The sequence below is a fragment of the Petromyzon marinus genome, chromosome 3 (assembly GCF_048934315.1).
Source record: "Petromyzon marinus isolate PM22_M1 ecotype Great Lakes invasive population chromosome 3, UKy_Petmar_22M1.pri1.0, whole genome shotgun sequence".
NCBI lineage: Eukaryota > Metazoa > Chordata > Hyperoartia > Petromyzontiformes > Petromyzontidae > Petromyzon > Petromyzon marinus.
Window position 1 is genome coordinate 23118624 of NC_133669.1, and position 288358 is coordinate 23406981.

Consider the following 288358-nt stretch of genomic DNA (forward strand, 5'->3'; position numbering starts at 1 on the left):
GATTGACAGGGCCATGTACCGTCATATCTTGGGTGAGAACCTCCTTATTTCAGCCAGGGCATTGAAAATGGGTCGTGGATGGGTATTCCAGCATGACAATTACCCAAAACACACGGCCAAGACAACAAAGGAGTTGCTCAAGAAGAAGCACATTAAGGTCCTGGAGTGGCCTAGCCAGTCTCCAGACCTTAATCCCATAGAAAATCTGTGGAGGGAACTGAAGGTTCGCGTTGCCAAACGTCAGCCTCGAAACCTTAATGACTTGGAGAAGATCTGCAAAGAGGAGTGGGACAAAATCCCTCCTGAGATGTGTGCAAACCTGGTGGCCAACTACAAGAAACGTCTGACCTCTGTGATTGCCAACAAGGGTTTTCCACCAAGTACTAAGTCATGTTTTGCAGAGGGGTCAAATACTTATTTCCCTCATTAAAATGCAAATCAATTTATAACATTTTTGACATCCGTTTTTCTGGATTTTGTTGTTGTTATTCTGTCTCTCGCTGTTCAAATATACCTACCATTAAAATTATAGACTGCTCATTTCTTTGTCAGTGGGCAAACGTACAAAATCAGCAGGGGATCAAATACTTTTTTTCCCTCACTGTACACGGGTGTGTTGGCAGGGCGGAGGAACCGGGGCAAGGGTCATGGAGGGCCCCATCTGGAGGCCCCTGAAACCTGCTGGTGGGTTCGAGAAGGGAGGCGCCGCCAGAGCGGAGCCAGGCCGTGCTGGTAGCATCAAAGGGGCTGAGAGCGGGAGCTCGAGGCTGCCGGTTTTGGGAATTGGATCGTCTCGTCGCCATCGTCGCTGCCGTCTTCGCTCCAAATTGCGCTGCGGGACAGCCTGTTAGCTGTCTCCGTCAGCGCCGTCGATGTTAGATGGCTCCTGTTGTGTCATAGGCTAGCGACTACAGAGTGCGCGCAGGCGAGATCCGTGAGTGTTGTAAAAGAGAAGATGCCTCTACAAACCTCGTCTCAGAAGTCACTGCACTACACGTGTGTCAACCACTGCCGCCCCCACCACTCCAATAGGGATGGATAAATTGAGCGTGCAAAGGGAACAGGGAGGCGTGGACTCTTGCGAATGGCAATCTCCGTGAGCACGACGTCTGTGGGGCAATTCTCAGTGAGCAAAATGAGACAGCGGAGACAAACCAGCACCGTTTGAAAAGTGTGTGTGCATGTACTGTGCATTTAACTTGTTTCTTCGCAACGTGCGTGCGCGAAGCCACGCAAACGCATTTACGGGCCACGGAGGGTTTCAAGAAATGAGGAAAACGCTCACTGGGAGACCCAATTGTTAGCCTTGATTTATTGAGTAAAAATACGGTGGACGGGCAGCTACGTAAAGTAATATTTAAAAAAAAAACACAACAAAAAATACCCATTCCAAGTTTCCCGTGACCGACCGCTCGCTCGCTCGTCTTGTTTCTCCTCCGTTCAAGACTACTCGCCAAAGGAGGGGGGCGATGCAAGAACTTAATGAGCAGTGAATTCACGCAGCGTGGCCTGGTTTTTCGAAGTGCAAAAAAAAACAAACCTGCTACACGCTATATAGATAGAGATAACGCAGTCCAAACAACAAAAAAACCACAACTAACGCATTGCCTCGTGCTGGAACTCTTCACACCGAAGGCAACCCGCGGGGCCAGATTGCGTCCCTTCACACAGCAAACACGCACGGATACTCACGGGAGCCGGGGTTTTTTTTTCTCATCTTGTTACGGGGAAACGCAAACCGGGGACAGGGCAGGGGCTCTGGGGTTCAGTGTTCACGATATAGACTTATATATATAAACTTCCGGTAATATATTTATATAGGTCCAGCGATAACACGGGGGGGGGGGGCGGCGGGGGGGGGGGGATCGTATTATCCGTAAACCAATAATGTAATTTGCACAGAAAACAGGGTAATATTAAATACCGCGCGCATTACCCCCGAACAAAGCTCGGACTCTGCCACCCCCCCACCCCCAACCTCTCTCAATCTCCAAAGAAATGTGTTGATCATTTTTGATCAACTGTTTCCGTCCGTCGGTCCAATGTGAATACGTTTTGTAATATTACGCGATACAAGTACTGTACACACCTAGAGCGCACACAGAGTAACGTGGCAAAACGTGCACGGCAAGGCAATGCACAAGACCTCGCAAGCGGTTGGTTGCCGAAGGGTGCCCCCAAGCACCAGGCTAAAAAAAAACAAACACAGACATTGTCTTAGGGAAGCCAACAATATTTGCACAAACTATAGAAATGGTATGCTTTTTGTTTGTTTGTTCCGTTTATAAACATTAGGGGTATACAGCTGTAATTGTTATCCAAGCTGTGCATATCTCAGAAATGTATGCAAAGTATAAATTGCTAAAACAAATCAAGGACACACGGTTGATAAATTTTGTGTTCCAAAGAATATGTTTTTTTTTAGGTAAAATGCTATGGGTTTGTAAACCGTATTTAAATGCTGTGCATATACGCGTTATATATTGTGCATGTGTATATCGTCTAAACTGTATATATTTTGTTAATGTACACACATAATTATGTATGTAACACGGTGTATGCATGATACGTAATTGTGTTTGTATGCGTGTTGGGAAACTGTGTATGTTTTCGGGTGATTTGTTCGCCTTTCCCGTACTTTGCACTCCTATGATATTTTGTTTTGCATTGTTTGTTGTTGTAGCGTTCTTACCCGCCCCGACTGGACATCTGTGTGAAAAAAAGAGCTTTGTAGCTCATCAGATTCCTCCTGCAGTATAAATAAATATTGTGATTCTGCGTGTTCTGCTCATATGGCAGTCGGCATCAATTTCAATTGGGATAAACAAATCAAGATCCCAAATGCGCAACGCACGCCGCTGTATGCTCACTTCGGTTCTATTAACAATGCGTTGTATTATTTTTTCTAAAAACCCTCTACGCCCGTTGTAGAATAACCATAGTGAAATAGAAATACCACACCCAGTGAGGTGGCCGCCGATAGGCATTATGCAATGCCCACTCTTTCACGCGCGCACCAAACAATCGCGCACACGAGGAGGAGTGCGGTTGTACAAATGGTGGGACTATGATTCCATTAGCACAATGTGGTGTTAGTGTTTCCGCCCATCATTTTACAAGTGTACAAGTTACATTCACAAACGTATCACTGCCGCGTGTATATTGCAAATTAAATCGCTACAGAACGAGACGAGTGTATTAAGAGTTTTTCATTTTTTTGTCCATTTAAAGTTTCCAAACTCTTCAGACTGCTTTGCATTAATACGCAATCTGATATATTCAATTTCCTCCATCATCCTTGCTTCATATTCACACATCGTTGCTCTTATCATTTTTCTAGACACGGAATGTATCATTTTTAAAGAGTCTTACCAACTCACCACGATGCTACCAAACTGCAAAATGACCTCCAAATTTTGAAATGTTCACCAGTTCAGAACAGACCGCCCCGGCATTTCGCGATGCCACTTGTGACATGTGGTTTGCCAGCAGGGCACTGAGGATCATCATCATTACGGAATTATTTTGTTAGAAACAGCAGTGAATTTGCATGAAACTAATGACAAATAAAAACACGAGGTGAAGAAATGCGCACTACCACAACGTGTCCGTAAGTTATCGTCCGTTATTAAAGGGTTATAACTAGACAGCAGTTTTAGCCCGACGAGTGGCAGCCCGAGGAATGGAATCGTCTGAGAGGACGTCCACTGAAGGAGATAAATCCAGTTCATGTGCGGGCACTATGCGGATTAATAAATCGCAGGATCGTCAGGTGGGGGCAGCAGTTGCTGACGATGACGACTTTACCAGCCGATTCAACTCACGCACCTCCGATTAGCACGGGTTGGTTACGTACGGTGCAAAAGAAGTTCAACATATACATATATACCACTAAAAAACAAAAGTATGTTTTTTTAATTTTTACCAGGTAAGGCCCACTGAGCCACAAATCATAGCACAACGACGTGGTTTGTCATCATGTGGAAATTTAAAGCAGCCAAATATTCGAAACGCATGTTGATTCGGAGAAAAAAATCCACAGAAACACGGGGAACAAGTGAAAACTCCAAATATACAGCAGGCATCAGGGTCGGGATGGAACCTACAACCTTCTGTATACCAGGCAAGGTAGTTAACATCTCGCCACTGTGGCGCCCCATACAAACGAAATGCATCCCTCAAATGATCATCTACACGTGTGTCCACGTGTATTGGCGATGCACATCGAATCCAGATTTGAGAGAGTCCATCTCAAGTGGGATTGTTTAGAATGCTTCTGTTGTATATTTGGCAAACCACTTACTGTATTACCTTTCTCCCAACTCTGACATTTAATTCACACGCTTTCCAACTGCCGTCTAATTATAATTCTTTTCATAATCGTTGAAACGTTTACGGACACCCTGCATGTCAGACATACCGTTTATTTGTATTTTTTTATATTTGAAGAAAGTATTTGTGATTCACAAATGCAACAGGCGATGAGTCAATCACACACAGAGCAATGGTTTAGTTGACAGCAATTGCATGCCCTCAATACTGAAGTGTCTACGCACACGCACGCTGTATGCTGTGCGGACGAATGGCCTGGACTGTGCATTTTCCCGACCACCTTACACCAGCAGAACTCCAGATGGTTCCCCAGATTTCGATACACCACAGGGCATAAATTTACACGAGCAACGTTTGACTCTAATTTTAAGTTTTAATTGTTTGTCCTCATTAAACATCATTTTTAACTAACGTTTGCCCATTAAACGCGATGATTAGACATTTAACCGCTTAGTCAAATATACAACATCCAATTATCAGCACGTGCACAAAAAAATGTGTTGAACAATTAACCAATGGATTCATAATGACTCAAGGTCGATTTGCAATTCTATGGAGCAATGACATCAGTCCTTTAAAGGACATGTCTTTGGAGAGGATTCTTTTTACACGTTTTTTCAAGTTTCCCAGTACCTAGGTGATGCCCGTTTCAAAATTAATGTCCACCTCTCGCTAATATGCATGCTCTACCTGTGCAAAGTCATTTAGATGAAGAGGATGAGTGTGAATAATATACCCCCGTGTGTGAGCATCAAGAGTTACTAACGCAAGATCCGGAGGGGTTCCCAAGATGTTGTGCAGAGGGGGGATTTCACGTGCCACACATTGAACGCCAATGTGATTAATTTTATACAAGTAACAAACTTTACGGTGTGATGAGAACTTATCTACTTTTGGGGGTACATTTTTTAGGAAATGTAAAATATGCGGCAACACACATTTATTTTGTTTAACCACAGTCATGAATTTCAAAAAAAATATTTTCAGACTTATTGTATATTTCCCTCAGAGCCGCGACGGGTGAGGATGTATCCCAATGGTAATGCCACTCCAAACGGTGTTAAAATAACGCGGGCACGTATACTTGTGGCTCCTTCAGATTTAACGGGGGCAACTGAAAATTAATGACCACGCTCATCCTAAACAGCGGACGCTCGCAACACCGGCACCAACCCCTTCTTCCGGGGGGGCCTTGGCATGAATTTTCAGCGCCCTCTGTTGTGGCTTTATTTACGCAATTTTTTTTCTTTCCCGCAAGGTCAAATGAAGTACTCCTTCTTCTCCTCCGTGTTGTTCTGCACGCCGTCCGCTCCCACGATTGGAGTGTCCGCCTCTTGAGTCCCCTCGGCGCCTTTCGCCTCGTTGGTCAGGTACGTTCCTGCGAAACAGGGGGTGGTACAAAAGAAAAACAGGTTGTCTGTACAGCGCTAGCAGCAGAGCGACAGCTTTGAGCTCTTCTGCCTGGAAGAAGTGCCCGAAGCGAAAGACCTCGTCGTGGACGTGAAGACGGATCGTGGGTGAGGATAAACAGCAGAGCAAGGCGTACCTTAACAAGCAAACTCCATCCCATCATGCGTGCAACTGTATGATGAGCATTTGCATTACTGGATTGCGCCTGACCTAACAAAAAAACGTGGCGAGATGTTAACCACCTCGCCTGGTATGGAGGAGGTCGTGGGGATCGATGTCGACCCTGATGCCTGCTGCATATTTGGAGTTTGCGTGTCTCTTTCGGTGGTCGCGTGGATTATTTTCCGGGTCCTCCGGGTTTTCGCTCCACACTTAGAATCAACGTGCGTTTAAAGTATTTGGCTGCTTTAAATTTCCACGCAACAAGACAATTTAGTGAGCTATCATTTGTGGCCAGGTCGCTTCTGAAAAAGACCCATGCAGCTCAGTGGGGCTTACCTGGTAAAATAAACATTGTTTAGTTTATAGTTGAGTTAAAAACGTATAAGCGAGTGGGGGTCAGATGAGTACTTTAAGGGCGTGACAATTAAACGGTAATACATGTTACAGTACAACGCCGTGTCGCTTGCTCAGCACACTCGCCATTCCTGTCCGGATGTTGACCAACGCACCATCCTGGAAATATGGTCCATTAAAGTTCAACGGCCATAACAATTGTTGTTCACAGGGGGCCCCTAATTAGGGTTTTTGGTGCCATGTCAGCGACCTGTTAAAACTGTGTTCAGAAAGTCTGTGTGTATACAGATCTCAAAATCATTGAGGCCAAACGCATTGAGGCCGCCTCCACCTCATCGCTACCAACGCTTCACATCCTCCATCTCATCGCTATCAACATTGGTGACTGCATAGCGCGCTATTCAAAGATCCGCTCCTGCGGCCATCTGGAACGCTCTACCTTCCGAAATAAGGAAGCCAAATGAGCTGCGCACTTTTAAATCATCTAGATTGCAAACTCATTTCTCTAGAACTGATTTTTTTGTTTAGTTGTCCTTCACCCGGCACCCACGATTAACACGGTTGGCTACGTACGGTGTGAAAGAAGTTCAACATACATACTGTGCATACAGGTACATACATGTACGTTGAATTTCTTTCACACCGTACGTAGCCAACCGCGCTAATTGGAGGTACATACATACCCTCCACCAAAATCCCGAAGCTTCTGAACAGGAGACACACAGTGACCTCGAGGATCTGACCTGACAGTATCCCACCATCTGCTCTCCGGTCTTCCCCCGTTGGCTGCATACACATGGCGCATTGTACAACAGTCCTTAAAATCCACCGTTGTAATACGTAAATCGTCGGCGGACAACACCGCAAAGGGCCCGCATCGTGAGGAATATTTATCAGCTGCGCATTCCGCGCACGACGGAACGTGAATATGAAAATAATTTCATGAACAATCACACAAGGTGCATGAGCGTCGCCCTCCTTAAATTAAACGCTCATTGTCAGACCAAATTGAGTGCTCCGTGCATGTTTGCACGCATTATAATCTCACGAAAATCTCTCTTTGGGGGCTCGCGCGGGTGAAATGAGATGCATTTTTACTACCGAGCATTCACGTTTCTCCTGAATTGCCACCAGCGCTCTCGCGCGCGCGCGCGCACGCACGCACACACGCACACAATGGCTCTCGAATTGTTTGCGAGCACAATGGAACGTGCGGCATTAAAATGCAAATCGCTGAGTCGGCAAAAAAATAAACAAAACTGTAAAGCAGCCAATGATACTGAGCAGTGACGCAACTGAGAATGAAAAAGTACCTCGGTTAAAGGCTGTCTGGAGCGAATCTTTATCTCCACACCTTTTTTATTTCAACTCTTGGCAACACCGTTGCTCCTTTGACTTTTCACGGCGGAAGAGGGGGGGGGGGGAATGCCCTCTCCTCTCTCTCTCTCTCTTTTCTTTTTCCTGCAGCGTAAGAGAGCGTCTGTCTCTTTTTTTAACTTATGCTCTTTAAGGCTGACATACTGCGAAAGTCTTCCCCTTTCATGCCTGCCTGGTACAACTGCGGTCCCCCCCCCACCCACCCACCCACCGCCCGCCCCGCGAGTGTCTACGCCATTATTCCTTGCGCTTTATTCAGTCAAACCATTTTTTTTTTACCTCTTCCAATTACACAGCTGGCAGAGTACAAATGCGCATTCGCAAGGGCAATCCTCCCCACGGCCAATTAATGTTGACACACGCGACGCCGAAAGAAGCAATCGCTCGCGGGAAGAATCGCCGGGGGAAGTGCGGCTATTTGCCACGTGTTGTGCTGACACTTGCTCTTACGCCAGAAGGACTTGGAGAACATCTTTACGCGAACGCGTCTGGGTACCTTTCATTAGGCAGCGATAAGATATATTTGGCCCTCGGAATATATTGCTCGAGAAGGATACGACTGCATCTAAGCGGGGCCCAGAGAGTGACCAGAAATAGAAGTAATATAAAGGTTGCATGCATAATAATACCTGATGCAGGCAGTGATGAGAAGGAAACGGACGCTATTTGGACACATGCGTAGGATGGATAATAACAGGAAGATAAAACAATGTTTTGTTGCTCGAAAGAATGGAAGGAACCGGAAATAGATGAAGACCTAACAGAGAGTGGCTTGACGATGACATAGGGGAGAGATTGGGTGCCGGAAAGATGTGGCTACGACTCGAGAATTTTGGCACAATACAGAGAGGAAAGTGGAAACAAATTACGGAATGTGCAGTCGACACCTTCGGGCTATCTGCCCATCGATTGCGATGATGATCTTTCATGATGAAAATTAAGACAAAAACACTTTCAAAGTAATGAGAAAATATTAAACTGGTTTGCCAACAGAATGAGTTTGTCAACCAAATATATGCAGCATAAATGCAGTACTATAATAAAAAAACAGGGAATTCTGGCATCCACATTTGAAACAACTGTGCATAGTAAACATAAATATGACTGTGCACCAAACATATTTACAATAATTTAAGCAAACTTAGGTAAAATAATTCATCAGCGATAACGATGGCAGAAAAAAACTACATTGCACAAGCAAAGGGAGTCTTACCACACGATAACATTGTATACGCTTCATCCATAGTAAAACAAAAAAACTGCAAGTACAACCATTTATCACGAAGTGGTGTTTAAGAAGACTTAGTAAAAGAGCATAAAAGCAATGTTTCCTTCATTGCCCATTCGGTTCCATTCTAGATTTAAAGCTTTCGTGACTGCAAGGATCCATACTCGTTGGTTCTATTGGGTAAAGTCACGTAGGTAAAAAATAAAACAACAAAAATTACGACGTTTCGGCCACAACACAAGCGGCCTTCATCAGGTGAAGGGATCAGGCTGTCTCGAGGACAGCGCTGGAGTGAAACACAGCCACGCTCAGACCGCGGACCTTTAAGCTGTGTGCGAACAAACAAGGTGTCCTGACAAATAAATTAGCATAAAAATTAGCATTTGATTGGCCGATTTTAGAAAAGAGGTGGTGTACGTGCCGGTGGCTTTGCCGTTTGGCGCGGGGGGGGGGAGTTTACCTATTGATGGTGTAAAAAGAGAATTTATAAGAGCTGCGAAAGTTTGGAGTACCACTACTTGAAAAATATGCTGTACCATTGAAATTAGTTTAATGTTTAGTTCGATTTAGAACATCTTTCCAATGGTTGCTTAATTTGAAACCATCTTCTCAGTTAAAATTATGTCTGTGTTTGTAGATCTGAATTGCCTCGTGAACAAATCTCTGATAAAAACCCGTGGGTTTGCAAAGAACCTTGGTATCGGAGAAAATTACATCGTGATCACCCACAGCGTTGTAACAGTGATCAGCCACGGCAGAATAATTCGTTTTGCCGTGTTTTAAATCTGATTTGTGCTCGCGAATTCGGTCAGAGACATGTCGCTTTGTCTCCCCGATATAGCAATCACCGCAGGTACAACTCAATTTGTAAACCCCGGGGTACTGTAAGTCAGGAATGACATCTTTCACGGATGGGATCAGATCACGAATTTTGTGTACTGTATTGAACCGGACCTGGATCTTGTGTTTGTTTAGAATTTTGTAAATCTTTTTAGTAACGCCTGCTATATATGGTAGTGTGATGGTTTTGACCGGAGTATCAAGTGGTTGTTTCTGTATGGAGGGAGAAACAGCTTGGCGGTTGGTACGGTCAGAGTAACCATTCCTTTTGAGGGCCAGGTGTACATGTTTTAAATCACTGGTCAGGTGGTGTTGGTCCGAAATGCAATGAGCCCTATGGTATAAAGCTTTGATGAGAGAATTCTTTTGGGCTGGGTGGTGGTGGGAATCAGGTTTCAAGTAGGAATCTGTGTGGGTGGGTTTCCTGTAGACAGAATGCCCCAATGAGCCATCAGGTCAACTCTCAAACAGAACATCTAAGAATGGTAGCTTGCCATCTTTCTCCATTTCAATGGTGAATTTGATGACGGGATGTCTGGAATTGATGTGGTGTAGGAAAAGGTTCAGAGCTGGGAGGCCATGTGGCCGAATGACAAAAGTGTCATCCATATATCTCTTCCACAGGAAAGGTCTGAGGGTGGAAGTCTGGATGGCGTCTGATTCAAATTTCTCCATGAAAATATTGGCTATCACTGGTGACAAGGGGGATCCCATGGGGGTACCCTCATTTTGTTTGTAGAAGGAGCCATTCCAAGTAAAGTAGGTATTGTTGAGGCAGTGCCTAACCAGTGCAGGTGTGTCGGGGTCTAGTCCATGTTGGACCAAATTTTCAATTATTTCAATGGTATCAGGTACTGGGACCTTGGTGAACAAAGAGACCACATCGAAGCTGACAAGGATATCGTCAGGGGACAGTACAACGTCTTTGACCATAGAGACCAATTGGCCTGAGTTAAGTACTGCTGAGGCGGTTTTGCCAGTGAAAGGCAGCAAGGTATCTGACAGAAAATGGGCTAGTCTATAGGTAGGGGAGTTGATTGTGGATACGATGGGTCGTAGTGGGGTGCCTTCTTTATGAATCTTGGGAAGACCATAGAATCTAGGGAGTCTTGCAGCAGAAGGTTTTTGGGAGACACGTTTAGTTGGGTCGATTAGGGAGGTCGAACTTGTGATGATCTTGTTGGATTTTATCGCTAGGCTATTGGTAGGGTCATTTTTTTTATTTTTGAGTAACTTCCATCGTTGAGCAGATTCTGGATTGTGTTGTTGTTGTTGTATGAATCTTTACCTACGTGACTTTACCCAATAGAACCAAAGAGTATGGATCCTTGCAGTCACGAAAGCTTTAAATCTAGAATTGATAACCTCTACGGGGAGAGCTTTCACCTATCTGTTAGAGCTTTTAACAGACAACGGGACAAGAAGTCACAGCTCATCGAGACGCTGATCTTCCTCAAAAGATGCCGCGATCACAAGGTAATACCCATCGCTTTCACACTCACTTCTGCTGCTGTATCTTCTCCGAATTCTAAACAGATTCTGCTTAAGGCCAGCCTATCTTTAATCTCGGAGAGGATAAGGCTACTCCGATTTGAACTCGATACTTTAGACAGGACTCTCCTACAAGCTCATTTAATGTTAACACAAAAAAGTCACCTTCTGATTGGAATCACGTAGACAACATGACTGCTTCTTCTGCTGAGTCACTGTCAGTCAAATGTAAAGCTAACCTGATTTCTAAATTCAACCACCTATCAAAGAGGAACCCAGTTCCACATATAACAAAACTAGATGTTAACAAAATCGTCATTGATCAGAGTAGCACCCCGATTTCGGACAATCTGAAAACAGTACTGGCTAGGGGACTGAATTTTGCTGTCACCCCAAAACATATACCAGTAGATGATATCATCTCTCAGGTCGATGTAGCCCTCAAAGGCGTAGGACACATCCAAGCAGACTTTGCGAGAGCTGAAATAGCCACTATTCTTGAGAATGCTAAGAAACCCATTAGTAACATCAGCAAAAATGAACGCTCTGAACTCGCGTTTTTAAACAAAAAGAAGTGATATAGTCATCCTCTCAGCCGATAAAGTCAACGCTACTGTTATTATGGATAAAGATTCATACAACAACAAAATCCAGAATCTGCTCAACGATGGAAGTTACTCAAAAATAAAAAAAATAACCCTACCAATAGCCTAGCGATAAAAACCAACAAGATCATCACAAGTTCGACCTCCCTAATCGACCCAACTAAACGTCCCTCCCTAAAACCTTCTGCTGCAAGACCCCCTAGATTCTATGGTCTTCCCAAGATTCATAAAGAAGGCACCCCACTACGACCCATCGTATCCACGATCAACTCCCCTACCTATAGACTAGCCCGTTTTCTGTCAGATACCTTGCTGCCTTTCACTGGCAAGACCGCCTCAGCAGTACTTAACTCAGCCCAATTGGTCTCTATGGTCAAAGACGTTGTACTGTCCCCTGACGATATCCTTGTCAGCTTCGATGTGGTCTCTTTGTTCACCAAGGTCCTAGTACCTGATACCATTGAAATAATTGAAAATTTGGTCCAACATGGACTAGACCCCGACACACCTGCACTGGTTAGGCACTGCCTCAACAATACCTACTTTATTTGGAATGGCTCCTTCTACAAACAAAATGAGAGTATCCCCCATGGGATCCCCCTTGTCACCAGTGATAGCCAATATTTTCATGGAGAAATTTGAATCAGACGCCATCCAGACTTCCACCCTCAGACCTTCCCTGTGGAAGAGATATGTGGATGACACTTTTGTCAATTGGCCACATGGCCTCCCAGCTCTCAACCTTTTCCTACACCACATCAATTCCAGACATCCCGCCATCAAATTCACCATGGAAGTGGAGAAAGATGGCAAGCTACCATTCTTAGATGTTCTGTTTGAGAGGAAACCTGATGGCTCATTGGGGCATTCTGTCTACAGGAAACCCACCCACACAGATTCCTACTTGAAACCTGATTCCCACCACCACCCAGCCCAAAAGAATTCTCTCATCAAAACTTTATGCCATAGGGCTCATTGCATTTCGGACCAACACCACCTGACCAGTGAATTAAAACATGTACACCTGGCCCTCAAACGGAATGGTTACTCTGACCGTACCATCCGCCAAGCTGTTTCTCCCTCCATACAGAAACAACCACTTGATACTCCGGTCAAAACCATCACACTACCATATTTAGCAGGCGTTACTAAAAAGATTTCCAAAATTCTAAACAAACACAAGATCCAGGTCCGGTTCAATACAGTACACAAAATTCGTGATCTGATCCCATCCGTGAAGGATGTCATTCCTGACTTACAGTACCCCGGGGTTTACAAATTGAGTTGTACCTGCGGTGATTGCTATATCGGGGAGACAAAGCGACATGTCTCTGACCGAATTCGCGAGCACAAATCAGATTTGAAACACGGCAAAACGAATTCTTCTGCCGTGGCTGATCACTGTTACAACGCTGTGGGTGATCACGATATAATTTTCTCCGATACCAAGGTTCTTTGCAAACCCACGGGTTTTTATCAGAGATTTGTTCACGAGGCAATTCAGATCTACAAACACAGACACAATTTCAACCGAGAAGATGGTTTCAAATTAAGCAACCATTGGAAAGATGTTCTAAATCGAACTAAACATTCAACTAATTTCAATGGTACAGTATATTTTTCAAGTAGTGGTACCCCAAACTTTCGCAGCTCTTATGAATTCCCTTTTCACACCATCAATAGGTAAACTCCCCCCCCCCCCCCGCGCCAAACGTCAAGTCCACTGGCACGTAGACCACCTCTTTTCTAAAATCGGCCAATCAAATGCTAATTTCTATGCTAATTTCTTTGTCAGGACACCTTGTTTGCTCGTACACAGCTTAAAGGTCCGCGGTCTGAGCGTGGCTGTGTTTCACTCCAGCGCTGTCCTCGAGACAGCCTGATCCCTTCTCCTGATGAAGGCTGCTTGTTTTTGTGGCCGAAACGTCGTGATTTTTGTTGTTTTATTTTTTACCTACGTGACTTTACCCAATAGAACCAAAGAGTACATTCTGTTCCAGTTTCTCATGGCTCACCAGATCAACCAGCCAAGCTCTGCGGCCCAAACGTCACTCAATGCAGCTTGCAAGCCATGAAAATCCAATGTCGAAATGCTTATTAAGCATTGTGAAATTTCCACTTCAAATGATGTTTCATCCAAAGCCTAGATTGTGCAATTGATTGAATCTGGTGGCTCAAATTCAAGAGCATCTCAAAGACAGAACAATGAGCAGTGCTTTGAACCAAATAATGTTCCGATATGTATGCAAATTTGCGGACCCACCCATACTGGACATCTGTGATTTAGAACTTCGTAGCTCATCGGATTCCTCCAGTATAAATAAAGATTCTGATTCTGATGTAGGTATGTTGAACTTATTTCTGACCGTACGTGGCCAACCGTGATAATCGGAGGAGCGGTATCTTGAGGGGGGGGGGGGGGGGGGGTAGATACAAACAAAAACTAAACTTTGTTTCCATCAGGGTCAACCACACTCTTCATTTAGTTCTGTAGCGATGATGGATCCTGAGCCTTAAAAAGTCAAAACCCTACTGTGCGTCGGGAAACTGAAGTCACCGTGAGCCCACTGGCACTCAGCCAGCCTTCAATTACCTCCGTTGGCCATCCCCACGTGGGGAATTTAAAAAAAATGCACCAGATCACTCATCTTACTCTCAATGTAATCTAAAGCTGGGACTGATTTCCATTTATCAGTTGCTAAATATTTAATGCATGAGACTTGACATTTAGGTCCATAATTATTATCTTGGCTTTTTTTTTAGCTCTCGCATGTGGCTGCAGTGAAAGCCGTTTTGGCATTTTCTCTTCGCCAATTATGTCCCAATTGTGCTTTTGGCTCCCACACAGACAGCAAAGCATATTTCATTCTGGATCCACCCATGACAGCCCATCTACATGTGATTTTAGGGAAGAGCCCAGAAGGTTTATGACAGCTCTTCGCTTGATATTCTACGACGGCCTGTCTTAACATAGCCCCGAGCCTGCGCTCTTAAATCTTTATATGTATGAGAGGTTCTTTTGGCACATGTCGACTAAATAAGCCAGCGGTGACTGAATTAAGGTGGTTATGAAATGTATACATTGATATTGGTGCGCCTTGGCTAATATCACGCTGGCCACACGTGAACATCTTATTTGAATTGAGACAGACACTCGGAACAAGGGCTGGTAATATTAGCAGCAGCAGCTGCCTGAAAAGCAATACAATCGAGAGTGAAATTAAGCTGCTCTATTCAATTCCCCAAGAAGCTGTTCACACGTGGAGTGAAACGTCGGACAACTTCTTGACCAACCCGCGGTAACAACCCCCGCCAAGGACACATTGGATGGTGAACCAAACCCAAGGATCTCAACAGTTTCGATTAAAAAATAGCATTGCATCACAAGGCAAGAAACTATGAACTAAACTTTTTTTTTTATTTTACCAGGTAAGGCCCACTGAGCTATGTAGCTCTTTTTCAGAAGCGACCTGCCCACAAACGAAGTGACTTATCACACGGAAATTTATAGCAGCAGCCAAATACTGTAAAAAATGCACGTTGATTCTAAATGTGGAGGGAAAACAACGGATGACCCAGAGAAAAATTCACGCGACCACGGGGAGAGAGAGAGACACGCAAACTCCAAATATACAGCAGGCGTCAGGGTCGGGATCAAACTCCACGACCTCCTGTGTACCTGGCGAGGTAGTAAACATTTCTCCACCACGGCGCGAGCAGAGTTTAGCTTTCGGGGTTCACCAGCTGCCGGCCCTCCACCACCCTGACCTCTAGCAGCGTCGGGGGGGGGGGGGGGGTGGGGGGTGGGGGTCTCCTCACCTTTATGCCTGGCCAGGTAGCGTCCCAGGATGACGAGCAGGCAGAGAGTGGCGAACACCGCCACCGCCACGACGCCGCCCACCACCGCGTGATCCGCCCCGCGCGCCGCCAGTGGCACCATATCTGCACTCCCCCCCCCCACCCCCCACCGAATACAAAAGATTAACCCCCTCCCCCCCCCCCCCCTCTCTCATGTCGGTGATGTGCAGCGCGTCTTCTTCGAACGCTGGGGGGCCGGAAAAGCCCCTCTCTGTACCAGCGTGGACGGCACCACCCCACGTGTTCACCTTCTGAAGCGCTCGCTCGTCACTGCGGCGTGCGCGATGACCACCACCACCACCACCACGTGACTTTTCTTTCGTGTTGTGCGCGGTGCATTAAGGCGCCACAGCGCGTGGATTTACAGCGTTTGTTTTATTTGTTTTCTGGTGACTTTGTGTATTTCATATCGGAATCGCCTCCAATGCTGTTGCTGCTGGGGGCAATAAAAGTTGTTTAAAAGTAAAACAAAGTCTGTGTAGCCTTAGTAGACTGTTGTGGGGGGGGGGACGACGACAAGGTGCTGGTACACACGCAAAAGTACTCGCCACAAATGAACCGAAATTATTTGACCTTGCTGATCTCTTGTCAAGGAGCAGTAACCGTCAGGCGAAACTCCGGTCATCCTCGCAGCGGCGGCGGCGGCGGCTTCTGGCGAAACCGCTGAACAAGGACGGTCATCACTTTCAGATGCGCTTCCACGGCCATCTGGAACGCCCTTCCTTCCGATATTAGGAAGCCACTGTAAATATGCACTTTTAAATCATCTAGATTGAAAACTCATTTGTTGCGAACTGCTTTTTGTGTTTAGTTTGTTGTCGTTCCACCCCCACACCTCCGATTAGCACGGTTGTCTACGTACGGTGCAAACGAAGTGCAACATACATGCACACATTTCTCCTCCTCCTTCTCCTTCGTGCCTTGCACTACTCGACTTTGGAACTCCCTCCCATCGTCTCTCTTCACGAGCACGCGGAACTTCGTTCAGTTCATTGCAAGGAGCTCCTGAGTACTCAGTGTCCTGTCACCAGAAATCCGAAGCGCTGACCCCTTTGCGTCCAGGGGGCCTTTGTTCGTTCGGCAGTCCCGATCTCAAAATAATGCAGCTCCACGCGTGACAAAGATCCCCCCGTGTTAGCCTTCACAGACTGTTTGGGAAAGTGCTGTTCGCGTGCATCCGTGAAGGCCGGGACGGCACACGAGAGGGTGGCTTGGCCTGCACCACGCCCAGCCGCCTTTGTCTTCCCAGTGGTGATGTTTACACACCACACCAGATACTCATCGGGATGCATTTATGTGACCAACCATGCTAATCAGAGGTGCAGGGGAAAGACAACAAACTAAACAAAAAAAAGCATTTCAGGACGAGTTGACCTAGGGGAGGTCCAGGATTGGTACAGATTTTCGTTAGTGGTGTTGGCCATGAGCAGGAATCGAACTCAGGTCGATGGGTTGATAGCGCAGTGCGCTAACCACTACACACGCGCACGCAACTCTGTGCATGTATGCATCGTGCATGCACATAGAGATGGGGTATATGTATATACAAACATAAAACAGGAATCAACGGAATGTCTCGGCTATAAATTTTAATATTGGTGGAAAAAAATAACACCCCAAATGGGGCAGGTTTTTTTTGTTTCCCTCCGCCGAGTAAAGATGAAGAACCATCGATTCCTTGTTTTGTTGCTGAAGAAGGCACAATTTATATGACCGTGTATCTGCAAGCATCAAGCAGTGATACAATAACGTGACATAAATCCGCAGGAATAGTTGAACGTAAAACATTTTGTTGCACATCTCCAGAAGGGAGGGAAAACTCATCATGAACGGGGGTTTTAATCAAGTACAGCAATGCTTGTCAGCGAGCGTAAAAATAAATAAATCTGTTTCTGGAAAAGAGAGATGCCGACGTGCACCTTGCTGGCTCGGGTCACGCTGAAGGAGAGCGGTCGGAAGACAGCTGGCGACCGCACGAGAGGTGCAAAGAGCAAACGGTGCCCGGAGCAAATCGAGAGAAGAGCTGAAGCGGCCAACCAATGCGTTGCCGGGAGCTTTGTAAAAAAAAAAAATAAAGGGACGGTGCGGGTGTAAGAATTTTTTTAAATTGCAATCTGTACGTACGTATGTGCGTTGAACTACTCTCGGACTGTACGTAGCCAACCGTGCGATTCGGAGGTGCATGCGAATCGAATGAGAGCGTGACGATTACCCCTCATCGTTGGCCGCTTGCAACAAGCTGGCGCTGGTCCACACGACAAACATTAAACAAATTTATTACGACGAAATTATAGTGAGCGGGGCGGTGGTGGCTTTGGCGCGTGGCCTGTGATCCGGCACTGTGGAGGCAGCAAGGGGTTGGTGGATCATCGCACACAGATGTCGCGAAACTCCCTTCCCGTGAGCGACGGTGCACCATGCCCTGGCCCGCTGGGATGAGGCAATATGTGGACTCCACCTGCTCCATCTGTGCTGCACCCACAGGCACGCGTCACTTTCCCTGGGTGCTTCGTTTTCCTCCATACATGTAAGCGCTCATTAACTGGTCGATAGTGCCTTCATATATGGAGGACCGCAGAGCTTGGGTGGGTGGGGGGGGGTAATTTGGCACCGGCTCACTGCCTGGCTGCTGCCTTTCCTGCTTGTCCGCGGTTGCCTCGTGCCTCTGAGTAGTTCTCTCCGTTAGAGAGTGAGCGGATACTCTGCGGTGGCGCGTTGCGAGTTGAGATGATGATGACGTTGTTTTTACCATTTATCGGGCAGCTAAATTCAACTGCATCTCAACACGCTGTAACGACAGCACGGACACGCGCATCACAAGGGTCGCCGAGACAAGGAGGCACTGTGAATAGGGGGGATGGGTTGTGACCCCTGCCGTTTGTTCCTCTGTCTAGGATGAATCTACCACACCACTCTTTTCATTTGCGAATGTACGTTGAACATCGTTCGCACCTCACACAGCAAACCGTGCTCCAGCCAAGTTCAGCTCACACCTCTAACCTACAAACAATCGGAGGAATCCCCCTGCAGAAAATGGGTTCGACTGGGGCTGCGGATAAAATAAGTTGCATATTAAGGAAGTGCTCTCCTGCATATATATTTGTATGAAGTTTAAGGTGATAACAATGCACATGTAAGGGACAACCAATCATTCTGTATGTGGAAGAAACGAGGGAGGGTCTTGGGTCTGAACGTGGATTGACGAGTCCAAGTTTACTTTGAGTAACCAGATGAAGCTACTCAAGAGACCAAGGATGAACCTCGTCTGCAACAATGACCTGGGTCGCCCAAAATGGCTTTACTGGGGCCAGGAGCACGTGTGTGAGCAGCAGCAGCAGCACCAGAGCAACCGTGGGATCTTGTTGCAGTAAATACGAGGTGACGAGGTGACGAGGAACAACAGACCGTCACCCCCATTGCTTGCCCGTAGAGACGCAAAGACAGCAGTCCCTCGTGGCCTCACGGCGAGGGACTCTCGTGTGAATTAATGGGGGGTCCAACACTCCCAACCCCTCCCGCCTTGCTTTATAGCCGCCACCGGAAGATAAAGCTGCACGCCGTTTACTCGGCCTGCGGTTGTTTCTTACTCAAATATTTTTTGTTTCTTTCCTACGAGCGGTTTACCGAAGCCCACATTAGCACCAGCCGAGTTAAGATCCACCACCAGGGAGGAGGCCACGGTGGTGACGTTTGTAAGAGAATGAAAGACGCTATCTGGTGCCACAGCAGGCTCTTCCGGGCTCCTTCTCTGCCAGCAAAGCCACACGCAGAGTCACCGCAAGGGCCCCATTATTTAAAACGTCTCACCTAACAGCTGGCAGAGAGCTTATCCCAGCGGCAGTAGCCATCACGATTGCTCGCTAATGCCGTCAAAGGGCGGGGGGGGGGGGGGGACTTGGTGCAGCAACTTTAGAGCTCTTATTCAGAAGCGACCTGGCCTCAACGAAGTGGCTTATCACGTGCAAATTCATAACAGCAGGCAAATACTCTGATTGAATGTTGATTTTATATGTGGAGGGGAAGCACCGGAGAGAGACCCACACGACCGTGGGGAGAGAGAGATATGCACACTCCAAATACACAGCAGGCGTCAGGGCCCCGGGGATCGAACCCCGACGTCCAGGTTCCCGAGGCTCGGAATCAAATCTGAGAGTGAATGTTTATCGCCGCCGTGTTTTTCAACGTTGTTGGCAAGCATCGTCGAGTGCCGGGCATGCGACGATGCTTCAATGTGAATCTTTTAATGTCTCAATGGACTAGAGTGACGAGCAATAAATGAATGATGTGACGCATCTTTGTGATGTAACGCTTATTGATTGCATCCAGCGAAACCGCAAACAGCCGCGCAGGTTTACGACAGTGATGTTTACGCCGTTATCTCGCAAGAAAAAAAGTTGGAGCTTTGTGTTTTTGTTAATGAGTCGATCAAAGAAAATGGAACCTGAATCCATTAATTTGACATATTTGTGAGCAAGTAATTAAACTATTTTAAGACCACACATTTTCAGGCAATTATCCCTGCACGATGTGCCTGCTACGTGGATAAATATATATTTAAGTTGGTGATGCGGGATTCAATGCATTCGTACTGTTACTTGCCATGCAGACACTGGCAGTGGTTGTTCACGTAACTAGTTTTCACACAATCAAGACGGATTGTGAAAAAGTGTAAACTGGTGGGGTTCCTTTATATAAATAAGTCGCGTATTTATCTTTTGATTAAGCTCTTTGAAAGTGACAGACTGAATAAGCACCCCCCCACCCCACCCCACACTAAAAATGGATGGTGTTATACACTCTTCCACAAGTCTGACTGTCTGTTGTACACCTACAAATATCTTTTCAGTCACACTCTTTAATAGTGTGCTAAAATTTACTCAAAATCACTGCTGAAGGCAATTAAACGACAGTTCACGCGTGCTGTACTTAACATGACACTAACTTGTAAATGTGTAGTGACATCGCGGGATGTCACTGTGCTGTGCCGGCCCTATAGAGGCACGGCGTGCGATGTAACGACATCACGGACACCACTATGGTGTGGATGTAGTAGCAGCCCTAGAGAGGCACCGCGTGCGATGTAACGACATCACGGACACCACTATGGTGTGGATGTAGTACCGGCCCTAGAGAGTCACGGCATCACAGACACCACTATGGTGTGGGTGTAGTAGCAGCCCTAGAGAGGCATGGCATCACAGACACCACTATGGTGTGGGTGTAGTAGCAGCCCTAGAGAGGCATGGCGTGCGATGTAACAACATCACGGACACCACTATGGTGTGGGTGTAGTACCGGCCCTAGAGGGGCTCGGTCAGCGCTGATTGATAGCGCTGGATGGCATCACACTCGGCGTGCAATGCCAGCCCTAGAGGATCGGGAGTGAGAGTGCTGGCCGTAGGGAAGGAGTTACTGAAGGCCGTGGCCCTCTGGTTGACCCGAGAGGACACATGACCGGTTAAGTCTACAAAGGGGCCCCAAGTGGGGGCTAGGGGCTGGTCACGTGGTCCGGGTCGAGATCCTGCTAGAGGATTCTGGAAGGTGGTCGTGGCCAAAGGTGAAGCCGTCCACGCCGCAGAGAATATAAGCCGGGTCCCCCAGAGGGACCGGTGTTGTTGTTCATTCTGAAGAAACCTTCGTTGACGTTCTACGTTCTACCGAGTCTCCAACACGTGGACCTGGACCCAAGCTGTGGTCCGGTCCGTTGAAGCTAGTTACGTTGTAATTAGTGTAGTTAGCCTGGTGGTCACCACCATTAGTTGTTGTTCTGTTAAAGGGCAGTTACCTCGTGTGTTGGTGTTAAATAAATGTGTTGCCTCCAAAGAGCACGTCTGCGACTCAGTTGAATCCACTACAAATGTGTCAGCAGCGATCGCCATTTAATACATGGAGTATTTTTTTGCAAACATCACACGCTTTGTTTCGTGAAACATTGGGCACGATTTTTAACGCTAGAGTAAGTGTTATGTTCACACATCTTATGATCGGTTTGGGAGTAAGTTATCCTGTCAGGCAGAGACTTATTAATCAATTTTCCCAATAAAATCATAACTTAAAGACATTTCTCTATATGTTTTGCCCTCACCATCAAAAGATTGTTTTCTAAATGCACAACTCAATATTTTCCATTATCTGCGATGGTTTTTCAATTCTCTAAATTCATTCGCAACACCACATTCTATTAACACACAGGAACAATTTTTTTTTAATAAATAATGTTCGGCCACTTGCAGCATCTTTAAAAAAAGAGAATGTCTCCATCTCGCCGAGTGCGTGCGAGTGTTTGAGCACATGAATGTGCATCCGCGTGCGTTCATCTGTGTACGCGTGTATGCATACGTGCGTCCGTGCGAGTGTGTGTGCGCGTCTGTGTGTACGAGGCGTTCATTATGCATGCAAGTTGTGCACACATAGAGCCCGCTTAAGAACCAAACAGCTGTGCTATTCTTTTTTTTTACGATTCCGTTGAAAATGACAAGCTATATTCGTAATGTTCCTATTCGTGATCCAGTGCTCATTTTAATTCCTGTTTTGTTTTCGTGTTGTCGTTTGCACATTTCCTTTTTCACAAATGTATACACAAACGCGCGCACGCACACATGCGCACAAGCTATTTTAATCACCACAGTTCACATTTCCGCAATGTCAATGTCTTAAATGTCAGGCCTCATGCTGCATTATGCATTGAGCATAAATTCAAAATAATCACAAGCTGAACATTCAACAGTGTATGTCAAGTCAAATATTCAGATTTAAAAAATAAAACTTAAGTCTGCTCAGGGGTTCTACTTTTGTTGAGCTGAGCCTCAAATTGATCACAATCTTTCAGTATTTTTTGCTGGCCATTCTTTTCAAGTTCAGACTGTCAATGTGTGTTCGAGATCTTGCGAAGTAGGACATGTGTTTTTTTGTGTGTGTTAATTCACAACCAGGACAAAAAATTTTTTTGGAAATGGTCGTAAAATATTGCACCACCAAAAACCAGATGACGAACGCTCATCGCCATATAACACCGCTCTTGTCAGTGCGGCGCAATGATACTCAATGTCTATCTTACAATGGGTCAGAAATCTCACTTCGATTCGGAAACCAGAATTTCCCCTTATTCTAAAATAGGTCAGGTGGATGTTCGTAGTATTATAAGTTAATTCAAAGTGCTTTAGAAGAACGCGCGATCCACACACACACACGCGCGCGCGAGTGTACAGCCCACTTCAGTAAAGGTTAAAGCAATGAACATTAGGGTAAGTTCAAAATTAGCATAGTGTATAACCCACTGCCACTTCTCCGACATCCCAAGCTCTTGGGATAAAATATCCGAGGAAGGACAAACATTACTTTAAATGACTATATTTCAATAAAGGCAGTAATGCCATTTTAATATTTCGATAATCCATCTTCACAGTGAAATTACATTGCAATAACCGGAGAGAGTCAGGTACATTCACCCTCTATTTTGACAGAGGTATGAGGTTAATGAAATTGTAAAAAAAAAAATATAAATACCACATTTGATGGTTTTGTATTGTGAACCAAATGAGGCAGCAATACCCCAGACAGGTGGCTCAGTGGTACAGCGTGAGGCTCACAATCACGAGGTTGAGTACAAATCCTGGTTCGGGTATGACTTACCCCATCAACTTTCCGGGGTCGATAAAGTGAGTACAGTAGTCCCCCAGTTAACGTTTTTAATCCGTTCCACGAAAACTACTCTTAACCAGAATAATCGAATACGGGAATTACATGTGAAAAGCATTAATCCGTTCCAAGACGATTGGAAGTCGACCTAAATAATAAATCCTGCTTTGTTTTAAGGATAATTACTTTCCTACTCCTCTTTCCGTTTGCGAATTCACTTTAGGGGCCAGGGCAATCACTATTAAATCACTTACAATTTGTAAAATAAGTAAAAATCACCGAGTCTACAAGACAGCTGTTTCCACTGCCAAAACAGAAAACATAATGGAAACAAAGCCAGTCGAGATCTCAACGCTCATAAATAGACGTCGCCGATTGGCTGAGGGCATGTCTCAGCCCCACAACGAGCACTCGGATTGGCTGAAATTGGCGGACCGCGTGCACAACGTAAACACAACGTTCATCAAAAATTGACTTTAGTTGAAACCATGGGCTCCTATAGGAGGTGAAACGTTACTCGAAAAACCCGTTTAGTGATGTAACTGTTAACCGAGGGAATTCTCTACTGCTTTCTGGGAAAGTGAACAGTGGTTGACCTGTTGAGAGACTCGTCCCCACCTCACCATGGGAACGTGGCATTTTCATCGTGGTCTAAAAGGGCTGTGCACAAGTCAAGTTTATTTGTGTAGCCAGGTTGAGAACTAAAAAAAAGACTAGGATGGGTCTCATTTGCAATAAAAAATGGTGATCTCGGTCTGCGAAGTGACAAAAAGCAAAAAAAAACTAATTTAAATAAAGAGTACAGCAAACAGGAGATGAGCACTTCATTCTCTAAAACGAAACTATTTATTTTATTTCACCAGGTAAGGCCCACTGAGCTCTATCGCTCTTTTTCAAATGATAGCTCAACAAAGTGGCCTATCATGTGAAAAAGTCTCGTGACATTTCAGGAGGCTCCTCGCCAACTATTTGCATTCGTGGGGGCAATGCACGCTACTTAGATTCCAATTGAGTCACTTGCCGGTCATTTTGAAACGTAACAAAGGCGGATCCAGACGTCGGGCATGCAACGGCCTAACCCTTGTGAATGACATCAGGGCATCTCAATGTTCACCTGGAGGCGGATGGCGCGCACAGTATTTTTGTGTTTAATTCACGCGCAGTATTAATCGGGGCGAACCGTCAACCTCTGCGACAAACAAATGGGGAAGGCGGTACCGATATGGCCGTGTCCCCACCCTCAAGGGTCATCCACGTGACCTCGGGGAGAGAGACACACGTTCCAAATATACAGCAAGAGGCAGGGTCAGGATCGAACCCACGGTTCTCCTGTATACCAGGCGATGGAGTTAACATCTCGCCACCGTGGCACCCTCGTTGGAGGAGTGACTCTGACCTGAACGACTGCTCTGTCCGGTCAAACCCTAGCCCAGCGATCGTATCAGGGGAGCAATCGACACCGAGACACTGCGGACGACGCCACAATGTACGCGCGTTTCTACAGCGATAACCCCCCCCCCCCTCCGACGAGGAGATAGCGCGATGAAATCTGCTCGCGTGCAGGCGCTCGGTGGATTGTTACACCATCGGGTCGCGAGAAATGGCGGACACCTTTGTGGAGGCCTTCATCCAGCAGTGGATTGAGCAGCAACGCAGGATTACGACGATGAACATCTCCGTGCACGCACTGTGTGTCAAGTAGAATCGTGAAAAACGCCTCTTTTTCATTCAGCGGCACAAGTCACTGACACCGCAACCTTCGTAACCTTGCCAACGCGCTGTCAAGGAGCGATTGCATACTTGCGTCGCTATTAAAGTGATTCATGCGGAACGCTCAATCTTTTAGAACTCCTCTCCAAATAACTGTCAAAATAACGGCTCTTTACAATTGTAAGTACCCTAATAAATCCGACGGCACCTGTTTTGCATGCCCTTTCGGCAGAAGCAGATGGCGTTGAGACTGTCATACACAGCAGAAATTAGCGACACCGCATGCAGCGTTTCAATGCGGAAATCCCTTAATTGAATTTTCTTTCTTGCTCTGTGGGACCACCGAACAATTTCGACGTCTCCAATCCGCTTCAATGGCGATACATTCCTCAGGATTGTATCGCTGTACAGCGAGGGAAAAAAAGTATTTGATCCCCTGCTGATTTTGTACGTTTGCCCACTGGAAAAGAAATGATCAGTCTATAATTTTAATGGTGGGTTTATTTGAACAGAGACAGAATAACGCACAAAAACATCCAGAAAAACGCATGTCAACAATGTTATAAATTGATTTGCATTTTAATGAGGGAAATAAGTATTTGACCCCGCAAAACATTTGTTGGCAATCACAGAGGTCAAACGTTTCTTGTAGTTGGCCACCAGGTTTGCACACATCTCAGGAGAGATTTTGTCCCACTCCTCTTTGCAGATCTTCTCCAAGTCATTACGGTTTCGAGGCTGACGTTTGGCAACTCGAACCTTTAGCTCCCTCCACAGATTTTCTATGGGATTACGGTCTGGAGACTGGCTAGGCCACTCCAGGACCTTAATGTGCTTCTTCTTGAGCCACTCCTTTGTTGCCTTGGCCGTGTGTTTTGGGTCATTGTCATGCTGGAATACCCATTCACGACCCATTTTCAATGCCCTGGCTGAGGGAAGGAGGTTCTCACCCAAGATTCGACGGTACATGGCCCCGTCCATCGTCCCTTTGATGCGGTGAAGTTGTCCTGTCCCCTTAGCAGAAAAACACCCCCAAAGCATAATGTTTCCACCTCCATGTTTGACGGTGGGGATGGTGTTCTTGGGGTCATAGGCAGCATTCCTCCTCCTCCAAACACGGCGAGTTGAGTTGATGCCAAAGAGCTCCATTTTGGTCTCATCTGACCACAACACTTTCACCCAGTTGTCCTCTGAATCATTCAGATGTTCATTGGCAAACGTCAGACGGGCATGTATATGTGCTTTCTTAAGCAAGGGGACCTTGCGGGCGCTGCAGGATTTCAGTCCTTCACGGCATAATGTGTTACCAATTGTTTTCTTGGTGACTATGGTCCCAGCTGCCTTGAGATCATTGACAAGATCCCCCCGTGTTGTTCTTGGCTGATTCCTCACCGTTCTCATGATCATTGCAACTCCACGAGGTGAGATCTTGCATGGAGCCCCAGGCCGAGGGAGATTGACAGTTCTTTTGTGTGTCTTCCATTTGCGAATAATCGCACCAACTGTTGTCACCTTCTCACCAAGCTGCTTGGCAATGGTCTTGTAGCCCATTCCAGCCTTGTGTAGGTCTACAATCTTGTCCCTGACATCCTTGGAGAGCTCTTTGGTCTTGGCCATGGTGGAGAGTTTGGAATCTGATTGATTGGTTCCTTCTGTGGACAGGTGTCTTTTATACAGGTAACAAGCTGAGATTAGGAGTACTTCCTTTAAGAGTGTGCTCCTAATCTCAGCTCGTTACCTGCATAAAATACACCTGGGAGCCAGAAATATGTTTTATTGATAGGGGGTCAAATACTTATTTCCCTCATTAAAATGCAAATCAATTTATAATATTTTTGACATGCGTTTTTCTGGATTTTGTTGTTGTTGTTATTCTGTCTCTCACTGTTCAAATAAACCTACCATTAAAATTATAGACTGATCATTTCTTTGTCAGTGGGCAAACGTACAAAATCAGCAGGGGATCAAATACTTGTTTCCCTCACTGTACATACGTATGCATTCAATTATTTATTTCCCTTTCTTCCGGCCAAAACAAAGCTCCAGCGCTCGCACAGAAGGCGGCCCCCCGGGACGACGACTGTTGAAATCGGCTCGTGTTTCGGTGCTGGCTGGATTGACGCATCGCGCGACCATTTGGGTGGGGGGGGGGGGGTGGGAGGGGACGGCGGTGGCCTGTGGTGGCCTTCATCCAGCAGCACACTGACGATGTCTAATGACGACATCGAACTAAAAAAGGCCACACGATTAGGGTCTTCAATCGACTATCTGTGGACTTCATTTAGATCCGTCACAGAGTCAAATAATCGCTCATTCTAATGTGAAGGATCCAGGGATGGCATCCCCTCCCAATGTATTGATGATGAGTGACATACATCTTATGCCCTTTGACCTCGGTTAAAAAATATCTGTGACCAAGTCCCCTCAACAATCTCATGGGGGTTTAAGAAATGTCTGAACGCTAGTCGCATTCCTCTGGCATTTGAGCTGAATAAATAATGAACAAAAATCCAAATAACATGTTTGGTACAACTTGAGTCTCTGGGCAGCACCAAAAATGATTAAATGTCATGGGCATTAACTGCCATCATGAGAGAATGTGGCAGTGCGATATTAACCATCCAGACACACTGAGAAGTTCTCAATGGCAGCAGTGCTCTTTGCGGAGAACATCCAGGGGGAATGCTCGGTGTGTGTGGGTGTCAGCGACTCGTTTGATTTCACTTGACCACTGCTTTTACTTGAACACGTTTAAATATGTCCTTTCTTGGCATATACCAGCCAACAAGCAAGCAACCGCCAGGGGCCTCAGCTGAGCGGAAACATAACTGAACCGGGGAGGGAAGTTAAGCCAAAGCAATACGGCCAGTGAGTATTCTTCGTTTAACCAGCAGATGAAATAACCCATTGAACCGCACGAAACATTCCCTCTTCTACATGGGAAACTTGGTTTAACATCAATGATGACAATTCCCTTAATCTAGAAAAAAAAAACACATCGAATCTGAAGATTATTTTTTTAGGAGGGACCTGCATTGGGAAGTTTGGCCAATTCCATGAATGGGTGTTTGGAGGAAATCAGAGTATCCTTCAACATTTTTTCTTGCTGTGGTGTTTCCACCTGATGTGGATTGCTTGTGTTTCAATCGAAACGTCGTGATTTGTTTTATTTTATATTATTTTATTTCTACCTACGTGAGTTTAACGAAAGAACCAAAGAGTATGGAAACCAGAGTTTTCCAGTGAAAATCCACCACGTGCATTACGGTGTAAATACTCAAAGCTCGGCAGAGATGGATTCAATCCACTGCTGAAATGCAATCTCATAGCCAACTCACAGCCTAAGCCTGCAATCACCTGGTCTTCCGAGGCAGTCTTACATTTAGGATTTAGCCAGGCCTCAACTCTGTTAAGTGTCCGGCGAGATCGGGCACACTCGGAGAGATGTGATCGTGGAAGAACGTGGCCTGATCTAACCAACATCCTCTGCTCATGCGATGTAAACAAAAATAACCACCCCCCAAGCAAGTGAAAATAAAAAAGAGACATTGCTACGCAACGTTTGCAGAGTTGTGCTCATTAATCACGGTCCCTGGGTAATCATAGGGAGCTGCATCTTGCTGACAATGCTCCAAACCCAAGGAGCATAGAAAATGTGTAGTGTAATGCATTGCAACAATATATATTTAAAATTAACAGCGCATGCTGGCCAACACTGCAGTGATGGGGGGGGGGGGGTGACATGGATGTCTAAGAGCACAAAACTCACAACTCCCACCTCCTTTTCTCCACTCTCCCGCCCCATCACCCTTCCGCATGAGCATACTGTCTCTACCTGACAAGCGTCAGCTCTCGGTGACTACCTGCATTTATTCAGCGCAAGGAGGTAGATGATGTGGTGGACCCGGGGAAAGCCTGCTGTTCTGCGTTGCCCAACCCGATTAGTCTTGCCTGGGGAAAGAGGACGGTGGGAGGGAAGGTTTGGGGAAGGAGTGGGGTGGAGGTCGGTGGGCGGGGGGATAAGGGGCGGGGTGGGGGGGGGGGGCTTTCTCGGCTGTTTGATCCATACCTGCACGTGTCGGCTTTGCTGCAGGGAAGCTGGCGGTGGGATGGATTGTATTGGGGTGATCTGTGCTTCCGACAACAGCAAAACAAAAAAAACGTGCGTGCATGCATGCAAATGGTAAATGACAAAACAAAAATTCCGAAAAAAATTTCAAGATCATTTTTAAATCATAAATTATGAAAGCATTTGTTATCGTGGAAACGTTTATATATGTATGAATTGTAAAAAAAACACGTAGAGACACAACCACAACAAAAACACACAACAATAACCACACACTCATGCAAAGCAAAAACAAAACTTTTTCACGACTATATTGGTTCATCTGTTCTGGCAGGTGCTCGTGTTGTTTCTCACAAGTACAACCACCATCGCCCTTGCACCCCCCCCCCATCCCTCAAAAGGCCCCTGGGATTGGGAACACAAAGGCACCAGTGTGCATTGGCACGAGGTGCAGGCGGGAATGAGAATGTGGCGGCTGGGCAGTAGGGATTGGGGTTCGGGGATTTGATGGTAGGCATGGGGGTGTGGTGGTAGGCATCAAGGCGGGGGGGGGGGGGGTGTGGTCGTGGAGGTGTAGTGCCTGGGTGGTCATGATGGTTGGGTGTGATGGCTGGAAGGTAGACAAGGGGGTGTGATGGTTGGCTGTTAGGAGTGGGTGTGGCCTCATATTTGGAGTGCCGAAGTGGCGAGATGTTAACTACCTCGTCTGGTATACAGGAGGTAGTGGGTTCGATCCTGCCCCTGACGTCTGTATATTTGGAGTTTGCAAATTCTCCCCTTGGTCGCATGGATTTTTCTCCGGGTCCTCAAAATTTTCCCTCCATATTTAGAAACATGCATTTAGAGTATTTGGCTGCTCGTAAATTTCCACACGATAAGCCACTTCGTTGGGCTATCATTGTATGGCCAGGTCGCTTCTGGGCCTTATGTGGTAAAATCAAATAAATGTGAAATAAAAAATATATATTTATATTGTAAGGCTGTGAATTCACATATTTGGACGATCAATTTAATGAGTCCCACTTTGTGGGGCAAGTCAACAACAGTTTTAATTTCGGAAGACTTGTCCCTGCCATAGGAACGTGAAATTTCCACCACTGGCTCAGGGCCATAAACAAGTAGTGCCCTATGCTCCGTTGAGTGGGAAAGCACTTTAGATTTTGATTTACTGGTTATTCGCATGTGTGCTTAAAATTGCCTGTAATGTGAGTGATGCATTAGTTGGGTTAACTGCTCATGCGTAGGGATGACATAGGGCAGTCCATTCTCGCCTTTCATCTCCTCAGGATGGCTATGGAAGTGATGATTATTTGTGCACGTTTAAATGGAAGAGGGTTTTTTTTAAAGGAATTAAGAAAACCACAAAAATAATCACGAAAAATGATATCTTGGTATTTTTATGAATGTGTTTTCTCCCCAAAAAATAACTACACAAAAACTACTGTTAACCGAAAAAACTATTAATCAAATATAGGAATGACATGTTAAAAGCATTCATCCATTCCACGACGATCAGAAGTTGACCCGAGTCTCCAAGGGACCTTTTTTCCACTGCCAAAAACAGAAAACGTAAAGTAAACAAAGTCAGTCGAGGTCTAAACACTCATAGATGGACGTCGCTGATTGGCTAAGAGCATGGCTCAGGCCCACTTTCGAGCACTTGGATTGGCCGAAATTGGCACCTGCGTGCATAACATAAATGTACCGTTCAACATTTTAACATTAGTCGAAACTATGGGATCCTATGGGAGGCGAAACAATAACCCAAAAACCATTAACCGATGTCACTGTTAACCGAGGGACTACTGTACTCCATCGTTTTCACATCACGAGAGAAGCAGTCTCGCCGAATATAACAGAGCTTGAAAGTTATTCCTACAAATGTGCCCTCTGCTTGTCCCTTAAGATATGATTGCATACTAACTTGCGCATACACATTACTTTTCGAAAATATCCGCAAGCGAGAATGTAGTAATGAGACACGGCCGCAAACGTTCAAAATGGTTACATTCAACCAAAAAGAGGACCCGGAGACTGTCCACAGCAGGTGTGGAAAATGTCGTCAGTGAGGTGGTCTGACGCAATATAATTATAGGCAAAGTTCACTTTGTGTAACCAGCCGAGATCTCGAGAGACCAAGGATGAGTCTCAATTGCAAGAGTGAACCAGGGCATTATTTACCGACCCACACTGACCGGTGCGGTGAAGTATGGTGAAACAAGTAACCTCCATGAGTGACGCGACAATGTGGGGAGGGCGCTCATCCACACAGTCGTTGATTTACGAATAAATATTCTGTGTTTGTTATTCCAACTCTCGTTTACCCAGGAACGCCTCAATGAGTCTCGTGACTTTTTCAGGAGGGTCCTTGCCAACTTTTTGCATTCGTGGGGGCGATGAACGCTCCTTAGATTCCAATTGAGTCATTTGCAGGTCATTTTCAAGTGTAACAAACGCGGATCCAGATGTCCGGCATGCAACGGCCGAACCCTTGTGAATGACATCAGGGCATCTCAATGTTCACCTGGAAGCGGACGGCGCGCACAGCATTTTTGTGGTTAATTCACGCATAGTATTAATCAGGGCGAACCATCAACCTCTGCGACAAGCAAGTGGCGATGGCGGTACCGATTAGGCCGTGTCACCACCCTCAAGGGTCATCTGGCCCGATTCACCTTCATCACCATCGCCCCGCCTCCGTCTCACGATCATTCATCAAACCCATCAACGCAATCGCTCGGCCTTCCTTTGCCTTCATCATCAACCGTCGCCTGCTGCGCACGGCGCGCGCGAGCCCGCAGGCCCGGCATTGCGCTGGTTCTTACAACGTTTGGAGCATCAAAAAGCCTGTCGGAAAAGATTACGTGCAATGTGGAGAAGAAAAAAAGTCATGGCACAAACTACACGCCCCGTGTATCTGTGGGGAGCGGGCCACTCCCCACTTCCTCCCAGGGGCTCCCCCACGCAAGCCACGCCTCCAAATTCGTGATTGACGCCATTACAAAAAAAAAGAGGGTAGGACGTTTTTTCCGCAGTTATGCAATTGACACAAATTATGCGGAAGCATTCCGCCGCCAATGGTTACGGAGCCCGAGCCCAACCCCAAACCGGGTTTGGCTCTGCCGCGCTTGCGGCAAGAGGAGCGGCGGAACTTGGGGTGGATGTACATTTCAAAAGGCATAATTTGTCGGAATGGCGGTAAAAAATAGCTCCACAAATCAGGCCTTATTGCATGCACCTAAAAGAAATACATAAAGCACCACCCACATGAACTTATTCATCAGCGAGCACATAAAAACACATCGGATAAAATGAACGCGCAGAGATCTCTAAAATTGCGGTAAGCTTCTTGGGAGGCACGGCTGAAATAGGAAATGAAAGACATGCAACGGATCATAACCACGCCGACGATAATGCTAGATATGAAAAAAATACTTTGTTTTGAAGAGCAAAGAACCTGCTGAGACGGGCAGATCAAACATGAGCGCAATAGAACAAGGGGAAACGGCTCTGAATCTGAAGTGTGTGCGAGGGATGGAAACAAAACATTTTCATTCATACGAGAACGAGGCGACCGAATAACAGAGACAGCTCCGTCAGACGCCAATCTGGTTAGGGCAGAGGCGAGCGAGCTCGGACGAGAGACGTCGTGCGGAGGAATCTCGAAGAGCGAAGGATGCGACTCACAACGGAGGGGGGGAGGGGATTGGGGGGGGACACATTCTCTCGGGAGCGAGGCGACGGAGGGGAAATGGTAAAGGTGAAACGAGGACGTGAGTTAGAGCGAGATCGATTACATCTAGAACGCTGGAGATAAGCGCATCTGCCGTCGAGCGGCGAAAGGAAATTTTACGAATAAATGCGCATTAACATTCGTGCTTAAAGGGAAGGCAAACGCTGGAATGAAAGGAAAACTGAAGAAGAAAAACACGTGTCGCAATGGGCTGAATGTGCTCTCCGTGAGATGTCAATATTTGAAGTCAGGCCCAATATTCATGCATACTCGATGAGGGCTACTTAACGCATACAGCAATTACCGATCGAACGTTACATTTTCTCGGCTGTATTCATCACAAGTGAACTCACTGTTAGCCATGTCAACATCTAATGTCTAAATCCAATCTGGAAAAATTACAGGGTGCCATTTACCGCCGCACTGTCGGTTTCTTTTTGACGATGACGGCCGTGAGGATCATATCAGAAGGGAAAAAAAAACAACAACCCAGCACATCAATGCAATCGTGAAAAAAAGAGCAATTGCAGAAAATGTGACAGCGAAAATGCATGCATCACTTGGGATCCGTTAACAAGTTGGACAAATTAATTTAGAGAAAGAAAACCGCGAAGGGAGAAAGAGGGGACGTGAAAGAGTGAAGTTGGCACGCGTCAACTGCCAACAATCGCATTTTGTTTCCCGTACACCAATTAGGAGCCCTCCCGGGGGGGGGGGGGGACAGCTGTCAATCATTTTCGCCGACCTGATTTTGATCATGTCGGGTGAGGGAGGGAGGGAGGGAGGGAGGGGGGGGGAGGGTCGCGACACTTTGGTAAATGGCAACGGGCTCTCTCGGGAGGGTGCGTAACGTGAGCGGCGATGGGCTAATGCCGCCGCGTGTGTGGACGCGAACGCACGAGAGCGGAGGGCCGGGGAGGGGCCGGGGGGCGGGGGGAAGGGGGAATATAGGTCGCGCGCGCGCGTGCAGCAGCAGCAGCAGCAGAATTTGAAGGTCAAATCGAGTGACTCATATGTCACGGGCAGAAATCAGGGGAATCAACCGCGGCGCGAGTTCAAAACCTTCAGTGTCTGGTGGTGTCGTTGGCGGGAGTGGCGGCGGGTGGCCCACTATTTAAAAAAAAGTGATCTGCATTACGGGATAAACAAACACGTTGACGCACGGCGCGGTATATTGATGAGGAGAGACACACGCGTGCGCACGCGCTCGTCCGTGCGCGCGATCGCAGAGACGTGCGCCGCATGACAAGCGGTGCCTGCGCATAACGGAACTCCGAAATGTGTTTATCGATTGGCACACCGCTGAAAAGTCTGATGTGGGGGCAGAGGGGGGGGGCGCGGGGGGGGGCGGGCAACGGTGGGCGGTGGCTGGGCTTGTCTGTTACGCGGATCGTAGTAAGTTACGTTCGGAACGTGGGGCGGTCAGAGAGGAGCGGGCGGGGGGTGGGGGGGTGAGGACGTGGGGGGGGGAGAGGCGAGGGCCGGGCTGTGGCGTTGACGGCTCACCTTGCACGACGAGGGTGTACTCGTCGGTGGAGGAGCCCACGCGGTTGCTCGCCTCGCAGCGGTACGTGCCGTTGTCCGTCTTGTTGAGCGCCGCCAACAGCAGCTTGGTGCCCGATACGTTGGCGCGCTCGGGCATCTCGCCGTCGACGCGCACCCACTGCACCCGCTCGGGGCTGCGCGAGCCACAAGCCGGCGCCGGCGCACGCCGCGCACACACACACAGACACACACGCACACACAGACACACACACACACACAGACACACACACACACGCACACACACATACACACGCACACACACACATACACGCACACACACACATACACACGCACGCGCACGCACACGCGAGGACGCACAAAGACAGCCAAAGTATGGCCTCTAGCAGACTTTTGGGGCAAGTTCTGTGAGCGAGTAGCACCAATGAAGAGCGGCACGGTTTACGAGAGGGTGGTTAGCCAGCACCAGGCCCGACCGCCTTTGTTTCCCCAGCGGCGATGTTTTTTTATACACCGCACCAGGTACTCATTTGACACCGGGTCGGTTCAGATAATCGTCACTAGTGTTGGCCGTGAGCAGGAATAGTACTCGGGTCGCTGGGTTCGTAGGGCTGCGCCATAACCGCTGCACTATTGAACGAATGCGCGCGCGCGCGCGTGCACACACACGTGCACGAACGGCTTCGTATGAGCAGGACAACTCTGAATAATTGAGCGTCTCGTGAATGACAATTTACACTTTGTATTGGTGGGCCCCTCCAATTCACGTGGCAGCGGTGCTATGGCCCCCAGGGAGCAACGGGCCACGGGGTTGCCTGCAGGCGCTGCGAACGTATTTCCCCGTTGTACACACCGACGCAAAAAAATGTCTCACAAACCTGAATTGTATTCTTGTTATTGTACAGCAGTGGTCGCGATTTAGTAACGCGGGCTAGCGACCCAACCGCTTCGCAGTTGTAAGGGCAGTTTAACAAGAAAAATAATGTACGTGTTTGCATTGGATGTAATTTTCATACGCGACGTATTAAAAAACATAAATCATTAATTGCACCGTCTGCAATAATTTCTTTTTTTTTATTTTCCGCTAAAACGCGGCAGGCTGCAGTTCAAGGGAAAACTCTCTCGCGACAAAAAAGATGAATGCAGCTAATACCACAACAAACATATTCACTCCTGCGACATTGCCCCAACCACGGTTATTAACCCATTTATTAAGAATTTGGAGGAGAACAAAAGTTGATTTTAATATCAAAATATTATTTGCGTCGACCTTTCCAATCGGGGGGTGGGACTTTTCTCATAGAAGCATTCACAAACGCTTGCAAACGTTGTCCCAAAATATTAGAATAATGTATTATATTAATATGTTAACCATTTCCTAATCCGTCCTACAGGACATGATCGAGGCATGGACGGGTTGAAGGATCAATTTTGTTTAAAATCAATCAGTTCGCAGCTGACTTTGTTCCCCAGAGGTGACAGGCTGGAAAGAGGAGGAGGGTGATGGTTGGGGAGAAGCCATTAGGGTTGCTGAAAAGCAATCGACCACGATTTAGTACAGGGCTTAGGGCGGAACGTGGCAGAGCATAATTGGGACTCGATCGAAAAAAACAAACTTTAATGCTAAATACGCGGGCAGGGAAGAGGGGCGCACGGTCACACCTGGGCTTGCTTGTGGCGTTGCAGATCAACTCTAGTTTGTCTCCCTCGCGGACGCTTCTGCTGGAAGCGATGATGTTGATGATGGGTTTGTCTGTGACAAGAAAATTGCGGATTTTTTTTGTTTCTTTCCACGAGCTCTTTAGTAATTAAATAGACAGGCGAGAGCAAAGCGGCATCCACTCATGCACGGTCACAGTCCCCCAACCCACGCTCACACAACGGCAGCTGTGCAATTCGGCGGTGACATTCGCCGCGGCTGCTCGTGCCAGGCTAGGTGCACTCGGAGGCCGCGAGCAGTGGCGAAGGCTCGATGGTGGCAGATTATTGATTATCATTATTAATATTGGGAGATTATTGAACCACACCCCCCCCCCCCCCACATGGGTGAGTGGCAGGTGCACCGCCCACACGCTCCACCGAAACAAAGTCGCCGCGTTATTACCCAGCAATTCATGCAAGCTGAACTCCCACACTTCCCATTGTTATACACAACGACAAGCGGCGTTAGCGAATAGCACCTATGAAGGCCAGCAAGGCACACGAGGGGGTAGGGTGGCCAGCACCATGCCCGGCCGCCTTTGTCTCCCAAGTGGTGATGTTTGCACATCGCATCGGGCCTCATTTGAGGCTGCGTCGACCTAGGGGAGGCCCAGGACCCGTTTAGATAATTGCCACTGGTGTTGGACGTTAGCGGGAATCGAACTCGGACGGCTGGGTTGATAGGGCAGCGCACAATCCGCTGCACTACCGCTGCCCGCACACACACGGACACACACAGACACACGTGCACATTGAAAGATGAAAGATTCCCCATATAACTATTCAGACCGCTCCCGCCATAAAGACAAAGACCCCCCATATAGCCTTCACAGACTATCGGGGCAAGTGCTGTTTGCGAGAAACTATGAAGGCCGGCACGGCACGCGATGGGATGGGTGGCTAGCACCACGTGAACGCTCACACACACACACAACACACGACACAACACACAGGATACAAGCATGTACAGGGCTTGCAAAAAAAAAACAAGGACTGTGTGCGACCGTCGATGCGTCTTCACACTGCGCACGCATCGCGTGCCTCGCGAATTAAACACCGCCGCTGCAGGGCTTGCGAGCCCTCCACTTTCCCGTTTTCCATGGCTCGTGGCGAGGAACGCATTAAGCCCACAGCCACAACCAAAGGACGCGACGCCAGACAATAAATAATTAAACTTCAGTTGCGCATGCGAGACGTCAAGAAAAGTAAAATTTTTCTGAAACACTGCACGAAAAAATTGAATACCCCGCGGGCATAAAGGAATACATTTCTTAACAACGGTGGACAAAACTGAGCTGCGTTTAGCGGAAACGTCGTGTATATATATTCAAATGTCACGCGAAGCATGTCCACACAGCTTAACGGCTTTGGAACGGCAAAATATTCCTCGACGGATGCACCGTTGTTGTCAATAGAATGGCCGCCGTCACGGACGTGAGATGGGTTACAGCATGTTCACGTTCGCATCGTGCTCTCTGAGCGACACACCACGTGTTGTTGCCGTTTCAGATGTTTACTGTTGGCAATGCCTCACGCGCTTGTTTGAGTGCCTTCTTCAGTTTTACTCTCGCTGCCTTCGTAACGACGAATGAAAAAACACATGTAACACGCCAAAATTGTTTTTTTTACTTAAATACATTCGCTGCGTTTTCAAACTTCAAGGGCCCTGGGTCAGTCGTTGAAGCCTCAGAGGGAAGACAAGGGAAGGCAAGGGAAGGCAATCGAAGGGGGCTTGCATGTTGGCGACTAACTGGTGGGGAAGAGAGGGTCACTAATCTTACACGGCAGCAGTTGTATGCTATTTTTCCCACCGTCACAGTGGCGATATGTTAACTCTCTCGCCCGGTATGCAGGAGGTCGTGGGTTGGATCCCGACCCTGACGCCTGTATATTTGGAGTCTGCGTGTTTCTCTCCTCGTGGTTGAGTGGCTTTTTCTCCGTATCCTCCGGTTTTTAGAAACATGTGCTTAAGAGTATTTGGAGTTTGTTTGGCTACTATAAATATTCACAATGTTAAGCGACTTCGTTGAGCTATCATTTGTGATGGCCAGGTCGCTTCTGAAAATGAGCTGTATTGCTCAGCCGGCCTTAACTGATAAAGTTGAGTAGTTTTTGGACTTGGTGGGTGGGCTTGGCTGGGATTCCCACGGAAGCCTTACCCAGGCCACGCGAGTACCTGGCCAGGATGCACGGTTCACTCAATCCGGGCCACGTTCAGAGGCGGTCAACACCGTTAGTCAACGGCGCCCCTTGCTACAGGTAAATTTCGAGCACTCAGTTTTTGTTTAATAAAAAAAAAGCAACAACAACCGGCAGAAACATTTAGAAGTAGAAAATATTTTTTTCTGGGGATATCGTCACCTCGTCCAAGAAAATGGTAGATTTTATTTAAAAAAAATAAAAGTTGCCCAATTACACTTGAGAGTGTTGGGACAATAATTTGAGCCAAGCTCGGTCCTTCCCCGCACCGTGTGTAGCGCCAACCGCGCTAATTGGAAGCACGGCAGAAGAAGGGCGGAGCAATGGCTCAGCTCTGCAGCGTTCCAGTGGCTCGCGGCGGTGATGCGTGCGGCGCTCGTGAAGTGCGTGGGGCGCCCGCTGTGGCAGTGCAGGGGTGACGGTACAGGGGGGTTGCGGTTACGTACACAGAACTTCGAGGGAGCGGTGCGAGCGGAGGGGCGGGCCGCCCCGCAGGGCGGGGTGCTCCACCTGGCACGTGACGGGCGCCCCGTCGTCCTCGGGGGCGGCCAAAAACTCCACGTGGCTCACGAGCGAACTCGTGCGGCCGTTCTCCTCCACCTCCCACGTCGTTTCGCCCGCTGTTCCAAAGACAAAGACAAATATCCCCCCCCCCCCACCGTGTAGCTTCAAGAGGCTATTGGGGCAAGTGCTGTCAGCGAGTAGCGCCTATGAAGACCGGCACGGCACACGAGGGGGTAGCGTGGCCAGCACCACGCCCGACCGCCTTTGTTTCCCCGGTGGCGATGTTTTTATACGCCGCACCAAGTACTCATTTGACCTAGGGGAAGCCCAGGACCGGTTCAGATAATCGTCACTGGTATTGGCCGTGAGCAGGAATCGAACTCGGGTCGCTAGGTTCATAGCGCAGTGTTCTAACCGCTGCGATATCGTCCGCTGCTCACACACACACACATGACAGCAATACAATAACAATGCCAACAGTGCCAATAATTACAATAATGACACTTCCGATTAGCAGGGTTGGCTAAGTACGGTGCAAAAGAAGTTCACAATTAGTACGTACATAATAGAGGAGCAATCAACACGTCGTTACCCACATAGTTAAGCGGTGAGTGTGAAATCATGAAAGCCAACCCCCAATCCACACAACAAATAATTTCAAATGGAACATTCGTCACTGAGCCGGCATCTCTACGAACTGGACGTCGATCTAGCAGCAATGATGTACATGCCGTTTTCTGTGGGATTTGAGTGGAAAGGGGAATGTGCAACTTCTGAAATGCCGGCGGACAAGTCTTCTGGAATAAAACGCACCGGCCCTGACCCCGCAAAGGCGTGCATAGGAATGATCCCATACGGTAACAGCCACCCCCTGCCTCACCATGTATGTCTGGAGAAATGCACGCATGGATCACCAGTCATGCACGGGTGGACTAAGAGCACACGACCGCGAGGGGGGTGCACACAGATGTCCGCACTCGTACCCAGAGGCAGGGACAAAAATGATTCGGCAACGCTGCACAAATTGATCGCGAGTTCAAGTGCACACTATAGCGGGCATGTGTACATGTGGCAGTCATGTACACAAACACACACAATGAGATCCCCCACCACACCCGGAGAGCCACTCGGACTGTTCGTGTAAGTGATGTTCGCGAGCAACTGTAAATGCAGTCTTGTTCTTATTTTGAAGCCTTCTTCATTGCCCACTGCCTTGCTCGTCTCTCCGCTCGGCCCCCCCACTCCGTCCCGTCCCTCCCCGATAGCCCTTTAATGACCCTCACGTGTGCCCTCTGTTACGGCCACTCTTTCCTCGGCCTTGGCACTGCCCCTGCCATCTAAATCGCTGTAAATTTGTGCCGCTTTTAAACTCTATCGTCGAGCGCCTTGAGCCAAGGCGCGCTATGCCAATATAAGGCACAGTGTGTAAGTGAGTAGAGTAACCACAACACCAGGCTTGATCGCTTTTGTCTCCCAATTTCTCATATTCCCATTCAAGGTTGAGTCGACCAAAGGAAATGCCCAGGACAAGTCCTCACACCGTTTCCCACTGATGTTAGCCGTGGCCGGGAATTGAACGCGGGTCGTTAGGGCCGTGGTGCAGCGCGCGAACCACTACGTCATCTCTTGCCATGCACACGGATTCACCCATATCACATTAAGCCGTACTCATCAGGCACGCGTGACGCATCACATTCCAATACTTGAACATAAATGACATGTGCAACGCGTTGCCCACAGAGGCAAAGCTGGAATTACATTAGCGTCAAATTCCATTACAATGATGATGCATTAAACAAAAAACAACAACAAAAACCCCCCCCAATATTGGCTTGTACACACGTTTCCGAAATAAACATTCAGCCCTTTTAGCAACAACAACAACAACAAAAAAAACCACAACCGCACGCGTTTGTGTGCACACGAAACGTGCGTGCACGCACATACATAATGAATCCTGCCCGGCAATTCCCTTTCACATGCCTCTCTCGTCTGGGCTCCAAGGCCCGCCTCCCCTCTCTTATCTCTCTCAGTTCACTTCTCCCCTTGGCACCCACCCTCCAACTCCCGCGTCTGCCACTCGCACACATCAGACATTCGGCTCGGACAGCACAGCAGCCACGGACGGTGTCTCCCCATCCGATGCTCGTGCACGGCGCACTGAGCGCTTCCGCTGGGCCACAAGGGGGGTCGCGAGCCGCCGCCACAGAAAAGATGAAACTGTCCAACGGATTGCTTGACACGTTGGCTTTCACGGCCAATATTGCCCATAATAACCGTACTTAATTGGCTGTGGCTGTGTCGGGTGGTGGCGGGTTTAACGACACATTTATGGTTACGCGATCTAAACCCCTCCCGCCACCCCCCCCACCCCCCCCCCCTCCCAAAAATAACATTTTTACGTCCACGGATTGTTGCATGGTCAAACTGTGAGACATGGCACTGGGCTTCGGGAAGCCGTAATCCAGCAGTAGATGCATCGAGATGGACGACGATGACGTTCGCCGAAGATATGTCACGGTGGGCTGTAGGTAAAAAAAAAACATCTTTCATATGTGTTCCTAGGCCACACGTTTCCATGGAATCGTATGGCCCAGTTTTATATTTAACAGTATTAACACATTGTTAATTAGGATTGGTGGCGAAAAATAACAATCGTAACCTTGTTTGTCGCGGGGTGTGGGGAAGTTGAAGCAGGTTTAACCTTTATGCGGTATCCCTGAATTAATCTTATAATTAGCTCGACCGCAGCTTTCATTACTTTCCAGCGGCGTTATTAAGCTCGCGTAGAACGCACGGCGTTCAGGGACCGCACGCGATAAGACTTCACGTAGCCTCAAAACACGGGGGAAGCCTCCGTGCACTTTCGGGGCCGCGACGACACCGTGAGAGGGAAGCAGGATAGCAATCAGTCGCGAGCATAAAACACACCGACATTAATAAGTAAGGAGCTTGAGCCATGGGTAAAAACCAAGGAAGGGTCTCCCTCTCTCTCTTCTTGCAAAAGGTGTAAATTTCCCTTTACATGACGGGGCGGGCGGGGGGGGCTGCTTTGCTATGGCCCAAAATCTCAGCACGGCGCCACGCTGGAAGGGAGTCACACACGGCCATCACAACTTCTCCGCTGCACGACCCGTCAGGATGTGAATTCAGGTGCCATGGTTAGAGACGGCGGAGTGGAGGCGGTTCGGATATGTGTGTGTGTGTAAGCGCGCGACTGAACTCGCATCGCACGGGCGGGTATCGCTCAACTTTCATAGCAACAAGGTTGACACACACACAAAAAAACAACAGCTGCTGTTGTTGAGACTCATAGGTGAGGAATCCAAGCCCTCCCCCAAACCCACCCCCCCCCCCCCAATGGATTTCCTAGCAGCCGTTTGATGAAGGCTCCATCTTCTCTCTCGAGGTTGTCCTCCTGGGGACTCAGTGATGTTGCTCTGCCTGTCTGGGCTGTCTCTGGGGCTCATTGGTGGTAGTGTTGTTGTTGTTGTTGATCCCGTGCCCAAAGTTGCATTTATCCCAGGTTGCGTTGCAGTGTTTCTTTCCCCTTCATATTTCATTCTACCCCCCCCCCCCCCCCCCAATAAACTAAACCAATTTTATCTTATCAGGCAAGGCCCACTGAGCTATATGGCTATTTTTCAGAAGCGACCTGGCGATCACAAATGCTAGCTCAACGAAGTGGCCCATCATGTGGATATTTATAGCAGCCAAAAAAACCAACCTCTGAACGCGTGATGTTGATTCTAAACGTGGAGTGGAAACCCGAAGGACCCGGGAGAAAAATCCACGCAACCACGTGAAGAACATGCGAACCGCAAATATACAGCAGCCGTCAGGGTCGGGATCGAATCCACAACCTCATGCATACCAGGCGAAGGAGTTAACATCTCGCCACCACAGCGCAAAAATAGGGTTTTCCGCCCCCACACCCCGTTTCAGTAAAGTGTTTAGAGGTGCGTTTGTAATGAGGTACTTTACACACTTACATCGTTACTGTGGTTGTTGTCTGCAGTCATCGTTAATGCTGCTTTAGACGGCCTCGCAACTCAAATGTAGGATAACATTTGAAGTTTGGTTTGTTATCGTGTGGATCTTCATGTGAGGAATAATATTGCGTCGCACTTACGTTTCGAAATATCCCTTCCCAGTCAGTGTTTTTATTGGAAATTTGGGTGGACTTCTTGGTCGTTAGGAATGCAGTGGCTGTTGAACGGTACAATATTACACAGCTAAAATGTATCTTACTGGAAGCTGTTTTATTATATGTTAATAATATATATATACTACATTATTATTTATTGTTAATTAATTGTTAACATCAGGTTTATGACGGAATATGCTCAGGCCATTTGTTCAATGAAAAAAAAATATATTTATTTATACAAGAAAGCCACAAAGACTCCAACGATTCTGTTTCAGGAGGGTCCTGCTACATTGAGTTTTTATTTTAAGATGTTTTCAACCAATCTATGAGTGTTTATACAAGTGGGAGAGAACCGAGGCACCCAGATACATCCCCATGTAAACTATGTATTTGACCAGGTATGGCCCTCTGATCCATGTAGCTTCTTTGCAGAAGCAACCTGGCCATCACAAATGATAGCTCAATGAAGCGACCTATCACGTGGAAATGTATAGCAATCAAATAATCTAAATGTACGTTGATTCTAAATATGTAGAGAAAAACCTGAGTACTCAGAGTAAAATCCACACAATCACAGGGAGGGAGACATGCAAACTCCAAATATGCAGCAGGCGTCAGGCGGGATCGAACCCACAACCTCCTGTATACCAGATGAGGTAGTTAACATCTTGCAACCATGCACGAGGGGGCAATACTATATCCCCATACAGATGGAAACAGATGGCGATTACTTCACTTGCAGTACCGCCATCTCCTGGCGAGCCAGGGTATGGCACCTCCAACATTTGTGCAGTGATCGACCAACCCTCGCTGCTGCCTTCATAGTGCTGGGTCACAGGCCACGTGCGTAGCCACTACTGGCCCGCCGCTGTTACCCAGATGTATCTTGAAAAAGGAATGTTAGTCTCAGTGGCTCTCACCTGCTACAGTAAAGGGTGGTGTACGCTACATGTAGGTGATACCAATACATGGCTATACATTGTATGTGTTAACTCAAAGAGAAATTATCATTTGAAAATGTAACCCATCTGGGATTATTTGAAGTTTCGTGTTTTTTTTAATGCATGTAGGTGATGCCGCAACAGCAAGAAAATACAGGAATACGAAGGGGAAGCGCTTGAAAAATCACCTCCCAGTTATAGAGCAATGATGGTCGTGCAGTGTATCTGATCTGTGGTAGTACACCACCGCCAATGCAGTCTGTAGCTATGTTTTTTTTATTTCCTCAAATCAGTTGGTCAGTTTATTTCAGGTAAGGACTAAGTAGCGGCCCGGCCAAAACGACTGATTCAATGGTAGCCAGCACATTGGATGGCGAGGGGTTGCAGGAACTGCAAAGATCAAAAGTAGGATCTCCGGTTTAAAATAGCCAGTTAGCTGGCTTAACGGGATCATCCGTGTAACAATTCAAACAAACTAAAACTTTTAAAACATGGCTAATAAACAATGACAATTGTGTACGATGAAAACCTAGCTCGCCATCCATAATCAAATTATGCATGACACGAGTGATAGGAACTTAAACTTGCCATTTAACATGCCATTGAAATTCGGCATGAATTCTATGATAATTGCATTTCCTATTTTGCATCGAAAAAGTCCTTCGAAAAAGGGCATTCTCAAATTCCAGTCACAAATGGCTTTCCTCGTGGCATTCACAAGTGTGGCAGTAAATAGCCATAAAGCAATGACCTCAATGCAGATAAATATTGTGGTCTTGGGATATTGAGATTAAAATGTTTACATCTTTACATAAGGATTGCATTCAAACATATGTTATCATATAATATATATTTTTGAAAGGTGTTAAAAATATATATTTATTGGGGGAACTATTTTATGATCTTCTTAATGCACCACGATTGCCTGCCTGAGCTTGTTTGGAAAAATGATAAACAGATTGTATTTTTAGTTGCGACAAGAGAATGAGGCCTCTTAGTGGGTGACATTCGTCCTTAATCAGTGCAAACCCTCTGTTTTTCATGCACTGTGATCACTTAAGCAGGGCCCTCTGTGGACTAAGTGGCACGACAATTACTGCAAATAATGCAATTTTGACATGTATATGGCCATTAAAGAACCAAAGCCACTTATACACGCTCAATTGTTGAACGTATAAAGTCATTCTACCTTGCTCTTAAAATATTTAATGCCTGGAAAAATATCTAAAATGTGCACTGAACTCACCCCGCCCCCCCCTCCGCCCCCACCCACCCCACCCCCCCGCTTAAATCATGCTCGGTATAAAATGCCACCGTACCGACAATGCTTCTTTATGAAGCCATAAGCTGCCGTTTGAACATTTCTGGAAGAGCTAACCACATGGCGCACGTGACAGAGACGACACGCTCACACGGAACGTGAAGCATAACTGAGTCGGCAAAAAAAAAATACAAAAAAAAAATCTCGCCGACGAACTCCCACTGCGGAAGCGCCGGGCATTGTAAATCCGAGACAAAAAGGTCATTAGGCGCTGGGCTTTTTCAATGCGTCCATTAGGATTCGTCACTTCCCCGCACAGCCTGCGTGTCCAGGGGTGGGAGGGAGGCGGGGAGGGGGGCGGGGGGGGGGCATTAACCGAGAGTCTGATTTGCGTAGCAAGCAGTTGTTGCCGCTCGGCCTGCAGCACAATTGGCGAGATAAGTAGCTCGCAGGGCCGGCTGATCCCTCCCCACCCCCGGTTGTGCTGAGTGCCACACATATTTTTTTTATTAAACTGCCCTAGAATTAAAAAAAAACGGACCGAGCGTACATTAGAAGCGGGCGAGCGACCCCTCTGGGGGGGGGGGGGGAGGGGGGGGGGCAGCGAGCACCGGGTTGTAGCGGAACAACACTGCGACCGGGGGGAAGCGAGCGACGGTGACCCCCTCCGCGCAAGGGTTCGTGCGACCTCTTTTGCACGACGCAGACAACGCTAGGGGTTTTTTTTTTCTTCCGAGTGGATCGGACTGCGTACGCCCGTGCGCGCGCGCGCGCGCGCGTGTGTGTGCTGTACGCGCGCCCGTGTGCGCGCGCGTAAATGGAAGTGCGCGGCCGGGTTAAGGTTGACCGCCCTCAGCAAAATGTGCACGGAATACGGTCGGCTGGCTGCATCCTCTTACTTATGCATGTGATGGCTTTTACGATTGTCGAAATGGACAAAGGAGATGCGTGAGTTATGGTTCGCGCTTACAGTGGCAAAAAAAAAATCACACACACACACACACCAGACCAGACCCCCTCTGCCCGCAGCCCTCCCTCCCTCTTCACATCAGTGAGCATACCGTTAAATTTATTTCACAAACGAGAGGTGTGATATATGGAAGAATCATCATTGTCATCATCATTGTGTGCCAGGCTCGGCTCCAGCTCCTCGCGGACGAGGGTGCCAGTAGAGCTGTTTTGTGGGGGGCCACCATCATAGTGATTCACCACTAGCGAGGGTGAACTTGAGTGGGCGGGGGGGCAAAGGGACATTTGATGGTACAGGTCCCTGCCCGGCACCGCCCCCCCCCGCCCCCCCCGGGCACTCACGGTTCATTCACCGCTGGATGAAAGCCTCCCCCCAAGCCACCACAACATCTCACGGTCTTTCAATCTCTTGTACGTGTGTATATGTACACGATGGAACTTCTTTTGCACCGTACGTAGCCAACCGTGGTGGGAATCGGAGGTGTGGGGGAATGACGACAACGCTAAAACACAAAAAGCAGCGGGAGTATTTGCGACGACTCCGTCTGCTTCCACGAGAAAAGCCCTTTCGAGAGGGAGGATGAAGCCACCGTTGTGGATCGTCTACTTGACGCCTCAAGGCCGAGCTCCCACTGACAACGGCCTTGGGATCACCACCGAGCTCAAATCACTTGTGTAGTCGTCCAGATATTTCTCTGCCCCGACGCCTTGTGCGTTATTGGCATCATCATCATCAGCAGCAGCAGCGTCATTAGCGTCCAGCCATGGTCTATCCACGGCTGGACGTGGGCTTCCCCTAAAGTCACTGTCACCTCCCGTGATCCCACAATGTAACAATTCACGGTGCAATGAACACTCGAACACGGAACTGATATATCATCGCTCCATCTCCCCCGTTGGCATTCTCCCGAGATGCGTTCCATTGCAGAGGAAATGCATATACAGTAAATCCTTGGATTGCGAGCATAATTCGTTCCGGAAATGTGTTTGTAATCCAAAGCACTCGTATATCAAAGCAATCGTATATCAGTTGTGATCACGTGACGCTCGGCAGACAAAGCGTATACGTACTACTCGTATTGCAAGACCTCGCTCGTTCATCAAATTAATATTTAAAAAAAAATTGCTCGTCTTGCAAAACACTCGCAGACCAAGTTACTCGCAATCCAAGGTTTTACTGTATATAACACGTATGTACAATATATACAATATGCAACGATCACGTGACATTGTGATGTGTGGGAATTTGTGGGAAGCTTTTCGCAGATGGCATCTGCAGAATCATGTGCCTAATAACTCCCACTTTGCCTCGTCTAACTGTGGCTTTTCTCCACTTCCTCCCTCCTCCCTCCACCCCCTCTCCACTCCGTGTGCCTCGCTTCTTCTCTTCACCCTTGTCCAATCAAGGAGCATTAACCATCATACGAAATCTGGTCATCCTCGCAGCGGTGTTTGGCTCGCCATCGCGCGGCGCTTTCAGGTCTGCTCCACCAGCCGTCTGGAACTGCTCTCCCTTCCGATATTAGGAAGCCACTGGAGCTATGCACTTTTAAATCAGCTACATTGAAAACTCATTTATCTAGGACAGCTTGTCGTGTTGAGTTTGATGTCCTTCCCCCACACCTCGATCAGCCTGGTTTGCTGCGTAAGGCGCAAAAGAAGTTCAACATATACATACGCATTCATAATAAAGGTTTTTGGGTTAGATCGCGTTTATTTATAAATGTGTCGTAACCCTCCACCACCCGACACGGCCAATCAGCAAAAAAAAGTGTCACGTTGACAAAAGACAAACAATTCACTACTTCAGCCCACCGGTGTGTTGAAGAGTTAATCCACATTTACAGTTTGAGTACGACGTTTCGCTGGTAAATACTTCCAGCATCATCGGGCAATTCGCCCGATGATGCTGGCGAATTGCCCGATGATGCTGGAAGTATTTACCAGCGAAACGTCGTACTCAAACTGTAAATGTGGATTAACTCTTCAACACACCGGTGGGCTGAAGTAGTGAATTGTTTGTCTTTTGTCAACGTGACACTTTTTTTTGCTGATTGGCCGTGTCGGGTGGTGGAGGGTTACGACACATTTATAAATAAACGCGATCTAACCCAAAAACCTTTATTATGAATAATATTGGTCGCGAAAGCCTACGTGTTAAACTGAATATACATACGCAGTTTTCATTTCCTCGTTCCCACGATGTAACAGCTCGTTTACCTTCAGCCCTGAGCATAAACGGAAGCAATTCAACATAAGCTCAGACGTATCTTTGTTTATGCACAGATTGTATGGCTCGAGGAGACAGTGTGCAAAGGCAAATTATGAGACGGCAGCAGAAGCCGGATATAGGCAATTGGGGTGGTGAACATTTTTGTATTTCTTTTTTCCCACTCCCGGTAAACCACGTGAGAAAAAGCGGTCACCGTTTCACCGCGAGTACAGAAATGTCTCGGGCCCATAAACGTAACTTTAATTAAAAAAAAACCCTTTAAACCGAGATGTGAAGGCGAAGTGCACCGCGCAGTGACTCAAGCCGCCATGCCATTTGCACGTTTGTAGGCGCCAATCGGTGCGTCTATTAAGAACGTCCCGCTGAAGAAAAAAAAAGGCTTTCGCGAACAAACAGCCGTTTCTGTTTAACAACCCAAATAAGCGCACCTTGTATCACGCTTCTGATATACGCACACATGAACTTGACTCTCTAAGGGGTGTGTTAATATTCAACTTGAAAACATAATTACCACCACCGGTGTCAAAAAACATAATTACCACCACCATGCCACCACCCGATATCTGTAGACTTCCTATTCAACGTTCGTCTTAAAAGGGGTTATCTGATACTTCTCACAACAACAGCAGCAACAGAACAGAGCATGGCATTTGGCTTGGCGGCAGTTCCGTTCGCCGCGTCTGATGTAGGGATTTGAATCGTCTACTGAGTGGCAGCGCCGTCTCGATGGCGTGCAGCTCTCGCCCGACGCCGGGATCGGCCGCGGTGCCCCCACTGAACGATGCCCCACGCTGCCCTCTCGACACGATGCCTGACGCTGCCCTCATTGCACGATGCCCCACGCTGCCCTCACTGCACGATGCCCCACGCTGCCCCCACGACACGATGCCTCACGCTGCCCTCACGACACGATGCCCCACGCTGCCCCCACTGCACGATGCCTGACGCTGCCCTCTCGACACGATGCCCCACGCTGCCCCCACTGCACGATGCCTGACGCTGCCCTCTCGACACGATGCCCCACGCTGCCCCCACTGCACGATGCCTCACGCTGCCCCCACGACACGATGCCTGACGCTGCCCTCACGGCACGATGGCTCCCCTGTACGCGCGACGGAATCGCGCGTCAACAACAACAAAACTCCGCGTCTCGCGATTCTCAACGGGGCGCTGCAGAGAAATGCCTCCGTCTGATGCTGCTGCCAGCCCACGTGGCAAAAGTAACTTCATATGTCGCTACGGGCCTCGTACTTTCAATGGCCCCCCCACTTTCAAGGGCCCCGCGCTAAATGCTTTCAAGCTATCAATTCCGGTTCAGTGATTCTGCACTTGCTCCATTACTATAGTTTTAAAAAAAATACACGTAAGTATTAAAACACACACATTTTTAATTGCACGGTAGTGTAATTGTATTTTTTCATTTGCTATACAGCCAAATAATACGACAAATCGCTAACTTTAATCACCCAGTCGTTCGCAAAAGTTTCAGGCACTATAGTCCTATAGTAATAGCGCAAGTGCAGAATTACCGAACCGGAATTGATAGCTTGAAAGCGTTTGGCGCGTGGCCTTTGAAAAGTGCGCGGCCTGGAGCATTTGCAAACTTTACTCCTTGGTTCTATTCGGTAAAGTCACGTAGGTAAAAAATAAAACAACAACAAAAAATCACGACGTTTCGGCCACAACACAAGCGGCCTTCATCGGGTAAAGGGACCAGACTGTCTCGAAGACTGCGCTGACAGTCTGGTCCCTTCACCTGATGAAGGCCGCTTGTGTTGTGGCCGAAACGTCGTGATTTTTGTTGTTTTATTATTTTTTTACCTACGTGACTTTACCGAATAGACCCAAAGAGTATGGATCCTTGCAGTCACGAAAGCTTCAAATCTTAATTGGCAAACTTTCGCTACGAGGATCATCCGGCACTGGGCAGCCGCACATTTCATACTGAGCCGGGGGTGCATCGCCTGCCACGGCTTCACCCCCTTCACCTGGACTACTTTCGCTGCGCCCATTCACCCCTCGTAGCCCACAGCGGGGGTGTAGGGGGGTGGCTTGACCTGACGTGTGTCCCTAAACAACCGTCTGTTGAACAATCGCGTCAGGAAATATCTACCACTAAACACGGAGGGGCCACTGCGGTGTTGTAACGAGTCACATTGGGGTTCAATTTTAGTTTCCTTGAGTAGTCTCCCTTACCCCCCCCCCCCCCATACGCATTTGAGAGGTTACATCATATTAAAGCATCCAATTCTCATTGAACATTACCCCAGAAGAAATGATAAACGGGCAGCATTTACACGTTGCAAAAAACTGTTGAAAACGGTCAATTATGGTGGTTCTTGCGTTTCATCGCAATCACTGCTCCCCGCTTTTATGATAAAGTTATCTGAGATCAATGGCCATACCCCTCCCGGCACAGAGGTCTTGAATGGTGTAGCTAATTGATGACATGTTTCAATTAACAAGACACTAGACCTACAATTATATCAGTCGTGTCATCGCATGTGGGAAATACATCAGCGGGTGGCTGAGCTGCTATAACGCTCAGTCTAGCGTTGTTAAAACATATTTTTTAAAGATTTCATACCTCAAAACAATATCAAATGTGCTATCGCGCATACAGAGTAACAACAATATGTTATAAAGAGCACACAAACACCGCGATGCCGCGTGTGTGAGTGAGTACTACAAGGCCATCAGAAAACCAATCCCCTCAATAAACAAGCACATCTTCATGCCACCACTGCACAGGCTCGAACCCAGGAAACCTTTCTGGCAATATTCAAAGAACATCCACAACGACCACGACAACAAGACCACCGAAGCACGATGGAGGAAAGCCCTGGGCAAAGACCATCCTGCTGCAGAAATCCATCGTCAGCGACCTCACAATCCTCCAACTCGGATCTGGCTGACCGGGAAAGATCTGCTCCTCCTTGAATCGGATCCGGACACTCCGTGTAAGATGTTTTCTAACTTTCTCCATGAATGGAAAATAAACGAGGGTCCAGTTTGTGATTTGTGGTAGTGCAACACCTCAGACCGTGCGACGTATCATGAACGACTGCTCCAATCAGATCGTTTAACGGCGATCTGAAACAAATCCACGCGGCTACTCCTGAAGCAGTCGAACGGACATCAAATCTCGACATCAATTTGCAATCTGTTGCAATCCCCAAAAATGCCCTACGAAAGAAGATTATTTTAAAAAAATAGCGCACAGCTATTTGTCAATCTACTGCTGGATGAAGGCCTCCCCATACACTATCAGTCATGGATAGGGTTTGGACCATACTTCACCATTTTGGTCAGTGCAGGTTTAAGTGGGGAGGAGTGGTTGGGGGGGGGGGGGGGGTGGTACAGGACCAGTTCTGATACCACTCGCCACTGATGTTAGCTGTGGCTGGGAGTCGAACTCAGGTCATCGATTTAAAAGTCCATTGTGGAAATTACTGCACTGCCACTTGGCCACACGTAATATAACACAAACAACAACAACAACAATCTACTGAAAGCAACCACTGTAAATACGCACCAAATTTAAATCCAAAATATAATTACTCAAATAAAATGTGTAATTATAAATTAACATAAATCGATGTATATGCATTGATGAATGTATGCATGTATGTATGTATTGTGTTTGCATGTGTATGTAATACGATACATATGTTAATTGATCAAACAAGTCTTTCTGGCAAAAATACAGGTGTTCAGATGTAAAAAAAAAACCAAATAAGACACCTATTACAAGGCACTAAGTCTGCATTAATCCCACATACCTGTGGTAAGAAATGCAAAGAAGTACGCTCTTGATAATGTATCCACCGTCCTTGAAATTGATTCTGCTGCACCAGAGGCAGATTATTTTATTCTATCATTCAGTATCTCGATACTGGAAAAAGGGATCCCATAGAGAGTTTCATACGCTCATTATGTCCTCAAATCTCTGCGCGAAGGCAATTTCTAGTCACTCCAGCTGGCCCTAAATCATGGGTTCTCCTCATGCTATAGTATGGACACTTCACAGACATAGCTTCTTGGAAGGGGCAGATCACTTCACCCAAATGCTCATCAAATGTGGGGTTTTTTTTTCGCCCATTCACGCCTCGTCATACAATAGAACCCGATGCAGCACAAGCGTGCAATCAACGGTAATTTAACTTAGTGGTGGAACTGTAAAATGCCGCAATCACGCCACCCTCTATCGCCTGTCCTCACCCACGAGCTCTTAAAATCACGTATGAAGCAGGCACTGACCCTGCGTGTGTAGCACACACATCCCACGCAGTGCGCACAGTCATTTCTGATGGTATATATATATATTTTACCAGGTAAGGCCCGCTGAGCTATGTAACTCTTTTTCAGAAGCGACACGGCTATCACAAATGACAGCTCAACTTAGTGGCTTACTCTCAACGCACGTGTTTCTCGATGTGCAGGGAAACCCCGGAGAACCCGTAGGAAAAATCCACGTGACCACGGGGGAGAGAGGCATTCAAACTAACAAAAATACAGGTGTCAGGGCCGGGATCAAACCCGCGACCTCCTGCATACCGGGCGAGGTAATTAACATCTCGCCACCGTGGTTCCTTGGAGTTTATTGAAATCCCATTGAAAATCTCCACAACTGACATCAAATGCCTTTATTATTTCCATTATTTTTTCTTGTAATTTTTTTTCAGTCGTTCCTTTTTTTTGCGCACAGCTAGTTTGTCCTGAGAGAGACATTGTTTGTAGAACAGCATTATCATTTGACGGTTCAGACGTGCATGCAGCGCTGCCGTAAAACCTTCCATGACAGTAGAGCACTTCCTGTTCACAACTTCATAATCTTCTTAATCGTGGGGCATTTTCAATGATTCGTTCTGGCACTGCCGTCTGTGGTTTTGTGCACGTGTCAAGGTCTCATAATTTCAGTTCACCTTTGAGGAGCCCTTCATATTTGGTTGTCATTCCACCACGATTATTTTGTTACTTTCGTCCGTTTTATTTAACAAGCCTCGTTATATTTTTCAATCTAAAGCTTTCGTGACTGCACGGATTCATCTTCTTTGGTTCTTTCGGTAAAGTCACGTAGAATGAGCATAAAATAATAAAATAAAATAAGACAATAAAATTCTCACGACGTTTCGGCCACAACACAAGTAGCCTTCATCAGGTGAAAGAACATTAAATACATTGGAGCACTGTCGTCCCGACAGTTCTGTTCTTTCACCTGATGAAGGCTACTTGTGTTGTGGCCGAAACGTCATGAGAATTTTATTGTCTTATTTTATTTTATTATTTTATTCTCATTCTACGTGACTTTACCGAAAGAACCAAAGAAGAAGCCTCGTTATATATATTATTATTATCACATCTGCTCATTGTTTATCTGTCTGAGGTTGGCCAAGTGACTCACCCGGCCAGAGCACTGAGCCAGTTCAAACTTAACCGTGTTCTTAAGTGCAGTGAGTTACCAATGGATATAAGGGGGCGTCCATAAATGATGTCACGCACCTGGGGGGGGGGGGAGTCAGACATCTGTGACGATGTGTAACGAAGGGGGGGGGAGGGTTGATAAATGTGACGTCACATCAAAATGCACAACTTTAAATAAATATAGACAACACGTTCTACTTAATTAAATATACTTTTTAATAAATGTTTTCTCCAACAACATCAGAGTGCGGCGCCACATTAAATACGCACTACAATGACAATAGTTTAAAACGATTTAAAGCATGTTTATTTTGGGGGGGGGGGGGCAGAGCTTTGTGACGTCATATTTGAGGGGGGGGGTCTGACTTTTTGTGACGCCGTGTGACTAGGGAGGGGGAGGGGTCAAAAATCGTCCAAAATCGCGTGACGTCATTTATGGACGGACCCTAAGGGCTTTTAACACTGTTTGGCAATTTTCCGGTTCTGAGAATTGAACATTTTGGTTTGACAGCCAAGGGTAAAAGGGCGGGACTTAGGGATGTAATTTGCAAGTAAATGTAATCGCAGAGACGGTAGGGGTGAGTGTCGGCTAATCCGAGGAGAGGGGATGGGGGAGCTGTCGCAACGGGCGAGAGGGTGGGGGTGAAGTTTACAGAGGGAAAAAGGTGATAGAGAGAAAGAAAAAATATCAAACTTAGCAAACTTAGACATGTAATGCAACTCAGAGAGTTGGCCAACACAACAGTTAACGCCATACCTCTCGCCTGTTGCCATAGCTCTCCCCTCCTCGGATTAGCCGACACTCACCCCTACCCTCTCTACAATTACATTTACAGTAAAACCTTGGATTGCGAGTAACTTGGTCTGCGAGTGTTTTGCAAGACGAGGAAACATTTTAAATAAATATTAATCTGATAAACGAGCGAGGGTCTTGCAATACGAGTAGTACGTATACGCTTTGTCTGCCGAGCGTCACGTGATCACAACTGATATACGTTGTGCTTTGAAATATGAGTGCTTTGGATTACAAACACGTTTCCGGAACGAATTATGCTCGCAATCCAAGGTTTTACTGTACTTGCAAATTCCATCCCTAAGTCCCACCAACTTACCCTTGGGTGTACCCACCACAAACGCACACCACCCTAGGTTACAGTAGCTCTCTCGTTACATTTTCTCCTGCCTCAGCAGTCCGCCTGCTGTATTGTTTCACCTGAAGACGATGGCTTGTGTTGCTATCGAAACGTCGTGATTTATTAGTTATTTTTTCTACCTACATGACTTTACCGAAAAAAAACAAAGAATATGAATTCCTGCAGTCACGAAAGCTTCAAATCAAGATTGCAATTTGTTAGTTTGTTATTAAACGGTGTGGGAAAATAAAAAAAATTATCAGCATTAAAAATTGTAAGTCGTTTGTGATTAATAAATGTGTAGTGTGCTAATTCACAGACACTAGGAGGAGGTACTCTCTCCCTTTTATTCCAGCCTTCACAGCCTTAGGGGATAACCACGAACTGCGTCGGGACAGCCAACATGCTGCCAGACCCCCAGCTTGACGAAGGTGAGGATCACGACTGCGACGAGGACGGCAAGATGAGTTCCACTCCAGATCGCAGCAGCCCTGACTGTGAGTCGGAGCTCGCCTTTTATCCTGCCCAGCGTGGCCAGGCTCCGCCCTCGGCACCGCACCCCTCTGGATCCCTCAGAGGGCTCCGTGCCTTGCCCACACGTCCAACTGGTAGAACGGGCTGCTGTTACCCCTAATTCTATTGCCTACCATTCTCCCAGCGGCACGCGCTCCAGTGATTCATTCCACGTCACTGCAAATGTATCAACAATATTGCCACGACTACTTTGTGTTTTTTTTTTATCTTAAATCTGTTGTATACTTACATGCAAAGTCTTCATTAGTCTTGGCCCAAGCAGCCAAGGCTTTCAGTCAACCTTCGCTAAGTAGGTCGCTCATTCTTCCCTCCTGCCCTCACAGTCTGGAACTCCATTCCCCCAGCAATCCGTGCTGTCAACTCCCCGCCCTTGTTAAAGTCCAAGACCTCCCCTTTGTCCCTTTGTCCTCTGTCCATGACTAACCACTTCTTTACAAGGTAACTATTGCCCACCGTTTCAGCGTCTGGAGAAGCAGTCGCATCTGAAATCCATTTAATTCCGAATATCTTTTGTAGGACCCTGTGAATCGTACGATTTTACTTTTTTTTTTTAAAGCAACCGCACATTGGTGTGTAATTGTACGGGTGTGTCTCCGAGCGGCCTGGCTGAAAATTCACTTCGGCATGGCACACATTTGAGAGAGCCCTTTGCGGCATAATTACACCCGGACCAACCTTCGATCTCTTTGTTTCCACGAAACCATCGGATGTTCGCCACGGGCTTACTGCCTCGCGTCCGGCATGTCAGGCGGACCCGGTCGCCCTGCTCGATCGGCCCCTGGATGCTCGACATCACCGGCTGCTTCGGGGGCACTGGGAAAGAGTGGCAATAGACATCGTGCAAATATAAGAGTCTGACTTCTCGGTCGTCCAATGTTTAATCCGTGATGCAGATTTGATTTTTTTATTTATAAATCTCGATTGAAAACTCATTTCTTTAGAAGTGCTTTTTGTGTTTAGTCTGTTGTCCTTCGCCCCCACACCTACCATTAGCACGGTTGGCTACGTACGGTGCGAACGAAGTTCAACATACGCCCATGCATTCAATTTTAGAGAAGACAACATTTTGTAATAATAATTATATTCACGTGGAAAAGTACATGATGTATGTTGAAAGTCGAGTAGAATATTCATGCGAAGTCTTGGAGGACAGCCAAGATTGAGCATAATTTGGTCCCAATAGGTTTACACACTGATGATGTATTTTTAACGGCATAATTATCTCGTGGGCTTGAGATGCTGTAAACAAGGGAGAGAGAAAAAAAAACACCGCGGGCTCGAGATTTCTCATTGCCAACATGACTCTCAGGTCGTGTTTTTAATTGAAAGTACGAGCACTTAAAGGAAGAAAAATACTCCACAGCAATGAAAGGCTACTCCCGTAAAGCGTTAGTTTAATGGGCAAGGCTCCATCCTCCGAGGCACTTCTAAGCAATGAAGTCAACTCCTAACACATTATCGCCATGACCGCTTACATCAATGTTCACAGTCGTGGACAGAATAAAACAGCACCGCACAAAAAGGTTTGAAACAACAAACAAAATACAACTCTCTGCAATACACTTCCGCTTAATCATCACGTTGCTTTTTGTTGTTTTGCCTGGGGAGCAACACTATTGGATCGCTGTAATTCTGCAGCGCAGAGCAATCATTATACTCCATGCAGATGTAAACTGCAACAGAAAACACAACACAAGTTATAAGGTGGACGCTGATTTTAGTATGGACACGTCCGGGCGTGTTTTGTGGTGGGGGGAGTGGGGTGAAGGGGGGGAGGTATTGGGGGAGTGGGGTAATGTGTTGGGGAAGGTGGTGGGGGCATGGAGGCGGGGGGGGGCACGTGAGTGGGGGGTGTTTGTTGGCGGGGGTGGGATGGGGGGGGGGAGGATGGTGGGGGGTCACGTGAGTGAGCAGCTACCGAGGATCGTGACGTAGGTGGAGGCGAGGCGGATTGGCCGAGTGAAGAGCGCGCACGTGTAGTCGCCCTCGTCCGACAGCGTCACGTTGGAGACGGAGATGTGCAGCTCGCGGTGCGTGTGCCGCACCAGCTCGATGCGAACGTCCTTCAGGGCTGCACGGCCACACGCAGCAGCAGCAACAACAGCATTAGCGCCAGCAATGGCAGCAATAGCAGTAGTAGCATTAGCGACAACAGCAACAGCGGCATTATCGACAGCATCATGAGCAGCAATAGCAGCATTAGCAAATGCATCATTAGCGGCAACGGCAGCAGCATTAGCTTCAGCAATAGCAGCAACAGCAGTAGCAGCATCATTAGCAGCAGTTGCATTAGAAACATTAGCAATAGCAGCAACAGCATGAGCAACAGCAATAGCAGCAACAACAGCAGGAGCAACATCAGCGTTCACAGCAACAACAACAACAGACAGTAATAGCAGCAGCAACAAAAGAATGCCCCACATAGCTTGTTAGCGAGCACCTATGAAGGCCGGAATGGCACACGAGGGGGTGGGTGGCCAGCACCACGCCCGCCCGCCTTTGTCTCCCCCGTGTGCTGATTTTTTTTTGTACACACCGCAACAGGTACTGATTTAAGGCTGAGTCGACCTAGGGGAGGCCCATGATTGGTTATAGCTATCCGTCGCTGCTTTTGTTCTTGAGCGGGAATCGAACTCGGCGTTCGTAGTGCGGTGCGCTAAGCACTGCGCCACCGCTCCCCCACGGCAACGTACACACAGAGAACACGCGCAACCGAGGCCGCGTTCGTTTTTGCACAAAGTCACCACCCGGGCCATTGGGCGAACACTCGCGTGGGGGTTGCAATATTCATGGATTAATAAAATACTAAAAATAAAACATAATAAAATAAAATGTTATTATTTTTATTATTTCATTACTTCCCTTCTACGTGACTTTACCGAAAGAACCAAGAAGATGAATCCCTGCAGTCACGAAAGCTTTAAATCGAAATTCATGGATTACTTCGCACACATGTCTCAAGTTGGGTGGACCTACTGTGAGCCCTCAATAACCGATAAGCTGCCCGGAAAATAAGGGCGTCCTTTGTTCGCAGTACGAGTGCGAACGCTTATTAAGGCTCGATTGAATTAATCGGTTGTGTAACTGGGTGGGCCGCCTCGGATTAAAAACACTTTTAATTAACTCTTGGCACCAACGTTGGTGTGCGTGTTTGAAACAGTTGGACCAACGTTGGTCCAACGTTCCATGTCTACTGGGTACAGATTGAAAATCTGAACTGGTTCCATGCCCTCCACTCCCGATCCCCAGCCCGCACTGACCGGCATGGTGGAGAATGGTAAAAACAACTCCCATCACTGTATGAGCGTGGAGATGCCTTCAATGCAGAAGTAGATTGACACATCTGTTAATCCATGCATTCATATATAGTTGCAAGGTGGTGATGACCGACGGTCAAAGATCAAGAATAATAATGGAGTGGCAGCCAAATAAAGGCACACGCTCGATAGGTCATCCGTCGAGGAGATGGAGTGATGAAACCAGTTCGTGTGCAGGTGCTACTCGGATTTTTACATCGTAGGGTCATGAGAGGTGGTTGCGGCGGCTTAGGGAGGCCTTCATCCAGCAGTGGATTGACCAAGGCTGTTGACGATGATGATGATGATGCTGACATTCCAGGGAAATAGGTGGATGTCTACAAAAGTGAATTCAATAAGCAGTGATGGCCCCTGAGCCATTGTCATCGGGAGGAGCTCAGCCTTGAGACTTCAAGTGGACGATCAACAACAGTTGCTCCCTCCTCCCTCTGGACAGGTTTCCTTTCGCGTGAAGCAGACGGAGTCATCGCAATTCAGCCATTAACACCGCCCTGAAAATCCCACGGTCGGTATTTGCGTCCGATTCTGTTGGCCCTCGGAGAGAGAGAGAGAGAGACGCAACGTTTCCCACTGACTGGCCTCGAGGGAGATTACTGGCCTGGTTTGGGGTTTTGTATTTTTTTGTCAGAGCGAGGCTTTAACGAGTAGACGCTGTTAATCGTCGTGCAATGTTCGGTCTCGAGAACGCGCGTGCACAGACACACGCGCGTGCACAGACACACGCGCGTGCACAAACACACGCGCGTGCACAAACACACGCACGTGGCGCAGGGGGGGGTAACGCGCGTGGCGCACGGGCCGCGTGCAATCTGTGCGCGAGGCGATTCCTTCGGTTTCGTCGTCCCACGGACAGCACCTGTGCTTGGAAACTCTCAAAAAGTTTCATGTTCAACAACGCGAATCGGAATATTGAATCATTTGTGGAGGAACGCGATGAGCTCTAAAGCTCGTTTTTACAGATGTCCAGTAGGGTTAGGGTCAGAACGTCACAACAACAAATCATACGAATACACGATATGATTGAAAAGTATAGGAAAGGTTAACAAATCACTTCAAAATATACACACAGAAAAGCTATATATTTTTTATCTTACCAGGCAAAGCCCACTGAGCTATTAACGTATTAACCAGAAGCGGCCTGGCCACAAATGATCGCTCAATAAAGTGGCTTATCACGTGGAAATGTATAGCAGCAAAATATTCGAAATCATCCAAATGCATGTTTTGTAAATGTGGAGGGAAAAACCGGAGGACCCCGGGCAAAGAGACATGCAAACTCCAAATAAACAACAGGCGCCGGGGTCGGGACCCAACCCCCGACCTCCTGCTTACCAGGCGAGGGAGATAACATCACACCAATAATCTCACGCCACACGGTAATTCGCTTATCGCTCGAAGAGAGAGAGAACCACTCGGAGGTGCGAGGAGCCGCAGAGAAGCGGGAAAGTGATGAGCCGGTGCCTACAAATTGCCTCGTACAATCATAAATCTCGATTTTTGTTTGCTGCTCTTCGTCAAACCACTTCTGGATCTGGATAGGTCTACCCATGTTGTGTTGGTGATTGGGCCTATTTGACCATACTTCACCATGCCGCAAAGAATAGGTTGGTGATGGGGGGAGCTCTGGATGGGTACGTTGAACTTCCTTCGCACCGTACATAGCCAACCGTGATAATCGGAAGGATGCGAGGAATCGGAGGTGCCGATGTAGGTAGCATCATCACTGATGCACGCCGTGGCTGAGAAAACGAACTTAACATTTTCTTACCGCGGGCATAGTAAAACAAGCAAATTAGAGGCCACCCAATAGCGTTTGGGTCATTTTTCAAGGGAAAACCATGAAACATTATTAACCTTTTTCCGCCCACTGAGATTGAAATTACTATCCAAAGCAGGAGAGGACCATCTGGACGCTCCGCTTTTGAAGAGTCATTTTTCTCTGCGTCTAGCGTCTTCCTCATCACCGAGTGTCGACGCCCCACGACGTGAAGCATTCCGTCTTTCGCGACCTCCCTGTGCCGATCGCGTCCCGGGCCAGCCGCTCGCACTGTCCCACTAAACCCACTCGTTTCCTAACCCCAGCCTCCTATCTACGTTGAACTTCTTCCGCAGCGTGCGTAACCAAGCATTCTCCCTTGCAGAATCAGACTGTGATCAATTACGTTTTTTTATTTTACAATATTGTTATTCAAGAACCCAGAATACAAAGTGGATGTCGAAGAGGAGGGGAAAATAGCGGGAAACGTGGAACAAACCCGAAGCGATCCACCCTCAAAACTAGGCACCGACCCGGGGGCGTCTTGGCTCGCTGCCCTCCCGTGGTAGGGGTAACGGTAGGGGTAACGGTAGGGGTAATGGTAGGGGTAACGGTAGGGGTAGCGGTAGGTGTAGCGGTAGGGGTAACGGTAGGTGTAGCCGTAGGGGTAACGGTAGGGGTAACGGTAGGTGTAGCGATAGAGGTAACGGTAGGGGTAACGGTAGGGGTAACGGTAGGGGTAACGGTAGGAGTAACGGTAGGGGTAACGGTAGGGGTAGTGGTAGGGGTAACGGTAGGTGTAGCGGTAGGGGTAACGGTAGGTGTTGTGGTATGGATAACGGTAGGGGTAATGGTAGGGGTAACGGTAGGGGTAACGGTAGGTGTAGCGGTAGGGGTAACGGTAGGTGTAGCGGTAGGGGTAACGGTAGGTGTTGTGGTATGGATAACGGTAGGGGTAATGGCAGGGGTAACGGTAGGGGTAACGGTAGGGTTAACAGTAGGTGTAGCGGTAGGGGTAACGGTAGGGGTAACGGTAGGTGTAGTGGTAGGAGTAACGGTAGGGTTAACAATAGGTTTAGCGGTAGGGGTAACGGTAGGGGTAACGGTAGGTGTAGTGGTAGGGGTAACGGTAGGGTTAACAGTAGGTGTAGCGGTAGGGGTAACGGTAGGGGTAATGGTAGGTGTAGCGGTAGGGGTAACGGAAGGGGTAACGGTAGGTGTAGCGGTAGGGGTAACGGTAGGGGTAACGGTAGGGGTAACGGTAGGGGTAGTGGTAGGGGTAATGGTAGGTGTAGCGGCAGGTGTAGCGGTGGGGGTAACGGTAGGGGTAACGGTAGAGGTAGCGGTAGGGGTAACGGTATGGGTAACTGTAGGTGTAGCGGTAGGGGTAACGGTATGGGTAACGGTAGGTGTAGCGGTAGGGGTAACGGTAGGGGTAACGGTAAATGTAGCGGTAGGGGTAACGGTAGGGGTAACGGTATGGATAACGGTACGGGTAATGGTAGGGGCAACGGTAGGGGTAATGGTCGGGGTAGCGGTAGGGGTAACGGTAGCGGTAATGGTAGGGGTAACGGTAGGAGTAACGGTAGGGGTAACAGTAGGTGGTTCTGGGTAATGGTAGGAAAAACGGTAGGGGTAACGGTAAGGGTAACGATCAGGAGCAGGGTATTCATGGGGGGAGATGGAAGAGGGGGGGGGGGGCGGGGGCGATAATGTAACCAAACAGAACCAGAAATAAACCAACATCAAGTCATGGTGATTGTTAAAAACCAAACAGCCAATCGTGATCGGTGCTTTGGGGGAAGGCGAAAGAGCGCGTGACGTCTTTTACAGATTCTCGAATGTCGCCTTCTAAAAACTCCGGGCCCTGTGTTCCCCCATTACATTCTCGGCTGTGCATTACCGCTAATAATTCACAGCAGATACTGATGTAGCGCGGTCGTTGAAACGATGGTGCAAGTTTATTAAATCTCGCGCCTACGTCCACCCAGCAGCATACAAAGGGTACACCGTGGTTCGTCGATCAGCAGATCGCGTCTGGTGGGGTAATGCATGTTGAACTTCTTTCACACCGTATGTAATCAACCCTGCTAAGCGGAGGTGCACGGGGAACGACAATAAACTAAATACATAAAGCAGTTGCAAAAAAAAAAGAGTTTTCAATCTATATTTAGAAGTGCATAGCTCCGGTGGCTTCCTATTAATTATCAGAAGGAAGAACGTTCCAGAGAGCCACAAAAGCGCATCTCGAAGCGCGAGATGCAACGACCGCATTTGTTCGATGATTCATTTAAAGCCGCCGCCGCCGCTGCTGCTGCTGGTATGACGGGAGTTTTGCGCGATGGTTTATGCGCCTTGACGAGATCAGCTCGAGTAAAGTGTGGCTACTTTCACCTATTCCAAGCTGTCTGGCCAGCATGCGCGAGTAGGCCAAAATTCCCAGGAAAAGGGGAAGGTCTAGAGTTTCCCTCCAAGTGGAGGTCTTTCCAGCAAGCGGTCGCTGGGCTTTACCCTCCACCTACTACCAATATGGACGCTTACAATAGAGACCAATGCTCCAACGATCTCGAGAGTTGTTTCAGTTACCATGGCGCTGACAGGAGGAAAAAAAAATATGAAAACAGAAAGAAAAAAAATCGTGGTACATGGCGAAAAATCCTGTTAAGAGTTATGTGATGAAACTGTGATTGATAGACACTTATTAGGAACCGTGGTGGCTTGTAATATACGGCATCATTATATTCGACATTTCATATTTGAGGTAGTGATATGTCACGATTTTATTGTGAATGAGACGTGTCATTTAAATGAGCTCCTGCGCATACATACAAATAAACAAATAAATACAACACTGCAGATTACTTTGGCAAGCCCGTGGGCTGTAATGAGAGAATGATGACGATAATAATAATGTCAACTTGTAAATGTGCAGCACAACGGAGAAGAGAGAACACGACAAGGAACCACGGACGAACGGGAAAGGCAGCCAAGCGGAGAGATTGCTTCAAAAATTAACCCCCACCCCCAAGCCCAAGCTCTGCAGTCCTCTATACAGTAAGGTGTTATCGATCAATGAATGAGTGTTTGCACGTGAAAGGATATCGATGCACTCAGGTAAAAACCCACGTGAGCGAGGGGGAAACACTCTATTCCATATAGATGGAACAGGTGTGTGGGTGGGTGGGGGGGGGAGATCCACATTTGCTGTACCACCTTCTCCGAGCAAGCCAAGGACACAGATCCTCCTCGACGCCCATGGTAAGGGAGTTTCACACACCATCTGACATCTGCGTGCGAGCCGCCGTCCCATTTGTGGCTGTGCAGCATTTCAGGGGGCCCTTTTGGGCCTGCGCTCAGCATCCGTGATTTATCATTTAAAATAAAATACCCATACACGCAAAAATTCATCCCCCCCCCCCCCCCATACCCACACGCACGGCTTTTAGCGCGGAGCGGCGTCTGTAGCCGAATAAAACATGGGCGTCGGAATTGTCGAGTGGCTAAAAAAACATTGCATTTTAAAGAACAACCGCCACGTGAAAGAAAACAAAACGTGCGGCACAATCAGAGGGCATCGTTGCGGTGCCTGCGTCGATGCCGATGCGTCACGCATCACGGGGGGGGGGGGGGGGGGGGAGAGAACTGGAACGCGGAGGGGGAGGAATGTTTTCCAAAGCGCTCAACGTTCACACGGCGACGACGAACAGTCGTTGGGCCCCCCCCCCCCTCCTCTCTCTCTCTCGCAACTCCGAGAGCAGGGCCTGGACATCCCCCCCCCCCACCCCCCGACTCTCACTCAGCCCTAGAGGCGTTGCGCCGTGCGGGGGGAAAGGGAAGTCCACTTTAAAACATTATTTCACGGTTGGTTTAACTTTGGCATAAAAAAAATATATCTGATTTTGTTATTGGTGTTGTACGCCTTTCAAGGGATCCCTCTACTAACGGCGCGTTCGAGACTTGCTCTCAGGAATAGAGCAACGCTTAAGGGCCTCCACCCCCCACCAAGTCCGTGTTGTACAGAATTTCATCTCTCAGTACGACGCGGGAAATGCAATTTTGATCTACAAGTTTCCATCCTGATGGTGAATTGTATGCACTGCGTTAATAAAAACGTTATAAGGTCTTGTATTCTACGTTTGTAAACGATTTGGATATATATATGATTTTTTTTTTTTAAACCGTGCAATAACACAGCTTGGTTATAACCGACGCCGGTTGCCGCCTTGCATCTTCTCTCGCAGTTGCCCACATTAGAAGCCTTCTTCACTCTGTCTCGTGCAAATCCATTACCGTGGTCCAATTATCGTCTTGCAAAGGCAATCAATCAGCAGTCAGATGGCACACGGCCCCATGCTGGGCATCAGAGATGCACGTTGACTGGTTGTGGAAGAGAGCGGCGGAATGTCTTTAAGGGGTGACGATGAAAGGTTTATTTTTTTTTGTTCTTTGCGGAGGTGTGGATGGTACAGACTAGGGCTCAAAGATTTGGGGGAAATATCTCATTGCGATTTTTCTGACCGATATTGCGATTTGATTTACGATTAAATTTTTTTTTAAGTCAAGCTTCAGTTCAATATTCACTGTGTAATAGATTTAAAACACGTGATGTAGCATTACCACGCGATACCATCAAAATATGAACTGCTCTATATATTCTAATGCAAGGATGAGAACTTAAAAGATATTAATTGCTTCCAACATGTATTTATTAAAATGCTTTCATTGAAATAGAACAATCACACATAGAACAATTGTTAAGTTAAATAAATAAAGTTATAATAAAAAAATAAAACAATTCCAACAAGAAAGCAATAGGACTTTTCAAATCGCAAAAAAATCGCAGCCTTTGCACATTTGCTAATGGCATTGTTTCGCATTGCGATTTCGATTTCAAATCGATTAATCGTTCAGCCCTCGTGCAGACGCTCGTGCACTTAAAAAAAAAAAACACTCAACGTTTTGTTTTGTCAACGCCGCCCCGATGAAGCCATTAAAACCTCGCCTGGTCATTGGCGGTGGAGCCACAACGCTTTAATTCGACAAAGCGTCGGGGTGGAGATTCTCGATTCCCCTGCAGCGCAGTGAACTCCCTGCTGGAAGCAGCACGGCGAGTCCCGTTGCCGTCCTCCGACCATTATTAATTCCTATCGTGGGAGTGTTTTTTTTTTCACAAAATATTTTTTGAAACACGTCTTGACGTTCACAGACCTTTTCATTGGTTACAGTGAACCGCCCTCGCTCCCCGCTGCTGCCCATCCCATGTGGATATTGCCACTGGCAGGACCCTATCCACGAGACGTACACCTCTAATCCGCGCGATCACCCAGCGGGAATGTGGGGGCACGGGGCTCGCTTGTCTTTTTCATGAAACAATAAAAAAAACTAAAGCGGAAAGTAAGAGCACTTTCGCAGATATTTCATTGCGAAAGTGAACTTTGTTGATCAACGCTACTCTACCCGGAAGCTTCCAGGGAAAACCGAAGAACGGCATCAAAGGTCACAGAGCAAGCCAGTGCCAATGGAGTCGCCGAAGAAAAAATGAAGCTCGCAAATGTTAACATTCCTTCGTGAATATGCGGTATTGTTATTTGACAGCTTATTGGCAACGCTCACAATCGCCCCCACTGGCTTTCGGCTACTTGGGAGACGTAAGCCATCCCAACGACACTCGAATGCCTGTGCTCACCCTACGGCTCCGGCCGTAAATGACGAGAAACTTATCGGACAGAAGATGCAAGTGCAGGCTGGGAACAAACGAGCATCATAACAACAACAATAATAATATTATTATAATAAACACGCACAAGACGAGGTGTCAAATGCAAAAAAACGTGGAATTGCAACTGTACGATGGGTCTTCGCACAATGCCTTCCATGGCAATCACCACACTGCTCGTATAATGCACATGGTCTTGTTTTTAACATGCAGACCTCGAAAGAGTCAAAAGCGTGGCTGTTTTATTTACGACCACTCAGCGGCAGGACAATGAGACAACAGGATGCAGGCATCATCCTCGTTCAGGAATCGTCAGCAGAGTATAGCCATCATTACAAACAGCAGAATTAGCAACACAACGTCACTTGCGTATGAACAAAAAGAATAATGTCATACTGCGCCGTCACAAAACGTCTTAAAGTGCAGTGATTTAGCCTAGGGGACCCCTGAGCAGAAGCTTCTCGCTCTGTGGCACAAGGCGAACACAGCACCTGCCATCAAGTCAAGTGGGCATGAGTCTGCCAAGAGAACCGTAATACACGTTTCACCAGCTTGATGCGGAGTTTCTCCAATTTTCTGGCGTCCCTTCTGCCTGGTCTGGCCATCGTACCTTTCTTGTTCTCAAAGAAGAGGGTTTGCTGCGCCGGGTTGGACCACTGGATGGGCGAGCCGTCCGTGTGGTCCACGTGGCAGCTCAGCTGCAGCTCTTCTCCCTCGACGAGTGTGCCATTGCGGTTGGCCCACGCACGTACGTGGCCTGCCGGGGCGAGAGGGGGGGGGCATATACAGCGGTTCTCATCAGTGACTCGCTCTCTCTTGCTCTCTCTCTAAGGCTTTCTTTCCGAGCGGCGCGCCCTCCCTGCCTGCCAGGCGCTCGGCAACGAATGCGGCGAGCGGCACCGATGGGAATCTCTTGCGATTTGAAAAAAATATTACGTGTTGCACACATACAGGGTAACTCAGACGCGTCAACGCAAATGTATCTCAAGTCGGCTTTAAATAAATAATGTCGAGGAAATAGTGCGAATAAAAATGTATTTAAGTAAATTTCCCCTAGCTTTTTGCTCTTTTGAAAACAATAAAAATCCGCGATAGACCTTTGTCGACCCATTGCTGGATGTCGGCGTCCCACAACACATCTCGGACAAGAGGAGGGACGGGGTTGTTTGACCATACTTCACCACGCTGATTAGTGATGGAAGCCCTGGAGCGGGCTCAGATAACACTCACCACTGATCTTACCCAAGGGCAGACAACTCACGTCGCAGGCTTTCACAGTTCAAATGTTCGCTAACCACTGACATCACTTCACCCCTTACACATTGTCGAGTCGTGTTTCATTTAGAAACCTTATTAAAGACATTTAAGTATCAATGTCCTAAAGAGTGTATGCATTTTTAAAAATATATATTTCAATTATTGCCGAACATAAAACATTTTATCCACTGTGCGACATTATAGCGGGAGTGGAGAGGTGGCACCACAGTGATCTGGGCACTGGGTTCTGAACCCAGCCACCGGAGTTTGATTCCCACTCACAACTAACATCAGTAGTGAGTGATAGCTGAACCAGTTCTACATTCCCCCCCCCCACCTCACCAACTCTAAGTGACTATATTGGTGATGTAAAAGAAACTAAACCTTTTAATTTACAAGGCAAGGCCCACTGAACTATGTAGATCGTTTTCAGAAGCGGCCTGGCCATCGCAAATGATAACTCAACGAAGCAGCCTATCATCGCGTGGAAATGTATGCAAATACCCTAAACGCACGTTGATTCTAAATGTGGAGGGGAAAACCGGAGGACCTGGAGAAAAATCCACGAGACTACGGGGAGAGTGAACATGCAAACTCCAAATATACAGGCGTCAGGGTCAGGATCGGACCCAAGACCTGCTGCATACCAGGCGAGGGAGATAGCATCTCGCCACCGCGGTGCCCAAATGTAATCAAACAACCCTCGTGACCAACACAGCATCGAGAGGGCTTCATCCAACAGTGGATTTGGCAACAAAAGTGCTCGAAATAACGACACTTAATTTCGAAAAAGTACAGAGAAAAAAATGCAATTGCAAAATATGAAGCGGAAAGTTTGTGTCACAGCAAGAAGGATGTGTGACAATAGCCATCGCGAGACCAGGAGGTGATTCGCAGAGGATCTCCAATCACACTTTGTAATTTTCTCTGCAGCTTCCTCTCCCTGCATATCTCCTTCCGTGGCAGTGGGAACTCGACGCGTGCACGTTAAACGATCGCCCGATTTGATTGCATGCACAGCGGTAGGAGGAACGTGCGCATGATTACGAGTCAACTGCCATTTTTTATTTATTTCGTGTGTGTGATTTTGATGGCTGTAACAAGTCCGCTTCTGGACCGAAAGCAACTTTTGTTTTGCACATAACAACGCATCCACGTTCGAAATGTATAAAACGTATGTATACCACTGCGCTGCTGGTGCCATGTCATGAGATGGAGAAATCTCCACTTGGAACTCTCACAGAGTAGTGCACCCCCCACACCCCCCCCCCCCACCCCCTGCCAATCATGTTAGAGAATGGCCCGTGGAAGATAATAATGCGGAACTATTTCTGAGATCACTTTGCGTGCTGTCTTATCTACACTCATGGCTCTGCACATGCTGCTATAAGGTGCCACGGTGGCGAGATGTTAATTGCCTCACCTGGTATGCATGAGATCGTGGGTTTGATCCCGACCCTAACGCCTGTATATTTGAAGTTTTCATGTCTCTCTCACTGTGGTCGCGTGGATATTTCTCCGGGTCCCCTGGTTTTTCCCTCCACATTCAGAATCAACATGCATTTAGAGTATTTGGCTGCTGCTATAAATGTACACGTGATCAGCCACTTGGTTGAGCTATCATTTGTGGCCAGGTCGCTACTGAAAAAGAGCTATATAGCTCAGTGGGCCTTACCTGGTAAAATGAAAAGTTTTTTTGGTATAGTTTAAATAGTTTGATTGAAAACCTAAACGTGCATTACGCAGTGCTTGGCAAACAGGTGAGGACCATAATATGCTGTCCGTTTCAGAATGCAGAATTATCGTGGGTGGCTGCTCAAATTCCAACCAAGGATGTTAGTGGTGCTGGTTCAGTGCGTCAATCGTCGAGTTACCCAGGCACCTCTTGCTTTTTGAATCGCATTGAATTGCATTTTCAATTCGAAAAAACTTTTTTTTTCCCCAGCGCGCACATCTTTAATATGATCCTGCTCTACTCTTTCGCAGCTCGCTTTCGCAAAAGTAGATGTAAAAGAAAAAAAAAATCACAAGTCACGCGTTCTTTATGCAACTTTTTTAAATTCACATTTTTATACTGATATGTCGCTCACGTTGTTTTGCATCTGTCCATTCTCGCCGGTCTGTCTGATACTGATTGCAAGGCTGTGCCCGACCCATCTCAAAGCCGCATGCCAATAACAAAAAAAACATCGCGCCTCGACCGGAGTTTTCGGAGTTAATTTAAACGAGAAACACAACTCAGGATGAATCTAATCACGAGCGCAGACCACCGGTCAACTAACGTGGGCACGAACGGCCCTCGACTGACACATGATAGCCAGTTGACCCCGACTGATTATTTTAAAAAATATATATATTTTTACGCCCTTCATTCAATCAGGATGGAGCCCCATTGTGGATTCATCAATGCCCGGCAATGAGAGACCACGGACTTATGGGGACGGCGGGTCGCAGTGCCGTCACCTTTCGCTCGCACGCGGTGACGTTCACCTCCCGGCAGCGTTTCGGCCACGGCATCGCCACAAAAAGTGCTCCACCCGTGACACTGACGATGAAGCCGCCGCATTTTCTTGGAGTTCCCCTTGCACGGTAGTGGATATTTAGCTTCAGCTTTCCAGCTCTTGGTCAGCCCCGACTGCTGAATGAATGCTCCCCCCGGCGCTGTGTCGGCGGTCAAGGGGCGGGGAGAATTGTTTGGCTGGGTTGGTGAAGTGGGGTGGACAGGGAAGCAGGTGAGACGTCACTTTACACTGATGTCACTCTACACTGATGTCACTCTACAGTGATGTCACTCGGCACTGATGTCACTCGGCACTGATGTCACTCGGCACTGATGTCACTCTACACTGATGTCACTCGGCACTGATGCCACTCTACACTGATGTCACTAGGCACTGATGTCACTTGACACTGATGTCACTAGACACTGATGTCACTCTACACTGATGTCACTTGGCACTGATGTCACTAGACACTGATGCCACTCTACACTGACCTCACTTTACACTGATGTCACTCTACACTAATGTCACTCGGCACTGATGTCACTCTACACTGATGTCACTCTACACTGATGTCACTCTACACTGATGTCACTCGGCACTGATGCCACTCTACACTGATGTCACTAGGCACTGATGTCACTTGACACTGATGTCACTAGACACTGATGTCACTCTACACTGATGTCACTAGACACTGATGTCACTCTACACTGATGTCACTCTACACTGATGTCACTCGGCACTGATGCCACTCTACACTGATGTCACTAGGCACTGATGTCACTTGACACTGATGTCACTAGACACTGATGTCACTCTACACTGATGTCACTAGGCACTGATGTCACTTGACACTGATGTCACTAGGCACTGATGTCACTTGACACTGATGTCACTCTACACTGATGTCACTCGGCACTGATGTCACTCTACACTGATGTCACTCTACACTGATGTCACTCGGCACTGATGCCACTCTACACTGATGTCACTAGGCACTGATGTCACTTGACACTGATGTCACTAGACACTGATGTCACTCTACACTGATGTCACTTGGCACTGATGTCACTAGACACTGATGCCACTCTACACTGATGTCACTCTACACTGATGTCACTAGGCACTGATGTCACTTGACACTGATGTCACTAGGCACTGATGTCATTTGACACTGATGTCACTCTACACTGATGTCACTCTACACTGATGTCACTCGGCACTGATGTCACTCTACACTGATGTCACTAGGCACTGATGTCACTTGGCACTGATGTCACTAGACACTGATGTCACTCTACACTGATGTCACTTGGCACTGATGTCATTTGGCACTGATGTCACTCTACACTGATGTCACTTTACACTGATGTCACTCTACACTGATGTCACTAGGCACTGATGTCACTAGGCACTGATGTCACTCTACACTGATGTCACTAGGCACTGATGTCATTTGGCACTGATGTCACTCTACATTGATGTCACTTAACACTGATGTCACTAGGCACTGATGTCACTAGACACTGATGTCACTCTACACTGATGTCAATTGGCACTGATGTCACTAGGCACTGATGTCACTAGACACTGATGTCACTCTACACTGATGTCACTTGGCACTGATGTCACTCTACACTGATGTCACTAGGCAATGATGTCACTAGGCACTGATGTCACTTGGCACTAATGTCCCTAGGCACTGATGTCACTCTACACTGATGTCACTCTACACTGATGTCGCGAGGCACTGATGTCACTCTACACTGATGTCACTCTACACTGATGTCACTCTACACTGATGTCGCGAGGCACTGATGTCACTCTACACTGATGTCACTTGTCACTGATGTCACTAGGCACTGATGTCACTAGACACTGATGTCACTCTACACTGATGTCACTTGGCACTGATGTCACTAGGCACTAATGTCACTCTACACTGATGTCACTAGGCAATGATGTCACTCGACACTGATATCACTCTACACTGATGTCACTTGGCACTGATGTCACTAGGCACTGATGTCACTCTACACTGATGTCACCTGGCACTGATGTCACTTGGCACTGATGTCACTCTACACTGATGTCACTCTACACTGATGTCACTTGGCACTGATGTCACTAGGCACTGATGTCACTAGGCACTGATGTCACTAGGCACTGATGTCACTCTATACTGATGTCACTTGACACTGATGTCACTAGACACTGATGTCACTCTACACTGATGTCACTCTACACTGATGTCACTAGGCACTAATGTCACTTGGCACTGATGTCACTAGACACTGATGTCACTATGCACTGATGTCACTTGGCACTGATGTCACTAGGCAATGATGTCACTCTACACTGATGTCACTCTACACTGATGTCACTTGGCAATGATGTCACTCTACACTGATGTCACTCTACACTGATGTCACTTGGCACTGATGTCACTTGGCACTGATGTCACTCTATACTGATGTCACTCTACACTGATGTCACTCTACACTAATGTCACTTGACACTGATGTCACTAGGCACTGATGTCACTAGGCACTGATGTCACTAGGCACTGATGTCACTCTATACTGATGTCACTCTACACTTATGTCACTCTACACTGATGCCACTCTACACTGATGTCACTAGGCAATGATGTCACTTGGCACTGATGTCACTCGACACTGATGTCACTTGGCACTGATATCACGCTACACTGATGTCACTCTACACTGATGTCACTAGGCAATGATGTCACTCTACACTGATGTCACTAGGCACTGATGTCACTCTACACTGATATCACTCTACACTGATGTCACTCTACACTGATGTCACTTGGCACTGATGTCACTAGACACTGATGTCACTCTATACTGATGTCACTAGGCACTGATGTCACTAGGCACTGATGTCACTTGGCACTAATGTCACTTGGCACTGATATCACTCTACACTGATGTCACTTGGCACTGATGTCACTAGACACTGATATCACTCTACACTGATGTCACTTGGCACTGATGTCACTTGGCACTGATATCACTCTACACTGATGTCACTTGGCACTAATGTCACTAGGCACTGATGTCACTTGAAACTGATGTCACTCGGCATTGATATTACGAGGCACTGACGTCACTCAGGCCACCAAATTAACTGTAAAGTGCACTGATCACTTTGGCATCGTTCCATTTTATTTAATATAAATTATATATTTTTTTACAATGGTTCAGATGTCACTCGCCACCTATGTCGGCTTTGGCCAAGGAATTTAATTCAGGTGGCTGGGGTTCCAGAGCAGAATTCGCTAACCACGGTGAAACTGCCTCTACCCCTCGGCAAACAACACACTTTGGTAATTTCGTACAACACTTGACCCACGGCTGTGGGAATTGAACCAGCTGACCCTCGCGCAAACTGGCCCAGTGGCGAATGTGCTGACCGCTCAGGCTCTCAAACCCGCTTGCATTGAAAGACAAAAATGCTTTGACTTCCTTTTTCTTCTCCGTGCGGACGGAACGGCGAGCTCATAAAAAGTGAGTAGTTTTCTTCCAAGTAACAGCGCCTTCAATGACTTCCACTTGGGAATCCGATCTTTGTTCCCATGCTGTGCAGAACGTCACACGAGCACAGTGCGTGAGGTGCTTCACTGGGGAAATTAAGCTCGCGTTCTTATCTGATATAAGAAATTAAATTCTAAATCGTGTCTCAGAAGAGCGGGCCATTGAGGGCCTTATGTCAAGGCCACATTAAGAGCCCAGAGGACTGTAGCAATGGCGCGGAACAGAGCATGCAGAGTGTAGATATGCTTACACCAAAAGCTCTACTCAAACACCGTACTCTACGGCCTTTAATAGCTCGTACTGACACCAACTGATACCACAGGCTGCAAGTCGGACACCCGGAAGAGGAGGGTCAGCTTTAAGGATTTCTTTCAAACAAATATATTAGAAACAAAATGTGCCCAGTCTCATCAGATGTCAGAAGTAAAGCAGAAGTGATCCTGGTTAGCACAAGGATGACCTTGCCCCATGCACGGTGAGTTTGCCGCCGGCATTGGCCAGGTCTTTGGACGCTCAGGCGGGCCTTCCAGAGTAAATCGTCACTATTGTTGAGATTGCATTCGGCTGTTGTAGGGTAACAATCGCACCTCCGATCAGCACGGTTGGCTACGTGCACTGCGAAACATGTTCAACATAGTACAACAATGACATCAAGGCAGCCTTCAGAGCGGCATTTTTTCACGCGAGCTCTGCGGTGTTACGCTCAACGCAGCGCGAGACTGTGGATGAGGGCGCGGGAGCACACTCAAGAATTTTCTCCTGTCCCGACACAAACTCAAGTTTTGTTTTTTTTCATTCTCGGAGCACTTACCTAAAATAAACATGGGCACACGCACGCACGCACGCGCACGCACGCACACGCACGCACACGCACGCACACGCGCAACATCAGCGGCCTGTGAGCAAGTTCAGTGCGCGAGTGGGAATCAAAACGGCGACGATTAACGGTGCAGCGCTGCAAGGTGTTGAAGTGCGACAACACTCCACTTACCCTTGTTGTTGTTTTTCTGGCTTTCCACTGTCCCCCCCCCGGCCGCCGACAAGGGATCGCGGCAGATGACAGGAGAGGGAAGACGCACACACACAAAGGCAATTCATAATTAAACCGTGCGTACCACCAGATATTTAATACATTATTCATTGAAATGTAAAAAAAAAATGTACGTTCACATTCTTTTTTTGTTCGCGCAGTTCCAATTGACGGTGCTTCAAAGCGATTGAAAATGCCTTTTTTTTCCTGTCTTCGCTCCTCGATGCGGCTTTGACGTGGGATTAGAAAGAAGTTACCTGAAAGAAGGGTGCCGGAGAGAGTCCGTTTCATGTTCAGGGTCTTAGGCGAGGAATACCAAGACATTCCGCTCTGATTTTGATATCTCATCACTTTCTATAGCTACCCTCGATTTATACTTCTTTATTATTAGATAGGTTTTATATATATATGCGAGACAGACCTCTTTGAAATATACTTTCATAGTATTACGGCATGCTTTTAGATGTCAGGGACCACAGTGGCGAGATGTTAATAACCTTGCGTGGTATGCAGGAGGGCGTGGAATCAATCACGACCCTTACACCTAGATATTTCGAGTGTCCTTGTTCTCCCCGTGATTGCATGGATTTTTCTCCGGGTCGTCCCGTTTCCCTTCCTCATTAAGACTCATCATGCGTTTAGAGTATTTGGCTGCTATAAATTGCCACATAATGATACACCACCTCGTTCAGCTATCAATTGTGGGCAGTTCGCTTCCGAAAAAAAAAACATCTATATAACTCAGTGGGCCTTAACTGGGACAATAAAAAAAATGTTTAGTTCATATCATTGCATATGCTGCAAGTGCAGACGAATGCTACGGGTATCGTGGCCATAACTCAGAAACAAATGAGTGGGCGTGAAAAGAGAACTGTGTGACCGCACGCTGAGACAGAAAGTGCCATTGTACCGACAACCTCGTCCCCAAACGCCTGGAGGATTCTAGATAAGGCCGTGAACACAAGTTTTCTGCGAACACTCGGTCAAAATGCGATGGGCAGGTAACGTACGCGGACAGACGGGGACACGGATTTGGCAACGCGGCGAGACTGGAAGGGGACAGAGAGAGTTGCAGGGAGGTGCCCGGCCACTGCCAAGACGATGCCAGACGTGGAAAGAGCCTATGAAGCAACTTTGTTATTCTTATGCCTTGCAAGACATCTGCAAACGTTTTTAATTCTTCATAATTCATTGTAAAAAAAAACCTACACGCTCTCGCATTCACAAACAAAAATATTTCAGACGAGCCATGTTGGTGCTAAAACACCGCTCTCTCTTTACGTGTTGTTGGCTAGAATACTGGCCAAAACAATACTCGACAGTGGGGTTTTTTTTTTCCACGTGAAAAATCAGAAAATGCGGCTGGGTTTGTGCTGCAACAACGCCGCCCTTTCACGCGCACCCCTCGGAGAGAGAGAGAGAGTGCCTTTTCCCAAACGCAGGCGGGAATGCGTTACAAAATGATCACACTGGGCAGAGATGAAGTTAACTGAGAGGCCGGGGCTGACGTTTGAAGAGAGGGAGAGAGAGCCAGACCCCAGTGGAGAAGGATAAAAGTGCAGTAATTCAAGGCATCCCCCCCCTCCCTCTACTTACGAGAGAGGTGACGGGGGGTGGTGGGTAAGCCTTCGTACATACAACGAGCTCAAGCAGCCAACACCACACACTCTTATCGGTTGCTCGCTCAAGAGTTAACATATCATCCGGATGGATGGTCGTAAATCAGGGTTCATAGGTCAGGCTGCGAGTATCCACCCGCTCCTTCTCTTAACTTTTTTCCAAATTCAGCCGTGTCGCCGGGAATGGCTGGCAGTGGATCATAACTCACCAAGATCAAGATGAATACGTGTAACACTTAACGTGGTCTATTTCCATGCCGCCGCACGCCAAGAGAAAGGGAACGGCGAAAACCGTCACAACGGCCCAAAAAAAATTAAAATCCACCGACCAGAATGCATTATTAATTAGGAGCATCAATTTAACTTGTCGGGGAGGGGGGAGGGGGGTCAAGGAACAGCACAGTGGTGGCTTCCCAAATCTCTGGCCCGGATTTAGCTGTTCCGGCGGCTCTCGCGCAAGAGAGAGGGACGGAATTGCGAGCCGCGTGCGAGCGCTTGGACCACTCGAGGCCAATCGCTACCTCGCGTTGTCGAGGCCGGAATTAGGGCCCTTTGGTTGGACCGCGCCGCGCAAGCGGCGATATCCTGCGGCTCGGTTTGGGCGTCCTCTACGCGCCCTGTCTGCCGGCACGCGCGCGCGAAGGAGAACGCACGCGCACGCTCCGGCATGCATACGTGCGTGAAATCCTCAAGCGGGGCGGGAGGGGCGGCGGGGATAAAACGCTGCTGATGAAATTGCCATTTTAACACGCTGCAACACCCTCCGACAACCCTGACGCGCACACGAACCCCACGCGCACAATTGCGGACCAGAGCGACCTCCGCGCTGCTTTAATTTGCAGCGCACCTTCTCCACCCTCCTCGGCGTCCGCACATCGCTGCCGTCTGCCAACGCGTCTGAGACGGCGGAGGAGCGACCGTTGCATAATGGAACAAACGGGGAGCTCATCACGGCCCTTAATAAGCGACGGCGCGATGATGGATCGGCTCTGCCTCGACGAGGCATCCACCGCGGCGCGGGCACGCGTCCCGTTCGTTTACATTTCACCGGGGCGGCGCTTTAAGGGCAAAACGAGGCGGAATGTGGCCACGTGTATACCAAATTTGTTTTCGAAAGTAGAAATAACAAGGCCACTTTTGTAAATAGAAGGAAACATACGGAAACGTTGGGATAGTGGCCGGAGTCTAAAAAAAAAATAATGATATTCGCCAGTGCGGAGTATGCCGTTGTGCCGCATGTCCGACTTGATCAATCGCAGATATTGGGAGGAAAGACGGAGGCGAAATTCACCAACTGACCTCCTACGTGATATCAGCAGAGTGCCAAAATGTACAAAAAAATTTAGAATTGTAGTTGATTCGGGCACTCACCAGTTAGCAACAGAAATGGCCCCGGCATCTTTTGATATGTAGCACTGGAGCACCAATGGCAAGGAAGGGAACTCACGTTTGGATAAAGTTTGCGATGATGAAAACTCAACAAGTGGCACTTCATGGGTAACAAATGCCGCTGAAACGAGCGTCCTATGCGGGAAATTTTTTCTCGAATGTATCGGTTTAAGCAGCGCCACACGAAGCACAGCTACGCTCAACAATTTAAACATTCAAGGCATTTATAGTTTAATTCAAACAATGTCGTCCGCTGCCCGTGGAGTCGAGTTTAGAACCCATCCTCAGCGTGTGTGTCTATCGCAGGAGTGGTCGTGGGTACCTTCATCATCGCGAGGGAACTGCTCATAGCACAGCCTCGCCCACTGAACCTACGTACGACGCTCACCCCGTGAACCTCCATGTTTTCCTTCACAAGGCCGGATGGTCGAAACGTCAATACATTCCTTTCCTCATAATAAAGGGGGGGGGTGGGGAGGTTTGGGTTAGAGCGAGTAAATATATAAATGTGTCGTTAGCCAACGACCACCCGACACAGTCAATTAGTAAGGTTCGTCACGTGAACAAAACGTGGCAATTAGTTACGACTTCAGCGTACAGGTGTGTTGGAGAGCAAACCCACAACATTCACAATTTGAGTTCACGACGTTTCGCTGCTGATCACAACAACCAGATTCATCAGGCGATTATGCGATATAACACCCCCCCCCCCCCCCCAAAAAAAAAAACCTCTATTCTGACTAATATTGGTAGAGAAAGCCTCCCTTTCCCTCTTGGTGACAGCATATATGTCAACCTCTTCTAAGCCGTTTCGGCCATCGCGGATGAAGAACCAGAGCGACACTCTGGAGCGAGGTTCTCTCGAGTTCGCCGCAGCGGGCGGCCCTTCCATCAGCAATTGCACGGCAGCACCTACAAGGGTTACCTGTGTAACGGTTACCTGCGCAACGGTTACCTGTGTAACCATTACATGCCATTGTGCAGACGCAGCAACTGCACGCGAACGTCATGCGCGCCGCACTTAGCCAACCGTGCACAGACAAAAAAAAAACGACCATGCGTCTATAGAATACTAAGATGCTCTGATATAGAATACTATATACGCATATTTTTAAAAAAAAAGTCAACAAAGGTGTCAATTACACTGCCTTAAAGAGGGAGGAACAAATGCATCTACTAAGTTAAATGTTGTGGTAATGTCCCCTCTCCATAGCACGTGCAACCGCTGCCGACGCAGCCACCACCGAGTCATCTGCTCTCCCGCACATATATTTTGCGGACTGCTGCGGACCCGGACTTTGATGAAGACCACCACCGCGGCAGACGGTGACGGGTGATGCCGCGTGCGAAGCGCGAGGTGGGGGGGGGAGCGGCGGAAATGAGCGATTCGTGAAAGAAGAGGCGAGGAGTCTCGCGTGGTGGTGGGTTTGGGAGGGGATGGGAGGTGGAGGTGGGGGGGTATTGTGATTCATGGCGTTGTCTAAACAAGTGCCCCGCGCAGGGGACCGCTCCCCTGGGCCCTCTCGCCGCTTGACTGCGCCGCTCCTGCCCCTCGTGTTCTCTCGCCCGAATGTGAAACCGCTGTCAGGACAGCTCTCCGGCCCCACCCCCCACCCCCCATCCATCCATCCGCCTTCTTATTGACTCGGCGAATGCGCGGGCTGTGGTCTCACGGACGGATCCAGACTGCAAATGCAAACGAGTCCCTGGGTGGACCGGGCTCAAAGGATGAAGTGTGCGCCCGGCGGTGCTGGTGATGACGATACTCAGAGCGTTCAGCGAGCCGGTTGCTGCTTTGCTCCTCTCTCGGCCCTTGCCGTGGACTGCAACAGCCCCGGAACGTCAGGGGGAATGGAGCTTCATCTTCTCCCTCACACCCCCCCCCGCCATCCCCCCCCCCCCCCACCCTGGTCTCTACGGATTATACATTGTTATAGTCACGTAAAATAAATATTTTACTGTACAATATTTACATAGGGGGTGAGAGCTAGAACAGCGGAAGGCATAAAGAATATATATTTTTTTTATTTTTTATAGTTTTTATTTTTATTCACTTTATTTTGATTCACTTTATTTTTCTATCTACGTGACTTAACCGAAAGAACCAAAGAAGCGGAATGGATGGTAGACAAACGCAGGCTGCGTCGTTCATGATTCTGTTTAGGGGCTATCATTTAACAATCAGCCTCATTGTCTATTTTTCGTTCCACCCTTAAAACTCGCTTATTTTCCCTTGCTTACACAAAGTCCTCTTCCCTCCTAACTTCCCCATCACTGACGCTATCCCTTTCCCCAACTTCCCTACCCATTGATCACGCTCACTCATCATCACCAACCACTCGCTGTCACTTTCATCATCGTTTTACTTCACTCATCACCATATTCATCACGCACTACCATCCCCATCTCATCTCACTATTCTGCTGTACAAATTGTTAATTCTTTGTTCAGCGCCTGAGTCAAGGCGCTATGAAAATTTAATTAAGATAAGAACCTTATTTAACGTCGACTGTGACGTCCCCCACTCCCCGAGTGTTTGTTCGTCCCTCCACCGCAGTGGCAAGATGTTAACTACCTCGCCTGGTATACAGGAGGTTGTGGGTTCGATCCCGACCCTGACGCCTGTTGCATATTTGGAGTTTGTATGTTCTCCCCGTGGTCACACGGATTTATTTCTCCGGGTCGCTCGGTTTTTCCTCCACATTTTGAATCAACATCACGCGTTTAGAGTATTTGGCTGCTATACATCTCCACGTGATGATGATAAGCCACTTCGTTGAGCTGTCGTTTGTAACCAGGTCGCCGCTCTCTCTCGTAGTCGCCACCCCGCGTAGCCCTCTCGGGCATGTTGAGCGTTGCCCACAGAATGCAGGGGCACGGCCATGGAGCCACGGGACGCCCGCATCTCCCGTATTTAGAGTATAACCTGGTAAAATAAATACACAATTTTAATAGTAACCGCTTGAGGACCACTGCCGAGCACACGGACAGCAGCATCCCCAACCATCACCGCACCAAGGCACGGCGTCCGTCGTGGGTTTTCTTTCCATTAAACAATGCTCCGACTTTTTGTCAATGGATCACATTGTCGTGCGAGCTGAGACACGTCCCTCGCCGGGATGACGGCCGCTGGTGGAAGCTAGCCACGGATCGGCAGCCGAGGAGGGGACACGGCAAGAGAGGGGCAGCTACCGCAGAGACGGAGGAGGAGGAGGAGGAGCAATTGAAATCGGCGAAAGCTAGCTGGATCGTCACCGTTGCGAGTCTTGTAAATGGCGAAATCTTGGGAAAACCTTTTTCCGTCAGTGGAAGGTTCACGGCTGCCACCAATGATGGGAATGTGTCATCGGGATTTTCACTGAGAGTGGTACATTTCCTCTCCCTTCAACCCCCCTTTTTCCTGGCAGTTCCACGCATTGCTTCAAGGACTGACCCAGCGGTGGCATCGTTCAGGGGCCATTGTTCGACGGCTTTTGCAGGGTCCGTCTTGGCACAACTCGCAGACCGAGCTTCGCGAGTCGTCGAGCTCGGCGCTAAATCGCTCACTGTGCCAATCTGCCACGAAGAAAAAAATGCACTCAGAGCCTGGGAGCAGCTGAGTGAAAATGCAAAACCAATTTGTCCGCGATACGATTTTTTCACGGCTATTGATGGGCTCGGTCGAGGCCAGCAACTCCTCTCCACACTCGAGAAGCCCCCCGCCCCCCCACAGGGTTTAATCTCAAAGCGGCTGAGGAGATGCACGCGCTACGGGCGAGGCGGACGCCACGACACTGCCGACTTTACCCGGAACAATTTCACATTTTTTTTCTTTCCATTCTACTTCTTCTTGACCTCGCACATCGCACGTTCATCGCGTGAACCTCCTGACACCAGATAAATGGCCGTGACTGCAGTGGCCCAGTAGAGGAGTTCAACCCCATCGTGGAACTTCAAAGCCCCCTCCCTACCTCGAATGGTTTCAACGCTGGCTCATCTAATTAATACGGAGCGACGTATCTCACTAGAGCCGGCCCCACCGTTTGTTATCTCGTGCATATAAATGACTCCCATATGGGGATCCGAAATCACTGGAGAGCATCTGCTCTTTAAGAATTCATGCGCAATTGTTCAGAGTGTTCCTGTATCATTCCTTGTTTCTTTTGTTTAGATCTGTAGGAGGTTATACGAATGTGATGATTCATAAGAACCGTCTTCTGCAGAGACGAGAATTGTCCGAGCGAAGACGGAAGCCGCTCGAAGAAAGCAAAGAACGAAGCTGAATCTGAGATTAATTTATTTCACGGCCAGGACAGAAAATCAGATTATTTTATCTTCGGTTTTAAATTGCCCATTACACAATTATTTACATTCACAGTGGCGCAATAACAGCGGCCTCTGCTTTCCAGTAAGTGGCAACGTTATTATCATAGCGCGTGCACCAGCCTAGGTGCACTTTGAGTGGCAAAGGTCACAGGGCAGACCCAGGCGTTACGAGTTAATTGCCTGGGGTTGACTGGCATATGCCCCACCTACACTGGCCATGGTGTCAACTTTGTGGGTTTTGAGCTACACCACTATCTGCTCATTGTTGTGCCATTCATCCCAGGCTGCCCTCCAGCTGCCCAGTAGCATCCTTCACGTGTCTCCTCCATACGATTACGATCTTGACACCGCTGGTATCGGTCATCAGTAAGTCCACTCAGCTCCAGGTTCTCCTGTACCGCGTCAGTCCATCTCTTCTGTAGTCCCATATCACACCCACTTAGCCCTCTTATATCTAGGCCACGAGGAAGTTGCTTGGTCATGCGGTGGATGGGCATGTCGTGGCTGCACACATGGGCTACATGACCCAGCCAACCTGCCAGAGGAGCTCACTGATGGTACCGTGTCCAGATCTCTGGAGAATCTGTGAGCTCCCCACACAATTCGACGTAGAAAAATCCTGAATGGTGCATAGGTAGAAAGTATAAATCTGTCAAGCAAGTGATAGTGTTCCTTCAGTGATATATGTATGTATGTTGAACTTCTTTTGCACCGTACGTAGTTGACCGTGCTAATGTGAGGTGCGGTGGAAGGATAACAAACTAAACACAACAATCAGTTCTAAATATATATTAAATCTAGATTTAACAGTGCAGAGCTCCAGTGGCTTCTTAATATCACAAGGAAGAACGTTCCAGATGACCGCAGAAGTGCATCTGAAAGCGTGCGATGCAGGGACCGTTTTTGTTCGATGGCCAGTCAGAAGCCGCTGCTGCTGCGAGAATGACACACACGGTTAGATACCTAGGTGATGTGCTGGTTGGTTTGAAGGTATTGCATGGATTATATGATGCAAATTCCACAATACGACTATAATACAATTAACATAACTATGATTCATATCTTAGGATCTCGGAATCTAACCAGGATAGAGCCTGCTTGGCACTTAGGAACGGTGATCACCATGCACAGCAAAATATCATATAAGCTTCTGGAGCGCTACAAGGTGGTCACCAGAAGGCAGGACAGCAATGTCCATTATTGTGCTGTACTTCTCCGCCCCTGCATCCATCCTCCTTGCCTTCGCCAACCGACATTGAGAAAGCGTGGTGAAGAATGGTGAAGAATGGCCAAACAAACGCCGAGGCACGGACAAGCCCCCATCCAACAGTCTACGTCAAAGCATGAACGTGTATATAGTTCATCCCGGCCAAGGCAATGCTAACATCATTCCTGACAAGCTTACACATTCTTGGCGCCAGCCAATAAATCTAGGATTTAACTACGCGACTTCGCTTGAAACTTTAAACTTTCTCGCCGAACTGCATGACTTTAATGAGAAGCCAAACAAGTTTTCCAATATTGAAGCTGCCACCGTTTGGATGTTGATGTGGTTGGGCAACAGATGGCAGAAGGGTCTGGTTGGAATATACCTGAGCAGAACAAACAAAAAAAAAACCCACGCACTTTTCTTTGAAGCAATAATTTGTTTTAAACTTTTTTATTCTTTGGTTCTTTCGGAGAAAAATAAGAATAAAAAATAAAGTTAATAAAAACATTTTTTTTTATTTACTTTATTTAAAAAATGAAAAAAACCGACATTTATTATTCACTTTATTTTTATTCTTATTTTTCTATCTACGTGACTTTACCGAAACAACCAAAAAATATGAATTCCTGCAGTCACGAAAGTTTTAAGTCAAAATATAGAAAACTTTCATTTACAGGTTTTTTCTTTTTCAGACAGTGAAGCTAACAATCATATTGTTTTCTTTAAATAAGATGGGAAGGTGTTGTTTTTTATGTTGGATGGACACAAAAAAAATCATTCTCGATCAATATGAATCCTAGACTCTGCGGCAACATTTAAAGAGGGAGTCAATTTTAACTGGGGCGCAAATTTTTGCATCAGCTTCAAACATTTTTTTTGTTTGCGGACAGACCGTCAATGGTGTTTGACGTGCGCATGACAGCGTGCGGTGAAGATCGTTGCTTTGCAGTTGAGTTTATCTCAGGCAAGCGGCAAAACAGCTCAAAGTGGGCCATATTGATCCCCCCCTCCGCCCTCCCCACCCACATTGGTCACAAAAGGCCCAATTGCAGCAATTCCGTCCTCGGGAGCCTGAAACTCATAAAACAATCATTTCAGAAGTTTTAACATCAAAACCTCGACCCCGGGGGACCTCCCTTTGCGTTTGTTCCATTTAACCCTTTCTATTCGCTCAAATCTTCCTTCGAGCCTTTGAGATTGTTCCTTAAGAGGGAAATAAATTGTGCAAAAGGAAAAAAAATAGCATAAATGGAATCAATGTTTTACCAAAAAAATGTTGAATAGCCATTGCCAACCGTGGTAATAAAAACATGTTTAAATTCGGTCAATATGTTTTGCTGCCTTTCATGTGGTTGCTTTTTGCAATGTTGTAAAAAAAAACCTTCAAAATTCTAAAGGCTGAGCAAAGGTTCTATTCATCTTCCTTTACTGGCATTACGCACGACAAATGCAGCGACCACCACGAGGGCATTCAGACTTGCAGAGACATTTTTTATACCAATTCCAGGCTGTACCCAATGCAAAAAAAAAACATTACTTTTTTTATTAATATAATTTTCCAAGAACAAAATTAAGTGGAAGAACCGCTGAAAAATGTCTGCAATGCTTCACTTATCTTCTTGGTTCTTTCGGTAAAGTCACGTAGAAGGAAAACAATACAATAATAAAAATATAAAACAATAAAATTCTCACGACGTTTCGACTGCAACACAAGTAATCATCATCAGGTGTGAAAACCACAGCAAGAAAATTTGAAGAAAAAAAACCCGCCACTTTTTTCAAATTTTCTTGCTGTGGTTTTCACACCTGATGATGATTGCTTGTGTTGCAGTCGAAACATCGTGATAATTTGTATTGTTTTATATTTTTATTATTTTATTGTTTCCCTTCTACGTGACTTTACCGAAAGAACCAATAATATGAATCCCTGCAGTCACGAAAGCTTTAAATCAAAATGCTTCACTTGTTCAGATGTTCATTTACGGCATAATAATAATAAACATGCAAGCCCTTAAAAGAATGGGCCGCCTTTCTCCGCAGAACAACTGTAGCTCTTGCTACGAATCCATAGTCGTATGCTCGCACCTATTGCACCACAGGATTCCCAAATGCTCGCAATAAATGGAGACCCGGGGCCCGCGTGTTATGCAATTAACGTTAGACCCATGCAAGTGCAATCACTCTCGCGGCTTTCACTGACGTGAAGGATGACTGCCCTTCTGTATTCAAATTGTTCTGAATTGTAGATACAACAATTTCATGGGTTAGCCTTAGTTGGCCACGTGAAGAAATCTCCAGAGTGCATTTTGCCGCGGGCCTAATTCACACAAATCCTTAATCATAAGAGAATTGTCTATAATGGAGTGGTTCCTGTGTTGGAAAAATGCCGATAGATATTAGGCGGTTGATGTGGTTAGCATGCAATGGGTGTCGATTGCATCATTAGCCTACGCAGTCAGCACAAACGATGTGCATTAAGCATCCGACGAATACAAAAAAAAAAGCTTAAGAGACGACGCAGGTGTGGGGGCTGCAGTGTTTAATGAACTATCTCTTCGTGAGTGGCACGGTGCCAGTGAACCGCTCACGTGAACACAAGTCTCAGAAATAACTCCTCTGCAAACAAAGCTCAGACGAGGTGTGAGGAATTCAAAGGCTAGGATTAAGAAAACCAATAAACAATGGTGCGTGTTAGTTTAGTGATATGATATAGCTCCGACACACACCGGGGTTTGTTCTCATTTAGACTTGTTTGTATTTTGCTTTATTCATTTTATTTTGTATTTAGCCCTTGCCAAAGGGATTAAAGTGCCTACATTTAACAAATGTCTCCGGCAATTAGCGGCATTTCTTTAGGTTTAAGGCAATAATTTGATTAATTAAACACTCGCGTTCGCAAAAATATCTATTATCCTCTCGCAACAGAGCTTATTTAATTTAAATCACACAGTCACTTTAAGATGTTTTTCTTGTTCGTGTTTTTGTTTTTTGTTTGTTTGTTGTGGTTGCACCCGATTCAAGAGCCGAATAACTCACTGGGCTATACCAAAATAAACTGAACTGAACTGATCTAGAGTGGTTAAACTAGTTATATTAGCGTTAATAGCACAAAGTGAGTCTCTGAAGTAGTTTTACACAAAAGGCCTAAAGGTATGCTTTAAACAAGAGTGTCTCGCCAAATGCTAATGAAACTTCGGTAATTAACCTTCAGTGCACATTAAATACTTCAACCCTCACGGGCAATACGTGACACCCAAATTTCCTCTCTCTCGTAAGCAGCTCTAACGCCTATCCCAAATGTTTATTATGTTTAAACATTATCTGCGTTGCATTTATTGACGAATGTCCGCGATCCTGTGGGAATGTTACTTTCAACGCGAGAGGTCTTCACTTTTTTTTGCTTTGCGCCTAACTCTTCTCCGAAGTAGCCTTCAAAAGAGTTGCCTCGATTTTAGTTTGTCGTTCAAACTCAGAACAAAATTGCCCACCTCTAAAAAGAGCGTGAAATAATAATTGCAGTACATCACACGTGCCCCGCCATCATCATCATCATCTCCATCTCCGTGGCCTCCATTGATACTGAACGTGGGCCGTGGTCTGGAAGCAAAGGTGATGCCGGAATGTGAAAATCAGGGTAGCGACTTCCATTTGCGCCTTCACCTCCCGTCGTCTGAAAGTCTTTAAGTTTGCAGCGCCGCTCTCCGCACACGTACTCCCATCTCACCACGGTGGCGAGGATATGTTAAATACCTCCTGCCTGGTATGCAGGAGGTCGTGGGGTCTGAACCCGACCCCGAAGCCTGGTGTATATTTGGAGTTTGCATGTCTCTCTTACCGTGATTGTGCGCATTTTTCTCCAGGCCCTCAAGGTTTTTCCATCCACATTCAGAAAGTGCATTTAGAGAATTTGGCTGCTGTAGATTTCCAAATGATAATAAATTACATTGAGCTATTATTTGTGGCCTGGTCGCTTCTGAAAAAGAGCTATATAGCTCAGTGGGCCTTACCTGGCAAGAATAAAAAAAATAGTTTAGTTGATGATAATAGTATTTTCTCCTTTTTTCTGGCAACAAAACAGGTGTTAAGATGTTAAAACACCAAAATGAAACCTTTTACAAGGAATCATATCTGCATTAACCACAATGCTTGTGATCAGAATGCAAACAAAAAAACATACTCTGATAATATATGCATTGTCCCTGAAACTGATTGGTTCACACCAGAGACACCTTTATTTTGAGCCTCGTCTCAAACGGTGTTAGACCAGAGGACGCCAAAAGGCGTACAGCCCAAAGACAATGCACTCTCAGAGTAATGAGAGCTCGGGGTGAGCATCTACATCATGGTACGTCCTTTGCCAGTACCAAAATATGATAATGGGTTTTTCCCATTTTTTCTGGGTCTTTCGGTAAAGTCACGTAGATGGTTCAAAGAAAATAACTGGTGAAAAGAAAAAAGGAGAAAGACCTACTATCATATTATCATATTTAACTAAAAATAACTAGTTATTTTCTTGAAACCATCTACGTGACTTTACCGAAAGACCCAAAGAATATGAATTCCTGCAGTCACGAAAGCTTTAGGTCAAGATTTAGTTTAGTTTATAGTCTAGATGTTAACGCACTTCTGTTCCATCCGACGCGTCATGGTGGCTTGGCAGTGGAGTGATTGACTTGCAATCAGAAGGGCTCGAATTCAGGCCCTGTTTGGGGGTTGACTCTGCACATTCTATCTCTGCCAGGGAAGTGACACGCGCAGGAGCAATGTTAATGATGACATCGCGTTGACTGCGAGAGATGATGATTCAACTTGGAGAGGCTTTCATCCAGCATTGGATATATCTTGGCTGATGATCAATGAGTGGATAATTAGGGTAATCATATTTGGCCATTTAAATTAACCCACCGCCCACTGCACCAATCCACACTATCCAGTTTGGTGAAGTATGGCTAAACAACATCTATGATTGATGTGACGTTGGGATGCCTTTATCCAGCAAGTGATTAGCAAAAGGATACTTCTAGATTTGAAGCTTTCGTGACTGCAAGGATTCATACTCTTTGTTTTTTTCGGTAAAGTCACGTAGGTAAAACAACATTTCAATAAAAGAAAACAACTAAATTAAATCACGACGTTTCGGAGGCAACACAAGCTTGAGTCTTCAGGTGGAACAGTCACATCAAGATGCAGCTATCTTGCAAATAAGGATACTTATTTGTTTATTTTGACGCTTGAGTACCGACGAAAGCCTCACTCACAACTCATTTTCCAGAGGGTCCCTGCCAAGCTTTGAGAGTAGGGGGCCGATGAATGTTACGTGGATTCCAGTTGAGTAAATTAGCGAGGATTTTTTTTTTACTTTTTACAATTTGGACCATGATGCTGGCACAAGGTGGCCTAACTCTTGCAAATCACATTAGGTAATCTTTTTGTGTTTTTATATATGTATATATATTTTAATGAAACATGAGCCCGATACAGAGCATAAGCGGTAATCAGAGGGGGGTACAGATCTCCCGCGGATGACAATCCCCGAGACCAGGTGCCCCCCGGGGCAGGTGATAGGGAAGGTGGTTGGCCTCAATTTTGAAAGAAAAAAAAGCGATCGCGTTAAAAATACCATAATCGTGAACGTGGCCAAAAATATATCACGGTCGTGAACGTGGTAAAAATATCACGGTCGTGAACGTGGTAAAAATACCACGATCGTGAACGTGAAATTTTTAGGGGAGCAGGAGATGAGGGGGAAAGTGGTGGGGGGGGGGGGGAGTAGAGACATCAAGGATCGTTGACGTCCACTGTGAAGCGCATGGCACGTGGAATTTTTAGTAGTTATTACACCCCACAGTATTAATCAGGGCGGCCGCTGGATTCCAACTGCGAACCTCTGTGGCAAGCAGCAACCGCTAGGCCACGTCACTGCCCCAGGAATATTTATATTGTTATTATTGTAGTCGTATTACTATATAAGAAATGGAAGGGAGGCACCAACAATATTGAAAACAGAATCAACATGGGTCATAAATCTTGTATCAGAGATATAATGTGCCAAATGCATCACGCAGAGAAACCAAACATTTCGTTTGGTTTCACCCAGATAATTTGGCTCCACAGAGAGTGTCTTCCCGAATGGATGTCCTCTCGTAGAAATAAACCCCTGGAAATCCAAATTCTCTCTCCATCCCCATCATCGTAAGCACACGCCCTCCTCCCACGCAACACGTCACGTGAAAAATTTGAAGACGAAAAATGTATTTTCTCTCTTGCTCTTCCTGCCAATTTCCAAGCTGATTGCAGCAGATGTATAAGATTTCCCTCCATGCTTAACAATAATCTCTAACCCTCTTACAAGCTGGTGAGGTGCACAGTTCATAATTTTCGCAATAGATGCCGTGACACTAACTCATGGGGGATCTCACAATTATATTTCCCCACCCCGCCAGCCCCAAGTCCGAATTTTGTTTTATTCCTCCAACGTTCCAATTTGGCGGTGGCTCCCTTGCCGCTGGCACGGTGCATCGAGCCCAGGGGCCCTGTCCAGCCAGCCAAGTTTGTGCAGTGTCAGTCCACGTGAACGAAAAGGGAACGTGGGAAATTTTGAGGCACAATACCACTTTTAACGGGGCATCACAACGCCTCTCATGTGGCCCTCTTTTGTTTATCGCTTGGCAAAACCAAGAGTGCAATTTGGAGAAAAAATGTAAATACATACCAATTATTTTTTATATTATCACAATTTTCGTCGACATCATCAACGGCAGCCTTGATCTATCCACTGCTGGGTGAAGGCCTCCCCACGTGGTTGCCATCCCTCTTGGTGTTACGATGTCACAACGTGTCCTGCTGTTACGCTTCAACTGGTCTCGTCGCTCCTCTTGGGCGCGCTCTCACCATCAGCTGTCAATCCATCAATGGTCTCATTCATGTGCTACGCATACTTTTTACTTTTCTTAACAGTCTCTTATTTAGTGTATTTCTTGATCTTGAACCCAACTTTTCAGCCCGCTTTAATTCGTGTATTTCATCGTTTAATGCAATTCATTTTCATTGGTTGTTACAACTCTCACCAACAATTCTGAGATGAATTTTTATTTAAAGCTTTTGTGACTGCAGTCATTCATATTCTTAGCTCTTTCGGTAAAGTCACGTTGAAGGGAAACAATAAAATAATAAAATATATATTATATATATTATATATTGTTTCCCTTCAACGTGACTTTACCGAAAGAGCTAAGAATATAATTCTGAGATGGTTAAGAATCCCCCCCCCACCCCATCAATATTTGTGCATTTATCCCTGCAATTCAATTTCCACAAGACATATTCTAATGTTGCTGTGAATAACGTTGGCAAGAGCATGTCTCTAGGTCCGACTCCTCTTCTGATGTGTGGCAGCCATTGTGACAAATGTAACCGACCTAATACTGAACGTTTAGACAAATAAAATACCGCAATTGTGGAAAGAAGCCTCTCTCATTTTCAGAGATATTTTCTGCCTCGCCTGGTATACAGGAGATCGTGGGTTCGACCTCGACTCTGATGGCTGTTTCTTTGGAGTTTGCATGTTCTCCCCGTGAGAACATGCAATTAATGAGCGTTTAGAGTATTGGGCTGCAAAAAAATTTCCACGTGATAAACCACTTCGTTGAAGTATCATTTTTGATAGCCAGGTCGCTTCTGAAAAATATATATATATATATCTCAGTGGGCCTTACCTGGTAAAATAAAAAAATAGTTTAATAGTTTTAATCTTAATATATTTGAAGAACTACAGATGCACTGACCTTCTATTACACAATAAAAACAATTGTTGAGAAAATAATAGAGAATCAAATATATATCTGGGTTTAGGAAAGGGTGTGTTGCTTTTTATCACCAAACAGCAAATGCATACAGATTATAAATCACATTCTAGAAAAATAAAACAAATGCAAATCAAATTCCTTCATGCGTACAGTGAGGGAAAAAAGTATTTGATCCCCTGCTGATTTTGTACGTTTTCCCACTGATAATGAAATGATCAGTCTATAATTTTAATGGTAGATTTATTTGAACAGTGAGAGACAGAATAACAACAAAAAAATCCAGAAAAACGCATGTCAAAAATGTTATGAATTGATTTGCATTTTAATGAGGGAAATAAGTATTTGACCCTTCTGCAAAACATGACTTAGTACTTGGTGGCAAAACCCTTGTTGGCAATCACAGAGGTCAGACATTTCTTGTAGTTGGCCACCAGATTTGCACACATCTCAGCAGGGATTTTGTCCCACTCCTCTTTGCAGATCTTCTCCAAGTCATTAAGGTTTCGAGGCTGACGTTTGGCAACTCGAACCTTCAGCTCCCTCCACAGATTTTCTATGAGATTAAGGTCTGGAGACTGGCTAGGCCACACAATGAAAAGGAAATGGATTCAGTGTAGATTTCATGCACCTATTCAAGCTCTCACTAACCTAAACCAAAATAAAAAGGTATATAGAAATGATGGAAATCACTTAAAAAAAGAAACCAGTTCCATACACGAATTAGTGAACTGCACTTATTAACTCAATGGCCTCAGTTCAATTCCTGCCCATGGCTAACATCGGCGCTCCACAATATCTCAACTCGTTCTCCGTCTCCGCCGCTCCCCTCCCTTCACTAACCTGTCCTAACCAGCGTGGTAACGTACAGCCAAACAGCGTCCACTGCTGATGCAGCATTTCAGTATCTAGCAGTGCACTGACGAGGAACGCCTCATGCGGTGATTGATTATTATGTCATCGCATATGATATAATTTTAAATTCACTTGGTTTCAGTTGGATCGTTCCAATGCATTCTGCAGCGTGCCATTCACAGGGCACAGCAGACGTGGAGGCCCCACATGGGAGCTGTTATAGCCAATGTGGTTGTTTGGTGTTGTTGTCGCCGAACTAAATTTTCTAATCATTTAACAAAAAAACCGCAGATTTTCGATGGATACCCATTGAAAAGTGGTACAACCCTTAAAAAAAACCACGCGTCTCCATCGTGGCAATTTGATTTTCATAGCGTGGGGGTGTTCTACAAGCGATTGGCCAGTGCCAGGGCTCACGACCACTCGGCAGTCAAAACCACGGCGATCTTTTGTTGTTCGTTCCATTAACAAGTGGCGACGCTATCCTTGGGAATGCCATCTTTCTGCCTCCTCCTTAACAAATCCGCAGGACGTTCGATGGCCTGCGGGTCATTCCTCGCATCGTTTTTTCCCCCATTTCCCCGATTCGACTGTGTCGGCGGACATTACCCTCCCCAAATTCTCTGTTTTATGTGACCGCCTTGTCATTTTGAAACTCCCACGACCTTCGGGGGTTTTGTCGCGACAACTTTTAAATCATGGGAGCCTCCTCCTTCCCCACCCCGCCTCCTCCTCATCCTCTTGTGAGGAGCACAATGAATAAATCTGCAAGTGACTTGTTAAGTTGACCGGTGACAGCTTTGCGATTTGGCAGAGTGACGGATCTCTACGCGGTGGCTACGCTGTCTCCGTGCTGCGCAGTTGAGCGACGGTTTCTTGGCGTTAAAAATTGCTGCTGCGATCACATGGATCTTGTAAGGGGAGACATTAAATGCGCACTTTGCAGAGAAACAAATGCCGTACAGCCGTCGTAAAAAAAAAATGAGAAAAAATGGACAACACTTTTGCGCGAGAAATTATTCTAAATAATAATAGCAATGATTTACGGGGATTTGTCAATCCCACTTGTGGATGAAGGGCCTCCCAAATGCCGCGTTGGTGATGGGGGTTGTTTGACCATACTTCACCACGATGGTCGGTGTGGGTTGATTAAAGGGGCGGCCCAGCACCAGTTTTGAATGTCGCTCGCGACTGATGCTGACTGTGCCCAGGTAACGAACTCAGGTTGCTGGGTTCATCACTCTGTGTACTAACCACTGAGCCGCCACTTCAGCCAGTTTCTAATATTCAGTAGTAATACAAAATAATGAAACAACCGTGGAGGTGGCGTTATCTAAAGTGCATTCAGTGCAATAATTCCAAATTCCATTCTCCAAAAACCACATGCTGGTGGGTATTCTGAGAATACGATTGAGAGAATATGATCCTCAAATTAGCATCGATCACTTGATAGAAAGCACAAGGCTACTACACCTATTTAGAGGTGTCTAAGACAAAAACGGCAGTCAAAAAGTGTCGTACAATAAATAATAATAAGAATAACAATGGCATTTATTTTCTCCAAACAATGACACTGAGTCTACACTAACCTCGAATAAATCACTCTGTGGAAAGGTCGAGAGAGATATATTGACCTATAATAATCGTGTCTAATGCCAGTGATTTACCGAGCAAATCCTCATCGAGTCTAAAAACGATTTGTCCAGAGTGTCCCTGCCTTGGGATGTTCTGGCTAATTCTGTGAACGAGTGCTTGGCATGCGGGATGAGAGTGCGGAGCCCGGGGAAAACCTGCGCTTGCGATGGGATAACATTCATAGCTTCACACAATCGGACTCAAAAAATACGACAGTGCTTCCATATTCTGGCGGCCCAAGCCTACAACCGGACCAAAAAACATTGGTATTTGATAAGAAAAAAAATACCAAGAAAATGCATTGAAAGTTGTATGTATGATTATGAACGTATGATCCCGTTTAAAAAGCTTGACATTTTCGGGAATTGCTCCCTACACACACACACACCGATTATTTGGGAATGTTCGAGATCCTCCTCTGCCTACAACACCTGGTTGTCTAAGGCAATCACAAAGAAAGGAGAAGATTCTGATCACATTTCACGGCAGTGGAAGAACCCGCACACTGTAGTTTGAGCAAAAGCTTGTCCGTTATCCAGCTCAAGGTGTGCACACGAGCGAATGTGAAATATGAGATGAAATAAAAAAAAGTCTTAAAGCTTTACTCTTCCCAAAAGCTATTTGTAGTTCGAACCCGACCTTCTTTAAGACACAACCTTGAACAGCGCTGATAATACATCATCGCGGCAATAACGTTTAAAGAGACGGATTCTTGTATGCAGACGCGTCCAAGATAACATAAATTTCAGACACATAAACACACGCCCCGCACGCACGCACACACACGGGTGCGTGCGTGCGCCATCTTCACCTAACGCCACCAGTTTATTTTTCCCGGGGGTGGGGGGGGGGGTGGTAGGAGATGCTAATGAGCCACAAGTGACATTTCGTACATTCCCGACCGCAATGGTGAATGGCAGCCGTGCTATTGGCAGGGAGACATATCACGCCATAAGCCAGGGTCACATCACATGTGAGGCACATTCGATCCACACCAAAAATTGTGAATTTCAAGCCCACGGTCTCACATCTGCCACCCTAGGGTTTGACTCTAATGGATGTATTGTCACTAAGGGAATGGCCCCATACCACTCACGATTGGCTAAGCCCCCCAGCCTACGGTCGTGACACAGATGTCATCATCTCATGCCAATATCCTTCACGAGCAGCGCCGCACATTGTTAAGTGAGGTTGTGTCCGTGTGTACAGAAGACCATAAGTAATGATCTGGTGTATATATGTATAAAAAAAACAAAGATCCCCTCGTTTAGCCTCGGCAGAATATTGGAGCTAGTGCTGTTAGCGAGAATCTATAAAGGACGGCATGGCATGGCACACGAGGCGGTGGGTGGCCAACACCACGTCCGGCCGCCTTTGTCTCCCAAGCGGCGATGTTTACACATCGCACCAGGTACTCCTTTGGGGGTGAGCCGACTTAAGTGAGACCCAGGACCAGTTCAGATAATGTCACCACCATTGGCCGTGAGGGGGAATCGAACTCGGGTCGCCAGGTTCGTAGCGCAGCGCTAACCCGCTCCCCACCCCCACGGCCCTTGGTCAATTCACTGTTTGTTGAATGCCTCAAGACAGGAGTTGGTTGAGCTTGCATCACTGCAACGGTCATTGTGAGTTGATGAAGAAGAAGGTCACATATCATTCACCACTGAAGTTTATCTGTGGCTGGGAATTGAACTCAGGTCACCGGGTTTGCAGGGTGGTGCCCTAATTGCTACATCGCTGCACCGCTGCTTATTACCCATATTGAATATATCTCAACTTTTCTTTCCAAGATCATTATTCTTATTATTATCGAGCTTAAATCTCAGAATGTGACCAATATTGTTTCGCATGTTAGCTAAAAAGAAATAAATGTGAAAAATGGTATTTGGACAGTCTACGAGGGGGAGAGAAATTCGTTACAATTAGCTTGTGACTTATAAATTCCCATGAATTATTGATTACACGATGGAAGTGATTTTGGCAAGGCTACGTTGTTACACAAACACTCGAATGCGTATACATAATCGCGTGCACTGCACATATTCTACCAATTCCGGCTGAAATCCCATCTGAAAATCGTTTAATTAATGTCAGTGCAATTTATCCAATTAAGCGTACTTTGTTGGATTAATTGATGAGTTTCCCATCAAATCAGGTGAGTGTCACAGTGACTTGTAATTATCCGTGTTGACATTTTCAGGAAGATTTACGATTCGACAATTAAGTGACTCTCAAGTTCTTCTTGTGACCGCTCCGGTGACATACAGAACCATTGGTGGACGAGCGTTCTCAGGCGCCAGCCCCCTGCAGTCTTGGCATACCCTCGCACCCCACGTCCAACAAAATCAACGTAATCGTATTATTCAAAATCTGAACGAAAGGGCTTGTTATTCATCAAAATGTACTCTGGGGGAAAAAAGGTCATCACTAAAGGCACTCCATCCGGAAACTATTGGGAAGATTTTTTTGGGGAAGTTGGCGATTGCGGTCCGAGAAGTTTGAGACCGACTGGACTCATTTCTCTCTTGTGATAACTTTTTTTTTCGTTGTTTGTCCTTTTTCTTTTGGTGCCATTTCTCAATTTGTGTATTTCTTTTTTGATTTTGCCTGCTAGTAGTGGGGTTTTAATTTGCTTGGGAGGGGCTGCATATGGGATTTGGTCCTTATATATAATTCATGTACAGCGTTATGGGATACTATTAGCATGAATGACGCTATATAAAATGAAAGCATTATAGAAGAAAGGAATCAACATGAGATCGTATTTTTTTATTACACAAAAAAATATATCAAAGCTATCACTGTATTTTACTACCAAAGATTATGCGATCGCTTATTGTTACCATACTGGAGGGGGGGGGGGGGGGGGGGGCGCTGACACGTTCAGATTCCACGAAAATCAAAAAGAAGCACGTTTAAAAGTGGTCACTTTGTCTGTTATTGTGGCACGCCTTACCTGCGTAAATAAACTGGTTTAAATTCATTGTTAGTAAGCATATTTCGATAAAACACACGCAATGTTATCTTACAAATTGAAGTCAAAAGTGTAGATTATTCACAGGGCCACATCTTTATTTGCGCTTCCAGTTTCAAATTCACAGATGGAAGTTTCTCGCAATTGGTGATCATATTTGAAATACTTTGTAATTCGTAAGAAGCAAGCAGCTGAAAAAACGCCATAATGTACACATACATAATGCACACATACATAATGTACACATGCATAATGTACACATACATAATGTACGCATTATGTATGTTGATTAACTGTGAATGATCCAACCAAATAATAGATGTCCATTGTAATTTATATGACCCCCATTAACCCCACCCCACTGGTCTTCGCACCTGGTTGGCTCACAATTGACGAAATCACATTTCCCACCCTCTATTTAAGACAAAAAAACAGGAGGATTTCTCCACGATTCTGGGTGTCGTCTGACGAGGCTGGTTGTAATTGCTGGCGAAACGTCGTACTCGAATTGTAAATGTTGTGGGTTTACTCTCCAACACACAACCGGTGTGCTGAACTAGTAACCAATTCATATTCTTAGTTTTTTCGGTAAAGTCACGTTGAAGGGAAACAACAAAATAATAAAATATATATAAAACAATAAAAAAATTCTCACGACGTTTCGACCATAACTCAAACGGTCGTCTTCAGGTGTGTTGGTTTGCAACGTGACTTTACCGAAAAAACTAAGTATATGAATTACTGCAGTCACGAAAGCTTTAAATCAAAATTTAGTAACCAATTGGCAGGTTTTTCTCCACGTGACAAGCCTTACTAATTGGCTGTGTAGGGTTGTGGTGGAGTTCACAACGTATTTATATTTACGCAATCCAACCACAAAACTAAAACCTCTATTATGGAAGCAGCTGCAATAACAGGAACGTATCAGCCATCGAACCACACCGCGGAACTTGGGTTGACCCTCGGGGTCACGCGTGTACAGAGGCGCTTGATATCGTCGGCACAGCCGCTAAGAGTCTGAACGTTTGTTCTTAATGAAAACGGCGAAACGAAAAAGTCCCCTTCGGTCGTTGAAGAGAACGCACGTGCGCGTGGGACAGGCGAGCGACTCGGACACCGCGATATCAAATAAAAGCGATTCCGCGAAGCTTAGTGGCCTTGACACGAAGCTGAATCTCTTCATTAGTCTCCTTTTACCGGCAGAATAAGAGTTTTAATTAAAATCTAAGAAGGGCGGGCGACAACCACACACAAACACAACACAGAAGGACACTCGGCGATGCCTGAGGGACTCATCATTAACCTCATTCCAAGATTACTTACGTAATGAAAAGCACTTTAAAATACCCCTCACAGGCATTTTCTCACGGACGAGGATGCACTTGCACACCTCGCGTTCAATTCAGAACGAGGACAGTGACGTTTCGAGAAGTGAGATGCGCAAAAACGGACGGAACGAGAATCGTTTTAGAGTGAATCTACTCCGCTGAAACATCGCGGACAGCTGCCATCACAATATATCGTTGCTCTATTCCGTCGGCGGAGCGTTTCGAGTGAACTTTTTTTTCCTCCAGCAACACGAGCCGAGTATTGGGATACTGCATTCTCCTTCAAAGCACGCGCTAGGGAGGTGGCTCGGATCAACCCGTGACGGTGGAATAGTGGCTCAGATGGTGTAAGTAATGCCTCTTTCATCCCCGGAATATTAATTGTACTGGGGACTGATTAACGAGGCTCGTTGCTAAACCGCTCGGTAATAATAAAAAAACAGCACGAGCAATTTCTGGGCAGGGAGGAGCTGCGAATGTGGCAAAGACGCAGTCGCTCGCACGCTCGCTCGCCGTGAACCCCGGCTCACAATGGGTTTCAATTGGCAGCCACTGATACTTCCACAAGCACCACCACTCCCACCAAAGGAAAAATACAAAGCTCCTCATATAGCCTTATAAGAGACTATTGGGGCAAGTGCTGCTAGCCAGCACCACTCCCACCACAAAGACACAAATACCCCGTATAGCCTGAGCAGACTGTTGGGGCAAGTGCTTGTATCGAGGAGCACCTATGAAGGCCGGCTCGACACACGAAGGGTTGACTGGCCAGCACCACGCCCAACCGCCTTTGTCTCCCCAGTGGTGATCTTTTAGCTTTGCACCAGGTACTCATTTTAGTCGATCCAGGGGAGGCCCAGGACTGGATCAGACCATCGTCACTGTTGTTGGCCATGAGCGGGAATCTAACCCGATTCGCGGTGTTCGATTATGTTTTTGAGACATTAAATGGGGGGGGGGGGTCACAAGACATCTGGACCACGTTGTACAACGCTCAAAACGAATGTACCACCGATCCTCCCCGCTTACACACACACACTCACTGTGCATAAAACGACAATAAAATACTAATCGTGTGTCTACCCGGGAAAGCCACGCTGAGTGTGAAGACTTTTTTCAAGAGGGCTACATCCTGGTGCTTGACCACCACCAATGATACCACACTCTAAGCTGTTTAGCTATAGGAGGAAACGGGGGGGGGGTGGGGGGGGGGGCGGAAACCCAGAGGAAACCCATGCAGAACGTGAGGGACAGAACACAGAAACTCCACGCAGAAAGGTGCCTGAGTCAGGAATCGAACCTACATTATTCTTGCTGCGAGGGACAAATGTTACCACTGCATCCTCTGTCCACCCGCCCCGTATATACATTGCATTCCCTACAACGTACACCGTACAGTCAGTGTATATGTCAGGTATCATCAGTGTCAAGCTTTGCTGATTGCAGTCTTGCAGCTGCCTCTGACCCCTCTGGACATTCGTTTGGCACGGAGGGAGCAACTTCCTTGCTCACCAATTACACTGAACGGCGAGGGCCCTGTTGTTGCGGATCCGCGCTTCAATGAAGTTTTCACATTTTACACACCATTTGCATTTTGCACACAATAGCCTGATTTAGCCAAGGGGAATCTCAGGGATTTGAAAGTGGACATTTCTGTAACCCAATCGTTGCGCTTCGGTAATTGTATGCGGAAGGCATCAGGTGGCCGAGGACGTCAAATTGGCTCGGTGTGGCTTAGCGGTCAGTGCACTGACCACTGGGAGACATACACACATATATAATACGCACACATAAAGCCTGACGATATATGCACTTTGCTCGACTGAATTTTCGCAGTTTTCATTACCTCGATGTGAAACGAATGAACAATTGTCAAGCGACGAGAAGCGGGCCAGAAACTGCAGGGTAAGGAGGTACGAAATATCGACTTCAGAAAATGAGCCACGTTGTCACGGGCGCTCCCTGTCTTAGGATGTACAATAATCACACGGGTACACAGAAATCCATTAGATGCCAGCGCAATTTATTTCACGCTGCCAAACCACGGCCGCCCCCCAGCTCCCCCCCCCACTGCCCCTCCACCACTGAACCCCCCCCCGCCACCACGAGCCAGACCACAGCGAGGAGCGAGCAGAGAGCAGCTGTAAAACCCGCGAGCGAGCAAGGACGCCCATAAATTTACCGAGACATCCTCTGGGTGCATATTTACCCCCCCCCCCCCCCATGTTACAGCTCGCTTCGTTAAATAATGCCCCCCGCCCCGTGTGCTGCCCGCGAGCAGGGCTGCAGGTGGCCTGGGCATCGTCCGCAGAGAAGGGGGTGGGTGGTGGGGTCCATCTCAAGGTGGCTGGGAGATGTTAACTACTTCGCCTGGTATACAAGAGGCCGTGGGTTCGATCCCGACCCTGACGATGCCTGCTGTATTTTTGGAGTTTGCGTGTCTCTCTCCCCGTGGTGAGATGTTAATTACCTCGCCCGGTATACAGGAAGTCGTCGGTTCAATCCCGGCCCTGACGACTGCTGTATTTTTGGAGTTTGCGTGTCTATCTCCTCGTGGTCGTGTAGATGTTTCTCCGGGTCCCCCTGTTTTTCTCTACACTTTCACAATAGGCATGCGTTTAGAGTAGTCGGCTGCTATACATTTCGAAGTGACAATAATCCCACTTCGTTGAGATATAATTTGTGATAGCCAGGTCGCTTCTGAAAAAAGAGCAAAAATACCTTACCTGGTAAAATGAAAAATATTTTTATAGTTTTTTTATGGGACTGCTCGCTTGCACACACCTGCGCCTCCACCCTGGGAGGGCTCGCGTGCCCGAGTGATCTCATTCGCATCCAATCCGTGGCAGAAAGAAAAACAACATTCTCGACTGTTTTGGGTAAATTTTAATCTTTGGTGTAAATAAATAAAGAAGCCCCCACCTCCCCTTCTCGGACAGATGTTCATACGTTTGGGAAAATTTAATAAATGAAAAAAAAAATTCCGGCTCGAAAATTTTTTATTAAGTTTTTGTACGTATATTTCGAGACATTTTGAAAAAAAAAACCAGGCAAGCATACCTGATGAAAGCCAGTGCAAATCATGTTAATGTTTATTAAATTATGACTCATTACATTGCACTGGCATCATTATTATTATTATTTTTGCCCTCTCATTTCCGCACCGATGCTATAAATAATCCCGGTGGGATTCAACTTCTCGTACACACAAACAGAGTCAGGCGATGGAAGTGAAACCCGACATTAGTCCCCAATCCCCTCCAAATCAGATCTCGGTAATGCCTTCGAGTGGCATTAGGGGCATCAGTGCAGACATATTACCCATATTTAACCCTTTCCCTCGATTATATATTCCACCGGGGGAAGTCAGCCTGAACTCTTTTTTTTTGGATCAAAATACCAAACAAAAACACAAGCGATGAATTATAAATAAAGGCAGCTCTGTGGAGGCCTGTTATACGAGTGCCAATCCATCCTAAAGGCATCCGAGCTCGAGAGTTTTGTTATCATTGTTGTCTTCTTTTTGCCCCGACTTTATCCCGATTGCGCAATCAACGTCGTGTCGCGAGGCGAAGGATCCATTAGAGACCTCTCACGAGAGCGGCGCGCCCGTCCGGATATCACAGAACTACCTCCGAGATCCCCTCAAATGACCTCTGGTGCACACGGTGGCGGGCAGCGCTTTCCCACCCGCTCTGCCACTGAGAGCAAAGTCCATGACGTAATTCAATGCCCAGAGGACCCACGGTCTCAATCCGTGCTCCACTGATGTCCATCATCTGCAATGACAATTTTGCGATGCTACTTTAATGCTAATGCGTACGTGATCGTATCACATCACGTGCTTAGTAACATTTTCTCAAACGGCTTCTAATTAACTCACCACAGGGATGTTTAGTGGCAGGGGGAGGGAGAAAGGGTCGAAGTTGATTGACCCCCCCCACGCCGCCTCCTCCCCCCCCCCCCCGCCTCCTGGGCATCGTCGCCGAAGTTTGTGCGTGGCACCCACAGGACATCATCACGTGGGCGAGGCAGCGTGGACGGTTCCCTCGCCCACGTGGGGGGGGGGGGAAATTCGACGGCATCGCACGCTCCAAAAAGAGACGTCTGCCGCTAACGGTCGGGCTGGCGGCGACGAGCGTGCCACGTCCGTGCGGCACGAGGGGCCAGCATCGCGTCTTGTCCCCGAACCGCCGAGGACAGCGTGACCCTTTGACAGCGACGGAACGAAGTGGCCATCTCGAGGCCACGTCGCAGTCCGCTCCACCACCACCACCACCATCCACTTGACGATTGTCGAGCAAAGCGCCCGCTAGAATGCACTTCCAAACACTCAGCGTCACCTCGTCAGTTGTACACGCATGTGTGTGTGTGTGTATTTACGTTGAGGTTCTTTCACACCGAGCGTGGAAGGACAGCAAACTAAACATATAAAGCAGTTCTGCAGAAATTAGTTTGCCCATTTAGATGATGATTTAAAAGTGCACATCTCTGCAGTGGCTTGCTAATATTGGAAGAGCATTCCAGACAACCGCGGAAGGGCATCTGAAAGTGTGCGATGCGGTGACCGTTCTTCGTTCGATGGTTGGCCAACAGCCGCCGCTGCTGCTGCGAGGATGATCGGAGTTTTGCCAATGGTTTATGCTCCTTGAGGAGATCAGCAAAAGTAAGTTCGTAGCGCTTCACATTTATTGTTGTTATCAACTGCATATCGGAAAATTCGAATGCCTTCGCAAGAAAGTGCCGACGAGAAGCCTCGGTTAGAGACGAGCTACTTGGGGTAGTTCATGCTTGTAGCCCCACAATGCTGTCGTGCGCCCGCACAAGGCGTGAAATGCCCGGGACGTGCGTAGGCATTCGTGCCTCGTCGCGGGTGAGGCACAGGAAGACCGTGGCACGGACATAAAATAGTACGCGCACACTGTGGCGGATGATTAATCACGCTGGAACAGTGTCATTTGCGCTGCCGCCGCTGTCAGCGGTGGCTGAAATATTGGACAAACTCGTGACGTTTATTAGAAAAGAATGGAGGCGAAATGGCAATTTTTCTCTATCTGCCAGCAGCTGCCTGCTTTGTCGATGTCAGGGAATTAATATTGAAGCTAATTTGAACGGCAGTCGGGGTTAAGTGGAACAAGACCAATGTAACATTCCGATCTGAGGTACCACTCAACTTCAGAGTGCCTCCGCACACTTAAGAGCAATCCACAACAGCTGGACAAAGCTCTGCAGGTGAACTGGTGTGGGAACAAAATAATCTTTATAAGCGTACACCACACACAGCGGACTACGACATTGGCAAATTTAATTAATCGAACGCACAACTGCAAAATTCATTCCGTGCATAGCCACGGAATTCTTGTGCCGTAAACTGTCAGGCTCCAAACAGATGCAGACATCTCTACAGGAAATGAGAAAAGCCGGCGAGTTTAAAATGCCCTCATGTGCACCCTTTCACAGGTCTGAAGCTATTTTCCGCTCAGCAAGGGCTCTTGTACGTGTAATGATATATTTTGACTTTTTTTTATTTATTTCCCAAAGACGGACCCAACGGTACTTCGCAAGTTTTAATCAAAGCGCTGGGCAGTCTCCCGAATGCAACGGTGGTGACTGAATGGGGCGGAGGAGGCTTAGGAGGGCGATGGTGGTAGACAGGTGCGATGGGGTGGGGGGGGGGTGCTCTAACGCAGATTCTGGGCCTTAATGCGACAGCTCGACTATCTGTCGGCTAAGACCACGGTCGTCACTGGGCCCGCGCGGTGTGGCTACGGGTCAGCCACAGCGCTCGCGATGCTGCCGTCTAGACGCTTCGCGTCTCCGTGATGGGTGTCTTCCTTTGGTCCGGGACTGCCACAAACTTGGGAATTTGTGTACTTACGCGATTTGAACTGATATACTTTAAAAAAAAATTTGTGATTTGCTAACCCTTCCTAATTGCTTTGCCCTCCGATCGTTTTTTTTTTGCATTGTCTGTTGCTGTAACTTTCTGACTTGCCCCTAACGGACGTCTGTGAAAATAGAGAGCTTCGCAGCTCATCGGATATATCCAGGATAAATCAAGATTCTGATTGTGACGATGTGAACGTGCAGCTGTGTGCGTGGTAGCCACGCACCCCCCTCCCTCCCCCGCCACAGCAGAAACAACTCATTCGTGACATTTCGCGGGCCCATTTCGTGTTGGTCGCTTGAGAAAAAAAAAGACAAAATAACAATCACCATGTAATGGGACGGCGAGTATTTCCATGCTAGAGCGAACAAATGTTAAGGCCGGGATATTAAAAGTGTGCAGACTCACACTTGTGTGTTGCTTTAAATGTCATAACTGCCTTCCCTATTAAAATTATGGCATTCTTGCACAATATTATATAACGAGCACATAAAGATTCAGCTTCAAAGGCAACTTCATATTGTACAATTTATTTTGTATATTCTTTTTTTATGTTGTGATTCACTTGACACTCAGATACACAGTGCACACAGATTGTAAGTACTTCTGACAATAATTTATTATGAAGGATACAACAGGAAAAGGTTTTTATACCCAATATTATAAACTTTGCACTTGCATTCCAGTCCAAATAAAATTGTGTTTTCTCCCTTTAATGAAAAAAAATGTTTTTTTTTTACTTGGCAGTACATTTTGATGGTCATTATAAAAGGCCAAAGAACAAAGATTCCCTAGAAGTGTTTAAGAAAGCATTGGGGCAAGAGCTGTTAACGAGCAGCACGCACACAATGGGGTGGGAGGCCAACACCACACACCTTTGTCTCCAAAGTGCGAATATTTACACACCACACCGGGTACTTGACCTAGGGGAGGCCCAGGACTGATTCAAATAATCGCCACTATTATTGGTCGAAAGCTCACATTCATCGTGTAGTGCACTAACCACTACACCACCACTCCCCGCGCAGACACACACACGCACTGTACTTTACTATGCTGTGAAGAATATATATTGTATCAATTTTCAACAGCATGGCCAAACATGACACTGGTAGAATTTTCTTCAAATTTTCTGGAAATTACATGACAAACAAACTAAAACACTGCAAATCACTTCACCACCAGTCTCGACTGCTACCCATTACCGGCTACCAAACTACGTGAAGTGTTTGCCATAAAAAAAAACACATTTGAAAAATGTAGACATTTTTTTTCTCTTTAGTCCCTCGGCTGACCAACATTCCTGGCAATTACCCGCTTTTTGAATTCAACGTCGCAAGTCATTATTCGCTCCAATTATGGGTTGTTAAAATTTCCTGCTGGCCAAAATGGATTTACTCCCAGAGTCTGGCAGTTTTGGCAATGGCGTTGTAGCCTTTCACGTCGTAAGGGTCGGCGGGGGTGGGTGGCAGCAGTAAATAACAGATAAGGGCCCCGTGCAAGTGCCTGCAAGAGGGCCCGGCACATGAGCATGCAAGTTTACGGACGCGGGGCCTCTAATCTCGGAGGAAAATTTAGAGGAGCGCTTCACGGCGTCCAACATGCTGTTATTGTGCTCTCCACGCGAGACGCTACACTTATCGCTGGTGCCACATGTGTGTACGGAGTGGTCAGCGCTTTCATTTTTGCAATTTCGGTGTTTCTGCATGCACACACCCCTTTTCCACTTACAGCTATCCGTGCAGCTGTGCAATATCAAACAATGTATTTAAACGGCTGTTTAGTTACGGTAGACTCTCTGCTTGTCCTTTGTGAAGTGAAGGGCCAACATCACAGATTCTATTTTGATTTAAAGCTTTCGTGACTGCAGTAATTCATATTCTTAGCTCTTTCGGTGAAGTCACGTTGAAGGGAAACAATAAAATAATAAAATATATAAAACAATAAAAAATTATCACGACGTTTCGACCATAACACAAACAGTCGTCATCACACCTGATGACGACCGTTTGTGTTATGTTTCCCTTCTACGTGACTTTACCGAAAGAGCTAAGAATATCACAGATTCTATTTATCCATAAAACTGACTCCATATATCCGGAAGAAAACAACTTTGCGGATAATAAGACGAATTTGCCGACAGACTTCGCTTACTGCGAAAAATTACGTGGATAATAGGCAGCTGTTCCTCAATGCGGCGGGATGGGGGAAATCTTGGATAATTGCAACAACAAAAAAACACAGAAAAAATAAATGATGAATGATGTACAGCTCCTGCAGATAACTAGAGTCGGAGGTAATATGATTGATGAAAATTGGAACTGTACTGTATAGCATTTATTTGTTTTCATATCTATTTATTTTTAAGGCTGCACGGGACACAGAGCAGAGCAACACCCTGCATGGTGTTCACGGATCGGGAGTTCACTCTATCACTTATAATTACTTTGCATGCTTATAATGCGTGAGTTTTGCGCACCTGGGCGTGCTGTTTTCTAATTAATTTTCTTAATGACGCATGCAGGCACCAACGTGCGGACGGTGAAGGTTGCTTCCGGCCCATTTGCGGGATTATTAAATCAGTACGCTCAACTTCCCCGCTTCTCCGAGTGCCTCGTTATAGCGCGCCGTTGATTGATTTAATTGTGAAGTTTTGATGGATGGCATTCACACGTGCCACTCAAAGTGTGCTCGATTAACAATGCGCCCATGCTGCATCGCTTTCCCGCGTCAAAAACAAGACATTTTTCTCCGTATGTATGAGGTGCGGCGGTGGCGAGATGTTAACTACCTCGCCTAGTATACAGGATGTCGTGGGTTCCATCCTGATCCTGACGCCTGTTGTATATTTGGAGTTCGCATGTCTCTCTCCCCATGATGGTCGCACGGATCCTTCTCCAGGTCCTCCGGTTTTTACCTCCATATTTAGAATCAACATGACGTGTTTAGAGTATATGGTTGTTATAGATTTCGACATTACGATAAGCTACTTCGTTGAGCTATCATTTGTGGCCAGTTACCTTCTGAAAAAAAGCTATACAGCTAAGTGGGCCTTACCAAATAAAATAAAACTATTTTACCGGAAGGACCAGACAGTAAAATAAAACTAGTTTAAAAATAGTTTATCGTTGTATGTAAGTATGTTTGCACTTCTTTCGCACCGTATGTAGCCAACCGTGCTAAGTCACGGTTAACTCACAGCCGTGAACCGGCAATAGAAATTCCACATTTCCCATAAATTTGACTCCGGAAGGGTGATGATGCTGAGTCAACCACCCCGACCAGTAGTTGAACTCACAACCTCCCAATTGCGAGTCGCTCGCTCTCGCGCTGAACCACGTGGCCGCACTCCCCCCCCCCTCCTCTCTATCCCCCCCCCCTAAAAACTATCGAACAAGAGGGCTAATTGGAGTCCCCATTGGGAATCAATGATAGGGCAGACATTTATGAAACCTTCACACGCGACACCTCGCAAGCACCGACCCATGCTCCGATAAAGTGTAGCAATATTGTGCCACAAAAGAACATTTGTTACTGACCCAATTTATTCAGTGTAGTTTTACAACATTTTCACACTTTTACGACAAAACGTAATACACTTGTTGGTTCACTGGCAACTTAGCCCAATGTTTTGGGGCCCCCTAAGGTCACACAGATGCTCTGTGAGTACAGGTCTTGCTAATGAAATCCAGTTACCAGGCACAATCTCTGTGAATTTGATATCCCAATTGCTGAAGGTGGCTGAACGAGCTGTAGTTAGGGAAATTGGAGACTGTGGCGCCAGTGTAGGGACTGATTCTCATCTCTATGATCTCTGTCACAGGGAGAGAAAAAAAAATCGCAATTTTAATGTTACGTTTTTCAAGTCCCACAGAAAAAAACATCTCACACACCTCCTCAAACCTACCTTACTGCCATTCCTCCCTCCTCCCTCAGCCTGTCCCTCCTCTGAACAAATATCCGGGCATCCTGTTAAGCGCGATCACTCTTCACCCGTAAGCTGCATCCCAAAACACCACTGTAATCTGTCTGCGATTGGCTGCCTGTATTGTAAATGGGTAATAGTACTACGACTAATAATTAAAATGTCAAATGCTGTATTCAACGAGTCAATTATTTACCCAAGAAGCGCCATTGAGACTCAAGCGGTCTTTTCTTTTCCTGGAATGTTTCGTATGGAGATGTTTTACAAAATACAATGAACTGCATGCGTGAGGGCCCAGCATGGTGGGAAAGAAATCTGAGAACTCGCCACAAAAGAGGAGGCCTTGAGGTTGGCACACAATGGCCTCCTGTTGTAATTAGGTACGACATCAGTTCTCACAGTGTGGTAAACTTAACACGTAGGCTTTATTATGATTCGTAATTTTTTGGGGGGTCAGATTGCGTAATCTTTGGTTCTTTCGGTAAAGTCACGTAGGTATAAAATAAAATAAATTAAATCAGGACGTTTCGGGTGCAACACAAGCGTCCGTCATCAGGTGTGACAACCACAGCAATAAACAATTGCTGAAGTGTGTGTGTGTGTGCATGCGCACTATTATGTAATTGCCACAACTTAAGGGTACTTCCCTAATAATCTATCCAAGTGCGAAGCGACTTTTGTGTCTTTGGTGAACACCACACGTTTCTTTAAAAAACATGGAAAAAAAAAGATGACGTCAACATCCATCTCTTCCTTAGATGCTACTTTCTTGTTTTCGGCAAAACATATCCCGAGATGAAGGATCAATTCAGAATGCTCAGAGAGCAGCGCACCAGCGGGTGGTTCTAGATAATGGTCCACAGGAAAAATATATCAGAGAACTGCTTCCGAGCTCTCAATTGATATTTTATCCACACTACAAGGTGGTGGCGATTAACCTTACCTCCCCTGCTACACACGACGGTCGATGATTTCGCTCATTCCACAGAGCTGGAATTTAGCCAAACGCGTGAATTATTTGCTGTGTCAAGTAACCGGGCTGAGGCCAGCAGCTTCGCTCGACTTGAGAGTGTTCAGTTTAATCACGGGAAGCTGCGCCGCCTCGAAGCACGGATCTCAGAGGTGCCGGCTCTGAGAGTGGAGGCACCCGGCAACACTTCTTACAGTCGACATTTAAAAAAAAAACCCGAAAATTATATTGGTGCAACGATAATGAATTCATCCAGTATTTTTCGATTTAAAGCTTTCGTGACTGCAAGGATTCATCTTCTTTGGTTCTTTTGGTAAAGTCACGTAGAATGAGAATAAAATAATAAAATAAAATAACACAATAAAATTCTCATGACGTTTCGGCCACAACACAAGTGGCCTTCATCAGGTGTGGCCGAAACGTCGTGATAATTTTATTGTTATTTTATTTTATTATTTTATTATCATTCTACGTGACTTTACCGAAAGAACCAAAGAAGCTCATCCAGTATTGTACTAATGGTAGTTTACAACGGTAGCTGTTCATTCATCACGGCATTGAATCACCGTCACAATTTTTTTTATTTTTATATTCCAAGAAGCAAATAACGGAAGACTGACATACCTCTTACCTTCGTCAGAACAACAACAGTAAAACTTCACCAAAGTTGCATGATTAAATAACTGCAAGTACATCACTTTATCAAGGACAGGTACCAATCTTTTCTTTTACCGATTCAATTAATTAGCAAGAATACATTTAAATTATTTTATGTGACTGGCCGATCACATTTCAGAAATAAGCTGTACAACCACTACGACTAACAATAACGTTGGCTCGTAGCCATTTTTTTTATTATTATTTAATGAAGGCTGAACCCTGCAACTACACGGATGTGTCAGAGACTTGAATATATATTTCTGGTGTTACTTTTAATGGAGCCCACTAAAATACTAATTACATCCTCAATTGCTTCATTATTAACCAATGTTTCTGTACAGCCGAGGCATGCGTTTGACAGCGTGATGACCTAAAATGTTTCTTTTCCGCGTGTACTACAAAAATATTGAAGACAACACAAAGGAATTGCCAGCGTGGATAAAGTAGTACTGTAGTGGCTAAATAATAGCCTTACTGAGAGGACTATCGCAGCAAATGTAATACCAAGCATGTGTATTATTCATTCTCTCCGTGCGCAAAAACCTCGCTCGCTACATTATTACGGGATATGCATTAATTTTTCATCTAGTAATGTGAAATATATGTTTTCTTAGAAGCACTCCCGATTCTCTCTCCTCTCTTTTTCATTTTAAAACATCCAACAACAACAAAGAAAAACTCAACACGCGCCATAAAATAAAACGCATACGAAATCATTTATAATACTCTATTTAACATCCAACAATACGTGCAAAAAATGTGCCGTTTCAGTGAGAGAGAGAAAAAAAACCCCGTCTTTTTTTTTTAGCAATCGTTTGAAAGAAGCACCCGGTTCTTTTTCTGCATATGTAAAAAGTGAAAAGGGGGGGGGATGGGGGGGAAACAATAATAATGCACACCAACCGACCGTGGCACAATGTGTGATTCATCGTCGAACGGAAGCGAAATTAGAGTGTTGGGCTCACCAGCGAGCAGGGCTGATGTGCGAGGGGCCGTGGAGCGCGCGAGCGCCACCACCCCCCCCCCCCACTGCTCCCCCCACCCCACCCCTGCTCCCCCCCCACCCCTCTCCTCTCATCGCTCAGCGTGCACAAGCTTGACCTGGGGCCATTCAATTTCCCAGTGCGCGCACGCGCAGCGCAGCCCCCGAGAAGGCCGCGGCCGCCTCGGGGAAATAAAAGCGTTAAAAAGCGCCGCTGAATTTGAGCCAGGTATATGCCCCTACCATCCTCGGATGCGATATCCTGCCGAGAATGGCAAATGCTAAGGGAATGCGGGGGATCAGGAGGGCGAGTGTTGCGGGGGTTGGAAGGGTTCGGCAAGAGAAAGGATGTGGGGTGAAGGTACGTGGTGGTCGGGGGGTGGAGGGGGGGCAGGAGGGGAGGGGGGTGTTGGTGGAGGTGAAGTGGAGGGCTTGTGGTTGGAGGCCACGCTGTGAGATGGTGGTGGTGGTGGGAGTGGTGGCGAGTCTGGACAGGTTACGGGTCACGAGAAGTGAGGTGGAGTGAGAGAGGGCAGGGATGGGATTGTTTACACTGGTGCAAGTTCATTTTCAATGCCGGGCTGATGGCAATTTACCTGCATTTGTCCTGTAACGGAAATAGTATCCGGTTGAACAATGAGAAAATAATTAGCCATGTTAATGTGTGGCACTGCCAAATATATTTCTGCTTTGCTCCATGCCTTTCTTTAGCAAATCTTCCCGCCTGCCACTATTTCTGCCCGTACAATGGCAGGCGTACGATTGTAAAAGCAGAAAGCCATTTCATGCAATAATTGTGTGGGTCCCAAATTTTTTCGTATAAATAAAAAACCATCATGCTGATACTGCGTTAATCCCCTTTTGACAAAGAATGTGATTTACCAGTTAAAATCTGTCATAATTGTTACAAAATTGTAATGCTGCATGGTGAATAAAATGCATAAACATCAATTTAAACTTACCGCCAGCTCACACATATAGCACATAATTATGGCGCATAGCCCTGCAAATATAACATTAAAACCATATTTACAACCTTTTTTTGCAAAAGGAAATAATTGTGTTCAAGAATCAACCGATGCAAAAGTCATCGCCAATTCTCTCGGTAGGGTAAAGTCACAGCCAAGCATACGGGACGTGTCGGAGAGAGTGTAAAACAGAGGAGATGGAGCGATGAATTCAGTTCACGTGCAAGTGCTAGGTCAAGTTTTACATCACAGGATCATCCCGAGAGGTAGCGGACGCTTGGGGAGGCCTTCTAATATGTTAACTACCTCGCCTGCTGTACAGGAGATCGTGGGTTCGATCCCAACCCTGACACCTCTATATTTGGAGCTTGCACGTTCTCCCCATGATGGCGTGGGGTTTTTTCCCCAGGTCCTCCGGTTTTCCGTCAACATTTAGAATCAACGTGCATTTAGAGTGTTTGGCGGATATACACTTCGATGAGCTATCATTTGTGGCTAGTTCGCTTCTGCACCTTACCTGGTGAAATGAAATAACATTGTTCGGTTTTAGTTTTGAATCCGAATATACTGGGGGGGGGGGGGGGGGGATGCTGCCAGATTTTCTTTTAAGTCTGAAAGTTCAACTGTGCTTTGTAATGAGGGGTGTGGGGATGGGGGGGGGGTCCGTGCACAAAGGGGAGACCCTCATTTTGCAAGGGGGGAATTGAATTGTGAAAGAACCAAAGAGTAGGGAGAATTGTGCTTCGTAAGAATGGCTCGAAATCCCAGTGGGCGCAACTGACCCACATGCTTGTTCATTTGCGCCCCAACCAACTGCCCCTGTGCCCCCCCCGACCCCGGTTCCCTCCCCCCCGACTCCCGACACCCAAACTACATAATTCAACCTGCCACCACCCAAAATCTGCGATGGTTTCACTGCAGCAGCAGCAGCTGCAGCAGACAGGTGAAGGCATAATCCTGCTTAGCCGTGTCTCAGGAATATACACATAAAGTCAGCGGTGAATTTAAAACACGGTAATTACTCAAGTAAGGTGAATTTAAAACACGGCAATTACTCAAGTAAGGAAGACCTAACAGGGAATGGCTTAACGACGACATAAGAAGGATGAGGCACTACTTGGGCATATTGGCACAAGACAGAGGAAAGTGGCAACAAATGACAACATGTGCAATGGACACCTACAGGCAATCTCCCATGAACCGTGATGATGATGATGAATTATTTATCGTTCTCACAAAGCGGGACACTGTTGTAGTGGAATGGTGAGCACACTTGACTTGGAATACCGCGGTTTTCCTGATTGATCTTCTGGCAAGGCAGTTCAAACAACGGGGCAAGTTTATTAAATCCCACCCAGCAGTATCAATGGGTACACCACAGCTAGTTGATCGACAGTTCGTGTGCAGTGGGATGAAGTCCGTTTGCTCGCACCTCTTCCAAGACGCCTGGGTCAGCGTGGAAGAGAAGGCCAAATAGCCTCTGGACAGGCTCTCTCTCGAACACTCCCTTTAGTGGAGGCCTATCCACCGGCGGTGTCAATGAGCGAGCAATTGCAGGCATGCGCCTTTACCCATGAGAAGGGCCAGTGACTTCCATAACCAAGTGGTGCGCTTAAGATTTTGGCGTTTACGGCGTTCGCACCGTTGCCGATGTGACGAGCATGCGCGTGTCCCCACGAGCGAACTGCCCGCGCGTGCATCTGTGCGTGCGAGGCTGTGCGGATGCCTACGTGACCATGCATCATTTAAACTCTTCAAATATATATTTTTTTATATCTTACCAGGTAAAGCCCACAGAGCTATATGGCTCTTTTTTAAGAAGTGACCTGGCCAAAAAATGATAGCTTAGCGAAGTGGATTATCACGTGGAAATGTATAACAGCAAAATACTCTCAACGCACGTTGATTCTAAATGTGAAGGGAAAAACCGGGAGGACCCGGAGTAAAAATTAAATGCGACCACGGGGATAAAGAGAGACTCGCAAACTCCAAATATACAGCAGAGGCATCAGGGTCGGGATTGAACCCAGGCAACACTTCGTCGCAATCTGCAGCACCGCAGGATGAAATGCATTATCAGTGCAAAGTAGCGGTAAGTCAACAATGCTTCCTCCGCGAGCCACTGGATATTTTTGCAGAGCCGCATTGTGTTTCAAAACACAACCCTACGACTAAACTTCAAATGACACATTTCCTTTACGGACACTCGGCGTGAATTATGGCGTAATTAACTGCCAACGCTGGCCATGGACACGTGAAAAAGCAAATTCAATATAATTATGCTTGGTAAGTGAGTTGGTTTCATTTTCTGTAATGGCAGCTATATATCATCGCACGTGCCTTGTCTCGTTTTTTACCGTGCCCCTACTCTCTACCTTGCCTTTTTAATGCCCCACCCCCCCCCCCCCCCCAAAAAAAAAAAGACTGCCGGATGATATTAAAGTAACATTTCCTCTACGATTTTATTTCGTTTCTCGTCAATGAGCTCCGCATCGCAAGCTCCAGAATGCCATTTGAAAGGTGCTGGGATAGTGAATTTCCCAGCGCACGCAGCCATGAACCTGCTCGGCATTCATTAACCGTCGGATGACATTTTGGCTGCTTCTTTTATTTCCTTCTTCCGCCTCTTCTCCTTTTATCGGCCATTATCGAGCTAAAGGGTTGAAACCGTCCGCTCGCCGGGGCTTGCTGAGAGAACGAGAGTGGATCGCTGCGAGCGGGCGAGCGAGTGAGAGAGCGACACATCTGTTGGGCACCGTCCCATGCACGCCGAGGGGCTCAGCTGGTGCCGAAGGGGCCACCGAAAGTACCCTGCGAAATTGACCCCAAGACATCTGTAGGGGAAAAAAGGGTATGGTAGCTCATCGGATTCCTCCCGTCAAAAATAAGGATTCTGATTCTGAAGTGCTTATAGGAGCATTTGATATATTACACAAAAACTGGATTGCCAATTCTAGATAAATTGGGGTGCCACGGTGGCAAGATATTAACTACCTCGCCTGGTATACAGTTGATCATGGATTCTATCCTGACCCTGACGGCTGTATATGTGGAGTTTGTGTGTCTCTATTCCCGTGGTCGCATGGATTTTTCTCTGGGTCCTCCGATTTTTCCCTCCGTATTTAGAAACATGCGTTAAGAGTATTTGGATGACATACATTTCCACGTGATAAACCATTTCGTTGAGCCATTATTTGTGGCCAAGTGGCTTCTGGAAAAGAGCTACACAGCTCAGTGAGCCTTGCCTGGTAAAATAAAAGAAATTTAGTTCAATCGTGGCTGAGATTACCAATTGAATGAAGGAATGTCAAACGACACAGTGTCGCTCGAAGAAATAAATCAACTAATCATATAACGATGAGCATTCGTAGTTATCACGTGCACGTCTTCCCATTGCGTTAGAACATTTCTCATCGATCTAAAAAAATGCAACCTTCCCTACCTCCTCGCCTCCACTCTTGCCGTCACTTTATGCGAATAATGTGAATCTAGCAGGAAGATGAGTACGAGTGACCATAAACTTGAAATAAAACAGGTCAATGGAACGATTCTAATAATTATTTATTCAAAGGTGCTTTTGTGGGGGAATGGGGGGGGGGGGATATGCTTGAGCGATGGGGGTTTAATTTTACTCAACATTGGGACTGGGTAACTTGATGACGATATTGATTTTTTGTTTTGCACGGCGCTCCGATGCATTCCAATAACGACACCGGCGCATTCTGAACGGGTCATCGCTTTCTAATTGCCCTGCGCTCTCTCTCCGCCCGCCGGGTGAGCCTGCTGAGTGTCCCGCGCTGACAATCCGTGCCCTTTGACGGGATCTGCAGATTGTTGATGCACATGACTGACCACCCCCCCCCCCACCTCCTCCAAATCCCGTTGCGCTGCATCCACAATCACGAGGGGAACGGCGGCATCAGTTTAGCATGCAGGGACGTTCCTGCACAGATGGGGGTGGGGGGTGTTAACAGCGACGAAATATATTAATAATAGAACGTTTCCCTTAGCCTTTAAACTTACCCGTTCTTGGCCCCAGACCATCTGTGCTGCGTGAACAGATGCTCGGGTTTTTATGCATCTCAATACCAGCACCGGTTATTGAGACGAGCTTCCCCTGGTTCAGCTAAAATCCCCAAAGCCGCGGCTGGGCAAATTCGTGGCAAGCGGTCCCCGTGTATGTCGCGCATCATTAAGTGCGATGGCAGAGTTGCAACAACAACAAAAACAACAACAACAACAAAAACACACACACAGAGAGAGACGGGCGAGGGAGACGCGAACGTTTGGTTGGGCGACAGCGGCGTGGACAGAGAGCGCCGGTGGTGGCGCGCTGGTGAGGCGGCGGCAGTGGCAATGGTCATGGTGGTTGCGGCCGTGGGGACGACGGAGAACGGCGTGAGTACGCGTCAGCGGGCTCTCGCGTGTGGCGCGCGCACCGTGACACGGAGGGAGACGCGCGTGCACGTTTGTGTGCGCGCGTGTGCGTGCGGCCCCGCTCGGAGGCCTCGCCCTGTTCGCCCGGCCCGCTCGGGGTGAGGCTCGAATCTTGCGCGACCGGGCCCCAGCAGGCACGTAAGGCCGCCACCACCGTGCTCCGTTCGCAGCCGCGGCACGAGGACACTCCGCGCGGGAGTCGCTTTGCCCCCGTAAAAATGCTCGCTTCACACCTCTGTCATGCCCCATCGAAAGGTGCGGTACTCGATCTGCAACCCAACTTAGCCACGTGTTATTCACACTGTTGGCTACGTACAGATGCCGAAAAGAAGTTAAAAATACCTTACATGGTGGGGGTGGAGGGGGGTAATTTGCGCTGGGCTCCAAACAAAAGAGGGCCCCCCCCCAAACGGTACGTGTGACTGGTGTAATAAGAGGTCTCCAAAACGGAACTTCTCGGCAGCCCTGTGTGTGTTGTAACTTGTAGTAGCCATTATGTACATATGTACAGGTAGTCCCTGGGTTGCGGAAGACCCGACTTACGGAAATTCGACCTCACGGAAATGCTCTCTAAAATCATGTAAAAAAAATTTCAATGCGTGGAAAAGTTTGCGCTAGTTAGGTAAGCGCAAGTAGCGCAGCGCGCTGAGGTTGCGGATGAATACCGTGGAGATTTGCTCGGATTAAGGCAAATGGAATTTATGTTGATTTGGGGGGAAATGTATTCATATTCTTGGGTCTTTCCGTAAAGTCACGTAGATAGGTTCAAAGAAAATGACATAAAAAAAAGAACAAAAAAACTACGACGTTTCGATCGCACCACAAGCGTTCGTCGCCACCCCGATGACGGACGCTTGTGTTGCGCACACGCGCGTGGCTCCCTGGCAGCGCAGGGAATGGGGTGATTCGGCGCGGAGTCACAGATGTGTCTCCCCCCTAGATTAGCCCCACAATTTAATGGGCTGCAGCACAAGGCCTTCTGCGCACCCCACCTCGAGTTGAGCGCAGCACCTTCAGCACAACGTGCACTGCGGCGAGCCGGCTTGCAGTCAGGAAGACTGCGAATTAAAATTCCTGGTTGGGGGTTTTCGACTCAGTTCATGATCCCGCTAGGGTCGATAACACGAGTGCCACGTTGTGGTGAAGTAACAAGTGTTACTGTCCTATGGATAGACGCACCCCCTTGCCATAGGAATGTGGCATTTCCACCATTGGCTCAGAGCTGTGAACAGGAGACAAGCATCGTCTGAAAAAAAAATAATTGAGCAGGAAATCACTTTGAATTGTTTAGGACAATTTTTATTTAAAGCTTTCGTGACTGCAGTAATTCATATTCTTAGTTTTTTCGGTAAAGTCACGTTGAAGAGAAGCAACAAAATAATAAAATATATATATAAAACAATAAAAAAAATTCTCACGACGTTTCGACCATAACTCAAACGGTCATCTTCAGGTGTACCTTATATATATTTTATTATTTTGTTGTTTCTCTTCAACGTGACTTTACCGAAAAAAACAAGAATATGTTTAGGACAATGTTTGAATGAGTAGGCGTACTCACTCTGTGGACATTTACGGGCTATCTGCCCATGGATTATGATGACGACGACGACAAACTCACTCTGATCTGGCAAACCGCGGCGACAACTGACGCTCACAATCCTCTGGGCGACGTTGCGATATTGTCGGAGCGTTCATTTTTTAGTCATCACGCGCATCGCAAGCAGCGCCGATCCCACGCGCTCGAGATCTGCACGCACAACGATCTGACAGACACCTAATTATGAACATCGCAAACTACAACGCAAGCCATTGCAACTTACTCAAACGGGAGATTGTATTTACATATTAACAAACAGAAAATAAAACGCGATTCATGCAAAATGATTGTTTTGGGCATTTAGACCAGCAAGGGGTTCATTTCACTTATTGCTCTTTGTCACTTAATTGCTTTTTTTTCCGTGAACTTGATGAGGGCTAGGTGAACTCTTGTGACCCACTACATCAATCTAAATTACATTTGCCTTGCTGCAGTGATGCCAGACCTCAATTTGTAAGTGCAAAGCACGGTGGGAGGAGGAGGAGGAGGAGGTGGGGGCCGTGTGGTGTGGAGGTGTTTGGGTGTTTTTCTCCCCCCCTTCCTAACCACTCAACCTTTAAGTCTCCTCCTCCCCCCAAACCACCTCTCGACCTAATCACGCTTTTCTCTAAGAGGCTCTTTATAATATAGCTCATATCGAGAGATGCACTGACTTACAGTTAATTCAGCCATCGATCCCGGATTGCAAGAAAAGAAGAAGCAGAAAAAAAAATCACTCAGCGGCAATAAAATGCCACGAGTCAATTAGGAGAGGCGATACAGTGCGAACGGCACCAAGACCCTGAACGCACGGATAGGATACCTGGACAGTACATGTCACCATTTGCATCCGATCATGATCTATCCAATCAACCGTCTGGAAGTGACTTTCAATCCATTGAACAAGGACGGTCGGTCATTGCATCGCGCGCTTTCAGAACACACTTCGGCGGCCGTCTGGAACGCTGTGCCTTCCGATATTAGGAAGCCACTGGAGCTTCGCAAAAAATTTTTTTTATCGAGATTAAAAGCTCATTTTCTTTAGAACTGCTGTTTGTGTTTAGTGTGTTGTCCTTCCCGCGCACCTCCCGACTAGCACGTGTTGACTACGTAAAGTGAGAAAAAAGTTCAACATACATCAACATGCAAACGGTGATGCATATAATCAAACCCAGCTTCATGCTTGGTAGGCGTCATCATCATCATCATCGTGTTTTTGCCGATCATAAAACTGCCTGGCAGTGGGAACACAGCGTATTTGCATGTGATCCGATACTTGCAGTGTCTTGGTTCTGTTCGCATTTTGGTGTTTTCTGGTCTACCACTGGTGAGACTAGGCCATAAAGAAGCCTGTCTCTGGTGTAGGCCAATCACTTTTCAAAGACAATGCCAATATATAATTATCAGAGCATGTTTAAGGGGTTTTTTTGGGGGGGGTTAGATCGCGTAAATATATGAAATGTGTCGTTAAAACCCGCCACCACCCGACACAGCCAACTATAAAAGGTTGTCACATAAACAGAACGTGTTGGACAGAGCATGATTGTTCTAACGTTTTGCAAACAATTGTGTGTGGTTAATGCAGACTTTGATGCCTTGGTGTTTGAGCATCTTAACACAACTGGTTGAATTGCCAGAAAGGGTAAAACAAATAACATATTGTTCTTTTTTTTCTTTCAAATAATACCTCCGTGACAAAACTATTGAACTGGGCTTCGTGCCTGTTGGGCGTCGTCATGGCCGTTGGTTTTGTTTTGTTCACGCCAGGCAGTGGGAACACGACAGCGACAGACGCGAAAGTGCACCTGCAAGGCGGACGACGACGACGAGCCACGAGTCGAGGCCGCGTGCACCAAATTGCGACCAAGAGGAATTGGGTGGCCTATGAGTCTCCACTTGAATTCCCCCTCGCCCCCCCCCACCCAACCACGTTACAATCAGTCCTGAACACCTATCCCAGAGCACGTATAATAATTCAGCATGACAGTAATTATGAACGCACTCACACGACGCTTCTGCCGCTACTGCTGCTGCTACTGCTGCCCCGAGTGGCGTTAAAAGGCACCCAGCGTCATTGGCTCCGTTGCCTGGGTGCTGTAAGTCGCGTGCATGCGTGCGATCACGTGTGTGTGTCTGTGTGTGTGTGTGCGTGTAACATCACGTGGGGGGCGGTGGTGTAGCGGTTAGCGCTACGCTGCGCTACGAACCCTGCGACCCGAGTTCGATTCCATCTCACGGCCAACACCGGTGACGATTATCTGAACCGGTCCCAGGCCTCCTCTAGGTCGACTCGGCCTCAAATGAGTATCTGGTGCGGCGTGTACACATCGCCACTAGGGGAGACAAAGGCAGCCGGGCGTGGTGCTGGCCACCCACCCCTTCGTGTGCCATTCCGACCTTCGTAGTTGCTCGCTAACAACACTTGCCCCAACAGTCTATTCAGGATATAGGGGAGGGGATCTTTGTGTATAACATCACCATTATCATCAAGCCATCGCCATTACGTCCAGCGTCGCCTCGGAGAAGCTTTGGCCAGGAAGAGGAATTTCCTTCCCCTCCCAGGTCAGCACAGGGTGGGGGGGGGGTGTTTTGCCTCGGGCATGCATTATTCATCGTCGTGGACACAGGAACTATGTAAGTATACATACAGGCAAAGGCGCAGCCCTGAAATTGGTTTCTCGTGCCACTGCTGGGCAGAAAGGGCACCTCCCCTCCCTCCTCAACTTGAGGAAGCGTTGTGTGCTATATGTGCGAGGCCATATATTTTTACCGACTCTTGCACGCTGGTCAGATGTATTTTGGAAGGAGTGTGAGCATCCACACTTTACCCCACCACACGTGACCTACCGATTGACTGTGGATATGTGAATTTATACTGCTGGGTGGGATAGAGGCGGTGGGGGGATGGGGGGGGAGAAATCTTTTTGCAATTGTTTCAACTGCCACTCCGGGAGATAGGACCGGCAACAATCTCAAGATTACAAGTCCAGTGTGCTAACCATTACACCACTGTGGTAGTAGCATCTCTTTATATATTTTATATAAATCACGGTTTAATGGAAGATAACAACTCTTTTCTTCGCACCTTAGACAAAATATCGAAATCTCAATTTCACCTCGGTTGAGGAGAAAACCGAGTTTTCTGCATCTGAAACCTGATGTCGCTCTACGCTTCATAATTTGCTCACATAATCGCATTACCTTTAAGGCTTATTAGATATGTTTTTTTAAGTGGCTGAAACAGTAATTTATGCAAATCACTCATAAATAATTGCGAACGGTATGATGTTTTTTTTTAAATATAGATCAAGATAAAGTTTATCCAAGTCCAATATTAATTTTAGAAAGGGCATCTTTAACGGTTTAATATTTACAATGCACCGGATGATGTTATGGGTGACTGCGCAATGCATGGCACGTGTGGGTGCTTTTAAAATATTTGTGACAACAATTTTTTTCATGTCAGCGTATATTTATAATATATGTTTACACCATTCATCAGCATCGTCAAACCTCGCTTTAATTAACTTCAAATATTGCCCATTATCAATCACTATACGAGTAAATAACTGACAATTTGCCTTTTTTATAACCACGCAGGCAAGAGTCCATTGAGACCAATATACTCGTTTTGAAATCAAAACGTCTATGATTTAGGACCAATTTATCCCATTAATAGTATGCCTATAAACACTCGTTGATTGGCTGAAAACATCTAAAAATAAGAAAAAAGTCAATGCAGGAGCCTTTTGAATGGGAGTTATACGACCCAGCGTAACTTTTCCGGATAAATATGTAAAATAAGTCAGACAAAAAACAAGGTCTAAATATATCTCTGGAACCACAGCAGTGACATCGAACTGTTAGGCGGGAAATGCGCTTCTGCAGGACACGTTGTAAAGAAGGGATGGTCAGGGGGGTGATGATGATGGCTGATGGTCAAAATACTGTAATGGCATCCGAGGAATGAATGTAACGGAGATGGAGCGATTAACTCCACTAGCGTGTACGGGGAGCTGCTTCGGAGGATTGTGAGCATTGCAGCACTGTGAGAGATGGTGACGGCTTGCCGAAGCCATTGGTCCAGCAGTGGATTGACCATGGCTGATTGTGATAATTATTTATGAAATGAACAATCGAATCCACAAAATAAGCGTCCCTCTGGCGAACTCCCGACGACAGTGCCACGCCAGGGCCATTCGCATGCCTCCGCTGACTGTATCATCCATGCGCGAAAGGGTTGGTTGCCCTGGAAAGAACCAACGGCAAAGAATGGCTCGCACGCAGCACCGCCTTCAGGCGCCTCGACACTGAATGCAGAGCAGCGAGCGAGGCTGAATCGCTCCCCCACAATCGAGTGCGATGACCCTGCAGCGCATTGACAATGCGCTAAACCCGCCGTGAAATACCCAGCGAGCCCGCGAACACGCAAGGACTGTAAGGCGGTGGCGTCGTCATAATCATCATCACCACCAGCCATGCTCGATCCACTGCTGGACGAACGCCTACCCCAGTCCGACCGCCACCTCGCACGATCCTGCGGTGTATTTTTTGTTAATCCGCGTAGCACCAGCGCGCGATGTCATCGTTCCATCTCCTCCGGGTAGACGCCCCCCCCCCCCCCCCCCGTCTGTCGGACGCGCTACAGTTCACGATGCGATGAGAGTCTAAGCACTTTGTTTTCTTCTTCTCACGACGGTGCCATCTCCATTGGGATTGTTTTTGTCCATGTAAACCACGAATGATGTGCTTGACTTGGTGCGGGAGGAAACCGGAGACCCCCGGAGAAAACCCACCGCGCGTTACGAAGGGGGTGGTATTCAGCATTGCCAACTCCTGACCAACATCTCGCAGCCTCTACGCCTACAACACCTGGCAAGCACCTGCTGGTGGTCACCCATCCGGGTGCTAACCACACTCAGGGAATCTTAGCTCCCCGCGTGACACCTGACGGATGAACAAATACAATGACTTGCACGCGTAGGTCTGCGCTGTGCGCGTGCTTACGCAGCGAAGCGGTTGCGCACACGAACCCGGTCTCACGAGATCGATTCCGGCTCACGGTCAACAGCAGAGATGATTTTCTGATCGTCCCTCGAGGTCGACTAAGCCTCAAATGAGCACCTGGTGCGATGCGTGAAACATCGCCACTCAGGAGACAAAGGCGTCCGGGCGTGGTGCTGGCCACACTGCACCCCCACGTGTGCCTTAGCGGCCTCCATAGGCGCTCGCTAACAGCACTTGCCCCCAGCAGTCTGTTAAAGGCGACAACGGGAGACCTTTCGTCATTGTGCTTGCGTGGCACACACAAGCAGGTGCGTGTGATATACCGACAATGGGTTCGTGGCACGTGTGCGGGAAGCCCGCGGTAGTATGCACGCCGCACACAAAAAGCTGTGCGCTATGGTTTGTTTGATGTTGTTACATTCCCATTGCTTGATCTCCGTCTCTTGCGTACGTGCGCACACGTGTGAGTGTTTACATGCGTGCGCGTGTGTGCGGGAAGCCGTGGCGTAGTGGGCTTGCACGAGTACTGTACTGTCTAATAAAGTATACCTCCTTGGTGCGGTGTGTAAACAAACACCCCAACATCGCCACTGGTGAGACAAATACGGCCGGGCGTGACACAGGCCAACAACAACAACCCCCCCCCCCCTTCGTACGCAGTTCGGGCCTACATCGGTTCTCACCACTTGTCCCAACGGCCTGCGTAGGTTATACGGGAAGCTTTGCTTACTTGCGAGCATGCTTCAGTATAGAAGGCGTGTGTGTGTGTGCTTGCTTGTCTGCGCGTGTGTTTACGTGCGCTTGCTTACGTGTGTGTGTGTGTACGCGTATGTGCATGTGTACGTGTGCGCACTTGGGTATGGACGGGCTTGCCAACGCGCTCGCGTACACGTGTGTGTATGTGCCTGCGTACACGTGTGTGTATGTGCCTGCGTACGCGTGTGTGTATGTGCCTGCGTACGCGTGTGTGTGTATGTGCCTGCGTACACGTGTGTGTATGCGTGTGCCTGCGTACGCGTGTATGTGCCTGCGCAAACGTATTTGTATGCGTGTTTGTTTGCATACGCGTGTATCTGCGTACACGTGTGTGTGTCTGCGTACACGTGTGTGTGTCTGCGTACACGTGTGTGTGTGTCTGCGTACACGTGTGTGTGTGTCTGCGTACACGTGCCTGTGTCTACGTACACGTGCGCGTGTGTGCGTGTGCGCGCGAGCTGCGTCCGAGCAATGCGCTCCCATCTCCTTACCGTGCGGGAACGCCACGGCGCAGAGGCTGCTGCACAGGAGTAGGAGCCGCATCCTGCCCATCATCCCGAGCCACTCTTGCGCATAACTCTCCTCAGCACCAGCGCAGCTCTTCTCACACCCCCTCTGCGCCTGTGCGTGCGTGTGCTGCGCCTCCTTACCCCTCTTGTGCTTGAGTGAGTGAGTCTGCGTGAGTGAGTGCGCGCTCTGCCCCACTCACACGCCACCGGTCCGACGTGCCTCTGCGTAGCGCGCCTTCACCTATTTACGCCAAGTCTCAACAGCGAACGGAGCTTGAATCGTGCGCGATGCTCCTTGCTCGTCGCTATTCCAGCGCCATCTCTCGCTTAATTCGCTCGCCTCGTTCGCCGCTATCCTATCTATACCAGCGCTGACGGCGCAGCCCTCCAAGCCCGTTCGTTCGCTTTCTCTCACCAACTCGCCCGCTCGCTCGCTCACTCGCTCGCCTGTCTAGCTCCCCCCCCCCCTCCCCAAAAAAAAAATCTCACGCGCGGGATGATGAATAATTTGGAACGTCGGAGTACGGCTGTGAAACGGTCGCTACCGAGAGCACTGCACTGATCGAACCGCTGATCTCCCCCACCCGACGAGCACTGTGCTGTATCTCGCACCAGGCGACGTGCCTGGATGGTGCTGCTGCTGCTGCCGCTGCTGTGGCGACGAGCGGACGGACGGTGTAGGGAGGGAGTGGATGAGTCGTTTTGTTGGTGTCGATTCTCAATTCCAGCGGCACGAGGAGCGAACCAAACGGAGGAGCGGCGTGGGGAAGTGCTTCGGTGTGGGCAGTCCGAGGTTTGCACGCGTCATCGGAGTTTTATGGTTTGTTGTGGGGGTTTTTTTTTTAAAGATCTTTATATTGTTTTACTCCAACAGATGCCAGTATGTTATAAAATATACATATAAATACGCAAAAAAAACCACACCCACCTAAAGTATGATCAACTTAATCACGTACAAGGGCGCACTTAATCAATACTGACAACGTGCTTTTGTTTGGGTAAACAAATAATGAATAATTATGCGCTTGACATTTTTGCAAATGCCCTCGCTAATTACACCGCGAGCACCTGCCGCAGTGCCATTCCCGTTTAACCCAAGAAGTCATTTTCCACGTACGCTTCTGTGTATGGATACCGTTTGTATTGTTTGCTGTGTCTCTGGGCTAAAGTGCGCACTGTGTGTATATATATTCGATAGTCAGGGCTTTATTTCGCACTCCGTAATTTCCTGAACGTTTCTAAGAGCTGGCTTGTAGTCGGGATTATCGGCGTAAGGCACTACCACTAGAGAGTATGCATAACCATGATTTAAAAAAAAACACTATACTGCATTATTGCACCCAATATTCACGTAGTCATCTGACCAGATGCGGCAGGGTGGTGCTGTGGTAACACTCGTAGACTCGCAGCAAGAAGCGCCTGGGTTTCATTCTCCACTCGGGCGCGTTTCTGCGTGGAGTTTGCAGATCCTCTCCCCTCTGTCCTGCGTGGGTTCCCTCTGGGTTCTCCGGTTTCAACCCATCGCTAAAATATAACCAACAGGCAATACAAACTGATATTGGACAAACATCTTAATGCTGAAAACGTTCCTGCAAATTACTCGATTTGGATCACTCGCGACAACATCGCTCCTCTACCGCGAAAAAAAAAAACTTGCCGGGACCCTCCGGAAAAGAAAAAAAAAGAGTCCAGAAACTCAGCGAGGCTTTTGTTGGACAAACAAGCACAACAACAACAATCACCACCACCAACATTCCTATTCAAAAGTCACACAATTGGAACAAAAACAAGTTTCGTAGAACAGCTTTCCAGACCGTTGCGACTGCTACGAAGCGCCGTGTGTGTGTGTGTGTGGCGTTGGTGAGGATGATGTTACGTAGCGCATCGGAGTCTGCCTAGGATCCTAAACAGTTGGACTCGGCCGTTCCAACACACGGCTCTGGAACTCCCTCTTGCTCCTTTGCTCTCAGCCGTCATTGTGCCCATTGGGGAACGCAACACTTTGACGCTCCAGTGGTAATTAACGCATTAATATCCAATTAGAGGGGCTGCCAGAGCGATGGGGGGGGGGGGGGGGCGAGTGATGGTGGTGCGGGGCGCGGTGTAAGCCTCGATTGTCACTCGTATCTAAATGGCCGTATGATACATCTCACGCGCGCTTAATCATACGTGCCTCCTCCTCCAAGGCGGCCCTATGGCTCGATGATAAGCAGTTTAACTCGGAACACTGACGCCGCCGACACACGGCAGTGGCTCGCTCTCGTAGAGAAAGAGGAGTTCGGGGGCGACGACTCAGAAGCGCCGGGATGAACCACAGACGGCGGTGGTTCGGCGCGAACAATTCCCGCAAGCTCTGCGGTCCTCTCTCTATATATATATGAAAGTGTTTTCGGCCAGTTGTATCGACTGTGACGTCGCCTGCCTGCGTAGGCTCCCCGTGGCGTGTGCGGGAATGGATGAGCGTTCAATCGACGTTATCGGATTTAGATATATATACATACATTAAACCAGGCGAGGAACATTCGCTTCAAATGAACATCGACGGGCCCTAGGTGTATTCCTTGACGGTGTAAGATTTGTTGTAATCTTTCACAGCAACCGTCACCCCACCCGGACACCTCCGGGCAATTCGATCGATCGCCGGGATTCACGCGGGGTTCAATAATGGATTATTTTGGTTGTGAACTTTGCGGTTACTGCAGCGACCCCTATCGGCCGTGGGGAGTCACGTGAAACCCATTACTGCTGTGCACGCAACATTGGCAAGACATTGAGCGACAACCGCCGGTCGCTGCGAAGTGGCGGTGACGTCGCCACGGCGTTTGTGCCAGGCTAGGTGCACTTCGAGGCCACGTGAAGTGTGGAAGGCTCGCTGACAGGCGGTCACGGGACAGACCCAGCAGGTGTAATTAGTTGACCCGGGATGACTGGCGAATGCGTCACCACTGTCGAAAAGCATGAGGTTCTTAAACGCATGGGTTGATGCATGCAACTATTTAGCTTACGATTAGACGAAAATCGATGCATCGTTAAACCCATCGTGCTTGGCATGGTACTTAAAGCGGTTGTCCATAGGATCGTTGCCTTCGGCTATGTGAGTAGGTCTGTGAAGGGGGACACATGGAGTCTCTTGAAATTTCACGGGATTTTATTTTCTTCTTCAACTTGACACTAAACGAGTGACGCATGCTGACTCTAAGGGCTTTCCAACTCTGCCACCTCGAATGGGCCTATAAACGTGGCACTACTCCCGAAGACCTTAATGGATTCGTAAACTTTTACGACAAAAATGTTTTGGGAAGAGCCTTAATGACCTTTCCTTGACACGACCCTAAATAAGGTTTTACGTGGTAATCGTGCAAGACGCGCGACTTGAGTCGGTCTTTTTTTTCTTTCTCCGAACTGGCACATTAGTTAATGGCGCCCTAACGCTGTCGAATGCATAACAAAAAAACGCACCAGCCAACCAATTTCTGAGCTGAAATTGCAAGCGTGTAGAGCAACAATTGGAGCTATTACATTAGGGATAATCGTCAGCTCACAGGCAAGTCTTAAATTCATCAACGTCCAAGAGACTTACATTGGAGCTATGCGCAACATATAATAATAATAATATGACCTAACGGTAATAAAGGATCTGGGTTTTTTGTGCGCATTCTTTAGATACCTCCCCCACTCAGCCTAAAATGGTGCATTATTAGGTGCACATGCCTGCGATAGGGGGACATGTAATGCGCCTTAATTTGTGCGATGCCTCTGCAATGTCTGTGTATAGCCTCGGTAGGTTCACGTGGCGCGGTGAACAGCTTTACACGCTCGTTGCTTCTTTTTTTAATGTTGTTTCTTTTTAATATTGCCTTGTTCTTTTTTTTAAACATTTTTATGTCCGATTTCGCTATTCGCGTCGTGGCACGAGACGAAGGGGCCCGATTGATGCGGCCGTATTGGTTCCTCGTCGTTCCGCCACTCTTTAGTGGGGACCGGTGACGGCTGGTTTTTTTGCCGAGAAAATGCCTCAACTTTGCCATTTTGCAATTCACATCGGGGCCATTTCACTCCCCATCCGCAGCCACCCCCCCCCCCCTTCGTCATGGCCATCATTGTTGTTGAGTTGCTCTAGGCGCCGCGTCTGAAAGCGAGCGGTGCAGTGACAGTCGATCGATCGAACAAAGACGGCCACCGCATCGCGGCGCTTGCAGATGCGTTTCTGCGGCCGTCTGGAACGCTCTTCCTTCCGATTCCAGGAAAAGAGCTAAAGCACTTTGGATTCTCGTTTGAAATCTCATTTCTTTAGAACTGCCTTTTGTGTTAAGTTTGTTGTCACATCCCAATTAGCACGGTTGCCCACGTTGTGATGCGGTAGAAGTTCAACATACGTACGTGCACGGATTCAAGCTGTCTTTAGCTTGGCACTACAACTCCTTCCGTGGGAGACGGACGGAGCCCGATCGGGTCGCCTCAGTCCGTCGGTGGGGTTAGCTCGCCGAGCGGGAAATACAAAACAATAACTTCCTCTCTCTGCCGAGAGCCACGTGCAGACTTGTCAGGTCATGCGTGGGTGGTCACTTTGGGGTAAGCTCTCCGTGGACCATTCCCTCCCCCCCCCCCCATACTGTGTGCGAGCCAGGAGTTTGTTTGTAGTTTACTCACTTTTATGAACTTTACTTACGAGCAAAGGTAGAATCGACTGAGACGTGTGGCCCATTTGCAAGATTGTGAACGGGAAATATGCATGCTGCAGGATATCATCCTAAGTGGGACTCTCATTAAAAGTTTTAACGTTAAAAAGTGAGACTTTCTTGGTTTGGAGGCGAGAAAGAAATGACAAAACAAACTCAGGTGATTAAATAAAAAGGTACACTTAATCGATACCGCACGTACAGAACATAGCACACAGTCGCCGCACCACGTGAGGTAATTTAAAAGCAAAGCAAAAAAATGTGGACATATATCTTTGTTTGCCGATAAATCAGGTTGCCGCCACACTGCAACCACAAACATGAATGCGCTTGCCTTTCCTGAGACGGGTAGGGCTCTCAACGGGGCCACGCGGTTGAGCTACGTGGCCCTCTTTGCGGCTCTGCTCGAGAGTAAATTCCAAGCGGAACTTATGACGTTCGAAATTTTTTTTTTATTAACGTCACTTTTTTTTCCGGTCCAAATTACAAAGAGACCATAATGGGGTTGAACAAATGTAATCGATAATTTGATTTTCAAGTGAGATTTTTTTTCCCTTTCCTCCCGCCCCCACTGCATTTTTAATAATGGTGACTTTACCCACTTTTGTCGAGTTGCTAATTTTAAGACAGAACTAAGAAACACACAATATCGTTCCAATATTTGTGATATATTTACAACTAGATTTACTACCCGGCTTTGCCCTGGGCTTGGATTCTCCCCAGTGGCGATGTTGACACACCACACCACCTACTCGTTTGAGGCTGAGTCGACCTAGGGGAGGCCCAGGACCGGTTCAAATAATCGTCACCGGTGGTGGCCGTGAGCAGGAATTAAACTCGGGTCGCCGGGTTCGTAGCGCAGCGTAGCGCTAACCACAACGCTACCGCTCCCCCCACACACACACGCGCGCGCGTCCATAGGTACACATACACGCGTTTGCTGCAGACACACACAACTTTCAGGGTGCGTACGGCAGTAAACGACTCAAATACTAAACCAATGCTGCGTGAAGAACGCCTTAGACCTGTAACACGTTTGTATTTCACTTTACCCGAGGAGGATTGAGGGGGGGGGGGCATCAGCAGGCACACTCCGTTACGCTTCCATATGCGCGGGTCACATGACAGATGTGACGTCACAGCTCACTTGCCGTGCAAAATATATGCATTATTGCGCGCGCCCCCCCCCACTCCCCCCCAAAAAATACAAAAGTCTATTTTTTTGTTGCATGGTGTACAGTCTGGAAAGTACCCACATGGAAAATTTCAAGTTTGTTGCATGTCGGGAAGTACGCTTAACATTTCGAACAGACCCACATAATCACGACTTTCCCTTTAATATATAGAAGAGTATATTGGCGGGGGGGTTTCTGTGTGTGTGCGTGCTGATGAGCCCTGGTGTATGTTGTGTGCTGATGAATCCTGGTGCATGTTGTGTGCTGATGAATCCTGGTGTATGTTGTGTGCTGATGAATCCTGGTGCATGTTGTGTGCTCGTGAACCCTGGTGTATATTGAAGGCACTTGGTGGGAACATTTGAGAAAGTGTCTATTTGGCAAGCATTACTGCTGATGAGACCCCAAACATGTAAAAACCAAGTGAAAACATTCAAGCAAATGCTTGTGGGTAACATGAGTTTGGAGGGCTAATGGGGCGACAGAATAAATAAAAAATTGTTCACTTTTATGCAGGCGCGTGGAAGAAAATGTAATTTATCTCATTTATATTTTAAGCAAGATTATTTGCTTTTTACAAGCAAAGTTCGTTTTAAATGCCCATGTTTATTGTACAAATAAACGAGTATATCTGTTATGATTCACATAAGAGTGAATCATAACAGATATACCCCCATACAACGAGTTAGTCGAAAGGTTCTTTAGATTCTTAAAAAAGAGGTTTTGCCGAATTTTTTTGTTTTCCCTGAAAGTATGGGGGAGGGGGGGATGAGCGGAAGGTACAATGTATACGAGTGAGACGGCGTTGGGTAGGAGAACGCATCAAGGAGTAACATCAACAAGCAAGCTTCGGTGCCACACAGGAGGTGAACGTTATGAGTGAAGTGACAGTGGAGTTGGGCACGACGTGGATGGTGTGTGTGCGAGGTTGTGGTGGGTGTACTCCCGGGACCTCATTCAAACCCTTAATGGCATGGTCTCAGCTAGCTGAGGAAAGTTGCAAGCGAGAATTTCATCATCGCTTGCGGCTGGGGTTGGCATCGTCCCCCACTCCTCCTGATGTCGAGCGGAAATGGGCGAGGTTTCGGACTGTGGCTCATGCAGCTACAATGGTTGCTTTGGGTACACGGTCCGGACCTCCCCAGAGAACAGATAAGATGTTCAAGCTGGCTGAGCGACAGGCTCACTCTCATCGGCTACAGCATCCCATGTCGGAGAATGAGGAGGCTTACTGCAGCCTTCGCTCGAAGGTTCGGAGAGCCGTGAGGCGCTGCAAGGATGGGTGGTGGTCGCGGGTTACTGAGGAGATGGAGTCTCCCTCAATGGCCCGCGATCACAAATCGCTCTTTAATTACATCAAAAAAGTAACCTGCAGCGCCACACCTATTGCCATCATTAGGGGAAAGAACGGTGATCCAATTTCCAACCCCCAGGAACAAGTTTGCAGATTTGCTGAGCATTTCTGTGAGGTCCTGGGGGAGGGGAAATCCCTCAGCCTGGAAAACAACGTGGGACAAAGTGGGGATGACCCTGCCGATGCTGCGATGCCTCAAATATTGGAATAAGAAGTCACCCCCTGTGAGTAACTGGCTGAGGTGCCATCTGTTGAGGAAGTACTGAAGGCTATTCAGTGTCTGAGACCAGGAAAGGCACCGGGCAGAGATGATCTCCCAGGCGAAATGCTGAGGGAGGGTGACGTTTGTGAACAGACTGCCCTACATGACATCATAACAACAGTCTGGACCACTGGACGGGTTCCGCAGGATTGGAAGGATGCTCTGGTGGTCCCCCTCTTTAAGAAGGGGGACCGCACAGACTCTAACAACTACAGGGGCATCTCACTCCTTAGTGTGCCGGGAAAGGTCCTGGCAAAGATTATTCAACACGCTGAGAAGAGGCTTGCAGAGCCCCAACGCAGTTGCAGGAAAGGGCGAACCTGCACAGATGCCATATTTTATGTCCGTCTGCTACAGCAGAGGTGTAGGCACTTCCAACAAGACCTACATCTCTGCTTTATTGACCTGGTCAAGGCCTATGATACCATCAGTAGACCTGGGCTCTGGGTTGTTCTTCGTGCTTTCGGAGTCCCTGACCCTCTGCTCACGATCATTAAGGACCTTCATGATGGTGAGCGGACCCGGGTAAAATTACGTCAGAGCCATTCCCTGTACATCTTTTGGTGCGACAGAGATGTCCTCTGGTGGCTAAAGCACAGACAGTTGGCACAGTAGGGGGCACAGGTGGTGCTTCAGCCAGTCGTCTCAGTCAGTCGACCCGTGGCATCTGGATCTGCCTCGTGACCTCCTGCCAACTCGCGTTCGACACTTCACGTGGCCTCAAGGTGCACATAGCCTGGCACAAGCGTCGTGGTGACGTCACCGCCACTTAGTCGCGAAGGGCGGTTGTTGTTGGTGTTGTGGGGTTTGGGTGACTCACCGCGTGGGTGGTAATTTTCGATGCCGTGCGTGTTAATTGAGTGAGGTACGTATGGTGGGGCTAGTAGGAAGGCGGGGGGGGGTTGTGGGTGGCTGTGCGATGCCTCGCGCGACATACACACGGGCGAATGCGAATAAAGTAACGAATCGAACGTGGGGGGAGGGGCGAATGGGGAGAAGCGGTGGAGCGGGGGAAGGGGCCGTTTTGTGTTTCACAGGATGGGTGAAACACAACCTGTGGCATTCAAAGCACACGAGGATGATCCACTTCAGTGGACTTGCCGGCGAGTGTGAAATGCTCCAAATTAATGTCATCCTTCACATGTTCGCTAGAAATAAACGCACGCGTCAGTAAGTATCGTGCAGGTCTGTCGAGTTTGCGGGACACATTGATGATTGTAAAGCTCTATCGGTCTCGCCTGTGATCCTTGAGTGTTGATTTCCGTTGGTTGTTAGAATGGCTGTAACAGCCAGATAATTCATTGTTTTAATCTCAACAGCGGATGGACATCATGTCCTGCAGATTCCAAGTAACACACTTGTTACGAGTTTAACTTTTTAAACACGTTTTTTTGTGCATTACCGTGCCCATTGTTGTTCTTACTCATTCCCTATTTGTTTCTCGAATACACGACGTGGGTATGTGGTTCAGCTGGTATAGCAGGGCACTCAAAGTTTGTGGCATTGTGTAGTGTAAAAGCAGATCAGGGTCAACTAAGGCCATCGTCCCTTAGAGCCGGGGGGGGGGATGCGTGTGACTGTTTCCGACATCGAAATGTGGCCGTGTGGCTCGGGGATTTGAGAACGGCAACTGGTCAGGCCCTGCGTTCGAAACTGCACAGGCGCCCGTGATTAAACCAGGCTCCTCAAGTCGAGCGAGTCGACGTTCTCAACCTGCGCACCAATCACTACGCGGATAAGCCATCGCGACAGGGTTGGGTTTTCACTTCATTTGCAAAGTCAAAAATTCCAGCCCTAACAACATCGCTTTGACCACAGTGTGATGAACTATTTCTCCGGAGCGGGGTGCATGGAACAGAGCAACTTACCTTGAAGCTTTCGTGATTGCAGGAATTCACATTCTGTGGGTCTTTCGGTAAAGTCAGGTAGATAGGTTTAAAAAAAAACTACGACGTTTCTTTAAAACACCTTGCCTTTAGTGGCTCCCCCCCCCCCCCCGCCATCAGGTGTTCCACCTGATGGCGGTCGCTTGTGTCGCGATCGAAAGGTCGTAGTTTTTTTGTTTATTTTTAATTATTTTAGAACCTATCTATACCGAAAGACCCAAAGATAATGAATAGAGCAACTCTCCTTTCTGTGGATGAAAGAGATCACTTGAAGGGTTCTCAGACGTTGTTCTGTAATACCACCTTCTGCGGGTAGTTCCGCGGTAGATCAGAGGGGATGCACCGCTTCGTGAGAGATCTGAATTGACGCTCTTTCTCACCACGTGACTCCATGAGCACAATTGAATACCACTTGGGGGGAGAGTGTCAACATTGACACCACAATACACCCTCACTGCGCTCGCAGACAGCTTGCACTCTCTCCATCCTGCGCCAGGTCTCGCCTCGTGGACCTGCGAACGTCAAGCGGTGAATGAGACGTTTTTGCTATACTCTTTGGTTCTATTCGGTAAAATCACGTGTTTTATTTTTTTACCTACGTGACTTTACCGAATAGAACCAAAGAGTATGGATCCTTGCAGTCACGAAAGCTTCAAATCTAGAATAGACGTTTTGCTGTTCAGCAGCAGCCCAAGCGCAGCAAAATAATCGCACCGACTCAATATTTGCGACCAATTTGATAGTCATTTGCATTTATATATAGATACGGTTCGACACTATAATAGAATGTATCTGGATTGACAGCATTTATTGAATAATAATAATGTACAGATTGCAAATATATTTTTAAGGATGAAATTTGGTAGGCAGTGGTTAGCTCTAGTTTAGTAGTGGCGAGTGCTTAACAAACTGCACTTTGAAAAACGCTATCTGAATTGGATTTCTGGCCAAAGCCATCAACAGTGCCGAGTCATATCTGACAAAAAACCAAGATTCACCGTATAGCCTGCACAGGCTGTTGGGGCAAGTGCTATTAGCGAGCACCTATGAAGGCCGGCACAACACATGAGGGGGTGGGTTGGCCAGCATCATGCCCGGCCGCCTTTGTCTCCCAAGTGGCAATGTTTACACAGCGCACCAGTTACTCATTTGAGGCTGAGTCGACCTAGGGGAAACCCAGGACCGGTTCAGATAATCGTCACTGGGGTCGCCGGGCTCGTAGCGCAGCGCGCTAACCGCTACACTACCGCTCCCCACATGATATCTGAACGAGCACTGGGACCCACCTCTACTGCCCCCTTCACCAGCCAAAATCCAGCTTTTGTTAAAGAAAAAAACAACAGCCCTTTGTCAATCCACTGCTGGATGGGGGTCTCCCCCATGCCGTTTCATTCACAGGGGCTGTTTGACTTTTAGTGTGTTGATTGGTGCGGGTTCATGAAAGGGGCACGGACAGGAACGGTTCTGTTACCACTCGTCATTAATGGTAACCGTGGATGGGAATGGAACTCAGGTTGCTCGGTTCAGAGCGCCTCTTGAACTAATAACTGCGCTATGAACTCCGGTCGTTGGGTTCGCAGTACGGGGCACCAACCACTGAACCACCCCCCCCCCCCCCCAGCCAAATTATTATTAAAAGCCCATTTTAGCAAAACGCATATCGGTGGAATTACTTCCCACGCAAGTTTGACCGCGTGACCTACACGCACACACGAATTTGGCCTTAATCACGCGAGTGGCTTCACAGCGGATGATAGACATTCCCGCGACAACAACAAAGACAACAACGAAAAAAGGCGCGCGGTGCACCACTGGGCACTCACGGGGGGCTGACGCGGAGTCTGTGGGGGGCTGACGCGGAGTCCGCGGGGGGCTGACTCGGAGTCTGTGGTGGGCTGACGCGGAGACCGTGGGGGGCTACATGACGCCGCTGGCATTCAGCGACACCAATAACGCCGGGCATCACTTCAAGCACCCCACTCGACACGTGCACAAATGTTAAAGCCCATTGGGTGAACTTTCGGAACGCTGTAGGTGTGGCGAGGGTAGCGTGAATGCTGATGAGTTTCTTAATTGGACGTGCGGTATGATGCACTCCTAACCAATGGCCGAGCCAGGATTTTCAGGTAGGCGGGGTATCCCCTCCAGCAATTAAAAATGATAGAGGAGTTGTTAGCAGGGACTTGTCCCTTGCTTCTTATTCGACGCGTGTGCGGCGATGGCGCAGCCATTGATCGAGAGTCGAATTCGAACCGCGTTGTGTGATCGGCAACCCGCTCGCTGAAGGTGTTGATGCCTTCAGGGAAGTCGTGTACTGTTTACGCAACTGCGCACAATTCTGAGTCACTTATAGCTACTTTGCCGTTACTTATTGCCAATTATGGACTATTGTCCTATCATCTCATAGAGTCCCTGGCACGTAATAATCTGCTACACAGTGGCAGTTATGGTCGCAAAATGCCGATTAATTACTAATAAACCCCAATGATCCGATCGAAATTAGGGATGTCGACCGGATCATTGGGGGGGCGGGGGGGCACGTGCCCCCCCCCCCCCCCCCCCCCACTGGCTCGGCCAATGCTCCTAACGGATGGTCAGCGCGTCCTGCCGGCAAGTTGCAGCCGTGCAAAAAAAAATTCCGAACGGTCGCTGGGTGCTGCTTCACGTTGCCGTTATTCAACGTGGTGGATTATTGCTTTGGCACCGTTCCCAAGCCGCGAAATTGGCACCGTGACAACGAAAAGATTCGTCCAAAAACACTCGACGCAACGTCCCGAGTCGGGCATCCACCTTTCGTTTAACAATGGACGCACAACAAATTATCCGAAGCGATTTTTTGTTTACTTGACGGATTTTTCTCCAACACAGAACACACCTAAAGGGGGGGGGGGGGGTTGGGGGGGGGTTGGGGGGGGGTTGGGGGGGGCTATCGCGAGGCATGGGCTACACACTGACATCGCACGCATCCTACCGCCGGTTCTATCCCAGCGCTTGCCGTAATCGAACACGTGAGCGTGGCCATTTTCATTTCAATTAGACCAGAACGTTGCCAATTTAATTACACTTCACGTTGCTTGCAATCATTGCGTTGCAATAACGCTTGCATTGGTGAGCGCACACTGCGATGGAAACAAGGTAACCTCGTTTCGATTCGAGGCCGCTGCTAAACATCAGCGGCGAACCGGTCCTGAGGTCCTTCCCCTTCGCCAACCCGAACTGACCAGCGTGGCACACAACCCCCGTAACTCACACAGCGTTGTTGGGAGGCCTCTATCCAGCACTGATTGACAAAGGACAGTGAATAACTTATTTAGCTCTTTTAAAATCGACCAATAGAGGTGGTGCAGTGGTCAAAACACTGCGCAACAAACAGAGTGAATTGAGTTCCATTTCCTTCAGTCGCAAGTACTACCAAAGCTTGTGCCCGACCTCGCCTAAGTTAACTCGGCCTTAAATGAGTACCTGGTGCCGTGTGTTAAACAGCAGCACTGCAGAGATAACGTGAGTCGGGTGTGGTGTCGACCCACACCACCCCCGTCGTGCGCTGTGCGGGTCTTAATAGGTGCTCGGTCTCACAGCACTATCTCCTAGCAGTCTGTCAGAGGCTTTACCGTACAGGAGACATTGTCATTGTATGCAAATGGAAAAAAAATTAATGCCACCGCGGCGTAACGATTAGCAGCACGCTGGACTTCGGCTCCGGATGTCGCCGGTTCGGTTCCATCTCTTGGCGTGGCAGTCGAAACAAATGAGGATCAAGCTTCTTAACAATCGCTTGCACCTCTCATGTCGAAACAGCAGAGCGAATGGGCACTCCCCACGTGGTAAGTCGATTGGCAGGTGACGCGTGGCAGGGTAGAGAGTTTAACACGCAGGAGGCTTTCGCGACCAATATCATCCATGATAGAGGTTTTTTTGGGGGTTAGATCGCGCCAAAATATAAATGTTGTGTCGTTAAACCCGCCACCACCCGACACAGCCAACTGGTAAGGGTTGTCACGTAAACGGAACGTGGCCAATTCGTCACTAGAACAGCACCACCGGTGTGTTGGAGAGCCAAGCCACAACATTTACAATCTGAGTACGACGTTTCACCAGTACTTACAACTAGCTTCATCAGGCCACTGCCAGGCTGTCGCCCGATGTAGCTAGTATGGGGTAGAGTGTGCGGATTTTACACCTTTTCCACCCCTTCCAGGACCCTTGGCCAGCGTGGAACAATTGGCCGCAAAATCCCCTGAGAGTTGTTTCTCAACAGCTGCCTCTGGCCGAGATCCTCGTGGCAGCCGCGTGACGCGAGGGAGCAATTGCCAGGAGGCCCACCCGTTTGCCATCGACGGGAGATCGGTTACGCAAAAGCATAATGGGAGTTTTAAGAGTGTTTGCCAGCAACAAAGACATCAGTCTGCCGTCGAATTTGACAGAGCGGGAGACACCGAGCAGGGGGATCAGTTACTCCAGACTGTGGAGGTAGCAAAGCGCAAGTGGTGGCCCATGTCCCATTGTGCGGCAATCGATGGAGGGGGTAATGAAGCAGGTCATCACTATTGTCCAACAGAAGCTCCGAGAAGACAAGTGGTAGAAGTTTAGAGAAAGCTACGTGGGGTGACTTCAATCGGCGCAGAACGTAAAAGGCACTGCAATGCCTTTGCAGTGTTTTGTAGGAGTGACGTTGGAGAGAGGTGGTTGTTGTTGTTGTTTTGTGCATTATTTATATGTGGCAATGTATCACACGTGTCTGCCTATGTACTGCAAATATACAACTCGTGCAAGCCTCGACGAGTGTTAGAATGCAAAACTCCCGCATTGGATTTAGCTTGCCCGGATTCCTTTGGGAAGGAAGCTGTATTACCGAGAGAAACCCCATAATGCACACGATGGTGGAATGCCAAAACCATCCGTATGGCTGGGTCAGCAAACGATTTGTTGTACAGCATTCTACTGGCACCTAAAACAAATTCACCAGCAATGCAGTCTATCTTGTCAAATCATGCACGCTCAGCAGGTTTGAGCCTGGATATTGCTTGCATTGGGTGACCACCACGGGTGGCAGATTGTGACAGGGTTGCGTGGCTGCATGGTGGGCAGTGCAGGGAAATGCAAAAAAGCGATTTGTTGCACTGTATTTCTATGCTCCCAAATATATGCTCTCTGCTGTTACCAACCAGCATTGACCAGTGCGGTGAAATGTGGTCAAATAACCACCTACGACCCTCATCCAGCAGCGGATTGACAGAGAACCGTGCATTTACATTCTACTTGGCCATGTCATGATCCAGCAGGTTGGCGAGTTTCCACAATCACGATAAAGCTTGTGAAACACACAACCCTGCCAGAGCACTGCACCACCTCGCTCGCCACAACATTATTCGGCGTATCTCTCAAATCGTTTTAAACCCCGAGAAAAAAGATTTCATGTACACTGCATTGCCTATACATTTCCCCAAGTTTGCTGCGTATTATCTGCGAACCGCTAAGACAAGCAATTAATACCTCTTAATGTCCGCACAGTTGCATTAACTCTTCAGCCGGCCACGGGCAATACGCGAGCCACCGTTGCGGCATTAAGAGCGCAGCTTCAGATACCTCTCTGGATATGGTAAACCTCATAAAATGCAGTATCAAGGGTGTTGTGTTTTTTTTACACGAATAGTCCAGTCATACGCTGATACAAGCCACTTAATTTAAGCCCCCGGAATGCTTATGACAAATCCCCTGATACGCCGTGCCTCCCCCCCCACACCCCACCACGACGCATCCTTCCACGCGGTACGCGCGCTCGTACTATATCGCGCAGATCTCAAGCGAAGCCGCGCCGTTCAAAGAGATCCATTAAACCACTCCGTAGCACACAACAACAACAAAAACCCCGCCGCTTATTATTGTTGACCGCCATCTGTAAAATAAAAAAGTGCTCCCTGGTCGTGCGCGGTAATCAAAGACGTTGCTTTTGGAGGGAAAAGTGTGGCGTTTGAGAAAGTGTGGCGTTGGGAAAGTGTTGCGATAGGTGGCCGGATCCAATTCCATCCTTCACGTCTCATCCCCGGGGCTCATTCAGCCATCACCTTATCTCCCGAGCGCAGCAGCCTCGGGTTATAAATGTGTTTAAGGTTGGGTCCTGAAGGGTTTAATTTAATTTAAAGGTTGTAGGGGTTTTTTTTCTTAAAGAAAAAACATCAAAACCAAATAATAAGGGTTTTTTTTGCGTCGTCGCTTATTAAATACTTTGTGTTGAGCCAGTCGATAAACCACAGGTGGCCGAGAAAAATTGTGCGGTGTTGCGGATATTTAGAGCAAATTTTAATATATACACTGTATATATTTTGCTCACTTCACAAAGCCAGACTTACAAAAGCAACATGATGTCTGCACGGAATGTTACGCAACTCACTGAGATTGTCTGGCACTTGCCGTGCAAAGGATTTAGGCGCACAGCCCCAAAAACACACACGACTCGTCCACATGCATACTCCTGCTCCCGGAGAACGAAAACAGATTAGATATTTTTTTATCGATCGTTAAACTGAATATTTTATTTCAATTGACGCTACGCGTCGGAACACATGTGTACCGATGAGTGCGGTTGTTGTGAACACGCGATCTTGTGATGTACGGCGGAGAGGGGAGTCCGAGTTTAATTATTAAACGTGGTGGTGGTGGTGGTGGGAGTGTGGGGATGTGCGATGTGGAATTTGGCGATGAAGAAATATATGGAGGAGGCGGGGAGTGAGACGAAAATGGCGATTGCATAAAATTGACGGCGACTTTGAAATATGTTTGATTGGTTGGGACGCTTCTGGCTGTTATTTGTCAAATCGCTCGCGAAGTATTTCGCCAAGAGCTTGCTTGGCTCACGCCTCTGAGTATCACATTCCCACAAGTTGCATTCATTACATGAGATCGCACTCTATTTAACGGGAAAATAAATCACAAATGCAGCCGGGAAGACGTTTGCTCGCTTTCTGCCACCGAGCTGGTACGGAAGTACAGCGCAAGGATCGTCTTCAGTTGAAGACCATCGTGAATAACGTCACCGGGGGCAACTGATAGCTAGTCATTGCCCTCCGTAATTAATGTGAAGCGAAGGCGTAACACACACAAACAAAAAACACTACTAAAGTGTGACAAATAAATTTAGCGGGTTGTATTGTTACAGCGGATTCTGAAAATATTCCCATCTGCCCAAGCCAAACTATCTGGGTTTGTTAGAGAGCCATCGCCGTTCCACACGGCCTTGCCACGCACCCAAGCCTGGCACAGGTTCACAAACCCATTTTTTCGGTGAAAGACACTCGCGTGGCATCGTGGCGCATTTGCGCACATAATCACGTTGATGCAAATTATCCAAATGCTGTAAATATCTCCCAGACGTGGCTGCAAGTAATTTGCAAGCAATGCTTGCTGGAGTGGTTTCACATCTTAAAACTACATGCTGAACAGACTACTTAACCACGCTCGCTACGATATTCACACAACGCATGCTAATCACGCGCAATAACCTGCCACACACAACAAACTACACTATAAACTACTCAGCAAATGGGCACCGTGCGCATTCCAGTTTGGTGTACAAACCGTAAATACAGCCACCCTTTAGCCATAATAGAGTATTTTTTTGGTTATATCGCGTAAATATAAATGTGTCGTTAAACCCGCCACCACCCGACACAGCCAATTAGTAAGGTTTGTCAGGTAAAAAAAAAACATGGGAGAGTAAACTCACAACAGTTTATTGAAGATAATATTGGTCGCGAAAGCCCACGTGTTAAATCGGTACACTTTAACCGCCATATCCAACACGTGTGCGGAGTTGAGGAGCACTGGTGCAGTTGTCAATGCACCGCTCTGCAATGAACCCGGACGCCCAAGTTAATTTCGCGTCCACAGGTTAACATCAGTGGCAAGCGACATCTCAGCTGGCACTGCCCACCACCCCTCGCCACCTCCACCCCTATCATCAACCCGCGCTGACCAGCGCGTGGTGGTCGCACGATCAAATAAGCCGCAGGACTGACACAGCGTGTGGACGCCTTCGTTCGGCAGGAGTGGGTTGGCAAAGGGTCGTAAATTACGGTTATTACTTGCGCATATACATGCTCATGTCGCCCCATTGCTGAGAGATGGAGGTAATGTGCATGTCCGCACATGAACGCTCATAAACGGATGGCTATCTCTGGGTCACAGAGGCTGCGCAGATTTTTTTTCCAACGGCAGCTGCAATAGGAATTTACGGGTCATGAATTTTAAAAATGTACATAAACGTTTATTGGACCGCAATACAAAATGAAAATTGTGGAATTCAGATACGGTGAGAGTAAAACAAAAAACGAGCGTAGATTTTGATGAAATTCCCATCATAGCTCCATGTTTCACGTGTACCCGCTAATGGAAATCCATGGTTTCTATAGCAAGTCTTAAACCGTGCCTCTTCTTTCATGGTCTTCATGTGAAGGGGAAAAATATACGAGATTCCATAACTCAGCGGAGGAGAACGAGGAACAATTGCACAGTGGAAGACACACTTCAATACAAACCCAGCGACCTAAACTAAAAGTAAACTATATATGTTTTATTTTGCCAGGTAAGGCCCACTTACTAATATAGCTCTTTTTCAGCAGCGAACGGGTTACAAATGCTAGCTCAACGAAGTGGATTATCACGTAGAAATGTAAAGCAGGTCAAATACTCTAAACGCATATTTATAAATGGGGAGGGGAAAGCCGGAGGACCCAAAGAAAAAATCCACGCGACCACGGGGAGAGAGAGAGAGAGATAACATGCAAACTCTAAATATACAGCAGGCGTCAGGGTCGGGATCTAACCCACAACCTCCTGCATACCAGGCGAGGTAGTTAACATCTCCTAGCCACCGTGGCGCCCCTAAGTTTGATTCTGAGCCACGGTTAACATCAGCAGCGAGCGACATCCCGAGCGCTCTTGAGACCCCTCCAAGACACCCACCAGTATTGACCAGTGAGGTGAAGTATGGACAAACAACTCCCACGATTGATAAAAAAGCATGGGAAGGCCTTCATCAAGCAGTGAATTTACAAATACCTGAAATTTTTAGTTTTTAAATTATTTTTTTAAATTTTCTTGCTGTGGTTTTCACACCTGATGATGATTGCTTGTGTTGCAGTCGAAACGTCGTGAGAATTTTATTGTTTTCCAATTTTTATTATTTTATTGTTTTCCCTTCTACGTGACTTCACCGAAAGAACCAAGAATATAAATACCTGAAAATTATTATATCTTCGTAGGATGGTGCACATTAAATTATTATAATGTCTGATTTCGTTATAATGTGTGCCTTCTGGCATTGTAAGTGAACATGAATATTCACGTGCCTTGCTTCAATCTACCCTCAATTTAGCACGACCGCAACGACGCCGCTCACGTTCGAACGCGATGCACCTCATTTGTCCCCCATGTCACGAGCATCCACATTTAAGGTCGCCCGCACGCCCACCGGATCCGCCTTGTTGACTAAGACGCGTGCGATGGAGACTCGGGTTGGGAAGGCGACGATCCGTCTGTCTGTTCTCTGCAAACTCGCCGACGCTCGTACTCTCTGTGGACGGCACCACCCACGTGTTCACCTTCTGAAGCGCTCGCTCGTCACCGTGGCATGCGCGATGATCGCCACCACCACCACCACCACGTGACTTTTCTTTCGTGTTGTGCGCGGTGCATTTAGCGCCACAGCGCGTGCATTTATAGCGTTTGTTTTATTTGTGTTGCTGGTGACTTTGTGCGTTTCATATCGGAATCGCCTCCAGTGCTGTTGCTGCTGGCGGCAATAAAAGTTGTTTTAAAAGTCAAAGGTCTCTCTAATTGCGCGTACGTGCGTCTATTCTTCCTTCGTGTGCATGTCTGCGTGTGATTTACGAGCATTGGTTGGCGAGAGCTACGGCGTATTTAGAATCTATTGTTTGGACCCCGGAACAAGGCGGGCGGGGTTTGGGAGAGGTGTTCAATCAGCGTGCTAAAGGTGTGGGCTTCCTTCTCGCTGTTTGCGCTGCGGTGGCGAGATGTTATCTCCTTCGCCTGGTGTGCAGGAGGTCGTGGGTTCGATCCCGACCCTGATGCCTGCTGTGTAATTGGAGTTTGCGTGTCTCTCTCCCCGTGGTCGCGTGGAATTTTTCTCCAGGTCCTCCGGTTTTCCAGTGTTTGACTGCTGTAAGTTTCCGCACGATAAGCCACTTCGTTGGGCCATCATTTGTGGCCAGGTCGCTTCTGAAAAATAGTTATATAGCTCGGTGGGGCCTTACCTGGTACAATAAAATAGGAAAGTGTGAAAAAAGTGAAGTTTTGCATCCTAATTCTACCAACGAACGCTAAGTGTAACTGAACAAGTAAAAAACGAAATGTAGCAGACACGCCACGTCCGTTTAAACCTCGCGTGATGTCACTGGCTAATAACAACAGCAACAGCAAATACGACGTGTAAGTGAAATGCCAAACGCTTGTTAAGGCCACATAATGCACCCTTGTTTATGGTTACATAATGTCTTGTAACTCGCACTCAAGTCGTGTTTTCTTAGACACGACGGCCACGGCTTGGATATGTCATTCACGGTAAGCCTTCATAGTGCGATGTTGGCCAGGTGTGTTATCCTGAGACAGACGATAAAGCATCTGACGGCTCAAAAGACATTAAAAATTGCACAACTCCCAATTCCACGCGTGCCATTACACGCCCAGCCTGATAAACAGCCAATCTCGCCGGCTTGTTTGTATTACAAGCTGATGCGCAGCTTTGATCTGTTTGCACCGTGATGGACAAATGGCAAAAACCTCAAAAAAGTGCTTTTATGCAACAGCTGTGTGAATATATTGCACGAACTCAATCTGTTAGTGATGTATTATATTTGTATTGTAAAATAAAAAGGATTGTTCAAGGTCAACGTGCACTTGTCGTTGAAGAAAATTTTAAAGGGAATTAAAGTTGGCCTGCGCTAAAGGTATTCCCTCTGATAACCGTAGGTAATTTTCCCACTTGTGCGGTGCCACGCTGATGCTAGATGCACGCAGTTCTTTGAAAAACGTACGCAGCCATCTCAGGAAATATATTTTTACTTCTGCATTCACATCACGTTCGACCGAAGCCTGGCCATTGTCAAGAAAACTTCAAACACGTTTCGGCATGAGACGATGTGGCATTGTAGTGTACAGCTAAAGTAAATTTCAGCCGGTGTGACATTATCCTTCAAAGTTAGAATTCATTGCATTGCCCAAAAAGCGTGTGGGCAGGGCTGGAAATGGGTCTAAATTACTGGGGAAACTCATAAATGATTCCCACCCACTGCCCACTAGATCTGAGGTAGGCCACACTTAAATATCAATGTTCTTTTTCAGGAGGGTCCTGCATAGGAATGTTTGGCCAATCCCAGCTACATTGTACTTTGTGAGTTTTTTTAGCTATGGGAGGAAACCATAGAACCCAGAGGCAATCCGTGCAGAACTGGGGGAGGACATACAGTGAGGGAAAAAAGTATTTGATCCCCTGCTGATTTTGTACGTTTTCCCACTGACAAAGAAATGATCAGTCTATAATTTTAATGGTAGGTTTATTTGAACAGTGAGAGACAGAATAACAACAAAAAATCCAGAACAACGCATGTCAAAAATGTTATAAATTGATTTTCATTTTAATGAGGGAAATAAGTATTTGACCCCCTCTCAATCAGAAAGATTTCTGGCTCCCAGGTGTCTTTTATACAGGTAACGAGCTGAGATTAGGAGCACACTCTTAAAGGGAGTGCTCCTAATCTCAGCTTGTTACCTATATAAAAGGCACCTGTCCACAGAAGCAATCAATCAGATTCCAAACTCTCCACCATGGCAAAGACCAAGGAGCTCTCCAAGGATGTCAGGGACAAGATTGTAGACCTACACAAGGCTGGAATGGGCTACAAGACCATTGCCAAGCAGCTTGGTGAGAAGGTGACAACAGTTGGTGCGATTATTCGCAAATGGAAGAAACACAAAAGAACTGTCAATCTCCCTCGGCCTGGGGCTCCATGCAAGATCTCACCTCGTGGAGTTGCAATGATCATGAGAACGGTGAGGAATCAGCCCAGAACTGCACGGGAGGATCTTGTCAATGATCTCAAGGCAGCTGGGACCATAGTCACCAAGAAAACAATTGGTAACACAATACGCCGTGAAGGACTGAAATCCTGCAGCACCCGCAAGGTCCCCCTGCTCAAGAAAGCACATGTACATTCCCGTCTGAAGTTTGCCAATGAACATCTGAATGATTCAGAGTACGACTGGGTGAAAGTGTTGTGGTCAGATGAGACCAAAATGGAGCTCTTTGGCATCAACTGAACTCGCCGTGTTTGGAGGAGGAGGAATGCTGCCTATGACCCCAAGAACACCATCCCCACCGTCAAACATGGAGGTGGAAACATTATGCTTTGGGGGTGTTTTTCTGCTAAGGGGACAGGACAACTTCACCGCATCAAAGGGACGATGGACGGGGCCATGTACCGTCAAATCTTGGGTGAGAACCTCCTTCCCTCAGCCAGGGCATTGAAAATGGGTCGTCGATGGGTATTCCAGCATGACAATGACCCAAAACACACGGCCAAGGCAACAAAGGAGTGGCTCAAGAAGAAGCACAGTAAGGTCCTGGAGTGGCCTAGCCAGTCTCCAGACCTTAATCCCATGGAAAATCTGTGGAGGGAGCTGAAGGTTCGAGTTGCCAAACGTCAGCCTCGAAACCTTAATTACTTGGAGAAGATCTGCAAAGAGGAGTGGGACAAAATCCCTCCTGAGATGTGTGCAAACCTGGTGGCCAACTACAAGAAACGTCTGACCTCTGATTGCCAACAAAGGTTTTGCCACCAAGTACTAAGTCATGTTTTGCAGAGTGGTCAAATACTTATTTCCCTCATTAAAATGCAAATCAATTAATAACATTATTGACATGCGTTTTTCTGGATTTGTGTTGTTGTTATTTTGTCTCTCACTGTTCAAATAAACCCACCATTAAAATTATAGACTGATCATTTCTTTGTCAGTGGGCAAACGTACAAAATCAGCAGGGGATCAAATACTGTTTTCCCTCACTGTACAACCTCCACGTAGAAAGGTGTCCGAGTCAGGACTCTAACCCGGGTGCTTTTGTCTGTGAGGCACAACGAGCGTGACCATTCTGCCGCCCGTGTCGTGGTGCAGTTTCAGTTGTTTTGGCTGTGTGTTGTTTATATCGCAGCACTCACGCTGTCCTTTTTCATTGTAAATGAAATACGGTGAGGGGGTTACCGCACTGCTCTGTCAGGGAGCTCTTTTCTCACGAGTGCATTCGGTCAATAATGCGACGCGATTTCTGCAGACAAGCGTGTATGTAGAGCCAGCTCTAACCGCAACAGTTCCAGCGGACTTGCCGTGTGAGATGTGCCCACTGATTTAATAGGTCTATCCCAGTGGTCCCATTTGTAGCGCATCTGGCACTAAAAGCTTGTTTGATGTGCGATGCATGATTTTGTCTGATGCGTTGCGTATTGAACTGCGTCTATACCACGTTAGAAGCTGATCTCGTCAGATCTAAAGAGCGAAGCGGTATTGAGCGTGGTCACCGTGTGAAAGGGGCGGGGAGGAAGCATCCAAAGCAAAAGCAGCATGCTCATGGCATTCTCTGGGTTTTTTTTTCATTTGGAAGTCGCAAGAAGAAACCTCCGTTTACCCGAACAAACAAAAAAAATGCCCGTGTTTGTTTTTTTTGTATCCACGTAAGTTGAGTACATTGCTGCTTTTCCCGAATCGACATCGTTTCTTGTTTAATGGCCACTTCTGGTGTCGTGGCGCTGGGATTACTTTGTGTTTTGTTTCACAGTGTCCTGCTTTTAACTGTGATTGGATAGAATCCATCGCACGTGTGGCTTTTTTGTCCACTTAAAACTCATTCAACTGCCTCCTAAATCAATTTGTTTGGCAAAATACAAAGGCCATATGTTTTTATCTCGTTTGTGAGTTAAGGTACACTATTTTGTCATATTCATCCAATACATTTTTTTCTAAAATGTCCTTTCCTTAAAAAAACATCACTTATTTGAATGAAAAATCTAATTGCAAGCAGCATAAATGGCGCCTAGCTATACCCAACATGGGGTTAAGCCTGTGAGTGCGCACCGTGTACAGAGAGATGCCATACTAAAAGGTGCAACGTGAATTTAATCAACAAAAACAAACACCCCCCATACAGCCTTAACAGAATATTAGGGCAAGTGCTGTTAGCCAGCACCTATGAAGACCGACACGGTACACGATGGGGTTGATGGCCAGAACCACACTCGACCGCCTTTGTCTCCCCAATGACAATGTTTACACATCGCACTAGGTACTCATTTGAGGCTGAGTCGACCGAGGTGAGGCTCAGGACCGGTTCAGATAATCGTCACTGGTGTTGGTGGCCGTGAGACGGAATCGAACTCGGGTCGCCGGGTTCGTAGCGCGGCGTAGCGCTAACCGCTTACGCTGCCTTAATTTAATCGCCACCACCACCATCGGCGACAATCCGTCCACTGCTGGATGGAGGCACCCCCGAATCATCACCATCCGTCGTGGTCTCGCAATGCTCCAATCCGTCTCGCTCCCGGACACGCGCTGATTTTATCTCGCTCCATCTCCACGGCGGGGCCAGTCTCTGGGGCTGCTTCGCCCTCTTTGTGGCTTCCACTGAACGCGATTTACTCCACACGTAATGTATTGCCCGTGAAAGCCTCGCGCGAAAGTCTCCGGAACTATTTTGCAGGTGAGGTTCTGAATTGTGATGTCTGCCTACTCCATTCGTTAGATGTTGTGCGTGTGCCAGGCAAGGGAGCAACCACTTCGCGGAACGGGGCGATAACATTCCACGCCCACACAGATGGGTTCACGAGCCCCCTTGCTGAGATGCCATTTCCTCGGCACCTCGTAACGCAGATATATGGAATTACACAAATCTTCATGATCCACCAACCATTAGTGTGAAATTGCTGCTTTATGAGCCACCGCGGTCACCAATGTGATGGCTGTAATGTAGTGATAACTGAAACTAAGCTAACATTTAAGGTCCTTAAAAGCCACTGCCTGAGAAATACAGCGTATTAAACATATATATGTGTTAATTTATAAGGTAATGTTTGTTCCGGTTGAAGGCAGGAAACTGGGGTCGTGTGTGTAGAGTCTGTTTTAAAATTCTACTGGCTGACTTTGATAGGAAGCGAGAATGTTGGACCCTAGTGTCCTGGATAAATTGCCACCACGGGGAAATAAAATCACTGGCCTGGAAAAATTCTCCCACCTGCCTTAGTGCCTTCAGTTACCTTTCCTATACACACATCTCAATTTCTCAGCACAGAACATATACTCTAAATGATATACAAAATGCCCATGACTATACAAAAAAGGACGAAATACTTAATCACGCATGAATTTAAAATAATAACAATGCAATATACCAATACAATACTCGCTGTATCCGAAGGCTCTGTCTCAGCAGGGTCTTACACAGGGATGTTTGGCGAATACTGTACCGTTAAATAGTGTTTGTCTTCGCGTGGGTCGAAACAGGCGCTCCCACGCAGAGTTACGACCCACACGCGAGGCCACTGCTGTGCCACCATTGCGCCCTAAGGCCTAGGGTACCTGCTATTCTCATAAAGCCTCCCGTCAAAGGTGCAACAAAGGCTCAGCCACTTACGGGATACGCCAAGATCGGGCAAAGTCAATGTGAATTTGGTTAAACTACATCGCTTCACTAAAACATTAACTGAAGGTGAAGCGTTCACAGGTGTCACTGAGGACGTTTGAAAATCCAACAACATGGAGGCGGAGCTGGTGAATCACACAAATCTAGAGCCGTTTCATGAGCATGATGGCCACGTCCAGGAGCTAGAGTGTTATCACCCGGTGTGGATCTTAATCTCTAACTGAATATTTTGTTGGGCCGATGGTAGACTGGAGGTGGCACATGGTTAAGTGCCGCAGACGTGGTTGGAGATATATTGGATACCGTGTGCCGGGTGCAGAAATGTTTTCCGGGCCGCTGGTAGACTGGAGGGAGCACGTGACCAGTAGCCACGGTCGTAGCTAGACACATACTGGATGTTGTGTTCCGGCTGTAGGAATGTTTTCCAGGCCGCTGAAGCAGACAGACCCGGCTGAAATTGAGCCCCGGCTTGCCGTGAGTTTACCCTTGGCACTTGTCCTCTCCATGCACAAATCCTCAAGAAATTGCCCCTCACATCCCGAGGAGCAAACTGCCTGAAAATGAGTCTTGGGACTCGATAGGGTTCCCTGAGTAAATGTACTTTTTATTGGTAAAATAAATAAATAAATAAACTTTCTTGCACACGCCGTCAAATGAACAAACCGACCTGAATTGAAACCGCGTGCAAATTTTGATTGGCTGGCTTCGTATTCTGAGTGTGACAACTGGAGCTCATTCAAAAGCATTGAAATTAGGAACAAAATATGGAAACGGATCTCCTAAGCCCCCCCCCCCTCCCCTAAAGAGGTATGAGAAAGGGAGATAAAAACAAATATGCTAAAGAGTTTTCTATCGATTTGTTTTTATTTAAGGCAGGGTGGTAGGGTAGGGAAATTACCTTCATGCACCACTGAATCGGTGCTCATGTCTATTGACGGAGCCCAGGGGTTACATAGGATAACTACAGCTGGCATCTCACAAAGGGGTATTAGTTGATTCAAGAGCCGAATGGCTCACAGGGCTATACCAAATAAATGAAATGAAACTGAAAGTTGTTTTATTGCCCCCTCGTAAGAAAACGAGCTTCGTTTATCGCTAACCGGGATTTGAACTCACGCCCTTCAGACTATACGGGGTCACAACGCTCCACCACAGTGCCATCCCCTCCAATCTTTTGTCCATCCGTCAATTGAGAATAGAGAATTAGATATCAGAATATTTACACTCAAAACTACGTAAACTCCTTTCTACACGATATAGTCATCATCTTTATCCATGTTCTACACACTGCTGGATGAATGTAATCCCAAGCTGTCACCATATCTCGCCGTCTTGCACAACAGAAAAACGTGAAGCTAAAGGCGCAGCCCTGCAAATTTCCTGCTCACGCCACTGCTGGCGGAAGGGCCACCACCAGACGAAGCTCTAAGAGAGGGTATCTTTGGCCTACTCTTCCATGCCCGGCCAGTACTTCTTGGAAAAAAATACGCACTACAGTACTTTATATGAAATACACTGTGGTGTCAGACATCCATGCCACAAACGGGTGCACATTTATATAAAGCGGTGTGGTGCTGCTGATCGTGTTTCTGCTTGTGAAATGAGGCAGAAAAGATGGCAGGAGGCGGGTGTCTGTCCAGAAATGTGATTGCATTGCACTGAGCCAGGCATTGAGTTTTTAATCATTTCCTGTATTGCTCCTGATAGACTGTGGTAGTAAAAAAAAAGTATGGCTATTATTTTCTCCGGAATCCCAATACACACAACAACGATATAGCCTTTGTGATAAAAAAACGTCTATGTATTTTCTCTTCTCCCACGATCCTCTTAACATTCTAGTTGCATTTAAAAAATATCTCAGGGGTTTTTTTCTTCTTTTTTCCGAACGTCCAAAGTCAAGTCGTAGCGATTTCCTTGCTCAAATTAGCATTTGGGCATTGGTGCACATCTCTCACATCTCTTGCTTTACAGCCCTGAGCCAGTGCTGGAAAGTCCACATTCCTATGGCGGACGCGAGTATACCCACGGGCGACAAACACCAATAACTTTCCCCATAAAATGGTGCGTATGTTATATTTTATTGATCCTAGAGGGATGATTCGTTGAGTAAATCCCCAATCGGAATTTGAACTCACACCACCTCTCAGGTTGTGAGCTGCTCACTCGGCTGGTGTGCCACCTGGCCAGTTTCAGAACTCGCACGTACCAGGGATATGAAACGTGCCGTCACCTGTCAAGTGAGATGACGCGCTCGGAGATACAAATGTCCTGCAGGGTATCCATATAACGGTATCATCGACGAGCAATAAACTAGAATTATAGACACCAGTATAAGCTAGTTCAATACAACTATATATATGCAAGAATACAAAGACCCACCGTATAGCCTAAACAGATTATTGGGGCAAGTGCTGTTAACGAGCATCTATGAAGGCCGGCACGGCACACGAGGGGGTGGGTCGCCAGCACCACGCCGGACCGCCTTTGTCTACCCAGCGCTGATGTTTACTCACCGCTCTAGGTAGTCATTTTTAAGGCTGAGTCGCTCTAGGGAAGGCCCAGGACCGGTTCAAATATTCGCCACTGTTATTGGTCGATTGCAGGAATCGAACTCGGGTCGCCGGGTTCATAGCGCAGTGCGCTAATGACAACACTATTGCTCCCCACACTGATTATCTTGTGTACACACAAGACTTGGTCGTTCGAGTATTTTTATCGAGAGGCGCATCCCTCTGAACCCCTATGGCATTGGCGACACGCGCCGCATCGAGATTTGTGAGTCCACGTGCGTTAGCGCACGTACAGGTGCAGTGGGTTCCGGAGACACTTCGTATAGGCAACTTCTATATTACAATACAGCACTCCAACAGTCCTCCTCATACACTGTTACAGCCTAAGGACACAGCCTACTCCTCGCGTGCCGTGACACTGGCAACGCTCTCGGGTCCTCCGCTATGATTACCCTAGGGGAGGCTACCGTGACCCCACCCAGCCAAGGTGCGGGTCTAGACTCTGGCTTCCTCGGACCTCGCCCTTACAAGGGCGTGGGGCCGGGAGTCCCAGAGTCCCACCACTGGCCCAGAGTCCAACCACTGGCCCAGAGTCCCACCACTGGCCCAGAGTCTCACCACTGGCCCAGAGTCCCACCACTGGCCCAGAGTCTCACCACTGGCCCAGAGTCCCACCACTGGCCCAGAGTCCCACCACTGGCCCAGAGTCTCACCACTGGCCCAGAGTCCCACCACTGGCCCAGAGTCCCATCACTGGCCCAGAGTCCCACCACTGGCCCAGAGTCTCACCACTGGCCCAGAGTCCCACCACTGGCCCAGAGTCCCACCACTGGCCCAGAGTCTCACCACTGGCCCAGAGTCCCACCACTGGCCCAGAGTCCCACCACTGGCCCAGAGTCCCACCACTGGCCCAGAGTCTCACCACTGGCCCAGAGTCCCACCACTGGCCCAGAGTCCCACCACTGGCCCAGAGCCCCACCACTGGCCCAGAGTCCCACCACTGGCCCAGAGTCTCACCACTGGCCCGCACAGCGTCCCGGCCCTTACAAGGACAGCGGGGCGAGGGGGTCCAGGGTTCTATCGAGCTGCTGCTGGTCTTCGTTCTTTGGCTGCGACTGCTCCAAATCGGCTGGGGAGGTCCCCTTTAATGCCCCTTGCCCATTGAGGGGTGGGGCTGCGAGGGATCCTAGAACCTCTGCAGCCCCCCCCCCCCCCCGTTGGGGGCGCCGAGGGGCTTAGCTGTCTGGGGATCCTGAGCCCCCAGCAACCCCTCCCCTCTAGGGCCGGCGCTGCAGCCCCTCCCCTGACGGTACGAAGCACCGTTCCATCTATGGCGCTACACAGGTATGGCCCTTTTTGACCATCTACTGCTGGATGAGGGCCGTGCGGCTCATGGGAGTTACGCATCGACGCTGGTCAGTGCAGGTTGGTGAAAGCGTGTGAGCATGGAAGCACAGCACAACAATGTATTGTTGTGCTGCACTGCCATCTTGCTGCCCAAAGCGTAGTCCCGTAGCAGACTATAATACCTGTTATGCACGCATGGTGGTCGCCCATCCAAGGACTATCCACGGGCTCAATCCTCAACTTCCGAGACCTAAAGAGATGGGCAGAATTCCGGGCAATTTAAAACATTCGGCAAACGCGTGTGCACATCAGATAATTCAGGCGTGCGATACACAGGCAACCACCCAGCCACACGCCCTGAAACAGTCAATCTGATATCATGAATAATAATCAATACCGGGTCCAATTTGCTTAAACCGATGGCCAGGTGTGATAAAGTCTTTCTTTTAAACAAAGGGCACTCGGTTGCATTACAATCAGCGCAACTCCCAGATTTGTTCAACTGCGGGTGCATGTTAAATACATAAACAAATGAACGTTGTTTTTTTTTTACCTCCACACAATAAAAACACATTTTTTTCGTCCTTTATTTTATTGCGTTCCAAACCAATTTCCATCATCATCTGCCATGATCAATCCACTGCCATCTCCTCCATGGTCCTGTGTCTGTTTAAACAAGCAAACGCTTTACCTTCAGGGTCTCATTAACCGAGTCGAGTTTGCCAAACAAACCACTGCCTCCGTCCCCAGATGTTATTGGCAAGAGCACTTTGCTTACAAGACGGGGTCCCGAGTCGATGCAAAGGGCAATGCAGTCTTTTTGGTTCTTTCGGTAAAGTCACGTAGAAGGGAAATTATAAAATAATAAAAAAATTAAACATAATATAATAAAATTCACGCGACGTTTCGGCCACAGAGCTGTCTTTCTGACAGCTCTGTTTCTTCACCTGAGGACGGCTGCTTACGTTGTGGCCGAAACGTCGTGATAATTTTATTATATTATGTTTTATTTTTTATTATTTTATTATTTCCCTTCTACGTCGTGGAGGCCGCTCTCAGATCTCCCATTAACATGCTAATTTCTCCCATTAACATGCTAATCTCTCCCATTAACATGCTAATCTCTCCCATTAACATGCTAATCTCTCCCATTAACATGCTAATCTCTCACATTAACATCACTAGCCCCGCCCATTTCGTTGATGACCCTTGGGTTACACCCATTTTAAACCTTTAAAACAGTCTGCCTCAGCAGCTTTCCCTCTCTTGTTTTGCCTCCTGGTGACGATCGCTTGTGTTGTGATTGAAACGTCGCAGTTTTTTTTGTTATTTTCTTTGAACCTATCGACGTGATAAATTGAAATTTATCAAGACTCTGCACCATAGAGCCCAATGCATATCCGACCAGGAACACATAGCCAGTGAACTCAAGCACGTACACCAAGCTCTTAAGGCTAATGGTTACTCCGACTACAAAATCCGCAAAGCTATCACTCCAACCATGAAGAAGGACCCTCTTGAGGAGCCTTTCAAAACCATCACTTTACCCTACATTGCGGGGATCACAAAACAGATCTCCAAAATCTTGAATAAACACAAGATCCAGGTCCGATTCAACACATTACATAAAATCCGTGATCTGGTTCCGTCTGTAAAAGATGTGATTCCGGACATACAGTAACCTGGCGTATACAAACTAAGTTGCCTCTGTGGTAGTAGTTACATTGGAGAAACCAAACGACATGTCTCGGACCGCATTCGTGAACACAAAGCAGACCTAAAACATGGTAGGACCAACACCTCGGCCGTGGCAGATCACTGTTATAATTCAGTAGGCTCACATGACATTGACTTCTCCAAGACAGAGGTTCTTTGCAAGCCATCTGGCTACCATGAGAAATTCGTTCATGAGGCTATCCACATATACAAACACAGAGACAATTTCAACCGAGAAGATGGATTCTGGTTTAGCAATCATTGGAAGGAGTTGATAAACCATTTCGGGTCTTAATTGATTGTTCACGCTTACGGTGGCGTTCAGACCGCATCCATTATTTTTGTCTCCCCCCTCCTCTTTTCCGAACATAGATGGACTCGTCCATCTGAACAAACTGTCGAATCGCTCTCCGTGGTGCTAACGTTAAAAATGACCGCCACTTTTTTCAAATTTTCTTGCTGTGGTTTTCAAACCTGATGATGATTGCTTGTGTTGCAGTCGAAACGTCGTGAGAATTTTATTGTTTTAAATTTTTATTATTTTATTGTTTCCCTTCTACGTGACTTTACCGAAAGAACGAAGAATATGAATCCCTGCAGTCACGAAAGCTTTAAATGAAAATTTAATTATTTATTGCTGTGCAGTGTTATGAGGAATATAGCTTACGCGCCTCCTTTTCTCTCGTGATTTAAAACGTAAAATATATCTCTATATCCCATGGGCCTCGAGGCTTTTCTCGACCAATATCATTCGTCGGACCTTGTTAAACAAGCAGATTTCGCTTCACATTATTCCACCAAATGAAAACGCGTAACTTCAGTCCGAAAGCATGCGTTTTGCAAGGACGCCTTGCATAACCCCCCCCCCCCCCCCCAAAAAAAAAAATCGACAAATACAAGAAATACACATTTGCGCACACATTGCATCGCATTTGAAAGTTAACGTGAATTACGTGAACAAGGCCGACGAAACAAATAACGGCAAATGATCGTTGAACTAAATAAACAACAATTAATCAATTCTAGATTTAAAGCTTTCGTGACTGCAAGGATTCATACTCTTTGGTTTTTTTCGGTAAAGTCACGTAGGTAAAATACAATAAATGAAAACTGAATTAAATCACGACGTTACAGCTATTTTGCTGTGACTGTTCCACCTGAAGACGGCAGCTTATGTTGCCCCCGAAACGTCGTGATTTAATTTAGTTGTTTTCATTTAAGTTTCTTTTACCTACGTGACTTTACAGAAAAAAACAAAGAGTAACAATATATCAAATCAAAAAAGAATAACACGCCGACAAAATTCAACTCTGGACCGGTCTCATCAACAGCCGCCGCCGCCGCTGCTGCTACTGCTCGAATAAATATGAACATCTAAAAACGGTCATTCGAGTTACGGCGGGGGTTATTTGACCACTCTTCAGATACTACGCACGACCGACATTCAAGCCACGGTCGCGACTACGAACGAACTTCCCAGTGTTCATCGCGCGTAGCGTGCTAACCACTGCGCCACCGCTCCACGCGTGTGTATTCGTCCTCACCGTTACACAGAACGTCCCCCCCCCCCCGCTCCGAATTCCGTGGGGGCGCGCGCAGTTACTGGAATGAATGCACGACGGCATAGCGTGCGCTCTCACGAAAGGCACCGCCGATTTGCTTCTAATCATCCTCCATAACCTCCTAATTGCTCCGCTAGACGCGTCACCACCCTACACGTGTCACCGCGGTTGATGATGGTGAGCGGAGGAAATGGAGGGGCGGTGGTGGTGGTGGTAGTATTTTGGAACGGGGTTATGTTGCGGTTAGCGCTACGCTGCGCTATGAACCCGGGGACCCGAGTTCGATTCGCGCTCACGGCCAACAACAGTGATGATTATCTGAGCCTCCCCTAGGTCGACTCGGGCTCAAATGAGTACCTGGTGCAGTGTGTAAACATCACCACGAGGGAGACAAAGGCGGCCGGACGTGATGCAGACCACCCACCCCCTCGTGTGCCGTGCCGGCCTTCATAGGTGCTCGCTAACAGCACTTGCCTCAGCAGTCTGTTACGGTTATACGAGAGATGTTTGTCTTTTGGGGGTGGGTCGCTTGGGGGGTGGGAGTAGAAGAGTGGCTGTTGGAGGAAGAATCCAGAAAATTCAGGGTCCCCCCAGGGAGATTTGTCACTGGCGATGGCTTACACGGCGATATCGCCACAGCTAATTTCCCACACAACGCGCGCCGCCTCGAGACTGTGACATCCACCAAATATAATCACGCCCGTCGCTCGCAATCCCCTCTCTCTCTCTGCGCTTCCCGCAGGAGACCGCTGTGCAGCATATTTATATTGGAGGAATCCGATGAGCTCTAAAGCTCTCTTTTTCACAGATGTCCAGTAGCGACACGGGGGTCAGAACGTTACAACAAACAATACAAAAACACAACAGGCGTGCAAAGTATAGTAAAGGTAAACAAATCACTTTAAATAATATACAAATAAAACGTAACTAGATCTTTTTTTTTTATCTTCCCAGGCAAAGCCCAGTGGGCGATTCACTTCTTTTTCAGAAGCGGCAAAGCTACAAAAAAAATTGCGCACACGAAGTGGCTCATCGTGTGGAAATGTATTGCAGCAAAATAATCTAAATGCGTCAAATTCGTGTTTCTAAATGTGGAGGGAAAACCCGGAGGACTCGGACACAAATCCATGTGACCACGGGGAGAACATGCAAATTCCAAAAATATTCAGGCGCTAAGGGTTGGGATCGAACCCCCGACGTCCTTGCATACCAGGCGAGGTCGTTAACATCTCGCCACTGTGAACATGACCAACATGTTCTAGGGGCCTGAGACTATTATTGCTACTATATTATTGTCATTATGCCCTAAGTTTAATACAAATCGCAGACGTGATTGTGGTGCATATAGCGGCCTCTAGCGGCTGTAAGTGTCGTGTGAACCCGTTACATACAAAGTATTCAATTAGGAAAGAAAGTATATTCTTTCACGCAATATTCGATTAAGGTATCGTGAGCTTAAACATCTAAGACAATGAGATTCATCGATTAATCTACACGTCATTACATCCCAAATGCGCAATCAGGGCTCTCAGTGCAAAATAAATGTGGTTTGTGTGCATATACTTCTACGCTATGCTATCAAATGCAGCATAATAAATCTGTTTATTTTTCATGCTGTATATAAAAATGAGTAGACACCCTCTAATGACCAATGCAGTAATTTTTTTAACGTTTTGACTTTAAGATGTAGTGTGCCAATTCAGATACACTAGTAGGAGGCACTCTCTCTCATTTATTCCGGCCTTCCCAGCCATAGGGGATAACTACACACCGGGCCAGGACAGCCAACATGCTGCAAGACCCACAGCTCGAAGAGGCGAAGACCATGACGACGGTAGCATGACGAGTTCCACTCCAGACCACGGCAGCCCCGACTGTGAGTCGGAGCTTGCCTTTTATCCTCCCCAACGTGGCCAGGCTCCGCCCTCGGCCACGCCCCCTTCTGGATTTCCCCAGAAGGCTCCGGGCTTCCCCCACGTGTCCCACTGGTAGACCGGGCTGCTACCCATAATCCCACTCTCTACCAGTCCCTAGCGCTATGCGTTCCAGCGACTCGTTTCTATGTCACTACACAGAGAAGCAAAATTAACCACGGCCAGTTAGGAATGCATGCCAAACTGCAATTAGTGAAATGCAAATTGATACAGTATTTATATTCGGTGTGGTTCAATTCTCGCTCACGTCCTTGGAACATTCGATTCAATAATCGATTTGTTTCATCTCAAGTATGAATGCTGTTCCGTTGTTTATGTTTTATACACACACTGGACGACGAACTCCGCGACCCGAATTCGATTCCCGCTCACGACCAATAACAGTGGCAAATACTTACAACCGGTCCTGGGCTTCACCTAGGTCCACTCAACCTTTAGTGAGTACCTAGTGTGATGTGTAAACATCACAGCGGGCTGTGGGGACACAATGGCAGCGGGCGCGTGGTGCTGGCCACCCACCCCATCGTGTAACGTGCCGGCCTTCATAGGTGCTACTCCCGAACAGCACTTGCCCAAACAGTCTGTTGAGGCTGTACGGGGGTGGAGGAACTTCGTCTTTGATTTTGACCCTTCTTTATGCTCGAACGTGCGGATGGATACGGCGGTGACGGGGTGTCTGTTCAGAGACGCGTGGCACGGCAATCGATTTCAATTATACACGATGATTCTTAACGGGACTAAGGGTCTTTTGAATGGCCGCGGGATAGCTTGTGAATTCGAGCAACAATCGATTTTCACCAAATATGCCCACACCGCAATAAATTGATATATTAATTGATTTATACGCGTGTGTGTATTATTAATATATACATAGACTAGGGTGGAGCAGCTGCGCAGCTGTTTAGGGCACTGTGCTTCGAAGCCGGCGACATGAGCGCGATTTACAGCTCGCGGCTAACACCAGTGGCGAGTGATGATATCCGCAAGCTCCTCTTGGCCACGACCGATTCACCAACTCACGCAACCCCCGTGACTGACACTACCGTGGGAAGGCCTTCATCCATCTGTGGATTAGCAGTCGGATCATTGTTGTTAAATGCTACAGATAAAATGTACTGTATTTATATATTTATACACCGTATAGAATGACGATCATTATAAACTGATGGATATATGCTCTAATGATATTCATGAAGGGGCTAGAACGATGCATGGAATGTGGCACGACTATAGTATTGAGCCTTTATACTGCCCTTATAACCGTCTCCTCTGAAGAATTGGGTCTCCAAAAATATGTAAAGTTTGGTTTCACTAATTCGGACAGCCTCGAATTAAAATGTCTTCTACATTGCTCGCGTTGAACAAAAATGCCAATCGGTTAGTCGAGCGAAACTTGTCTCCCAATGGGAGTGCGACGCTCTAGCCAATCACAATTAGCCAGCTGCCGGTCAATTAGTTCAGAGTTTAGTTTAGTTTCATTTATTTGGAATAGCCCTGTGAGCCATTCGGCTCTTGAATCGGGTGCAACCGCAACAAACAAAAAAAACATGAACAAGAAAACATCTTAATGCCCCCTAAAACCACGGATACGATGTAAAAAGACGCTCTCCAAACTTTTCCCCAAAGTTAATAACAAAAATATATATTAAAAACTGCACAATAATCTTGTCACAACAGCAGCTGTCCGCCACTGAGTGGAGGTGACGTCAACACGGCGGTTTTGTTAGGCGACCGGACTAGAAGATGCGCCACTCGCATTTTTGTTCTTTACAAAATCACACAGAGGGCGATCGCTAAGTGCACCTTATATTGCGGAGAAAAGAGCGGCAATACAAACGCGTATGTCCACACACAGGAAAACATAAGCGTTGGTGTACGGTGCTTTTTTCAGGAATATTTTGCTGTTTTTATCCTGGATTTTCTGTTTGAACAGTCAACACATAGTCACTTTAAGATGTTTTCTCGTTCGTGTTTTTGTTTTGTTTGTTGCGGTTGCACCCGATTCAAGAGCCGAATGGCTCACAGGGGTATACCAAATAAATGAAACTGAAGCACGCGCAATCATGCGTTAATACGTACACGTGTAATAAAGGATGCTGAGTCGCTCGCAATTTGTTGTGTACGTATGTATGCTGAACTTCCTTCGCACCATACCTAACCAACCGTGCTAAACGGAGGTGCGGGGGAAGGAAAACAAACTAACCACAGAAAGCAGTTCTCAAGAAATTAGTTTCCAATCGAGATTAAAAAGTGCATAGCTCCAGTGGCTTCCTAATATCGGAAGAGCGTTCCAGACGGCCGCAGAGACGCATCCGAAAACGCGCCATGCAGTGTACACTATTTTGCTCAACTCTAAATAAGGATTCTGATTCTGACTTCACCTCAACATAAAACCCACTTTTGCCATTCCAAAGCCACAACCAAATACTCCACATATGGGCCTGAACATTTCACAAATTATCATTCATTCTGTCGCGATCATTCATTGTGTCCTCTTAGCGTGAAACTCACGAGAGGACGGCTAGAGGCAAGCGAACATTTTATGTTGTGCGTGTCGAGTTGTTGTTACATCAAACGGCTAGATGCATGCGGTGTGAAACATCTGCGCCACTGGCTGGAGAAGAGATGGAGCGGTGTCAAGGCCGGCCTCTGTGGAGGAGGCTCGTGAAGGATTGCTGCTGGGCAGTTGGGAAGGCTTTCGCCCTCCAACAGCAGCGGAGGGGCAGAGGATCGACGCTCACAACAACGAGCGGAGCGCCGGGCGGATACAATACAAAATGTTGCCACAGTAGGGGGCACAGGTGGCGCATTTGCTAGTAATCTCGGTCAGTCAATCAATCCATGGCACCTGGGTCTGTTCCGTGACCTCGACTTGAAGTTTCGAAGGCTCGCTGACAATGCCGATGTTATATGCCGCAACGGCTTACTCGATCAAGGCTGGGGAGGATGTACTGTGTATATATATACACGTGCATATCCCACGCCACTGATTTTAGCCGTGGACCGGATCGAAGTCAGCCAGGGTCGACGGGTGCGTGGCGACACTGCGCTAACCGCTGCGCCCACCGTTCCCTCCAAACACGGACAGCCAGTGAGACACAGAGACACCCACCTGCAGACACGCTGGCTACGGACGAAGGCTGCGCGCTCATTGATTGGGTGCGGACTCGCGTGCGTATTTATTGCCATCGATTGCAGTAATAGGTCTCGGCTCTCGCTTGGCAGCCCGAGCGAACGCGCGGCGTTTCAAATCTGCGCGAGAGAAGAAATTCGCCCGCGGGGGGGGGGGGGGGGGTAAGCCTCTACCCCACCAACCCCCCCCCTCGCCCCCCCCCCTCACCTGTTCATTACTGGCGATGAAATTTGTCTCCTATCTGTAAGGCCAATTTTGTATGCGGGTTTTGCTTTTAACTCACTTGGTATATTGGGATTTTTTAAATAGATATTATTGCTTATTCTGATTGTTTTCTGTACGATTTCATCAGTTTAAGTGATATAACACGCGTGCTTTGTTCAGGGTCTATTCGACCACGTGCTCTCGCTGTATTATATTATTGTAAAGCATTTCCATTTGATGTTCGTATCTCATCACGAGACGTCGGCGTCGCGTCTGTTATTTTAACGCGAGAAAGGAGAGGCGCGCATTTATTGCCCCATCGATTTTACTTCTCTCACTAACGAAGGCATCTGCCGTTGGCCCCCCCACCACCACCACCTCCCACACCCCACACCCCCCTCCTCGTGGCTGTTGTAATGAGCGAAAGGCGATCATCGGGCAGTCGCGCTCAACGCTGTTCTGTCGTGACCTCTCCACATTGCCCCACCCCCCCCCCCCCCACATTGTGAGACCCCCCCTCCCTCCCCCCGCATTCATGACTCCGCTTTAAATGTGAAAAGTTAAAAGTGTCAAAAGTCTGCGAGGCTCAAGCGTGACTTACGCGGTCTCCTCCCTCCGCCTTTACATAACCGCACTCACTCAGTTTCACGCGCAGTAAGTAGGATGGGGCTTTCGCGACCATTATTATCCATAATCTAGGTGGTTTTTGGGGCGGGTTAGATCGCCTAGATATAAACGCGTCGTTAAACCCGCCACTACCCGACAACAGCCAATTAGTAAGGTTTGTCACGTAAATAAATAAATGCCAATGAGTTACTAGTTCAGCACACCGGTGTGTTGGAGAGCAAACCCACAACATACGTCGTTTCGCGGGTAATTACAACCGTCCTCGTCATGTTTTGTTTACGTGACAACCCTTACTAATTTACTGTGTCGGGTGGTGGCGGATTTAATGACACATTTATAATCTACGCCCACTCAACCACTCTGCCCATCGAGTGACGTGGACTCAATATGGATGTTGCCCCCACTCGGGTAACCCCGCCCACTACTCAGGTAACCCCGCCCCCTGTTCAGGTAACCCCGCCCACTGATCGGGTAGCCCCAACCTCATTCGGAGCGCCCCGCCCACTACGCAGGTCACGCCCACTTGTGTTGTGGTTATTGCAAACATGATGCCTTGAATAAAGGTGTCAGTTTTTGTGCCAGTTAAAAGGGTAAAACCTATTACTATATCTTGTTACTGGCAAAGGAGGTCTCATGATGTAAATTCTCACCCCGAGCCCTCAATACTCTGATAGTGCGCTGTTTTTGAGTTGTACGCCTTTTGGCGTCTTCTGGTCCAACACCAGTGGAGACTCGGCTCTAAGAAAAGCCGTCTCGGGTGTGGACCAATCAAATTCAAGTACAGTGCATATTATTATCAGAGTTGTCTCTTTTGTTTGCATTTTGACTGCTTGTGTTGTGGTTATTGCAAACATGATGCCTTGAATAAAGGTGTCAGTTTTTGTGCCAGTTAAAAGGATAAAACCTATTACTACACGCCCACTACGCAGGTCACGCCCACTTTGTCACGACAATTTGCATAGGTAGCCCCGCCCCTTCGGCCATATCATTGGGCCAGAACATTTTCAAGCCAGGACAAAATCACGACTTTCTGCGAATGCTTCATCATCGCTTCTGTAAAACGGGACTGTTTTGGCCTAACCAAGTACGTTTTATATATATTGGTCAAATAAGACGCACGTAGTACGTGACAGGTTCAGCTCCGTTGAGCTGGTGGTTCAGAAAAGGCTGAGATCGTTGTACATGCAATGCGAGGCATGAAGGGAGTCATGCGTTTCTGCTCTTTGTGAGAACACCTTTGTTTTTGTAAATATATTGTCTTGTAGCTTACATGAATTTTTTTGCTGTGCTGGCTTTCATCATCATCTTTAACAAAAAATGTTGGATTTTAAACTTTAGTTTAATCAAAACTTGCCAGAGCATGTATTGTAAGCAAACACCTCTTAATATCCACATGGCACCAGGCATACCTTTGTCCCCCAATGGGCTGATGACCTACCACGTTAGCCATTACAATTTTAGGCTAAATTTATCTAGGGTAAATTTCCATTTAAAGCTTTCGTGACTGCAAGGATTCATCTTCTTTGGTTCTTTCGGTAAACTCACGTAGAATGAGAATAAAATAATAATTTAATAAAATGAAATAATTAAGATTTTATTCTGTTATTTTATTAATTTATTAATACAATTTTATTGTGTTATTTTATTTTATTAATTTATTATTTTATTCTCACTCTACGTGACTTTACCGAAAGAACCAAAGAAGATTATCTAGGGTAGTTCCAGATTGAGCTCTGACTCTAAATGTCAATGAAGTACAATATGCCACCTTTAAAGTCCACTGTGATGCAGACGGCGCATCCTATCGTGGCTATTACACCCGAAGTCGTAATGATTTACTTTATCATCGTTATCAGCCATTGTTTACCCACTGCTGGATGAAGGCCTTTCCACGTCATCCCAATTCCGGTTCTGCAATGCCACAATCCATTTTACTCCTGCTTGTCCTTCATTCCTTCGATCGATGTGTCCTTGCCCAAGCTCACTCCTCTACTGTGATTATGATGTTTCCAATTTGAGTTTGTTTCCTGATCCATGGGCTCCTCTTCCGTCCTCTGTAATCATTCTGGGCATGCACCTTCCCACATGCATCGTCACGTACTTTTCAGCTTTCTCTCCATGTTGTCACTGACCGTGTTTCTCATATGCCACAGATGGTCACCGTCCACTCTATGTCCACGATGTATTTACCTGATAAGTCGCTATTATTCCTAATCTCTTATAGAGTCACAGTTATACGTCAACACTTCACTGACCCTCTGCTTCCAAATCAAACCATACGATAATTTATTTAACACGTAGGTTTGTATAACTAGCTTTACTACCCGGCTTCGCCCGGGACTTGGATTCACCACGCGCGGCCGCCTTTGTCTCCCCAGTGGCGATGTTCACACACCACACCAGTTACTCGTTTGAGGCTGAGTCGACCTCGGGGAGGCCCAGGACCGGTTCAAATAATCGTCACCGGTGGTGGCCGTGAGCGGGAATCGAACTCGGGTCGCCGGGTTCGTAACGCAGCGCGCTAACCACTACACTACAATGCGTTACGCTTCCACATGCGCGGGTCACATGACAGATTTGACGTCACAGCTCACTTGCCGTGCAAAAAATATATGCATTATTGAGCTCCCCCCCCAAAAAAAACGCATTGTATTTTTATATTTTTTGCATGGTGTACAGTCTGGAAAGTACCCACATGGCAAATTTCAAGTTTGTTGCATGTCGGAAAGTACGCTAAACATTTTGAACAGACACACATAATCACAACTTTGCCTTTTATATATATGGAGATAACAATAATTACCCATGAAAACTTAATTGAGTCTCAAGACTAATTTATAATCAGAATATTTACACTGGAGGAATCCGATGAGCTATACAGCTCTTTTTAGGAGGGTCCTGTCTTGACCATTGTTGAGTGTCTGGCATAACCTGCTCGGATCCGATCCCTTGCAATATTTCGCACACGCACGCACAGATATATAAAATTCCCATCTGCTTCTGAATCAACTCGGATTCAACAGCCAAGACATTGACCTTTGAGCACGCCGCCCCGTAATCAGGTGTCATCGCGCTCGCCATCATGCAAGCCACCAAGGTCAAACGCTAGCTGGGCCCGCCTTGCCAGTGGCACGGTAAGTTACAAAGCCGGCATCATGCATCTGTCAGTCACCGTGATGGCTTTGCCAGTCTGCCTTGCTCGCCCCAGGCTGTGTCTCTCTTACTCAATATCACCTATGTCTCCAACGCCGACCCCTGTGACCGCAGCAGGATTTTAGGTGGAATATATAAAACCAGCAGGCATAAGAGAGGCGCCGTGAGCCAGCCCACGCGTGTGTTTCTTGTGTACGAGTCTGTGTGTGTGTGTGTAGTGGAGTGGTGGCACAGTTGTTAACGCACTGTGCTATAAAGCAGTGGCATAGCGTGTTTGGCATGGACCCTGTGCAAATAATTCAAAAGGACCCTCTATTCTATTCCCAATTTCCATCCCTCCTTGGGGTGGAAATTGGGCCCTTCCTACCTGGGCCCTTCCGGCTCTAGGATAGGCCCGAGTGCAGTTTCACCACCTGCACACACGCCACTTCTACCAATACCGGGTGTGAACGTTAGCACTGGAGAGGGAGCGGTGGCCGGGCGTGAATTATGAGCACACCACTCTCTCTTACATAAATACAATGAATCGCGTGTTGCGACACTCTTCGTAGGTACTTGCGAACAGCTTTCATCAACAGCATATATGTATATGGATATATTTCCCTATCACCAAATACCCCCATAATGGACCTTTCCTTGTCATATCTCCGACGCTAAGCAGGAATTTGCACTTGGTCAGTATTTGGATGAGATAACCACCAGGGTTTGCCACGAGTCGTAGGCATGAAGTTGCCAGGAGGGGCCCAAAGATGGCAATAGTGAGTGTCACCTCGTTTTGTGTGGTTGGTTTTCTCCAGGTTTTCTGATTTCCTCCCACATTAAGTCAGCATTGTCCAAACATCCGAAATGTAGTAGGACCCTCCTGAAAAATGAATTATCTTGAGACTTGGCGAGGCTTTCCTGGAAATATAACCGGTATACCTTTATAATTATTCTTACTGTTGTCTTTGTAAGTTTGTGGGCGCATTCTTCGTGGGCTTTTTCCATGGCTCACAGCCAGACTGTGTAACAGTTAAAATAGCAGACACACTCATTTAGTTTGCAGATCAGCTCCAGCGCCTCGTGGATTGCGTTCGCTGGAATGTGTATGGGTTCTTAATGCCACACATCTTCTGTGACCCAGGGACTCGAGCGCAGTGATAAGTTGGCCTAATGCCTAAGCGTCTGGCTGAAGAATACGCGTGTTGTTGTAAGGAGATTATACATTGCATTATAAATAAGCTTGGTTATTGGAAATAAGCCACCTATATGGGACCATAATTTTGACGTGTCTAACACTTTCTTCTCGGTATAGCTCAATGTACCCGTAGATCCTTATTATCTGCAAATGATTACCGAGGCACGTCGAGTGCGGCAGTCTCGCCGCATCAATCTATCAGCCCATCTTGATACCGTGTCCCTTGGTCGCCTCGATATAATTCTGAAAGAAAAAGAATTCGAGTGATTTATTTATGGCGAGCCAAGCAAAACTTGACCGTCTGCGCTTGCTATTCTTGTGTCCGTCAGATATATTTTTTCTTCCTGTGGATCAAAATGGACTGGGCAAACCACTGGGGTGCATTCCACGAACCTCTTAAGAGAAATTGCAAATACGGTAGATGAATTTTTTTTAGAACTCTTCACACCGAATATAAAATGCGGTTGTGTATTTTCTCTCTCTTTCTTCCACATGTGGCTGTGGTGGGTGGAATGCATATAGGCCCGTGGTTTAACAGCTTCGAGGAATTGAGGGCCTGCCAAATGTGTGGGCGTCCTGCCTTAACCCCTCAAAGACATTTCGCAATAAAAAAAAACCCAAGAAAGACTTGGAAATAAATGAAGGATGTGGGGGGTTTGGAGCCATCAACGGGGAGAGAGTGGCCGCTTTTGTTCCGAGAATAAAAGCCCACCAAGGCGAGCGCCAGTCCCCACAGCCGCTGTCTGCCGTTGATATCTATTTCAAAGTTTCCATTTACTTTTGAGATCAATAGCAATATCTGCCAGACCAATTGCGTTGCCTCTGGATGGTATCTATCATGTGGGCGTTGACATGCGTCGGAACAGCACCCACGAACCAGTGACTCCAATCCTCGATGCTCTATCCCCGCCGCCCTCGCCCCCTGCCATGCTCTGCCGTCACGCTCACTTCAACACCCCCCCCCCCTTCCCTCTCCATCTTCCGATTGATCATGCGCCCACGCACCCTGGCGGGTTGGCTCCATCGCGGCGGACATCCATGGTCCCATGCCGGCGCGATCCATGGATTTTTATTTTGCTCTTCTTTGAGCTCCTTCCAGCAGCAGCGGGTTCCCGGCACGATCCTGGAACGGTGTCATTTTATCCGTCTGATGCAACGAAAACGATGTTCACAGCAGTGTATGATGTGAACGCCTTGTTTGGGTTATTTCCATTATCAACCGAATGCACAATGTTCCTGTCATTGTTTGTGAATGTACACATGCACGCATTAGTTTCTGTACGTAAATGCATGTCTCTTTTACCCCCACCCCCGCCTCCCTTTCATCTGTAACGTCCTTCCACAGTCATATGTGCTGTTGACTCCCTGTCCAAGTCCAGGGTTAAGCAGTTCTTGTCTTTTTCTGGCTATGGCTGGTGGCGAGATATTACCTACCTCGCCTGGTTTGCACGAGGTCGCGGGTTCGATCCCGACCTTGACGCCTGCTGTATAGTTGGATTTTGCATGTTCTCCCTGTGGTTGTGTGGATTTTTCTCTGGGTCCTCCGGGTTTTCCCTTCACATTTAAAAAACACGCTTAGAGTATTTGGCTGCCATAAGTTTCGACATGATAAGCAACTTCGTTGAGCTATCATGTGTGACCAGGTCGCTTCTGAAAAAATAGCTATATCGCTCAGTGGAGCTAACCTGGTTAAATTAACATAGTCTAGTTTTCTATGTAGTGCGTACAGCTATATTTTTTTAGTGACGCACGTCACAACGTTTTGTACGGCGTCTTGAGATGTGGTTGCACTCAGAAGCTTTATTATGAATCCTAATCATAGAGCAATTGTAAAACGTGTAATATACCCTCCCTTATATGTTTCACACACTATGCTCCACACCGTGTAATCTTTCGTAATTGTCCGCATCTCCCATTGGCACGGTTGGCGACGTACGGTGTGAAAGAAGTTCAACATACATACAAAGATCTCGTGGTATAGCGCACATCTCAATGGGTTTTGAGTTGTAACCGCTGAACCAAAACAATGTTTGGTTATCATCAGAAATTGTTGTTGCCCCCTTAAAATGTCTGCGGGATCAAAGTGAAGACAAGTGGCAATTAAGACGTGGCACGCCACCGCCTCATTAGCTAATGACGTGCATTACTCCCATTGGACTTGAGAGTTCTCAGCTGTTTGCCTTATAGTGAGGCTCTCCGAGCGCCTTGTGCGGATTACACAGAGCCGAAAGAAATCCAACAGCAGCTCGACGCTCGTTCCGGCAGCTTAGGCAGCCGCGACAGCACAAAAGGAATACTCCTTGGCGTTGGCCACGCTGTTGTTCGCACTGCTCACATTCTGAGGCACCGCACAACTGTGGCGTTGCAAGTGCGGAGCGGGATCGCGACGCTACCCGTAGCGTGCGGACCTAGCAACTTCCGCTTGCCAATCCGCTGCTGGATGGAGGCCTCGGCAAGGTAAGGTGAAAGGTAAAAACAACGAGCCTACCTTTACCCTACCTTTTACCTTACCACAATACAATCACTCTACCCTACCTTTTACCCTTCAGCAGGTAAGGTAAAAGGTTAAAAGCAACGAGCCTACCTTTACCCTACCTTTTACCCTTACCCCATACAAATTACCCGATTACAGCGTAATTACTGGGGTACTACACATGAAAAAGGTTTATAACAGGTAAATGCTAGGTAGAGTGCTTTATTCATCTATAGAATACTCTCGATTATTCCAATTTTACACGCTTTCTTTAAACTCACTCTGTTGTTGTCGTATCCTCAAAATCTTGTAACTCAATTTTAACCCACTTCCCAATGTGGTTTCGACTGCGAACTTGGTATATACTTATGTCATACCGATGACAATACTATATTCTTTCATTAAAAATAAAATACAAATATTTTTAAACATTATTTTTTCTATGTTATGTTTCGGCTTGGGTCTAATTGTCCACTGTCAACTGACGTTGGCTGTAAATCACCACAGTCCCCTTAACTTTATGTCAAGCTTCGGAGCCACTTCCTGGAGGCGTGGAGTTCTTCCATTGCTAGTAGGGTACATTTAATTAAAGCGTGTTTTTAAAAAAAGTTTTTTTTTTAAATATTACTTATTAAATGGAGGCCACGGACTGCACCACGGAGCTTTTAGCGGTAAACAAGGCACCGTATTTAATTCATTCCGATAGCACTAAAAGTAACTCCTTTTTTCACCCCAAAAAACGTACTTTATAATATTTTAAAAATGTATATTAGTACATAAAATATACAAACAACATTAAAAACACATGATACTAAAAAAAAAAACCCGGTTAATAAATGCATGAATTAATATTTACTGTACCTTCAACAGCCCGTCAACAGGGAATGGACGGTAAGCGAACACATTGGGCTCTATGGAGGCCTGTCGTTAAGCGATTAGTCGTTAACAGAGGTGGTCGTTAGAATGATTCCATCGAACTTTACCGCACTGTGGGTTGGCGCAAGTGGGGAGCGCATAATTGCGCTCCAGTGGACTTTACGGCACTACTCTCAATGTACCTCCGCGGGGTATAGCAGCTGCTTTGCGTGGTGGTGGCCCATTCGAGGGCTATCCAGGCACAGTCTTACTTGGCGACCCAGGTTTCGTGAGATCGGGTGGTGCGTCCTGTGCAATATGGGCATACGTTTATTTATAGTAGATATATGTTTTTAATTGGAAATGTAAAAAAAAAGCTATTAGTGTCAGACAGCGATGTGGTGTTGTCGGCTGCCAGCTAATGGCACGCGTCTTTTATTTTCGGCACTGTTGCCACGGCTGTTATTATGTTTTCCAGGCGGCAAAAAAAAAGAAAAAACGTTGATTATTCTATGCCAACCGAATTGTGATTTGTAATGTAGCACAGCACGTATTCCATATTTAGTGTGACTCATGTAAGGTTTTTATGTAATGTAGCGCAGCACGTATTCCATTTTTAGTGTGACTCATGTAAGGTTTTTATGTAATGTAGCGCAGCACCTATTCCATGTTTAGTGTAACTCATGTAAGGTTTTTATGTAATGTAGTGCAGCACGTATTCCATGTTTAGTGTAACTCATGTAAGGTTTTTATGTTATGTAGCGCAGCACGTATTCCATGTTTAGTGTAACTCATGTAAGGTTTTTTTTGTTCATTTACCAGGTAGATCCCACTGAGCTATTAGCTCTTTTTGAGAGGTGACGTGGCCACACGTGATCACTCATGAAAGTGGCTGATATTATCACATTTGGAGGTGTATAGTCGCAGCCAAATAATAATTTAAACGCGCGTTGATTCTAAATGGGGAGGGGTGGGGCGGGGGGGGGGGGCGAACCGGAGGGACCCGGAGAAAAATCCACACGATCACGATGAAAGAGAACACGCGGACTTCAAATATACAGGCGTCGTCAGGGTCGGGCTCGAGCCCACGACCTCTTGCGTAGCAGGCGATGGAGACAACATCTCGCCACCGCGGTGCCCACACTTAGCCCACACGAGGCACAGCTGCAGGACGAGGTGTAGAGACAGACCACTGCGGCATCTTACGCAGCACGGTGGTACCAAAATGACCCAAAAACCTCCGTCCTCCTGAGAACCACAGGCGTGTGTGGTACCTCCTCCCCAACGCGTGCAACACGCCGGTCGCGTTGCCCGTCTTCTGGAACACACGAACGCGCGTCTCGTTAGGATGCAGATTACGCGGAGCGAGCAGGTCGAGCCTGGGTTAGAACTGAGAGCAGAATGTTGATGGCGAGACTTTTTTTGCTACGTAAAAAAAAATACACACACGCTCGGAAGGTGTACAACACATTCCAGACGCTGAGTGTTTTATCTACGCACACAAAATGTAAGAGAGCAAAAATACTTTTTTTTTTACATTATTTTTGTCGGTCAATCGGAATGTGATGCTCAACCCTCACTAGGTAACAAAAGACTACTCCCGGTGGGGCTAATTGCAAGGCCCCCTGCACAGAGAAGTGGTTTTCAACAAAAGCCATCACCAACCCAACCTTGGTAGGGTTAATTTTCACGTCTCGCGCTATGCTTGCCCTGGAGTATTCATCACAACGCGAGTTTGCATTAGTGTACGGATTCACCCTTACCATCGTCACAGAACAGAAAATAAATACAGCACGCCTCTCCGGTAATTGGAAAACCGATTCAAAATCTCGTGACATATCGGGGCATCTTCTCCGCCTACGCGATACCCTAAACACACCACAGTTTGCGCACGTTACTCACATTATGATTATTACTCAGTAACTCATCATCATCAGCCACGATCAATCCACTGATGGATGAAGGCCTCTCCCGTGCCACTGCCATCGCTCATGGCGCTTGCGATGCAACAATCCCATCGAGCACGCGCACATTTATGTGTACGCATGAATGTTGAACTTCTTTCACAGCGTACGTGGCCAACCATGCTAATCGGAGGTGCCGGGGAAGGACTTCATCGCTCGCATCTCCGCGGGGAACGTGCTCTTTCTCTTGAGCACGTTCCCTGCCTCTTTCGGTTTCCATTCCGTGGTTCGTCAACAAGCAGTCAGCAGCTCTTCTCGTGACGAGTCCCACCAATGCCCACTTACTTTTTGCAGCTGTCAATTGTATGCATCTTTGTGCTGTGAAAAAAAATTACGATTTGGATTATTGATTACAATAATGCACATGCACGGGTAATTTGTTGATCCACTGCCGAATGAAGGCCACAACCACACCATGCAGGCCACGGAGGTCATTCGACCATACCTTACCAGATGGGTCAGTGTGGATTGGTGAAGGCGGGGAGCATAGACATTCGAGCATAGTAGAGGATAACAATGTATTTTTTTTATTTAAAGCTTTCGTGACTGCAGGGATTCATATTCTTGGTTCTTTCGGTAAAGTCACGTAGAAGGAAAACAATAAAATAAAAAAAATATAAAACAATAAAATATATTTTGATTTAAAGCTTTCGTGACTGCAGTAATTCATATTCTTAGTTATTTCGGTAAAGTCACGTTGAAGGGAAACAACAAAATAATAAAATATATAGAAAAGACGACCGTTTGTGTTATGGTCGAAACGTCGTGAGAATTTTTATTGTTTTATATATATTTTATTATTTTGTTGTTTCCCTTCAACGTGACTTTACCGAAATAACTAAGAATAATAAAATATATATTTATTGTTTGATATTTTTATATATTTATTGTTTGATATTTTTATTATCTTATTGTTTCCCCTATACGTGACTTCACCGAAAGAACCAAGAATAACAATGTATTTGTGTTTTCTTTGCTGCGCTATCCCCTGCTATATTATTACAAACAATAACAGCAACAGCGACAACGTGGGCTGATCGCCGCTTGTCCCCACGCTCATTGAAAAGTGGAGTTCTTGGAACACGCGCCGGGATTGCGGTAAGCTGTGCAGGGTAATAGATGGACAAAGTGAATGGACGGAGGTCATCACCTCCTGCGTGAGCTTAGTCATAACCCAGGCCAACACCTCTGCAATTACAGCTCCATGTGTACACTGCGATACGAGATGGCGGCTCTTAGCGCCACCGCAAGCACGCACGAGGCTTCAAACCATTCGCGTTATTTGTTTTGGTCTATTTTTATATATAAAAAAAAACCGGTCACGCACATGATATAATATGAAGGGGCTTCATTTTCACCCAGACCTGTCCGGGTCAGTAACCTGGAGAATATTCCTGAGGCCCGGTACATCCCATCGCTATGACTGTAGATCGATAGTGATGTGCCTAATCTAGTCTACCAGCGAACCGCAATATATTTGGTGGGAAATTAAACCATTAATATATATGCCAGAATGTGACTACAAAAAGAACAAAAACATATATATATAACAGTAAGCGCTGCATGAGTTGCATGTCAAGATGGCATCTCCATTCTTGCGCGTAGTCAGCCGCTATCAGCTCTAAAGAGCTGAGACTGACATTTTATAAAATTTTTAGGCAACAGACGGATGAGACATCTGTATTAAGTGTAATCCTTTTAAGGACTCATCACTACACTACAGCAATGTGCACACCTCTGCAGGCACGATGTTTAGTTTAGACATTAACAATCAATCCCGAGTTCAAAAATGCAAACCGCTGCAACAAACGGCGAACCTTGCAAACAAAATGTAAACAAAATGTATAATGCTAATAAATACATAGGGGTTAATGAAAGAAAGTAGTTGTATCTTGACTTAAAGCTTTCGTGACTGCAAGAATTGATATTCTTTGGGTCTTTCGGTAAAGTCACGTAGATAGGTTCAAAGAAAATAACACGAAAATAACAAAAACTGCGACGTTTCAATCACAACACAAGCGATCGTCACCAAGAGGCTAAAAACGGAGAGGGAAAGCTGCTGAGGCAGACTGTTTTAAAGGTTTAAAATGGGTGTAGCCCAAGGGTCATCAACGAAGTGGGCGGGGCTAGTGATGTTAATGTGAGAGATTAGCATGTTAATGTGAGATCTGAGAGCGGCCTCCACGACGAGGGTGTGGAGGTGGCTATGTTAATGTCAGAGATTAGCATGTTAATGTGAGAGATTAGCACGTTAATGTGAGAGATTAGCATGTTAATGGGAGAGATTAGCATGTTAATGTGAGATCTGAGAAAGGCCTCCACGACAGAGGTGGCTATGTTAATGTCAGAGATTAGCATGTTAATGTGAGAGATTAGCATGTTAATGTGAGAGATTAGCACGTTAATGTGAGAGATTAGCATGTTAATGGGAGAGATTAGCATGTTAATGTGAGATCTGAGAAAGGTTTCGACGACAGAGGTGGCTATGTTAATGTCAGAGATTAGCATGTTAATGTGAGAGATTCGCATGTTAATGTGAGAGATTAGCACGTTAATGTGAGATATTAGCATGTTAATGGGAGAGATTAGCATGTTAATGTGAGATCTGAGAAAGGCCTCCACGACAGAGGTGGCTATGTTAATGGGAGAGATTAGCATGTTAATGTGAGAGATTAGCACGTTAATGGGAGAGATTAGCACGTTAATGTGAGAGATTAGCATGCTAATGGGAGAGATTAGCATGTTAATGTGAGATCTGAGAAAGGCCTCCACGACAGAGGTGGCTATGTTAATGTCAGAGATTAGCATGTTAATGTGAGATCTGAGAAAGGCCTCCACGACAGAGGTGGCTATGTTAATGTCAGAGATTAGCATGTTAATGTGAGAGATTAGCACGTTAATGGGAGAGATTAGCATCTTAGTGTGAGAGATTAGCACGTTAATGGGAGAGATTAGCATGTTAATGGGAGATCGCAGAGCAGCAATGTCGAGCTCAGCGAGCAAGGTGTCTCTGTTAGTTTGGGAAATTTAACCTGTTAATGTAAAATCATGGAAACGAAAATAACAACTAACATCGGAAGGTGGTAGGATGGGAACATCACAGCCAGTTATGACTTGAACTGGTTGATAATGTCCTTCCAATGATTGCTCAGTTTATACCCATCTTCTCGGTTGAAGTTGTGTCTGTATATGTGGATGGCTTCATGAACGAATCTTTGTTGATAGCCAGTGGGTTTGCAAAGTACCTTCGTCTTAGAGAAATCAATATCGTGTGAGCCCACCACATTAAAACAACGATCAGCCACGGCCGAGGTATTGGTCCTACCGTGTTTCAGATCTGCCTTATGTTCATGAACACGGTCCGAGACATGTCGCTTAGTTCCTCCAATGTAACTACTGCTGCAGACACAGCTTAGTTTGTCGACGCCGGGGTATAGCATGTCAGGGATCACATCCTTCACAGATGGGATCAGATAACTAATTTTATGTACTGTGTTAAATCAAACCTGGATTTTGTGTTTGCTCATGATTTTGGAGATCTTTTTAGTGACCCCTGCTATGTATGGCAAGGTGATGTTTTTGATTGGGTCCTCAGATGGTTATTTCCCAACGGTTGCGATGATAGCTTTAAGGATTGTGTAGTCTGAATATCCATTCATCTTGAGAGCTTGGTGCACGTGTTTCAGTTCACTGGCTAGGTGATGATGATCGGAAATACATCGAGCTCTATGGTGTAGAGTTTTAATGAGTGAATTCTTCTGGGAAGGATGGTGGTGGGAGTCAGGTTTTATATATGCATCCATATGGGTGGCTTTCCTGTAGACAGAGTGTCCCATTGAGCCATCTGGTCTCCTTTGGATTAAAACATCCTTTTCCACCTCCATGGTGAATTTGATGGCTGGGTGTATGGAATTGATGTGGTTGAAGAATTGGTTCAGAGCTGCTCGGCCATTTTTGTTATTTGTTTGTTATTTTCTTTGAACCTATCTACGTGACTCTACCTAACGACCCAAAGAATATAAAGTAGTTGCACTCACGTGCCCGTGCTTAATTTGTGTTTCGATTATTTACCTTCTAAGAGAATCTGGCCATGTCTCGCACACCCCCAGAAAGGGTTGCAAAAAAAGTCAATTGAATGTAATTATCTAAAGCGTACACCGCTAGCAAAAACAGTGTAGTTTATAAACGCACTGCTGCTGGGTCATACTGTTGTTTTTTTATGTGAACAGGAACAGATGGTTCGTCTTGGGAGTGTGCCCCTGCTTGAAATGTCTCGAAGTGAGCGCAAGAGGCGGTGTGTGTTCTTCTTCATAGCCTCCTCATTTCTCAACAACAACAACAACGAAGGGCTACGTGTGACACTGGCCTCTGTTAACCAATACATCTGTTCGCGTGAGCGTAACGGACGTTTCCTGAATTAAAATCAAACGTTGTGTCGTCATCACCTCCCCGCATCCCCCCCCCTCCCTCTCTCTCTCCTCGTCTCCCACCTCCACCGTCAAAGTGGCGCTCGCGAAGGGGACGACCTCAAGGCTGCTCGTGGCTACGGACGCACGCGAGCGAGCGAGCGAGCTATCATCTGTGGCCAGGTCGCTTCTGCAATACAGCTTACATAGCTCAGTGGTCCTTACCTGGTAAAATAAATAAAAACAAGTTTCGTTCCGTTCGCTTAGGATGTGCGTTTAACTGCTTTCGCAACCGTGCTAATCGGAGGTGCGGTTTACTTGATGCCTCGTGCCGTCACTGCATGAGAGCGGTCTGAAGGAGGTGGGTTACAGTCCGCTGAATGAATGTTCAGTCACAGCGACAGCAACGACGTTTGTTTCGCACCATTGCAGCTGGCATCGTTTAATTGTTCACACACTGACCCCCAATTAGCATGATGGCTTAGGTGGGCGGCATTCAATGCAGCGAATCGGACATCAAAGCCTTGCCTGCTCCACGGCAATTGAGAAGTTATACTTAGCGAGTGCATCATGAGACACAGATGTAAGGAGAACGGGCACAAAAGTTCACAAAGGTGAGAGAGAGAGAGACTTGTTTGGGCCTCTCTATTTCTGTGGTGCTTAACTCAGGAAACGCGCTCTCAAATCGCGACCGTGCGAACCTAGGCAAGGCCCCGTGACACGCCTGGATGTATTATTATTATTACGTTGAACTTCTTTCTCACCGCACGTAGCCAACCGTGCTAATCGGAGGTGCGGAGGAAGGACAACAAACTTCACTCAAAAAGCAATTCTCAAGAAATTCGGTTCCAATCGAGATTAAAAAGTGCACGGTGGCAGTGGCTTCCTAATATCGGAAGGAAAAGCGTTCCAGAACGCCGCAGAAGGCGCATCCGAACGCGCGCGATGCAGTGACCCGTTTTGTTCCGATGGCTCGTCAAAAGCCACTGCGAGGATGACCGCAGTTCCCGTGATGCTTTATGGCCATTGACGAGAGCAGCGAGGTATTGCGGTTCATTTGTGGCAAGCACTTTTTTTTTCGTGTGTCACGAGTTTGGACAACAGGGGGCTAAAGGATTTCATCCAACGGACGCGTCCCGTAGGCGACGCGCATCGAGCGCGTTGTTGGAGCACGGGGGTGCGGCGAGACGCGTCGCCCCCAGACGACACTGCTCCGCGTGCACCACTCGTGGACGGGTGGACGGACGGACAAAGGCGCAGACGAGGGGACACGGAGCAGCATCCAGGCGGAGCGGCGGGATGAAGGGAAGGCTTTCTTTCTCGGATGTGCGGTCCCTGATTATCCTTGCGCGAAATACATTCCGACTCATCATCATCATCATCAGTATCATTTTTACCCGCTCCAGAAAGACAAACGTTCAACCGAAGCCGCGCAGGAACAGGTGAAAGCCGCGTGATGAAAACGTCCCGTGCTTTTCACGTTATGAATTAATCGCCTGCCGAGGGATTTCACATCGGCTCGTTGCTGTTACATATCGCATCCGTGCGCAGCGTTCTGCTCCTCGTGTCACGTGCGTACGTGCGAGGGTGTGCCGTGTCGTGCTGCATGAAGGATTCGCCTGCCTGAGCAAATGCGCTGGCGCCTTATCAATCTCCTCGTACGCCCCCCCCCCCCAACAAAAAAACTCCTGCCAGCCCCGCCCCCCCCCCAACTCCCCCGTCTCCGCACCCACTCGCGCCGCCGTTCAAAATGAGCAGCGCTCGTCATCAATTCTCCCTCCTCGCGCCACCCACCACCGGCCATGCGTGCAAGAGGGGAGGGGGGGGGGGTGGCCGTTTCGCTCTCCCACGTCTCGCAATCTAGGCCGGAACCTTGGGGGCTTCAAGCGCGCGCCGTTTGTAAATTGTAACGGGGCCAGCGCTTCTCCAACTTCAGTTCCCCCGCGGTCAACGTTGCCATGCTTACCAACATTGCTCATTCAAATTTCCAAGCCACGTCAGAGATTCCTTCACCGGTCTATATACGTCCGAGTGGTAGAATTACACCGTTAACTTATGTGCTTCGGCGACAGCGGTTTAACAAAACAAACACAAAAACCCACTCCTGCTTTGTGATCTGGTTCATCATCAGAAGCGGCAAGAGAAGGCATCGTTAATCCACTGGTGCTCGAAGGCCTTCACCAAGCCATCGCCGACTCACAGTCTAGCGATGAAGTAGCCCACACAGCAAGCACCTGCACATGAGCTGATTTAATCGCTCTATCGTTGCAGCGAATGTCTTCTCGGGCACGTTCCCTCACCCTAGCTGCCGTTCCATCGTTAGTCTCGACCGCTGGACATAGTCCATCAAACTCTACTGTTCAAGGTGGTTGGGTGGCTCAGGTGTCAGAGTAATGAGCTGGCACCGCTGAAAGATTGCTTTCGAAACCAGTCAATGTCTTTGATTATACCGGATTCTCAACTAATTTCTTGAGGAGCTGCTGTTTGTGTTTAGTTTGTTGTCCTTCCCCGCACCTCCGGTTAACACGGTTGGCTATGTATCGCGCGAAAGAAGTTCAACATTCATACGTACAGCCCGGTCACTAATGACTGCACGAAAAAAAACCCTTGACATTCAATTTGCTATTGCTACTCGATTTGGCTAAATTTCGCCTGTGAGAAGGGATGTCAGAAGTAGTTCGTGACATTATCTTACACGGCCTGTTCTCTGTAGGAATTAAAAACAAAAAGTCTTAAAACCATAACTCTGTTCGCACAATGGGGGATCAATTGTGGGAAAAATACAATTACATCAACAACATAAACACCTCCACTGGTCACCCGCACGGCATATTAAGTCTACCCTGCAGGCGGACTGAACAAGGGTTAAACGCCTCGGTTCTCCGGAGGCGGAATGAGAAATACCGCATGATTCAGGTCTCATGCCAAGTCTCCCTAGCGAAAGGGGTTTTTTTTTCCGCTCTCTCAACAGGCTCTCACTCAATTAAAAAAATATATTTTTTTATTCATTCAAATGTAAATTATGGTAATGAAACAGCGCACATCTGTTTACCGAAGAAATTGGAATATTCCGACCACGGACGAGGTGCGAGAAAGAAAAAAAAGTAACTGGGAGCCCACGGTTGTGGGATATGGTGTGATATTTTTTTAATGGCATTCATTGCACATTTGCCACAGTAGTAATGGAGCCCGTGTTCACCGGTGAATGAGCTTCCCCATGTCAGCTCCCCGGAGGAATTGAAGTGCAATTTGGGTTCGCTTTTTTGGTTGTGCCTCGGGGGCACGGCACCAGACACATTCCCCGCGGTGCTATTTGTGTGGTTTATTGTTTGTTTGTTTGCTTTTCGTACCTCGCAGCAACAACAACAACAAACACCGAGCATAACCCAACAGATTAATGTGGCGGCCGTCTGAAATGCCCTACCCGCCCGCCCAACTGGAAGTAATTAGACTGAGCGAAAATGAACATCTGTTGAGTCAGGGATGCTCGATATTGATATCAGAAAGGAGCAATAAGTAACCATAACAAACTGGAAAATAAATACGGCGGGCTAATGGACATTGATTTTTGCTTATGGCTCGGATATGATGGCAGTGCGCAGCTCGCCCGGAGTGTAAGTGGCGAGGCTTAGTGCAGACAGACAGCTTGCCGCCGAGACAGGCTGATTTGGCGCTATACGAATAGGGTGGGTGTGGTGAAGACTGAGTGAGTGTGTGGGAGGTGGGGAGTAGGAGAGTGGGGTGGATGAAGGAGGTGCGGATGGTTGGGTTGGTTGGTGGGAGGCAGAACGGTGGGTATCGGGTGGCGTGGAAGCCTCTGCTTCTGTCTTGTTGAGTTGGCCAACGGGCCACGGTTGCTCCTCTGCGTCGCTGGGGTGGGCACGGAGGCACCCGCTATCGACCCACGCGACGTGTCTGCTGCTGCGGGCACGCGCCACGTGCAGTGTAAACACTGCATGCTGCCCGGCTGTCCCACGGGGTGGTTGGAGGAGGCTACGCTCGGAAATCGGTCATCCACAATTGTCCAGATTTGTTTTCCCGGGCTGCATAATTAATCCACGACGTCATCATGCCCACATCAGTGCTTGTTCTCCCCAACCACCGCGCCCCAAATAATAATAACACACGCACAGCATAGGCAATTCATGATGTATTGAGAGTTCGTGGAAAAATAAATCACGATGCTTAATTGCTGCTCGTTAGCTAAATAGCGCAAGCTAATAGCAAATTCCGTGACATTTTTGCAGGTGATATCAGCCACTCGCCCCTGGAGAGTTAGGTAACTGCAAAAAATACCCCCCCCCCACCCCCCACGGTCAATTTATATACGAGCAGGGTCTATTGTGTGTTTGTGGTGGTCAACATTGGCTAAAAGCAACATGCCCTGACGTTCAGACGAGAGTGCGTGTTTGTGCCTATATATAAAAGTGGTTTTGCACACGGCATCCCAGGTGTAGCCAATTGCCTTCGCCTCACCTGCGTCACGTGTCCAGTAATTTTCCCTACATCGGAAAGGTTTTCGTTTTGGTAGTCACGGCACGTGATGTTTCTTTAACCAGCGGATGTTTTTAGCTTTTTTTGTGGCTTTTATACCCAGATGGACAAAAAACACTCACGAAACCCATTGGGCTATTTACTGCGTCTGAATAGTGGAGAAATACAATTAGAAGCTTCAGGTACTTCCAGTGACACCCACTCTACATCTAGAATTGAACAATTGTCATGTACACTGCACTACCGTGGATTTAAGTCGTGCCCCACAGAGAATGCGCCTGGAAAACGTGCCCGGCAAATATGCCCACGTGTTGTTCCAAGGTCGATTGGTAAATAATAATAATAGGGGAGCAGTGTGGTCTGATCCCATTGCATTTACTTTGATGAGAAATCCGATGAGCTATAAAGCTCGTTTTCACAGATGTCCAATAGGGGCGGGCCAGTTTGTTACAACCACAAACAACGAAAAAACACGATAGGAGTGCAAAGTATAGGAAAGGTTAACAAGTCACAACAAATAAAACGAAACTTTAAAAAAAAATCTTACCAGGTACAGCTCACTGAAAAATTAGCTGGCCACAAATGGTAGCTCACCAAAGTCGCGAGCGATATGTGAATTGATCCTGGAGGAACTCCCCCCCCCCCATTCCCCACCATTCCAGCAACCCACATTGAACAGCGTGGTGAAGTATGGTCAAACAATCCCCATAACTGAAAGAGCTTCATCCAGTAGTCCTCGGTTCCTCACATTCGCAAACCTGCACTGACAAGTTTAACACTTAGGCTGTCGCGACCAAAATCACAATAATTATAGATTTGAAGTTTTCGTGACTGTAATGATCCATACTCTTTGGTTCTTTCGGTAAAGTCACGTAGGTAAAAATAAAAATGAAGTTAATGAAATCACGACGTTTCGGAGGCAACACAAGCTTCCGTCATCAAGTGTAACTAGCACAGCAAAATTACTGTAAAGAGAGTTATTTGTAATAAGAGACTAATATCACAATATCATAAATCTGGCTGTCCGCCTGATGATGCTGGTTGTAATTACTGGCGAAACGTCGTACTCAGATTGTAAATGTTGTGGATTTGCTCTCCAACACACCGGTGTGCTGTACTAGTAACGAATTGTCATGTTCTGTTTACGTGACAAACCTTACTAATTGGCTGTGTCGGGTATGGCGGGTTTAACAACACATTTATATTAACGCAATCTAACCCCCAAAAAAACCCCTGTATTATGGTTGCACTGACCAGCCTGGTGAAGTATGGTCAAATAAACCCGCTTGACCGACATGTGTCTGGGAGGCCATCCAACAGTATATCGAGAAAGAGATATTCATTATTATAATGTATTATTATTAATAACAATCGCCTTGTGATATATGTGTGTGTGTGTTGCGGTTAGCGGGCCGCGCTACAAACCCGGCGACCCGAGGGCCAACACTCGTGACCATTATCTGAACCGGTCTTGGGGCCTCCCCTAGGTCGACTCAGGGTAGAGAGAGGGGGGGGGTAGAGAGAAGGGGGAGAGGAGGGCTAGACAGAGGGGTAGAAAGAGGAGGGAGATTGGGTGGTAGAGAGGGGGTGGGGGTAGAGGGGGGGGGGGTAAAGAGAGATGGGGAGAAGTGCGCGACTGCCCCTAATTTCCACCGCGGGAGCCACTCAGCCAAACGGAGACTTCGAACCGTGGCCCCCTTTGTCAAACGCTTTACCTTCTTTGAAGATTGCAAGTCCCGCGCACCCGCCTGCAGCAAAGTCCCGTGACTGCAGGCTCACCGTTTATGCGGGGAAGGGAGGGTGCAATTTGTCACGTAATCTGACAAGACCTATAAATGGAGTTGGTAACCCCGACTCATATTGTCTAGGAGAGGCCAAATAAGGACCATTGCCGTAATACCCGGGCGCTCAGCTGTGCTACTGTTTTTTTTTTTTAAAGCTCCCGTTCCGCGCATCTGTGTGAAGGAGGCCGGCTTCGCGTAGAATTTAACCCAAAGATGTGACTTCCCCGCTCGTGTGATGTATAACGCTGGGGTGCATCCGTTGGTGGGGTTTTTTTTTTCATATATATTCGTATTTTGACTCTTCCCTTCCCTTGCCCTCATCCCGTATGCTCTAAGAAGTTCCAAGCAGCTCTGAGCGTGAAACAGACTGGGATATTAAGGCTGCTTGTTCCACTGCCAGCCCTCGTGCGCACGCAAAGCGTGTGTGCACTGTTATGCTAATGGCTGTATTTCCTGAACGTCGAACGCTTTGTTTTGTTGCACACGCGCAAGGACAAAGCACCTATTTATGTACGTCGAACTTCTTTCGCACCGTACGTAACCAACCGCGCTAATCGGAGGTGCGGCGGACGGGGGACGACCAGCTAAACACAAAAAGCTGCTCTAAATTAACGTGAGTTAAGATAGCAGAATAAAGTTGCAATTATGGAGCATGAACGATATACATTATGCATGCGAATAGTGACGACGGGTCTGTATGTAAACACATGTAAACATCGTGTCCTCGTGTCTACAAACTTGTCTTTGCATTTGTTTGTGGGTTTTTGTTTTTACATTCTTACGAATTCTAAGGGTTAATAATCATGCCTCTGTTATTACCAATGCTTCATGACATTTGAGCGCGCGGGTTAGTGAATGTTGAGCCCAGGACCTGTTCAGGTTGTAATTCACCAACACACCTTACCCGTGGCACAAGGCTCAGCGCGTATTACCCCCCAAAACTGTGCCACCGCTTCCAATCCAAATATATAGTGCGTGTAATGCCTATATATCTCTCTCTCTGTATTTTGACGGTGAAGGCAGGAAGCGACAATGTATCGTGACAATGGGACATCCCTTTTTTGCAATCTGTCATTCGCAAGTGAAAAGCATCGACAATTGCGGGGGAGGCAAGGGGGGGGGGGCTACTGGCAGCAACATCAAGCGGTGTGAATCTACGAGCCTCGTCTCCGTGACAGAACACGCTATTTGTCGCCCGCTTTTCATAAAAAAAAAATTGGGGGGGAATGCGATGAAGAGGGCGGGGCATCTCTCCCTGCCTCCCACCCGTCTGTCCTCGCGACTTTGAGGGCCACGTCTTCCCTCGATGGGGGGGATTTAATCGGAATTCGAAGAAACAATTAATCCCCTCGATGGGAACTTTTTTTTATATATTAAAAGATTTCCGCGTGAGTTTTAGTCAAGGTTCTGCGAGGTAGCGATCACGAGAATATCTGAATGCAAAGACAACGATCACCCATATAGCCTTTACAGACTTTTGGGGCATGTGCTGTTAGCGAGCACCTATTAAGATGCTTAACGGCATGGCACACGAGGGAGTGGCCAAGCACCGCGCCCGACCGCCTTTGTCTTCCCAGTGGGCGATGTTTACATGCTGCACCAGGTACTCATTTGAGACTGAGTCGACCTAGGAGAGGCCCAGGACGGGGTCGAATAATTGCCATTGGTGTTGGCCGTGAGTTGGAATTGAACTCGGCTCGCCGGGTTTGTCGAGTCGAGCGCTAACCACTACACTGCCGCTCCCCATATATCTGAATACTCACACGCACAGGCGGGTAACGCAGCAACACCGCTGGTACTCAGAATCATGCGGAGTACATATGTATATATAACTATACATATGTATATATATAACTAAATATTATGGTATTCAAAATAATGTGAAAAATATTATTTGCGTTCTGGTGTTCGAAATTTGGTTCATGTTGGAGAGATTAAACGTGAAAACGCATCACGTATGTAGCAACGGGAACATCTCATTCTTTAAATACCATTTCTCAGTTGGTTTACACCGCCACGCTATGAACTTCATTTACATTTAAACATTGAGCGACTGAAATGATCATTAGCAATTATTCTGGAGATTCTTCCTCCAGAATGGAAATTGCTGATTTAATGAGGCAAATGGGACAGCACTTAAAGACAATGAATAGCCAAATGGAACAAATTTGGGAGAGCCTGGTTGTAAAATAGTTTATGAGCTTGATTAAAATATACAATTTATTCCACAATTGGGTAGGTTTTAAAAAAAAATTCAAGAAAACTTATGAGTTTTTGACGGCCTCATTTGTAATGAATGTGATAAATCCTTCCCCTTTTTTTAATCAATTCCCACGCGACCTCGCACACATGATGACATTGCGCCAAATGTGCCTCAATACTCCTCTACACTTTACTTCATACGCACATTTATATTGAGAGCAGGGCGTGTTCTCCAACAGGTAACATACGTATCCCATGTCCACTGTGTGGTCGTTTCTTGCTGTAGTAATTACACACAGTGTATTAAGCATTTAATGATTCAACATCCCACCCCCGCCCCTTCCCCCAGGGATTTGTACCGATTCAGGGGATCGTGATTTTATTCAATCTATTCATGTTGGATCGTTTTTACCATCTCATTTGTTATATTGTTTCTGTTCCCCCTCCCCCCGCCACCCATCTCATTTTTAAGATTTTCCTTTGCCCCATTAGCCCAAGTGTGACATTTGCAACACCTTCATAAATCTTGAACAATAAATTCTCACGTACACAGTTCGATGCGTGTATCGTGTGTGAGTGTAGGAAACGATTATTTTTTAAATCTCAAACAATGCATCGCTGACGACCTATTGATCCTGTGCCACACACTGTCGTGGAGGAAGCGTTCTCATGTTGGCAGGGCGTTGCACTCAATCCAAACGTGCACGAACGTAACATCGTTACGTCAACGTTCTTGTTTTATCATCGGTGCATGAGAAGAATTACATTTGACTGCACGCATTACGGTGTAAACATTTATGTAAATGTCACGCCCCCTCCCACGTCCGATTTATAGAGCAACATCGCGTTTATTGACATCTTAGAGTCATTAAATCAGCACTGAAGAGGATGAGCGCTCCCAACAACAAAAAAAAATAATGAATGTCTAACCTCCGGAAAGCGGAAAGTTACCATGAATCACCGAGCGCGGCTGATGATAGCACCCGAGTGCCACAATGCCGCACCGCCTCTTAATCAATACGCGGCCTGGCAGCGTGTGCCACGAGTATAGATCTCGGCAGCGGGCAGAGGGGATCGGTGGATTAATGAACGTGCAGACGGATGTGACGAGGAGGAGGGAAGGGCTGACTAATGGATCGGTACGGGTTGGGATGATTTTTCAGCGGCGCGAGTTGTTAAAAGTCGGCGGCTCGGCTGCCGGGAAAAAAAAATGTTCAACAAAACGAAAGGCGGAGTGGCGTCAACGGTGGTGGTGGTGGTCTCCCTCGGGCACAACGGGCACTGGTCTCGCGCTTGCCTGGGGAGTTCTCTCGGACCCCCCCCACCCCTCCCCGTCCAGGAGAGCCGTCCGTGACTCTCAAAGGGGAATGCTCTCTCGCTGTACTCGCTGTGACATTTCTCTGCTCCCCGACACGTACAAGGACGCTTCGCAACGCTCCCCCCCCCCCCCCCCCCCCCCCGTATCGACCGTCCGCCTCCCTTTAAATCACCTTTCCAAGAGGTGAAAACAGGCAGCACACAAAACCAAAAGAAACCTCCCACATTGAGAAAGAAATCCCCAAAGCAAACGAAAAATAGATTACCAATTCGAGCTCGCATTTTCACCGCTGCAAGAGCGGCCGTCAATATGTTTACGTAAAAAAAGACACTTAACGGGAGTCTGCCACGTAACGTACGGCCAACGCGCTTCGCATGCAATCGCCTACTCCCTGTGACAGGGGGGGAACGTGAACTTGGCACACATTTCGTCGAATTCCACGTTATTCTTGTGTTGCAGCCGCACACGGTGCGTGTATTTTATTTGAGCATGCGTTGTTGATAAGGTTGTTTGTTTTCATGTCACCCAATGTTGGTTTACTATTTGTTGTGAGCGTTCGGGATGTTGTTCTTTTTTCTACTTCTTCTTTCGCCGCTGCAATTTCATTTGAAATACGGTACATAAAACACGGTGGCAATGCACTACAACGTTGCATTATTACAGATCTCGATGCGGGCTCTCTCTCAGCGAGGATTTAGCCACAACAAGTTGAGCACCGCGTGCTTATTTCATGTACTCGGGTGGGAGTCCGATCGTTCACGTCACCCACGTGAATTGACGTCGCCTTCTCCACCCTACTTGTATTTATTAATGCATTTTCCCTTTTAACGTAGCTATGTTGCACGTAAAAAAACAAAACGCACTTGACAATTAAAAGCACGTAGCGATGCATCTGAGTGGCATGTTGCATTTTGTTGTTCTGTCGTTGCAGATTCTAAAATTTGGGTTTACGCACAACAGCAACATCGGCCCTCCCCCTTGTCAGGACCCTCCTGTACAAGAGTCTTGAGACTCGGTGAGGCTCTCCTGGGTAACACAAGCGTGCATAAACACGCCACCACTTGAAGCCGCTGTGACGCGTGGATTAGAAACTCGGGCACTTAAACAGGAACAAGTGAACACAATCGGTAACGTGGGCGTAGAGAGATGCACGCTTGTAATTACACTTCGAGGCATGCGTGTATCAGGGAACAAATGGGAACTGGAGAGATCACCGTCGATTGTGAGTAAAAGCATCTGTGCTTGGGTGGGAGCACATCGCTTGCAGCAGGAATGATGGTCGACAGATGAGACCGGTGACGGAATGGCAAGCAACGAGAGACGGAGGACCTGAGAAGAGTCCCTGCAGTGGGTGGAGCGATGAAATCATTGCACGTGTATTCGTGAGACGTATTGTAGTCTTGCAGGACGATTGAATATTGGCAAAGGCATGGGGGAGTCATCCATTAAACAGCGGCTGACAATGTTGATGACATTCAAGTGTGAAACACTGGACATCTGTGACTACAGGGCATCTGTGAAAACGAGCTTTACAGCTCATGGAATTCCTTCAGTATAAATAAATATTCTGATTCTGAACAAGAGAGCGTCCTGAGGTCTGGCGCTTGAGTTGCCATGCTCCTCAGAGCTGCGGTGCAGCTTTGCATGCTTGACAATTACTCCGCTGCCCTCACGATGATAAGGGCTCGAGTGACGTCAAATATATTGATGGAGAATTCACCAGCTCAGACGGAAGGGCGAGGAGCGACTGCTGGAGCGGGCCACGTACTAGACGGAGTGAGCAGTGGTGAGGATGGCACGGCCACCACCACTGCACTGCGGCATCTTCAGTGTAAACACGCAAACGAAACATACAGCCAGCCTTTGCACAAGTAAGCTAACACTGAACTGTTTTATTTGTATTCTATCAGCTAAGGCCCACTGAGCCGTGTAGCTCTTTTTCATAAGCGACGTGGCTGTCACAAATGATAGTTCAGCGAAGTGGCTTATCACGTGGACATTTTACAGCAGCCGAGTATTCTTATAAACGCGTGACGTTGATTCTAAATGTAGAGGGGACAAACTGGAGGACCCGGAGAAAAATCCACGCGACCACGAGGAGAGTGTTTCAGTTTTCAGTTTCATTTATTGGGTATAGCCCTGTGAGTCATTCGGCTCTTGAATCGGGTGCAACCGCAACAAACAAAAAACATGAACAAGAAAACATCTTAAAGTGACTATGTGACTGTGCAAACAGAATATTCCAGGAAAAACAGCAAAATCTTCCAGAAAAAGCACCGTACATCAACGCTGTGTGCAAATATCCCAGTGGGATGCAAGTCAAACAGTGACATGCAAACTCCAAATATACAACAGGCGTCAAGGTCGGGATCGAACCCACGACCTCCTGTACACCAGGCAAGGGAGTTAGTCTTTAAAGTAGGATGTTGTGCACCATTGTAAGAGTGCAACAAAGTTAGATAAAGGATATTGTCATGGTTTAACATCCACTGTATTCCATCTCTATTTACTATTTGGTTCTTTCGGTAAAGTCACGTAGGTATAAAATAAATTAAATCACGACGTTTCGGGCGCAACACAAGTGCCCGTCATCAGGTGGAAACAACCACAGCAATAAACAATTGTTGATCATACGTTTAAAGACTAACTAATAAACATTTTTTTTATTATTTAAAGCTTTCGTGACTGCAGTAATTCATATTCTTAGCTCTTTCGGTAAATTCACGTTGAAGGGAAACAATAAAATCATATATATAAAACAATACAAATTCTCACGACGTTTCGACCATAACACAAACGGTCGTCATCAGGTGCGTCGGTTTGCATTATATTTTATTATTTTATTGTTTCCCTTCAACGTGACTTTACCGAAAGAGCTAAGAATATAATAAACAATTGTTTATCGTATTGCTGTGGTTGTTTCCATCTGATGACGGGCACTTGTGTTGCGCCTGAAACGTCGTGATTTAATTTATTTTATTTTATACCTACGTGACTTTACCGAAAGAACCAAAGAGCATGGATCCCTGCAGTCACGAAAACTTCAAATCTAGATTCCATCTCTGAGTGAACTTCTTTCACTCTTCCCTCTTTTCCAGCGGAGTGGAGAGAAGTCAGCCCAGCCCCGTCGCCCAGCTTCATTCCCCGGCTCAACTTTCTCGTCGAAAAAAATAATTATCCCAATTAAATTGGCCACACATCCCGACGTGGTTTTTGAGTGGGCGAGGAATCTTTGACCAAGGTGGTAATGAAAAATTACCCTACGTACGTGCTGGCTCATTAAAGCACAGCGATGAGCAGAAAGCAACGGTAATCGATGTGAATAGATTATTGTGTTGGGGCGGAGGGAGGTGCAGGGGGGGGGTTGACGTTAAGAAGAAAAGATTCGCCCAGAGCGTATCTGTGCGTTAGCTACCGCTGAGCAGCGCGGTGCGCAATGAAAAACACAATCGAGGTGCGCGCGTGTGCACCGTCGTTTTGGGCTCCTTTCTTTTCAACAATTTTTGCACTCATAGCTCGGCAGACGATCGGTTGTACCGCGATACAAACTCCTGATGCTGGCATATACAAAAAATAAACAATTTTCACCCTCTAACACCCACTATAGCAGGGAATTCCACGAAGACAAAGATCCCCCGTATAGCCTTAACAGACTGTTGGGGCAAGTGCTGTTAGCGAGCACCTATTTATGCCGGCACAGCACACATAGGGGTGGGTGGCCAACACAACGCCCGGCCCCATTTTTCTCCCCAGTGGTGATGTTTTTAAGGCTGAGTCGCACTAGGGGAGGCCCAGGACCGGTTAAAATAACCGCTTATCATCGTGTGGAAATGTATAGCAGCCAAATACTCTAAACGCACGTTGATTCTGAATGTGGAGGGAAAAACCAGAGGACCCGGAGGAAAATCCAGAACATGCAAACTCAAAAACATACAGGAGTCAGGGTCGGAATCGAACCCACGTGTCCTGTATACTAGGCGAGGTAGTTAACATCTCACCACCGTGGCTGACAATGGACCGGGGGTTCAAATTGCAGTACAAAAATTGCTGGGCTGCCACCCAACCCCAAGTGAAGTAATAATCACACACACTCGGATGGATCTGTTTTATTTCTGGGATGAAGCTAAAATAGTTCATCAATGTATGAGCCTTTGGAAACATTTATTTAATTGGAAAGCCCTGAATCGCTTTTGACGTGTCTATATTTCGTCAGTAGGACGTGCCTTGATGGCTGGGTATTGACTGCAAAAAAAGGCTTAACGCGTAGGTTATCACACCGATAGTAGAATTCATCATTGATTTTTGGGTTCGGTTAACTAATAATCTGGCCAAATTTGTGTCAGTAAGACCCGAGGCCACCCAGCAGTCAAACAAATTAAATGGCCACGCGTTGTACAAGCCTTTAACGTGCCATGGATTGTTTCAGCTTACTGGTTATTTGAAGAACAATTCTCACAACGAAATTTCGCAAATGTACATTTTTTAATTGTAAAATGTTACAAGAGCCAAGTAATTATACTGGTATAATTAAAAGTAACATGTTCCCAGACTGCTAAACAAGCAGTGAGCGTTCTCTTTGTGTTTTGATGGTGAGTGAAATAAAAATGAATTCTGATCTAACGATGGGAGTGGCAGCGCACACAGTCCCCCTGATAAGTGATTGTGATTTTCACTTCGGTGACGCCCATGTGTGTGATGTGATCATTGGGAAACATGTGCCGACTCCAAACACTCGCGCCTGAGTTTTCGCTGTGCGTCAATCAAAGCGATGAATCAGAAGTCGTCATCATCCAATTTATCTACGTGGAAAATGTGGAAAAGCAATTCTAACGACACTATATGTGTCCCCGAAACACTGAACTAAGTCTACGGCGTGCCCGTAAAGGTACGAAGCATTGTTGACCAATTACAATTAGACACAACTTTTTACGAGGTCGACAAACCTATGTACATGCTTCCCATGAGCCGTATGAAGCTCTTGTGGGTGTACATTTTTTTTTTTTAATCCTTCACGTGTTCGCCGCGGTGCTGGCGACGGGCGCTGTGTCGAATTTGGAGAGAGTCTCAGGCGTTCGACAGCATCGCGGCTGTGGCTTAGAATGCTCGTGCTGAGTGCGGTTGTAAATCCAATGAAGATTTTCAGTTTTGAAAATGCAAGTATTTCAAGCGCACAGTTCAAGCTGCTGTATAATTAAAATGCCTTTAATAACATTTACGTACATCCTGTATTAACGTGCAAATTTAAAGGTTACGGACAAACGCATCTGTCACCTGTCGGACGGAAATGATTCCAATCTATGACCGCATTTCCACAAGAGAATTGTGGACGTGTTTACAAGCAAAATGACCGACAAGACCAAAAAAAATCCGGACATTTCAAAACGCTGTAAATGGAAAAATAGATCAAAGTGGCGTACGAAGGAAACCGTAGCATGCATGCATCTGGGTTTCTACTAAATCTAATTTTGATTGACTTCGTGACATCCCGATTATCCTGTCAGACACGGCGGGAGCACCGAATGCCTGGCAAAGCAGATAGCCGGTTCAGCCAGACGCCACAAGGAATCGGTAAATGTGCAAATTTTTACACGGCGAGCGGTGGTGCCTTCACGATCCGAGTCTGTTCCACGAAACCTTCCAGAGGCGGCGCGCTCCTTTAACCGGCGCGTTCGGCGAGCGCAAGTGCAGTCATTAATCACGGAGAGTTTAAATCTTAATTTACATCTGCAAGTCTTTAGGCAAGGTGTCTATTTATAGAGATTTTGTACGTTTTCCAGAAGGTGGATTTCGCACGCGGTATGGAGATGAACGTACACCCCCCCACCCTCCCCCCATTGCTGTTCTATCACCCCGTGAGCCCGGCCCACATCTTCCAAATCCCACAAATGTCTCACGTGGTCACTTTGAGGTCAGATGGCCATGATCAGAAATGGGTTCTGAAGAATACGACTCCCCACGTTATTGTAGGAGGAGGGAGATATATATATCCCTTTTCACATCATCTGAACGTATTCTGTCAATGATTTTTGTGTCCGATACGGATATCCACGCCTACATATGTAGTGGAATTGACACGCGCATACATGGGGGAATGGTAAAGACGCGCGAGTTATGGACAGTGGGGTTACGTCGGGCCGGCCAGGTGAGGCGGCGGGGAACTGTGCGGTAATGACGGGCCAATTAAGCCAGGGAGCGATGTACGGCTGTGATTGGCTGGGGTTGTTGTCAAGGACGAGGTGGCGTCGGAATGTCTGGGAATAGAGGGGGCAAGTAACAGGTGCGGGGGGGGGGGCACGGGGCGTCGGTGGCACGCGGACTAATTAATTGGTGGGTAATGAGAACGGGGATATATTCGGGAGACGGGAAGAACGAGTGGAGTTGTCGCTGGGACTGGGACGAAGCAGGTCGGGGAGAACCGGAGCGAAGACATAGGAGACAGAACAGGCTAGCAGTAGAGTAGAGAGAAGCAGAGACAAGTAGAGGCGAGAGAGAGACAGAGATACAGCGTGAGACAGAGACAGAGAGATACAGAGACAGCGGGAGAGAGACAGAGATACAGCGTGAGACAGACAGAGGGAGACAGAGATACAGCGTGAGACAGAGACAGAGAGAGACAGAGACAGCGGGAGAGAGACAGAGATACAGCGAGAGACGGAGACATCGGGTGACGGAGAGAGACAGAGACAGCGAGTGACGAAGAGAGACAGGGACGACGCAGAGAGAGAGAGAGAGTGAGGGATAGGGGAGGAAGCGGAGTGAGCGAGACGGGCAACGAGCGAGCTGCGGCTAAGCGGAATGACGGGAGTCACAGACGTAATGTGAAGAGTTGTAATAAAAGCGGTGTCGGAGCAAACAAGAAAGTTGTCCGCGTCAAGTCGACCACTACACATGCATGCTATTAATTTAAGGCCAGTGCCAGCGAACGTAGATCTGCATTTAAAAATTTTCTTTTTTCCCGCACTGTCATGTTTGTAAATTATTTAAAGGCCCTCGTGAGCCACGTGCGGATCGGGTGTTGTGGACTCCGTGCCGAGAGACACCCAAAGCAAAGTGCCGCGCCGCGCGAAATGTGATCTGGCGTCCTCGGAAATTGACCCAACCCAAAAAAGGTCCGTCAACTGAGAAGCAATTCCATTGCGTGTCGCATTTGGCCGTTGAACGCTCCACAAATGCCTACTACGGTCCGAGCAAACAAATTATAATTGGATTAATGGAGAGAGAGAGAAAAAAAAAACCCACGCACACACACTTTAAAAAAATAAAAGTAATTTCCTCCATGGACCGCTTTTGTTGTTGTGTGTGTATGTATATATATCAGCCCAATTGACAGCTGACGGCTCAACCAACAAAAAACTATTACCATTATTGTGCACAAAATGGTTTGGCTCGTAGTATTTTGCAAATATTTGATTCTGCAAATTGATTGCGTACACACGTATCGTGCTCTCTCGCCCGCCCGCCTTCACGCGCGTTCCTGTGCCGCGGATGAAGGTCAAGCACTGATAAACAAACTAACACTTCCCCCAGAACGCGACAGATCGTTTGGTTGCCACGCAGAGGCAATTCATTAAAATTAATAGCCCTTCTTTGGACCTAATTAATAACGGCGGCAGCCTGGTACTGAAGTGGGGGATGGCGGTGGGGGGGTAAAGGTGTGCCTATGTGAATTGTGGCAGCGACGGGGGTGGGATGAATGTTCTGCTGGGATAGGAAATTGGTGAATGGAGATGGCGCCCTGTGGAGAGATATCGAGAAGGGGGCAGGGGGTGGCCTTGCAGGATTGCCGATGCGGCGGTCCACCAGGCTTCTTATCGACAAAACAGACGTGGGAAATCAGCCCGTGTTCGTAACAGGGGACAGCCAGTCTGCTCTGAGCCCGGGACATGTTCAGCTTCACCCACTCACCATCCACTCACCACCCACACATTCATTAACCCACCCACTAACCCACCCACTCACCCACCCACCACTCGCCCACCATCCACTCACTCACCACGCCCCCCCTTTCCTGCTCGCTTCGTCTTACTTTTGCTGCAGATGTTTTTGTTGTTAAAACGAAGCTCATTTGTAAATTGTGGGAACGCTCGATCTCCCCCACGTTACATTTTAATGGATATAAGCATAATGGGTGTTTTTTTTGCTAAAAAATAATAATAAAAAATAAAAAACACAGACAACTGAAGGTAATATTGCAGTCGAGACAAGTATAATGGCACCTCCATTGCAAACTATATAGATTGGTCTTGATTTGCTTGAAACAAATGGCGAGCAGCTAATGCATTTACTGCGTGGTTATCTACCCAGGTGTTTTTTAGAAGCCTTGCATTGATTAGACACTGAGTCGGTAATGATTCGCCCCCTCCCCTCCACTTCCCCGCCAACTAAGCCCCCTCGCGACTCAATCGATTTGGTACGACTCGGGGTACGAAGCACGGTTGGCTACGTACAACTCTGGCAGTAGCGCCCCTTTGATAATTGCCACCATGAGATTTGTTTTCAACAACAAAAATGTGAAAGAGCAAAAACTTATTTAAAACGCGGTTTAAATTTTTGTATTTATATAAAAAATGACTTCATTTACGTGCCACGTTTTGTTTTAATTTAATGAGAGCGGTCACGTTTGGCTTCCCCAAATTGCGCAAATCAAATATTGGGGCCGCACTTGACCGATTGGCCGCACCCCCTGTGCTGATAATGTCGTTGTCACTGAACTCTGGCGAAGGGCCCGCAGATACAAACACAATTTAAAATGTCCCGAGTCTCCATCCTTTATGATTACTATGTAATGTATATAAAAAAAAGCACTCGCACTCGCACTAAAATGCATTCCCGCCATCGCCAATACCGCTGCCTTACAACTGGAAATACTATTTATAATTAGCTCGTGTTTTTTGGGGCGATTGCCCTTCCCCTAGAGCTGAGCGAGAAGAGCGTGTGGACGATTAGGACCAAGCTCGAAACAGCGTCGAGCAAAGCAGCACAGCTGTGGAGCACCGTGCCACGGCCCTCCGCACTCACTCTATTCTGAAAGTAAACGTCCCAAAACGTCCACTCATTATTGTGAATACTGTATATACTTAACCCCTCCCCCCCCCCACATCGCCAAGGAAGTTGCTGAACTTGTATGGATCCGCGATTGTTTGAATGTACGCGTAATAGAACGAACTGAAGCATCTCGCAGGATTGTAAGATCGTGCTCTAAATATATTCATTCAAAACTTTTCTCAAGACAAGAGTCAAACTCCCAGTGATTTGTTTGTGGAATGTCACGCCTCTTCAACGAGAGCATTACGTGCGCAATTAATTTTTCACGATCATTGTTAAGATTCATACGTAGTCATCGTCATCATCGTCGGTCGTGATTTACTACTTCTTGATGTAGGTAGGTTAATACAAGTTGTTACAATGCAGACATCCGTTTAGCTCCTGCACACCAAACGATATAATTGCTCCATATCCATGGCAGTCGTGCTCGCACGCGTGTCTCCTCCTTTGGCTGCCACTTCATCATGCGTGTCGACTAACGGGCCATTGCCCACTTTACTTCTCTTCTGTGATGACACGTGGCCCAGTGTCCAGTATCCACTGGTCCACGCGTTGACTGGGAATGTCTTCGCACCCAAGTTAAAATTGTCACCAAAACGGTTGACCCCCTTCCTACATTGGCCTCAAATAACTGCGTCAATATCGGGGAATTTCTGGAAAAATGTTCAATTAATATCAAATGACGCCTTTATTATAGAGAGCTGAAAAGACACAACAGTACGGTACTGCACTTCGTTTCACACGACAGCAAATGTAATGGGAGGAAAATGGTAGTTTTAAGGCCATAATTTTTTAATTATACATTTTTATGCACAACATCGTTAAAATGCACTTATGGGTACCCATATCTATTAGTGTGCTGCATTTAATGTATAATTAATCATGCGTTTTTTGTGATTCAAGAGGTGAGCCCAAACAATAACGTGTAATGCAGTAATTGATTAGTTATATTTGTTTTGTTCACTTTACAAATAATGACATAACAATTACATGGCTAAAATCCTCCCGTAATAGCTAATTTTCCAAAAGTTATGGAATTGCTTCACATGCACGACGTCCCTCTATCAAAGATGGAAATGGTTATTTGCTTTACTGTACACATCCACATTTGCTCTGTACAATATATCACTTAATTTGGGCGCGTGCGTGCGTGTGATCGGTAGTGTAGCGGTTAGCGCACCGCGCTACGAACCCGGCGTCCCGAGTTCGATTCCTGCTCACGGCCAACACTAGTGACGATTAATTATCTGAACCGGTCCCGGGCCTCCCCTAGGTCGACTCAGCCTTAAATGAGTACCTGGTGCGGTGTGTAGTAAACATCGCCACTGGGGAGACAAAGACGGTCGGGCGTGGTGCTGGCCACCCACCCCCTCGTGTGCCGTTCCGACGTCCATAGGCGCTCGCTAACAGCACTTTCCCCAACAGTCTGTTAAGGCTACGCGGTTTATCTTTCTATTTTTTTTGTGCGTGCGCGTGCGTGCGCGTGCGTGCGCGCACTGCGCTACGACCCCAGCGACCCGAGTTCAATTCCACAGCCAACTTCATGGGCTAATATCCCAACCGGTCCTGGGCCTCTCAATGTCAATTCAACCTTAAGTTAGTACCTTGTGTGGCGTGAACATCAGCACTGGATTCAACCTTAAGTTCGTACCTTGTGTGTCGGGTGTGGAACCGACCACACCAAAGACAACGATCTCCACCAACAGTCCGTTATAGCCTATAACGGACTGTTGGTGGGAAGTGCTGTGAGCGAGCCCCTATGAATGTCGGAACGGCACACGAGGGGGTGGGTGGCAAGCACCACGCCCGACCACCTTTGTCTTCACAGCGACGATGTTTTTACACAAAGCAGCAGTTACTCATTGAAGGCTGAGCCGACCTAGGGGAGGCCCAGGAGCGGTTCAGATGATCTCAGTGGTGTTGGCCGTGAGGGGGAATCGAACTCGGGTCGCCGGGTTCGTAACGCAGCGCAAACCGCTGCACTACCGCTCCCTTCTATCGACCACACCACCACTGTGCCGGCCTTCAGAGGGGTTTGTCCACAGACTTTTCCCCACACAATCTGTTCAGGCTACACGGGGGACCTTTGTCTTTATCTTTGTGTGGGTGTGTGGCTATCTACTTGGGCCAGCGGCAGCTCATGACTCCGTATCTTTGTGTAGTGAGTCATTTCAGAGACACTATTTAAGTAGGCAACAACGTTTATTCTACGCTTATGCCACACCGTTACACACGGGACGAATACACTCACTCTCGTTGCACGCAGAATTACAATCCACCCATCTCTCACTCTCGTTACATACAGGATTACAATACACCTATCTCTCACTCTCGTTACACACAGGATTACAATACACCTCTCACTCTCGTTACACACAGGATTACAATACACCTATCTCTCGTTACACACAGGATTACAATACACCTATCTCTCGTTACACGCAGGATTACAATACACCTCACACTCTTGTTACATACAGGATTACAATACACCTCTCACTCTCGTTACACACAGGATTACAATACACTTATCTCTCGTTACACACATGATTACAATACACCGATCTCTCTCGCATATGGGATAACTATAATCGGGTCAGAGCAGCCAGCGTGCTGTCTGACCCACGATGTCGAAGACGGAGTCCAAGACGTATCACTTGGGTTCCACTTCACCTGCCGACAGCCCCGACATTCGAGCGCGGCTTCCCTTTAATCCCTCTCGGTGCGGCCTGGCTCCACCCCCAGCCGTGCCTACATCTGGAATATTCTCAAAGGTTCCAGGCCACCTTACGCCTGTCCCCTCTCTGGCTTCGCCCTTAACCACGCCCCCCTCGGGAACTCTCCAGACGTTTCTCAGCCACTCTTCTCGTGTCCCCTCGTTCACCTTTGGCCCACACCCCTCCCCCCGGCCCATCACGTGCTTAACCCGGTGCCGGGTTGACTCGTCCCCACATGCCCTCCCCACCCCCCTACCGCCAGCCACCCCAACCACACTTCTCCAGTGACCGACTCTGTGGCAATTACCTACGGCGCTGGCGGAGGCTGCTATCACCTACTCTGTCGGTAGGACTCATCTGGCTCTCCTCGGCTAGAACCCAGCACCATGCCCCTAGTGACCCACTAGAGGCATGGTCGCGCCCATTTCTACGGCACTGGGCGCGACGCGCTGCATTGATCCATTGAACATCACTACGCCATAAAAACAGTTTCTTCCCATCTGCTGCTGGCCTGTTAAACAAGGCCAAGGGCTAACACTGTTTTTAACATTTGATCTACATAACGACACCTTGCCGATATTAACTATGTTACCCTATTTGTATTTTTTATTTTTAAATTATATCTTAAAGCTATTTTATATTCGATATTTATTTAATTTTATATACTTCAGCCCCTTGGTGTTAGACTTTTAACCCTTATTATAGTAAGACTTGTTTAAAACTTATTTAAGATTTTAGATTCCTATATGTTGAATGTATGCACCATCCTGCCAAAGTAAATTCCGTGTCGGTGTGAACTTACATGGCGAATAAAACCCTTTCTGATTCTGATTCTGATATATATGTTGAACTTATTCCGTAGCGTTACGGAGCCAACCTTGCTGATCGGAGGTGCGGGGTTTGTGACGAACTCTCGCGTCCTGCTCCGATGACGTAGGAGGAATCGTCATCGGCGGCAGTGCTCGGCCGTGTCGAGAGAAGCTCCGTGGGGCGCGTGCGCATCTGTCTCTGTGGAAGAACGTCTGATCAAGGCACCGCCATCTCGGTCAAACTAATCAATCGGACCGCTTACACACTTCGCTTGAAGACTCGCTAAGCCGAGGCAGGGTCTTGTTCTCTCCACTCATGACCCATCCCACGTCCTGCTCTCGTTCCAGCGCTCTCTGCTCCAGAAGCAAAGAAAACGGCTTTCTGTTGAAAACCCCAATTAGCCTCCATCCTGTGGTGGGGTGGGGGGGGGGGGGGTCCATCTCCTCTGCTGCCCCTGCAACCTCGGACCCCTCCCACCAGCCATTTGCACTGCAGCTGAAAACTTTCAGAATTAGAATTTGTATTTATCCTGGAGAAATCCGATGAGCAATGAAGCTTCGTTAGACCTCCTTTGCCAATACCAAAATGTAATTATAGGGTTTTTCCACTTTTTTCTGGCAACAAAACTGAAACCTTTTTTACATTCATGTCTGCATTAACCACAATACCTGCAGTCAAAATGCAAATAAAAAACATACTATGATAATATATGCATTGTCCTTGAAACTGATTGGTCCACACCAAGGGACAGCTTTCTTTTGAGCCTCGACCAAATTGGTGCTCGACCAAATGACGCCGAAAGGCGTACAGCTCAAACACAATGCACTATCAAAGTAATGAGGGCTCGGGGTGAGCATCTACATCATTAGACCTCCTTTGCCAGTACCAAAATGTAATAATAATAGGGTTTTTCCCCTTTTTTCTGGCAACAAAACTGAAACCTTTTTTTTCTTTGATAGTGCATTGTCTTTGAGCTGTGTGACGCCTTCTGGCGTCATCTGGTCGAGCACCAATTGGGTCGAGGCTCAAAAGAAAGCCGTCCCTTGGTGTGGACCAATCAGTTTCAAGGACAATGCATATATTATCATAGTATGTTTTTTGTTTGCATTTTGACTGCAGGTATTGTGGTTAATGCAGACATGAATCCTTGTAAAAAGGTTTCAGTTTTATTTCCAGAAAAAAGTGGAAAAACCCTATTATTATATAGCAATGAAGCTCTTTATGACACGTGTCCCTCTCCTCCCCCTCCCCCACCTAAGACAAGGAAATAATATACAAGCCTCATCTTTCCCCGCGCGATGCATGCACCACCATTTTCTATACACCGTCTTAAGATGGGATGGGGAGGGTTATCTGGATGCTCAATAAATCCAAATCGTATTGCACTTTGCGTGTCTCTCACACCCAACGGCAACGGCTGTGCCACAGAAGCTACTCTAAACGCAGTCGAGAATTGCAAAGGCAATGATGCACACAGCCCCCCTGGGTTAAAGGCGGCGTTAGTAAAGCACAACCATGGAGGGCCTGTGGGAATCGCCCAACGGGGGCCACGCGCAACCTGTGCGTGACGCGTGGATCCGGATTAGAGGTTAAATGCCGCTGTCGATCAACGCAAATTGTCGCTCCAACCACAACAATTTTGCGCGCGGGTTTGAGAGCCCGCACGCGCGCAAAAAAAGACAAAGATCCCCCGTGTAGCATTAACAGACTTTTGGGGCAAGTGCCGTTAGCGAGCACCTACAGTGAGGGAAAAAAGTATTTTATCCCCTGCTGATTTTGTACGTTTGTCCACTGACAAAGAAATGATCAGTCTATAATTTTAATGGTAGGTTTATTTGAACAATGAGAGACAGAATAACAACAACAAAATCCGGAAAACGCATGTCAAAAATGTTATGAATTTATTTGCATTTTATTGAAGGAAATAAGTATTTGACCCCTCTGCAAAACATGACTTAGTACTTGGTGGCAAAACCCTTGTTGGCAATCACAGAGGTCAGACGTTTCTTGTAGTTGGCCACCAGATTTGCACACATCTCAGGAGGGATTTTGTCCAACTCCTCTTTGCAGATCTTCTCCAAGTCATTAAGGTTTCGAGGCTGATGTTTGGCAACTCGAACCTTCAGCTCCCTCCACAGATTTTCTATGGGATTAAGGTCTGGTGACTGGCTAGGCCACTCCAGGACCTTAATGTGCTTCTTCTTGAGCCACTCCTTTGTTGCCTTGGCCGTGTGTTTTGGGTCATTGTCATGCTGGAATACCCATCCACGACCCATTTTCAATTCCCTGGCTCAGGGAAGGAGGTTCTCACCCAAGATTTGACGGTACATGGCCCCGTCCATCGTCCCTTTGATGCGGTGAAGTTGTCCTGTTCCCTTATCAGAAATACACCCCCAAAGCAAAATGTTTCTACCTCCATGTTTGATGGTGGGATGGTGTTCTTGGGGTTATAGGCAGCATTCCTCCTCCTCCAAACACGGCGAGTTGAGTTGATGCCAAAGATCTCCATTTTGGTCTCATCTGACCACAACACTCTCACCCAGTTGTCCTCTGAATCATTCAGATGTTCATTGGCAAACTTCAGACGGGCATGTATGTGCTTTCTTGAGCAGGGGGGCCTTGCGGGCGCTGCAGGATTTCAGTCCTTCACGGCGTAGTGTGTTACCAATTGTTTTCTTGGTGACTATGGTCCCAGCTGCCTTGAGATCATTGACAAGATCCTCCCGTGCAGTTCTGGGCTGATTCCTCACTGTCCTCATGATCATTGCAACTCCACGAGGTGAGATCTTGCATGGAGCCCCAGGCCGAGGGAGAATGACAGTTATTTTGTGTTTCTTCCATTTGCGAATAATCGCACCAACTGTTGTCACCTTCTCACCAAGCTGCTTGGCAATGGTCTTGTAGCCCATTCCAGCCTTGTGTAGGTCTACAATCTTGTCCCTGACATCCTTGGAGAGCTCTTTGGTCTTGGCCATGGTGGAGAGTTTGGAATCTGATTGATTGATTGCTTCTGTGGACAGGTGTCTATTATACAGGTAACAAGCTGAGATTAAGAGCACTCCCTTTAAGAGTGTGCTCCTAATCTCAGCTCGTTACCTGTATAAAAGACACCTGGGAGCCAGAAATCTTTCTGATTGAGAGGGGGTGAAATACTTATTTCCCACATTAAAATGCAAAGCAATTTATAACATTTTTGACATGCGTTTTTCTGGATTCTGTTGTTATTCTGTCTCTCACTGTTCAAATAAACCTATCATTAAAATTATAGACTGATCATTTCTTTGTCAGTGGGCAAACGTACAAAATCAGCAGAGGTTCAAATACTGTTTTCCCTCACTGTATGAAGGCCGGAATGGCACACGAGGGGGTGGGTGGCCAGCAGCACGCCCGACCGCCTTTGTGTGCCTAGTGCCAATGTTTTTCCACAGGTACTCATTTGCGGCTGACACACACATACTCAAAATACAAACAAACACAGACACATATACATACACACATACACAAACACGGTGCCCACCACAGTGCATTAAACCAGGATTAAGGCCTAAAGAGCAGATCAACATCTGTATTGGTGCCCCCCCCCCGTCCCCTACTCCCCCGACACGGGCGCGATTGCCGTAGGAGGGGAGAGAGGTGGCGATCGGGGGCGATCCCAGCCATTGGCTCGCTCCGCCTGGCACCGCGTGGTGAATACTGATGAACGGCAGCAGCCGCCACGATGTGTTGTTGTGTGTTGTGTGGCGGCGGCGGCGGTGATGGAATCTTGTACGCCAGAGATGATCACACAAACAAACAAAAAAGCGCTCGCCACTGCGAGCCAATTTCTTTCTCACGGTGGGCCCGAACGTCAGAGGAGTTCTCTCGCAGGCGTTGGCGTTCGTGCGCAGCGTCCCATTGTACGAGAAAAGACGCAGTGGCAGGGGGGGTGCGCGGGGTGGACACGCCCGCACAGCGGCCGAAATCATCCCACAGCACGTTTCCATCCGTCACATTACAGCAGGATGCATCTCATGTGTTCGACGAGTGACACGCACGGACATATATGTGCCAGGAACTATGGCAGTCCACGTATGGCGCGTTGCAGCGCCGCGCGTGCGTGACTGCGTGTCAAAACGCAGCCACGAATTAACTTTTTACGCACGCACACAAAAAAAATATGCACATCTGGCCACCACAATAGAAGGTGTGCAGCTGCTGTGGTTAAGCCACATTCGATACTTGTTGATTACCAGTCCGTCGCGTTGCTGACAGCTTTGAGAGCGCCCGCGCCGACGAATAGTAACCACGTTTAAAATTACCGAGCCCTCATCGCCAATGGAGATATCCTCAAGTCCGCAACTAAGATACGTGACCTGACTATTTACACGGATGGCAGGTTACACCGCGAGTGGGAGAGAGAGCAAATGAACACGGGTATTACGTGTCCCTACATCTCGCAGGACGTATGCTGATTCACGCTATTAGCCACTGCTTTGTTTTTATGGGGTTGTAACCTTTTTGAGGGGGTTTTGGGGATTTGGGAATACCACTCACGGGCTAACCTTAACCTTTCACCGCTGAAGACAGTGAGCAGGAACGCACAATGTCGCAGGCGGTGCAACTGCACTGGGGGATCGTAAGTCAAAAGAGACCCAGGGAGCACTGGGATTATACGGTGGCGAGATGTTAACCACCTCGCCTGGTATGCAGGAGGTCGTGGGTTCGATCGCGACCCTGACGCCTGCTGCATATTTGGAGTTTGCGGTGTCTCTCTCACCGCGGTCGCGTGGATTTTTCTCCGGGTCCTCCGGTTTTTCCCTCAACATTTAGAATCAACATCACGGCCTTCAGAGTATTTGACTGCCGCTATAAATGTCCACGTGATGAGCGACTTTATTGGACTATCATTTGTGATAGTCCAGGTAGCTTCTGAAAAAAAAGAGATCTACAGTACATAGCTCAGTGGGCATTACCCGCTGACAAAAATAGTTCAGTTTTACTTTTTGGGAAGTATTTGGACGTGGGATTCCATTTCATTCCTAGCCCCGTGCCCCCCACCCTCCCCCACGCTATATTCACCAGTGGATCCGCGGCACCTCAATTTAGTTGACTTTCACCACAATTAGCCAAATTCATCAGCGCGTGCATTGTTTTTCTACGCTGATTAAATTAGGCGAGACAATAAATTAATTTTAATTTGAAGGGGGGGGGGGGGGGGGGGGAGAACGGTGAAGCCGACTAATGGAATTTGATATAATTTGTTTGCGCACTTTGGGAGGAAAATTTTAAAACAAAAAACATTGCCCGTAACTACTTTTGCTAATTGTTGTGCTCGTCAGCTCCATATGTTTCGCGCAATGAACCAATATATAATCAAGCAATGCGTATAATAATTAACAGTGCGGTTTAGCCAATCCGCTTCTGGATGAAGGCCTCCCATGCCGTATGAGCCATAGGGGTTGTTTGACCACACTTCACCATGCTGGTCAGTTTGGTGAACGGACAGGAGGTGCAGAGTGGCGTGGAGTGGGGGAGGGGTGCGCAGGATTGGTTCAGATATCACTCAAAGCTGGTGTTTTGCCGTGGCCAGGGATCAAACTCGGAATTCTTCAGCTTCATAGTGCAGTGGGCACTGCCACCTCTTCCCTTACACCCGTGCTCTTCATTGCAAGGCCACCGCGGGCCACTGACGGCCCGCGGTGGCCTTTAGTGCGGCCCCTGACGTGCGGGTCCCCCCTACAATACACAACACGTGACAACACCCCCCCCCCCCCGCCATCATCATCATCGTGCCGCTGTCAAACCCCCAATGGTTTCAAAAGGTGTGGTGGCCCTCACGCTGACAACGTCTCATCGGCGAAAGTGGCCCCCGTATGAAAATGAGTGAAGAAACAAAACACTGCCCTATGTTGACGCAACACTCCCGCTGCAATGGCAATGTTCTTAGAAGAGACCAGTACGTGCTGACTCATGGTAGTTAAATTGCCGCGATCAAGCCATCCGCGTGGATACTGCCGTGTGCGTGGGCATGCATCGTGCCACTTATGTGCCTGGCGGGGAGGGGTGGGGGGGGGTGAGCTGACCGCATCAACGGAGCACGCGAAGGTGGCATTACTGGCCTCTAGCCTATCCTCTCTCCCACCACTTCACCGCGTTCATTGACCGCCCAATTTACCCCCCCCCCCCCGGCTGAAATGGAACGCTCCGAATTAATGATCTCAAACTTACATCCATACGCAAAGAGGGCTGTGCGCAGCCGTGCAGGTGCAGTCTGATTGCACGGTATTGATGTCGTTGTTGCGTTGAATGGGGTCCCATATTTTCGACGTACTGCTCTCTTGCCAATGCCATCCGAGAAGCCATCAGCATTTGCTGAACACGCCTGACCGCTGCTGATGAGACCAAGAAGGGCAAAACTGTTGAAAGAGTTGTATTGCTTGCTTTAACGAATGCTTGCCCTGGAATGCCATTAGGTGGATGGACTGTAAAATGTATGTGTGTGTGGAGAGACGAGATGTGTGAGGAAGGACGTTTGCATGCGCGGCATGAATAAACTGAAAGCCACATTCCCAAATCTAACGTGAACATGTTGTGGTGCATCCAGATAACACTTCCAGTAAAGCACACACACATTATCCTAAATATACACAGCAATTGTATTCGTATTAACAGGATTATGTTTACAACATTTTGCAAATTAATTTAACGAAAAATTGCATTTCATTTATAAAAGCTAGGCACTCTCAAACGCAGAGAACTTTGAAGCCCAGATTTAGATATTTGCATGCATACGCTTGTTGTTATAACAATAACCTTTGTCCTGAAGAAGGCCAATTGACCGAAACGTTGAGATCTTACTTGTCCCTCATTATCATTGACAATGATCTATCCTCTGTTGGATGCATACATTCATCCCCGCATCAATTTGAAAACGACTTTTACTGGTGATCTCATAGAGGCGTGGATGACACACTGTCTGCAACTGGAAGTGAATCTGGCTCAGGCAATCAATCGAGTCGGGCCTTGTTAACGCCCCCCCCCCCAGCTCTCTAGGGGTCCACAGTAGCTCAGGACTCCCCTACTGCTTACAGACAGCAGTGTTCTTCACTAATTTTCAGCGAGGGGTGGAGGGGGGCAGTTTCGCCGATGAGACATCATCAGTGATATGGTCGCCACACCATTTGAAAACATTGGAGGTTTGACAGCATACTGATGATGATGGGGGATGTTTTCGGCATTTGTGTTGTTTTGTCGGGGGCCACACTTCAGAGGCCGCAGTAAAGGCCACCATGGGCCGCCAGTGGCCCCTGGCCTTGGAATGAAGAGCACGAGGCTTTACAGCCATGATAACCTCGAGGCCCCGGCAACCCAGGGAAGGGGCAGGAACGGCACAGGAGCTCCTGGGCCCTTCTTCCGCGTGCGTGATGAGGGATCCCTGGGCTCTACCCCTCCCACTCCATTCCCCCACGAACCACCTTCCATCCCACGGCCATCCACGGTCACAGTGTACGGGGCTCAGGACACAATATTCGATTGAAAACAAGTTCGGGAGAAAGAACACGTAAAAAGGTCACGTCTGCGTTGCGTTTTGTCTTCGGAAGTATGCTGCATTAGCAGCACGGATGTTGACGCTAGCTCAGGGATAGTGCATACACGCTTTTCACCATAAAAAAAACAAGTCACATCATAACAGACGGAAGTTACGTGAGGCTACTTTAATCGGAAACGTGTTTGTTTAGCGATGTTCTTCCGTGCACTCTTCACGCTAACGCAGCTGCTAAGCTGAACGTCGGCGGCGATGCGTCGGCACGTGCGTCTCGTTTGCGCGTTGACCCCCGTGGTGTCACGAGCGGCTCTGGGGGTCAGCCCCCGTGCTCTTGAGTGGGGGGTCCGGGATGAGGAGGAGGAGGAGGAGGAGGATGAAGAGGAGGGGAAGATCTCAGCGGCCCGGCTCTGGAGTTTAGACGGAGAGCTGCGCTGCCCAAAGCGAGCCACCAATTACTGGACCAGTGCCAGCACCATGCGGGCACCGTGACAGCACCGTGCCAGCACGGCTCCCAATGGTCATGGAGACAAGGCCCCAGTGTGCTCTACCTATTCAGGCCCCCATTGTCCAGAAGCCCTTTTTTTAGAGGCGCTATCCTTTAAAAAAAAAATCTTCGGGGTACCCGCAATGCTTACGGGTCTCCGCATATATTAATGTGCACGGTGCCAGCCTGTTGCCTGGGAGGCCGCCAGCGAGATTTATAAGGGGGTGCCGGCCATTATCAACCCACAGGCACGGGACAGTGCCCATTATTACGGTGCTGACTCCGGCGGCCCGGGACGACCCTAATTCAAGCCTGGAGAATTGTCATAGCATCTTATGAGCCCTATATATCTTCCAACTGCGATGTCGTATAAAACAACGGTACCCCCTCTCCTCCTCTCCATCTCCATGCAGTCGTTTGACGCTGCTTTTGGGCTTCTTCAATCGCACACTCCCTTGTCGGTGCGTTCACAGCGCACTTGATAAGTTCCGGTGACGAATGTTTAACCCTGTGAGCTCAATCGCATGGCTCACGCGCAGATGAAGTAGCACGGCACGGAGAGCACAAAAATGCAACGAAATCTTGCGGCTTCCGATGTCGCTCGGTTTAATTTTTTTTTTTAGTTATTTGCCGCTGTCGCTGCTGTGACGATTAGACCTCGGCGGAATTCCCGCTCTGCTCTTCGTGTGCAACGCCGCTCGCCTAACGCGCAAGTGGGCACCGGGGAGCCGGCTCGACCCACCTGGCTCCGCGCGCCTCCTGCACAAGCCCCACCGGATAGATCGTCGGTTAAAGCAATCGAGGCTTTTTTTTCCAGACCGCAACGCCTCCTCTCCAGCCTCTCCCCCCCACCCACTCCAACCTGGCCCCCACCACTGCCTATCCCACCATCCTCCCCCCCCCCCCCCATGCCTTAAAGGCTCGCGACCAACTTACATAATGTAAACACGAACGACAGACGCCCGGCGGTTAACACCCGGCAGCCACATGCTCCAGCTATTCAGATTGATTGCCACTCGTCAGCTAAACGATCGTTAGTCTCGTGCCACTGCCGGTCTCATGGCGCGTGATGCCGTTACTCGACGTCCGTGGGGTTTCACGTAAACAAGGGCTGGCGTGAGCATCGTGCTCCGAGTGCGCACTAGCCCCTTACACTCCACCACCCACCACCCCACTCACCCCACCCCAGGCACTTGCTGCTGAGAAGCAGCGGGGGCTTGGGATGTGTTTTGTTGTTGTTGTTGTTGTCGTTGTGCTTCTCGTCCAGTCGTGATGTATGGAGGGATGCGCACGGGAGAACGGCGGATCGCGGCTGCTGCCAGAGTTTGTTTCGCCTCGCCTTTTTTGGCGGATGTTTGCGCTTCTGTCGTCCACAACGCGGGGGCCTTGTGCATGCGGAAAGCACAATTGCAATCAGATGGGCATATACCACCGTACACCGTCCATCAGACGGGCTGGGGTTTGCTTAAGAGCTCTGCATCCTGTCGTTTCCAGGAATTTAAAAAAAAAACATTCCAATCTAATGAATGATTACGTATAGAGATATATATGTAGTTTGGATGTATTTTACGTCCGTATCTCGAAGCCCCGAAATTGTACGTTCATGATTTACTTCTTAAATGCTCTGAAAAGCTGTGCGTGCGCGGTCATGCATCGCGCAGGGAGCGAGTCCTCCGCCTCCGTGGCTCGGTGCAGGGATCGCAGGGGCCAGCTATCCGCCCTCGCTGAACTTTTTTTGGGTGGGCCCGGTGAGAGATTTTCTGCAAATTAAAAAAAAACAACCTCGAAAATACACGCAAGGGGGGGGGGGGGGGGGTGACCGGCGCAGCACAACTGCGCACGTCTGCCTGGCGGGCTGTTTGGGGAGCACAGCAATTACGCCAAGCGCTCGGGTGCAATCGGACTGGGAGAGTTGCGCGCACGTGCCCACATTGAGTCCACAGTAACAGCAGCAATAGCGCCCAAGGCAGAGTAGGGTTAGCGCGTCGCATGATTTACCATGAGAATACAGAAACGCACACACACACACAGATATACACAACAACAAAAAATCCCCCGTATAGCCTGAAAGACTGTTTGGAGCAAGTACTGTTAGCGAGTAGCAGCTATGAAGGCCGGCACGGCACAGGAAGGGGTGGGTAGCCAGCACCACACCCGGCCGCCTTTGCCTCCCCAGTGGTGATGTTTTAACACGCCACACCAGGAACTCATTTGAGGCTTAGTTTACCTAGGGGAGGCCCATGACCGGTTCAGGTGTTGGCCGTGAGCGGGAATCGAACTCGCATCGCCGGCTTCGTAGCGCAGCGCGCTAACCGCTGCACCACCGCTCCCCACACAGATATACACACACACACGCACGCGTGCGCACACATTGTGCCCCACAGCAGAAAACAGAAAGCATTCGCTGCTGCTGCTGCCGCCGCAACTCACTTCGCTGCAACACGCGCGAGTGTTAACCCCGGCAACAGCGCCGACGTCACACAACGTTACACGTTTTCGCCGCTGATACGGTCATAACTCATTTCCTCAAGGAACTAATTTATGCGCTTGGCTGAATCTTAATTTTTTAAATCTTAAATCACTCTTTTTTGTCCGTTGCATAATTGTAAAAGACTAATTAACGAGTCGTTATGGACCGTATATAAAACTTATGAGGCGCGACCACACAATATGGTAACATTGCATCTGATTGCAGCACTGTAAGCTATCATTGCGCATATTAATTGCCTTGAGTTAAAACATAAACACTGCGGTCCTGGAGTAGGCGTAATGTGTCATCATCTTTCCATGGTCTAGGTCATTGCCCTTTGGGAATGTTGGCCGAACATCGGTTGTTCTTACCCCCCCACCCACCCCCTTTCTAAGTACACCAACATTTGAGCACGAATTGGCACGTTATTTGTTTCAGAACAATCATGGAATTGAGTAATCAGAGCAAATGCCTTTTTTTAATTAGCAAATACTTTAGGGAAATATTGCACATTTCGTGAACATAAAAAACAGCAAAATAAATGTTCAATAAATGTTAATAATCCCTCGCACATCTTATCCAAAGTGCTCAAGTTAAACAATGGTGGGTACCCGAACCAGTCTTGCGACCCAGCCACAATGTTTATATAATCTTTGGTTCTTTATTATTTTTAGTCACTTTATTTTTTTACATTATTCTTCTATCTACGGGACTTTACCGAAAGAACCAAAGAATATGAATTCCTGCAGTCACGAAAGTTTTAAGTCGAAATTTAATGTTCATATAACTTTGTGTGTACGTTTCTGTCTTTTATATGTGCATGCTATATATTTATTGGTGTCTACACTAATCTGCTCCACGCGATCTGATGGATACGTGGTGTGTGCTGCTCCACTCACCCACTCATCCACCCAGCCATTCATCCACCAACCCACCCACTCGCCCACTCATCCACCCACCCACTCATCCAGCAGCTAGTGGTGACACGCTGATCGATATGCGCACTCGGACAGCGAAATTTGGACCTCGTAGCTTTGCGGTCAGCGGTCCATCGGCCTGGAAATCACCGACCCACTCACCTGCTCAGTGGTCCATCTGCCTGGAACTAACTGCTGCTACGCGATGTTCGAGACTCTTTACAGACATTTAACGAGTTCTGTAGACAAATTTGATTAATATAGCTTACAATGTACGAAGATTGCGTCCTCGTAATAACCTAGGTGATAGGAGTTGCGCGTTTATAAATGTATTTTTCGGCGAGCAGACTTTCATAACCTCCTGCGCCTGTGACGATGTGCTGCGTTTTTTCACGCCGCTGCATACAATTTAAGGTTCATTTTTTTTTTTTTTGGGGGGGGGGGGGGTGTTACCAGAATGGGATCTGAGTGAGAGGTGGGAAAAGTGAAAGGGCAGGTCTCAGACATTACACCTCGCAATTCAGCAAGAAGCCACAATGCTCCCCGCTCAGCCACATCTTCCTAACGTCGCCTCGGAAAGGGACAAAAAAATAACAACCTGTCGATATGCCACAAGATTTCTCATCCTCATTTTCCAACCTCGCCGTGTTCTAAATTATGCCTACCTTTAGAAGAGATTGGATTTTCAGAAGCAGACCCCCGGCCCACATGAAGGCACTGTATAGAACGCTATATCAGATGTGTAGCGCTCGGGAAGGCGCAAAAAATGGCTTTGACAGCTGCATAAAAATATAATGCGACACGTGCAGAAAGAGAGAGCTTGATGAAAGTGTGAAGAATACTAACGTGTCTGCCATTGTCGCGGTACCTCGTTGCAGCACACACACAACGGCATGAGTGTTTTACAGGTCAAAAGGGCACGTGCATGAATTGACGTACGGATGCTAAACGGCCGATGCACGTTGTCAGGAGAACTCGTAAATTAGCTGCTGTTGCCCTGCAATCCCCAGTGAATTGTATTTTTGGCAACAATTAATTATGCTGACACAACGGTGTGATCCTTGGCTATGTTTAGGTGTTTGCTGTTCTTGGTGTTATTACGATCACTGTTGATTGCAAACCCAGAGAGTTATCATTCCCTCTACGGATTTCTAGGGTCTTAAGAGAGTCCTGCCTGGGATGTTCGCCTATTTTTTTCCGTTGTTTATACCGTGGTACAAAATGTCCCCAGTGCATCAACACAGTCCAGATACTGGATTTTTTTGCGGAGCTGTGGCGCAGTAGTTAACGCACTGATCCATCAACCTGGCAACCCGAGCTCAACGCCAAGCCACGGCAAACATCAGCTGGGAATCGTAGCCTAAATGATTTTCAATGGCACCTCTAAAACTATAAACTAAACTACGAAATATATATTTTACCAGATAAGACCCACTGAGCTATATGGCTCTTTTTCATAAACGACCTGGCCAAAAATGACATCTCAACAAAGTGCCTTTTCATCTGGAAATGTATAGCGGCATAATAATTTAAACGCATGCTTCAAAATGTCGAGGGAAACCCGGAGGACCCGGAGAAAAATCCACGCAACCACAGGGAGAGAAACACGCAAACTCCAAAAAGACAGCAGGGTGGGTGGGGATCGCACCCACCATCTCCTGTATGCCAGGCGAGGCAGTTCACCAATCTTGATTTGAAGCTTTCGTGACTGCAGGAATCCATACTCTTTGGTTCTTTCGGTAAAGTCACGTAGGTAAAAAAGAAAAAATATATCATGACGTTTCGATCGCAACACAAGCGGTCGTCCTCAGGCGGAAAAGAATAATCCAGCAGTGGAAACTGCTTAACCAGCGAGAGAGCTGCTTCAAAAACAAGAGGTTATTTACGTGGCGATGGGCAAGCGAAGCGGATTCAGGGAGGCAGTTAACATCTCGCCACCGTGGCGCCCTCCCTTCACACCACCCCCTTCTCTGAGTTGCACCGAGCGGCATTGTGAAGTCTGAGTTTTTAATAGCTGGCCAGGGATAACGTCAGTGGCGATTGATATGAGAACCGGTGCTAGGCCACCCGCTCTCTTCACCATCCACGTGCTGGCCAGAGGCGGTCAAGCATGGTCGAACGACCCAGGTGACCGATACGTTATGTGGAGGCCTTCGTGCTAAGCGGTGGATTGACAATCGGGTGAAACTTGAACTGGAGCTCCACATAGACTTCAGGAAAAAAAAATGAAAGTAATGCGGTAGCGCAAATCAACCACTTTGTGCTTTCTTCGGCACAAACTTCTTCAAATCAGTCGAAGGAAACAATTCGAGGCGTTTATGTTTTGCTCCGGAGGTGTGGGTTTAATGTTTTATTTTTTCTCCCCCATTATTTGTAACCAGGCGAGACTCTAATGAGATGAACCATCCTTGAAGCGATGGAGCTGTAGTATTCAACATAACAAAGCGGGCTCTTGAGTCTTGCAAATCGCTCTCACTGAGCAGCGACGGGCCCGCTCTCCCTGCATCCAGCGCCCTACTCTGATCGTTGGGTTTCTGCCAAGCCACCGGTATCTCCTGTGCTCTAGGAGTCCGAGACGTTTTGTTGTTGTTGCAAAACGGGCACTCGCCATTCCCCCTTGCACAGAGGCCGGCGGGTTGAGTTCACACAGCATAGCGATCTCCCTCAGACATTTTAATAATAAGAAGCAGCAGCAGCACGCATACATACATATAAAACAGAGCAGCCTCGCAGACAAAGCACACATTGTTACCGACAAAAGGTGAAACGTTCAACCTGCCCTACACCACATCAGTGGCGAGTGACACATGAACCGATCCTGGGACCTATCCCTGACATGACAAAACATGCGTGTTGTGCATTTCATCTTCTGGCTGCCATTGACGTTTTACAGGCACGGGGGGGCGGCACAGTGGATTCCTGACCATAGCTAAAATCATTGCTAGGTGAGATCTGTTACGGGTGCTAGGCCCCTGCCGTTTAGTAAACCCACATGGACCAGCGTGGTGAAGTATAGTCGTACGACCCCTCCATCGACTGGCCACGGCGTGGGGAGGCCTTCGTCCAGCAGTGGACTGGATGTGTCGGGAGTCCAAGTTTCACCAGCAGTCACCAGGGGAGTTCCCTGCCCTTTTACCGCAACGCGAGAGAAAAGATTGATTCCAGGCTATGAAACGTCTAATAATAATTGCATCTCCAAGAGGGGAGGGGGGGTCAGAGGGGATAAATAATCCCACGCGTAGTCCATACATAAGCCATGGACAGCGCAAATGCATTTGTTCTAGATTAAATAATAACAAAAATAAAAAGGTCTCATGTTAATACCTCTCCATCTTCATTGTGTATCTGTTCTTACAACCGCTTTCAAATGTTAATTTGCGCGCCCACTTATTATTCTGCTTACAGATGGCACTGCGAGGATATGTTATGAAGGGCTCTCCCTTGCTCTTTCAGCTCCAGAGAGGGAGCCCTCTGATTGTCACAGCGCATCAGCCACCGCTAATGAGTAAAAAAGCACTTGACAAACATTTTCAATTGGAATACTCGGTTTAAAAAAAAGGAACGATTATGTTAATTATTTGTAAGGCATTAATACATAACTAAGACAACACCGTGAATAGCTATTTTCAAAAACAGTGATTATATCAAATCGGCTGCTTTGTACGAAACAAATGTAGTATTCATGTATACCAACACGGCCATTCACTTATGATAAATTAGGCCACCTACATGTCAATACAAGTTTAAAGAATGTAATTCATTCGTGGCAACAACAACAACAACAACGCAAGCTGCTCGTGGCATTTACTGAGCAATTTCATGGGGAACACGCATGTTATTCTTCTAAAGACACGACTATTATATTGCACGGAATACTTCCGTCGCGAGTCTTGAATAGCCGAGACGGTGGAGCGTTGACGAGATCAAGGTCCAACTACAGAACAATCACGCAATGCGTGAAAGGAGGCGATTTTGCACATAGCTGAGAAAAGTGCACAACAACAAAAATGCGCTGATTCACATCCGTTGGGTGCACGTTGGGTCCTTAGCTTTTATAATTAACAAGTACAGAAATAACTGCCCGTGAATGGCGGACAACTGTTGTTCACTTGGTGCTTATGCACGTGTCTGCCATACATGCATGAAAGGCCTTTACTCTAAGCCCTCTATCGCAACATGAGAGCTAAATTATATTAATTATCACTTTAGTGGGGCACGGCAGTTGGTGAGCGCACGTCACACCCAAACGGTTGAGTTCAATTCCTGGCCACGGATAACATCACCCTCGAAAATTTCAAATCTAGATTGAACCGTCCCATTTAAGTGTTAACATTTTCTTTGAAGCGCCCTGTATGGACAGAATGTCTACGAGGGGGGGGGGGGGGGGCTCTTGTATTAAGACACAACCACAGCACCGGGTCGGTCCGGGCTTCGTTCTTGGCTCCTGAAGCTCGTCACCTCCCCTCGTGCTCTCTCCATTCGCCCTTCTCGAGCTCCCTTTGTGTCTGTGCAAAGTGACTATGCACAGTCAACACACAGTCACTTTAAGATGTTTTCTTGTTCGTGTTTTTTTTTTTGTTGCGGTTGCACCCGATTCAAGAGCCGAATGGCTCACAGGGGCTATACCAAAATAAATAAACTGAAACTGAAAACCCTCACAGCTGACACAGAGTGGTAAGGCCACCATCGAGCAGTGGATTGCCAAGGAGGCAGTAGAGGTGAATGTCATTGACATCGTTTTCATTCCCTCGATCAAGATTATAAATGCATCATCAGGGCCACGTGCCACGGACAGGTGACGCTCAACGGCGTTGGTGGTTCCGGGTTGAATTCTGCAGAAGTGCAAAAGGAAACGGGGTGGCGATTCCGTGAGCTGGATCGCAGCCAGTGAAACGCGTCGTTTAGATTGCTTCGATTATTTTAATGTCCACTTCACGTGAGGTTTCACGATTGGCTAATTCCACACAAACATATCTGGGAGAATGTGCAGAACTGTACCGACGGCCTCACTCGCCTAGCCCCGTCTCAATGGCACGCAAGCTCTGCACAAACATCACGCAGTCACCTCCACAATACAAGACTCCCTCGTTGTTTGCGCGGGATATGTTCCGGAGATGCTCGTGAACGGTACATTTCGCGGATGGTGATTTTGGCCTGTGAAAAACTACATGTTTTTAATTAATTGCGTTACAGAAAAAAACGTAAATAAGCTAATACATACATTCAATTAATCGAATCACTTTATTTAATCACTTTCTCTTCGTATATGTGGTGGTGCCTTACCTGGCTAACAAACGACATGAGCTCGCCAACTTCGCCTGTGCTCAGGCGAAGACGGCGGTGTACAGAACGAGAAAAAAGATGCTGGAAGGTGACACTGACGGCTGCTCTGTGCTGCTTCCAGTGTTCAGAGGCCTGCTTAAGGCGCGGCTCCGGCTGGTGCACGCCATGTACCACACACGTGCCGGTGATGTGCACGTCTTCTTCGAACGCTGGGGAGCCGGACTTGCCCCTCTCTGTACCAGCGTGGACGGCACCACCCACGTGTTCACCTTCTGAAGCGCTCGCTCGTCACCGTGGCATGCGCGATGACCACCACCACCACCACGTGACTTTTCTTTCGTGTTGTGCGCGGTGCTTTTAGCGCCACAGCGCGTGGATTTGTAGCGTTTATTTTCATTTGTTTGCTGGTGACTTTGTGTATTTCCTATCGAAATCGCCTCCAGTGCTTTTGCTGCTGGCGGCAACAAAAGTTGTTTTAAAAGTCAAAAAGTCTCTCCCTGGATGCAGTCGTGTAGCGTTTCAGATGCGATTCGCCGATTGCCAAAATCGTGGAAAGTTCGTGAATAACAAGGAAATACTGTGTTGCGTGAAACCCACGAAACTCTCAGCCCTTCTAGCCAACTAAAATGACAAGAAACGCTCTGTGGACGATTTAAACTTTGGATTTTCTCAAAAATGTTCTCAATGTTTGTTGTATTTTATCAGCCCATCTATCACCACTGGTTGTTTTGTCTAATCAATACTGTACCGTGTAAAACCACCACACTGAGGGTCACAACGCTTCTCTCTCTGCGCTAATTCCCTTGCTCTGCTCCACTTGGGAATTCTCCTCCCATCATCTCTTATATAACAAACTAAAACTTGATTTTATACAACGTCGTTCACACAAGGCCACACAGCGCTTGACAAACGCCCGACCCTTAACGAACCCTAAACGCAATAAACTGCAATAACCTCATTCTTGGTTCTTTCGGTAAAGTCACGTTGAAGGGAAACAATAAAATAATAAAAATATAAAACAATAAAATTCTCACGACGTTTCGACTGCAACACAAGCAATCATCATCAGGTGTGAAAACCACAACAAGAAAATTTGAAGAAAAAAACCCGCCACTTTTTTCAAATTTTCTCGTTGTGGTTTTCACACCTGATGATGATTGCTTGTGTTGCAGTCGAAAACGTCGTGATAATTTTATTGTTTTATATTTTTATTATTTTATTGTATCCCTTCTACGTGACTTTACCGAAAGAACCAAGAATATGTAATAACCTTGCTCAATGCAAAAAATGCATTAACTCTAATCTATTACAACTGAGAGAGTGCTGTTTACTGCTGGTCGTTTGACCTCTCTGACCTTTAGGTCCTGTGTTTAGCAGCATTGTTAAAGAAAAATAAATATCTTCGCCATTTTAATAGTTGAGCAGATCATTGGAACGCCGCGAGCTCTGACGTTCTACATCTGTCAATATCAATATATCATGGAAAAAAACAGTTTCTTAATTGTCACATTTTATTGTATAAATTAAGCATAAAGACCTTAATTGAATCAACGATTTGCTGGAAGGCACAGACGGGCACTTGATTGAGGCATAATTTCGTCGAGGTGGCGTCATGCTCCTGTGCAGTTGGGATGTTTGGTTATTAGCATTAACAAGTGACTTCATGTGGGCGAGGAACGCTCACGCATGCGAGGAGCGATGCCCAGCCCTGCCATGTCCTGGCCATGACTCATAGTAGCCCCACGCCAACAACTCCCGTCAAGGACCGGTGGCCTTCCATCCAAGTATTGATCAGGCTTAATCCTACTTATCTTCCGAGGCCTAAGTACGGATGCGTTTTAGAGTGATTTGGTTGTCGGCAAAGTAATTAGGGAAACATCGGTAATTGTGTTGGTCTCCTGCCCTTCCCTGCCCTTCTCTCCTAATACCCCTTCCAAACCACGTGCCAGCCCTACTCGTGGAGCCCTCTGTGTTTAATTGCCCATCGGATAGCAGTGCATTGCAAAGTGTGTGGGAATTACTTGCAACGACGTGCCTGCCTCTGCGCACGCACGCGTGTGCATGCGCTTGTGCGCGCGCCAGATTTGTGCAGGAAAACTTAAGCCAAAAGTGGGAGTCGCAGACCAATATCCTCTACGTCCTTCCATTCTTTTCCCATTAGGAGACTGGTAAGGACTATAAGGCGAATTTGCCGATAAAAAGAAGGCATTACCTTGGCTAAGGGGCAGAGCACGTAATTGCTGTTGGAAAGAAAAAATTTCAAGAACTTCACTTGGACTCGTGCCCCTGGTGAAGTAGATTTTTTTTTGCCACATTATTTTGCCTCGGTTACCCCCTCGACCTTCCGATTATGATGCACGCATGAAGTCGCCAGGTGCACGACAGCCGCAGCTTAAAAGTTGTGTTTAAAGGGATGATGTCACGGTGTCCCCAAGGAGACTCTGGCCACACCTGTGCAGTTCGTGGGTCAGGTTTGCAACAGAACTGACGGTGCCAGTCTTCTGAGAGATAAGGCGAATACAGTTAGTCGATGCTGAAACCACATGCAAAAACAGCGGATGCTAATCGTAGCGAGATGTTAACTACCTCGCCTGGTATACAGGAGGTTGCCGGTATATTTGGAGTTTGCATGTTTTCCCCGTGGTCGTGTGTATTTTTCTCCGGGTCCTCCGGTTTTTCCCTCCAAATTTAGAATCAACGTCACGTGTTTATAGTATTTCGCTGCTACTATACATTTCCACATGATAAGCCACTTCATTGAGCTATCATTTGTGGCCAGGTCACTTATGAAAAATAGCTACATAACTCAGTGGTGGAGCAGTGGTTCGCGCACTATGCTTTGAACCTGGTGACCTGAGTTAAATTTGATTCCCGGCCACGGCTAACATCATTGATGAGTGACATCTGAACCAGTCTTCGGCAGGTCCTTCACCAACTCAATCAAAACAGCGTGGTGAAGTATTGTCAAATACCGCCCCCCCCCCATCCATGACCAAAAGGTGTGGGGAATCCTTCATGCAGCGGTGGATTTATAAAAGTCTGTAGATTGCGCTACATTGTTATATTTCGCATTGCCATAAACAAGAACGATACGTGAAATTCTACTGCGTAGGTTTCTGCAATTGTACTGCCTAACTCACCAGTGTGCATTCGGGTTATACTCCACGTTGTTCGGCACGGTGTCCGACGTTCAGTTCGACGTGCCGGAATTCAGTTCCTGACGAAGCTCCCAGCACGTGGAGCGAAACGTGCGTGCATCGTAGAGAACAACGCACGGTACAACCTGAAAACACATCGGAGAGCGGTACAGAAATTTCGACACCAGGTCCAAGAAAGGGAAGAAACAAACAGGTGTGCCAATATTAGGTGTAAAGGATCAATTCTACCCAATAGAGTAAACTGAATATGTGAGTCAGCAAAGTGCAGTGCCAGAGTGCTTTCAGGAAGCTGCTGGAATAATACCGCAATCAAAGACAAACTGCAGGATTCAGGACACGGGTCGCATGGCTTCAACAGATGTGGACATAATAGGCGCCATTATTTCCCCGGTATCCCTGACAACCACTCGACAATAAACGAATAACACTGAGCATCACACCTCTTGATAGGAGAGAGAAAGAGAGTACTATGCACCACAGAGACAAACTGCAATGAAAAGGCAGGACCTTAAGCACCGTTGATAACTCCCACAACACGACAGCCGCTTGTATGTACGTGTGTGTGTGTCAAGCTTCTTTGTACCGTACGTAGCCCAACCGGGCTGATAGGAGGTGCACGGACAGGTGACGCTCAACGGCGTTGGTGGTTCCGGGTTGAATTCTGCAGAAGTGCAAAAGGAAACGGGGTGGCGATTCCGTGAGCTGGATCGCAGCCAGTGAAACGCGTCGTTTAGATTGCTTCGATTATTTTTGCTGCTATAAATGTCCACGTGATAAGCCACTGCGTTGAGCTATCTTTTGCGGCCAGATCGCAAAATAGCTCAGTGGGCTTTTCCTGGTAAGATAAAATATATATATATATATTTTAGTTGTATTTGTATATGTTTTATGGGATTTATTTACTTTTCCTATACTTTGTTATCATATTTTGCTTTTGTATCGTTTGTTGTTATAACGTTTTGACCTGTCCCGACCGGACATCTGTAAAAAGGAGCTTTATAGCTTATCGGAATCCTCCAGTATAAATAAATATTCTGACGAGTGAGGGTGCTTGGACAGTTGCCACTTGAACACGGTTTTCATTGCTTTCATATTCAGCAATAGCCCAGAGAGATTGTCAACGCAAAGAGGTGCAGTGCTTTATTCCGACGAAGAAAAAAAGCAATGCAATGCTTCTACATCACCACTGAAATTTAATTAAAACTCAATTACTGTAGTTTGATTTTTTTTAAACTGAAATATTTTTATTTTCCCCGGTAAGGCCCATTGAGCTATAGAGCTTTTTTTCAGAAGCGATCTGGCCTCAACGAAGTGGCTTATCACGTGGAAATGTATATCAGCCAAATACTCTAATCTCGTGTTTATAAATGTGCTAGGTAAAACCGGAGGACCCAGAGAAAGAACACGCGGCGACAGGGAGAGAGACACGCAAACTCCAAATATACAGGGTCTGGATTGAACCCACGACCTCCTGCATATTGGGCGAGAGAATTAACATCTAGCCAACACTGGATTCCAGAGGACATTTTAGAGGTGAACCTTCCTCATAACCTGAACGCAACATTTTCTCCATTGGTCTTTTCATCAATCCGTGCAAGTACAATGACCAGAATTTACACATAAATGTAACAATGTCTGATGACGACCGTTTTGTGTTATGGTCGAAACGTCGTGAGAATTTGTATTGTTTTAGATATTTTATTATTTTATTGTTTCCCTTCAACGTGACTTTACCGAAAGAGCTAAGAATATGAATTACTGCAGTCACGAAAGCTTTAAATCAAAATTCAATGAGACCTGTGACATCGACCCAATGCAAAATATTCAGTAGTGTATTCTATAATTTAATCAGACAATGGAGCGCTACTAACTAATAACTCACTTGAAATCGTTTTTTTTCAAGACTATAAAGAATTAATTGGAGGTCAAAGGAACCGTTCAGAATATAATTTAGGTTCACATGCAGGGCGATGTGGCATGGACTTAACTTCTCACCACACTCTCTCGCTCTCCTTTTATAACGGTCAAATTATTACGAGTACAGTTTAAGCTGTATATAAGCACATCCTTTATAAGCAAAGTTACGATACAAGCAACACGTCCCAGTAGTGAGTTGTGGAAGGCAACGAGCGACTTAGGATAAACGTGCAATGTGGCCTTGCTCCCAAGGGGCGTGCTTTATTAAAAGCAGCTTCAAACTCTGTATGCAAACAATACAACGCTTCTCTCATTCACAGCTCGGAGGAACACCTCCACGCCATTGGCAAGGATAGGTCTGCCGCCGTCACGGTCCAAATTTGGCAAATTTGAATATTTACTAATTGTTAATTCATTATTCAATGAGAATATGCAGAGCAAGTCACGTAGGCCCACCACTGCAAGCCAAAAAAAAAACTTGGCAGGACCCTCCTAAAATGGCGTCATCAGACTCAGTGAGGCTTTCCTGGGTAAGCAAGCGTAACTAAAAACAATGATTATTATTATTATGGGCCCTGAGTTATGCTGGAGTCGAAGAGGGAAGTGCAGAGGTGGGGAAAGTGGCCAACGGGGGAGGAAGTGGAAGGGGCTGATGGGAAAGGATCGCCCCATCGATGAGACGATCTGCCCTCCACTACGTTGGTGTACGGTGCTTTATCTGCAATATTTTGTTGTCTTTTCTTGGATTTTCTGTTTGCACAAAGTCACATAGTCACTTTAAGATGTTTTCTTGTTCATGTTTGTTTTTGTTTGTTGCGGTTGCACCCGAATCAAGAGCCGAATGGCTCACAGGGATATACCAAATATATGAAACTAAAAAGAAACTGAAACCTGCATAGTTGAGATTGGAAGCATACAATTCATTTCATTGCAAAAACCTGCAATTACAACCCCATTTTGGTTGAGCAAGTGCGGCGTAAACATGCCTCAATTATCATTCAGATGCGCTTTGAAATTCACGTTTGCCATTCCTGCATTCCGTACAGCGAAACGGACCGAGGTGGGGGCTGTGTCCATTGCACCGGGCTCGTATGCGACGCAATGGAATTTCTTCAAAATGCATCAACAAATATGCGCAATGCGCTTCGCAAAAGAAAAAAAAAGATTCCTCTCCCCAAAATATCCACCTTGTCCGTTGCACGAGGCCCTACTCACGAATTTCACCGTCCACCTGTGTGACACACCTACAGTATAACAACTACATAGCGAACACCGATTCTTCGTCACATGAGGTCCAGAATTGTTTATCGTGAATACCAGGGGAATTTATTTTGTCAGAAAAGAGGCCTTCCTCATTTAAAATAACGACCTCTTCACAACCAAAAACAAATTATCTATTTCCACAATCTGGCCCTGGTACTTGTAACTCCTGTTGCGACCCTGCAGCAGTCACGTGACAAGCCCTGGAGGCCACAGCTACTACAGAGAACGGAGCGCTGCATAAATGCAGAGGCTGTCATCGTGACCCGCTATGAAGAGAACTCTGTGTCTTCCCGGGAATCAAATGAAGGTCCGATCCACATCCCGAGAGCAAGGTATGGTGATTTGACTACCTGGGGAGCGCCCTTTCAGCAGACTCAGACATCGCACCCGAGGTAACCAAGAGTATATCAAAGGCTTCAACGTATTTCCTTGCATGTAAGCACTCGTGGCAGTAATAGGGCAGAAAACTGTCAAGTCAATTACGGGTCTTCAACTCTGTTGTCATGCCAGGAATTTTTTTTTTGCCGATGGCAGACATGAAGGCCACCGCTGACAATACACCACTGACCAGCGTGATGAAGTATGGTGAAGTATGGTGAAACGAGCCCCTTGGCTGACGTTGCATTTGGGGAGGCATCCGTGCAGCAGCGGATGTTTTATTTTATTTTTACAAAGTACTGCCAATCATCATTATAATTTGTATTATTCCTGATAAAAACAAACGTTTGTTTTGGGAGGGTTATCACAAATCACCGAGGATCACAATAATATTTGGACAGCCTCACAAAAATGGATTCAACTGATACGTTCTGTCAAGTTTTGTTTTTTGCCCGTTAATGTGTTGCGGGGTTTGTCAACTCGTAATCTACATGAATTTGTTGGCACCGGTTTCTTCCAGAGCGTTTACAGATTCAGGATTAAAATCGCTCCACTTGCCAATGCACAAATCAAGTCCCTGCTGACCCATGAAGAGCAAGGAGTTTCCATGGCACCCTGTATTTTTTTTGTTTGTCTAAAATCCATACTGCATTTGGCTCTGACTGTTGATTCAAATATTGTTGCAGCACACACGCAGCCATCTCAGTGCTCCAGAGTGTTCTCAGTATTGCGGAGTGTGTGTGTGTGTGTGTGCAAGTGTGTGCAAGTGTGTGCAAGTGTGTGCAAGTGTGTGCAAGTGTGTGCAAGTGTGTGCAAGTGTGTGCAAGTGAGCACCCTTGAACGTAGAGCACGGCCAACGTTGTTTCGCATTACAATCCAAAAAATATCGTGATAAATAATTACCTATACGTGCATAATTATTCTGGAGAACATTCATGTTGATTGTGATCTAACTTGCATAGGCTTTTAACACGGATCACATTATTTATAGATAAAATCACCGAGGAGTAATTTGCATTTTTTTGCGTAGTTTGTCTCAAAAATGTTGGATAAAAAAAAATCTACATTTATTTTACGTGACCGTGTGGTTCAGAGGTCAGAGCACTGAGGGCGCTACGGTGGTGAGAAGTTATCTCCCTCGTCTGGAGTTTGCGTGTCTCTCTCCCTGTGGTCGCATGGTTATTCTCTCCGGGTCCTCTGTGTTTTTCCCCTCCACATTTAGAAACATGCGTTCAGAGTATGTGAATGCTAGAAATTTCCACACGAATAAGCCACTTCGTTGAGCTTTCATTTGGTGTGGCCAGGTCGCTTCAGAAAAAAGAGTTCTATAGCTCAGTGGCCATAACCTGGTAAAACACACAATAGTTAACCTCCTTCCGTCCCTCTCTTAACGCCTCGCCATTTCTCCGTTGCCCATTAGCTTCCTCTTCCCTCCCCTCGCCCCTCCGCCGCTTCCCACCACTCCCTTACCCTTTCGTGATCCCTAAGTACCCCCCAATCGCTGGAACTCATTCCTCAATCCTTGTAGGACGCCCCTGCCATCTACATCATTCCATTCGGTCATCGTTTAGTAAGCATACATCAAGCGCCTTGAGTAAAGGCGCTTGATGTAGCTATATAAATGTACAATTAGATTAGATACCAGTTTCACTGTTCAAGTGCCAAACAATCTCATAGTAGAGTGCATTGGACAAGTGGGACCCCTACTGTGTAAGCTGTAAAATAAAATGAACGCCAATTGAAGGGGTTTTTTTTCACGAGCAATCCCGTGAAAGTCTCTTCTGCAGGCCGTTCTCAAACACATGGGAAGCGTTGCTCTGCGAAAGTCTTGATTGGCCTCCGCTTCACACGACCCGATGCTGATAGCACTATTCTAATAAGTCGGTGGAGATTACAAGATTTTATATATACACACACATATGGATTTCTTCACGGAGCGTGGTCAGTGGCTGCCTCGGCTGTGCATCGACGAAATCTTCGGTGTCGCGCGGGCGTTTGCATGCCGAACAATATTCTCGTGCAAGTTGGTGAACCTCCAAATTTACAAAAAAACAAACTATAGACAGTTGAAATCTGCGAGGAAACATAACCGCTCCTACAAAACACTGCATATTAAGGGGGCCGTTGTATTCTCTTAAGTGCACTATGTAAAAACCATCACTCAAACGTCGTGGAATTACCACGTGCTTTCCCAAGTTGTTCTGCACAAACCGAAAAAGAAGATTTATTTTCCATTTGAATAAACCGAATGGTGCCGAATTATGCAGCGTACGGCATAGGCGTCAGACAAAGTGAGCATCAACAATGCACCAGGGTGAAGAAGGAGCTATTAGGCTGTGTATGACTAACGCGCAGCGCACCACACTTCCGTGCATGTGTTTGTCTGATTCTTACAAGTCCAGTGCTCATACGGCATTAATATTCAGTGAAGCCACAGTACAGCGCATCACATAGTCACGCTTTTCACACCGATTTCATGTTCTTTTTTAACACAGAATCTCCGCTACAATCACAGAAATCCATAATGGGAGTATACTGCGTTGCATCAACGTCATCATCGGCCATGATCATATCCCTGCTGGATGAAAACCCACTCCCATCCGTCGTCTTCCCTCACGGTCAAGCAATGCATTGATGCTAAACTATGAACTTAACTGTTTTTGTTTCACCAGGTAAGACCCACTGAGCCATATAGCTCTTTTTCACAGAAGCGGCCTTGGCTATCACAAATGATAGCTAAGCACGTGGAAATTTATAGCAGCAGCCAAAGACTCTAAACGCGTGATGTTGATTCTAAATGCGAAGGGAAAAACCGGAGGACACGGAGAAAAATCCACGCGACCACGGCGAGAGAGACACCGCAAACTCCAAATATACAGCATGCGTCAGGGTCGGGATCGAACCCACGACCTCCTGCATACCAGGCGAGTGAGTTCACATCTCATAGCCACCGCAGTGCCCCCATCTATTTTGGTGATTTCGAAAACGTATTGGTTTAGCCATATTTGTTTGTCGAAGTACAGAGTTAGACTGTTAACTTTAATCTAAATTGTCTCATGGTTGTTATTGTTTGACTTGCATCCCACTGGGATTTTTGCACACAGCATTGATACACGGTGCTTTTTCTGGAAGACTTTGCTGTTTTTTCCTGGATTTTTCTGTTTGCGCGTAGTCACTTTAAGACGTTTTCTTGTTCATGTTTTTGTTTGTTGCGGTTGCACCCGATTCAAGAGCCGAATGGCTCACAGGGCTATAACCTAATTATTGAACTGAACTGCATCTAGCTCAGGCACACAGCAAATGCTTCGACCACTGCATCTCCATGACGGACGCCCTCTTGGGTGCGTTACCTTCTTTGGCTGCCTCTCCACCACGAGCATTGGCCAAATCGCTCGCGGTTAGCCCTACCCAAGCCCCCACGTTGCTGTTTCTCAACAGTCAATGTGATTCACAATAAATGCTTCTCGGGTTAGATCGCGTAAGCGCAGGTGTGTCGTTAACCCGCCACCATTTAACCCAAAAAGCCTTGATCATGGATAATATTGGTCGAGAAACGCCCACTTGTCAAACATCAAATGTGATGTCTCTGGCCCGCATTAGTCACAGCAGGCAATATACACTGCTATGTTGATTTTTCATGATTGAATTCAGTTTTCCAAAAGAGCTACATCCAACCTGTTCTCGTCCACCTCTATATTAAATAATTTCCATCCAATAACTGTCAAATATTTAAATCTCTGTAGATGGACTGTCAACGGCCAACAGAGAGGTGGCGTGACACCTCATGCTGATGCTGTTGCGACGTGGCAGACTCCTTCCCCCGTACCGTCGATTTGCGCGTTTGGCTACCTATGGTGCAAAAGAAGTTCAGCATACCAACATCTTGGAGTTTAAATCCCGCACACAGGTCAACCAAACACAGCATTGCTCTCAGGTCACGAACGTCAGTGACAGTTTTAAGTCCAGTCAAGAAGCTTTTGCCCTTTGGCGAAGGGACCTTACCAGAGGAATGCCTAATTGCCATCACGTGCTCCAGGGCCATGAATGGGGATGAATGCAAATCAGAGTGCCGCCTATCTCGTTAACGTAACGAGGTCCTTTGAATTTACTTAATTATGTATATACAAGTTATGCATTCATTAAGCACAGACACGAGACCTGTTGACAGCATAATACTAACAGCACATCTGGTTGAGTTTGTCGTGCAATTAAACGAGACATTTTAACACAATGTCAGACGAAAAAGTAATGGCTGTGAACTTGTGTGGTTATGTATGCGTGCGTGCGTGTTTGTTATGGATTATCTGAGCAACACAGCCACAGATACTAGTATCCCAGGAGTGCGTACACTTGTGGGTGTGTGGTTGTGTGCGTGCGAGCACGACAATGGCGAGTGGCGGCGCAGCAGTTTGGCACGCTGAGCTATGGACAAGTTCTGGGCCTGCCCTAGGTCCGCACAGCCTTGAAAGAGTACCTTTGTGCGTTACTTAATCATCGGCATGAGGGAGACAAATGTGGATGTGTCCAATACTGGCCATACCACCTAATCGTGTGCTGTGCCAGCCCATATAGGTACTCGCAAACAGCACTTTAGCAACAGTCGATAATGGCTAAATTTGGAAATTTTATCTTTGCATTGTGTGTGCGTGCACTGTGTACTAATAGTGGTGATGCACCACCGTTATCGACTCAGCATCTCAGAATTCATAGACGTAAGATGCGTGTATCTGAAGAAAGTAAGTGAACTTACAGTATGTCGGATACGTGGCAGTATGGGATTGTGGCTCATGGAGTAGACTAGCGATGGAATGGCAATTCAATGGGGTGCAGAGGCTTGAGAGGATGAGCGACACAAGAAATGAAGCAATGCGATAGGCTCATGTGGAGGGAGTGAGATGGATCGTGGCATCACAGGGCCTAGAGGCATGGCAACGAGGTAGAGATATTTCAATTCGGTAGTTGATAGACCACGGCTCATGATGATGATGATACATCTAAGCATATGGAATTAATATGATGTTAATGCAGTGGCAAATGCTCCAGTGTTATGTGCAGGAAGAAGAAAAAACACCGATGAAATATATTTTAATTGATGGCACTTCCTCTTTGAAACAGCCTCAGGTTTAACCCTTGGCATCTATTCTTTTTGCATTAATATTTACAACTTTCATTTTGAACCGTACAAAATAAGTATTCCAAAAATCAATAATATCCATTGAGCATCTTTTTAGACAATCAATTGACAACTGAAAAATAAGTAACATTAAAGCACAATTTCTATAATCGGGGAGAGAAAAAAACCCCAAAAGACATATATTGGACCAACTCCTTGGGGTGCATACGTTATATTTACAGGCATTCCCTGTCTTGAACAGGGTACGGATTCATTTCACGAGCTATCTCCTTTGCGCGAAAGGAAAATTTCTTTCACGGAATATAAAATGGCATTGCGTTGTGGTGGGGATTTTTAACCGGCATGGCCAGGTCATTATCAAAGACCAATTGCTGCCACTGGACCTCCGATTGCTCGTGGGAACAGAGGTGCTCGTTGGATCGTTTAGGCCACCAGAGGCTAACACCATATCCTCATCAACGCGCACCGGATATTCTTGGGGATTCTCTCTCAAGGTTACTCCAAAATGAATAGCCTCGAGTTTTCTCGAATATGTCTGAACAATGGGCTACCAACCACACTGAGCCCGATATGCTTTGTTATTATTATTATTGGAGCGCGCTTTCACTGATTGATGCGACCTTTGGATATTACGCTGGATAGACCGTGGGAGAGGATGTAAACAAAGAGAAAGAGTTAAATGTGCAGCCCTGCAATTGCGTGCTCATTGCACTGCTGGCAGAATAGTGTCCCACTCGAGCAGGGGTCGGTAACCTGTGGCTCTGGAGCCGCGTGCGGTGGCTCTTTAAGGACTGCGGTGCGGCTCTTGAAATTCGAAACAAACAAAAAATGGCTCTTCATGTTGCAGTATTTTGATTTGCCGACCCCTGACCATGGAAGTCCAGTTCAACATTGAAGTCCAGTTCACCATGGAAATCCAGTTTACCATGAGCAGAGGATTTGCAACCTGCGGCTCATTCAGGATTATGACGTTATTCATTAAGGGCCACCATCTCGTATTCCGCATGCATTGCAGCTCTTGAACATTGGTCTTTTTTTGACCGAATTCGAAAATAATGGCTCGACTTGTTGTTTTGGTTGCCACCACTGCACTTCGGAGAGCTCCAGAGAGCCTTCTCTATGGGGGGTGGGGGAGGGGGGTGTATTTGTCCTACTCTTCCACGCTCGCAAATAATCTTAGAAGAGATGGGGATGCCCACATTTTACCGCAATCGCACGAGAAATGCCAATCGACTTACAGTCCCTTACCAAATTTTGCTGCTGGTTGGATAGAGGCGGTGGTGTATAAAAAAAATTGTGCCAAAGTTTCGACTGCCTTGCCGAGAGATCCGATTGAACCGGCAACGTCTGGATTGCAAGTCCAGCGTTGCTAACCACCACTGCGGCAGCATTGTGGTAGACATGACCAACCTAGACTTGAGGCTTTTGTGACTGCAGGAATTCATATTCTTTGGGTCTTTCGGTAAAGTCACGTAAATAGGTTCAACATTTTATAAAAATAAGCAAAAAATCTACGACGTTTCGATCGCAACACAAGCCACCATCATCAGGTTGTCGCTTGTTTTCCGATCGAAAACGTCTACGAGACTTTATCGGAAGACCCAAAGAATATGACCAACCGAATGAGCCCTTATATTTTATGACATCGTCATCATCATCGCTGCTGCTTCGGCTGCAACGCCCAGTATCCGCACATTAATTTTATTCAGGTTAAGATAATGCATGACGCTTTTTCTCGGTTTGGCTAGCAAGCACGCTCTCACCCGAGTGAGTGAAATTGTGTTGACTGAACCCACAGCCTTTGGAGGTCGGCAACGAAAGGAGCATCACCGAAAAAGGAATTACAATTAAACAGCAGAATGTTGCATGTTAATGACTCCATAGGAACACGCATACCAGAGACTTTCCAAAACTGCAATTAACTATTGCCAAATACATTTCAGTCATACATTCCCAGGTGGCGAATGCTTACAATTGTTCATTTTGTTATAAGGCCATGTAATAACGGTAATTGGCTTAAAGTGTATAAAGTACATTATATGTACGTACCTTTTTATTGTCATTAGTAATACCCTTATCACGATCTGGTAGGATAAGCAGGTATGAGCCTGGTGAGTGCCACGGTGGCGAGGTGTCACGCTGGCAAGATGTTAACTACCTCGCGGGGTATACAGGAGGTCGTGGGTTCAATATCAACCCTGACGCCTGCTGTATATTTTAAGTTTGCGGTGTCTCCGTCCCCGTAGTCGCGTGGATTTTTTTGCTACGGGTCCTCCGGTTTTCCCCTCCACATTTAGAAACAAGCGTTACGGGTATTATGCTGCTCTACATTTCCACACGACAATAGGCCACTTCGTTGAGCTATCATTTGTGATCTCCATGTCGATTGTGAAAGAGAGTTACATAGCTCAGTGGGCTTTACCTGGTTAAGATAAAACAATAATTTTTAGTATTATAGAGTGCATATTTGGGTGGTCCCCATGCATGCCAGGTTGTCATAGGGCTGTGTGGTGGCTAGCAGAGGACAGTAGTACAGTAAACAATATTATTGTACCGTACGTCTCCGCTCCCAACATTTTACTCTCCACACATTCGCAAACGCGCACCGACCAGAGTGGTGAAGTATGGACAATTAAACCCCCCGAGACCTGCACAGTGCAGGGGATGCACTCGTCCAGCTGTGGATTGACAAAAGGCCTGTACCGTGTATTTTTGTGTGCACAAAATGAAAAAAAATTCTATCCTTTTTTAAATGTTTTTCTTTTATCTGTGATTTGCTAGTTTAATTCATTAGGGAGAAAAAATTATCTTCTTTTGGTAAATGATGAATTCGTATATCTTTCTCTGGCCAAAACTTTAGTTTTTGGTGCACACGGGTTTTTTTAAAAATTCTGTCTCATTAGTGCGCCTGCTTTCAAATGTATCTCGTTACACATTTTAGATAAAATAACACTATGTAAGGCAATTTTTGTTCCTGGGTAGTAAGTGTTATTTTGTAATTGCTTATGCCTAAAAAGTATAGAAAATTTATATTATTCCCCACGTACGTCAGCAGTTCTCCTGCTGTTCTCCTGCTGTGTTTGTTTCACCAGATGACGGTTGCTTGTGTTGTGATCTCAACGTCGTGATCTATTAATTTTCGATCGACGTGACTTTACCGAAAGAACCAAAAAGCACATGAATCAATATTAACGTGTATTTATACTAAAGTAATAAAAATGACTACAAAAGATTTAGAAGTGAGTAGTTTTCGAGATTTACGATTATACTGTAAATCACTTTCACGAATCAGCCCCCAAATGTAGTCTCCCATCATGTTCTCGTTATACTGTCCTTGGTAGCGGCGTTCAAAGTCCAGTATATCCTGGTGGAAGTGCTCGCCTTGCTCCTCCAAGTACGCTTCCATGTTCTCCCTGAATTTATCAATATGAGCATCAAGGATATGGACTTTGAGGGACATCCTACAGCCCATTGTGCCGTAGTTCTCCACCAGTCTCAACTAGCTCTACATATTATGAGACCTCCTTTGCCAGTAACAAGATATAGTAATAGGTTTAACCCTTTGGAGACTAGGCTCTAAGAAAAGCCGTCTCGGGTGTGGACCAATCAAATTCAAGGACAGTGCATATTATTATCAGAGTTGTCTCTTTTGTTTGCATTTTGACTGCTTGTGTTGTGGTTATTGCAAACATGATGCCTTGAATAAAGGTGTTAGTTTTTTGTGCCAGTTACAAGGGTAAAACCTATTACTATAGCTCAACATAGTTTTCGACCTTGTGATTGCCCAGGAAGCCACGAATCACTGCGACAAAGCTGTTCCAATCCGCTTTCTCCTTATTAGTGAGCTTCTTGGGGAATTCATTGCACTCCAGGATCTTCTTTACCTGTGGTCCGACGAAGACACCGGCTTTGACCTTTGCCTCAGACAGCTTAGGGAAGACGTTTTGAAGGTACCTGAAGGCTGCCGACTCCTTATCTACAGCTCTGACAAATTGTTTCATAAGGCTCAATTTGATGTGCAGTGGTGGCATCAGCACCTTCCGGGATTCACCAGTGGCTCCCACTTGACGTTGTTCCTCCCCACAGAGAACTCGGTCCGCTATGGCTCGTCCCGCCTGTGGTAGTGCACCTTGGTGTCCCTGCTATCCCAAAGGTAAAGACAGCAGGGAAACTTGGTAAAACCGCCTTGGAGACCCATCAGGGATGCCACCATTTTGAAGTCTCCGATGTCCTCCCAGCCGTACTCATCATACTTCAAGGCGTCCAGCAAGATCTTGATGCTGTTGTAATCCTCTTTGAGGTGCACCGAGTGAGCCAGGGGAAAAGACGGGTACTTGTTACCTTTATGGAGCAGCACAGCTTTCAGGCTCCTGAATGAGCTGTCAATGAAGAGGCGCCACTCATTCTTGTTACAGGCGATTCCGATTGCCTCGAACAGACTAGTCACATTGTGGCACACGCAGAGCCCACCTTGACGGGTGAAGAAGCTGCAAAGAAGTTGGTGACGCTTCCTCTGATCTGCGACTTTCATCCAACAAGTTCCACTGCTTGAGCCTAGCCATCAAAAGCTTGGCATTGGACTTGGTGAGACCAAGATCTCTGATCAAGTCGTTGTGGTCGTTTTGGTTGGGGTAGTATGGGTTTCTCTCCTCAGCTCCACCTCTGAAATTGTAATCTGGATCTACAACGTCTTCCTCGCTCTCTGACTTGCTGCTCTCTTCTAAAGATGGCTGCTCTCTCTCCGGTGTAGTAGGTACGGGGAGCTAATGGCAGTGTTGCACCGGGCGATCAATGATAGCCGTTGCATTCTTGCCAGTCTGACATTTGGAAGTGTCTCCCATGCAGAAGTAGCAGTTGCTTGAGTGGTCAGTGGGTTCCAGCCAAATTCTTGGGATCACAAACTTCATGGCTCTATTTTCCCCTCTGTACCATCCTACAAAAATAAATTTATTTCACCCACGACGTGTAAGAGATTATTGCAACATTTTTCACATGTTATATATTTTTTCAATAAAATTGAAAAATGTAAAACATTTAAAAATTCTTTTTTTATAACATAAAATTCCTCGCAACAATTATCCATCTTACCTTCCAGAGGTTTTTTTTTTGCATTGCTCGCAGGTGAAATGAGGTGCCCAGGGATTGTCTTGATCTCTAACAGGCATGCCAAAATATGCCTTGTAGGCCTCACACATCTTAGCAGATGCTTCCACAGAGTACTTTTTCGCTCTTGTTTTGATAAATTGGCCGCAGACAGAGCAAAATGCGTCTGCCAGATGCTTGCAGCCTCTTGGTGCCATCTCAGAAAAATGCAGATATGTATCCACTTAGACAGCTGGAACTAAACTGGACTGGTGGGCTTAAGGCCCCTGTATTTATACTACTATTTATATTACTCAAAAGTTCTAGAATGTGCTAGAAGTTACTCCAAGTTTATCCAGCACTGAATCTATCTGGAATGTTCTGGAAAATAGGTAAATTTCAAAATATCATTGTCCTGGTCATAAAAGCAATGAGGATATAACACTACACAGGAGCAATAAATAAATAAATAAAATTGTTACAGTCTTATTAATTTCACTTCTCAATCAATTCAACACGGAATGACAGGAGAAACAATGGACGTTGGTAAATTTAACACGTGATGAATTCATTTATTTGGGCCCGTTGTGTGGAGGAGGGTATGCGACACACAATTGGAACTCGACTTAAAGCTTTCGTGACCGCATAAATTAATATTCTTGGGTCCTTTGGTAAAGTCACGTAGATAGGTTCAAAGAAAATAACCAAAAAAATTCAAAACTACGACGTTTCGATCGCAGCACAAGCAATCGTCATCAGGAGAGAAAAACTAGCGGGAAAGCTGCTGAGGCAGGATATTTTAAACGTTTGAAATGAGTGTAGCCCAAGAGTCATAAGCGAAGTGGGCGGGGCTAGTTATGTTAAAGTGAGAAATTTGCATGTAAATGTAAGGTCAGAGAGCTACCTCCACGACGACGAAGCTGCAGAGGTGGCCATTGTATTGTGAGAGATTAGCATGTCAATATAAGATCGTAGAGCCACCGCCACATCGAGGAAATTCGAGCAACGGTGGCTGTGTTAGTGAGACATTTATCCTGTTAATGTAAAGACATTTAATCTGTTAATGTAAAACCAGAGAGTCGAAAATAACTACTAACATCAGAAGGTCGGATGGAAACATCACAGCCAGTTATGACTTAAACTGGTTAATATCATCCTTCCAATGATTACTCAGTCTGTACCCATCTTCTCGGTTGAAATTGTTTCTGTGTCTATGTATATGGATGGCTTCATTAACAAATCTTTGTTGATAGCCATTTGGCTTGCAAAGTTCCTTCGTCTTAGAGAAATCTATTTCGTGTGAGCCCGCAGCATTAAAACAATGATCAGCCACGGCCGAGGTATCAGTGCTACTGTGTTTCAGATCTGCCTTATGTTCACGAACACGGTTCGAGACATGTCGCTTAGTTTCCCCAATGTAACTACTGCCGCAGACACAGCGTAGTTTGTAGACGCCGGGGTATTGCATGCCAGGGATTACATCTTCTTTGGTTCTTTCGGTAAAGTCACGTAGAATGAGAATAAAATAATAAATTAATAAAATAAAATCACACAATGAAATTCTCACGACGTTTCAGCCACAACACAAGTGGCCTTCATCAGGTGAAGGGACGAGACTGTCTCGAGGACAGCGCTGGAGCGAACACAGCCAAGCTCAGACCGCGACCTTAAAGCTGTATGAGAGGAAACAGAGCGCCTTGACAACAGAATTAGCATAAAAATTATCATTTAATTGGCGGACTTAGCATGATGAACGGTGTAGAGGGGGTGAACATGTGCAGACCGGCGAGGGAGGGAGGGGGAGTTTACATATTGATGGTGTGAAAAGGGAATTTTAAGAAGCTGCGAAAGTTTGGGATACCACTACTTGAAAAAAATATACTGTACCATTGAAAATTAGTTTAATGTTTGGTTCGCATAATCGAGCATTGAAATAGCTGCGTGATTAGCTTGTGACTGGTCACAGAAATGGCTATGTTAAAGTCAAAGCCTACACATTCACAGAGGCACCTAGTACAAATCAAACAGGAGAATTTAGCACTGAAATAACTGAGTGATTAGCTTGTGACTGGTCACAGAGATGGCTATGTTAAAGTCAAAGCCTACACATCCACAGAGGCACCTAGTACAAATCAAACAGGAGAATTTAGCATTGAAATAGCTGAGTGATTAGCTTGTGACTGGCCACAGAAATAGCTATGTTAAAGTCAAAGCCTACACATCCACGGAGGCACCTGGTATAAATCAAACAGGAGAATTTAGCATTGAAATAACTGAGGGATTAGCTTGTGACTGGTCATAGAAATAGCTATGTTAAAGTCAAAGCCTACACATCCACAGAGCACCTAGTATATGGACGCCAAAGGGGCTGCAACAACTCGACTATGATATAGTAAACCGATGTGAAAAAATCTAAGTCTAAATTACATCAATATAATAAATGTACTCAATATATTTTTCAATAAGCTGAGCTATTAACAGTAACTGGGTATACACTACACTATATAATGAATACCATATAGTAAACCAATAAAAACTAAAATATAAACTACCTCAATGTTATATTCTTAGTTTTTTCGGTAAAGTCACGTTGAAGAGAAACAACAAAATAACAAAATCTTGAATAAACACAAGATCCAGGTCCGTTTCAACACATTACATAAAATCCGTGATCTGGTTCCGTCTGTAAAAGATGTGATTCCGGACATACAATACCCTGGTGTCTACAAACTAAGTTGCCTCTGTGGTAGTAGTTACATTGGAGAAACCAAACGCCATATCTCGGACCGCATTCGTGAACATAAAGCAGACCTTAAACACGGTAGGACCAACACCTCGGCCGTAGAAGATCATTGTTCTAATTCAGTAGGCTCACATGCCATTGACTTTTCCAAGACGGAGGTTCTTTGTAAGCCATCTGGCTTCCATGAGAGATTCGTTCATGAGGCTATCCACATATACAAGCACAGAGACAATTTCAACCGAGAAGATGGATTCTATCTTAGCAATCATTGGAAAGATTTGATAAATCATTTCAGTTCTTGATTGATTGTTCACGCTTACAGTGGCTTTCAGACAGCATACATAAAAACAAATTTCGTCTCCCCCCTCCTCTTTTCAAAAAATAGATGGACTAGTCCTGGGCAAACTGCCAATCGTTGCGCGTGACGCAAACGTGATTTTTTTATATATATAAATAAATAAATATGCCGTTTTCAAAATAAATTTATGCAAACCGACACACCTGATGATGACCGTTTGAGTTATGGTCGAAACGTCGTGAGAATTTTTTATTGTTTTATATATATTTTGTTATTTTGTTGTTTCTCTTCAACGTGACTTTACCGAAAAAACTAAGAATATGAATTACTGCAGTCACGAAAGCTTTAAATCAAAATTTACCTCAATGTTATCAATAAACTCTATATATTCTCCAATCAGCTAAGCTACCAACAATAAGTCGTTATATATCACAATGCTATATGGCGAAAAAATGGATGGATTCTTACCCTCAACTTTAGCACCACGGATAGCTACGAGCCCCGTTCAGACGGACGAGTTCATCCATGGTCGGAATGGAGGAGGGGGAGAGAGACAGCTGCGAGGCGCTGTTATACTCCATGTTGTAAACCATACCATTAACCGTGGTGTGAGAGGTATTAAGAGTCAATGCCAGCGAAAGAGCTGCGGTCTGAAAGTCATCGTAAAATACAATTAATTAAGAACCGAAATGGTTATAAACATCTTTCCAATGGTTACTAAGCCAGAATGCATCTTCTCGGTTGAAATTCTCTCTGTGCTTGTATATGTGAATGGCCTCATGAACGAATCTCTCATGGTAGCCGGTTGGTTTGCAAAGAACCTCCGTATTGGAGAAGTCAATGTCATGTGAGCCCACTGAATTATAACAGTGATCTGTCACGGCAGTGGAGTTCGTTCTACCGTGTTGCAAGTCTGCTTTATGTTCGCGGATGCGGTCTGAGATATGTCGTTTGGTTTATCCAATGTAGCTACTACCACAGAGGCACTTTAGTTTGTAAACGCCTGGGTACTGTATGTCTGGAACAGCATCTTTTACAGATGGAACCAGATCACGGATTTTATGTACTGTGTTGAATCGGACCTGGATCTTGTGTTTATTCAGGATTTTGGAGATCTTTTTAGTGACCCCTGCAATGTAAGGTAAGGTGATGGTTTTGAGTGGCTCCACAAGAGGATCCTTCTTCATGACTGGAGTGATGGCTTTGCGGATTGTGTAGTCGGAGTAACCGTTAGCCCTGAGAGCCTGGTGTACGTGCTTGAGTTCACTGGTAATGTGTTCCTGGTCGGAAATGCATTGGGCTCTATGGTATAGAGTCTTTCGATTTGATATTCATTATATAGTGTAGTGTATACCCAATTAATGTTAATAGCCCAGCTTATTGAAGAATATATTGAGTACATTTATTATTTTTTGATTTAAAGCTTTCGTGACTACAGTAATTCATATTCTTAGTTCTTTCGGTAAAGTCACGTTGAAGGGAAACAATAAAATAATAAAATATATAAAACAATAAAAATTCTCACGACGTTTCGACCATAACACAAACGGTCGTCATCAGGTGTCATCAGGTGTGATGACGACCGTTTGTGTTATGGTCGAAACGTCGAGTTGTTGCAGCCCCTTTCGCGTCCATGTACTAGGTGCCTCTGTAGATGTGTAGGCTTTGACTTTAACATAGCCATCTCTGTGACCAGTCACAAACTAATCACTCAGCTATTTCAATGCTAAATTATCCTGTTTGATTTTTACTAGGTGCCTCTGTGGATGTGTAGGCTTTGACGTTAACATAGCTATTTCTATGACCAGTCACAAGCTAATCACTCAGTTATTTCAATGCAAAATTCTCCTGTTTGATTTGTACTCGGTGCCTCTGTGGATGTGTAGGCTTTGACTTTAACATAGCCATTTCTGTGACCAGTCACAAGCTAATCACGCAGCTATTTCAATGCTAAATTATCCGAACCAAACATTCAACTAATTTTCAATGGTACAGTATATTTTTTCAAGTAGTGGTATCCCAAACTTTCGCAGCAGCTTAAATTCCCTTTTCACACCATCAATATGTAAACTCCCCCTCCCCCCCTCGCCGGTCTGCACATGTTCACCCCCTCTACACCGTTCATCATGTTAAGTCCGCCAATTGAATGCTAATTTTTATGCTAATTCTTTTGTCAAGGCGCTCTGTTTCCTCTCACACAGCTTAAAGGTCATGGTCTGAGCTTGGCTGTGTTCGCTCCAGCGCTGTCCTCGAGACAGTCTCGTCCCTTCACCTGATGAAGGCCACTTGTGTTGTGGCCGAAACGTCGTGAGAATTTTATTGTGTTATTTTATTTCATTCATTTATTATTTTATTCTCATTCTACGTGACTTTACCGAAAGAACGAAAGAAGATGAATCCTTGCAGTCACGAAAGCTTTAAATAAGGATTACATCGTTCACAGATGGAATCAGATCACGAATTTTATGTACTGTGTTAAATCGAACCTGGATCTTGTGTTTGCTCATGATTTTGGAGATCTTTTTGGTGACCCCTGCTATGTATGGCAAGGTGATGGTTTTGATTGGGTCCTCAGATGGTTCTTTCCCAACGGTTGTGATGATAGCTTTACGGATTGTGTGGTCTGAATATCCATTAATCTTGAGAGCTTGGTGTACGTGTTCCAGTTCTCCGGCTAGGTGATTACGGTCAGAAATACATCGAGCTCTATGGTGTAGAGTTTTGATAAGGGAATTCTTCTGGGATGAATGGTGGTGAGAGTAAGGTTTTAGGTAGGCATCCGTATGGGTGGCTTTCCTTTGAAGCTGATTGGCCTCCACCAGAGACAGCCTTCTTCATGGCCTTGTCTCACCAGTGTTAGACCAGAGAACGCCAAAAGGCGGACAGTACAAAGACAGTGCAAGTATCAGAACATTTATATTTCGGGTCGAGCAGTTATTGCCTGAAAGGATCAAACTATATTCCAATTTTTTCAATGAATACATTTGCTTTTAGGGACTTTTTACTTGAAGTTGAGTGGTGGTGCAGCACTTGGCACACTACCCTATGACCTAAATTCGATTCCCTGCCATGACGAACATCTGACCCAGTCGCGCATTGACTAGTGCGGGGAAGTATGGTCACAAGCGCTATGTAGGAAAGCCTTCAATCCAGACACGGATTGGCTAAGGGCTGTAAATTATTATTCATGAAATATTATTAACTTTACTGGTGTGTGCAATGCACTTCGAGGTTTTATTTTGAATCTGTCACTTTTCCATTATACTTCACAATACAGATTGAGAGGTCCGGAGTCAGCGGCTCCATCATTTGTTGACTGTCAGGACACACACATTTCTCCAGTACCACAGTGGCATCCGTCAAAAAGCCCGTGAACATTGGGCATCACTGTTTGGACATAGCTATTCCTGGGACATCAAAAGTGAACACCAATTCAAGACATATTTGTCAAAAAATACAACTCCAAAATGAATGTGCTGCTTCAATTTGGCGCACGTACATATTTCTATGAAGCATGATGACTGCCTGCTGTTACTGTTGGTTTCTATCTTGTGCCATGTAACAGCATGGCTCTTGCTGATAATTAATGTCGTTTAACAGAATATAGAATTGAGATTAACATAGTATGGATTTAAATTCAACAGGATATGGTCAGACCTGCAAACCACACTATCTCTAATTATCTCTTGATCTGTCCTGCGTATAAGCTGTGAAACCGTGGATTTTTTTAAGGGGTTATTTTTATTATATATTTTTTGCTAATTGCCTCGGTGAAGAAAAAAATTCAGTGCAAGCACTGGACAGAAAAACAAAGGGTAATACATTTCGATGACAAATAAACCCTTCTTAGACTATACGGGCAAGCAGGCGCAGAGACAAATACCCGGCTCTTCTGCAAGATCATGTTGAACTTAAATATGCATAATTTTCTTGTGCTGAGCATCAGATGCAAAACCGCAGCTCTGCAGCTAAAATGTATTGGGCCAACCGTTGGCTTCAGTCGAGTATCATTAACATTCCACGGGCTAGTCCCTTAGAAAAAAAAGCGCCACCAAGTACATTGTCATTCGAAAGTGAGTTAAGCGAGAGATGCTTGAGAACACGTTCACAGAGTGCGCAAGGTGTGTGTGTGTGGGTGCACGAGCAACGCCGGCTACCCCAGTTAATTAAATTGATGATGTTGTCAGTGAGATGATTGCATATGAAAGATTCAACCGGGGTGACAAATTGAACAATTTTTGGTTCGTTGTCCCTAATTTGTGAGCAGATAGCGTGACAGATGGCCAGCGCTGGCCGCCCTCGCTGGCCAGCCATGGGCGGACCACGAGGAAGCGAACCGCTTGACGCGCAACAAGACAAGCGGGCGCATGTCATCCCGCGCGCACCAGAGTGTAAAAATCATTAGCCAAAAAGGACATATATAACAAACCTCAACGTATCCGACCGCTCTGTCGCGAGCAGTCACAACCATTGTAATGAGGCCGCTCTGAATTAACATACGGCTTCTTGTAAAAAGCGCATTTCTTGTCCGTATTTATTGAAATATCGCCGCCGCGCATACACGGTGACGCGGGGGAGGGAAATGAAGACCGATTTTAGCACGGGGTTTCGGCTCGTGAGAGATATTGCCGTGACACGGACCACGAGACCAGATCATCCCCCACCCCCGGCGAACACCTGGTGACACGGTAAACGAGGGGAAACTGGCTTTTCATACGAATACCACTGTGCGCATTTAATTGGGCACCCCAAGGTAATTGTATTTAAGTGCATGTAAAGCACTCAGTGGCAAAACACAAAGAAAGAAAAAACGCCATTGCATAAGATACTTTGTGCAAATGGGACACGGGGGTTATGACATATCGCATCATTCTCATTTGCGATGCCTTTGTGGCAAAACGCAGCGCAATCTAAATTTGTGAGAGTCTGGATGTAGAAATATTTTGTATAATAGGTACGTGCCGTATGTTGGACTTTTTTCGCACCGTACGTAGCCAACCGTGCCAATCGGAAGTGCGGGGGAAGGGTAACAACATTAAACACAAAAAGCAGTTCTAAAGAAATGAACTTTCAATCTGGGTACAGGAAGGCGGGAGGGGCTATACATTCATTGCTATGTTATGGAACTGACGCAATGGAAACTTGATGTGGGGGTCAGGAGCATTACAAGTGACAACGCAGTCCTGTGATTAAGGTGCCGACCGGTCGTGTCGAGAGCACTGCTCAAGGTTAAACCGATTGGGACACGTAGCACTTATGTGTGTTTGCTCCTCATCGAATTAAGTATATACTGCGAAGCAGTCACATGGTGGTTAGCGCGCTGCACTATGAACCCGGCAGATGCGAGTTTAGTTCCCCTTTCGAACGTCGTTGGAGGGTGATCTCAGAAGCCTCTCCTTCACCAAGCTACGCTGAGCAGCATGGCCACGTGTGGTTGAAACGCCCTACAAATGATGACACACTGGATACATATTTTTCCAGCAGTAGATTGACAAAAGGCAGTAAATTATTATGATTGTAAAGCAAGTATACATCTTTTCAGCAATACATTAAGTAGATAAGGAGACACATCATCTTCTCTTCTGTATATCAACATATATATTTTCAAATATATTTCGCTCTATCAGCCCATTTTAATTAAAGATATGAAACAGGAGATGTGTTTACATCATGAACAAGGATGCTTCGCCACAGCACTGGATGAGGTTTTTGCCTTGTAAACGTTAAAGGTGCAGCCTCGCATTGTCTTGACCGCGCCAAAGCTTCTGGAAGGGCTTCCAGTAGCCCAGGGGTCAGCAACCCGTGGCTCCAGAGCCAAATCCAGCTCTTTAAGGGACTGCATCATGACGTTATTTATTAAGAACCACCGTCTCCTATTCACACGCACTGCGGCTCTTGAAATATTGCGGGGGGTTTTTTATCTACCGAATTCTGAAAAAATGGGCTCTTCTTGTTATTTTGGTTGCCGACCCCTGGCCATGAAGGCCCAGTTCACCATGGAAGTCCAGTTTATCTTGGAGGTCCAGTTTACCATGAAGGTCCAGTTCACCATGGAAGTCCAGTTTATCTTGGAGGTCCAGTTTACCATGAAGGTCCAGTTCACCATGGAAGTCCAGTTTATATTGGAGGTCCAGTTTATCTTGGAGGTCCAGTTTACCATGAAGGTCCAGTTCACCATGGAAGTCCAGTTTATCTTGGAGGTCCAGTTTATCTTGGAGGTCCAGTTTACCATGAAGGTCCAGTTTACCATGGATGTCCAGTTTACCATGGAGGTCCAGTTTACCTTGGAAGTTCAGTTTACCTTGGAAGTTCAGTTTACCATGGAGGTCCAGTTTACCATGCTGGTCCAGTTTACCATGGTGGTCCAGTTTACCTTGGAAGTTCAGTTTACCATGGAGGTCCAGTTTACCATGCTGGTCCAGCTTACCGTGGCGGTCCAGTTTACCTTGGAAGTCCAGTTTATCATGGAGGTCCAGTTTACCATGGAGGTCCAGTTTACCATGGAGGTCCAGTTTACCATGGAAGTCCAGTTCACTGTGGAACTGCAGTTCACTATGGTCAGGGGATCGGCAACCTGCGGCTCTGGAGCCGCATGCGGCTCATTAAGTACCGCCTCGTGCACGAGACACAGCATTGGTTTGTTATCCCCCCCCCCCGCACCTCCGATGAGCACGGTTGGCTGTGCACGGTGCGAAAGAATGTCATCATACATCAATACAAAGAGGGTGTTTGGCTCACTTTGGAAGAGGTGGGAGTACCCACATTTTATCCCATACAAGTGGCCTGCGATCGACTAACAGTAGTGTAAATTTTGATTTAAAGCTTTCGTGACTGCAGTGATTCATATTCTTCGTTCTTTCGGTAAAGTCACGTTGAAGGGAAACAATAAAATAATAAAATATATATATAAAACAATACAATTCTCACGACGTGTCGACTGCAACACAAGCAGTCATCATCAGGTGTGAAAACCAACGGCAAGAACATTTGAAAGAAGTGGCGGTTTGTATTTATTTATTTTAAACGTTAGCACCACGGATAGCGATTTGACAGTTTGTTTAGATGGACGAGTCCATATATGTTTGGAAAAGAGGAGGGGGGAGACGAAAAATTAATGTATGCTGTCTGAAAGCCACCATAAGCGTAAACAATCAATTAAGACCCGAAATGGTTTATCAAATCCTTCCAATGATTGCTAAGCCAGAATCCATCCATACACCCAGCCATCAGATTTACCATGGAAGTCGAAAAAGATGGCAAGCTACCTTTTTGGATGTCCTAATAAAAAAGAGACCTGATGGTTCAATGAGCCACTCTGTCTACAGGAAAGCTACCCATACGGATGCTTATCTGAAACCGGATTCCCACCACCATCCATCACAGAAGAATTCTCTCATCAAGACTCTGCACCATAGAGCCCAATGCATATCCGACCAGGAACACATAGGCAGTGAACTCAAGCACGTACACCAAGCTCTTAAGGCTAAAGGTTACTCCAACTATACAATCCGCAAAGCTATCACTCAAACCATGAGGAAGGACCCTCTTGAGGAGCCTTTCAAAACCATCACTTTACCCTACATTGCGGGGATCACAAAAAGATCTCCAAAATCTTGAATAAACACAAGATCCAGGTCCGATTCAACACATTACATAAAATCCGTGATCTGGTTCCGTCTGTACCCTGGTGTCTACAAACTAAGTTGCCTCTGTGGTAGTAGTTACATTGGAGAAACCAAACAACATGTCTTGGACCGCATTCGTCAACCCAAAGCAGAACTTAAACACGGTAGGATCAACACCTCGGCCGTGGCAGATCACTGTTATAATTCAGTAGGCTCACATGACATTGACTTCTCCAAAACAGAGGTTCTTTGCAAGCCATCTGGCTTCGTTCATGAGGCTATCCACATGTACAAACACAGAGACAATTTCAACAGAGAAGATGGATTCTGGCTTAGCAATCATTGGAAGGATTTGATAAACCATTTCGGGTATTAATTGATTGTTTATGCTTATGGTGGCTTTCAGACAGCATACATTAATTTTTCGTCTCCCCCCTCCTCTTTTTCGAACATAGATGGACTCGTCTATCTAAACAAACTGTCAAATCGCTATCCGTGGGGCTAACGTTTGAAATAAATAAATAGATACAAACCGCCACTTCTTTCAAATGTTCTTGCCGTTGGTTTTCACTCCTGATGCTGGCTGCTTGTGTTGCAGTCGAAACGTCGTGAGAATTTTATTGTTTTATATATATTTTATTATTTTATTGTTTCCCTTCAACGTGACTTTACCGAAAGAACCAAGAATATATAACTGTAGTGTACTCATAATGCTGGCTGGATAGAAGCGGGGGGGGGGGGGTCCTTACAACTGCCATCCTGGGAGATTAAACCGGCCATCTATAGATTGAAAGTCCAGTGTACGAACCATTACACTATGTCATAATCCACTTAATACTATATTTTCTCCCAGAGATATACAGAAACATACATCCCGATTGAAAGCCATCTATTGCTCATAAATTTCACGAATGTCAACTTAAACTAAACTCATTTTAGATTTTAAGCTTTCGTGACTGCAAGGATCCATACTCTTTGGTTCTATTCGTAAAGTCACGTAGGTAAAAAATAAAACAACAAAAATCACGACGTTTCGGCCACAACACAAGCGGCCTTCATCAGGTGAAGGGATCAGACTGTCTCGAGGACAGCGCTGGAGTGAAACACAGCCAAGCTCAGACCGCGACCTTTAAGCTGTGTGAGAGTAATTAAGGTGCCTTGAAAAAGGAATTAGCATGGAAATTTGCATTTTAATAGGCGGACTTAGCATGATCAGAGGTAGGGAGGGGGTCGACCTGTGCAGGCTGGCGAGGGGGCCACGGTAGTGTCCACATGCTGGTGGTGTGAAAAGGGGATTTTAAGAAGCTGCGAAAGTTTGGGGTACCACTACTTGAAAAATTTACTGCACCATTGAAAAAATTAGTTTAATGTTTGGTTCAATTTAGAACATCTTTCCAATGGTTGCTTAATTTGAAACCATCTTCTCGGTTGAAATTGTGTCTGTGTTTGTAGATCTGAATTGCCTCGTGAACAAATCTCTGATAAAAACCCGTGGGTTTGCAAAGAACCTTGGTATCGGAGAAAATTATATCGTAATCACCCACAGCGTTGTAACAGTGATCAGCTACGGCAGAATAATTCGTTCTGCCGTGTTTCAAAGGCTGGTGTTTAGGGGGAGGCGAAGAGGAAGATCACGATCTGACCGGACGTCAAACATTACACACTGGGATAGGATGGAAGCCGTCCCAGTCGAGAAAGACAGTGAATGACGGAGAGAAGTTGAGAAAGCACCGCAAGGAGATATGGGTGATGGGAATGGTCAGGCCCCAATGGTCCAACAGGCCAAGAGCCCAGATGAAGAAGATTTTCGATGCCATACACACGTACTTATTTGATGACCTCCACATCTTACACTGTAATAACCTACACTTGTTTTTTGTTATAAATAAAAATGTTACATTAGAAAGGCTAAAGGGTGAGTGTGCTGAGCTATGAATCTGGTAACCTGAGTTTGATTCACCACCTTGGCTAACATTTGGACTGGTCCTGGACTCCACCCCCACCTTCCGCACAGACCAGCATGATGAAGCACGGCCAAACAATCTCCACGTCATGAGGGGGCCTTCATCCAGAAGTGTATTGACAAAGAGCACTACATTATTTAGTTGTTACGCAGCAAAATGCCTTCCTGAGTTTGAAATAAACATTAAAGGAAAATTTCCTGAAGTTATATGTTTTTTTCAAGGATACATACCTACAACATAAACACACACACACAGTACAAATATTTTGCTTTGGTTTATCGTTTCATTTTATCTCCCCACGAGAGGTGCACCGACCTGCTCCTCATGGCCATCGGTCAGCTGGTCGTGCAGCTCTCCGTGTCTGCGGTTCCCGCGGTGGAGACCACGCAGTTGCCGACCGCCCTTTCACCCGTAAAGGGTACGGTGTTGTCGGCGGGCGCTGCTGAGAGTGGACCATGGGACGCGTCGGAGCTGCCGGTTGCAGCCCCGCAGGATCCGAGTCTCTGATTCCGGAATATATTCTGAGGTCGCCGTGTGCGAGGGATCGGAGGCTGGAGCCCAGTCACGTTGCTGCTATGTTGAATCCAGGGAGGGACCGCGCCCTTTGGGCCGTTTTTTTATGTTCCGCGGAGCCCAAGAAGTACAAGATCCTGCCCAAGATGGGGGACCGGTGTCACGGGCTCGGTTCATGTGAGAAATTTGTGGTAAAGTGGACTCTCCCTTGCACGGCTTAAATTGAGGAATAATGGCGTGTAAGGAGTAATGGGTGTTGAGAAGGGGTTGTGTGGTGCCGTGTAACAGAGTTGGCAGGCGTTGTTTGTGCTGTTATTGATGGGGGGGTTTTTGCCTGTGCTGCACGCCGAGTGTCATGGTGGTTGTGTTGCGTGGTTGCGCGCTAACATGCTCGGAGGGAGCGGGTGTTAGGTTGTGGATGCGCGGGATGTATCGCGGCTATGCTTTGGATAGTTGTTATTTTCTTTTGTGTTGTGGTTTAAGGGTTTTGATGTTCCTTGGTTGTGGGAGTTGCTCTGCCTGTCCACCCGGTTGCATTTCTGTGTATCAGCAATGCAACCAGGGGGGTGGCGTCATGTAGTGTAATGGCGCCGGCTGGTGGACAGCAGCGGCAAATGTGGTGAACGGATCGTACACACACCGGTGAGGGCGTGCACGGAGTGTAGTCAGAGGGAGGAACGAGGGTAAGGGCTCGGAGGACCACGTCTGGAGGCCCCTGGAAGCTGCTGGCGGGTTCGAGAAGAGAGGCACGGTCAGGGTGGAGCCAGGCCGGGCTAGTAGCATAAAAGGAACTGAGAGCGGGGGCTCGGGGCTGCCGGTTCTGGGATTGGACTCGTCTCATCGTTGCTGTCATCTCATCACCGTCATCGCTAAACGTCTCCGCTAGATATTGCGCTATGATGGATAGCAGTTGGCTATCTCAGTCAGCGCCATCAGCGAAGGATGGCTAGTGTAATGTACAGGCTAGGTTGAGCTACTATGGAGAGTGTGCGGACGATACCGTGAAGGTTGTTAATAAAGAAAGTGCCTCTGAGAAACTCTGTCTCTGAATCTTTGACACTACACATGTGTAGTGACATCGCAGATGTCACTGTGTAATGCCGGCTCTAGCGAGGCACGGCGTGCGATGCAGTCATAGCGGACACCCCGTACATGTGGGTGTAGTACCAGCCCTAGAGGGGGCTCGGTGAGCGCTGGGATAGCGCTGAGTGCCACCACGCGTGGCGTGCAGTGCTGACGCCTACAGGAGGGAGTGTGAGAGCGTCAGCCATGGGATGAGGTTACCCTAGGCCATGGCACTCTGGTTGACCCTGGAAGGCACGTGACCAATAATATCTACACAGGGGTCCCAGGTGGGGGCTAGGGGGTGGTCACGTGTCAGGGTGAGATCCTACGGGAAGGGTCGAGAAACGACAAGAGGGTTCTCGAAGGTGGTCGTGGCCAAGAGCGGGGCCAGCCACGACCCGGGGGCATATAAACCGGGGTCCCCACAGGGACTGGGGCTCAGCGTTGCTGCCGTCATCTGAAGATCTACGATCTACGTTCTACGTCCAAGAAGAAGTCACCAACACGTGGACGAGGACCCAAGCTCGGGTCCTGTGCCTGTCCGTTGTAGCTACTGCCAGTAACTTGCGTAGTTGGCCTGGTGGTCCACCACCATAGGTTATCTGGTAAAGGGGCAGTAACCCCTTTGTGTTAATGTGTTGGTGTTAATAAATATGTGTTGCCTCCAAGAAGTACGTCTGGGACTCAGTTGAATCTACTACACGTGTTTTGGATCGTGTTTGAGAATCGATTGAAATTTCTATTTGTATATGTTGCACGTATTTGATTCACATCACCCCCTGCAGCCACTAGAGGCGCCTTGCAGATGAACATTTTCCAATAATTTACTCATTCAATTGAATACAAAACAAGCAATTTTATTAATAGCCACATTTTAACAAAAAAATCTGCCTTTTTGTCAATCCACGGTGGACGAAGGCCTCCCCTACACTATTGTCAGTATGGGGGGGGGGGGGGAGGTTACTGCAACATATAAACAAAGGTGTGAATTCCCTTTGGGACCACTACGTGAGTACCCATGGGAAGCAGAGGCGATATCGGCACTGGCAGACACAACTAGGTTGCTAACAAATAACAGGGTGGCAGCACTGATTCTGCTAATGAAGACACAGAGAGCATTGCATGAATAAATATACATTTTTAATAACAGTGGTGCACCCTTTGTAAATATTCTGCTGGATGAAAGTTTATTCGCGCAGTGTCAGTCATGGGGGTTTGATTTTGCCATACTTCACCACGTTGGTCAGCGTTGGTTGGTGTAGTGGTTTGAAAAATAAGGAGAGAAAAAACACAGCAAACCTGAATATGGAAGCCGTTGGCCTTTTAAATTGAAGGCAGCTCGGACAACATGCGTTCAACATGAGCGAGGACAATGCCTCGACTGTTGGCACTGAATGAAGCTGCGAGAATATTAGATTCCACTGAAAATAAACGCAGCTTCTGTTGGGTGCAATTGAAGTGGGGTCAGAAGCAAACACCTGCTTTAACGTCTCTCCCCGCTTGTCAAATAAAGGGTACACACAGTAATCAAAATCACCAGAGGAGGACTTGACATTTCTGACAAAAATTGCTTAATGCCACGTGCTAAAAGAGCACGGCTCCACGATCTTCCCAAAAGGAAACAGGGCAGCCATTGTGAGGCCAGACACAGGAGCGCCACAGTCGTGGGGCACGAGGAGGTGGTGGCCCCTGTAACCGACTCCGAAACGTCCAGCTGAAGTTAATGTCGCTCTGAATGTCACGACAAGCGCCATTCACCACTAAGTGGCGTTGACGTCACTACGGCGCTTGTGCCAGGCCATGTGCACTTTAAGGTCAGGAGGTCACAGGACAGACCCATGTGCCACTTGTTGACTGACTGAGATGACTTGCAGATCCACCACATGTGCCCCACTACTGTGCCAACTCGCTGTGTTTTATCCGCTCGTTGTTGTGAGCGTCGCTCCTCTTCCCTTCGTTGTTGCTGGAGGGCGGACTGCCTTCCACCTGTAACAGTAGCAGCTTCCTTCACGAGCCTCCTCCACAGCGGCCGATATTGACAGCGCTGGTACCTGTCATTGGCAAATCCACTCAGCTCCACGTCCTTACGTACGCAGGTGGTGTAGCCATCGAGTGTGCAGGCAGTGCAGCTCCCCCAAAGCTTGTGGTGTGAGAGGAGCTCGGTGATTTGGCTACGATTAGAGAGGGGGGAGGAGTAGAGGGGGGGGTAATTCATTCCTTGCTGCCAGGGCCGATGCCAACCACCGCTTGTCACGTACACGAGAGAGCTCTCAAAGCCCATTCCCTTGAAACTTCATGGGGTTCAAATTGTAATGTTTTGCCAAGTGAATACTGTGCCTGTTGTTGTTGTTGTGTATGTGTTTTTTAAACCTAATTCATATTTAATATTTTTTTCACTGTCGAGGTGACTGCTGTTGAGAGCATTGGCTTTGCTTAAACTATGATGATAAGAATAATAATGCACAGCCTTTGTAAATATAATTTTATATGAAGGCGTTCCCAAGCCATGTCGGTCAAGAGAGTTGTTTGACCATACTTTATGATTGGTCAGGTCGGATTGGTGAAGGAAGCGGGACCCAGCACTGGTTCTAGTATGGCTTGCCACTGATGTTAGCCGTGGCCAGGTATCAAACTCAGGTGGTCGGGTTCATCGTGCCGTGCAATAACCACTGTGCCACTTTTCCATCGCTTTCTTCCACGAAACAGGCCCAAACTCGTTGCGTTTGTTCGATTTGTGATTGGAGATTGCTCGTGCACGTGTTAAGAGCTGAAGTCCATGGCAACAAAGGCACAAGATGTTTACTCAGTTGGTCTGCTTGGCCATAGCGAGGACCGTGAGCCCTATGATTTGAGCAGTTTCGGCCATTTTTGTCCTCTGGTTTGCCAAGATGCGTGCAGACATCTCATGGTTTTGAACCAGAGGTGAACTTCTCATTGAATATTGTCTGGGTCTCTGCTCAACTTGATCAGGCCTAGTGAGAGATACTTAACGTGGTGACTCAAACAGCCCCGGCTGAAATTTAGCCCTGGCTGGAACTCTTTATAATAACTAGAAACGTTAAGGTGATTTCCTGCTCTGAAGAGCGCTGAGCCGATGTTAATCTCCCGTTTACTGCCCTGTGCCAGCGGTGAAAATCCCACATTCCTGCGGTCGGAGGCGGAGTCTATCCAATAGGACAAACGGCTGTTGACTGCAATGTAAAATTCCCAACGCGTGTCTCAAAAACAAGTGGAGTATCCAACAGCACGTTGCTGGCTCCCGGCAACTCGGTCGCATTGCGATGAATCTCCGTCGAGGAAGCGACAGCTCCGCTCAGCGGGTACCTGTGCAGCACGCACCTAACGTCACCTTGCGCGTGAGCTGGAGCTTTAACAATGCGTGCAACGTTGCTGTTTGGAGGCGTCCCGGCACAGTCAGGGTCATCCTACGGCAGTGGTTTCTTTCACCTTTACTGCAGCCTGCACGCCTTTGGTTCACAATCGTAAAAAAAAAGTATGTTCATAAATACATAGGGGTTTGATGAAACAAAGTAGTTGTACTTACGTGCCCCGTGCTTAATTTACGTTGTCGATTATTTACTTGCAAAAAAAAAAGATCTGGCCACGTCTCGCACCCCCAGAAAGGGCATCTCGCACCCCCAGGGGGTGCGTGCACCCCAGGTTAAGGAGAACCGCTGACCTATGGGGAGTGTGTTCTCGTCGAACGCAGCTGCAGCATCTGCGGATTGCGGACAATATAATCGCACGCGGCACTCATGCACTTATTTGTACGAGCGTCGCATTTAGACACAAAGTGCTTGCACCAAATGAACCTTGCCGTTCTCGTCAATGAGCATGAACCATCATCTCGCGAACTCCAGTCATCCTTGCAGCAGCGGCGGCTTTTGGCTGGCCATTGAACAAAGACGGTCACCCCATTGCGCGCTTTCAGATGCGCTTGTGTGGCCGTCTGGAACGCTCTTCCTTCCAATATTTGGAAGCCACCAGAGCTATGCACTTTTGCATCATCTGGATTGAAGACGCACTTCTTTGGAACTGCTTGTTTTAGTTTGATGTCCTTCCCCACGCCGTCTTTTAGCTCGGTTGTCTATGTAGAGTGCGAAAGAAGTTCGACATACATACATCATACATACAACATACATGTGTACAGATGCATGCGCCACGTGTGTAAATATATTACATCAGCATTAATCATTGCTTCCACATTGCGTGTGCGTGGAGTAAATCCGAGAAGTAATTTGCAGCCGTCTGTCACGCCACTATTACATTGAATAGCTCGGCCGCGCCACGTAGCTCGTGAGCGTTGTTTGACCATACTTCACCACACTGTTTCAGTGCGGGTTGGTGTGAAGGGGAGTTCCCGCGGGTCCAGCGGTTCCAAACGAACCCCAGATCTGCGGAGTTCATAGCGCGGTGTGCCAACCACTGCACCGCAGCTTCTCCCGTGTGTGTGTGTATATATCCACACATTGGGGAGCGGTGGTGTAGCGGTTAGCGCGCTGCGAAACTGGCGACCCGGGTTCGATTCCCTCTCACGGCCAACACCGCTGACGACAATTGGAACCGGTCCTCGGCCTCCCCTTAGGTTGACTCAGCCTCAAATGAGTACCTGGTGCGATGTGTAAACATCACCCACTAGGGAGACAAAGGCGGCCGGGCGTGGTGTTGGCCACCCACCTCCTCGTGTGCCGTGCCGGCCTTCATAGGTGCTCGCTAACAGCACTTGCCCCAACAGTCTGTTAAGGTTATATCTTTGTCTTTATATCACACATTATACTGTATATTCCATGTTATGCGTTTCCTAATGTTGTCGCAGCCACCAATGGACGTCTCGGAAGAAAGCAACAACAACAAAAAAAACCTGATAGTAGTTATTACTCTTGCAGACCGAGGCATCAGTCACCTTGCACGAGCCTCGGGCACTTAGGTGGAACCCCACCTTTTGCAATGTCACCCGAGGGCGTGTTTGCAACATTCCCACTGCCGGGGAAGTCAATGACGCAGTCAATTTGACTGCCACTCGCAGAGTGCGCGCGTGATTGCGGGGCCTGGCTCGCTCCTTCGAGCATGACTTTGCGGGCTGCTGCTGCTGGTGGTGGTGGTGGACGCACATTGACAATACGCCGGTGTTTGTGGAAAGAGTGGTTTTTTTTCGCCTTGCATAAATTGAAGACGGACATTTTTAACAATATTGTCCCCCCCCACTCCCCACCCCCACCCCCGCTCTCTTTTTGCCATTTTAGAGAAGAATTATTATTTTTTTCGCCCCACAGTGATATTCCAGCCATCCCTCAGCAAACGTTGCATGCAAGATGACATTGAAAGACAGAGGGGGAAGGGGTGGGGGAGTGATAAACACTAACGCATATGGAACGATGTCTCAATCGCTCTTTTATTTTGAAAAAGGGCGATAAACACCTGACTTGAAGAATGACGGATCCATTAGCCTCTCATCACACGTATATACATTGATCATGAAGATCACTGGGAACAGAATAATGGGAAATGTAGATGACAAACTAAGACAATTAACAATCTGGGTTTCAGAAAGGTTTTTCTACCACCAAGAACATCAAATACCATCAACCAGATTCCGGGAAAGACCAATGAATACCATTAGCCTGGCCTCTGTAGAGATCACGAGCAAGCATTTCACTCACCGGATAACGATGCAGTAACATGAGCTGAAATATATTGGTTCAAAAATGTATCCATCGATATTGATTCTTAAAAACGTGATACATGTATTGCATCCTCCTTAGATGTAATGGTTGTCGATGCATATGTGTTGTATATATTAAGTTCAGGCCGAGGATTACAAGTTCATCGATTCCATCATCGAGGTGTAGCCGTAAAATTACTGAGTTGCCCGAGGTTTGGCGGTGTGGGGGAGTGGGGGTGGTGGATCATCTGGAATATGTATTTTTCGATCCTGATGAAAGTAAGATAGCTAAAAAAAACCTCGAATGTTTTTTTTTCTTTCTCAGAAACATTAATACAAATGAGTTTTGGTTATTAATGACGATGCAACTTGTCACGCGCGCAAATTCGCGGACGGAACGGCCGCGATTCAGAGGCGCGGAGCCAAGCTCAGAGTCACTCGAAGGTCAGGTTGTAGAGGTGAGTCTTTAAGTGTCTCTTGAAGGGGACGATGGAGGTGATGCTGCGAATGTGCAGATGGGATGGCGTTCCAGACTGCGGGGGCAGCCACCGAGAAGCAGAGCAGAGCAGTGACCGTCCCGGATCTTGGTATCGAGAGGAGGTCGTTAGGTCGCACTGCGGAGGCATCTGCCGTGTGCTGTGTTGCAAGTCGTCAAGAGTGAAGAGAGTTAAGGTGGGGGCAGCCAGATGTGAAGGCGCCGTGGTGGAACAATTGAAATTCCCAAATTCCACCGCGTTATGCTCACAAAGAGGGCGCCATTGAAAATGTGGCCAGTGCGAGAGTTGACGGCTCACTGTGACTGCGCGACACAATAGATTTTCACTGCGAGTTCGCACCAAGAGCAAGTTTCCTAATTCACATTTGGTCGGTAGCTAACTAGCCGCCGATGGTGACGATGACCACGGTGCTCCTGCCAAAGGGGGTTGTGGTCAGAGCGATCTGTGAGCGTTTTAGTGAAAGTTTCCACGTATGAATGTTGAACTTCTTTCGCACTGTACAGTACGTATCCAACTGTGCTCATCGGAGGTGCGGGGGAAAGACAACAAACTAAACTTAAAGAGCATAGCTCCAGTGGCTTCCTGATATCGGAAGGAAGAACGTTCCAGACGGCCGCAGAAGCCCATCTGAAAACGCGTGATAAGGTGACCGTCTTTGTTTGACGGTTAGCCAAAAGCCTCTGCGAGGATGACCGGAGTTCACGTGATGGTTGATGCTCCTTGACCAGATCAGCAAGGTATTGCGGTTCATGCGTGGAAAGCACCTTGTGTGTAATGAGTTGTGACCATATAATGTCTGACAAATGCACGCAGCCGCTGACATTCCCCCTCATGCATGTGCAGGGTCTCGCCAGCTCTGATCCGTCATCTATACCATACGTGGACTTAAATAGAATCTACGTGCAATTGCATCTCACGGACACGAGCAATCTTCATTCTTTTTTAGCCACAATTTAACCAAGGGTCTGGGAATTGACGGCATGGGTGACCGGGGGAAGGCAGCACAGAGGTGAGCTCTGTTTCCCAACGCCTACACGTCTGCACGGTGTGGGCTGTACACGTGCATGCTTGGTGTTTACTGGCTGACGCAAGTTATAGACCTGCAATTTGGTGTCGCGTGGCAAAAAAAAAATTGGGCCACACTTCGCAGAGATGTTGGTCGCATCCGCAATTTGCTCAAAGGAAATTATTTCAGGGTAGGGTTCAAAAAGAGAAACGGACGTTCCCTCCTCTTCAGCCATTTCAGGGTTCTCTTTCAACTACAGGTAGGAACATAACCGTGGCATTATTTTATCAGCGGGTTTCACGAAGAATCTCCAAATACAATGGCACAGCACATAAATGTATTGTTCGTCAGGTGCAACAGGAGCACTCGCTATCACGTGGCCAGGCGTGCCATGGTATCAGGGAGATAATGGAATACCAAACTCACCAGTCCAGTGATAACAAATAACTATTTCTGTACGAGTCGCATCTGAGGCATGGCGAACATATCTGTCAAAGACCACTGACAAAAAGCCATCTTCTTGACAAACCGTAATTTTCTCACATGTCTGGCTGTTATATAATCATCATTAGACTCATGTATAGTCCTTTGTAAATCCACTGCTGGATGAAGGCATCCTCATACTTTGTTGGTCACGTAGCGTTGTTTGACCATACTTTACTACACTGGTCAGTGCTGATTGCTTAAGTGGGCGCAGCCCAGGATTTGTTCATATATCAGACACCGCTGTTAGCTGTGGCCAGGAATTTAATTCAGGTAATCAGGTTTGTAGTGCTGTGTGCTAACCACTGCACCACCGCTCCACCACACCTGTTGTGACGATTAATATAGTTGCCGCCCATGCACCGGCAGTTATGGTTGTATTAGACCCGACACAGGCTACATTGAGAACACGTAAGCACACACACACGCAGGAGCACAACTGTGTCCATACAAGAATGCATTGGATGACAAAGTGTACATCAGTGCACGGAACACAATGTGCCCGGGTCACGTGGTGGCCAGTGTTTATTGTCGTCAGGTTTTTGATTAATCCATCCTCATGTCTCATTGACAAATAATGTAGCAAATAAACCACGGGGGAAGTGTTGCAGCCTATGAGTCAAATATTGTGAATGTGGCCCAATAATACCAAGGTGTGTGCTTTTTTTATTCTTCTCATATTGGGGGAGCTTGTAGCTGATGCTGCTGCTGCTACACATCTTTATTGTGCAGCCTGCAACATAGTTATTACTATATAAAGAGGGCTATTTTGAAATTGCATTTTTCATACAATGCAGAAAAAAGATGTGTGCTGTCAGCAATAATAATAGCATCGATAACGACAATAAAACATTGTTTTGCTTTCACGAGGAAGGTCTCGAAGCGGCCCTATTTGGGATGTTTGGCCAATTCTAATTTTTTTTTTAATGAGCTGTGCAACCAGGTTGAGAAAAAATTAACTGGAGCACCCTGAGGAAATTGACGCGTATCGGGTGATAACACTCAAATAAATCTATACAAACAGTAGACTGAAGATTCGAGTAGAGTACTCAAACTTACATATACATAGGGCGAAAGCAGAAGCGAATTGGCGTTTAGGAAAATATGGCGTTGTTGAAAATCCAGTAGTATTTCAATATATCGAACTATTGTGCCTTTTGTGAGTCCTCTTTGAATTCAGATGCACAATGGCCTCTGTTAATTATTTATTAACAGAACAAATATGCCCAATGCTGTAGCGTGCATGTATTGTGTGGGCACACGTTCGCTCTCTCTCTCTCTCTCAGAGCCTTCGGTTTTGTTAACCATCCGCTGGTGTGAGAGTAAAGCTATCGTTGCAATTTACACATATCGGCGGTAACATAGGAACACCATGCGAAATGACTGCTTTGCAGTGTTACGACGATAATTGTTTCATAATAATATGCAAAGTGTTAAGACTTGTGTCCACGACCGACGTGAGATGAGAAAAGCGTGTATGCCAAAGTTAGATTGTATATCTTGCAGTGATAACCTAATCATATATACATCATCATCATCACGATCTATAGGCAGATAGTCCGTAGGTGTCCACTGCACATATCGTCAATTGTTTCCATGCTCGTCTGTCTTCTGCCAAAAATGCTCACGTAGTGCAACATCCTTCTGGCACCAATCTCTTATGTCGTTAGGGTCTCAATCTCCTTCTGGCTACTTCCATTTTTTCCGAACAATACACTTTACATTTTCCTGTTGTCCGTCATACATACGTGTCCTAATAGTGTCAGTTTAATTCTCATATATATACTTACATAATATAATGCAATCCTTAGCAATGCATTTTGTTTATCCAGGAAAAGCCCCCCACCAAATCTTAAGATCCACTTTCCGGAAGATCCTCATTTGGGATTTCGATCCAATTCCATTGAGTGCGTGTTTGGCGTGTGGAAGAAAACCAGAGAGGACCAATGGAAACACGCGCACCATGATAACTCTCTGAGCTGTACGAGGGATTAAATCGACTTTCAGTATGCATGTGTATTGAACTTCTTTCGCACCGTACGTGGCCAACCGTGCAATGCGAGAACTGTCATGCCATCTCCTCACCACTTCAAAGCCCTTCGTCACATCTAACAGATATGCATATTTAGCTTCTAAGCTATGACAACTCAGATGATTTTTAATGATGTGGCATGTAATTAACTGTTGCGGCAAGTGCTGTGAGCGGGCACCTGTTAAAAGGTCAGCAGTGTACAAGGAATTCGACTTGGCCGGTACCACAAACTCTGCCACCTTTGTCTCCACAATGTGTTTAACAAAGCGCACCAGACACTGTACTCGTTTAAGCATGAGTCGACCTAGGGGAGGCCCAGGGACCAGTTCAGAGACCACTCACCACTCCACATTAGCCATGGCCAGGAATCAAACTCGGGTCACCGAGTTCGGAGCACACTGCACAAAACTACTGTACCGTCACTCCACACATATGCAGGTACAAAGACAAAGATCCCCCATATAGCCTTCAGCAGACTGTTGGGGCAAGTGTTGTTAGCGAGCACCTATTAAGGGCCGGCACGGCACAAGAGGAGGTGAGAGACCAGCACCACGCCCGGCCGCCTTTGTCTTCCCAGCGACGATGTTCACACACCGCATCGGGTACTCATTTGAGGCTCAGTCGACCTAGGGGAGGTGGGCCGGGGACCGGTTCAGATAAATCGTCACTGGTCCTTGGTTCGTGTTCGCCGGGTTTCGTAACGCAGCCTCGGCTCTAACCGCCGCGGAGGGGACGCGTGGTGGATTGGGGAGCACGAGCGGCGGGCCCCTGTGAAGGCGAGGAGGGGAGCGGACGGAGTGGGGAGCTTCCCGAACAATGCACCGTCGTCGTTGATGAATGTCGACACGGGCGGAGTCGGGGAGCGAGCGCGTGCTGAGCTCTTGTCCTTGAGCGTGGGAAGGACCCCGACCGCCCACGGTAGCCGCCACGCGCTCGTCCCCTTCAACACTAATTCCAAACCGAGCATTTCTCTTCGTCGCAAAAAAAATAAACTATACATTAAAGCAACGAGATATCGAACGCGGAGCGCATCAATGTAACTTAATGAATCCAAACACATCCCATTTCCCCACCTGCTGTTGTGCATGAACACACATGTTTTTATTGGGTTTTTGTTATCTTTATGATTGTGTTTTTCTTTCACTCTTAAAAAAAAATTAGGTGCCTACTTTAGTAAATGCGCAGCTGCCACATCAATCCGCATAACACCGCGGGAAATACGCAAGGAGGCTCCGAGGTGTAAAGCAAAGTCGCAGCATCGTCTGTCAGGAAAATGAAAATCGCCTTTGGATTGCTTACAAGACAATTGATCCAAGTCTTATAAAACAAGGCAACGGTAACAATACCGTCGACAACTCGGGAAATGTACGGCCACATAAGTCACACAGCCAAATGTGTTCACGTGCTCAGCGTTACATACGGACTACGGCTGCTCAATTAATCGGGGCTCAGCGAGTGGAGAGACGTTATCTGCCTATCTGCCTGGTATATGGAAGGTTGTGGATTCGATCCCGACCCTCACGCCTGTATATTTGCAGTTTGCGTGTCTCTCTCTCCCTGATTGTGTGGATTTTTCCCCGGGTCAACCGGTTTTTTCCCTTTACATTTATAAACACGCATTTAGATTATTTGGCTGCTATGAATTCCCACGTGACAAGCATCTTCGTTGAGCTATAATGTGTGGTCAGGTTGCCTCTGGAAAACGAGCTAATAGCTCAGTAGGACTTACCTGGTAAAATAAAACAATTTAAATCCTTCTCCATCCGATATGCCAACAATCCAGATCCTGATGGCGGAACCCCGGGGCGCCAAATTATACAAAATGTCCGAGGCAATTAAATATTTTATTTCGGGGACACTATTTTTCCAGGGGTGTACTTCACTCCGCTATGTCGAAACGCCAAACATTAGCATAAAACAATCCGCTATCGAAAATTTCAACTTTGAATAGTGCATCGTGTACAGCTCGTCGAGATGAGTCGATTGCCGCATCGCCGACCATCAAGAGACTAAAAATGACTGCATCACGGACATCATGCGAGAGCCGGATTCTTCTGGTTTCCCGAGGTACCGCCAAAAGGTTCATTTATATTTTGCACCAAATGAAAGCGGATGAGGTGGGATGTTGAGTGGTGGATCATTTTACAGTGATTCACGCATTTCTATTGGAGATGATTAAAGAGGCTTTAATTTTTTTTTACTGATTTCAAAGTCACGTTAAATACTGAGATAAAACAACGAATCTGGTTGCCTAATTAGCAGTGGATACACTGCGCAGTGGTGGCCGAACAGCTCCTCACTGGTATCCCGGGTTCAACTCCTAGCCATGATTGACGTCAGTGGCGAGTGATGTCTAAATCGTACTGGTCCTAGGCACAACCCCCCCCCCCCCCCCCCTTCATCAACCTACACTGACAAGAATAGTGAAGTATGGCCAAACATTCCCCACACCACGTCCCCATTGTGACTGGCATGTCGCAGTGAGGCCTTAATCCCACAGGAGACTGAAAAATTGCCAAAATGTACATTTTTATTTTGAGCTTGATGAAAAGTAGTGTTTTTTACGAATAAAAATGAATGCAATCCAATCGAAACGGTTCCTAAAATTAGTTAAGACCGCAATTTGTTTGGCATATCACTCAAAGGTTTCATTAGCATTTGTGGTCCAGTCCATTTTCTGAGATCACTGCCGGGAACCCACCACACGCGGTCGCTTAGATCAAACTCTTCTGCCGGTGTTCACCAAGCAATAGCCAAATAACACAACGGTAGCGTAGCACTGTTCAAGTGGACGATCAAGATGAGGCCTAGATTGAAAAAAAATGATTTTGTTGTTTTATTTTTTACCTACGTGACTTTACCGAATAGAACCAAAGAGTATGGATCCTTGCAGTCACAACAGCTTCAAATCTAGAAAGGATAAAATGGCCGTCGTGCAATATTCGGAGTGAAAAGTTCAACTGAAAATAAGCACACTCGCAAACAGACAGAGGAACAGAAGTTAGATGCCTCACGTTGAATGCAAGGGAAAGGGTGACGGAGCCCTTCACAAGGCCTGGCACGACGGTCAAGACTCATGACAGAGTGGCAGCCAAGGGAGGAGAGAATCTCGGAGAGGAAGCGATGCAGTCCTCTCGTGCGCGGCGACTCCACGGTTTGTTACATCGCAGAACCGTAAGAGACGGTGACGGCTTGTGGATGTGTACCTCCAGTCTTGAATTGAATTATGGCTGAAGACGACGACGATGAGGACGATGCATGAACATGGAAAACGCTCAGTTCAATTAGAAAGCAAATGACCTCAACGTTGGAGTTAAAGGCAATACTGCAATTGTTGTTATTGTTATTATTATTTTGTTTTATAGAAACACTTGAAACACAAAGTCTTGACGCGGCACAAGCTATAAAAGCTTTTAAATTACTGGTGCGAAGCACGGCATATTGCCTTGGCTTGGACATACCTCGGCCATATGGGGGGCGTATCAAAAACGCGTCCACAAAGCTAAATGTGACAAATGACTTGGCAACTGGCAACTTTAACGACAACACAGCATGTTTTTTTACTACTATTATCCTGTATTCCTATAAAAAAATGTAATGGGTTTCAAGGTTGAAACTTCATTATCCCGTGGTTCTCCTGGACGAGACGCAGACGGTCACTGGTACGGGCCACATTTCATAAAATTCTTAACTGGGAACGAAGATCATTTGTAACTGAGTGGGTATTCATCGCAGCTGCCAAAAAGGCTTTCAATCATGACCTCGGTGCATACTGATGGAAGATAACTAAAGCGGAACTCATGCAAATGTACGTCTTTAATCTTTAAATGTAAATTCTCGAAAAAGCCTGTTGATTGAAGCATTTGCTATTATTTTAAATATCCAGATATATTTTGTTTAACTCACGGAAGGAAAATCAATATTAATTTCTGCTGAGCCACATTAGTTCCTCGAAAGATGCACATTCATTTGCTTAAATCTTTATTCCAAATGTTGTATTGTCATTCAAAATTACGTTTCTATTCCAAAATAAACCACATATGCGAGGGAAGTCAAACCAAAACATTGGATAAAATTGATCCAAAATTTTTCAAATATTCCATGAGGCAGACAAAATTGCCTAAGATAGGAAAGTCATTGACCGATCTCATATGCAGAATATATGGGCCTTCTCTAACTAATGGAAACCCACTCTGCGTGGCCGGGAATTGCTATCACGGCCGCGACGTTACACTCATTAGCTTTCAACTATCGCCCTTCCATCATGGCTTTTATTATTTAGATATATACCAATATCCCCGAGGAGTCTATGAATTCCAGTTTACATAATGAAAGCCAATGAAACATAAAGCAGACACCGAAGAGCAAAACCAAAAGTTATTTTAAGCTTAACAAATAAAATAAAAATGAAATACCTCGTATCAGAAAAAGAAATAATTAATTTGGATTACTTTAATGTGGTCGATTAAACAACCTCTGCACATCATAGAGGTTGTTTAACCTTACTTCACCGTGCTGGCGAGCATAGTTTAATGATTGGTGGGCCCTGGACAGATTATGATATCACCTGCCACTGCTAGTGGACAAAACCGGCCAGGTGGCTCAGTGGTAGATCAAGCGGCTCGCAAGATGAAAATTGCGAATTCCAATTCTAGCTCGGGGCTGATCCATCATCCTTCTGGGGTCAATAAAATGAGCACCATTTTGTGGGGAAGGCAATAGTGGTCTGTCCTATGGATAGACTCACCCCTGTCAAAGGCATGAGCAATTTCTGCCGCTGGCTCAGGGCTGTTTAACAAGAAGTGCTCATTTGTGCATGTTATCAGTTTCGGATTTGTGCATGTTATGAGTTTAGGATTTTATCCATAGCTGGCGAACTCGGGTCAGAATAAGGAAGAAAAATATTCCGCCTTTTTTGAATCCACTGCTGGATGAAGACGTCCCTATGCCGAGTCGGTGGAGAGGGTTGTTTAGCCATACTTCACCATACTGGTAAGTGCAGCCTGGTGAAGGATAGGGGACTATTATTAGTTAAAAAACGAATGTTCACCGATGAAATATGTATAAATGCACGTAATGTTCTCTGCCACAATAACAATGAATTAGCTGCATCAGAGAACACAAACAATGGAGTGCGTTCCCTATGGGATCCCTACGTGAGCGCCCATGGAAGGTGGGAGGCGATATCGGCACTGGCAGACACAATTAGGTTGATAACAAATAACAGGGTGGCAGCACTGATTTGCTAATAATGACACAGAGGGCATTGCATGAATAAATACGATTTGTGTGCCCTTTGTCAATCTTCTGCTGGATAAAAGTTTATTCACGCCGTGTCAGTCATGAGGGTTTGATTGGCCATACTTCACCACACTGGTCAGTGTCCGGTTGGTCTAGGGGTGGGGTGGGACAGGACCATTTCCGATATCACTCACTCAGAGATCAGTTTAACGCGTAGGCTTTCGCGACCAATATCATCCATAATCGAGGTTTTTGTCGGTTAAATCGCGTAAATGTATAAATGTGTCGTTAAAACCCACCACCACCCGACACAGCCAACTAGTAAGGGTTCTCACGTAAACATAACATGCCAATTCGTCACTAGTACAGCACACCGGTGTGTTGGAGAGCCAAGCCACAACATTTATAACTCGCTTCATCATGATGAAGCTAGTTGTAATTACAGGCGAAACGTCATACTCAGATTGTAAATGTTGTGGCTTGGCTCTCCAACACATCGGTGTGCTGTACTAGTGACGAATTTGTTCTGTTTACGTGACAACCCTTACGAGTTGGCTGTGTCGGGTGGTGGCAGGTTTTAACGACACATATATTTACGCGATCTAGCCCAAAAAACCTCTATTATGGATCACTCAGAGATGTTGTTAGCCTTGGATGAGAATTTAAATGACCATTCCACCACCACTCCACCATGCCCCCCTCCCCGCCCCCATGCAATGCTATAGAACGTGACATAATTGAAAATGTTTTAGTCAATTTCTAAACACAAGTTCGATATGTACGGAAGGAAATATGAAATGATACAAATCAGAGATATGGCTTTGGTGCTGGTAGTAAAGTTTTACTTTAGAAAAAAAACATCCGCAATTTATTTGTAGGTATTTCATATCCTCAGTTTCTGGTTTTAAACCAGTGCATTTCCATAAACTTTCTCCAGGGTGCCTTTCAAGGTGGCGCCCACAAGCTACGGTGGAACTTGGAACGTGCGGAATTGGCTCACATTTTACCGGACTCTTTATTTTTCTTCTCCGGACCAATACAAAAAAACCTCCAAAAAATTAAAATAGTTTTTCAATCCCCTGCAGTTCGATCGAAAGTAACATCGCCGTCACGCGTTTGTGCCTTTTAGTGCCACTTGCATGGTGAACAGAGGCGCGCCGGCGCCAAAAGTTTCGCCGCGGATGGGGAAAAAAAGAGTGTGGAGGCAGTGTTTTTAGGCGCTGCCCATTGCGTTCATGGGTGCTGCTGATGATTTATTGCAGAATCATTTGCACCAAGCAGCATTTGTTAAAAGCAAAGCGAAAAAAAGGCAATGCGCAATCATCAGCGACCAGATTTATTGAGTAAAATTTACAATTTAATGTTTACACATGTGTTCATAATCAACCCGCATAATGTATTTTTACTTGCGGCATTAACTGTTGTTTTATTTTTACTCCTTGTGTATTTTGTTATTCGATATATATAATTATGAAATGTTTCAACGTCGCTTTTTATGGTATTTTCCAGAGCACCCTTTTTCACGGGTCAGTAGCTGTGCAGCTCAAATGCGGCTTTGCACCACGTGCAACCCAAATGGTTCATCATCCACCCCTCTATCCCTGATGAAGGAGCCCACCAGAAATATTAGTTTGGAATATACTTGTTTTTCTCTCTCTCTCTCTCTCCAATTTCTGGAGGGGTCGTTTTGGTAATGATAACTGCAAATAACCGTAACCAACAGCAACAGAAGTCTGCTTGCAATATTTGATGTACCGCACTGCAGTGCGAGCACTGGTCGCGTATTTTGGCTGGAACCACGGCCGGGATGGAGGGTGCGAGGAAGTGGGGGGGGGAGCGTGATGACGTCAGCGCGACTTACGGTCCCGGCTTTAACGCTGTGGGATGCGTGTGACGTCATCACGCAGATGTGTGCGGTGACACGTACGTATGTTGAACTTCTTTCGCACCGTACGTAACCAACCATGAGTTCTCAATGTAGATGTAAAAGTGCATAATTCCAGTGGCTTCCTAATATCACAAGAGCGCTCCAGACGGCCACAGAAGCGAATCCGAAAGCGCACGATGCAGTGACCGTCATTGTTCGATGACCAGCCAAAATATTCGAAGGCTAGCCGCGCACTTGCCCGCCAGTACGCCAGCCAGCAAAACTTGTCTTGGTTCTTTGAAGGGATGTAACTCAAGCGGAAGCTTTGTAAGCATAATTGATACAACAATCGCATGATCCTCCACAGCCATAGACATGCAGCGCTGTATCCAAACAATATTCACATCTGCAAGTTTGCACAATTTCCCGGCAAACACCACACCTCGCCCCAAGCGAAATTGTTTGACTTGATTCCAACCAATGGAATGGCACTGTCTTCTTTGGTTCTTTCGGTAATATCATGTAGAATGAGAAAAAAAAAAAAAAAAAAAATAAGACAATAACATTCTCACGACCTTTCGGCCACAACACAAGTAGCCTTCTTCAGGTGAAGGAACAGAACTGTCAGGATGACAGAGCTTCAATGAACGCTGCTAAGATTCGTAGCGTCTTTTAAGCTGGGTGAGAGAAGTGAGGCACCTTGACAAAGGAGTTTACATATCAAACAGGAGAATTTAGCATTGAAATAGCTGAGGGATTAGCTTGTGACTGGTCACAGAAATAGCTATGTTAAAGTCAAAGTTTACACATCCACAGAGGCACCTAGTACATGGACACCAAAGGGGCTGCACTACCCAACTTTATACAGTAAACCGATGTGAAAAAAAAACTAAGTCTAAATTACATCAATATAATAAATGTACTCAATATATTCTTAAATAAGCTGAGCTATTAATAGCAACTGGGTATACACTACACTATATAATGAATACCATATAGTGAACCAATAAAAACTAAACTATAAACTACCTCAATGTTAACAATAAACTCTACTCTCCAATCAGCTTAGCTACCAAAAATAAGTCGTTATATATCACAATGCTATATGGCGACAATCAAAGGCATTTCCCTGTCCCCAGACGACCTGCTTGTCAGTTTTGATGTGGTGTCCTAATTCACCAAAGTTCCGGTACCTGACACCATCGCTATCATTGAAGACCTGGTTCATCAAGCACTGCATACTGATGTACCCCCCCCCCCCCCCCCCTGGTGAGACATTGCTTAACCAACACATACTTCACCTGTAATGGAACTTTCTACAAACAGACTGAGGGCACCCCAATGGGCTCCCCCCTGTCTCCAGTTGTAGCCAACGTGTTCATGGAGAAATTTGAAACTGACGCCATCCAGACTGCCACTCTACGCCCGACCTTATGGAAGAGGTACGTGGATGACACTTTTTTCATCTGGCCACATGGCCAGCCTGCTCTAGACCAATTCCTCGACCACATCAATTCCATACACCCAGCCATCAAATTTACCATGGAGGTCGAAAAAGATGGCAAGCTACCCTTTTTGGATGTCTTAATTAAAAGGAGATCTGATGGTTCAATGAGCCACTCTGTCTACAGGAAAGCTACCCATACAGATGCTTATTTGATACCGGATTCCCACCACCATCCATCCCAGAAGAACTCCCTCATCAAGACTCTATACCATAGAGCCCAATGCATTTCCGACCAGGAACACATTACCAGTGAACGCAAGCACGTACACCAGGCTCTCAGGGCTAATGGTTATTCCGACTACACAATCCGCAAAGCCATCACTCCAGTCATGAAGAAGGATCCTCTTGTGAAGCCACTCAAAACAATCACCTTACCCTACATTGCAGGGGTCACTAAAAATATCTCCAAAATCCTGAATAAACACAAGATCCAGGTCCGATTCAACACACTACATAAAATCCGTGATCTGGTTCCATCTGTAAAAGATGCTGTTCCAGACATACAGTGCCCGGGCGTTTACAAACTAAAGTGCCTCTGTGGTAGTAGCTACATTGGAGAAACCAAACGACATATCTCAGACCGCATCCGCAAACATAAAGCAGACTTGAAACACGGTAGGACGAACTCCTCTGCCGTGGCAGATCACTGTTATAATTCAGTGGGCTCACATGACATTGACTTCTCCAAGACGGAGGTTCTTTGCAAGCCAACCGGCTACCATGAGAGATTCGTTCATGAGGCCATCCACATATAAAAGCACAGAGACAATTTCAACCGAGAAGACGGATTCTGGCTTAGTAACCATTGGAAAGATTTTTAAACCATTTCGGTTCGGAATTAATTGTATTTTACGGTGACCTTCAGACCGCAGCTCTTTCGCTGGCATTGCCTCTTAATACCACTGACACCACGGTTAATGGTATGGTTTATAACATGGAGTATAACAGCGCTTCGTAGCTGTTTCTCTCCCCCCTCCTCCGTTCTGAGCATGGATGGACTCGTCCGTCTGAACGGGGCTCGTAGCTGTCCGTGGTGCTGGCGTTGAGGAGAAGAATCCACCCATTTTTTCGCCATATAGCATTGTGATATATAACGACTTATTGTTGGTAGCTCAGCTGTTTGGAGAGTATATATAGTTTATTGATAGCATTGAGGTAGTTTATATTTTAGTTTTTATTGGTTTACTATATGGTATTCATTATATATTGTAGTGTATACCCAGTTGATGTTAATAGCTCAGCTTATTTAAGAATATATTGAGTACATTTATTATATTGATGTAATTTAGACTTAGGTTTTTTTTTCACATCGGTTTACTGTATGATAGTTGGGTAGTGCAGCCCCTTTGGCGTCCAAGTACTAGGTGCCTCTGTGGATGTGTAAACTTTGACTTTAACATTGCTATTTCTGTGACCAGTCACAAGCTAATCACTCAGCCATTTCAATGCTAAATTCTCCTGTTTGATATGTAAACTCCTTTGTCAAGGTGCCTCACTTCTCTCACCCAGCTTAAAAGACGCTATGAATCTTAGCAGCGTTCATTGAAGCTCTGTCGTTCCGACAGTTCTGTTGCTTCACCTGAAGAAGGCTGCTTGTGTTGTGGCCGAAACGTCGTGAGAATTTTATTGTCTTATTTTATTTTATTATTTTATTCTCATTCTACGTGACTTTACCGAAAAAAACAAAGAAGATGAATCCTTGCAGTCACGAAAGCTTTAAATCGAATGGCACTGCATAAGAGCTGCCGTGCTCCACCTTAAATGCAAACACAAGTGTTTACGACGATTCACATTTATATAATGCCACCCCTGGATCGATTTACGATGCAGAAACTTACGACGCATATTCCGGGCATGACTCCAAACACACTTGAACAGAGTCGGTCCGGTTTCCGACGTGACTTGGCGTGGAGCTTTTGTTATTCTCGAGTGTTTTTTCATTTATGTGGGATTTTATTGTTTCCAATCAAACCCTGTTCATGAAGACTGATAAAGGAGAGAAAAAGAAAAACACATCGCCAACGTCCCATGATGTAGCTGCTCACCGCGGGCTATAAATGTCCTGATAGTGGCATTGTCCTTGTCCTGTTCGCCTTTTGGCGTTCTCTGGTCTGACACTGGTGAGACTAGGCCCTAAAGAAGGCTGTCTCTGGTGTAGACCATTCAGGTTCAAAGACAATGCATTATATTAACATAGCTTGTTTTGTTTGCATGTTCACCACAACTACGTGTGGTAAATTGCCATTCATGATTCCTTACAAAAGGTTTATATTTGGTGTTTGAACATCTTAACACCTGTTTTATTGCCAGAAAGGGTAAAACATATTATTATTTTTATACTTTGATACTGGCAACAATAAAAAAAAATTCCCATTTTGATGTTTCTACTGTCTCTACTGTCTATGGGAAAATTAGGCTCCGATTTACGACGAATAGTGCGTTGGGTCTTAAAGATGGGGACCGTCCTGTAGAATATTTAGGCATCCCATTAGGCGTGACGTTACTAATTGACGCACAAGCGACTTGTGCTAGTCACGAAGACCCCCGCATCCACGATTGGTGCATCGCGCGTGTTGAATTAAAGTAAACTGATAATAGCATCCCATCCCGTTATTTACTGCAAGATCAATTTGCAATGCGGTTGGCACGCAAGAAAAAGAGAAAATGAGGATTGCTACCTATTTCAGAATGGCTGTGTACAGCAATTACATATATAAACATACCCCTTATGGTGCCGATGTAATTGACCATTCTCCAGCAAGGACGGTAAAAATTGAAACTTACAATTTCTCCCCAACCCAGGAACATTACGAAGAGTAATTACATAGACCGCACACAGCCATCACAATAGCGGTAGAATCGACTATTGTCCGTGAAGGCCAGCACATTCATTTGTGTTTGGCAAAGTGACGGCAGTTGTTTTCAGATAGCAGCCAAAACAATGGGGCGAAAGTCCAGGGTACGTAACAAGCGCGGTGTGAAACACGGCAACACAGCTCCCTCCCCACATCCCTCCACCCCCACAGGATCCATCGCTCCCCCCCCCACCACTCCTCCCCTCGCTGCACGCCACCACTCCCCCACCTGCTCCCCCCGCCGCATTATAATTTTTCAAATTTCTTCTGCACAAAAGGCGAGACGGCGGCGGCGCTTCCCCCTCCTCATTCCCATCCCCTGTGCCAGCTGACACCGAGAGAGACAGGAACCAGACGCCGTAATGAGATCTTGGACATGGTAATAAAACGCCGCCAACGATGGGATTCTGCATTACGGCACCCCGCCGATAAACACGTGCGCTCGCCGACATATGATTGTTTTTCATTATAACGTTATCCAATAAGAAAGGAATAAGCATTCCACCTAGGAAAAGATAAAATAAATACATCTGCTCCGTCGTCTAGTTGCCACCGAGTCACGCGTTTCATCTTCGTTTTCGGCGACTTTTTTTTTTAATTCTCTGCACCACCGGTGGCCGCCGCCACAGAGAAGGATGCAACAAAAAATGAACCCCCACCGCGGCGAACGCCGACGATCACCGTGACTCACTGCGCCCAGAAATAGTGGGGGGGGGGGGGAATAGAACGCGCGGCGGGAGAGTCGCGACGGGTAGCGAGAGATCCCGGGGCGAGATCGAGGGACCGTCAAATAAAACGACGCCGCTTGTCAAGAGCCACCAAACGCAGATTCCGGACGCACTTCGGCTTCTTCTTCTTCCTCCGCCGCCGTCGCCGCCGTCCTTGTCAGCGGCAAGACGCACTATTTAGCGCAAAACCCTTGCAACTAATTAAAATGGCATGGGAAAAAAAAACAACCAATCATCGACGGGATATCGGCGCATTACACGGAATAATAAGCACGCGGTATAAACGCCTATTTACAGCCCCCAGCGGTGTGTGCCGTGATATTTGCCGTGACGACCAGTTTCCATATTGATTGTAAGCAATCGGCCGTAAGAAAAAAAACACACAGACAGCCGTGGAAGACTGTACTACAGTGTTGTTCGAAGAAATGGTGGCCACTTAAAACCCCCCACGGGTCGTCAGTCGGCGTGCATTGCGAACCAGAAACGTGCAGGTGCATGTTTTATGCAGAGGGATTGGTGTTTGGGTGTTGTTGTAGTTGTTGCCTTGGCATACATTTGGAAGAATTATTTGTTTGTTTACCAGGCAAGGCCCACTAAGCTATATGGCTTTTTTGTAGAAGCAACCTGGCCATCCACAAATGATGCCTTTCTGGTAAGTGTATATCAGCCAAATACTCTAAACGCACGTTTATAAATGTGGAGATACAAACCAGAGGACACGGAGAAAAATCCACACGATCACGGAAATGGCATGCAAACTCCAAATATACGCAGGCGTCAGGTTCGGCACTGGACCCACGACCTCCTTCATACCAGGCGAGGTAGTCAACATCTCGCCATCGCAGCGCCCCTGTTTGATGGGTTCGTACAAGCAATTCAGCCTGCATCACGTCCAACGAACGTACTGTGTACGATCTGGGTACAGGTATACATTTTAATTTACTAAAACAAATCAATGACTGATCGCAAAGCCGAGCGTGAACATCTCTCGTAATGTTTGGACAATCAGAAAGCCCTCCTTCTTCTGTAGCCGTGCATTTTGGGGACTCAGGCCATTGACCAACCTACCTTGTGTAATGACTTATTTAAAAAAATGCAAGTTAAATGAGCATAAAATTTTGATTTAAAGCTTTCGTGACTGCAGTAATTCATATTCTTAGCTCTTTCGGTAAAGTCACGTTGAAGCGAAACAATAAAATATATTTTATTGTTTTATATTTTTTATTATTTTATTGTTTCCCTTCTACGTGACTTTACCGAAAGAACCAAAAAAATGTATATCCTTTATTCTTACTCTTTGGTTCTTTCGGTTAAAGTCACGTAGAAAGAAAATAAATTAAATAACAAAATACGACATTTCGATTGCAACACAAACAGTCGTCATCAGGTAGAACTAAATTTGAGAGAGAGATAAAACACAGACACGGAGACACAGACATTCAGTTCTACCTGATTACGACTGCTTGTGTTGCAATAGAAACGTCGTATTATATTATTTAATTTATTTTCTTTCTACGTAACTTTACCGAAAGGACCAAAGAGTAATTCCTGCATTCACGAAAGCTTCAAATCATACTTCATTCTTGCTGCTAACAAATCGCAGTAGAGACGACTGGCTCCGTCCCACCCCCGCTCTCCCCCCCCTCTCTCTCTCTCAATGTGACTTCTCCTGGCTGAGGTGGAGTGCCCAGATGCTCCTTTGCAAACGAACAAAAACATCGAGGCAGCGGCGCACAAACACAAACAGCAAGGACAATTACCACATGTATCATTGACGCAGCCACACTGCGAGCAGAGAGCAGCGCTTAAATATCTATGCGCTCCACCTTCACCAACCCGGCATGGGGAAGTATGGTGAAACAATCACCCCCCCCCCCCCCCCCCATGACCGACAAGGCTTGTGGGAGCCATGATTGCTTCAAAAGTATCTTGCCAGAAACGTCAGTCTTGGAATAGAGGCAGTGTTCATTCAGTTCCGTTTATTTAAGCCCCGTTAAAGGGCCCTTTGAGATCCAAAGTCTCTTTTCCAAGGGAGATCTGACACGAAATGCATAATGACAGCAAATGGATCGAATGCAACAAATTGATGGCCGTAATTAAACATCACAAACGGCAAATATCATGAGGAAACCTACATCCGGAACAAACAAATGAAAATGCCGCGTTTAATATCGTAACCGAGTAAAGTGAAGTATGTGGTTGTAATTTTTTTAATTGCCATATGGATTTGGCTGTGGGGCGCCAAAGCAATAGAACAGGTTATTTTCATTCTTCAAATATTAATGTTTGATCCTGCGTGTGCTTGGTCTTGCCTTGCCTTAGAGAATGAGCGTAATCAATCGTGCTGCGACTCACTAATTTTAAGGGGCCGTTGTTATGAGGTGACTTTCAATCATTTATACGTTAAAGAAGCTCTACGGGAAGACAATTGCACGATGGAAATATTCGCATTTGCGAACCTCACCGATATCAAACAAAATCACGCCACGGTTAACGCTAACACACGATGGCATCGCGGGGGAGAAATAAATATATAATATAGATGCCGGGATATTTATTAAACTTGAAAGACTTTTAAAAAAACTCACGGAACGATAATGAATTATGAATGTTACGCATTAACTTGTTGCTTTGTGATGCTCTTTCATCAATGGGTGGTGACACGGCCACGTGGTAGCGGCTGCGTTCGCCGTTTGTTGCAGAGGTCTGCGGTTCGATTCCAGCAGCCGCCCTGATTAATACCGCGCGTGTAATCACCGCTCAGGTAATGTGCTGTCAGCGACGCTGGGTGGTGACAATTCATCAAATCGCCGGGGTGCAGAGGGTAATTCATTTACCTATGAGTACAAATCTAATAATAATTATTCTCATGGATTTAATACATGTGTTTGCTGTGTTGTCCTTGCAGTGATAAAATCGCTCTTTGGACATATACAAATGAATTATTGTTTCGTATATTAGGGAGTCGATCACCCAAGTATACACTGTATATTCACATGGAAGTTGGTGTTAAACTCAGATTAGTACTTCAATTCTAGATTTAAAGCTTTCGTGACTGCTAGGATCCATACTCTTTGGTTCTATTGGGTAAAGTCACGTAGGTAAAAAAATAAAATAACAAAAATCACTACGTTTCGGCCACAACACAAGCGGCCTTCATCACCTTCATCACCTGATGAAGGCCGCTTGTGTTGTGGCCGAAACGTCGTGATTTTTGTTATTTTATTTTTTACCTACGTGACTTTACCCAATAGAATCAGATTAGTACGGTTGGCTATGTACGGTGCTAAACACGTTCAATATACATACAGCTTCAGGAATTAGCCTGGCGACTTATCTGGAATGCTGCCAGCGAAGTGAGCAGTGCCATCAATTGCGTTTTCCGTGGTTCGAGATGTGAACTCACACTGAGGTTCATAAACTCACATAGACACCGCAAGACTCGCAGAGACCCACAGCCTTCAGTAAATGCCCTTGTTCTTGCGTATGGCGGGAGAGATTATAATCATGCGGTGTTTATACGTGTCCATGCCAAGATTTGGCAAGCGAGTAAGCCAGTGGATGGCTTCAGCCTGTTAAATATCCGATGTGCGACGAGCGAATACAAAGCTGCACTGGGTCGACCATTCCCGCTAAGAGTGCAGCTGCGCTGACGGTTTATGGGGCAACAGTCCAGGGTAGCTTCCAGGCACCAAATCCGCACGCTGACTCTCCCGATGCACGTGCATAATACAAATTCCTTCTCCGGGGCTGAATACAATTTGAGGAGCCCTTTGCGGCTCGCCTGTGAAGCAGGCTCTTTTGACCCAAGTGAATGCGAGGAGATGAGCCAAACTAATCACGGGCCCTGCTGAAAAACCATCCGACCAGACTGAATCTCAGGCCATTGGAGACACCCGTCGGTTTGCAGAAGCCTGCGGGTGACTATATCTTAAACGCCGGACCTATTTTAACATCTTTAGCTACGGTATGCAAAGATTTTGGTCTCTATCGAGGACCGTAAAATGCCCTTGTATGTAGAAATCGATGTGTTTCTATTCATGTATGTTGTATGTAATAGTGTTCGCGTGACCCTTGCAGCCACGGTAGCAGGGGTGGGCAACCTGCGGCTCGGAAGCCGCGTGCGTCTCTTTAAAGACTGCAGTGCGTCTCTTGAAATATATTGTTTGTACCGAATTCGTAACCAAAAATGGCTCTCCTTGTTATTTGGGCTGCCGACCCCTGCACTGTAGGGTGCTGCTGTGTTCGCCGCGATGTCAACATAAAGAATGTATTCTCCAGTGGAATCGTGACAATTCATAGGATTGAGGAGATGAAATCTTCACACACATTAAATACTGGGTGCTTTATTTTTTTTGTATTATCATCAGTCAGGACTTTGTCCACCGCTGGATGAATGCCTCCACAGGCCGTGTCGCGATCCTTCGCGGTCACGCGATGCAACGATCGATCCGGCTCCTGCAACAGGAGTTGATTCCGTCGCTCCATCTCCACGGGGAAAATTCTCTCGGTCTGGCCCAAGCGCACTCACTCTCCTTAACGCCCCAAACGCCGTCTCTCGCTTGCGTGTGTTCTCTGGTCCTTGTCTCCCTCTGTCTCTCTCTCTCTCTCTTCGTGGATGCATTCCAAGAGTGCACTGCGCGAGACTTCATGTCACACTTCCAGCTGTTGCTGCGTATTATAATCACAATAATTTGTCTCAGGGCACTTTGATTGAAATGGAGAAAAATGGTACAGAAAGAATCGGGTGGCAGAATGAGAGCCGATTACAGAGGAAAACTTTGTTTTAAATTTTCGGAGTTGACATGGGAATGAAAGATGTCGACACTTTCCAAGAGCCTGAACTCCAATGGTAGGGAGTTCCACAACAGGGGGGGGGTGGCACTAGTAGGGGGTTCCACAACAGAGAGGGGGCACCAGGAGGGAGTTCCACAACAAGGGGGGCACCAGTAGGGAGTTCCGCAACAGGGGGGGGGCACCAGTAGGGAGTTCCACAACAGGGGGGGCACCAGGAGAGAGTTCCACAACAGGGGGGCACCAGGAGAGAGTTCCACAACAGGGGGGGCACCAGTAGGGAGTTCCACAACAGGGGGGGCACCAGTAGGGAGTTCCACAACAGGGGGGGGCACCAGTAGGGAGTTCCACAACAGGGGGGGGGGCACCAGTAGGGAGTTCCACAACAGGGGGGGCACCAGTAGGGAGTTCCACAACAGGGGGGGGGGGGCACCAGTAGGGAGTTCCACAACAGGGGGGGCACCAGTAGGGAGTTCCACAACAGGGGGGGCACCAGTAGGGAGTTCCACAACAGGGGGGGGGCACCAGTAGGGAGTTCCACAACAGGGGGGGCACCAGTAGGGAGTTCCACAACAGGGGGGGGGGGCACCAGTAGGGAGTTCCACAACAGGGGGGGTACCAGGAGGGAGTTCCACAACGGGGGGGGGGGCACCAGGAGAGAGTTCCACAACAGGGGGGGGCAACAGGAGGGAGTTCCACAAGAGGGGGGGCACCAGGAGAGAGTTCCACAACAGGGGGGGCACCAGGAGAGAGTTCACAACAGGGGGGGCACCAGGAGAGAGTTCCACAACAGGGGGGGCACCAGGAGAGAGTTCCACAAGAAGGGGGCACCAGGAGGGGGTTCCACGACAGGGGGGGCACCAGGAGAGAGTTCCACAACAGGGGGGGGCACCAGGAGGGAGTTCCACAACAGGGGGGGGGGGCACTACGGTAAACGCCCGGTTCACCCCAAGGGCACGATCACCAGATCTTAATCATGATCCCGCCGCCGGGTCGCTAGATTGAATTAACTCCCGGATAGAGTGGAGATAGCCTTTATCAAGGCCTTTGGGTACGTGCAACATGATCTTAAATACATAAATGTACATCACATGACACATTATCTATTTTTACAAACTGTGTACAAATTTTTACTTAAAACGATCATGACCGCAGGAATTCATATTCTTGGTTCTTTCGGTAAAGTCACGTAGATAGAAAATAAAAAGAATAAAATTTAAATTAATAGAAAATAATAAAAGCACAAAACCCACGACGTTTCGATCGCAACACAAGCGGTCTTCATCACGAATAACAACAACAACATCAACAAAAATAAATAAACGCACGTCGATGACATCGTCGCCGGCTCGCGTGTCAATATTCCGTTGGTGTGTGAAGTTTTCGCAATGAAGAAAGGGAGGCGTCACGGCGAACCGATGCAGGCAAACAACAGAAGCTGGCTCCATTGTTCACAAATAATTCGAGCAGATCAACGCGTGCGCATTGCCCGCCTCGTGTATGCATAGTCGCGGTGAAGAATGGGGCCCGTTTGATAAAAGATGGAAATGTGCCTTTGTTACGAGAGAGCTTTGGCACTATTGTTACCGTCATGTGACCACCAGTGACTGCTAAATCCCTCGATAGCGAGCGTGAGTGACACGCAAAACATTTACCGGCTTGACTCTGAGAGCGCAGCCTGAAGTTTTTGTTGCCGTACGTAAGGGGCCGTCCATAAATGACGTCACGCACCTGGGGGGGGGGGGGGTCAGACATTTGTGACGATGTGTGACGAGGGGGGGGGGGTGTGAAATGTGACGTCACATCAAAATGCGCAACTTTAAATAAATATAGACAACACGCTCTACTTAATTAAAAAGACTTTTTTATGTTTTCTCCTACAACATCAGAGTGCAGCGCCACATTAAATACGCACTACAATGACAATAGTTTAAAGCGATTTGAAGCATGTTTTTTTTGTTCCTGGGTCGTAAGTGTTATTTCGTAATTGCTTATGCCTAAAAAGTATTTTTAAAAATGGCTATTATTCCCCACAAACGTTGCTTTTGTGACCGGGACATTGATATTTAGAAATGTACCTATCTACAATGAAAAACGGCCAAATTTGTGTCTTTTTGTTCACAAAGTCAGAAAAAAACAACATGAATCAAAATTAACATGTATTTATACTAAAGAAATACAAAATTTACAACAAAAGATTTAGAAGTGAGTAATTTTTCGAGATTTACGATTATACTGTAAATCACTTTCTTGAATCAGCCACCAAATGTAGTCTCCCATCATGTTATCGTTATACTGTCCTTGGTAGCGGCATTCAAAGTCCAGTATATCCTGGTGGAAGCGATCGCCTTGCTCCTCCGAATACGCTCCCATGTTCTCCTTAAATTTATCAAGATGAGCATCAAGGATATGGACATTGAGGGACATCCTACAGCCCATTGTGCTGTAGTTCTTCATCAGAGTCCCAACATACTTCACATAGTTTTCGACCTTGTGATTGCCCAGGAAGCCACGAACCACTGCGACAAAGCTGTTCCAAGTCACTTTCTCCTTACTAGTGAGCTTCTTGGGGAATTCATTGCACTCCAGGATCTTCTTTATCTGTGGTCCGACGAAGACACCAGCTTTGACCTTTGACTCAGACAGCTTAGGGAAGAAGTCTTGAAGATACTTGAAGGCTGCTGACTCCTTATCTACAGCTCTGAAAAATTGTTTCATAAGGCTCAATTTGATGTGCAGTGGTGGCATCAGCACCTTCCGGGGTTCCACCAGTGGCTCCCACTTGACGTTGTTCCTCCCCACAGAGAACTCGGTCCGCTATGGCTCGTCCCGCCTGTGGTAGTGCGCCTTGGTGTCCCTGCTGTCCCAAAGGTAAAAATAGCAGGGAATCTTGGTAAACCTGCCTTAGAGTGCCATCTGGAATGCCACCATTTTGAAGTCTCCGATGACCTCCCAGCCGTACTCATCATACTTCAAGGAGTTCAGCAAGGTCTTGATGCTGTTGTAATCCTCTTTGAGGTGCACCGAGTGAGCCAGGGGAAGAGACGGGTACTTGTTACCAATATGGAGCAGCACGGCTTTGAGGCTCCTGGATGAGCTGTCAATGAAGAGGCGCCAATCATTCTGGCTACAGGCGATTCCGATTGCCTCGAACAGACTGGTTACATTGTGGCAGAAGCAGAGCCCACTTTGACGGGTAAAGAAGCTGCAAAAAGGTTGGTGACGCTTCCTCTGATCTGCGACTTTCATCCAACAAGTTCCACTGCTTGAGCCTAGACGTCAAAAGCTCGGCATTGGACTTGGTGAGACCAAGATCTCTGATCAAGTCGTTGAGGTTTTTTTGGTTGGGGTAGTATGGGTTTCTCGCCTCAGCTCCACCTCTGAAATTGTCATCTGGATCTACAACGTCTTCCTCGCTCTCTGACTTGCTGCTCTCTTCTAAAGACGGCTGCTCTCTCTCCGGAGGAGTGGGTACGGGGAGCTCATGGCAGTGTGGCACAGGGGTGATGGATGAAGAAAGGTCCGGATACGTGTAGCAGGTGCATTCTTGCCAGTCCGACGTTTGGAAGGGTCCACCATGCAGAAGTAGCAGTTGCTTGAGTGGTCAGTGGGTTCCCGACAAATTACTGGGATAGCGAACTTCATGGCTCTCTTTTCCCCTATGTACCATCCTACAAAAATACATTTATTTCCCCCATGACAAATGTGTAAGAGATTCTCACAACATTTTTCATATATGATATACTTTTTAAATAACATTGAAAATTGTAAAACATTTAAAAATTAAAAACTTTTTCAATTTAAAAAATTGTAACAAATTTTATAACATAAAATTCAGAGCAACAATTGTCTATCTTACCTTCCAGAGTTCTTTGCATTGCTCGCAGGTAAGATGAGGTGCCCAGGGTTTATTCTAGATTTGAAGTTTTCGTGACTGCAATTATCCAAATTCTTTGGTTCTTTCGGTAAAGTCACGTAAGTAGAAAATAAAAAATAAGTTAATCAAATCACGACGTTTCGGAGGCAACACAAGCTTCCGTCATCAGATGTAATACGCACAGCAGAATTACTGTGTAGTAATTGCCTCAGAAACGTCGTGATTTTATTAACTTTATTTTTTTATTTTTACATGACTTTACCGAAAGAACCGAAGAGTATGCCCAGTGTTTTTCTTGATCCCCGACAGGCATGCCAAAATATGTCTTGTAGGCCTCACACATCTTAGCAGATGCTTCCACAGAGTACTTTTTCGCTCTTGTCTGATAAATTGGCCGCAGACATCGCAAAATGCGTCTGCCGGATGCTTGTAGCCTCTTGATGCCATCTCAGAAAAATGCAGATATGTATCCACTTAGACAGCTGGAACTAAACTGAACTGGTGGGCTTAAGGCCCCTGTTTTTTATACTACTATTGTATGACTGGAAAGTTCTAGAATGTTATAGAAGTTACTCCAAGTTTACTCAGCACTGAATCTATCTGGAATGTTCTGCAAAATAGGTACATTTCAAAATATCAATGTCCTGATCATAAAAGCAAAGTTTGTGGGGAATAATAGCCATTTTCTATACTTTTTAGGCATAAGCAATTAGGAAATATTACTTACTACCCAGGACCAAAAAAATTGTTACACAGTGTAATCACTTGCGGGGAAGTCAACAGTGGTCGCCCTGTGGTGAGACTTACCCCCACCATCGGAATGTCGAAGTTACAACCCTGGCTAAAGGCTGTAGAACAGATGGACGGCACTTTTAATGCTCATTGTGAGCAGAACATAACTTTTTTTTCGTAAAGCGTGTGCATATACACATTCTGCACGTGCACACATGTATCACTGGACAGACAAGTTGTTTTTGTTTAAATAGTTGCTTACCGCTGAACAATGTCGGGAATGTAACACGTGACTCACAATTTCCTCTCTGTAACTTACTTCATTTGTCAGTGTGCTTAAGTGTTCCTGCAATTATGATAGGTTAATCCTACTTTCCATACTAATCACAGGGTCACATTGCACAACTGTCCGTCAAACACACGTGCAAATATAGGTTTAGTGTATTCCAATTATCATATTCCCCATACCTCGGACAAAATCTATACATGATTAACACGATCTGACTAGCCTTTGACACAACATTAAGTCCCATTCTACAAGGGTAAATTCCAAAAATACCAACTCTCACCTACGCAATCGCTCTTTCGAATTACCGTACAGGAATGCACTCGCACTAACAATCCCTAATTATCGCGTGCAATTAAGCAGCACCAGCCTTAATATCTCATTTTGGAGGCGGAGTGAATTTCCCAATGACTTTTTTCTCGGCGGAACTCTCACAGCAGGCGCGACCGATTGCGATAATTTAAGAGTCGCCGCATACCGTGGCATTCCCCGTGGCTCCACGTCTGAATATTATGCAGCGGGTCTTGCAAATTACCTAATTACCCAAGATTTGAAGAAGAAGAAGAAGAAGAAGAGGAAGAAGAAGAAGAAGAAGAGGAAGAGGAAGAGGAAGAAGAAGAAGAAGACGAAGAAGAAGACGAAGAAGACGACTGAGAAACGATTCAAAGTTAGCCATATATAAATATTCTTCCACAGCGCTGATTGCTCGTGCGGATTGTAACACTGGGGTATGATGTACACCCCCCACGCTTGCATTGGCCAACCCTTAATTATATGCAAATTATTTAATCAGAAAAATTTAAAACTATTTCGAAAAATTCACGTACGTGACTAATTTTTCAAAATGTAAACTTTGCAATTCAAATGGCTCTCATGATATCGGCCACAACACAAGACGCACACGCGCACAATAATTATCTCTAATTAGCATATGAGCTCATCAGCAAAAAACCCAATTTACTCCTAAAAATTATGCATACAGACCAATATTTAAAAAAAATCGGCAGCGCCATTGAAAAATGTTTTATGCACAACTGTGACATGCACGTGTGCATTACAGAGGCCTTCGTCATTATCGTGGCTCTATGTACGAATAGAAGAACTCCCTCGGGCTCCGTCAGCCTAGCGAAGGAATCCTAATAAAAACAATTTGTGTTTTAAAAAAAGAATACAAAAACCGGGCCACTGTGAATGGCCCGCAGTGTTAGTAAGTGCAGAACCTTGTGGGAAATCGGGGGGACGGGGGGGGGGGAGTTGAATGTGATTTCAAGTTTGAAATAGGTTCTTTAAACTTTTTTTAAATGCGTTCAATCAGCTGGGTGGCCGTGTGTTCAAAGCGTTATGATTTGCTAGTTCAAATCCCAGTTTGAGGGCCAGCTCAGCAAGTTAATCCCTCCAAGGAAGGATAACTTCGTAAGAATTTACCAGTGGATGGATGTATTCAAGAATGAGTGTGTACTCCCCCCCCCCCCCCACCCCACCCTGGCCTCTTCCCCTACCATAGGAATGTGGAATTTCCACCACTGCCTTCCATCCCTATACTGATATCAGCACCACTGCACATTTAATTGAATGACACGACCACTGAAATTGCATTCATAAGCACAAACAGTACTAGAGGTATAGACGAAGGTGTAGAAAGCTGCAATTCGTACAACACAGTCCTCTAGGCAAGTATAAATGCTCAATTTCACAAAACATAACTGTTTACAGAGATGACCAGATGCCCTTGGGCAGTGAACCACACGTCTGAAAGAATTATTTCTTACTCTGCTGTTACAATGTGAGACATTCGAACACTGCAGTTACAAACAATATTGACACCTTAGAAAACAGCAACGCATTACAGTATTTCTTCCAATGTGCCAGAAGACTGCGTCGCTCCCAGGGATTTATCCAAGACGAGGCTGCTAAGACTGTGTACGTACATTAATATTAGCGTGTACAGGCGAGTTTTACTTAAATAAAACCTATGTTCACTGATAAAAAAACACATTGGCCCTTTAAACGACAGTATAAATCATTATTATTACAGCCCTTTGTCGCACCACCGCTGTGTTGGGCTTCGTGTGGGTTGTTTGACCATACTTCACCAATTTGATGAGAGCCCAGGACCGGTTCAGATATCACTTGCTACTGATGTTAGCCGTGGTACAGTGTGCTAACCACTGCAACATCACTCCCCCCAACCCACTCCCGTACATTCAAATGTATTGCGTGCAAATGTTTTTATCTTGAGAAACAAAATAGTCTATAAAATATATTTAAAGGAAATTGTCGGAAAATTTCTATTCGCAGTGTTTGGTAGTACATTTTAATAATCCATAATTACGGCCGCTTTCTGTTTTTTTACAACAAAAACATTTGTAAATTTTAGATTTAATTCATCATCAACCGAACGATCACAAAAAAATGGAAAAATATGTAAATGTAACAAGCAGAATATGCTGTGAACATTCTTCGTTTAATGAAAGCAAATGAGAGAGGGGATAAAAAAAAATAGAAACAGAGAAAACAAACAAACAGGAATTCTAAGGGCAGTTTTAATGGCGTACGAGGAACAGCGTCCGTGTTAATGGCGAGCCTGCGTACCCTCGGCGGGTGAGGGATTTAAAGGGTTAATATTTCACAGATGCCTCAGGGATCTTTACCATTTGCATTTTAATGACGTGCTGCCTTCTTGCGCGCGCAGGATTGATGTTGGTGAGTTTTAGCTGGCTTCTGTCGTAATTTTTCCGTAAGAGGTCTCCCATCCTCACCTCAACCACCCACCCACCCCCCCTGGCTGCCAGAACACCCAAGGAAACGTAATTGGATTAGTTACATCACGGGTCACATGAAAGAAAGTGGCCACACACAGACATAAGCGGCGAGAGGAGGACGAAGACCACACACAATGCCCTCCCTGCTGATGAGAGGAACGACACATATCCGGTCTTGTCAGCGTAGAAGACATTGTAGAAATGTGCCGCTGTAAGCGATAGTGAATTGCAATGTTGCAGAAGCGGGGGGCAGGGGGCAATATGGGATGTAGGGTGGAATGCCTGTAATTGATGAACATTTTTATCATTGACCTCATCATAACTCTGGTACCGCAGAATCTCAATGAGCTGGATTTCAAAACTCTAAATGAATGCCAGTGTCCCGATAAATCATCATAGTCGTTTAATAATAATAATATATCGGTGGCGCCGGTGGTTAGCACGCTGGTGTATGAACCCGCAACCTAAGTTTGCTTCGTAGCCATGGCAAACACGAGCCTTTTCATTGCGAAAAAGCTGTCAATTGTTTTTGTAAACCCAACGATATATAATGACATTCATTTCCTCGGGAAAATCTCGATGAGTCCCAAGGCTCTTTATCAGGAGGGTCCTGCATTGGGATGTTTAACTAATTTAATTGATGAGTGTTTGGCTTCGTGTGGGAGAAACTGCCCAGAGAAAACCAACGCACAAAGCTTTACACAGACAGATTCAATAATTAATGCATTGCTCTCCTGTCATCCACCAGCCATCGCACAATCCCAGTCATCAACACGTGGAATTCCTAGGCAGTTTTCCATTCAAGTGCCGAGCAGGCTCAGGCCCGCTTAGCTTCCGTAATCGGGTACATTCAGGGTGATTTGCATTCATGGACACTCTCCATCTTTTAAAATCCTCCCGTGGGTTCTCCCTGCCCTCCTCTCTCCGTCTCATCTCACTCCACTACCCTATGGGCACTCTTCGATCTAGCAACCAACGGAGGCTTTCTGTCAAACCCCCTAGGGCAATTTTACTCCGTGGGTGGTCGCTCATTCCCCTCTACTTCCCCACACAAGTCTGTCTGGAATTGTCTTCCCCCAGTTGTCCGTGCTTACGACCCCCCTGCTCCTGTTCAAGTTCAAGCTAAAAGGCCTCTTCCCTATCTCCTCTGCCTGTGACCTCCGATTATCACGGTTGGCTACGCACGTTGCGAAAGAAGTTCAACATACAGGCATGAGACGAAGATGCCCACTCTGCACAGCCTCACGAGATATGTGTGCACAAATCACAAACGTCCTTTTAATTGTCATATATCCGCGGGGAGCCCTTGCAGTGAGGAAGACACTGTGCCGAACAAACAGGCTGGGGAGAACAGAAACAAGTAACAACGCGGAACACTCAATTCAAGAGAGGCTATGGTGGTCTATACAAGGCTGACGGCATTATGCGTGCAATGTGATCGTCAAACATGACACGCGTTTGTGAACAACAGCAGCAGCAGCAGCAGCACGCCTTTGCCCATTGCGAGTTCTATTCGTGTCCAGCCGGCGCGCGTTTTCCCGTGTCGATGGGGATTTTGCTCATCGTGTACAGAAGAAGAAAGCGTTCGATTCGAACTCTGGCCGAGAACGGCGGGTGCCAGTGCCGCGGCTGGAGACGCGACGTTGATGCGGGCGGCGAAATCGCAGCGGGCACGATGCGACGAAGGGCGGTGAAAGGAGGAGGGCGGTGAAAGGAGGAGGGCGGTGAAAGGAGGAGAAGGAGATCTGCCGGGCGAGAGTGCCTCGGAGCAGCGCTGAAAGCTCGCCTAAGTGGGCCGTGACGACCCAACGTAGCGCGCGCGTTTGGCGCATGAGAAGACTTCATTAGCCCTGCCTCTCGCAAGATAAGCGCTTAACCCACATTACATACCACACTGGGACGAGCCGGTGTGGGGGATAACGCATTGTTATTAAGTCGAAATACTGATTGCTTGCCACGGACTTACGCGCAGAATAAATATATATATATATTTTTTAAACAACGTCCTTTGGTTGTACAGTCGAGCGTGTTTTGCTCGAATCCGCTTTTGTGTGTTTTTTGCTGCAAAATTTTTGAACACAGCCGTAGCCGCGAACAGGGAGGACGGTGCAGCCTCGGGGGGGAGGGGGCTGGGTAGGTGGGGCAACTCCTGCAAGGGAGGGGACGCGCGTGGAGGAGTCATGGGCATCACGGAACAATGGTTGCAAGTCTCAGTCAAGGGAACGTCGAAGAGCGATGACAAACGAGAAAAAGGGAAACCTCGTTCTTTGACCCCCTCCGTGGCATGCCATCTGTTGCAATAATTAATGGAAATTCAAGCAAAAAATGGTATACAAAGTAGCAATTAGTGTAACGGTTGGGTGGTTTTCAATGTGAAAAGAAAGGAATGCATTAAAGTTGAAGCAAATAAAAACAATTATTCTCAAGTATGAAACAGCAGGAATCGAAAGGAGCTGTAAACAAACATACTTTGCTGGGTGTAAAACGCTGACACTCTTTCGTTGCTCACGTCTAGAGACACCTTTTATTTTTACCAGGTAAGGCCCACTGTGTTGCGTAGCTCTTTTTTTTTTCCAGAAGCGACCTGGCCACAAAAAAATAGCTCAACGAAGTGACTCATCACGTGGGAATGGAGAGCAGCAGCCAAATACTCTAAACGCACGGTGAGTTTAAGTGTGGAGAGACAACTCCATGCGAACACGGGGAGAGAGGCACGCAAACGCCGCAGGCGTCAGGGTCGGGGTCGAACCCACGACCTGTATACCGGGCGAGGTAGTTAACATCTCACCACCGCGTGAGACCCTATATCGAGAATATAGAGGATAAAATTTAATGGATACATGAAGGAAGCAATTTGGAGGTTCATGATAAACATGTCAATAAGTATTCTTTGTTCTTTCGGTAAAGTCACGTAGAAGGGAAACAATACAATAATACAAATATAAAACAATAAAAATTCTCACGACGTTTCGACTGCAACACAAGCAATCATCATCAGGTGTGAAAATCGCAGCAAGAGTGAGAATTGTATTGTTTTATATTTGTATTATTTTATTGTTTCCCTTCTACGTGACTTTACCGAAAGAACCAAGAATCAAAATGTCAATAAGTGTTTTAGGTGGTCATGAAGAGGAGCGTGTCACAGGAGCACATGACAGCGGAGGGCAGGTTAAAACCCCCACAGAGGTTGGCATAAAAAGTGAGGACCAAAAGCCAAATGATGGTCGCGACGGTTATCCTTTAATAGCCGTCCTTGAAGGTCAAATGTCGGGTTCCCAACAACTCCGGGACGTAGGAGGACGAGGAAGAAGCAATGGCGAGGTGCAGTGGCATGGCGACCGCTTGACGCTTACCTTGATAGATATTCGTCCTTGCCCCCTGACACTTATTTACCCCGGCAAATGCTAATCGGGAATAAGGCTTGTTACCTTCACCGCCGATTTCAACGTTAAACAGAGTGGTTAGAAGAAGAATAATTAGAAGAACACTTAAAGCAGACTGTACTTCGGTATGTTGGAACTTATTTCGCACTTTACCTAGTCGACCGTGCGAATCGGAGGTGCGATTAGCACGGTTACACTTCAACAGGCAACGGCAAACAATTTAAAGACGTAGCAGAAAAGACGTACGCAACGGTAACCGACGAATTAATGTGTCCACAGCAAACGGCTCCTGGCCATTTGAACTGCTGGGCGGTACCACAGTGTGGCGATGCGCTCGTGTGGAATTCAAGCGGTTGAGCAGAAACTTAGCTTACAATTCCACAGTAATTTTAGATTTGAAGTTTTCGTGACTGCAATGATCCATACTCTTTTATTCTTTCGGTAAAAGTCACGTAGGCAAAAATAAAAAATAATAAAGTTAATCAAATCACGACGTTAAGGAGGCAACACAAGCTTCCGTCATCAGGTATAACTAGCACAGCAAAATTACTGTAGCACAGCAAAATGACAGTAATTTTGCTGTAAAATGACAGTAATTTTACTGCGCTAGTTACACCTGATGACGAAAGCCTGTGTTGCCTCCGAAACGTCGTGATTTGATTAACTTTATTTCTGCTTTTTACCTATGTGACTTTACCGAAAGAACCAAAGAGCAATCCCGCAGTATCTGTCAAGCAAAGCAGGGAGTTGTTTTTGCTTTTTCTGAATCAAAACTGCACTCCACATGCCAAATCCTCCGTGCCTCGCTTGGGGCGCACATTCGTGCACATCAGGCGGACTCTCTCGTCCCTGTTTAATTGGAGCCTCGTCGCGGACACGGCAGGATGTTAGCTCGTTTCGGCAGACGGCGAACTTTGACGGGTTCCTTCCTTGTTGCGCGAGCGGATAAATGAGGCTGATGCCATTAAGGTGTGGAAATGGGTGGTGGTTCATGCATTCGCACAGAGAATGGAATCAGTGACCGCACTGCTCAGCACTCTGATGCTTCAGGGGTCCTCAATGGTACCACTCTAAGGTACCTCAATGGTCTCATTTTGTCACTGGGCTTTCAACATATTCCAGGTGGCCATAGCGGTCGGTCGCCGCCTTACTGATTACCCCTCTGTCGTCACTCTCATTCCACAGCTATGCCACCGTGAAACGCGGCCCCTCACTGTGGGCGAGATGAATCGCGCTTAAAGCAGCAGGAGCAGTGAAATCGTTGAAATGTCACCAGAATTGCAATCAATGTCAGCGCTTTGCAGCTCAAATGAACATTGAGACTGTGCGCTGATCTTCCATTCATAGCCCTTAGCTAGTGGTGGAAATTCCACATTCAGATGGAGGAGGCGAACTTACACGATACACTATTTTTATTTTACCAGGTGTAGTGAGCGACTTCCGAGACACGTCGTGTAGAAGGCTTCTTATTTATTAGGAACACACTGGGTTATGTAACGCAGCTACACGTAGCCGACCCTATCACACAGCCCCATCATCGGCGTCCAACTACGCAGCTGTTCGACTAGCGCAATGACGGCGACGATGAGACCCTTGCGGAAGATCAGCACACGGGGTCGGACGACGAAGAGAGATGACGGCGAACAGCGACACAGCCAGGACCCACGACAGCACCGAACCTCTGGTTGTATACGCCCCAGCGTGGCCAAGCCCCGCCTCCGGCCACGCCCCCTTCCAGAACCTTCGAGCAGGTTCCCGTAGGTCCGACTGACTCCGCCTTTCACCTTTACCCCAGATACGCCGTCCTCATAATTAGGTATTATGTAATATACCCATAACCGCGATTACCCCTTTAGGCCGACAGGTGGCACCCTGTCATTACACAGGTAAGGCCCATTGAGCTAGATAGCTCCTTTTCAGACGCGACATGGCCACACACGATATCTCAACGAAGTGGCTCGCTATTGTGTGGAAATTTATAGCAGCCAAATACTCGAAACTCATGTTTATAAATGTGGAGGGAGAAATCGGAGGACCCGGAGAAAAATCCACGCGACCACGGGCAGAACTTGCAAACTCCAAATATACAGGCATCAGGGTCGGGATCTAACCCACGACCTCCTGCATACCAGGCGAGGGAGTTCATATCTCGCCACCGTGTCATATGCATGACAACACAGTTGCATAATAACTAGTGCCTTTAATCGTTTCTGCGTCAGCGGAATCACATTTGACACGTTTAGGGTAACTAAGACATTGGACCTGCTTCTGCCATCACGCCAAAAAAATGATGAGCAGAAATGTGTGAAAAGGAGAATTCAGCTTCCCTCCGAGTCTTATTTTGATGTCATATAATGACAGCTCAATCTGTCCTATATACGACCGTCTTCAGCCCATGTATAAAACATGAGTCACAGAGTCTGGTATTCCTGCACTATAAAAAGTGATGTACAGCCAAGTCGTCTCTCGGGGCCCAATTAATTGCACATTTTTTTTACCCAATTCCACACTTGTTCCCAACTGTTTTCCCATATAGATTATTTTTGGGAGATGTTGCATATACGCCTCGCCATCACATAACACGGGTCACTCGCATGTCCTTTAATCTAAATCGCAAGGACAGTTGTGCAGCTGCCTCATTGAATTTGGCGCCCAGAGGCCGTTCTTTGTTTGCACTTTCTAAAAGGGACATTGTTTTCCAGTTGGCCATTCGTGAGCCTGAGAACATTCCTGTTGTTGGTTCGCAACAACAACAAACATTTAAAAAAGACAAGAAAAATATTACCGTACTTCTAATATATTAAAGCAACATTTGAGGGGGGGGGGTGTCTTATCATGTGGTAGGTGCGCGTGTGTGTGTGTACGTGACCAGATTTGTAAATGTTTATTGCCACAGGTAACAGCGCAAGGTTTGGACATGTCTTACTTTCTGGAGCGTCTCATAGGGCAATATGTATCATCTACGCCCCAGTGCAGTTCATAGAGAGAGGCCCCCAGGCTTGTATCGGGTTTAATACGTTTATTACGTGTGACTCGCAGAATCCGTACATTAGAAATTACGACGTTTTAAAATGCATTTTTATGAACGTTTGAGAAAAGACCATGACACATTTCAGTGCGTCTCGTTTTCAGTGTAGTTTTAAGGCACTGCAGATTGATGAATATGATAACCATTTTCCGTGCGTTCATAATGTCTACGCGCGGAACCCTCTGTGTACCATGTGTATTGGTGTGGGCATACAATGACCAAATGGCACTCAGGGTTATTGCTGGAGAATGGAAAATTACTTAACTGGAGCCCATCGTGGGGCGAATAGTTCTGTTTGACTTTGTACTCATTGCTGTTGTCGTAATTTTGTTCACGCGAGACGATTACTCGCACCAGGGCCCATGCCAACGACACCACGCCACTAATGGGAATGGGACATTAAAGGAACCCCTACCTAAATTTTGATGTAAAGCTTTCGTGACTGCAGTGATTCATATTCTTGGTTCTTTCGGTAAAGTCACGTTGAAGGGAAACAATAAAATAATAAAATATTGTGAGAATTTTATTGTTATATATATTTTATTGTTTCCCTTCAACGTGACTTTACCGAAAGAACCAAGAATATGAACCCCAACCTGTTATGTTCTCGCTATTAACTATGATTATTTTTTATTCCTAACGCTTAAACTGGTCAAGATGTGTTAATTTACTGAAGAGGTGACATCGTCTCGGCAAACGAACGTCTAAACACTCAAACCCTTAAAAAAAACCATGAAAAAGCTTTAAGTTTGCATATATTTATATTTTTAAAGAAAATATACGATGGCCGTGAGGCTGCACACTCCACTTTGGGCTCGAGAGAAAGGAGATGTGGCTGAACAAAAAAGAGAGTGTGCATTAGTTGAAATCAATAATTGCAATTGACGGGCAGTGTAACAAAGAGATCACAAAACTCATCTCAATTAGCAGTACAGCAAAATCGCATTAAGATGAGGTGCCCTTAGGAAGACAACGCACTGTGAAGAGGACCCAATCGGAGACCGACAGAGAACTCACAATGAGCCTCGGCCCAAATGTATACGAGGTAAGCTACTCAAAACGCCTTGCATGTACTTACTGTGTGTTGCACTTCTTTCGCGCCGTACGTAGCCAACCGTGCTAATCCGAGGTATTTATGTTGAATTGCTTTCCCACCGTACTTAGCCAACCGGAGGTCATGCACCTCGACGCCGGTCATGCACCTCCGTGATAACCGGAGGTGCATGACCAATCACAATGATCAGGTTTCAGAAGTGAATTGTAACAAAACGTAACGGAACGCTCGGCACCCCCTCAAAATGCACACTCTATAAACGGCGAGGAAAGCAAAGCTTGGGAGAGCAGCATACAAGCAGCCACTTAAAGCGCAAACACCAAGCCACCAGGGTATCTCTGTGTCCTGGCAGCAGACTAGATGGGCAGATTACGGTAAGCAGTTTGTAAAATGGGACGAAAAAGGAGCGCGGACTACAATAAGGTCAAACTAAGAGATGGATGGCTAACATCATGGATCAGACTGTGGTGTAAGTTCCAGCGAGGCTCCGTGGCAGAACGATCGATGGGTCTGGCAAGGGGCTGTCTCGGCCACTGTCCATCCAGAGCCTGCACGTGAACGTAAGGTGTAGCCCAAGACGTAATTTCTTCTCTCAATAACTCGTATTGTTGGACTGGTGCGATATTTCAGATATTCGTCCATGACAATGTGGTGAATGCCACGACAATTTGTGAGTAGGCAGAGGATCTCCCCTCCTGCTCCAGTACGGCAATACCAGACCAAACACACGTAAGCCTGGAAACATCAGAGCTGCGCACGTTCGTCATTGGACCTTCACATCACAAAAAGAGGCCAGAGAGAACGCTCTATGTACTGCGAAGAACGGCCAGAGAGGGCCTCTGGGTTATTTAATTTATTTTAATACGAGCATTATATGAAAAAAAATATTTATTCTTTAAGATAACATTTTATATATTATCATTATTGATATCTTGTTGCCTTCCTTTCAGATGACAGTTTAA

The 288358-nt window shown here is 46.7% G+C and overlaps 1 protein-coding gene and 1 long non-coding RNA gene across 6 annotated transcripts; one reads left to right on the forward strand and one right to left on the reverse strand.

Annotated features, from left to right (window-relative positions):
• Positions 1 to 1297: 1297 nt before the first annotated feature.
• LOC116957460 (cell adhesion molecule 2-like) lies at positions 1298 to 124044 on the reverse strand. 5 transcript variants are annotated; one of them, XM_032979624.2, is made up of 11 exons: positions 123279 to 124041; positions 74461 to 74487; positions 66759 to 66905; positions 57278 to 57430; positions 56035 to 56172; positions 38657 to 38830; positions 35973 to 36063; positions 34314 to 34486; positions 29075 to 29134; positions 15619 to 15741; positions 1298 to 5710 (listed from the first exon to the last, which is right to left on the reverse strand). In XM_032979624.2, the coding sequence occupies exons 1-11, from the start codon at positions 123340 to 123342 to the stop codon at positions 5592 to 5594; spliced, it is 1269 nt and encodes a 422-aa protein (XP_032835515.1). In that variant the 5' UTR covers positions 123343 to 124041; the 3' UTR covers positions 1298 to 5591. The 5 variants fall into 5 exon arrangements, with proteins under 5 accessions (XP_032835515.1, XP_075909144.1, XP_032835531.1 ...); XM_076053029.1 differs by lacking the exon at positions 74461 to 74487 and having other exon boundaries at positions 123279 to 124044; XM_032979640.2 differs by lacking the exon at positions 15619 to 15741 and having other exon boundaries at positions 123279 to 124043.
• Positions 124045 to 185951: 61907 nt separating this feature from the next.
• Positions 185952 to 191850, forward strand: LOC142905831 (uncharacterized). The gene is made up of 2 exons (XR_012929828.1): positions 185952 to 186226; positions 188310 to 191850. It is a non-coding gene; the product is annotated as an uncharacterized LOC142905831 (long non-coding RNA).
• Positions 191851 to 288358: the final 96508 nt, after the last annotated feature.

Bases quoted from the DNA above. Each gene is read 5' to 3' on its own strand.
- LOC116957460 (XM_032979624.2), bottom strand. From the start codon at position 123,342: ATGATGGGCAGGATGCGGCTCCTACTCCTGTGCAGCAGCCTCTGCGCC. The intron at 74,488-123,278 runs GTAAGGAGATGG...GGGGGGGGACAG, and splicing joins CGCCGTGGCGTTCCCGCACG to TGGAAAGCCAGAAAAACAAC. The intron at 56,173-57,277 runs GTAGCTGCTCAC...ACTCTTTCCCAG, and splicing joins CACCTACGTCACGATCCTCG to TGCCCCCGAAGCAGCCGGTG.